At 43.4% G+C, this 265,734-nt stretch overlaps 2 protein-coding genes across 2 annotated transcripts; both read right to left on the bottom strand.

The window, feature by feature from the left end:
• Positions 1-4,786: 4,786 nt before the first annotated feature.
• cd34 (CD34 molecule) lies at positions 4,787-22,044 on the bottom strand. The gene is made up of 8 exons (XM_070840355.1): positions 21,836-22,044; positions 11,154-11,234; positions 10,774-11,021; positions 10,406-10,483; positions 8,399-8,510; positions 8,173-8,225; positions 7,428-7,580; positions 4,787-6,632 (listed from the first exon to the last, which is right to left on the bottom strand). Exons 1-8 carry the CDS (start codon positions 21,915-21,917, stop codon positions 6,441-6,443), a joined length of 999 nt encoding a protein of 332 aa, XP_070696456.1. The 5' UTR covers positions 21,918-22,044; the 3' UTR covers positions 4,787-6,440.
• Positions 22,045-37,154: 15,110 nt separating this feature from the next.
• On the bottom strand, positions 37,155-178,423 carry plxna2 (plexin A2). Its single transcript, XM_070838899.1, has 31 exons — positions 177,209-178,423; positions 172,631-172,813; positions 134,179-134,313; positions 106,498-106,598; positions 97,004-97,127; positions 94,076-94,229; positions 91,658-91,754; positions 89,534-89,648; positions 88,222-88,422; positions 87,395-87,491; positions 86,878-87,077; positions 79,954-80,105; positions 76,772-76,889; positions 74,838-74,974; positions 72,964-73,131; positions 71,514-71,607; positions 65,409-65,648; positions 64,797-64,940; positions 64,002-64,236; positions 61,966-62,108; positions 60,511-60,779; positions 52,470-52,536; positions 52,127-52,273; positions 51,260-51,419; positions 49,545-49,648; positions 43,905-44,004; positions 41,116-41,306; positions 40,765-40,934; positions 40,380-40,592; positions 39,919-40,069; positions 37,155-37,257 (listed from the first exon to the last, which is right to left on the bottom strand). Exons 1-31 carry the CDS (start codon positions 178,406-178,408, stop codon positions 37,162-37,164), a joined length of 5,706 nt encoding a protein of 1,901 aa, XP_070695000.1. The 5' UTR covers positions 178,409-178,423; the 3' UTR covers positions 37,155-37,161.
• Between the last annotated feature and the right edge of the window lie 87,311 nt (positions 178,424-265,734).

The raw sequence follows: 265,734 nt of genomic DNA, 5'->3' as shown, positions 1-265,734 counted from the left end.
TTTCAATGTGTGCTGCTGTATATCACGTGCAGACTGCTGTGTGTGTACCTGTTTCAAAGTGCGTTTTTTTAAATGAACATTTAAGTATTTACATCAGCCTCATACATGAGCAGACCCCAAGGTGCTTATTTGGCTCCTGATATGTCTTGTAGCGCATTAAAAACAACACATGGACATATTAACAAGGCTGAAAACGTGATTTTTCTCTGGATGGGGTCTTTAAAGTAGACTACGCAGTGTTGTGCAATTTGTCTGCATCACTTTTACGTCAGCTTTGGTAAATTATCATTAGCGTGCCATCAGCTGGAGAGTCTACAGTTTACTACAAGGTGTGATGTGCCTTCTGTAGACAGATGCATGGCTGGGAAAAAAAGAGACAATGCCTTCCAGATTGTTTCCCTCAGCAGATGTTGGGAATAGACGACAGCGCAGAGTAATGTGCAGGAAACAGGCGGGATGTCAATTTGAGTTTCCGTTGCTATTTGCTGTTTAGTTGTCTATGGAGACAAAATATACAATCGGAGTTCTCCAATTTCAATTATTCGTTCATTAGTTTATGCCTTACTTTTGTAATGCAGCACAGTCCTTTCATGTTAACAGTGATTTGATTTTAGAGATTACAGAAAGATGTTGCAGAGCAGATAACTCCTACAATAGCACGAGGAGACTTAAAAAGAGTTCATATAAAGTAAAACCTCATACCACACACACATAGCAAGAACCTGCAGCATATAAACACTAATTTTGTGGTGATTTTTTTTATAAGTGTGCACTGTCATTACACAAGAGTCGGTTAAAAACGAACTAGCCGTGGACATAGCTGTCTGATGGGATAGTTAAGTAGCATGTGTCTGGTCACTCCCTCATCTGTGCACATTAGTCAGTGGGGCCCCATATCTGTCTTACAGCGGGCTCCTCCCTTAATGTGGATCCCAGCTTTGAAACTGCATAGTACATTTCCCATGATGCATGTTTTTTTTTTTTTTTTTTTTTTTCAAAGTATGTGAAAGTATATTAAGTTTCTCTCTCCAGTCGTCATGCGTTTTGGATTTTGAGACAATGTCCATATGAGTGTGGGTAGATGCATACTGTTGTGTTCGCACAAGGGTGTTGCACGAGAGAGAAAAAACCCCATCACTGCTGCCAAGATGTCACAAGCATAAATCATTTTATCAAGTTCAAGTGGAGTACACGTCTTAGACTTCCTCCCTTAACTTATAATTAATAACTTTATTTGCTCAGTTATGAGTTGGTTGATTGTTTGGTGAGTTTATTTAACCTTAAGAACTAAAAAAGACAACACAAGAGTTGTATTAATTAATTACAGGGCTAATTGTATTTTGGTTATAATCAGCATGTTGACCACTTTGCGTACAGATCTTGGATGGGACATTTTGTCAGCTTGTCCGACAGTTTTTCTCTGTTTGACCCCCCTGCTTTGATACAAGCGTGTGATTCAGCCTGAGTCAAATCATATGGTGATTTCTCTTGTTGCTTCACTTGCTGGCACACCCAGTGTGATTAAATTGCCCGGGGCAGTTAATTCTGACAACGCTTCTGTTTACTTTCCCTCACAGTAACAGGAGCCTGTATTTACAGATTTGTGAAGTGAGCGTGCAGCCACTTCTGCAGTCACTCATCTCTCCATCTGAGGATGCTTTCAGAGCACTGAGCTGTTGTGTTGTATAATACGACTTACTCTGAGCATATGTGGCTGTAGTGTCTGCTGACTATGGCCTATGGGTTCGCTATTTCTGAATCTTTTAGCCTATTTTTTCCAAATATATTCAATATGTGATGAAATAAGATGTCACGTGAAAAGTTAGGTTAGGTTAGGGTTGTAGTGGTGATCCCATTGAGTATCACCACCCAGCTCTGCTCTTCCCTTTAACACTAATAAGCGTTTTAGCATCTTTTAGCTCCTTGTTTTGGTTTAGCCCACTGATGCTACCTGCAGCAGCTAATGGCATGCAGACACAGTTAGCAACACAATGGAGCAGCTAGCCTCAGTCTGTGGCTTTCATGTTACTGGCACAACCGACATTAGTGCAGCAGAGGTGACCACCTGTAATTAACCGGTTTATTAAAGCCACTTACTGCTGTTGTGTCAAGCTGTTGACTCTGTTTCTGGTTCAGGGAGTCGGCTGGCAGCCATCTTTGTTCTGGACAGGCGGAAACAGGCACAACTGAGGAAAAATCTTATTTTACCAGTCACCAGACACAATACTTTACATTCAGGTGTTTAGAAACGTTTTTTTGGGATTCTGGAAATACCCCCAGAATAACAGTATTTTCTTTAATGGTCTGAGTTTTTCAAACTATGAATTATCTTTCAGAGAAACTGGCCCTGCGACCTTAGTGAGAGCTAACAGTTAATAGGCCAACATGAGAGGACCAAACTCCCCACAGAAGTTATTGAGGACCAAAACCAGAGCTGAAAGAGTATTAATATTGGACTTACATTGGTCTGGTGGTCAGACCCGTGACTGTATGACTGCTAGTGCGGCATGTGTTAACTGTTTGCTAAGGAGATCCCATTAATTAGAGGCAGATAACATGTCAGTGTTGTGTTCACAGCCTGTTTCTGCTGCCCCCGAGTGGGCAAAAATAGTCACTGCAGGTTTAAACCCTAATAGTTGTAATGGATAAAAAGCTGTTTCTGTATTTCTGTCTCATTGACTGAAATAATCTGCAACTGAACCAGGACAAAGATTTCTTTTATTTTCTAGACTGGGATGTGAAAAGAAAGGCAAATGTAAAGCATGTTGATAAATATTAACTATATCTTTCTTGTACTCTGGGAATAACAGCATGGTTGTCATAATAATCATTGAATATAATGTGTTTTCATAGTCATAGCATGGTTATAGAATTGTTCACACTATCCACAGAAGAGGGAAGCTGATAAACATTCCTTGCTGTATTTGCAGGAAACTCGGGCACAGCAGAGACATGATGTCAGTTATGAGGAGCTCACAGTAAAACATGCAGGATCAGAGACTCGGCGGACCCGTTTGCTGATGCTGCCTCCTGGCATCACGGCAACCTTTTCTTGAACTTGAAAGTTTATCAGCTTTTAATTTTCATCAGACGCTCAACCCTGCTCTCCTGACCTCAGGGTCCGGCATGGTCTCTTGTGTGCTCTCCTTTACCTCCCTCCTTTCCATTCCACCCAATATTATCTTACCATCAATGAGTGTGGAAGGGGTGTGCTTTGGCATGGGGAAGGAAAACATGACGTATCTGGCAGCTGTAACCACGCTGAGCGGGGAGCCACCCCACAATAAAAACAACCAGCTGAGTTTTGTTCATAACCCCAGATTCCTCTGCACATACACTACTCTTGGCTGGATGGGGGAATAGAGAGGTGGAGGAGCTTTCAAGCTGGACGGGATGAAGGATGGGAGGGGGGCAGGCCAGAGATGGGGGACTTGTGTGACATTGAAGACAAGCTGTAGAGGAGAGGATTGGCAGTGATATGCTGTAGGGATACAGGGGCCGACGGGTGGAAGATTCACTCACTTCCAGAATCTGGCAACTTAGATAACATTGGACTACAATTGCCTTGAATAGAATTTGAACTGCAGTGCATACATTGCAACATTTGAAATGCATCTCTTCCCAGAAACATATCTGCTTTACCTTAGATAATTCACACTGCCCACTGTCAACAGTTTTCATAACAGTTCCTGTGAAAAACATTCATCACAAGGTCTCTCCATAATCCAGAGAGCTCTTTGTTAACAGAGAAAGAGATGTTTTTCTTTTCAATGCTGCAAACATCAAAAAATGAATTCCATTCGTTTCCACTGCATTAGGCCAAAGATGCATAGTGTGTCTGTGTAATTTGAGTGAAGTCAGCGTTCAGGTCTGACAGAGGGGAGAACCTGAGGAATTAATAAATGTAGGTATAGGTAGAAGCACACTAACTCCATGGCTGGAGTGTGTTGGATTCTTTAATCTGTGTGTAAAATAAGATCTTAGCTGATGCTCCATCTCAGAGATGTCCGAGTGTACATACGATACGTGCAGCATGGTTCACATCCACTAGGATTTACACATTTTAAATTTGCACGGTGCAGCAGTCGGCCAGTCTCAGATTGTAGATGGCCACATTTAACCGATATATTTACGTCTATGGTGTGTGCTTTTTGTCATGGCTTTACGGCTGCGGCATACTGTGACAACAGGACTGTTCTGCAGCACTGCTCAATGGCCTTGAGGAAATATTTTCCTAGCAGGGTGTGGAAGGGGACAGGATGGGATAGGAATTCACATGGGGCTTGATCTTGTGATGAAAGAAGGGCGTGAGCGGATGGGAAATAAACTCGTCACACTTTCACATATGGTGGATGGCAACAGCAAATGAATCAAGAATATATATATATGTGTGAACACGGTGATGGATAGAGAGTCGACCCTGGACTGACATGGCGGGCGCTCATGAACATGTCCAGTGTCGTTTAGTAAAGACAGCTGGTGGATGTTTTCACTGCCCCGCCCGAACTGCGAGAGACAAAACAGTGTGAAGTGATGTCATTACTACCGCTTATGCAAACCAGCTGTGTGACCTTATGGGCTGTGTGGGATTTAAATGCACTGTGTGTTGGAGCCCAGATGTATGCATGTGCGTGCGTGTGTGTAAGTAAGTAAGTGCACATATGTTTCTGTGGTTAAACAACCTCACTGCTCTTCCCACTCACTCCTGTGATTGCTGTGTCTTTTTAACAGAATGACAACATGACAATTCACACAAACATTATCATTTTTCTTTTTGCTTTTTTATTTTTCTTCATGTTAAAAACAAATTAAACTACAGGGTGCTTGTACAATGAAACAGTCACCTTGGAATGTTAGCGACGAAATAATATAAAAGGAGACATCAATGTGAGACATCCCAGTTATATACCAGATTTTTTTTTTTTCTTTCATTTCTCCACTAAAAAGGCATTGCAGTTTCCTTTCGTATTCATTCACATGTATGTCAGTAAGAAGGATTTACACGGCAACATTTTCAAGGTTTGGGGGCATTAGACGCTTCTTTTTAGAAGGATCATCCCTTATGTTATATGACCTGGATCAAAATTTGTAACGATTCCACAGAAGTACATGTTTTAGTACAACATAAGCTATGAAATTAAGGTCTTTGGCACAGAAGGAACATAAAAAGTGTGGGTACACAACATAAAAACAAGACAAGAAAAAGGCACCATATCTATACACACTGCTCAATAGAATACTGATAGTAAAAAGAGCATACACAGTATATTGAAAAGAGAGTAACACTGACAAATGGATGGACAGAGCTGACAGTAAGAGGCTCTGAGTCTTTATGGGTCTCCTGGTCAGACAGTCAGTCTCGTGATTCTCAGCAGTGACTCTGAAGCCACTGTAAAGAGGCCTGTTGGCTTTGTGATTGATTTCACTACAGTTTGCAGTGATGGATTGGAGAAGTCCTCGCGGCCACCGCTCTTCAAGAAAATGGTGTGATTAAAACCTCCTCCCGTCCTCACCGCTGGGAACCGACTGCAACTAGGTGAGCCATCACTTTGCCAACTCATTTTACAAAATTGTATTCACGTGCACATTCAGACTCGCTCACATACTTGATCAAAATCCCTTGCCGTCGACCACGCATACACACAGTTAGCAAGCTTCGGTGCATGTATGGATACACATACAGCCCATGCACAGTACAGATGCCAGTAAACATAACACACACATGCAGGATTTGAAAGCAGCACACACACATTCGCGCATCGACGTGATCAATAAGTAAATCAGACAAACGAGATCAGAGCCCAATGGATTTTCTCTCTGAGAAGTTTGTAAACAGATTTCAGTGTGATTTATTTCCTCTCTGTTTGTCATATCTTTACAATAACCTAAGGAACAATTTCATTATGTACTTGCGTGCTGTATTTACGAGGGTAAATGGTGGGAGCTTTAGAGCTGATGACATGCAGAGGCCCTGCTGTGTGTTGACAGCACGTGGCCGTGACTCCGGGGACTGCAGCCATCATGGGACCCAGTGCTGATTAATGCTTAAATACACTCTCTTCCCACCCAGAACTGCCCATCTCCTGACTCTCGTCTCCAGCCTGACTGCCGTCAACAACCCAGGGACTGAGCCTTCGTCATCATTAACATCATTCATCACCGCCATCTTCGTCATCTTCAGACTAGTTTTCCTGACGTTTATTGAGGCACGTAGCCAAAGGAAGAGGCAGGGGGGACTGTAACAAGAGGAGCGTTGTTGCAGGAGATCGTTCTAGTCCCTGATGTCCGCTTTGCTGTGGACCCTATGTGGTTGGGCAGGAGTGGATTCAGAAAGGGAGGTGAGTTTGCATCTGTGTGTGTGTGTGTGTGTGTTTGTGTGTGTGTGTGGATGGGTGTGTTTAGTGGGGTAGTTCCTGGGCTGCAGTTATTTGAAGACTATTTCACAGCTCGGTGTCTGCTGTCTTGGTGGTGGAGTGGCCGTTGGTGGGAGGAGGAGGCTGGGTCTTGGCTGCCTCAGGGGACTCTCCATTTACGCTGGGTTTCTCCTGGGTTTCTGGAGGGGGGTTGAGGGGGGCCACGGAAACGAGAGTATTCCCCTGGTTCTCCTGATCTACTGGATAGGCCTCCTCTGCCTGCAAGTGCATCACAAATTACACACTCCGTTTTATATCAGTGTAAATCATGCTAACATATCCAGGTAGGCTTAAAAATTAACCATTTGAGTTGAAGATCCTGCACAAAAAGACACATATATACACAGATGCATCCACTAACCTCCACACCCTTCCACTATTACTTATACACACACAAACACATCCTCTAATGTGGTCTCTATCATGTGATACAGCTGCGTCTGGCTAGGAGATGAAACAGTGTGCTTTGCAGATGAATAACGGAGCAGAGAGCAGGGTGTGGGTCTTTGAATAACGCACACTCTCTCTTTCTCTGCATATTCTCTGTGATAGCTGGCCAGCAGCGTCCCCTAATTAAAACATTGGCAGCGACCGATTCCAAAGGAAGAAAATAGTGCTGTTTTGATTTCAGATGCAGTAAACCATGAACCTTGCCAGAGAAATATCAATGCACGATGTTGCTGAATCTATAATCCGAGATGATTGCAGGAAGCCACAAACACATGGTGAAAAAATGTGGCACACACCCACAGGTCAGATGTAATGTCACTCAGATCAGTTTAAAAAATTAAGTAATGACAGAAATTCAGGTGAATTGATTAAAATCACCAAACCAAGCATTATGCTGCGTCTGTAGTGGAAAATGAAAAAAAAGCAATGCAAAGATTTTCAGTTCATGGATTCTGAATGAGGAACCACTGATCACTGTGGAGCCAGCATGAACATGTAAACCACAAAGTAAATAAGTGGCCGACATACAGGGCAGTATATTGTTAAAAAAAAAAAAGTACTCACCAGCCTCACTCCCTTGGTGTCAGTCTTGGCAATGCGTTGGCATTTGAAGTAACCTACAGTGATCGCAAGCGCAGCCAGCAGACCGGTGACCAGTATTCCCACAAACACAGAGGAATTAGATGACGATGGGGTCTCGGCTTTTGTTACACCCAGCTGCAAACAAGTCGAAGAGATGCAGCTGTGGTCAAACGAAGTGTGCGCATCATCAAAATAGAAGGAAAATAGAGGACTGAGAAGAGTCATCCATGGTGTAGGCAGCCAAGTTAAATCCAGTGGATTGTTTTGTTTACAGCACTGCAGTAGCCCAGATTAGGAAAAGATAACAACTTGTTCCAAATCCATACTTCATACAGGAAAAGTGACAAAATGAAGTATAGTCAAATCCAGTAATTGGCTGTTGATGGACCCACAATGCAATGCACAAAGGAAATGGAGCTTCTAACATCTACAAAACTTTTTAATACATTGTAGCTCCAGACGGATTTTAACGAACCAAAAGTATTAAATCTTAAGGAAGAAATGTCCCTTTTTCTTTCTGGAGTTCCGCTGCCAATGATTTTCCAAGGGTGCAGTTTGATCTCCAATGTATTTTATCATTCCCTTTTTGTATAAAATAGTAATTAGTAAAATAGTAAAAGTCATTTCAGCTGCAGACCTTGCATTGAACGACTTTCTTTGAGGGCTTCATGGTTATTTCACCTCCGCACAATCATATTCAAGCTGGGAGCATCTAGTGCTCTCTTACCTTGTCTTTCAAAGCATCACTCTGGAGTGCTTCAACCAAAGTACTCAGCTTAGCTGCAGGGGCAACAGATAATACAGATAAATCAGTACTCAGTACAATTAATCAGGTTTTTGTAGCATTTTGCTGCAAGACAAAAAGACAAGAATGACCTTAACCTGTGTCAGAAAATGAATGAAACAGTGCATGTGCAAGTTATTACAGATTGAAGGATTCCATCAATACCCACCGTCATTACTGGCCATCTGCACTGTGTTGCCATCTTGGTAGATTTCTAGATTACACTTTTCGTTACTGCACCAAGCTGCAGGGTTTTCCTGAATGATACGTTTAGTTTCCTCCTGTAAGGAGAAATATGTATGGCATATAAGTTAAATGTTTAATACAAACATGTGGTAATTCATTATCAATAAACCCGCCGGATTAAGACAGACTCTCCTCAAAGAGTAAAGACATTTAATCTCTTTTGGGTCATCATTGGGACCAACAGTTAAAAGTGTGTTGCTCCATTTTCCCCACTGACCATCAGTGCACGTAGGCCACTGAGTGCGTAATGGAGACAAAATGCTGTTGGCTGGAAAAAATTTCTGACCACACCCTCTTTTTTTCCCCATGTTAACCCTGAACTATGATATCACCTCATTGCACAATTTCAGGCTTTGTGACTTGGGAACACTCTTCATTTTCTGTAATGTGATCCAGACAGCTCTCAGCATTCCCAAAAGGCCTCTGTGAGCAAACCCTGAATCCTCAGTTAGTTGGGATTGGGCCCACAGCTGGACTCTGCTGTAACACCCGGATCACTGAGGAAGGGAGGAGGAAACTCTGAAGGGCTGAACTCTGAACGGCAAAATCACCCCAGTGGAACCTATTCTCCATCTGTTTGTACATCACCATATTATAAATGTTAGCATGCTAGTCTCAGGACTGCATTGTATCATGTGTTGCTTTGTTTGACTTTATGTGGACTACTGTAACCATAGCTGGAGTTCAGATGAGTTACAGAGGATTTAGATTGTAATAAACACATTTTAAAAACATAAATTTGATACTGAAAATGATGTGCGAAGAAGAAGAATAATGTGATGCGATTTTTATTTTGTCATATCAGACACTGCATGTTGTACTGATTGATGACTTGGGGATTTACAAAGGTATTTGACTACCTCTGAGAGTTATTGCTTTATTAAGTTTGTTCCTTTATCAAAGTCTTTCACGCAATTATCCCACTATTGCGACAAACGAGAGACAAACCTTGTCTTTTTTTTTTTTCTCCATGCATTTTGAACCAATCACCAGCTGGCTAAGGCTTCTGGCACTGTAGTCCATGTTTAGTTTCAGGTTAAGTTGCACAGATGACTTCTGCAGATGGTCCTGGCTCTGCAGATGATACAGTAATGACCCAAATAGGGACTAACTAAAATATGCGGACTGGGATCTAACCTGCAGCTTCGGCTCCTGGGCACCTGAACTGACGTACTGTACAATGTAACAATGAGTTCTAATTGAAGAGCTCACGTTTGCTGCTTGGAGGCGTTAACTTACAAACAAATGCACACACAATTAGGATTGGACAGTGAAAGGAAAACTATTCTTATCTACTTCAAATATGATATTGTGGAGTATTCTATAAGGTTGAGACATAGATGTGTTAAAAACCTGAAAAACACCTCTTTGTGTATAAAGGCCATCTGTGATATCAAAAACCCAGAAAATAAGGCCACACCCTTACTATTCCTCCTTTTGTCTTGAGTACCACAGAGCAAGTGAGGAAACATTAGCCTTCCTCTTCATTTGTCTCCTTCCAGGAACACGGTCTGAAGATTTACAACGCCTGAGGAATGCCTGAGAAAAGAGCCGCCTTTATCAGGGCCATATTTCCAACTGTAGCTCTTTAAAACACATTAATCTTCTTCCTCTAAGTGGAGTAAGCCACTTCCTCTGGACCCAAGGTGTAAGGGGCCCGATAAAGGTTGTGGTAAAAGGAACGTGTCACTGTAAGGTAACCAGGCTCAGCTCTCTTGTCTCATTTCACCGTGGTCTTAAATGCTGCATGCTAAAACCTCAGCCGGTGGTAGTGGTATGTTGCCTGCGGTTGGCAGGGAGGAGACGAGGGCTGTTGTTACAAGCTGAATGAAGGTGGTGGCGATGTAGCTTTGGTGGTGGTGGATTGCTTTCTTATGATAATCTTCTACTTTTACTGTCATATTTTGAAGGATAAGAGAGATGCACTCACACAGTCGGCTGTTGTCACCTCCGCCTTGACAGCAGTGCTTTCTGGGATGACGTCCTTTCCAACACACTTCACATCAGGCTGTGGAGACAGTAAGCCAGGTCAGATGGACAAATAAGATCAAGAGAAGAGAGCGCTCTTCGCACATGTGGTTGTAACCACAACCATCAGTCATCTATTGTAAGCACATTTTCCTTCAAAACAAAAGTGGTGTCTTTTACAGAGATGTGTGTTAAAATGTTAAACATGATATTATTGACATGTTCAATCTTTATTTGAGTTATGTGATGATTTTGATGGCAAAACTAACTCCAGTTGCTGAAAAGTCAGAAAGTAGAGAAGCACCATCTGAACATGATACAGGTACTCACCACTACTGCTTTAACAGTGGGGGAGACATCTGGGACCTCAGGGGCCAAAGCATTTGCCTCCTCTTTGATAATGGGAGCAACGGTAGTCCCTGAGGTGCCTGAGGTGTCTCCAGCCTGGTCAGCATCGAGTGCAGGGTCTATAATGGTCACGAATGAGTTATCTTCAGGAGCAGCAGAAGCAGCAGATGCGTCACCAGCAGCAACAGTGGACGCAGAAGCCACAGCTGCCTCAGGAGTGGCGTCTGGAGCTGCAGCAAAGAAAGCATTTGTCATTAAGCAGCACATACTGGATGCGTCATTTGTTATGTCACTGTGGTATGAAGTAAAATGTGCACGTTGAAACTTCTCAAGTCTCATTGCATGTTTGCAGAGGCTCCTACCAGCACTGGCGTCTGCAGCTGGATCAGTGACAGGGGCGTCCGTGGCATCTGTTGATGGATCGTCTTGACACATCACTTCATCTGCAAAGAAGGGACACGAGGTGAGACACGTTGAAAGACAGCAACTTAATGGTGGATATCCTTGGATATATCCTTTACTGCAGGGGTTTCAAAGTCTATCACTGCGCCCCCTTAACATCTAACTCCTATGAATATTCTTTGAACTACAGTTCAAATAACTTGGAGGCTTTGTGAATGTAAAAAGGAAGTATACGTTGCAATGGATGCTCTTAGTTAGCTGTAAGCTACAACTTGTTTGGTTGACAAATTTGTTCACATTTTGGCAAATTGGCAAAATAACAAATATGCTAATTAACTATTAGCATGTAGTCATGGATGTGCACAAACTACTATAGAAATATCACTGCTACTTTGATAGTGGAACAAATGGAAAAACCTGAAGATTCTCAACTTCGGAGATGCTTAATCAGACCCTAACCTTACCCTAACCCCAAATCTCTGCTACACCTAAGCAAAGCCAAACCTAAGCCCTAACCACAACTGTGCGTCAGGAAACAGAGTAGGAAGGAAGGAAACACCATTTGAGAGGGGAACAGAAAAGATGAAATTTCTAGCACACAGTGGAATGTTTGTGTGAATGAGGTCAGGGTAGAGGGTTGGTTTGAACAGCTTGGCCTGGTGAACTAAACCTCGTGCCCAACCCAAAGATGCCAAATCAATTTGGCATGTGTTCTCAAGGGCTCCCACTAATTAGTAGTCACATATGGGCTAATTCTCACTCTCTACAGCCTATGCAAATAAACAGCTCAGTCAAGAGGTTGTGGCCTCCTGACTACACATCCATTCTCTGAAGGAGATCCTGTTTCTGTAATAATCTTGGGGTTAAACTGGGTGGTGCTAATACCTTTCTGACGTGGGAAGGTTAAGAAAAGTAGGAAAGCATTTCCCAAGTTCATGTGAAGTTTTCTAGATAAATGAATGGATGGCTTCCCATGACTGGATTACAAAGGAAAACTGGCCGAGCATCAATATGTGCTTTGGTTCAATAAGGAATCATGCTGCCTATCAAAAACAGAGAGCTATTTTCCAATATAAATCAGGGGCTAACTGCAGCTACAGGAGTAATCCATTTCATTCTACAATATTATTTTTAAACACTCCCCTCTGCAGGGAAGGAAACCAATATAGTGTGCAAACAGTTAAACGTCTAACCAAAACTATGCTGCAATCTGAATGCTGAAAAATGGGTTTGGTTCACCACTACCGTTATTTAGTTAATCGCCAGATACATTAATATAAATGAGGTGAATTTAGATGTTTAGTGTGTGTTTGCAATCCTATAAACATGTGTGACCCAAACATACTCTGGCACAAGCTTTTTGTAGTGATGTTCGATCCCCAAGCAAAAGGTAGTGTCACTTTGTGTTGCTTTTCTCCCAGCTAGCGAGTCGCCATCATGTTAGCATGCGACCAGACGCTGTAATATATGGTTCGCTCCTGCAGCACAGTGGCGACGACTGGCTGAACACTGTCCAAAGCTGGTCATATGCTGCATTTTAACTAGTGCAAGCGGGCATAAATCCTAATGCTCAACTGTGCTATTATAGCCTTCAGCTAATTGCCTCTGGCTAGAGCTGCCATGTTTAATAGAGCAATAATGTGGGACGAAAATGTTTAGCCCCCACACAACTGAATTAACCTACTACCTCAGATTATGCCTCATAGTTATGAATATTTTATTAGTACAGATGGTATCTTTTTCAAAGCACTTCACTGTCCAACCAGTTAAGCACATGCACTGATGCATAAAGCACACATAGATACAGATGCACATGGAAAGTCACACACATACACACCATCTACTCACTTGTTACATGCTGAAACTCTGTGCGCTATGTCAGAAATGTATACACAGTAACGCTACACCAGTGTGGACACAGACACCTTAGACAGCTGTGTGAGAGGTCTCACTGTGCAGGCAGCTCCCCCCCAGCATCAACATGATGCCTTAGGACCTCCAGTCTCAACACAAACATAGAGAAACATACATAACACTCCTACTCCATAAACACAACCCTGGCCTCTCTCCAGAGAGTTTTTAATGGGCTGCGAGAGCACAAGGCCAATGCTGCGGACTGTGTAACCTCTGGGTTCAATCCTGCTCTTCACTACTGAACTACATCAAGTGGATTTCCTGCCCCGGCTGTCCTCCTTAAAAGTTTTCAGCCTGGGTGTTCCAGTCTTTGACGTGGTGTGTAGTGTGTAACCATGCCAGATGTAAAGACCCAAATCATAGGTTAAAGAGAGAGTACGATATGGGCCAAGGATGGTGTGTGACAGTTCAAATGCTGCACTTTATATGCGTGTGGTTTTTTTGCGTGTGGTTTTTCTGTGCTGTGGTTTTTTGCGTGGTCGGACAAACCAACATCAATTACAAGACAGGACAAAGGCAGATGACAAATGACAAATGTAATTGGGTGGATGTCTCAAGTTCTTTGCAGCACCATGCCTGCTTGCATAATTAGCACATTTAGTAGCCCCTGGCAAATGTTTTGGTAAATCTATGAAGATTTACAGAACCACAGCAGTTCTTGTTGACATGCTGCTGGAGTGTGTTGCTGGTCTCTAGGATGACTTTATGCACTTCACTTTGAATGCCAAGGGAATCTAAGAAACTCTTGACATCAGTTACACTGTTAACATTTTAGACATCAGGGGCATAAATAAAGCAATCCTAACTGCTTAGGAGATTGTCAAGAATTTCAAACCTGACTATGGTGGATTATAAGTGGTAAAATTGATTAAGGAAGGTTGTTACTGAATTGACTTGTACACACACTTACTACTTGAATCCACATTGGAAGTAAATCAGACTCCATAGCTGAGATAGACACAAACACTCTTCTGTGGCGCCTGGGCCCAGGCTGGACTGACATGGGACAGTGATGAGATGAGTGCAGAGGTGAGAGCTCCTGGGTTTAGCTCTGTGTTAGGTCACACTTGTCACACTTGTCTAAGGTCTTCAGACTACAGTGGACTCAGACGATAACAAGAAAGAGAGATGATAAGGTGGAGGGGGAGACTGTGTCTCCTTTCACACAGCCTCCTTTTAACGCCCTCCTCACTGAGGAAAAGCCATCCAACCCCCTTATATATATAACAGACACGCCTACATGAGAGTATTGAACTCTGAAATATCACACACTCGTACTTGTACTTCTATCTTTGTGAGGACGCTCATTGGCATAGTGCATTCCTGCCCCTTACCCTAACCTTAACCATCACAACTAAATGAATTACCCTAACCCTTACCTTACCTTAGCCTTAACCTAAATCTGATCTAACCTCAGCCTTAAAACCAAGTCTTAACTCTCAAACGGCCCTTTGAAGGTGTGAGGACTGGAGAAAATATCCTCACTTAGCAAAAATGTCCTCACTTTGCTGGTAAAAATGCATGTTCTGGTCCTCACTATGTAGCAAGTACAAGAACACACACACACACACACACACACACACACACACACACAGAGTACTCATCTTCATATAATTTACTTTAACTTTTGATGTTTGTTGATGTTGGTGTCAGGTCCAATCTTGCATCACACAGCATGATTTCGAGCACTCTACACTCAATAGCTGCTTTCTTTTGTCTGTATTGGTCCGCAGAGATCTAGAGTATGCTTTGGGGTGGCCAGGGATCATGAAAACAAAACTTATTACATCACTATGATTATCTGCTTGTGTTTTTTTTGTTGAGTTGGACTTGTTTTTAAAGATGTTGCCGTGTTCGGGGATCTCAGCAACTACTGTGGTGAGCAGAGTATTATTGTAACTGACAGAACCTACTGTCAGTGCTACAGAAAGATACAAAAGGTTGGAAAGCATGTTTTTTTTTCCTTTCATCCCCCCCTTCTACAAGGATATTTGGCATCAGGCTCGAGCACCTCTTTCTGTCTGTGTGCAATTGGGCCCTGTGGTGATATAGTTAAAGATCAGTGAGCCTACCTTCAGCCAGCGCAGAGGCATCAGCACACTGCACGAGTGGATTGTTAACTGCACACAATGCTCTGCCCGCCTTCAGCTATGTTTCAGTTACAAGCAGCTGCAGCCAAACAGATTGCGTGCGTGAACAGCGCTAACATAGTCAGTCACTCACCATGTCCCTGCCTCACTCATCCGAAATGTAGCTGCCATCTTTTACTCTTCCTGCTCCTCCAGCGCTCGGATTTAGGGTGGGGAAGAGAGAGGAAATTGCAGCAGAAACAAACGCTGTCGCACATTAGGCGTTTGCAGTCAGAGTATGAGCAGGGGACAGCAGCTGCACTGAGTGTCCTCGGGGACCTCTGTCCCTCCCTGCACATGTGTTGTGCTGTCAGAGAGCCGTGAAACTCTCTGACATCACGCAAAAGGGGGAAAAGCTTCAACTCTAAATCTTGGGACTTGCATTTGACCTCCACCCAGACCATAGAGACAACACCTTGGCGGTCACAAGGCGCCACACCCTCCTCTCATCACTTATACATATCTTCTGCTTCCAGATGTCCACAGAAGATCATCAAGTCTCTTCCCATTCCTTTCTTTTCACTCCATACTAGGAGAAGTGTCACTTGACCTTAAGTAAGGAATTCCCTCAATCTCACAGACCTTCAAAGGAATTCTGGGACTATAAAATGCTAATAGAGGCTGGATTTAAGACTACAACATTATTTTCATCATCGTTTATCAGTTTTTTTTTTTAATTAATTGTTTAGTATATGAAGTATCCAAAAACAGGTAATATCTTTACACTGCTTGTCGAAAAGCCAGATGTATTAAATGTATGATAAAAAAGGAAAAAGGAGGAAATCCTCACATTTGAGAGGGTGGAAGCACTTCATGCGTGGCATTTTTGCTTGATTAATAACTTAAACAATTAATTGTATATTGGGCTTACTGTCGATTTGCTTTCTGTTGATCAGTTAATACATTAACAGGGTGCTGTTGTTGCAGCATTAGATGGAACATGATCCTTTGTCAGTGTATAGGCTAGAATAACAGTTCCTGCTGTCATATACACTCTATCCTCTAGGTAATAATGACATCTGTATACCATGAATATTACATTGTCCAACTTTTCAGGCTGTTTGACAAAAATAAATAGAGTACATCACTAAATGTAGCCATGGAAACCAAATGCAGTCCTCTTTACTATTGCTTGCTACTCCAGTGACACTCAGAGAGCAAATAAGCCCCAGGAAGGCACCACTCGGGTTCCCAAACGTGAGAACTATTTTGGTTTCTGCACAGACGGGTGGCAAAAGTTGACTTTTCCATCCTGCCCACGCCCCTGGTGTTTTTAAACAAAACACAAGATAGTTTAAAAAAAAAATTAAAAAGAATTAACTACAGGTTTGTGGAATGTTATCAATGCACATCCTTGGACAGGATGTGGCTGTCACAGCACGCGGCGCGCTGTGACCTCTTCGAACTGCAGAGGTGAACCTGCTGGGGCCTACAGATAACACACACCAGCTCTGGAATACAGACACACACTCCTGGAGTGGGATTACATCCACACTAAATGTTATCATGGGGGTACAGCACAGGGACTGCACTATAGTGGCTTGATGTGATAATTTCATTCAAAATGTTACTTCAAAATTTCTCTGTGCTTCATGTGCACTGACACATGGTTGGTAAAAGCAAAGCTGAGAAAACCCTTGTGAGTGACGAAAGCAAAGAATGAGAAGGGAACATTATCACTGATAGCAGCTACTGGCGACTGCTTTTATTCAACCCCTAATTTACACATTGAAATAGTCTCAGCAGGGCAGTGAAACTTAAAACCTGTGTTTCCAAAACCGTTCATCCATTTTGTTAGTGGATTAGCAACTGGAAACAGCAGCTGCTTCACGAGGCCGGAGGAGCTAGCTGCTCTCCTCTCTGTGTTAGAACCAGCACTGGCCTGCAACAGCAGATGTCCCTGGAATGATTCCAGCTGCTGTTTTTACATGAGACTGTGTGGGGAGAGGTTGTAAAAAGATATCGAAACCTATAGCCCTGAACAATCTGGCTCCGATATGATCGAAGCTAAGGAGCCAACGTGTGAGAGGAAGATTGAGAAATAACAGCAATAATCTGAAGGCCATCCAAGCATGGCTGAACTGTGCAGTTTTGCCTTAAGACAGGAAAGATACTCTTTATACACACACAGACACACACATGCAGTAGAACTGAATAAGGTGTCCAAATACAGGACCTTCAGGAACAGCAAAAGGGCACAGTCTTGTGTTTTCAATTAGGAAGTATAAAGCATGGCTTCAACAACATGCCTTTTACTGAACATTAATTACCAGGAGCAATTATTCTGGCAGTCTAAAGGCTTCAGCCGAGGCTCATTAAGTGCTTTTATTCCCCGGGGTACACAGTATACCCTCCATAAAGACAGCCCTGCCTGGTTATCCCACATGCACTCAATGTGCCGTAAGCATGCATTGGTCTCTGCTGCTGTTCGCCATGACATCACCACAATCTTGGATCAATCAATGTGAGGAGGATCACTGAGCTGTTACAGAAGTGTTGGTTCTGAGCCAGCGTCAAAAGGAGGCAAGGATGACGCAAGAAGCAAAGAGCGCCTCCAAGTTCTTTGCTTTGGAATTCACAGTATAATGTTGGGGCTGCTCATTAGCTCAACGTTGGGGTGATTTCGATCTGAGCATCGATATCTGGAGTTTCTCTGCCTCAGTGGTGCCTGTCCCGCCAAATTTTCAGGGTTGTAAATGAAGGAGAAACCGGAGGAGAGGCCTTTTTTTTTTTTTTTTTCCTCCTTTATGCTGGTAAAACCCAACAGCTGTAAAATTGCAGCAGGGTGCCAGGGGAACAAGGAACAATAAGCTCACCAGAACAGCAGTAATTGGAAAAGGAAGATTTGAATGCTAACACAACGTCTGCTTTTCATTAAGATTGTTTCGCTAGGTAAATATTGTTGCTAGACGATCTATTTCTCCAAGTCAACTCCTTTTCCTGGATGACCATTTAGTTAGTGGCGACAGTGGCTTTGTTTTCGTATCATTAATATGTTGTTTTTGGAAAAGGGTCGCCTTCAAATGAGGATAGTTCAGAGGGAGAAAATACATTTTAAAACGTCCTCCCCTTGTTATGCTGATGTAGGCTAGCAGAGGTAACAGAACGGACACCAATGACAGGCGGTGTTTGTTAGAATATTTGAGTGATTTCAGCTGTAGCCTGACCTGGCTCTCTCACATGCACAAATCACTGAGGCAAATTGGCAGTTTGACAGAACGCAGGCTCCAGGTTTAATTACTATGCGAGCTCACGTGGCTCCTCAGCCATAACTTAGGGCCCAAGTGGACACACACCCTAGCTAGCCTGACATAAGACCACTATCTGCCAAGGCTTATATAAAAGACCCACGCCCTCCAGCAGATGACGTGACTCGAACTTCACCATCACGACTTGGGACTGAAAGAATGCTGGTCAATAGCCGAGGGCCATGAGAAAGAGAGTGGCAATATTCTGCCCATGTTTACGTTGGCAGGGCGAAGCTGCTGTCTGAGATCTTGCGCATTTGTGTGCAGGGAGATATGGATGCTGACTTTTACTCTCTGTGTAGCCTGTGCTGTCCCTTTCAAGGTTTTAATCTTGAGAATTTTTCATATTTTATTTCATACAATTCAGCAGTCTGTGAGTTCTTGCGTCTCACCTCATGTAAATGGCTTGTATCAGTGAAGGCCACTTACATAAAGGCTATCTACTAAGCACTGGTGGCTTTGTAACTGTGCACAAACAAACACATGCACACTGGATTTGGAAGCTCCCAACCACGAGTGAATATCTTTGTTTATTGTGGTAGATTCTAACAGCATATATTATGCGCTGGTATATTATCTCAGCTCATTCTGCTCTGCCTGAGGCCTCAACACAGCAAAAGAAACAGTCATTGTAGATGACAGGCTGAAATGAGCAAGAGAAGATGTTTTCCCCTTTTCCAGCACAGATTTGAAGCTTGGGTTTTCCCCCTAATTCTTGAGAGAGAGACAGCTTATAACATACTCCAAGAGGCGTTGAATGACATCATCCTACACTGCAGTCCGTGCCCATTTCAGTGCTGCATATTTGCATGCCTGCATAACTACTGAATGACAGCCATGGGAAGGGGGAGCATAAACTAAAACTGTTTGCTGAGGAGCTGGGGTGATAGACCTGCTTATATATGACAGGGATGTCTGCTCTGATAAACACAATTAATGACATTCACAAATCAAGTGCATCAAAGGCTCTCATCCTGTCTATCTTGCATCCCACCCTTCATCCACTCATCCTTTCACACATGTTTGCTTTAACCGGCGTTTCTATCCTACAAATTCAATCCAAGAGCTGCAAATGTTAGAACATTTTAGAGTTTTAGATTTGTGCAAAAGAAATTATTTGCAGTTTTCAAGTGACATTAGCTGTAGCCTTCGGTATGCCAGTACAACATATGTTCTGCACAGCAAAAATTGTGATGTCACCTTGTCAATTAGCCCAGTGCTTGAAAATGTTTTTTTCTCCATAAGCAGCAATACAAACTATCTGACTCCATAAATACATTGTCAGGTGAGTGTTTGAGAAGTGAGTTTACTGGTTTCTGTGGTTTCCAATCATCAGCCAGAGACAAACCATTTAATGGGTTCTTCTCTGTTTTGCACAATTACTACAAAGCATGTACTTACAACAGGCCTGGGATCAGCTGATACCAAATCTGGTGTGGTGCTGCTACAAACCTCCTGATACACAACGATTCCACAACAAGACACAAGAACACAGGAGCTGTCCAGTAGAGCATCTATGCATTTCAGAACAGAGTGAGCTGACAAAGTCTTCTTTATGTAGATCAAGACATAAAACATTAAATCTGTCTGCGTCCTTGAGTGAATATTGACGTCATGGGTGCCAGACCTCTGACCCATATATGTGGCCACATAGTCCTATATTGTGGAAGAGCCACCAAGGAGACAGATCATCCGTTGTGACTTGGCTGGTGGTGCAAAATGCCTCAAAATAAAACAGAAATAGCCACACAAGTATGCAGATGATCGACACAGAACTGTATAACTGGCAGGATGTAGGTGCAATTAACCATTGTTGTATATTTAAGTGAGAAGTTTGTTTTTATTTTGGAGCTATTTGTGACCATTCCTCTGCATATTCACACCGCAATGCCAGTTGGACACAGATGTCAACAATGTAGCAGGTCTGTGTGATCTGAGGGCCACTGTTGGATGTGGTGAAGAATGAGGACAGGTCAGCCGACTTGAGCCAACACCCTTGTGATATTCCTAAAATAGAAGTGAGGAACTGTATTCTAAAACCAATAGGTTTGTGCCAATGTATGATCCATATTTCAGCTAATCAAGATCACTGAACTGCGGTTTGCATCGGTAATATGCAAATATGACAAAAGGTGGGATGGGAATGGCTGTATCATAATTAGGAATGAGAACTACAAGCTAATGACAGAGATAACAACATTTTATAATAGCTATCTTTCAACCAACAACAGTAATAAGCAAAAAAAAATGCACGGATGATCATTAGTTGAGTCTTAAAATGTCCCTGTATCGTAGCTTTAATTTCTTGGCGGGGAGTGCCCAGAGTAATTAGGTTTCCATGTAAATCTAATTACCATCTGTCAAGCTGCTGATGCAGATGGTATGTGGTGTGCCATTTATTGTGGAAACTACGAGCATGTTATGCCATCTCATGATCTTTTCCCTTTTAAAGTAAACCCTTAGTTATTTTCATCCGTCTGGGTCACTCCTCCTAGTCTCCCCAAGGTCACTCCAAAACATTTACCGCCCCTGCGCCCATAGATGGGGCCTAATGGTTCTGCAGAAGTCGTTACATTGGACTGAATTAGAAGTAGTCCTGCTTTACAACCAGCCAGGCAGCAACACCATCCAAGCCATACATCACCCTGCAATTAGCATCAGGCTGCAGACTGATTTGGAGTGGACTGCCCAGCGAGTCCACACACATCCACATGGTCGCATGCACACACGTTTAGCGTTCGCAGATCTGCAGGGAACTATTCTCGCTCCCTGTTGAATTCCCTTTGTTATACGTAGCACACATGCAGCTCAAACACACTCATGGGCACATAAAATATCTTAATAACTCAGTGGAGTCACAGTCATGCAACAGATAGCACCAAACTAATCCTAGTGTTAACACAAAAATACAAGTATCTCCTTTGAGGCTGTGTTGTGTGCGCGCTGCTTTAATTCAAACACAAATTAGAAGTACTGCAGGATGTAAAGCATAATTATTCTCATCTGCAACTTTCCACTCCTTAGCAGACTCTTTGTGTCTGTAGACACCCCACTGCTAACCATGCCTCTTGCATCTGCGTGCAACCTCATGGCAGAACACATCAAAGCAAAACCTCCCCCCCCAACTAGTTTGCAAAATGCCACTGTTGATGTAAACACACTGAATGTCGAATTTTGCACAATATAGCGTTAGAAACTCTTGGAAAACAAAAACAGGAAAGGAACAGCGAAAAAGTTCAATTCAACACACAATACTGTGCAGATCGATAACTTTCCAAGGACAGAGAGGAACATGGGAGTGAATCAAAGATGCAAAAAAAGATGCTATGATTAATAAATATGAGAACTCACTGCTGAGCAGCAGAGCGCAGAGCACCAGAAGTCCAGCCATCCTTCTCAAGAGCCCATTCATTCTCCACATGGGCGCAGGCATCCTCTCTGGTCAGACTCAGCAAGCCGGTGGGACTGTGTGTGAGAGTAAAAAAGTGTGGTAAGTGATAATGAGCGAGCGTGTGAGGCCAGGGGGAGCTGGGAGTTTCCTGTGAGGTCTAAGTGAGCGGGACAAGAGAAGCAGGATAAAGCTTGGCTTGTGTTCTGTTGGTCTTTATATGGCCCCACTCCTTTGGCCTCTCTCTCTGCTCTTTCCACACCCCTTTTCTAACTGCCTGCTGTTAACCCGTTTCCCCCAACGCAGCCACCCCTGCCTCCTCCCTTGTCCCTGTGTGTGTGTGTGTGTGTGTGCGCGCATGTACAGCGAGCGCCAGAGTGAGATTTTAGTGGGTGAAATCTGACGTCCTGTTGAGCTTTATCTTTATTGCAGTTTTGTTTTCTGGTGAAAATGTTTCATAAATAAACTCTTTCATAAATGATAGGGGGTGTAACTGTTCCTGCATTGTGGGGGCTGTGGTTGCACTTCAGGAAAGTTTTAGGTGATGCTAAAAAAAAAAGCTTCTTCTAGTGGTCTGTCTGTGAAAATAAAGTATACAAACTATAACACAACAGACTTGACTTGGTTTGTAGAGAGTCTCATTTCTCTCTTTTGAAGATGCCCTCAGTAAACAGGAAGCACTCCTCCTGCCTCCTGCATGTTGTGTACATAGCTGAGGGCCTGTAAAAGCACATGGCGTCACACACAACGCTTGTCTACGATTTTTTTGTGTGTCCCTGGATAGATGACTAACAGCCTACAGTGATTCATCCACTGAACCGTACAAGTAACACATGCTGGCGTACATGCACTGCGCTGCACACGTTTTCAAAATGCTGTAACACCAACGCGGTGACATCATGGACAACACACATGTGCTATTTCGTAATCGCACCACATCAGCAGAAAGCGACAGACTGTTGCACTGACGTGTGATGTGTTTCAGGAGTGTGATGCTGGGTGTTCACTGTTCATGTTCCCACAGAGATGTGCTGTTCCAGAGACCCAAGCAGGCCACATCTGGAAGCACTGCAGTCCCCCCGCTGGGTTGTTGAGGGCTGCCTGGAGACTTGCTTGTCAAACAATGCAACCATATGAGGTTGAGTCAAGCCAAGATCAGGCTGGTGTCTGGGAAAAGGGCACTCCCACTGGTCTGATTCTTTTTAAGGGGCCCTTGAAATCAGATTCACAATCAAGAAACTGGAGCTGTGATTTCAAAAGTGTGAAGTAAGTTTTGAATGTTTAAACTGTCGTTTAAAAAGTCGAAAGACTTCAATTCAAACTTTGAATTCCTGTAATTACAATGATAGTGGTTGTAAACATAGAGTATGTCACTAAATACAATAAAATACAATGTTTCTGAACATACCTTGGTGGGAATCAGTTTACTCTTTTCAGTGATTCAAGTGTGCTTTTCCCAATGTATATGCTTGGATTTTTTTACACTATTTTAACAGAAAAAATCAGCTCAAAATCACTCTGGGTTGAGTTGTTTTGAATTGGCTCAAATTAATTGCCATCAGACCTTATTTAATTTAATTACATTTATTTCATAATACTACTACTGATATATCGCAAAAGAAGTTGAAAAAAAAACACAAAGAATGTTGATATGATAATATCTAATATGAAATAAAATGGTATTTGGAAAGCATAGCGCCATAGCGTATTTTTGATCTCTCAATGCACTTTAACATTCATACACTGATGGGAGGCTGCCACCATTCAAACACTGAAGCATAGCTTCAGGAGCAGTTTGGGGTTCAGTGTCGTGCCACATCGGGCCACATGCGGCCAGGACGAGCTGGGGATCAAACTGCTGATCCTCTGATTGGAGGATGACTCGCTCTACCTCTGAGCCACAGGAATCAAATCCAGCAGACAAGCTCTGGTAATTTTCGCTCATTATCACACTATTAGGAAGTGGTGTAACATAGTGAATTAACCCTTCAAATGCTCAGATAGAAGTACAGTAACGTAGCGCAAAACAGTGGAGTGAAAACCTCCTAAAAGTGATAGGTGGGGAAACAGGGCAGGGTTATATAAATATGTGGATATATTCAGCGTGTTTCCACATCCATCTTCCAACTTCTCCTCTGGCATATTTGTTTGTGGAAGATTATCTTTGCAGAGTACAGTTAGCACTTATTTGAATGTGAAGCATGTATCTGTTTACAGCAGACGAATGCTGATTAGCTAAGCCTGGCAGGGGAGTATTTCTGGCGGCTTTAGCTTATATCTCTTCCCATAACCCCCCACCCCACCCTTTAGTCACCCTCCCTATCATAACATTTTGACTTATTCTGGATTCAATGCACAAAGAATCTCTGTGCCGTGAGGGGGGCACTGCCAGTGCATCACGAGGATCGGCACATGGTAGCAGAGAATCTGACCCTCAGGGATCCATTTGGGCTTTTTCTCTTTTGGGAGGGTTTGGTGTTTTGTGAATCTTGGAGCCAGTTGGAGGGAGTTATCTAATGAGCATGACTGACATGTGACTGAACAGGCTCGCAGGCATGAATATGGGGGTAATATCGGTTACATTAAAAGCTCACATTTTGCTAAAATGCATGAATATGATGTTGTTGCTGTTCCCAATGACAGTCTTGTGGTGGCCTTATTTTCCCTCATCTATCTCTCTGCCCAAGGTGTTATAGTCTTTATTTGATATCCCCCTAACGCTTCATTCATTTATAGTCATTCTGCCTTTTACTTAGCAGCCAAAGTAATCTCCATGATGGCAGTCTCCATGATTTACAACAGGTATTTGTAAAGAAGCTGATGAGAAAGCAATGACATTATGCCATTAAAAGACCTCAGAGTGAGGTCATCTGGGACAGGACAAGATGGGATCTGTGCCATTAATTAGATCAGCTTGTTAAGATAAAACTATCAACAAACATTCCTGAAAGTTAAGTCCTTTTCATTAGTGGGGCTGTAGAGGAGTGTGGATTAGGAAGGTGAACCTTCCCTGGCGCGGCCATCAGTAATGATTTGACCAATGGAGCGGAGGAAACAATGAAGAATCCTCCCTCTCTGTGTGATGACACTGTCAATGCTTCTCCATTCAGTCTGATGGGCTCCTCTCCTCCCCCATCATCCTGTTGACCTACCAATCTATCGCCACCGCCACAACTATTTCCTTCTCTGTTTCCTGCCATTCTCCTTGTGCATGGTGTGCCCTAACAGTGAAGGCATCCAACCCTGCTCCGCTTGTCCAGAAGTGTGCAGACAGACCCAGTGATGACCCCCCCAGCCCGATGAAAGACAAACATGGAAATGCACTTATATTCACCTTTACCCTGTTGCTTGCGGTTTCTCGATGCCCTTCCTTCCACGTCAGTTACTTAAGACCGTGTGAAACTGGACAGGCCTGGCCGAGAGTTTCCACACCATAATGGTGGAGCAGCACCAGAGTCCAGTTTCTCACCAAGAGAGCTGCGTGGAAAGAGCAACACAGGAGGTCAACAATATAGCATAACAACACAGCCAGGCCTGTTGAGCTTATCACACACTCTCAGGTCTGGGCTGGCTCAAATGTGCGCATAATGGAGATGTACTTCATTAAGAGGAAATCTAACAGTTTTGGGATGTGGTGGAGCATTTCAGCCCAGGCAACTGAGTGAAGCACTTGATCCCACAAAGACAGCAAGGTAGTTCAGGATATGATGTCATAACACTATCTTGACATAATTGACAGGTCCTATTGAGGAAAACACTGCCAGAGGAGACGGAGGCCTCAGCCTCCTTTGTTAGGCCTATTACATCATGTTCTGGGAGACCCAAAGAATGTTTCTGTGTAAACACAATTTTCACACAAAATTCACTGTTGAATTTGTGCCGCACGAACAATAAACTGAATATTTGATGCACAGTCTTGATCATCTTGCAAGAAGATGGAGACGTTTTTTCCTCGCTTATTCGTTTAAGTCCTAATGTGCATGACCTGCTTGCTTTATTGATTGAGAGATCTGCATTGTTGTACTTTCCAAAACACAAGTCCGATGCCAAAAGTCCTCCCTTTCCTTCTCCTCCCACCTTTAACTCTCCTTCCCTCTCTCCGCTGCCTTGATGCCATACAGATGTTCTTCTTTAGGACTCCCCTCTGGAGGGAGCCTACTCCTATTGTTCATAAAATCAATCCCATGGTCCCAGAGGACCCAGCCCAAACGCACAAAGCACGCACGTACTGTGTGCTACAGCCTCATGAGCAGACAATCATACGTATTTAGTCTTGGACACATATGATCAACACAGCAAAGGAAATTTGGTCAACATAGCAACAATTGCAACCGTTTTCGGAAAATCCCAGCTCCAAAGAGAGGATGTTAATATCATGTCCTCTCTCTCTGTCTGTCTTTCCACAGTCTTCTCTTCGTCCCCAGCTTCCTTGTGTCCTTTCCCTTGTGTTTTTTTTGAAAAGGGCAAACTCTACAGGCCCGTAACTAGCCATAATTGGCTCTGATTGGGTGGCTCGGTAGACATCTTGAAGTGATTTATTCTCAAGGTTGAGAGGGTTGTGAAGGTTGGGAGTACTTTGGGTGCCAGAGATTCTCATTCATAACCGCAGGAGCTTTAAATCCCCGATCCAGATTTTTCTTTGAGTGTATCTATTATGTTTCTGTGCATGTTGATGCAGAAGGAAGCACTTGCAGAGAATGAGACAAAATCATTAAGTACTTCAAAAGGCATTTCACAGCTCATATTACTTTGATTTGTATCTCCAGATTTCTAACTTAAATTGAGCTATCACTGATGATCCTTAATGTCTCTGTTATATAACTAGTCAGATGTTTATTGCCACAACACCCAAAAAAAAAAGGGCAGAGGAGGGGTGAATAAGTCCTTGTTAATGGTTCTTGTTTTAATATCAGATTCATACCACAGGATCACATAAAAAAATGTAAAAATGAAATGCTGTGTGCATAATACCAGATGAGAGCACCCCACCATAGTGATGACATCCTGTAAGTACATAATAAACTGTGTGTGTTCTGGCAGCACATGGCCAGATAAGGTCGGTGGGATTAATTCATTTGAGTGCTGGCTGCCCAGATGGCTCTCATTACATGTATCTGTTCGATTCATCTCTGGAGCACATTCACATAAGTCAAACTGTCGTTAGTAGTAGAGATCTTTCACTGTAAAACTTGGTAATTCTAGCCTGTTGTAAAATTTTTTGCCAAGGTTCTGTATTGACTGATATTATGGTCTCTGGGGTCCTAATTAAACTCTACGTGAAGTCCAAATTCGACTTTGCTGAAACAGATGTTTGCAACAGTCATTTTTATTATCGATTTTCTTGACGGCAATATGAAGAATTAGACTTATTTTTTAAAATGCCTCTTATTGACTTATTGAATTCAGATGTTTACATGTTGTAAACCCCAAGCTTTAGTAGTTTTATTTCCATTTAGACTTTTCCTGTGTGATGTTTTTACATTTTACAATGGAATTTGACCACAAAGCTATTTCACTCAGTAAGCCATGAGATGGCACTACAGGACCGGGCTTTAAAACCATCTTACGCCTGTCTCTCAAGGAGGAGAGATTTCTGAATGACTCAACTCTGCACTCTTGTGGCAACAGAAAACACCTGAGGTACTAACTCTTTAGTCAACATTTCCCCAATTCTTGCCATAGAACACATTTGAAGTTGACTAATGCCATGCCATGAGCCTTAATGTATCATAAATTGAGGTAAAGATGAGAGTCAGAGGAAAATATGAGAGCATGAGCAATGGACACCAATTGTGAAGGATCTTGAAGTAAACTCAGCTAAGCCAATGGGTGAAGGAGGATGGCAAATAAAAGAACAGTCCGAGACAACATGCATCCCAGATCAGATTGGATAAGCTCCAGACTTTACGATGCAGACCTTTTCATTCAATAGCCCATCATACAACATCTGGAGTGGTTTTTGGGTATGCTGATGAGTGGGTGAGGCTGTGTGTGTCTGTGTGTGTGTGTGTGTGTGTCTGCGTGTGTTTTTTTTGAAGCAGGGAGCTATACACCTCACCCCAGCCGTTCTCTGAAGTGTTGCTCTGAGCTCGTCGGGAGACGCTCAGGTCCTCCACATCAAATATTCATTTCACAGAAACTCCTAAGCCTTAAATAATTCTCAAAGAAGTGTGCCGAAAGCGAGCCTTTGCTATCCCAGGCACGTTTCTATCTGGACAATGGATTCATGGGAGCACGAGGACGGAGACAGAAAGAAGGGATTTGGGGGGGTGGCCCAGAATGAGACATTGACTGGGAATTGGATCTATTGTATGGGACCATAACAGATGGCTTGCTTTAAGAGGTATCAAATGGATCTGCTGTACAGTGTGCTGCAGGCCATGTTTAATGACAACAGAGGATAGTTAAAGGAGATCAAGTGTAGTGTAAAAAAATTCAACATTTTGCTTTGTGATGACAAATAAAGATCAACGAAGTCTGTTAAACATCCTGATTAATCACCTTTTGGACATTTTAACTACCATGAAGGGCTTAGAATGAACCATCCACCAATATCTGGTTGATATTATCTATTGATTTAGTGGACTAAGTCTTAATTTCAAGGTTTTTGAAAACCTGCTTTCATTTTAACGGAATAGACCAGGCTCAACCTTGTCAGGCTGTGTGATAACAACCATCACCTGATCTCATCTGATCTGACCTTACTCGAATCAAGGCCTTCATTCCAACCACAATTACACCATACCGGATGGATAACCTCACACTCATTACCCCTCCATATCTGAGACCCTGACTGAACGAATCTGTCCCCTCTGGTGAGCGCGTGGCAGGTGGTGTGTCTACTTGGCCCCCGCCCCAGTCCTCGGCCCTGGCGCGCTGATAAGAGCTCAGCGTGGAAAATCAGACAGCGGCGCTCTGGCCTTTCAGAAGCGAGCAGGAGAAAATGAGCCATGAAGGAAATCGGAGGTGATTATCTTTATTATCAGCCAGGGGAGTAGCTGTGGAAACGGCGACCTGTGTGGGGGAGAGAGAGAGATGCACAAGCTGTTCCAGCAGCCTGCTGATTGGCCCATACAAGCTCCAGTGGTAATTAACATCTGCATATGCAAACGAGTGCTCCAGCTAGGGAAATTTGGCAGGCGCTTCTCACCTGCACCCTGTGCCTGAAAGCAGCAGGGTGGTTGAGTTTGTGTCACCGTGTGCATGTGTGTGTGTGTGTGTGTGTGTGTGTTTGTGTGAGTACACAGGGTGCACAGGCACACATGCACAAAATCACATTATGTGTGTTCTGTGACTTCATATGCACAACACAACCCTGTTCCTGGGTGCACTTGTGTATTCTAATGTCCCTGTGCATTTGCATGAGCTGAAAAATACTGACGCCCGCACTTTTTGGAAGCACAGTTGGTATGGGTGGACCGGGGCCACTGGGTCGAATGGGCGCAACCCACCCACCTCATTGTTTTTGCTGCACAGCACTAAAAGAGATGAGGCCGCACAACAGGAGGCTGTCAGCGGGCCTGTGGGGTGGGCCTCATTACTGTCTCTCGGAGCGGAGACAAGTCGCGTCCAGAGAAAGACACCTATCGTGAAAGTCACGATGCTCAGAAAAGTGGAAGAACTTGTTGTCAGCAAATGTCAGTGGGAAAGTTTCTGTACACATGAGAGAAGCAGTTAATTACTGTAATATCTGTACTATTTTCATTTGAAAATGTGTCTTTGCACAACTCCCAGGTCTCTCTCTGCTGATTATTCACCTGTTCCTTCATGTATGTGCTGTTTTCAAACATCATACTATTTTCTTTAAGTGTGATCATACCTGTGTGTCTGTGTGTGTGAGAGAGAGAGAGAGAGGCTAACACATGCTGCTGATTGAGTCTGTGACCTGTGAATTACGCAGCGCTCACAGACGTGGCCGGCGTGCGCTGTGCTGTGGAGTTCTAATGAGGGAGAGAGAGAGGATAGTGGGCTGCAGAGCACATTGAGAATGACAGCTCCAGCAGCAGGAAGCCAGACTATAAATAGAGTCTGTGCTGAGCGCTCAGACACCTGGATTCACCTTTCTTCATTCGCAACTTCCCTCCATCCAACTTCCACCACCACCACCCGCCTCTCTTCTTCTTCTGCTCAGCCACGCTGCTGCTCCTTATGTCTTCTCTCTGTCAAATGTGGTCTTCCTTCTTTTTTACTTTCACTTTCTCCTGGTGTGTGTTTTGGATCGGGTCATCCCTCTCTTCCTCTCGTCACCAGTCGCTCATTTCCCTCACAACCTCCCCCAAGAACGGAACACTCTCGCCTTCGATATCTTCGTGTTAGCAGAAACTGGCGTTAGGGAGGAAGAAACAATGGCGGACAGTGATTTTCAGTGGCCGGGGACAGTCGGCCTGCTTAAGGGCTGGAAAAGGTCACATGACCAACAGATCCCCTTGTGACATCATAAGGGGGGCCAAATCTAAACGGAAAGGTGGAGCAGGAGAGAAGGGGAGAGGATGGTCTTGTGGCCTTGATGGGACTGTGAATGTATTTATGTTGAAAAGACATTAAAAAGTGTATTTTGCACAATATGGGACCTTTAAGGTTCAGGACTGTAGAGTTATGAAATGTTACACAAAGTCAAATATTGTTACAGGAAAGGTCTTGTATTGTCAACAACCCCTGTGAAAAGAGCTCATTAAGTCCATAAACTATTTAGGGTGACATGTTTTTTATTGTGATGGCCCGATTTCAAGTTGATCCTATAGGTGTATATAAATGTACACCAAATGTGTGTTAATTTGTGGCTGAAAATAGGCCCCAACCACTGTTTAACCCTAGAGCATTAACCTAACAGTTAGTAACAACATCACTAACGTCGGGTATATTTTACCTGAAAATACTTCTCATCAAAATATATTAAAGTACAACAGTATATGGCAAATTGAAGTACTCTTCTTTTATTTCCCCCTATACAATGTCTCAAAAAGTATCATGGGGGGACCCTATAAAAAGGCTCTAAAATTAGTGAAAAATTAGGGAATCGTTAACAAAAAAATCCTTAAAAAAACACACACACACAATGAAAGTCGTTAGTGTTCTAGGGTTAAGTAATGCCTACTAAAAACTACAGTGCAAAGCTGTTATTGTGAATTATTTAGGCTTTTTAAAGTATGATGTATATTCATGACCTGTTTAAAAAATGTGAGTGGGGAGGTATTGAGAGACAGACTCATGCACTCTTAGTTTTAGTCTTCTTGTGGGATTTGTCAGCATTAGCAAAAACATATACTGTCGCCAGGCATGTCCTTGCAAATAGGGTCATAGCTGATTCTGAGTAGAATCTTTAAAGTACAACCTATAACTTGGATGTGAAGATCTACATGATAAATGGAGTGCAGATATGCGGTGTGGTGTGAAGCACCTTACCGTGCCCCACATTGTTCCATGCACTCATCAGAAGCAGCTCGGGGTATTTACTCAAGGACACTTGGAGTTGTCGCCCATAAATCTAACCAACAGCTTTTTGGCTACAGAAGTACAACTCTGCCAACACCACGACATCATAATATGTGTTAATCTGAAACTTTCCGTCGTGATCAAATACGTGGCTACGAAGTGACAGGTTTAACCTACAAACCCCCAGATGCAGGGGTTTGCCTCAGCGGGATCAGAAAGAGAAGCACTGAGGTCCAACAAGGTGTGAAGGATTGTTATATTGTGAAATTAACACCCGACCATTCTTCGAAATGGGGCCGAAATCACTGATGGCATCCTCTTTTGCCAACTCACATTAATTATTTCAGAATTTGCCTTGTAATCCAGGCTGAGAATCCTACCCAGAACGAATGGGATGTCAGCTTTATGCAACTACTTGTAAAGGCATTACAGGGCGTTAAGTCCCGCGTGGATTTGAATTGGTCTCAGCAGTACAGGATTAGAAGCAGCGGGGATTAGACCTTCCCTAGAGGAAATACAGGAGCAGGGGTGGCCTAGGGACTCAAGATATAGAATACATATTGCTCGATAAACTGACTAGACCAGGAAGTTGAGAAGTGTCATTGCCACCAGTAAGCTTGGTCAGACCTTTTCAGTAGTTACATGTACAAATGAACAAATCACCACTCCTCTGTCTATGTATATTCAGTTGAATCTGCCTTTGCCATTGTTAGATATTCATGTAATGCAAAATGTTGATATGGTTGCCAGGATTTCTTTTCTCACAATGTGGATGATGAAAACAGACAAACAATCACAATGGCAATGTGAAGGCTATTAAGAGAATACGCTGTAGAGAGGCAGTGTTTTGCTTCAGGACTAAACCCCCTTCCTGCTTCTCTCTCTGCCTACTCATTTATCTTTTTCCACCACGTTTATTCTCTATTAAAATACAAGGTGCATCCAAAAAGTGGACAGTTATAAAAAAGTATGAGCTCGTGCCTCACTGGTCATCTGCAGTCGTCCTCCGTGGAATCACTGACCTCAGGGCCATTTCATTCCAGCTAAACACACTGACCCAAACCTCCATTAGCAACCTAATGTGATTGCAGCGCCTGTGGTGGAAGCTGAGCCCAGTCTGAGCTAACAGACTTGCATGAAGACAAACGACCGCAATTCAGCATGTTACAGCCGCGGGTTATTCTTTTAGCTGCTAGTCAGGAAGTGAGTGGGAAATACAGGATCTCGGGATGAACCCGGAGCTACAGGGGGTGGGAGAGAGATGGCCAGTGTCTCCCTGGCGCCCACGGGAATGTGCCCGACAGTGGCCAAAACTGGCATCACCTTAAGACAGAGGTTTTCAAATTATATTCCTTGGTGGAGTCATAACATAACAGATATGATGCATATATTTTTATATTCAAGATGACTTATACTTCCCGAGGATATACTCATCTCCGATGGCCGTCGGGTATGAACGTCCATTAATCCACTTAGAAATGATTGAGAGAAAACGTTCCTTATAGGCCAAAGTCCAAGATCTTCCCTGAAAATCACCAAATTTTTATGTTTTCTTCAGTATCAAAGGAATCCGGTGAGAGTTGTCTGTCTGTACATGGGGACACTGCAAACAAGAACTGCTAATAGCTAATTCGGCATAGCTGTAATGGTGCCAACAAAATGTAGGCAAGAAAAAGGGGCTTAAGCTACGTTGGAGCCCACTGAATCTACGGCACTACTATGCTTCCTATTTACATCACCCAAAGCATTTCAGGAACTCTCGTTCTGGGGGGAATTTATGATTCCCTGTATTTGCCGAAATTGGCAGGTCGCTCAACAAAAAGACATGAATGCAGATTTTGGCTCTATGCAATTTTTAACCAGCAAAGTTTATTTATATATAACAACAGTACAAAGTGAATCCTTGGCTTGCAAAATAGGTGTGCTTCATATTTACAATAGGTACACAATAATATATTATCATAACAAAACCAAAGCAAATTAAAAAAACAAGAGAACAACCTTTTTTAAATACTTTAAGTTTCTTACAATTTTCACAACACTTTTATAAAACAAGAACAGACAGCCATTATTATTATCATCATCATCGTCATCATCATCATTGCCAGTAATTACTATTTTACAGAACTCCAGTGTCTACAAAGGGTTTGTTTACAATGTGTTTAAAATGGAAGGATACTCATTTTATAGTTGGTGATATTTTGACTTGAGAGTAATACATTGATCTGGATTTTAATTCCTCTGTCCGATGCCATAAAGCAAAAAGAATAATAATAAAAAAATATATAAATAAAAGCTGATTAAATGCTTTGTTTTGTATAAGGAATGACAAGTGCCAGTCAAAACCACAACACCATCTCTTCGGCAACACGTTACACTGAGAGCAAAAAAGTGCACAAAGCATCTTCAATTAGCAATCAGCTTGAGCTGAAATGAGGTTGTGTCTAAGAGCATCTATCCATATTTCACACAACTGGCAGTCAAATGGGATTCTGCGCTGCAGAAAGAGTAAACAGACTTTTCTCTTCTCAGTTCAAACTGAATTAAGATTTTCCCAGAAGTGAGTGTACAGCATGGAAACAAACTTTATCTAGTAACAAAAAAAAAAAAAAAAATCTCTTTCACAAAAAAAAGGTGCATTCAGCTGTGATTTAAGACGCGTACACATGGACTTTTCGGGAAGAATTGCAGTTAGGCTAATGACGGCGTGGATCAATATGGAATACAAGGCAGAACTAAAGCATGAATTAGAATGCATGCAAAACATCTCACACAAGACTAAAGGAAACATCCTGATATAAATGATCTCTGAGAGAAAAAATCTAATCCACTCTCAGCCAATTTGCGTGCCTCTGAATACGTGTGTCACAATTCTGAATACAGGGGAGCTCATCTAAAGAGCTGGAAAGACTCTAATAAACATACATTTCATCCATTGCAAAAAGGAAAAGGCATTTAGGTCCTGTTAAAATGATAAAAAGCATTACTCCATACAAGCAATGTGAGGTATGAGGAGGATACAATTCTATTCGCTGAAATTGGGAAGACACCTTAATCAAAAGGAAGAAGCTTTACGTCCTGTGTATGTACTGTATATGTGCACCACTGTGTACCTATAGATGTTTTAGGGGCTGGGCAGTGAGGAGGTGCTTTTTCAAATGAGGGAACAAACTATTCTCTCTCCCACTTCTGCCCCCGCTGGTCGGACAGAGTAATAGCACGTCAATCATCACCTCATCCTACATTTCTCCTTGCCTGTTAGTTTGATGTTCTTTTTTTTTTTTCTTTTTCTTTCCATCTCCTGATCACACTGTGCACACAACTGACTCAGATCAAAGAGCAGCTTCAAAGCCGGAGCAGGAAACTAGAGCTAAAGGGGTTCTCTCTCTTTCTACCTCTCCCTCTCTCCTCATTTCTCGACACTTCTCTTCAAATAGCTCAGGCGAGCCGAATGCTGAGCGAGGCAATGTCTGCCTGAGCCGGGCCGTACCCTCTTCACCTTTTCCTTTTACTTTATCTTGCTAAGACAGTTCTCAGCAGAGTGCCAGGGCCAGGGCCAGAACTGAAAAACCATTGGGCTCCGAAGCACGGAAAGGAGTGTGCCCGAGTCGAGGACAAACAAGATCAGGAACACAAAGCAGGTGGGTATCTAAGGCCACGGAGAAAAGAAGCACCTTTCACCCACTACTGGTGTTTGTCATGCTCTCAGCACACACTATTGCAGTACACTGTGCAAACCTTCAATACTACCAGTTTTCAAGTACTTGATGTAAACAACAAGCAAACATGTATCTTGGAAGAAAATGAAATCATCTATCCAGAAGACAGAATCTACAGTTTGTTGTCATCCAGCTAGAAGGTTAGAAGGTTACATCAGCCTTTTAGCTTGTGACGTTTTGGTTTAAGTCTGGAGACGCACCCGCATAACATGAAACGCGTGTGTGTGTGTGTGTGTGTACTTTCATGTTGCGTTCCTCATCCCCAGATCTATTTTCTCCCACTTATGTTTCGTACCTTTAATGAGTTTTTTTTATCAAAAACTCACCATTCCAGTTATGTAAGCTTCCACTTGAACCGGCTCTGCACTCCAACGTGAGAGCTCTGCTCCCTCTGTAAAGCATAAACCGATTTTTGACACATTAGTGAACGATTTGAAACAACAGGATCTTTTGGCACTTGGTCAAACTAGACCCACGCAGCTCGGCTTCTTATTGTCTGTGCGAGGACACGGGTGGCGGTCAGGTAAGGTCTCCCATCAGCTAACATCCCAACTGGCCAACTAGAGCTGGCACGACGCATTGGCACTTGATAAAAACAAAGATGGACCCTTAAGAACACATCTGATGTGTGATAGCATGCATGCAGAGTACACATAAAGTTGATCAAGTTCCCAAAGAGATACAAACTGTGGTTATATAATGGAGAGTTTTCGCCTACAGAAACCAATTTCTGCTCTTGTCTGGTCTCTACTAGCCGCTAGCTGTACACACTGTGCTGTACGAGCAGCGGAGTCGCAGCAGTGACAGCCACAGTGCAGACGATATGCACTCTCCTCTAGCAGAAAAGTGGTTTAGGGTAAATAATGTTCGGGACGCAGTTGGATGGGCCGGGGCCAGGACGGACAAATGGAGCTGTTCACTTGACGAGCTACTGCAAATATCTATGGAGCGCAGTTCAACTGAGCCCCTTTCTGTTTGCAAAACTCAAATAGACATACAAACAAACAAACAAATAAAAAAAACAAAAAAAAAACATTTGTACATTCACATACACTGATTGGCAAGTATCAACTGGTACATACACAGATGACCTAACTGCTGGAAAAAAGCCTTGGACACCAGAGTGATGCTGATTTGAGGTCATCTCCTAAATACACTACAGACTTCATCTCCGTCATCCTCAGTTTAGGTGCAAGCATGCTGGCTGAACTGTGACCACCGCAAGCGGAGTTCCGTCGGCTCGTGGACGACGAGCACAAGTTTCATGTTTTCCTGTACACTTCTGATTGGATACAGAGCAGAGGCTTTGTCCGTGTCACGTGAAGCATCAGCCCGAGGAGGGAAGGAGTGAGAGAGGACGTGGACCATGGGCTGTTTCGCTAGCAAACTTCCCCCGGTGGTAATGTTACACTCTTTATGTCTTTATACAACAACGCTTACAGGGATCCTGGGTGGATATTTCAACTGCAACGGATGATATTCAAATGTACAAGTACAAAAATAAAATCTTAGAAATCTGGATGCAAACTCAGCTGTCCAGCATGAGATCTGCTCATCTGCTTCTCGCCTCCCAACCCCCCGCCACCCCTCCCTCCCCCCACCGTCTCCGTTTTCGCACTCGCATGTGAGTTTCTGACGTTCTGAGTAGAGAATAAATCTGTTTCTCCATTTGCTCTCACAGTCCTGCAGGAGTCTTCTTCAGCATGACACAAACACACACGCGTGCACACCCACACACACACACACACACGTCCACACAACATATAATTTCCTGTAAAACTGGGAGAAAATATCCTTTGAGAATAAAGAAACAAACAAAAATAAATAAATACAAGCCATGTTGTTGCCTTTTCTGCCGATACTCCTTCCTTATGCCATTATCAGCTCCAGCTGCAGGGCCTCTATCTTAGTCCCTTAGCGTGGGCCCTTAGCTGGTGCCGTCATGGAAGGAGGTGAGAGAATTACAAACTAAAGCAGTTGTGTGTCTGTACGGCTGTGGATACAGAGAGGTCCCAGGTCTGGCTCATGGTGCTAGCTCCCATGATGAGAGGTAAGTGATGCGGGACCTTTTTGAGAGGCCCTGTAGAGATAGTGGTCCTGTCTCTCTCGTTCTCTCTCTCTTTCGCGAGGGGTCACTCTCAGCTCTCGAGGGACATGGCCGAGATGAGCTGCTCCACCTTGTAGGCCAACCTCTGTTTCCTCGCCTGTTCATCCTGCTCCAGCGCTGCGGTGATCTGTCCAGAAAAAAAATACTGTGTGTTCAAATACGTCCATAAAAAACACATGGCGTGACTCCATCCTAGATGGTTATGATCCATTTATAGAACTAGATCTGATGACATTTATGGGAAAATATGGTGTTTCTCAGCGGAGTAGAGGCCTTTCTTTCAGGTTTATATATGGACAGCACATGAAAGCAAAAGAAAAGGATTACATCACTGCCTTTGTCTTTGACGACATCGAGAAATATTTGTGTATTAGCCTCCCCCGTTTTATCTTCTGAGCCCATTTCTTGTAAATTTGGCATTTGTCAAGTCTGGTTCAAAGGGGATTCAGTCAGGCTCCCCTCTGCGCTCTCTCATCTCGTGTCTGCCTTGTCAGGATGTATCTATGTCAAAGTGACACCAACACACATGGCAAAGGCCTTTAATATGAATATAAAACAGCAGAAAATAATACAATATGGGTCACGTCTTCATCACCTTTGATAGGGATCTCTGTATCCAAACGCTGCAGCCTTTATTTTGAGCTCATGCTTTCTGCTTTGCTGCTGTGTGTCTGTTTGCTACCATTTCACATCAAACTACACTAAACTTGAATGCAGTGTTTGACTGAATAATTGATAATTAAGACAAAATAATGAATTGACGTTTCTCATGCATTATGTAATTTAAAATATTCTGTGGTAAGAGATAAATAATAAAGACATAAATAATAAAACTAACTCAACTTATGCACAACTCAGTACTATCTTTATTTTCATAATGCATTAACATGTCATTTTGCTGGTTTTTGGTTTGCTTTGCTTTCTGTAGGTTTGATAGCACGACCACCTTTTATGAGCAAAGGCTCACTGACTATTTGTTGTCGGGAAAACGTGTCAGCAACATTCTTGTTCTCTCTTTTTTTTTTTTTTTGCATAGCATGGCAAACCTTTGTTTGCTGCCTGTCCTGTTGCAGAACACAGTAGCTGTCTGCCCACCTACCATCTTCCACTCATCGGCTTAAGTGCTCTTAAAGGCTGGCAGCTACAGGCAGAGCGTTTCCTCCTCATCAGACCCGATAGCAATCTATTATTAATCTGTAGCACTGTATGCAGGTGCAGCTCCCACTACCAAATCCATTTAAGAAGCAGCTCTGCAGCTCTGGCCTGGTTAGCCCGACACACAGCCCATTGTGAGGCCGTTAACAGTGCCAGATGAGGTTTTTACGCACTGCTCTCTGGGAGACAGCAGATACTGCGGGAGTGATGGGGTACACGTGTAAAGTGTATGTGTGCAAAACGAGTGTGTTTGCATATGTCTCTATGCATGCGTGCATCAGACAGCTACAGCTGCAGAGGCAGCAAAAGTGAGTATATGAGATTCATGGAGAGCAAAGGGGAAACTGACTGGATAATGGGTAAAAAGAAATTGAATGTAAAGGAAGGAGGGAGAGAGAAAATACGAGAGAGAGAGAAAGAGAGAGATACTGTGATCCAACATAAAGGTCAGGCTAATGCTTCCCAGAGGAGGAGCTGACATTAGAGGCAGAATGTCTCCATTAATGCTCTCTCTCTTCCTTCCCCATGTTCCTCCCTCCTTTTCTTCACTTCCTGTGATCTGACAGTATGCATGTGAGTGTGTGTTGATGATTCTGCTCATGAGAGCACTATATAACAGATAGCCCACTCTAACTCAGCACAGGAAAAGGACAGAGCGGCATGCTGAGAGCTTGTAGACATTCACTTTCTACTCTACAGATCAGACACACTGCCTTGTTAAGCTCAGGTCTCACTAGACCTCTGGGCTTTGGGGGAGTCTACTGAAGACTGAGCTGACCTCACTAACCTTTGCCAGTTATGAACAGTCTGGGAACACCAAGGGCAAGATATATGTACATTAAAGTGTGGGGCAAATGTGCGGCACGCCTTTTGTTCAATTTGCACTTGCAATCTGCCTGTAATTAGCGGCTGATTTACTAAGGCGGCAGCTCATTACGCAATCAGCGCCTGGGACTGCCCTCCAGGTAAAATTTGCAAGGGAAGGAGCTCAGATTGTAGCTCAGAGGAGGGATTTATCTGAGATCACCAAGCTCAGAAAAGAAATTATGCTCCACAGAAATACTCAGTGGCGAAGTAACTATATTCTACAACATTTAATGAGGGCACAGATCAAGTCTAGCTGAGGAAATCTGTTACACTGTAGGCCAAATTATAATATAAGTCATTTGTAGGAATTTATAGTGTGAATGCAATAGGGGTCATTAAATGAAAAAAGGTGAGTGAGAGACGATATCTCGTCCTCTCTTTGTTTGGTGCCATATGTTGTGTTCATTTAGCTCTCATTTTCTCTCTGACTAGTAGTTATCTAGCTTTGACACATTTCTTTTGCATTCCTTTCTTTTAAACACCCTTGCGCTATTTGTGCCTGCTCAGGATTTTTTTTTTTTTGTACAAAACTGGCCCTCATAAATTCCACGAAGCCTAATGATTACTGCAGAATGCACATTTATCATTTTTCCTTCCACCGTTTATGCGATTTCTCCTGCAAATATCCATACATCGAGGAGAAGGGCTCACTGCTGGTGGCTCTGCAGATGTGAGGCAAGCCGGCTGGTCTTTATAAATGCCGACAAACTCACGTTAGGCCTTTATATCCGAGTGCCGTACATGCACCTATGCAAATATCACTTACCTCCTCACTGTACTTGCTGACGTAAGAGTAGATCTCATTGAGAGCGCTGAGCATGTTGAACTCTGTGGAGTGGAGTCTGGCCTGTTCTGCCAAATAGGCATTCATGTCCTGGTCGCTAATGGCCGGCAGCCGGTTGATGTCAGCGTAGTACCTGTCGGACGCAGAGGAGCGGCAGCACTTGGCATCACTCACACACACTCACTGAGTGAATCTAATAGCTCAGCTGAGACCTAAATACTTGATATAGTCCAATTTCTGACGACTTTCGCTAACAATGCATGTCTGGTAACAGTGATTTGCAAAAGGCTTTTACAGAAAGTGGTTGAGAAGTGTAGGCAAGAAGAAAGAGAATTATGAATCAATTTTCCACAAAGATCCCAGTTTTTATTGTAAGAGGATATAAAAAGGATGTGACAGAGGGGATTCAGAATGGTGTGTAAAGCAAGTGCATCGGCTCCTACCTCTCTACCCAGCTCTTGTAATTGGGGATATCTTTAGCGTAGAGAAGCTTATTGGACGGGGAGTCTTTGCCCAGGCGGTGCTCTGAAGTGGAGCAAGAATCCATAAAGGTCTGCGCTACTACAGACAGACAGGCGTCCGTGATGCTGCTCTTATGGATGTCAAATACAAACTGCGGGTTCTTGATCACGTTCACCCAAAAACGCAACGGAAGGCTGGAAGATGGAGACAAAGAGAATAAGCAAGACATGCCAGAATTTATCTCACTGAGTTGGTGAATTGAGATCAGGCAGGTTGAGCGTTACAAGACCGAAAATAGATATGTGACATCAGAGCAGTTATGCCTTGGTAAATGATACTCTTGTGCCTTTAAAAAAGGGCTCTTACCAGTTGCTTTTCCACGTGTGACGTACATCTGTGTCATGAATGCCGTGTTTGTCTGCCTGCTCATCCAGGAAGTCAAACATGTATTTGATGGCGAGGGGAAGAGAGCTCCCTCGATGAACCGTACTGAACAACGTCTCAAATAGATCATCGACAAACTTTTGTAGTGTGCCCTGGAAGAAGGAGATCACACAGAGATTATTCTTCTGGCAATTCACTGGCAATTAGAGACACCACTTGACCACAAAAAAACACAGCCTGAATGCAGCAATGTCATTAGAAATCTAAGATAACTGAGCATGCCCTAATATCTAATGTTATGGGTTTGTGCTATACTTAATGTAATGGACGTACCTTGGTAGCTAGCAGCCTGGTCAGATAAATCTCAGAGACCATCTTGCTACCACGGTCTCCTTCCTTCTGGTCTCCATGTTCGTGGTTCTTCACCAGGTGCCACACCTTCACACCACTTTCTAGATCGGGGGTGATCATAGGAGCACGTGAACGGAGGCTGTCGGGACTGCCCGTGTAGCGGAACGAAGAGTCTGTCCAGGAAAGAGGAAAAAAGGGACTGTAAACCTACAAATGCCTGGGATTACTAAAAGCGTCCCTGCGATGCAGCATTATGTAAATTAAGCATGCGCTGCCACCTACAACAGCACACCCACATACACACACACAGCCTCTCACTCATTTTCATGTCTCCTTTGTAACTCATTACAAAGCCAAATCTTCGGTGCTCCCGTCCCGCTCCAAGCCTTGCTGTAAAGGAAATTGTAGTGGCGGATAATTTCATAGAGCAGCAAAGTAATGAAAGGAAGGGGAAGTTGTGGTTCCCGGCGTCGCATTGATTAGTAGTGGCCCTCTTGAAACTGGAATCCTCGATGACACACAAGATGGGTGAAAACAAAACCTTACCACCCCGTATGTCTGACTACATACAGTGTGCAGAACAGAAGTACAAAATGTTACATATTTATTCCCTGATTCTTTCTCGCTCTGTCATGAATTGTTTGATATTTGTTTTCTCTTTTCCTTTTCCTACACTGACTCATTTTCTCTTCCTTTCCCCTCTTTATATAATCCCTGCCTCACTGACTGAGACATGCTTATGCCTGGCTCTTCTTAAAAGCACTCATAATTGGCTCTTCCCTGCCACATTGTACCAACGTCATGTTGAAAACGTCCCTGTCACACTCTAATCAATGCATCAAAAGATCCCTAATTTGTTAAGCACCGTAGCCACCCTCCTTCATCCATACATCCTCCTTGTCTCTGCTCTCGTGCCTCCTTGCTCTTCATTCAGACTGAATGATGCTGGTTTCAGTTTCCCTAATTAGCCGGCATCTACTCCTGGTAGCTGGATCTCTAGAGATTCAGGATGTGAGGATCTCAATGAGGATCTCTCTGACCTGGCTTCAAAGGCCGAGCTAAACAACAAAGCTTTTTGCTGCCAACACAGCCACTTACACCTTTCAAATAAGACCAATCTGCACAGCTGGACAGGCCACTAGGGACCAGGCTTCTGTTGGGTGGGGGGGTGGGGGTGGGGGGTTGAGTGGATCGAGGTTCCAAATCCCATCTAAAGCCAGTAACTGGTTTTTACTGCTTTGCCGTTTCCTCATCCCCTTCATCCTTTCTGCACCCTCTGCCTTTTCTCCAACACTAAGCAGTGACCCGCAGCCCTTCCCTCCGCCGCTGCAGCCCCCGGCTCGTGGACACAGCCCGGCAGTAGGGGAGTGAGTTCTGATTTTTATAGCTATGGGGGGTTGCCGACGGTGTAAATTGAGTCAAGATGCTAAGTGCTGAACGTTAAATTGGTATGAATCCATCAGCAGGTGTCGAGGTGCAGCTGTGCCAGCCCATGATTGATGAGGGACGGGCACATGCCAGCAGAGCCTCTGCTTCCTATGCCACGCACGTCCAACTCTAGTGCATGAGAACTCGCACAAAAAAGACACAGAGAAGAATGCGAGAGCCTCTCAGCAGCTCATTGCAATTTCATGACAGATCTATCCCTTGTGACTAAAATATTTGAGTAATTCCATGTAACAACTATCTGGGTGTAGAACATAAGCAAAAGACAAGCTACAATATTAAAATAACAACATACTGAAGACAATGGTTCCTCCGTGTTGTTTTATCGATAGTTACACTTGCCGGCATTACTTTGATCCTCCATCATCCGTTCATAAGAGAGTAATGATTAAGTGCGCTGAAATCCTCCAAAGGTAATCATAGATAATCTTCACTAGTTATGTTGCGAATGTCACTCCACATTATCTTACTGTACAAATACAGAAGATATTTCTGGTGCTTAGCATCCACAGGTATCCCATTCTAAGACTAAGACTTGTAATTGATTGGGGGGATAAGGATGCTGTTAGCTTAGTGTTAGGCAGTTTAAAGGCAGTGTTCACTCTCTATTCCCAATTCTGATAATTGGCCATGCTTACTTATCTTTTTCTGTTTGTGTGAAGTATCATTCACACAGAATAATTAGCAGTCGCAAGTAGCCTGGTGCTGATGTGTGTGTCTGGCATAGAACCAAATTTGTCACCCAGCAGCACAAGCTACAAGCACATCTGAAGTACGTGTGTGCATGCACGCATGCAGACATGTGTGTGTAGGTGCTGCACGTATGCATGCGTGGGTGCAAGTGTGCAGGCAATTAGCGAGCCATTATGTCCTGCACAGAATGCATCGTCATCATATTAATATTATGGCTATATCTGTCCCCTTTTCTCTCTCTAGTCTTTCCATTCTTGCACTATCCAACAGAGTTGGCACCTGAACTGTAAAGCAAACTGCAGCAGTTGGAGAGACAAAAATGTTGCAAAAAAAAAGCCCCAAAACTCTGCAGCAAAAAAGAAGAGCAGCTCCAACCAGAGCTGGCCATTGCTTTGGGGAGAGTGAACTGGCTTTGTTCACATCTGAAACAACTCACATTAAAAACATTTTGATGTGTCTGTGCAGCAACAAGAGCAATAGGATTACATTTGCATGTAATTAGCTGCTGAATAAGCCTGCAAATACATTCATAATTGCCTAATACATATGCTGCATGGCATTTTGCAATCAATGGAGTCTCTGACAAAGCCACAACAGGGGTATGAAAAGAGCAATCTGCTCTACTGACTCACCATATCTGCTGATGGAAGTGCGGGATATGCTGGCTGAGGAGGGGATGTTGTATGATGAGGTCTGTTTGGGCACCAAAGCGACAACACAGCGGTCGGATACCTGTGTGATACAAACACAAAATGAATCTGCTGGTATCATAATGTTTTGGTGATTTCCATATTTTAATTAGAGCAGAGTATGGGTGTTTATTCTGTTAACTAGCGAAAAACGTTTTGTTACAGCACAGGACATGAGGGAATGTAAGACTCTTAGTGAATAACCCCAAAAGTTAAACATATCCGAAACCCTTACACAACCCATCCCTTCCTGTCATATCTATGCTCCCTGCTGTTCTCTACCACAGCCCCGTGGCTTTTTTTTTCAGCAGAGCAGAGTGCTGTGGCTGCATGATCGCTGTACTCAACATGACTGTCACTGTCATCCCCTTCACAAACATTAGACACATGATGTAAGCTTTGGAACTGGGGTAAGATGCTAAGAGGGAGTGGAAGAGAAGGAGAGGAAAAGCGAAAGAGAGGCTCCCAGAAAGAGAGAGAGACAGAGACTAGAATGCTGAATGTCTCATCTCATGTACACTTCACGTCCTTTTTTGAAAATGGGATACGCAGGTATAATAATAGCATTAGACGAGCACGGAGTCAAAAAGAACGATGGAGAGAAGAGGCTGTGTAAAAGGTGGTGTGTCATGAATAAGAGACAGACAGTGAGGTTCATCCTTTCCCCCCCTCTGCGGTTTATATTTACAAAGGTCTCTTGGCCCTGTAAGATGTGCTCCAGTCACTTCAGACAAGCTGAGAAAAAGTGACGCGAATGGATGGTTTAAAAATCGAATTTTTTTCTTACCAGCGATGTTTCATGCATCTGACAGTGTAACGTGATTAATCTGAAACAGCAATTTAACTATAACTAACATGCCAGTGCACCAAAACTTCACATTTTAGAGGAAATACAAAACACAGCAAACAAAACCTGTGATTCTTCTCTAAAAAGCCAAAACAACAAACAGCTTGTTGGCTGGCATTTACAGCCCACCCTGAGGAGGGATTTCTGCTTTAGACCCAGTGAAGAAAAACTGATGAGCCTCCAGTGCAGAAATAAACAAAAGGCAAATGCCAGGCTCCGAAAGGAATACCTCAAAGAATCTATAGAAAAACAGAAAATTCCTCTTTTCACTTTCCGTAGTGGGAAAGGGCTCTTTTCCACCCCTTGTTTGAAAATAAGCTAGTGGATGTTGGGTATGGGAGTGTCTCTGTGCTCTGGAGAGCCTACCGCCTCTCATCCTCCCTCAGTGTCGTCCTCACCCTTTTATCCAACTCTTTCCAAACTAATCACGGCTGTGTTATTAGTTCGAGTTGCCATCTGGCCTCCGCTGGCCGCAGTGGAGAGACACTTGAAACTGGGAATGATATCTGTAGGAATCCTCTTAAAGACGCAGCTCTGGCACCCCGGCCTCTTGGAGGGAAATGAAAAATGGTCTTCCTGACCCCCACCCCCCACCCCCGACCGAAATCTTTGACCCATCTCTCTCTCTTTCTACTCACCTCCTTCTAATTTCTCTCTGCTTTTCTACAACAAATTTCCCTCCATCCTATAGCCTCCTCTTGGCTGACGATGCACGGACCAACTCTAATACACCAACAGCGTGGACTTGCGTGAAGTTTCCACTGCTTTTCCTGTAATACATTTTCTCTGGGGAGCATGAAATAGCTTCTCTGTCCCCCCTTTCCCTATACGCCTCCCTCCATCTCTCTCTCTCTCTTTCTCTCTGCTTTTTATGGCTGACAGAGAGGCTACAGCAGAGATGGGTCCTTGTGATAGAGTAAATGATTGAAGGTGTGCAGATTCGCCCTTCAGGGATAATCCAGTGTGGGGCTGATAGTGGGCAGGTGTGATAAGGGCTGTGGGCCCTGCATGTGATAAGACCTTCCATTAGACAGTACAGAGCTGGCCAGACAGCAAAGTGTGGTCAGCCTCTATCTTTCTTCTCTCAGCCCTCACCACATATCCCACAGCCCCGGTCCTACCCTCTTTCCCTTTGGTGTCCCATCTCTCTTGGACTCATGCCCTAAGATCATGATGCTTATCACACCTGTAGACTCTGCCCGGCAGCTTGGAAACACACAACCTGTGCATTTGTGCACTTCTCGTCAGGAATGATGAAAAATGAGATGGGCTATTATGCGTGAATATAACTCTCTCTGGGGGGGACACAAGGAATCGTCTGAAGAGTTATGTGCCAATCTTCTGCTATTTCAATTGCAATTTAAGCTGGGCATTAGTCAGTGAAATGTGTCATTGCCTGCTGCTATTGGTTATATTACTCAGGGTGCAGCAGCAACACAAGATTGATAAAATACGTCTCTTCTCTTCAGTGGAAAACACCATTTGTTAAAATAGTTCTCAGAAAATATTCTTCCTCCTAAAAACCTTCACATTCCCACCGGTTCGAGATTTGTATTCAGCATTACAACAGGGACCAGTGAGCCAAGACAGCCACAGCACTAGATTAATGAACAGATAGAAATGTAGTGGTATCTGTTGTGTCTGGGTCTGTTGAAAATAGCCCAAAATGCCCCAAGTGATGTCTGCAAGGTGGGTAACAGGATCTAGCTGGCAGGCGCTCCTGGTGTGGTCATCAGTGTCTGCTCTCCCCGTTCCTTCACCGCAGTGAAGAGGACAGGCAGAGGTCACCGGGCAGCAGGGGATGGAAGTTTCCAAACTGACTTCACTTTTTATTTTGACGCAGTCTCAGCCAAAGTGAAAGAGGGCGCAGCCTGCCCTTTACTGTCACTTATCTGCACATGAGGAGTAATATTCCAGACTAAACACATACACTGCCCATGTGTCCCCGCAAATGAATGTGGCAAACAAATATTAAAATGATGGAAAAAAAAATCCACCTGTCATAAATCAACACTTTGTCAAACATCATCAATGTAATGACTCGCACAGAGCCCCGGTTAATTCGGCATGGAGCTGTTTGCAATTTGAATCATCATAAATAACCTCAGCAGTCTGACAACTTGAGTTCGCACTGATGTCCTGTTTATGAGAATTGCTAATGCTGCCCTCTCTCCAGAGCGACTCAAGTCTGTAAGCTGTCTTGATTCATGTGGCTGTGCAGCTCGTTTGGATACCTGCTTACTGATACTATACAGCAGGCGCATGGTTAATGCTACCAGGTCTCAAGATGACAGAGACGGGGGAGGTGGAGAAGAAACACTTTCTTTTGTGAGGGTGGGAGATTAAACAACAAAAAGATCCAAATCAGCAATCAGCCAAAAAAAAACTCTACGATCTCATAAATCTTTATCTCAGCTCCTGTGTTTGTCTGTGCAATGTGGGTATGTGCACATGCATTGTGTGCATATTCAAAAGTGCTTCTATCTACTTCTATCTTTATCTTTGTGAGGGGGAAAAAAAATACAGAAACAGAGAGAGCGGGGTGGGAGGATGGGAGTTGAGTCCCCTGACTGCAAATGCAAAGGTGTTGAATAACGATTCTAAACTAATTTTATATGTGTGCATTTATGTTTTTAATTTTGGTGTAGCAGGGAGCTGGGAAGGTGTGCATTTCCATATCCAGGTTATGTAAACCATTATTTCCCATGTGGCAGAGTAAATAGCCAATGGGGTTTCTTGGGATGCTGTAAGTCCTATGAATTTTAATGCCTCTGTCTGGTCCCTGTGTCTCTGCTATGGAAGAATTAGCAAAGACTCAAGGTGACGCTCAGTCTCACTCTGCATATTTCAGACCCCCTTTTCCATATTTCCCATTTGCCTCTTCTCATTTTTTTTTCTTTAGCTTTTCTCTCACTCTGGGGCCTAATGAGCTGTGCTCTCTTGTTGTGATAGGCAGCCAGATGTGCTGTCGCAGCTGCCAATGCAATGGCACGGTGTGTCACACAAGCACACACAAGCTCACACACAGGGGCCATTGCCAGCTCATCACAATAGTAACGATGCACAAGTGCCTATGTTGTTACATCCTACTCTCATCTCTCCTCCTACCAATGCCCTATTCCTTCACGCTCATTCTCTTTCTCCTTCATTTCCTCTTCCCCGTGTAGCCTTGCAGCCCGCCGGCATGTCCTCTGAAGTTGCACAGTGTCGGGCCTTACGTTCTACACAGGGACCCTCAGATCTGTGATCAATAGAAGTCCTTAGATCTGCTATTGAGCGAGCGAATAAGTGAAGCGGCCACACGCGTGCTACTGTGTACCCTGTAGCGTCTCCCTTGGCTAACGATGGCAGGCCAGACTGTGGCGCGAGGAATTGCAAAAAACAACAGAGAAGCCCATTATGGTGTGGAAGCAAACATAATGCAGCGCTTCATCAAGGATTAAAGCACTGCAGAGACCAGAGAAGTAGAGGTACTCAGACCACAAGAAGAAGAAAGGGAGAAAGGAGAAAATGGAGGCAGTAAGAATGCTCATTGCCCGTCAGTGGGCGCGAACAAAAAAAGATATGTAATGGGTATTAAAAAAATGTAAACAAGGCAGAAATGTAGAGAGAAATATTTGAGAAAGTGGACACGATGAAGGTGAGAACAGAAAGGGGGTTGACAATGGAGGGAAGACAAAGGGGAAAGAAGCTGCATGGGGCCAAGTCCTGTATGAAGGACATTACGATGTGTCCCTTCCTCTAATGACTCCTACATCTGTTAAATTATTCTACTTGTTCTACCGGGGCAGGGGTTCAGAGTGACCTCCCAGCGTGAGGGCTTGAGCCTCGCCAGACCTTGTCCCTATTTTACGCTTATAGATAGCGATGTATATCCTGGCGCCACTGATGCAGCCGCAGCTGCATCTCAACCTCAGCCTCTGCTCTTGACCAGGTAGCCCAGAATGGAGCCTTGTGCAGTCTTTAAGCAGATGGTCCACCTTGGCTGACTAATGAGATCTGGCTGAGCATGTGCTGCGAGAAAAATCCATGACCTCTGAAGATGGCCGCTTTCTCTTTCTGCCTTGCATGTTACTTCTTTATTCCCTTTATTCCTCTTCATTATTTCTCTTAAGCTTTATTTCGCTGCCTTTTGGTCTTCGCCTTCCATTAACAAGTTCAACAGCCCATAAATTCTCATGAAAAATGCAGAACTTGTTCTCGGTTTTCTTCCTCTTGAGCTCGCTACTTTCCTATCTGTTAAACAGGGTGCAACAGGTAAGCATGTGTGGGCTCTAAAACTGTGGGGTGTGAATTGAGGTTTCTACATGTGAAGAGACAGAAGCAGGCAATCACAGCGGGACTAATTGTTGCAGGCACAGAAGTCAACGGGGCAGAGAGCAAGAGAAAGAGAGAGATGCTATCCTCCTGACTGGAGCAGCTTCAGCTCTCCAGGGAGGAGGGAGAAGTGTCGGCTGAGATGCTGAGGGTTCATCTCTTCTGCCACCTGTACAGTAATTGTCCTCTATTCTGTCACTTGGATTACACCAGGCAAGGGCATGCAAATGAGGAGCTGAAAATTGGCTGCCTAAGAGTCAAGAGCAGGAAACTTCAAAGTTTGGCAAGGTATGTGCTGCAATTTCCATAATAAAAGCCACAGCAGAAATTGAACTGGAATGAAACCTTTCTTGATAAAAAACAGGAAGTTTGAGACTTAGTTAATTAAACATTACACTAAAGCATCTGTGTATATTTACCTGGTAGTGCATGAGAGTATTGAGTCTCTTCCAGTCATTTTCTATCTTGGTGGTGATGTCTTCATCCTGCAATACCACACGAGCCATTCGCCCCTGGCGCCACTCTGAGGAGATTAACAACCAAACAAACACATTGAATTATACACAAGTGCATATGCAAGGTATACATCAATGTGAGCCACTCAGAATGACACTTATGATGCTTTCAGTGGAGCGGTTTAGTGTCTGACATATACATGTGTTCAAGGCGCACATCTGCTTTGAATCATCATGCGAGTAGCACGTAATACTTGCCTGCAGAAGCAGTTACCTTGCAGCGCCACAGTGAACTGCGCTAAAATAACAACAACCTCCTTATTTCACAAAAGAAACTCTAAAAACACCTCTTTTCAAACCTCATTTGCCTTTCAGTCAACCGACATGACTCCCAAAGAGAGTTCTCCTCAGACGTTACCCAAATGAGGAGATATCAGCAGCCGGCGTTCTTGTGCGGCTCTCTGCGTGCATACTCCTTTCACAGGCGTGGATTGACACGCATCTTAATTAAACATTACACACGAACAATTTCAAGATGTATATGCAGGCAGGCTGCACGCTTTAATTGGTATTCGTGTTGCAGAAATGGCGCGCTATTAGCATACACAGCAGTGGGCCGGTCAGGTTCAAGAAAGAAGAGGAGAGTACACACGACAAGAAAAGAGCGAACTATGAGAAAATCACCTCCTTTCAAAAGAAAAAAATAGGAGGGCAGTGGCTGACGGCTTGTTGGGGGGTAATGAAATGATAATAAGGCTGTTGACGGGGGAAGTGGACAGCCATTGTGGTTCTCATGCTGGGAGCGATCATTGATTTTCTCCTCTGTTGACTGGGTTTTATTACTTTGTGCCTCTGTCGTGTGACCACATGACATCCCTGCCTGGTGCCACTTCCTCCTGAAACCTACGCTCTAAAGTAAAAAAAAAAAAAAAAAAACATACACGTATACAGAGACTTTCATGCAGATGCATAGATTCAATTATTTTCAAGGCATATGTGAAAGGGTGAGAAATGGACAGATGAGAGCAAGAGAGAGGACAGGGCAATACTGTGCAGCGATGGACGACGTGCTGGTTTGCAGTGAGCCGAGGGTGGGGGGGCTTTTGTTCACTCCGCCCATGTGAAGTAAGAGAAAATGAGAGGGACGGGAACTAGGAGGCAAGGTATGGACAGGCAAGGATGGAAGTGGCAGACTGCGTGGGAGTGTAGCCCAGTGTGAGGCTGGCGAGCCCGTCTGTCAGCTCTTACCTGGGTCAGCCAGACAGCCACGTCACAGACACAAACACACACACACACACACACATACACACACACACAAAGACATACACACTCCTCTATGTCGATCTACTGTGTCTTATTGGCACCACCAGGCAGTGAAAGCAGCCAGACAGAGGGATGCACCACACACTGTCAGTCAGTTTGATAGAAGGCCTGGCAGCAGCACACTGAGGCTGGCTGGCTGGCTGGGCTGTTGGAACACAGCTTTTATCACACTAATGCACTGATAATCTGTACACATGGCTAGGTTTTCTCTCACTGATACGTTAATCTGTGGGTGTGAATGACTTTGCACCTACCAACTGCATCTGTGACTGTCTGGATTGTGTGTGTGCGTGTGTGTGTGTGTGTGTATGCGCGTGCATGCACGGGTGGAAGTGCGTCATTGCGCTGAACCATACCGAGGTCCATGTCGACAGCACGTGGCCGCTGAGAGTAAGGCATGTTCTTGTAAACGGCGTCTAGTATCTTCTCCTTCACTTGGGTGATGGTGTCGCAGTTCAGCACCTTCACTGGAATCTCTGGACTGTTTTCATTGTCCGGGTTCACACAGTTTAAGATCTGGATTGTACAGGTGGGGAGAACAGGAGAGAAAATAAGACAGAAAAATCAGGGACAGAAATGAAGGACCAGAGGAAGAAGCTAGAGGTGTCCTGTCTGCCTAGACGTGGGTCCAGCTTGTGGCTTCGCCCTCATTAGAGTCTCCTTGGAGCATGGCAGGAGCTTTGAGAAACCATTTCCGCTCTTGCTGGCAACCCAAAATCTAATTTCACACCTTCGGCGGGACACCAATTTCCAGCTCTGCCGGGGTATTAGCACGTAATGAGCCAAATTCCCAGTCGGAGCAATCAGACCATTGTCATGTCACATGCTGGCTGTGTGAGCGTTTTTTTTTCTCTGTGTGTGTGTGTAGATGGGGGCTGTCTGGTGTGTTCCTATCTCCATGGCCACCTACCCTGATGTTGGACCAACACTGGAGCCTGTGGCATCATTAGTTAATCTTCTTCCCATATAGAAAGGAGGAAACCCGACATAGCAGGCACAGCTATGCCATCTTAAAATGGCTTGTGATCAAAAAAATGAATAAATACAAAAAAGTCAAGTTAAGAAACTGCATGTGTCCCTGGTAGTCTATTACTAAAAAAATGAATGTGGGTCTTTGTGCCTGCCTGTACTGTACAGTATGTCTGTTATGGTTCCACCTGTGTGTTTATATGTCTGCGAGCCTCAGTGCGAACTCCTTGTGTGCCTTGCGGAGTGTGACGTACCAGGGTTTTGTACTCAATCTGCTGGCGGATGAGCTTGTCTTCACTCAGGGAGTAGCGGGCCTCTCCAGTGATGGCGTCGATGGGCCCCTTTTCCATCTGCTGCTTGATGGCGCAGTACAGCATGAACAGAGGCTCCCCGGCACACTCCTGTGAGCACACACACACACACACACACAGACAGACAAACCCACAGATTCACACATGAGAGAACGTCACTGCATAAACACAAAAATCTGCTGAACTGAAAACACCTACAAGTCCACATACTGTAAACATCTGATAATATGCAATCACACTTTTTATTTAGTAACATGATTCATTTTTCATTACTTGGTGTACTAACCTTGAGGAATTTGTGAAGGAGGAAGGCGAACCAGTTTGTAAGCATCTTCTCTGCAACAGACTCCGTTCTGAAATTACATAAAAAAGCAGAAAAAACTAAATTGAACTCTTTTAGATAATACAAGAGTTCCATAATTCATGAGGCAATGCTTCGGGGAGGTTATCTTAGGATCCTGGGTGGGTGCATCCTGCCCTTGGTTTTGCTTTTGTACTGCCTGCAACAGTGCGGCCACAGTGAGTGAGCACAACAGAACAGAGCAGAGAAAAGGGGCATCTGTGTGTGCATGGTTTGTGTGCATGCACATGTTAAAAAGAGTGTGTGATTGAGTATGCATGAATGTAAGTGTGAGTGAACGTGTGTGTGTGTGTGTCTGTGCGTCTGTGTGTGTGTGTGTGTGTGTTCACGTGTGGTTGAACACAGTGGGACATCAGCAGCTGTGACAAGCCTCAGCTGTTGAGAGAGACGAGTGCTGTCACAGCCAGGTAACGCCTGATCACAGCCAAAACGATCTCCTCTCCTCTCATTTCCCCGCTTCTTCCTCCCCTACCTCCTTTGCCTTCCCAGTCAATCACACATGGAGGTACAGCTTGCTGCTGGGCTTGATTGGGCATGAAAACACACAAGTGTGCAATGACCTCTCGACTATTTCTACCACAGAGCACACAAGAGGGCTGTGTACACCTCTTTTATGATTCCCGTTCATATCTCTCTCTGAACGCCAGACACACATCCCCCCTCTGCCTCATTAGCACTATCATGGAACACTAAAGAAACAGAAGTTAGACTTAAAAAAAAAAAGACAGAATACCAAACAGCCAGGTGGGAATGGTTAATGAGCATGAAGCACAGATGAAAGGGTTAGTTCTGTGCAGCTCGTGTGGACAACCACCTGAGGTGAATAGCAACAACAAGCTCCCACCTCATCTTGTGAATACGCTTCTGTTTTGCTCTTTCGCCTTGTTCATTTGACTGTTGCACAAGCTTGCATGCAGAAAGAATTAAAAATGCTGCATGAAGAAACACCAATGCCAAACTGCTTTGGACTGGAAATGGGTTTTTCCACCAGCCAGCTTTTGGTCCGCACCATTATCAGTGGCTAGCTCCAGCGTAGCTACAACACAAACTAATCACAAGTTAAGATGCCGCGGTAAAGTGCCCCCGGCAGCTTGCACATGTGTGGTGCCAATTTAAATGGCAATGCATTGAAAAAAAATGACCCTCTTAACGTAGCAGGAAATTACTGTGATTACTCTGGTGTGTACTGTATGATGGAGGGGCCTTACAGCGCACTGTGCTGAACCGGGGATTAGCAGGAATCGAAGCAGCCAGGTATTACAGACAAGCTAGAAGGCTTCTGTCTCCTCAGAGCTAAATAGTGCATGGGATGATTATACCTATTCAGGCTCTGAATGGACCTAAAGGGAGATTATGACTATTATGAAGATAATTGCGTTAAGTCGTGTTTGAGGGCCATAAGCAAGAGTCTGGGACCGGAGAAGTCCCAGGGGGATTGTCTGAGCCAGGGGAGGTTACAACAGCTGACAGTTTAGTCACTGTGAGAAGAACAAGTGTCAGTCATTCTCTCGGTCTCATTTAATTGAGAAAGAGGGAGACTTCTCTCTCTTTGTTTTTCACATGCAAATACAGAATTTTCCTGCAGTTTCTGGACAAGAGGAGCAGAGGTTACATTTTAGTTTTGAATGACGTGTGGCTGAGTTGTGATGCTGTCTCCAACGCCTGGAAGCTATTCCACTGCAAACGAGACCGCTGGCCAGCGTGGTGGCAGCTCGTCGAAAGGATGGAGAGCTGGGTGACAGCCTATTAGAAGTGTGATGTGCTGCTGCTGCTGCTGCTGCTGGTGGTGGTGGTGGTGGTGGTGGTGGGGGTGTAGATTAGTTCACCTAGTTTCAGCTACAGGATGAGAGAGTAAACACTGCCGCCGAAAAGCTGAAAGCTAAGAAGTGCGTGCTCTTGTGCATCTGTACGTGTGTTACTGCATCCTGCAGAACATAAACAAGTTCTCTGATTTCCCCGTCTCTGTCACTCTGACATATACAGTACAAACCCACAGGTAGTATACATACAGAAAGAAAGACAGACACACACACACATAGTATTCACAAACACAACCTCGCAGTGCTGCACAACAAAAAAAAGTCTCCCTCATTCCAAAACATAATAGGAAGCCACTATGAGTGCCTGAGGCTGTATTTTCACGCTGAATAAACCTAAATATATTGTGGATTTTTTGGACAATACCCCAAATCCCTCTGTAATTGCCCTCCTTCCTCTACGAAAATTCACCTCTCTTTGCCCACCACCCCTCCCCACACCTACCCCCACCCATGCTTACCATGCGCCCCTCCCAGCTTGTATGAGACTTGTGTGTGTTAGAAGTTAATGGAACCTATTAAGCATTTTAATAAGCTCAGCAAGTCCCAAAGAAAGAAGTCAAATAAAGCCTTTTTTGTGGGGGCTGTGCTGAATCCCCCTTAATGTCTCTCCTTATGAATGTCGGTGGGGAGACGCACTTTGTTCTCCTCCTTCTCCTCTCCTTCTTGTCCTCCTCCTCATCTGCCTCCACTTCCTTCTTTCTATTAATTGAGTTTCATTAATGAACATCAGGATTTCATTATCCCACGTAGTGTGTTTAAGAGGGGCTTTGCATCCCCCCCATCTTTGGTCTACTAATGGCAGCTGGGAGGGGTGGGGTGGGGTGGGGTGGGGGGGGGGGGGGGGGGCTATATTAGCAGGCAGTGTAATGTATTTCAATGAAACTAATGCCAAACACAATACTCGCTCTCTTAATAACTCTGTACTCCATTGCTCTGCATGGGCGGAAATCTCATTACAAAAATGCTGAGGAGAAAAATAATACAAGATTGAAAAGTCTCAAGGTGATAGAAGCAATGTTCTGTGATTCCATTAAAAGAACATTATAAAGAAGAGAAAATAACTAGGTAAAGAGAGCAGCTGTGGTACAACTTAAGAAGAAGATGGAGGGAACAGAAAATAGAGTTTAAAGTGAAGAAGAAGTAGCTGTCTATTCAAGAACGATCTGGTGGGGGTCGTCAAACACCACAGGACTTTCAGTAATAACGGACCGGTAGAAAGAGAGGTCGATGCCGGGAAATGACAGCAGACATGAGGGCTGTATTGGCAGGGTCGGGATGAGCACTGGAGAGGCAGAGCCCTGAGAGAAAGAGGGGGTGCAAGAACACATTTCACTGATGTAGCAAAATACAATGCAAACACCATGAGGAGCGGCATCAGTTCCACTTAGCGCACTGGAGAGTGAGGAAATCAAACACATCGTCCAAGCTCAGATATTGCTTTCAAAAAGCTTTTAGGAGAATGTAAGCGTCTGTGAGCTAAAATCTTTCCCCATCAAGACAAAGAAAGCGGAAGACGCAAATCTTTAAATACCAAAGAGACCACGGTTTCTTTGAAAAGCACGCCTCAGAAGAGCACGAGTGCGCCCTTTAATACGTGATTCCAGAAACTTAACTGACTGGGGATATTATATCTCAGCTGCATCAAGACAAGACACTGCACATGCTGTAATTTGTTTATCACTGGACTGCTGTGGCAGATGGTGACGTGGGATAGAGCACTTAGCTGAGCATAACAGGAGAAAGAGTAAGCACCACAGAGCAACGACAGCACAACATACACAAACTGCCCTCTGACGTTCAAACACGTCCAGACCACCATTATACTCAGCTAATGACATGTGCCAGTGCCTGTTGCATTCGTTAACTATTTCCCCCCAAAGACTGCAATGATTTGTTTTCCATCCTGCATAATCTGCATTCGTTTTTATTCTGTGGTATACCACTTCAGCTCCTCTTACAGGAAACGGACACATATTTAAATGAATGGAAATTTTCTGAAGCATTTCTGTGAAAAGTATCTTTACCACCTACCTTTGTGCTACAAAGTCAAATCCCCTGTCAGCAAATTTACCAGCCAGGTCCTGGTAAACAGATCATGTACGTGAAGAAGAGTGATGTTGTTTTAACAGCCATTTTATCCAATCTACCTTTAGCCCTGCAAACTAAGTAAGAGAGGCACACTGAGCCATTGCATTTTATCAGAAATCTGAAATTATTATAGCCATATCTGTTGCTAGGACTCTATATTAATTTGAGAGTATACTCACTGTGGACTGATATAAGTTAATCTAATATCATTCTTCCAAATAAATATAGATAGTACATCAGCAATTAAGCTCTCAAATATAAAAAAGAAATGCTTTGAGGAGATAATCCGCCCATGTTAGAGACAGAGTATGTGTGAGGGGAATACAGAAGGAAAAAAAAGGCATGTTGATGGCATACAGAGATGGTGAGAGGCAGGCTGAGACACTGTGTTAATGTTAATCAGAGAACCAGTTTACATGCAGCATCTTCACAGTGCTGCCCACATAACTAGGGAATTTCTTTATGGAAAGCATTCAGAACTTCCATTTAATTTGCTGAATTAATATCTTTGTTTGTCGTTCAACTGTAATTCCATCGTTGAATCTTACTCCTCCGCTGCTCGTCTGCATTCTCAACCTTTACCCTCATTTTTCCTCTCATCCTCCCTCTCGTCGCCCCTTTTCCCCGTGCTGTGGCTAGTAATGGCATGGTGCTCCATCATTGGAGCTCACCGCAGAGAGCGGGACTTAATAATTAAGGGCGCCTTGCTTTGCTGGAGCAACCACATCGTACCATTGTACTGCAGCGGTGTCCCTGTGCAGCATGTGCACACGCTGTACCGGAACTCTCTCGTACACACGGACACTATATAGCACACATACTCCTAATACTGCTTTCTGTACAGCTTTAAAGGCATGCTTTGTATCACAATACCTGCCAATCAATTTCAGAGTGACAGCAGGGTCTAATCCTCTGACATCTTGTGTATTTAAACAACATGTCTGTTAATATTCTCTACGTTTCTTTTCATAAAATTCTATAAAATGGCAAAAACCAACAATTCATTTACGTTACTAACATTGCCTGTGTAACTAGCAAGCCTGATATATTTTATTCCTCTGTGCATTGTAACTATTAAACCCACACAAATGTGCCACACCATTACACCGGGGGACATGTTCCTTCATTATGTCAACAGGGGCACAGTAGTCCGTGTAGAGTCGGCCCAAACATAGACCATCGTGCTGCTGTAAATACTCACCAAATCTGCGGCTAAAATTAGTCCCTAACAAATAGACTATTTACTCCTGTCTGAGGAGAAAACTACAGAGCCCAGGTGCTTTGGGAAGTTCTTTAGTGTTTTTTTCTTTTTTTTTAATAAAAGTATATGTTTGTGAGCTGTTTTAAAATTTATGTCTTCAGTAAGAACAAATGGATCTGTGCCACAGACAGGCTGGGGAAATTGGAAAATACTTAAGAAACAAATTAATGCTTTGTTGGTTTTGGACCTTTTGTGGCTTTTCTTGATAATAACAGACATTAAGAATAAACACTGCCTTATCCTTTAATAAACAGCCATTTGGATCCATTGTACACATTAAACTTTGATTTGTCTTGCAGGCCACTGAGAAAACATGAGGATAAGTTGCTGAAATGCCATGATGGATGGAACTATATTTGTATCTTCATCGGCAGCGCTTGTGTGAATATGGTTTTCTCTTAAAAGGTCGAGCACGCTTGCTTGTGGACATGTTCCCCTCTCGAGAAAAGCATTCAATGACAGCTGAGCGGCTGGGAGAAGCAAAGCTCTTTGCTATGACTCAAACGTGTCTTGGGATGCACTTTCAACCCACTGTAATATAAATGAGAAGAGGAAGAAGGCTGGGTGACCTAGAGGTTCCTTCTGCATATTGGCTCTCTCCTGTAGCCATGTAACCTTGACCCAGGAACTGCAAAGCTTACTAATAATTCATTTAGAACAACATCCAGAATGACCCTTACAACTAAACTACTGAAAGTAATCTGGATTCCAGTATGACCAGCACAGCTTTATTCATTGCACTAGTACATTAGGATAGTGATAGATACATTTGGATGCCATAAAAAAAAAAAAAAGCACTAGGATCTGTTTTGATGCTGCTAATTCATTAATGCCAGAAAAGCTAAGAGGGGGTCTTAGCCAACATAATAGCAAGCATTCCTCCATCCTATTATATATGATAATAGACTGAGGAGAGCCCACAGAAAAGACAACTGAAGGCGAAAATGGCAACAAAGCGCAGCCCAGCAGCCTCACTCTACACCCTGCACAAACACAATTACTGCTTAGAGATGTGCTCAATTTGACTATCATCACTGACGTGTGTGTGTGTGTGTGTGTGTGTGTGTATAAATGTGTGTGTATATATATGTGTGTGTGCATGTTTGTGCGCGTGAGTCAGCTGGCTGGCGTGACTGCCGGCTTTCCGCTGAATAGGCGATGCGAAAGACAACAACAGCAAAGAGCCATGTCAAATCGATAATCCCTTAAATTCTTCAGAAAAAAGGGGAGTGAAATGTAAAAACTATGGGACATTTAGCCCTCCAGGCTCCAGCGGCAGGACCCGAGGATTACGTACCACTGTGCTCCTAATAGGAGAGGATAATGAAAACTTAGATGTGACGTGGGGCCCTGCTGTCATGTGAAATAACAGCTTAATCCAGGTCCATTTGATGCTGTGTCACTTTGTCCACCTCTCTTTCTCTTTCTCTGTTTGCTTCTGTGTGCTGTCGTTTCTGTCTGACAGTTATTTACTCTGATTATTAATGTGGGTTTTTCAAATAGAGACACTGAGGGTGGTGCAGCGGTGCATACCGTCTCCTGTGGCAGTCTGTCACTGTACTAGTGTCCCCAGTGTCCAGTCTGTTATTGGACACCAAGGGAACATTAACATCAGAATGAAGGTGTTGTTTGAAAGTATAGCAGCTGCCTGCTCTCACAGTTTCCGCTTATTAGTCACGTAAACATGATCAGAATCGTGCAGTTGGGCTCTCAGAGAGCCTGTTCACAAGACTGTGCTTTGTACATTCTGTACCTTTTCAGATCAGTATTGTTTGTCAGTCCTTTAACCTGTTTCTATACCCACAGAGCCACCGAAGCAGCCGAGGACATTTGGGGAAGGACTTAGCAGGTGTTTAAAGTTTAAGCACATCACCCCAACTCCCCCGGAAAACAATATACCCTGGAGAGACAGAGAGGGAATAAAAAAGTTAAGTTGAACCGCTCCTGAATGTTTCATAAGGAGCCCGAGCCGGGAGGATAAGTGAGAGTGACATTGGCATGGAGAGAGCGCTGTGGAGAGACGGAGCGCGAGAGAGAATACGGAATTATGCAGAGAATTCGGAGGTTTCTCATGATGTGAAGAGTGCATGGCGTTTATCTCAGCATACTGTAGCTGTACTGTAGCTCTCATTACAAGCCTTATTCTGTAAAGTGTCTGTATGGGAACACGGGGAAATCAGAATGCATCCACCCACAAGGAAAAGCGGGAAGAGCATACAGCTCTAAATCAATCCCCATCCATCTGTCTACACCGTTTGTATCAACTTCCTCCTACAGACTCGAGCTTCTGTACATGTTTTTAAATGAGGACTGTGTATCCAGTATCTACATAACTATCCTCTGGGTACACCTGCACATATGTATAGATACATAGTAGCTTTTTGAGTACAGTACCTGAAATTAATCAAATCAAGTTACTGAGAATAAAGGAATTTCTCTGAAAATGATTATATATATATATATATATATATATATATATATATATATATATATACACACACACACACACACACACACACACACACACACACACACACACACACACACACATATATTTGGTTTAAATTACTTTATGTTGAATCATTCTTCGTTTTAATCATGTCGAAGTCCGAACAGGAAAAAATAACATAAATCGAAATAGTTCCTAATGAGAAGTTTTTTCTGAGTTGACCACTATAAAAAGCTTTGGTGATATTTGGTGATAAGTTTAATTAATACTTTAAATAAACTCCTTTTAAAGGCCTCATGTTACTAGCGGTCATTATCGCCATCTTTGTCTTAACGCGTGCTGTGTTACCTGCGCAGCAGCAGTTTGGGGTGGTTCTTGCTCTCCAGGTTGCGGTCGATGAGGTCCGACAGCAAGTGTTTGAGGACGTCGGTGGCGTACTCCAGTCGCCCTTGCAGGGCCGTCATGATAAGTGAGGCCACGTTGCCGCGGTCCCTCATGGAGAAAGAGCGCTGCATTTCCAGTGTTCGGATGAAGGTGAGCAGGAACACTTTGTTGTTGATGAGCTGGCCAAACAGCTTCAGGGCCTTCTCCACGTTCTGCTGGCCGTTCCCTGACACCTGGACAGAAGGGGGAGCGTTAATAAGTTTCCAGCACTAATTTGAATAATAAATGTCCTGTAATCATTTAAACAGTAATGAGCTGAGTGAGTTTTGAAAAAGATTTGTTGCTCTTTAACTGGTTTCTTGACCTTGTCTCACACAAAATAAAGATTTTTCCAAAGGCACCAAAAGCCTCACTCATGTTTCACTCCAGGCAGACAGAAGTTTCCACTCATGGTGAGTAACTGAGAAGATCTTAATCAATTATTGACCCGGGCCTGTTAAAAAGCATTGTTCCCCACGTTAGCTGCCATTTCACTTTCAAGTCAAATAACTTGTCAAGGTAAGACAATCCCAAATGGAGAAGACTCTTTTCTTCCTTTGCATTTGTTTGAGCACACCTCACTGCTTCACAAAAGTTTGGATAGCTAATTTTGGTCCTTTTGATAGGACAGTCTGTCACACAGAATACCTATCTTATGGAGCTCCCCGAAGGGAAAAGACATTGCCTTTGACCTTTACCATACACGGCTAGTCTGATCTGAACCACTGCCTGTCTACCTAACCAGGCCCGGTAAACCAATTCCATCCTGCACCTCGCACAATCTACATATAAAATGCTGGACCTCTATCATGGTGAATCTCTTTATCCCTGATAGTTTCATCCTCTGGACTCCATTCAGTGTGCGCCGCATAAAATAAACTCATTTCCCAGCACTACTCTGGCCCCATGAAGAGGAGCGAAAAGTGTTAACCAGCCAGTTTTTTCCCCAATGGAGGAACCCACAGTCCTGCCTGAGGATTGGGAATTACTCACTTCATTACCCCTCATACTGCAGCCACTGGTGGATGAAATAGCCATGTGCTGGGACCCTGTTTTCCATGAGGGAGGTTGCATGTGAGGCATATATACATGTGTGTGTATGCTGCTCAGCATGATTGGCTGCATGTGTGTGTGTGTGTGTGTGTCAGACCAGAGGGTAGAAAGGATAAGTGGCACACTGGTATCCTTTCCCCCTCAAGCACTTTGCTGCTTATGGAGGCTGCCCTGCAGGGAGAGTGGTAAGGGCAGGTACACTAAACCACTCTCTCCCTATCTTTTTTGCCTCAGTTTGACTTTCTCCTGCCCTTTCTTAATGCATTCGCCGCTCATATGTCTCAGTCCAATCTCTCTCTTTCTTGCTCTCCGTCTTTCTCTCGTTACCTCCAGTTCTCTCAGGACAGGATGATCCTCTATGCCGGGGAAGAGGACCCTCATGGCATATGTCCTGTAGTCCAGATGGGGGATACCAGCTCTGTCTAGGTCACTGGTCAGCTCATTGATGTCCGTTTGCAGCTCGGCAAAAGCTGTGAGAGAGAGAGGGGAAGAGGCGGTTGGAGGGAATACTTGAGACATGCAGCATAAGAATAAAGCTGTTCTTGAATCCCCGAGGACCAAACGCGTGAATCCTTCTCATCTTCATGGTGTTTACTAACGTTATGATAAAGCTGACAGTTAAAGCCCAAGGTAGTCTTCATGTCAGAGAAACTCGATATTTCACATCTCTCCTTTAAAAAACACAGACCTCGATCTCTCTCACACACCTCCCTTTCTCACTCATTTTTGTCTGCCAGTCGGTAAATTGGCTGGAGCCGAGGCCCCAAAGAGTGTGTGTCATCTCAGTGTGAGGCTGCAGGTGAGCACTAGTTAATTGGCTCCATCCTGGCTGACTCCTGTTCAGGCCCACGGCTCTGTTGCTCTGCCTCGCCGCCCTTGGGGAGGCTCCCTGTCTGCAGCCTATCACAGGAACAGCAGCAGTCCCCTAACGCCGTCCTAAAAACTCCGCCATCTCCAGCCTGTCTTAGCCCTCACCGCCTGGCCGCTGGCCCCCTGCGAGTCATGGGTTTAGACACCAACACATAGGCTCACAGGCACATGTGGAGTGTATATACTCATAAGGAGGAACCCAGGTACCCATCTAAATCCACCCCGCGGGGCAGCACACTCCCGGCCACTGCTAATGGTTAAAACATTAATCTTCTCCTTTTTCCCAAGGCTGTCTGTGTGTGACTGATCCCCCCCCCATTCGCCTGCTCTGTCTATCTGCCTGCCTGTCTGTCCTTCTGTCTGACATTTGACCAGTCAGTAAGATTTCTGCAATTGCATGTTTTTTCTTTTTTTTATTTACTGTTTAACAAGACTGGGAGACCCGATCCAGAGTGGCTGGAGGGGATAAATAATAAGGTCCTCTCTGGCTGATGAAATCCCCTGAACACTAACACAAACCGCACTTCTGCCATCGCAGTGATTAGCTATAATGACCCAGATGATGACATCAGTGGCCAACCAGCAGTGTTTATTTGAAAGCATTCATACAAAAACTCAATGCTGCTGCACAGAGTGCTCCTGGTGAGCTGTGGGTCAGCCTGAGGTTATCTGTGGTCTCCCACCGGGTAGAAGGTCAAGGGTCGGACGGACTGCTGCCCTCTCTCTTAACCCTAAGCCACAAGGGAGGAGTGTGTTACAAAGCAGCTGTGTGTGTTCGATACAGTGGAAGTCAAAAGCTATTAGCTATTTAGGGATGAAACGCTTAATGGCATTCATTGATCACTTTTACAGGACACACACACGCAAACACATACATAACTGCATTTATCTTTATCACACATGCTGTGTGTGTGACACAGCACGTGTGATAAAGATAAACGCAGAATTAACCCTTCCAGTTAAGACTGGAGTAAAATGCAATAAGCACTATGTGTCTCTCACTGGGAGGAGGTTGAGGTTACCCTAATGAGAAACTCATTATTCAAGTGTCAGTCTGTGTGCAAGTCTATATCCAGCATACAAACTAGAAAGCAATAGAAAGTGCGAGGCCTCACTACGGCACGAGAAGGGTCACGTGCAGGGTTAAGTGCCATGATCTATATGTCGTGATATATAACCAGGATGACTCACTGACCCAGATTTGGAGAAATTTCTACTGCATTATTTAACACACACACACACAGACCACCCGTAATTTACTTACTGTACTATATGCACAAATACAGATTCATGCCTGTTATGTGATTACAGTCAAGTGAATTTACCAGATCCATTCAACTGTAGGAGTGATGGAGCAGCCTCAAAAATTACTGGCTGTGAATGGATATTGTGAGAAACACAGACCCATAATCTCGCTTGGTCTGTATACTGCAGTGTAGTGTAATGTACTTTACTATACTATACTATACTTTGCTATACTATACTATACTAACCTTCTTTGCACTCCAGGGCAACTCGTGACTCCAGGTTGTCCATTTGCATCTGCAAGCGCTTCAGGGTGAGGTCATTCTCACGTGACTTGCGCTTGTAGGCGATGAGGACGAGGATGACGATGATGAGGAGGAGACCACCACCAGCCGCGATGCTGACGATGGCTGGGAGGGTCAGCAGGCTGTCAGACATGATGTGGACCGCCCCAGGAGAGACGTGGAGCCCACCCACCTGAACCTGTGGAGGGACACAGTCACACATGGTCACATTTCATCTCAAATCAGTGTAGTTTAGAGAGTACTTAAACTCTAAAACCCAGAGGGAGGATGCGTCATTTTCTAATGTTTCAACAAAATCCAATCACTGGTCTTGATATCTATATATAATAATAACTGATACACAGCAATGCATAAGCAAAGTCGCAGAAATCCTGCCAAAACGTAGGTAAATACTGTCTGCTGAAACTGATACTGAGTGCAAACACGCGGCCATCTACACACTGGCGTAGAGAGGGAAATAGTCTGGGGCTTGCACTCAATAAGCGAGCAGGCAACTAAAAATAATTGCAGTGGGTTCTGGCAGAACCTTTTGACAGCTAGAGCACACTCACGCTGCACTCCCTTTGACCTCTTCCCTTCAGCTGAATGAGCAATGATGAGAGCACAAATAATAGAGTTTAGAGGCCAACTATTATGAAGAAAGAAATCACAAATATGGGGATAGACAGAGTGTCAGAGAAACTTAGGAGGACAGTGATGTACACACACAAACACAGACAGACCATTACCCATACTGACCATGACTTTGTATTGTCCGGTGAGATTGGGCGGCTCACACAGCAGTTGACTGTCAGACACGGTGACAGAGCAGGGGGTCTCTCCTATCAGCACCGTGTAGTTAAGCTTCACCCCTCCGGATGCTGGGGGAACCAGGTTTCTGCCCTGTGGGCACGAGGAGAGGGACAGACGGGTGAGAAATTAGGAGGGAAACTCGGACTCACGAGCACATGGCTCAAAGGAGATCAGACAATTTTACAAACCTACAAAGCCAATATGTCCCCTAAATACACTGTAAATTAGATCCCTAGGTTTGGGCGCAGCTGCGGCCAAATGTGACTCCATACTGAGATCAAGGCGATATATCTCACAGTGGCATTAAGTGGGAACAGCTGGCAGGACAAAGAAAATAAAATATATTCCTCAATGAAGTCTTTGAGTTACAAGACTTCTTAAAACCAAATAATGGGAGAGAGAAAAATATATCACATGAATTATAAATATATAGCTGATGCTGATATCCAGAGAGAGTAACAATGATTGAACAAGAAGAGGTGTGTCGCTCAAGGACATAAGACAAAATCAGTAAGTGTTCTGTAGATTCAGATGCATGCTAATCTGTATTTCCTATACCTTGAGGATGATGGGTGAGCCTGGCTTTTGCTCCAGGACGCCAGTGGTGCTGAGGGGCTCAAAGTAAGGGTTTGGGTAGTAGAGGAGGTTGGTGTTATTGTAGACCAGCAGTGCCTGGACGTTGTTGAAGATGAACCCGAACTCGTCCGCGTGCTTTACTGTGTCCAAACCTGGGTGGTACTCTGCCATGAGGGAGGGAGCGAAGCAGCTCATAGTGGTGGTGTTCAATACTTTACAAACCTGGGGAGAATGAATGAAGACGGGAGGAAAAAATGTGAGGGAGAAATGCACTTTTTGAGACGCTATTGGCGAGTGTGTTGCACTCAAACGCATCTCTACACATCGTGCAATGATAGCCCGAGCACCCTGAAATGAAACAAGAAATGTGATGGAGTCATCCAGGATAAACACAGACAGTTCAGCACGGCTAAGATGTTTTTTTTTTTTTTCTGGCTCCAAAATAAAACACACACGACACAAAAGTTTCAAGCTGATCGGTTGTAAAGCCTTCTTTCTGTTCTAACCTAAAGTGTGATCTTAACAGAAACACATTGGTATCAACAAGAGCCCTGCAGGGAGCTCTGCATCCTAATAATTGCCGTATAAAATCCTCATTCTTTCCAGAGAAGGGGATTTATTGTGTGTCATTAAATCCATCTGTATTGGAGAGGAAGCCTCCATAAAATCGGAAATAAATTGCTGCTACCGCTTGGCTGAAAAACACTGGAGGACAACAACCACAAAGGATGGAGGCAATGCTCCTATGTCTCCTCAGGTAGAGGTTGAGCTATGGCTCTTTTATTACTTCTCTCCAGTTTTCCCACATGAGAGACCTGTCTTCCATCCATCCTCACTGGCTCGGCTCTAGAGGAAAGGGGAGAGAGGATTGATTGCTGCACAGCACTCTGCTCAGAGAGGTTTTTATCTGCTTTCACTCCCTCCCAGCTCTCTCTCTGGGGAAGAAACTTAATTAGAGGTAAATATCATCAAAGCTGGTGAACGCAAGCAACTACCACACCTGCTACCTGTTGTTGCTGCTCGGGAGCAAGCCAGGGAGATCGATGCAAACTCATTCTGTGTGGGCTACACCGATTGTATTGTGCCAGCATGGTGCAAGACGAGTTGTGGGAGTGTGACTCTAGGTGGAAGGAGGGACTGGACTTCTTACTTTCTTTACCCTTGGATACGAACTATAGAGCGTTCGTGTGTTGTCACCATGCAGAGCAATAAATCCGAATGTTAAAAACAAATTCTGATTCAAGATCTTGGGTATACTGTGAGTGTGAGTGTGTGTGTGTGTGCAATGTGTGCCTGAATTTAGCCTGAGAGTAATGACTATTTTAATCATTAATCTGTATTAATGCAACTATTATTTTCTTAATTAATCAATTGTCTGCCTAACAAATAGCAGAAAACACTGCAAATGTCTGTTCAAATTTCCTAAAGCCAAAGATGACATTTTGTCAAGTTACGTTTTTTTTTAGATATTCACTTTATAATGGTATTAAATGGAAAAACACAGCAAATCCTCACATTCTAAAGTGAAACAAGAGAATGTTTGAATGATTTTGCTTAAAAAAATGACCTAAACATTTGATTCGATGATAATAATTGAGGCTTGATTTTCTGTCCATCAACTAAATGATTAATTGACGAACTGCTTCAGCTGTATGTGAGTCATCAGCGTGCCATAAGAAACACGAATCCTACATTAGAACTGTCACAGCAATATATACAGCAATAAGGCTCTTCCAGTGTGTCGCTGCACTACAAGGCCTGAGGGCTCTGTCGTAGCTTTCCCTTACTCTTTCTTCTTTTTTTTTTTCTCGACATTTTTCTTTAGAATTCACACTTTACATGCTACAGTAGCAGCGAGAAGATAAGCCCTTTTAAAAATAGATAGTACAAGCAGATAGTACCCCCTGACATACTTTCACCAAGTTTAGGTTCTGTGAATGCATGAGCATTATTTCACTGTAAGCCAGTAGTAACTAATAGAATGTGAATTTTGAATAGAATAATAGAATTTGAACAGCGTTGTTGTAAAAATTAAATGCTCATATGTTCATGCAATACATACTCAATAAGAAATAACTAGTCAAACAGTGTGTGATCATACTGCTGTTCACAGTAGAACACTGACTGTGCTTTGTGAAAAAATAATGATGGATTAATTAATCAATGACTATTGTTCCCCAAAATGTGTATATAGCCATTAAGGAAGAGATCATATGAATTTCTTTTAACCGCTCATACAGTATGCACTCCTCATCACTCTTCAGGAATTAATAGGTTTAATGGATAAAAGGGTTCAAGCTAAGTTTGATATGGGCTGCTTCCTTTACTGTTGGCATGGTGATACGTTATATAGACAGGCCCAGAAGCTCCGGCAGCATCATCGTGACTGTCAAGTTGGAACAGCGAGGCATTTGCAAGTCAACTACAGTTCTGACTACCATCTGCTCTGCCGGAGATGGATACTGTGTTTTTTTTTTTTCTACCCTGTCCTCACTTTCTCTCCTCATACGCTCTCTTCTTTTCTTAAATAAATCCTTTCCTTCGCTGAATCCTGTCAGGATAGAAAACTGCTGCTATCATGTAGGATGTTTTTTTTAGGCTGCGTAACAGTGAGTTTGTAAATCCAAAGTGCTGAGCGAGTAAATAGTTATGGGTAAAGGGGGCATTGTAGGATTTGATAAAGAAAATGGGGTATTTGGGTTCCCCTGTGGGAGGGGCAATAAATGACTGTATTTTACAACACCATGGCACCTTTTCATGACTGCTGCCATTAAGTATTTTTTAGAAACATTATGTATAGAGCAAAAGGATTTCAAATGATCGCTAGATTTCCAAAAACTCTACAGCATTATTTTCTACCAGTCCATCTTCTTTTAAGCAGAATGCTACAATATACAGTCAAACCAAGACACTGCTTAGATTTAACAATCTATGTATTTTCACTCTCTATCTCTGGCACATCAAAATAACAACAAAATTCTATATACTGGCAAATGCAGTGTGCACATATAATACATCCATTCCTTTAGGCCATGTAGAGAAAGAAGCCAGACATTGTTCAGCATTGATAAAGTCAATTGAAGGCAACAGATAGAGAAAATAATTGGAATCTTGGCCTCATCTGTCTTCTTTCTCTGGTGCTGGACAGAGCCAGGGTGTTTTAAGGCAGTAACACTCCAACCCCTCTGGCTGAATACATTACCATGATCTACTGTGCTGCTACAGCCCACTCACCCATTCAAAGGTCTCTGGCCACGGTAGTAGTGAGAGAGACAGAGGGAGAGAGCCAGAGAGAGAATGAGAGAGGAATGAGGGATAAGATGTACTGGCTGCCGAGATGTGCGTAGGAGAAATGCGAAGGGTCACGGAGTCAAGGGTCATCTGGAGGCTAACATTCGATAGCTAGTCACTGGCTGTTCCGCTGTTCCTTTACTTTGTTACTCCTACACTGTCTATTTTCCTGCCTGCCTGCTGTTCTAACCAACTGCTAATATTGGCATTAATTCTAACTCCCCCTCTGATCCGTCCATAAAGACTCTGTGCGGTATTTTAGCTACTACAAAACCTGAGCCAGTAGTTAAACGTTCCTCTAAGATGTTTGCCACGCTGGAAGTGAAAGAAATCATCTGATGGATGTCTTTTGATGAGGGTGTGACTAATTTAAAACACCCTCTGTAAGAAATCCTTCATGCGTTAACAAGTGGCTTTTCTTCTTTTGTTCTCTCAGAGTCCATACCAAAAGGGAGACGGCGGTGGCCCTCAAAACTGTGTACACTCAAGATGCCACGATGATTCAATGAGCCACTCAAGATGCTGACATTGTTGAGATGTATGGTGTTGTAAGAAAAATGCACACAGCTTGAAATACAAAACCATCATGGACATGTAAATTGTAAGTTCTGAGAGTCCACCATCTATGCTTTCAATAATAATCAGCGCCTGTAGTACTTGGTGTATCAGACAATCAGCCTGATTGGACGAGGCATGATAGAAGCCTGACACATACATGCTGAACACTTTCTACGATCAGCAGCAGCTGCAAAAGCACCTGATGTGCCAAGTCTGACACTCAGTCCGGGTGCCTTAGAGTGTGGCAAATACGGTAGATGAAATCTTTCTGGGACAGGGAAATGTTCCGGAGCTGGAAAATAACCCTTTTAGCTTTAATCAAGATTATGATAAATGTTTCAGTTGTGAATCCAGTGACAGATACAGGGCATTTCACAAAGAAAATTGTCTTTTTTTTCCCCCTCTCCCAGTTTCTTTGTGAGTCTGTGCAGGTGACACAAGGGAGGGAGAGAAGAGAGGCAATTTAGTGGGAGACAGGTGATCATTTGAAGGCTGGCTGACAGACAGCAGCTCTTATTGCTATAGGCTGCTCTGCTGTTTGCCTTCCTCCACTGACAAAAGGGGAAAGGGGGGTGGGGGGTGGGGGGGGGGGGGGGGGGATGAAGGATGAGTAATTGTAACCTTAGCATTTAATAGAAATTCATTCTCTGTGGCTGTGGGCAGCGGCACGGGGTTCTTTTGCAAGGTGCTAGGCAGGGCGCTGGAAGAGATGAGGCGGGGTGGAGATGAACAACTCTCTTTCCAATCCTCTGAAACTGACAAATCAGACAGCACCCACACACCAGTCAAATCCCATTTCGCCAGGTCTCAAAGAGTCTCTCACTCATCAAGTGTTTTTCTTCTCTAAACATAAAACAGCCCACATCTGTCTTTTACTTGTAACAGACTAATAACTAGGGTTTCGTAACTTACAAAGATCCTTTAGGGAAACTGTGTCCTTATGTGAGGAAACATTGTAGCATGAAAAAGCCCAGGGCAGAGTTATGATTTTTAGTAAAGGAGCATTCACTAAGCAAGTCAGACACTTAAGGCCAATTTTAGACTACTAATGTCAGGGACGAGAGGTTGGAATTGCAGAGGGGGCGTGGGGCATGTGGGGACAAGTCTGTGTAGAATTCTACAAGCGAGACATGGGGGCATTTTTGTGTGTGCTAACCTGACCTGGGATTCTATAAATTAGGCACAAGATTTACGTGACTCAGAGTATAATCTCTGAGACCCTTTGAGGACTGCTACAAAAAATGTGAGTGAGTGAGCATGTGAGTGAATGTGTGTATGCAAAGGGAATTTGTCATGCTGATGTATCTCTTCAAAGCAGAGCCTTTACCATACATTAGAGCAGTGGTTCGCAGTTGAAGACCAGACACCCTCACATGGGGTCATTAGATAAATATAAAGGGTCACGAGAATTAAGAAAATCTAAATTCTGCTAAACATATAAAATATGTAAAATTATTTAATATCAGATAGTACAAAAATTTTGCCATTGCACATACTGGTGCCTCTACGTAGCACTATTTCTTTTTACCTCTCCTCCATCCTTTTGTCTGCCTGACCCACCTTTCCCCAGACCATAGAGAGGAAATCCCATCCTCTTAATTAAACAAGGAGCCCCAGGACAGGGGCTCAAATGTAATTTGTAACGATTTCCCACAGCCAAGACTTTGATTATACAAGGGCTCTTTATGCTGACCAAAGACTTCTGACCACAGTTAATCTTCCACTGAAACCCATTAGGAGCCTCCTTGCCCCCGATCATGCACACCTCCAACATTCCCCCCGCTGACCCACCTACACCTCCTCTACTGTCCTCCAGTGTCTGTATACGGTTTGAGCGCCCCGTTGTTTTTCTTCAAACAACTGCAAATGTTGTGCAGTAAAACATAACAGGGTTTCACATGTGGGGGCTGGGGTTTAGCCTCAAGAAAATTCAGAGTAAACTCTTAATTAAATACTGCATGCAGACCACTCTCACTGCCAGCTGCATTATTCAGATGCTCGTTGGAGAGCTTGAGACGACTGGGTTCAAGCGGAAGTTAGGGAAGCATAGAAAGCTGGAGGGGCTGTTAGGAGAGATAGTAGGCCTACTTTTTTTACTCAAGCTAAACATCATTTAGCCTGCTTGTATAGCGGTATTTGGTGAGTCAAGCACGACTGAGTTAGCATGCATTCACCAGCATGTGTATGCAGTAGGTGTATTCATCTCTTTGGCGTATATGACTGTATAGTGGTTCTTACATTGACAGACTCGCGGCCGGCGTATTTGACTCGGATCCTGGGCTCCTGGACCACGTCCAGATTGGTCCCCGTCACCATCAGGGGGGTGTGGCCACTGAGGAAAAACACAAGTTGACACAATTTATTCTACCGGTTTGAATAATTGTGTTTGTCAAACACTCTTTCATTTCTGTATCTTATCTTTTTTTTTTAATTCAAAGGGTGAAAGAAGAGAGAAAAAGATAATGGAAATAGGCAAAATAAATTGAAATAAAGAAAAAGGAATAAAGTAAATAAAAAAGCTAAATAGTTTAAAGGCAATTCTAGACTAAACTTCCTAACTCTGATGTACCTCTTCAGAATATTCGCCATCAGTCGAAAATAAGCGCGTCTAACTGGCTTTCATCCTCAGTTTCTTTGGGGAGATAATAGCCTTTGGAGTGGGGGATGATTAGAGATGCTTTTTAACTGACTTCACTGGCTACAATCAACTGGTGCAGATTTGGGTTTGAAATACCGAGGCAGCTCGCGCATATAAGGATGCAGTGGTGGTCCTGGGCTTCATAACACGGCAGCATAAATACAAAGAAGGCAAACAAAGCGGGAGGAAAACTGCTGGATGTGCGGCTCTCCCTGCAGCTGTTTGGGTTGTTGTTGATGTTCGTTGTTTGTGTTGTTGTTCCTGTTGATGTGGTGTGCCGAATAAAGACGGCAGTTAGGAGTTGGTGCAATAATAAATGTCAGAGAAGCGTGTGCTATTAAGATGTGGGTTCACTGTAATACTGTGGATAGTGAGTTACTCTAGATGGACCTTGTGCTGTCTATAAGGTGATAACATAATATACTGCTGCTCTCTCTCTGTCTAAATACTATCTATCTATCTATCTATCTATAAAGATGACCAATCTGATGCCCTTCCCTGTCCCCGTCTCCCTCCCTCCGTCCTTCCTTTTTTCCCTCTGTGCCATCACACTTCTGCTGCAGTGTTCCCTACACTCCGTCTCTAAGCCCAAGCCATCTGCTGTGGACTCGCACCTCTGATAGCACATTGTTCCACAAAGCCTCCATTTCATCTCCATCCCTCTCTTCCTTTTAATTAGTAGTTTACAGTGCGTGTGTATCTATCTGCCAAAGATGCTCAACAGATGGATCAACACTGAATTCAATGGGAGAATCTCAATCTTAACAGTGCCCGTCCTCTCCAATCTGTGAGCTGTGCCACTTCTATCAGATCCAGACTAATTGGAAGAGAACTGAACAGTAATTGAAAGTGCAATATTGACTCATGTCTGCTTATTGCTACTGGCCTGGACTGGCTGGATATAAAGCTCTGGATGGGAGGAAATCCTCAGTCTGAGTGACTGAAGCCCATGATTGACTGATGAGGATGTGAATAACAAATAACAACTTACAGTCTGTAGAGTGTATATGGTGCAACACACATCCTTCGAGACAGATGTCGTGACTTTACCTTGCAATGCTCCAGTCTGGTTCAATGCGCTGGACAGTGGGGTCTTCTATGTATTCAAAGGTGAGGCTCTCCCTGATTTGGGCGTGGTCCACGCTCACACTGATCTGGACTGGGCCGACCCCAGACAGGGAGGGGGCAGAGTAGCACTGTATCTCCGACATGGTCCGCCTACAAGTGAAGCATGGCAGTAATTATTCAAAACTGTATCAAACAGAGTAACAGGTGTCAGTGTGAAAAGCTAGACGTGAGTGCAGAAAGCACACTCACTTGCATTTAATGTATTTTTGTAACATAGAGCTTCTATCTGGATGAGGGAAAAACACCACCTACAACAGATTATATTATACATTTTGTACTACCTGTCCTGATCTGTAATTATCTTAATTAGAACACAGCAAAGAACAACTAAACCCGTCATTCCGTGGTGAAAATAAATCAGAGCTATAATTACTGCATGGAAGACATTTGTAATACAAAACACCATAAACAGTTGCTTTTGGGAGAATTTTTCAGACTTTTCTAAAACTTCTGATTCTCCTCTTTCTGATTCAGCCACACAAGTCTTAATGACCCAAAGCACATAGAAGTCTATACGCACAAACAGCACCTCCACCGCTGTCACATTCGTCTCTGTGTTTTCCCCTCCCTCTCCATGGCTCACTGTTCTACCTGCCCACCCCCTGAATTTGTCCAAACTCATTAGCAGAGTAGAGCTCGTAGTAGAACCATCCCACCATCCTCCTCTTTCTCTCATGCAAGGAATACAGCAGATAAACACAAACCAGTAATTAGCCCCATATCTCATTAAAGCTGGCTTGACTCCTCAACCTTACAACATTACAGTCAGACTTCTGTGGCAGAGCTTAGACGCCTACAGGGGTAGAAAGTAGAAGGAGGGAGTGTGGGAGCAGCAAGGAGTGAGAAGGAGGGATGGGTGGAGTGAGGGTGGAAGGAAACTGTGAAAGACAAGAGTCAAGAGAATAGAAAAAACAGGGCTGAGTGAGAACAGATGAAAAAATTGATAGAGAGAGAAGGGGGGGCAGGGGGGTTGACTGAAAAAGAAGAAAGATCCATAGGAGCACCAGGTTTTTCTGGAAGCTATTATTACAGGGTTTGATGCAGTAGGTCATCAAAACCTTATTAAGATTTACATAAGTTTGTGACAGAGAGAGAGAGAGGCTTTCCCCTGGGGAATTTCTCCATAATATCAAGTGAAAAAAAATACAAGAACGCAGTGAAATATAGCAGCTTATTTAATGGGAGTAATCCACATCATCTTGGGAACAAGAGCTCTTGTTTTTTTCCTTCTTTCATTTGCTCACAGCATGCCACATATCTAACATTTTATGACAGTGATGTATGTAGCAGCTCAAAAAAGTCAAAGAACCACTGAGTCAAAGAATTGTGATGTTATCTGTATATATCAGAGGCATAAATGTTGTTTCAAAATGCAAATGTAAAAGTTTAATGCATAAAAGATATTAAGAAAAGGTGCTAGCATGACAGAAAAAACGACAATTGGACGATGAAATGTTCCTGCTGATATTCACTTTTTTGTTTTAACACTTTTTTAATCACTTCATGCCGACGACAAATGTCAGCATTCACAGTGAGTGGATTAGTTTCATTTCCTAATATCCACACTGCGCTGCAATGTTGGACCTGTGTACTGTGAAATTCAAAGTTGTGTCTTTCATTTGCACTTGATGTTTTCACCTCATCTCAATGTGCAAGTACAATAAAGAGCCTTTCTCCATGAATAGTTAACGTTAAACAAAAGCCATCATGCAGGCTTTTTTTTTTTTTTTTAGCAAATTAAACTTTATGGGCCACTAATAGCAGCTTAATGCTATGAATAAGGAGGAGAGTCTCACCCAAAGAACTCGCATGTCTGGTTTCCAAACTGAACGTTGACACTGCTGCCGGCGCCAAGGTTTTCCCCCATTATGGTTACTTTGGTGCCCCCAGACTCTGGACCTCTGCTCGGGGACAGACCTGTGATTGTGGGTGTCTACAAAACAGAAATATGCAGAGAAACAGAGGTTAAGGGAGACTGTGAGAGCAAATTAAAGGGAGAGGGAAGGAGCTGGAGGAAAGGACAAAGAAAGAGAGCAAAAGGCAGAGTAAAAGTGGATATTTTCTGGGGTAAAAAGGCCAGCATCTCAGTGGTGCCTCTTGAAACCTTCATGTATTATGGCAGATCCCCAGCAAATTACAGTTATTCATATTGCCAGGCCGACGGCAGTGGAGTGCAGCGCTGGTGGGAGAAAAGAGGATAAAACCTGGAGCTTTTAGAGGCCCTGAGAGATCCTCCTCCATGTTGTACGTTCGCTGGGTTGTGTCTGAGTGAAGCTTTTTAAAGACAGTCTGAAAATAACTAGTGTTTACAGCTGCAGGCAGCTAGCCCGCCGTCACACAGACAGATGGAGAAATATCCAAGCAGACATCCTGTCATAAGGAGAAACACACATGCAGCGGCGCACAAATTCACAGGCACACACATGTACACAGACAAGCATACACGCACCTCTGTGTGCACAAACAGAAAACAACAATTTAAAATCAATTGAATACTCTGTCATTTACGCTGCCCCTTTGCCAAGTGCTCAAGTATTCTGGCTGAAAAAGACAGTCACATAGGGAGTGTGCTTTGTCGGGAAAATTGAAGAACGCTTCAGTGATCGTACATTTTATTTTATTTTTTCTTTCTTAGGTGGCCTACAGTACAAGGGAATTGCAAGTGGCGCCAATTCTCGGCTCTATGAAGTATTCTTTGAGGAATTCCACTGCTTCCCAGAGTAGCAGCTGTAACACTAGTGAGAAAAAAGTAGCTGAGGATACACTACAGAGCCAAGAGCATCACACTGACGAAACTCAAAACTGTCTGCGTAGTGTGACTTCCAGGATGCAGGCTAAGGCAGGTACTCTGAAAACAACATTAGTAATTACTGGCTGCTGTTAATTGTTAAGGGAGTGCTAATTGCGAAGGTGTGAGAGAGCGCAAATGGAAAAGCAGATTATCTGTTAGCTGCAGGCTGGGCAGACGGCAAATGCCAGAGTCGGGGAAATGTGTGTGTGAACGTGCGAGAGCGGGGAGCAGATAATGTTTACCTGTCGAGTTGAGCGCCGATTTCCATTTTAGCGAGTTGTTTGCTCATTTGTCTGTCTTTCTCCCCCTCTCTCTTATGACATGCCCAACAATCCAATCACATTTGATCTGCTTCTATTTCAGACTTTGTACAAGCTATTGCATTTTATTAAAATTTTAGCAATACATGAGACACAGCTAAATTACATGGATACCCCAAAAAAAAGACTCTTCTGAGAATATATTACTATTTCCATCCATTGAGTCATTCTTAGCATTAAACGGCTCAGATAGTGAGTTGTAAAGAATACATTGATTTGCAGAACTGCATAGTACACTAGGCTCTGATAATGTAACTTCATGATCCTATCTCAATAACGTCAAACAGCATCCATAACCAGAGGGCTGCAGAGATCATTAATGAGGACCCTTTGAAAACCTTGTGCTGTTAATGGAAGAATGTTATTTTCCACAATAACAAGTAAGCTTACGGTACACAGAGCTGCTTAATTACACTGTTGGTAGGCATGGCAACTCACAAAACATTATTTGCCTGTGGCGCATAAACAATTACTTTGCAAGAAAATACAAATCACATTTAATTGAAACAACTGTATATTTTGTATCACTCAGTGCTGCTCTTCAATTTGTCCTACGCTAAGCGCAACACCGTTACAAAATATACATTAGATGTGGATATAGAGGACTGTGCAGCCATACCACAAAGGAGTAGAGTTGCGCGGAGCGAGCCCTCAGTTCTGGTCTGCACTCTCCAACACACAGCTGGACTGGACCAGGTCTACTGTCAGCAGGCGCTGGATCCATCTCACATACAATCCTAAAAAAAAAAAAAAGTAACTCATTAAAATTACTGTACATAACAAATATTTACCTTTTATTAGAAGCAAAAGATACTCACAGCTATTTGTAAAATGTCATTAGTACTGGAGAGAATCCAATCATTCTTAAAAAATAACTTGAAACTTGAACTTGAAGTTGTCTATATGTTTAAAGTTGGGGGAAAGTAATCAAAACACCTCTCTGCTTGATATCGATTTATCTTCCGCTCTAAATGCAATCTTCTTTTGTTGTCTCACTCATTTCATTACGGGACACATCCAGACATCGACCAGGATGCCCCCCCCCCTCCGACGACAGTCTTTAAATCCTCCTGAGCAATGTAAATTTTGCACCAACAACCGGGCCCCTGACTGTGCTGGTGCTGTGCCAGTTGTCTAATGTAAATCACGCAAGCGGGATCAATACGGCTTTATCATACCATGTGATCAGGTGTCACACAGCGCTGCAGGTGACTAGATCAAATGACATAATAAAACGAGGACGTCTATTGATCGGTGGTGCCAGGGAGTAATAAAGTACAAGAAGCAATCACAGTGTGGAAAGAGAGACAGAATATGTGGCGAGGCAGATGGCAGGGGCAGGCAGGAGTGGAGCAGATGAAGCAGAGCAGACGTATCACTTCTCCAGCGCTGATCATCTGAATTACAACAAATGACTCTGGGAGCTTTGTTAGAAGAACTATGTGGAAGAGAGTGGCTAAAGGAGGATTTACTCACTGACAGAACTGACATTTTCTTCTCACCAGGCCTCAGAGAAACAGACTTACTTCCACACACAAAGGTCTACTGTGCTGGTCCATTGTGAAGCAGCATGTTTATGGAAATATGTTTGGCTTTTCAAAACTGAACACTCAATTGTATCTCCTGGGTCTCCATCAAGAGGCCTGCTCTTTTTTGTGGAACCTGAGGGTTACTTTTAAACTGAATTCTTACTAATGAGGACTCAATTTAGCCACTACAAAAACACTGCAGAGGAGCATCAGCCCCTCAGAAAACGGTACATTCGGAGTGCCGAAAAACACAAAAGTTGCGACTTTTTCTTCAAAGCAGAAGTGGCTTTCACACAGTCCTCTGAAGTCGTCACATAAAAGACACATAAATATGTATGCTTTTTTTCCTCTTTTTTTGTCCGATCCAGTCCAGCCCATCATAGGAAGCCTGGTGACTGAATTAAGACTCGGAGCAAACAGCAACAGTCAGATAAGAACATGTAAGGACATGGATATAATGAACTGAGAGCAAATGTGACCCCAAAAGGCTCTGAATAATAGTCCAGCTCAGAACATCATGAAGACTCCAACTCATTCAAAGTTCAACTAAGGGGGTCATAGGTTAGTTTTTTAATTTCGTTCAGCCTATTTTTTTTTTTTTTACATGCTGTATAAATGAATTCTCTAACTTGTCCCCAATTGGATTAAAGTGCTGTCAGATCAGTGCGCTACTGACAAATTGTCCCCTACAGCCAAGTGGCACATAGTGAATTTTAATTACAAGTGCCCAGTAAAGACCAAGGAACCACAGACATACTGTACCTCATATTTTTCAAATACCACCATAAGAAGGAAACAACTGGATTAAAACAGCAAAATAACCAGTAAGTTAGAATCAATTTTGCAAGCGCATGTATGTGTGAGTATGTGTGTGACATATGTATAGTAACAGTACTATAAGTGTGTGAGTTACAACAATGGTGCAGTGCTGAGCTGTTCTCTTTCTGAGGGCAGAAGTAGGCCAAGGAAAGAATTAGGGTTAAAGGCTCCTCTGAGAGCCATGACTGTGATAGCCTGTGTGCATGTGTGTGTGTGTGTGTGTGTGTGCATGGGTGTATGTGTGTCAGCTGTGCCTCAGTGCCTCAGCTATACATTGAAAACTTAACACTATTCTCTAACTGAGTCCAAGTCAGTGGAGAATTTCACACTTGCAGAAATGCAGGCTGACTGTCATCCCTAAAAAAAAACTCTCAAACCATTAATATAGCTGTAGGAATATGTGGTGTACATATATATGTATAGAATATGTTTTCTTTTTTTTCCTCATGGTGTATTGATTTCCATGGTGCAATTCTTTATCCTATTGTAGCTACATAATAATTGTTTTTGTGTTAACTGTGCAGCACCCTTCAAAAATTAATATAGGATTATATTTTTTCATATAGAATTACATTCCCTCCTCTAACAAAGCTCAATACCCAAAGGCAATCCAACTAAATACTAATCCAAATATGTTGATATAAATGTATATTTAGGGTAAAGCATCTTAGCAGCATGTGTGTATATCCTTGCCTTGAGGTCTGTGAGGTCTGCATCGCCTGGGCAGGTTAAACAACCGTAAGGCAACGAGTTTCTCACTCTACACACGTCCGTGTGTCTAGCCGAGGGGGAGATGATCAAGTTGCGAAGTATGGGCAACATTAGTTCAGGGTGAACAGGACAGGCTTTAGCGTGATGTATGCACAGCATGGGACAATTAGGGAGGTAAACACAAGTAAACACACACAGCTGTTGAGGGATTGTTGTTGACTAGATGAGCTACAGAGGGAGAACTGGGCTAGTGTGCTGCAGGGGGGGGAACAACAATGTCAGGGCCAGACTGTCTGGACCTGCTCCAGTCTTCATTAAGGCAGAGATGGTGGGGGAAGCAGCTTTCTGTCACAATCCACATATATTGATCAGAGTGTGTTAGCTGTTACACCCCATACATACAGAAATGTATCAAAATCACAGTCTACACAGTCTTATGAGTTTTACTAAACGATTTAATGCATATTTATTATCTTATAACTCTGTATTGAGTTTCCTATCAGGAGATTTGGCAAACCACTTGTATTGTTTACTAATTGTGGTAATTAATAATAATTAAAACATGTTCCATGCTGCGTTGTGACCAATATAAACCTTTTCCCATCTGCTTTCAGTTAACTTAATGGAAGAATCAGTCTTCAAATAATACAAGCTGTTTCCTGGAAAGCATTCATTGAAATGTGACTAATAACAATAGTGTTGAAATAACGATGCTAGTGCCCGTCCTGTTCGTGTGACTTACTGTTCAGCGATGATATAGCCCTCCTCCACGGGCGTACACCTCACCCCTGCCACCTCCACATTGCCCACCATGTCCGAGAAGGCCAGACCAAGGTTCGTGCCATGGATGGTCACCCTCGTGCCTCCCTCTGGAGGTCCTGCCACGGGGGTCACCTGCAGCCAAAGTCAGGGAGAAACTCGTAAATATTTTTGATGAAACAACAACAACAAAAATGTTCTTCTCTTCAGTCACTGACCTGTTTTGAATTCATAAATGGGAACAGGTTTCTATGGATGCTCAAGGGTAAATATGCTCTTACAGTCCAGGTGGCTGTAAAAGCAATTAAGAGCACTCCCACTCCAGCATCCACAGAATGTCAGAACATGCCATGAGTCATTGTGCCAGCAGCGTGCTCTAATCACAACGGCGGCTAATATTTTGCGCTCTTCCTGTCGAAATGTGGCATCACATCCGTACGCACGACCACACGTACAGACCACACTTTCAAACTTCATTTTCCTCTACAATCCTCTTCCTATAAACCACACAGTGGCAAATCCAATAAAATAAACTGCACAATAAAGAAAATGGGATGGATTATTAACATTCTGGATGGACGCCTGCTCAGAAACTACTGCTGTTGCCATGGATGATAAATCTAACAAGGAGCCATATTAATGCTTTGTGCAGACCACCTACTCATAAAATACAATATGGCTGCCCAGCATGACCTTGGCACAGGGTGGCACTCTGCCTTCTGTGCTGCAGAGCCCTGTTGGGGCTCCGACCTGGCCTTCATCCAGCCCTTTAAACAAGAGAGGAGAAGAGGAGGAGGAGGAGGAGGAGGAGGAGGAAAACAGAGTGAGAGCAAGGGAGAGAGAGAAAAAAGTGAAAGGAGATAAAGAAAGACCAAGAGAGTAGACAATGCTTTTTGGTGGACGGGGAAGTAAAAGGAGATCGAGGAGACTAAGAAAGAGGAGGGCAGTTGGGAGGAGGTGACTGTCACTTTGCTGTGTGGAGCTGCTAGCGCTATGTAAACAATCAATATGCTATTACTGGCCATCCAAGCAGACGTGGAAAAAAAAAAAAACAACAGTCGGTTGTGCCCGCTTACTGAGCCGCAAAGCTCCACGTGATGGAGACCCTTCAAGTACACCCTCCCCTCCCTACCCCCGACACCCACTAGGGCATTGCGGCTTCCCTGTGGGACATCGGCATTGTAATCTAGATTCAGTGGACATTAATTGCTCTGGATGTAAAGTAAGTGTGTCACTGCACCGCCTGAGGGGTCTGAATACATGAATCTTTTAGCACTGCTTGGGCATGCAGGGTATAGAGTGGGGGAAAACATAATGGCTAAATATATCCATGTCAGGCGATGGCAGCAGCTATTCGAGTAGACTTAGTGATGGTTACATAAGCAATGTAAGGGCCTGAGAGAGAAAAAGAGAGAGACGAAGATAGAGAGGGAACAGGAGACTATAAGACTGTAAGACTATGAGAGTGAAACAAATAGAGAGCAGAGGAAAGAGAAAGGAACTGAAAGGAAGAAGAGAGCAGAGAAAATGGGATGAGCAGCAGAGGGAATGTGGATGCCACTCTGTTCGGTCCTATCAGCCATGATGGATGACAAGGTAAGGCAGGGATGCTGACAGGACAGCAGCGCTGTATCACAGATGGGCATGCTAAAAGCTTGGGAGGCCTCCTCCGTCTACCCTTGAGGCTGAGATGGAGCCCTTCCCACGGTGGACCAAGCACAGGAAGATGGTCTAATCCGTGCATGAAACCCATTTGACTGAGCTCCCCATTGGCAGATAGAGCCTTGATTCATCAGAGGATCATAGAGAAACCACCACTTCAAAGGCTCAGGCCACTGATGTCTCCAGGCAGGGAGGCGTGAGAGAAGTGCTGCTCTTTGTCTATGTCTGTGTATCTTCCAAAAACAACTGAACTAAATCTATAAAGGACCCTACTTGTACTTGAGAGTAGAGTTGGACTGCCGGTAAACCACAATCTAATGACTTTTGCAGACCGGACGGAACACACTGCAGTCCTGCACTGTAGATAATCCCTAGAGGGACGGAGTTTGTCTTTATATTTCACTGCAACATCCTCTTCTGTGCATCTCTTTTCCTCCTTTTGCTTTCTGTCTTTCATCATCTCGTCTCCCTCAGGCTAGGTGACACATCCTCCTCCTCCACCAGCTCGCTTGTTTGTCTTAACATACAGACTTTGTGAGGGAAGAGAGGAAGCTTCATTGGACATGCATGCGCACCCTGCCGCCCTTACTCCCCCTGTTCCCACCCAGTGCTGCCATGCCATGCTCCCTGTGTAATCCTTTTAGGGAGCACTGCTGCTGCCCTGCCTGGCATTGTCACACTGTCAATAGAGGGTAATTCCCAACAAACAGCCAGCTTGCACACCACACTCCCGGCTCCCGCTCTTGTGCTTTCTGTAGCATAATCTATTTCTCCAGCTCAAGGCATTAGAGTATTGGCTACTTACCACCACCATTTCCTTAGACATTCTGCAGGATTTGGCAACAGCCATAGAAGGACTAAAGAGGGGAGAGATGGCCTAAATTCAGAAGAGATGTATTCGAATCCAAACAAAAGAAAGGGTCTCTTTTGGGAAGATGACCTGCTAGATTGAGCAAAAGAAAAACTACGAAGACAGAGCGAAATGGCCCTCAATGTGAACAGCCTGGGGATGTCTGTCAGTGTGGTGTTGACTTATTCATCTGAAGTAATGGAGGGGAAAGTTGTGCTGATGCAGCCATGGCTAAACTCAATACATACAGCACAGAGCAATACACCGCCCCGGCTGCCTTCAGGGTATGCAAGCCTAGCATGTCACTGTAACTACAGCAGCTGACCGAGCTGAATGACATTCTCCAAGACAATTCAGAGCTAATAATGTTTAATCACCCCATATACTGTTAAAATATACAACGGCAGCATTTTTACTTTATATTCTCTATCATCAACCTTACATACACACATTTGTTACAACAGGGTTTTATCTCCTTTAAGCTCTAAGGAGATTCTCCCAGAATTACACTACACGACAGCAGATGCATTTCCATTCTGGCCATAGCTGGATATTTTGCTTTTGAAATTAAATAGCCCTTGATACAATTTAGGCACTCGCAGCTAATCTCTTTGTCTTTGGACTCTGCTCAGACTAATTCGAGCATGTCACATTTAATTGTGAGTAGCATTTAATGGGCTTGATAAAACCCCACTGATCTCTTGTTCTCGAACAAACTACATCCTAAATACTTTATGGGGTCTTAAATGTCTTGTAGTCAGGCGAGAGATACGAGTCATGATGAAAAGGACTTTTTGGTGGATGAAGAGGAGAAAACAGGAGACGAAATGGTGGCATAAGCGATACATTTGTGGATGGCTGAGTTTTCTTCAGTGAGTACACCGACGCCGTGTGTTCAAACAAGCCACTTATTGCAAGGTAAGGAGTGTGTTGGCATCAAATTCATGGCTGTCTGGCTAAAGACTCACTTTACTGTGCAGTATTTTGTTTTTCCTTCCATTGGCTGGTTTAATGAAGGGAAACACACGTACAATAGAGCAGCTCTCTCATGGTTACAGCAGTGAGGGGAGTGCAGTTGTACAATGATACCGACTGACAGGCCCACCATCCCAGTGGGGTTCAAAATATCAACAATAAGCTTGCATACACTGTGTGAGGGAGAAAGGAAGAGAGGAGTCCTACAGTTTTTCTATCCTAAGGCACCAGCTAGATGTTTATATTCACTGTCACTGGGAGGCAGGGAAGCCTCTTTGCTATACTGTAAACTCATACAAAGCCATGGCCAAAGCCTATTGAGGAGACATCTTTCATATGCCCATCCAGCTCCCAGCTTCATTTGATGTCGCTCCCTCTGCTGTTAGCAGGGGCTTACATCTCTTCAATATTAATGGCCCATGGTGGGAGGCACCATGGCACTTAATAGAAACATTAATTATTCAAAAGGCCTATCTTGTGGTAGGCACATCTACTAATGTGCTAGTATGTATACAAATCAGCTCATGATGGGGGCTTTGGTGCATACAATCAAAACCAAATTTATTAATAAATTCAGCCCACCAGGGGGATGTCTGCTTCTTAAAGAAACTGTAATCACAGAAAGACGAAGGGGGTAGGGCGCGGCACAAACGAACGCCGACATCACCGGCAATGAAGAGGAGAAATGTTGGTGTGTCTGAGTGTGTCTGAAGTACGTGCTCATGTGAATCATCTAAATTAAAGCAGAGTTAGTTTTGCCACCTACAGCTGTAAACAGACCTGAGTTCAGAAAGGCCGCAGGGGCTCCATTTCCCTCTTCTCTACCCCCCCCCCCCCCCCATCCTTCATTCTTCCCACCTTTTCGTGGTTCAGCTCCTCTGCTCCATCTTTTGTTCTCTCCGTTGCCTCGTCTCACTCCAATCAAACCCTCCATAATCCTCTTGCTCTCATTCACAATTTCAACATTATCCATCTCCAGATCTTGAGGAAAAGATTCACCCATTAACTCTGACTCTTTGGAAGGAATTATTTATAATCATTTTACTATATTTGTGTGAGAACAACTTTTTAGGCAGAATGCCTTTTGACAGCTCCCCTGCAACATTTAACTCGCTGCATCGATCTTTGGCTTACTCACTGTATGAAGTTGGAAAGAGCTTCGGTAATACGTTTTTTTCCTACTCAAGCTGACATCTCTACCACTGAATATAAGCAGCTGTGGAATGTGGACAAATTGGTGTGTATTTGCCTTCCATATTTAATGGGTTTCGGCCTGTTGACCGTGAGCAGGTCTGTATGCCCTTACTGTGAGTCTGACACATAAACCTGATGTTCCCTTTAGATATTTGCCATGAAATATTGTTGTAGCTCTTCTGGAAATATCTTGAGGTGATATCTTGTTAGCTGAAACAGGATAGGAGTCATGATCAATACACCGTTGGACAATTGGACAACAGATGGATCCAATATTTCCAATATTTATTTTTAAGTATACAGTAAGTATACTTTTCTTCGTGCTGTTCATTTCATACTTTCAAGTGTGCCAAAGCACCTGCCTCACAGATAAACAATGAGCATTTTAAATTATTTCGCCAGTTTTTACAATTAACTAATGAAAAAACAACAGCACCTACACACCCTTCTTGCAATGTTAAGCCTTTTGCTGAGCATCTCCCATTTTTTTGTCCCTTAGTCCCTGTAGAGTGACAGATGAAGGTCTGAGCAAGTGGTGGTCTTGGTAATCGCATACTGTGATCATAACAGTAATGAAAACACAGAGGGGAATGACATACGCCCCGCTGGATGGCAATGAGCATGTGCCATATAGAATGACAAACTGAAAGCATAATGGAGTTACACAAGAGCATAATTTAATTCACCAAGATGAGTCAGAGATAGTGATACACAAAGACAGACAGACAGTAACAGATAGGGAGAGGGATGGAGATGAAGAATTAAAAAGAAGTAGGGATGGCCGCCTCCTTCATCCTGCCTCTCTTTTTCTGCCTTATCTGCATACAGTATAGCAAATCAATTAACCAAGTCGTTAACTTCACTTTTTAATTGGCTGGAGTTGGATGTGAGTATGCGGTGGAGGAAAGAGAAGCCAAATGAATCAATGTGGAGGTAGAGGGGTCTGGTAGGTTAACCACAATGCACTGGTGCGTTACCAAGCCTAATTAAATAGTATGTCCTCCCGGTCTGACTCCCCCGTGACAGCAAACGCACCAGGCGGGATGAGAGTGTGGCCTGAGCAAGCAAAAGGAAAACAAATAAGCACTTCCAGGTCACAACCATGGTGTTGCAGAGGTGGAGGACATCCGGCCATTGGGCTGGGATGTTGCAAAGTCTGAGAACGCTCAGAGAGTGGGAGATAAAACAAAGGAGAACCACACATACACCTCCTTGTTATTTCTATTAATATAGATATAACTGTAATACCTGTAACTGTTAGTTAGCTATAACTGGAATAACTACTTAATTATTCAAAGAGGTTATATTTCTTTTATTTGAGTGTTTTTCTTTTATATGGTTCCCTTTATAACATTTGTCAGTGTCAACGTTACTTTCAAAGAGCTGGAATAACCTTGTGAAAAGACAAAAAGATATCAAAACCTATGAGCAGGCATCGGTGCATACTGCACAAAGCGAAGGCACATGTCAAAGAGACCTTTGAGGCCTTTAAAACTGAATATCTCTGATTCACTGTGTGTGTGTGTGTGTGTGTGTTGTGTCTGTGTATGTATGGGTCCTTGCCCTTGGAAAATCCCTGAAGGTAAGAAAAACTCTCACATGAATGTATACCAGCGAGTACACATTCAGTTACATCTTCACATACAATACTGTGGTGCTCTTAAGAAAAAACAGCCAACAACTTCTCTCTCAATTAGAGAAAGACATGCCAACAGAAAAAGTCTGAACATTTACATGTCTGTAGACATAAGGTGGCCCCCAGCACTCCGTGGAGCTTCTTTGTGTCTCATTTTCATTCTTCTTGGGTCCAGAGGAAAACAGAGCTTCTCATGCAGTACCTCACAATGACACTTCATTGTCAGGAGCCCTACCAGTCTCTTAAGGACTCTGGTGTTAGTATTAGTGTTATAACTCTTTCAAGAAATTAAGCATGCCAAGACAGGACTTTATAATCTGGGTTTACTGCGCTTTAGTGCTTATGATGTCCTGTAGTGAACTCAAACTCTTAAACTTTGTAATAGCATCACCAATGATAATGCCTTATCAAGCTGCTACAAGCTGGTAACTTTAACTTTGAGTGTAGTTAGTATCTGCTGAGTTCCTCATCATCCTCTAAGTAGAACAAGGCCCAGATGCAGCATTGCAGTAGCTGATAACTGCACATTGATTGGAGCTGGATGTGTGTGGGCAGGCAAGATGGACAGGCAGAGGATTATGGGTACTGACCTCAGTGATGCGTGGGTTGGTGCACTTAACATTCTTAGTGGACAGGTTCAACCAGCGGGTGGTGTAAGGATTGATGGGAGGGCAGTGGTGCCGCAGGGTGCACTTTCCCTCTCCGCTGCACCAGCCACACTGGAACTTCCTCTCTGCCTTCAGACACATGCCGCAGCTGTCCCTCTGGGCTGCACACTTGTACAGGTGCACTGTGGGACACGGGAAGCAGTGGGGATATACTATGAACACACAACAACTGAGAAACCTGCAAAATATCTGGAGAGTATTTTGTATTTAAGGCAAACAGCCAGCAGGTTAGCTGTGAGTGAAACACCTCCACAGGCTTGCTTCTTTTTTTATCTCCAATAACCCATATTTTAAGATACACCTGTGATTAACATACCGTATGTATATGTCCATACCCACAGTAAACCCAGAGAGAGATAAGCAAAATGTTGGAGAGTGTTAGATTTGTCCATCTTTATCCTGTTTGCCACACGTTGACAGCAGCATCTCATGTTCTTACCTTGGATATTCTCCGGGTTATCAATTATGAAGTTTCCGTTCCACACCACCGAGAAATCCACAGGCAGCTCACTGATTTTCATTCCCTCATACAGATACTAGAGGCCAAGGATGGTGAGAAACAGAACAGGGTGAAGGAGATAGAGAGATGGGGAGTGAGGGTAGAACAGACAGAAAGAGAGAAGGGTTTCAATGGGAGGTTTGGGAATTTGAATTCCCATGATTCCTTGTAGATGCAGTACTATGTCCTTCCAATGTTACCCTGAAGTTACATCATCTCCTCATCAGAGAGCTGACAAAGTGAGAAGCCACAAGAAATGGGACAGCGGAGCAGAAGCTTCAGCTTCCCCTCTGGCCTTTAGAGATGCTGTCCTTAACTGCCTCCTCTGCCCTTAATTCCAGCCTGGCTTTCACCGTGCAAGTGTGTGCATTTGTCTGTGTGTGTGTGTGTGTGTGTGTGAGTGAGAGAAGAAAAGCTGGAGAGGAGGGTAAAATGTCTTCGGTTCCTCTGGGAATATACTGTGGAAGTCAGGGTCTGCTTGACTGGAGGACAGAGCCGTGCTGCAGTCTTCACCAGTGTAATAACCTAGGCTGCACCTACTGTGTCCTCACTGACTCCATGACACACATGCGTACACAAACACCCACACTGTGGCAATGTGCAATGGCTCAACCTATATAATTACCATTGTACAGTTTCTGATTTCTATATACTTAATGTGTAATTTGTCAAATACATGATAAATTACAAAAATCACACACGCACAAATAATGCATTACCTATTACACCTAATCTGGCACACTCTGGGCTAGCGCCACCCAACCTACCGAGCTGTTCTGGCACTGCACGCTGGAGCTGTTGAAGCGGAGGGCGGTGACTCGGTGGTTGACCCCCTGGATGTGCAGGACACACTCGTAGCCTCGCTGGCCAGACTGGGGCTGCGGCAGATTTCTGGCCTTCAGGGTGATAGGCTTCACCTCGCCCGCTGGGATTAGAATCTCCTCAGAGCGCACTAGCTGGGGACAGTCCTGAGGGAAACAGGCACAGGGTAGTGTGCGCACGTCAGCGCCAACAAAATAGAAAAACAAAAATGGTGTTTGGGCCGCTTGCGAGAGGCAGCACAGTTGAGAGTGATGAACAGGAAGGATGGGAAGAGGCAAGCATTGCAGTATGATTAGTGCAGCTACAGTTAGAATTTTGAAAGTGACTCCTATGACCTTGGAAAGCTCTGAGTGCTGAAGAACTGGTTATCAAGAGTGGAAATATGCGAAGAGAATGATTCAATGAGTGCTCAGAGGTTTACAGTTTGAGGCAGCAGCTGCTAGAACTATAATGTGAGAGCAATATTTGCATGATGAAAGCTATCACAGCAGCATCACACGCTGAGGCTTCGGTCTTGGTGGCCTTCAGCCTTTCATATCCATAAATAAACCTGATTTTATATTATATAGTGATCTGATCACAGCTTTATCTCGCAGGATAAACCTACTAAAGCAGCTGCTATCAGTGCTTATAGACAGAGGGAGGCTGTTATTTATTTATCAAACTGATCTAATTAATGTGCGAGTTCCAAATATGGATGAACTGAATGACTACGTCCGCTTTGGTGTTACCAGCATATCCATACTGTAGCTTTAGACCCAAAGGAGCATTTAACACACTTTGATGTTCAGTACTAGCAAATAAGTTTAGGGAAACAAATATTGCCTGTGTGCATAGGCAGAGCCACGTGGAAACCGACATACACAAATATTTCAAGCAGTTTGCATCTACTGCACATGATTCTCTGGGTCAGAGCGATCCTGTGTCATTGTTAAGACACGCTAAGCTCAATAACTCCAGAGATAATGGAGTGTTAATTGCTACTGCAGAGAACAAGAACTCTGAGAGAGAAATGCCAATTTGGAAATAGAGGAGCTTAGATGGCTGTCTTTCTGAAGACATGCCCCGAGGCTGACACAGTGCTGGAACACAAAGCTGGATGCAGGCAGAAGGAAACAGAGAGAGAGAGAGAGAGAGAGAGAGAGAGAGAGAGAGAGAGAGAGAGAGAGAGAGAGAGAGAGAGAGGACAGGAAAAGTTGTGCTACCAAGCTTGCTTATAGGCATGTATGCGTTTGTGCATGTGTGTGTTCCACCAACCTCGGAGGCGTTGACTCGTCCCTCCTGGAAGGAACAGCTGGAGGGGTCATGGGTACATAAGTTGCGGTACTTGCACCAGTGGCAGCGGAAGGCACTGTTTACACATGACAGACACCTGCGTGGACACACACACACACACACATATGCACACACACACACACACACACACACACGGAGGGGGAGAGTCAGGAAAAAGCAGCGCAGTCAAGGAGAGGCAGCGAGTTTGCCAAAGTGGGGGAAGTGCCACAGAGGAAATGAGTTCAGATCCCAAGTGGGCACCTGCTGTTGTTGTGCCCTTGTGGTTGGCACGGTCCCTAATAGCTGCTGGGCCAAGTTCTCCCTGCATATATTTTCTACTGCCATATATTAATACTGCATGTCATGTGTGAATGGTGGGCTGCATATTAGCCCTCATAACCAGAATCAGATGGAGAAAGAGAGACAGGGAGCGAGAGACTGGAGGAACGTTGAGTAATGAGGACAAATAAGACATTGGCACAGCTTGATCCTGCAATTACCATTAGCCCTGCATTGTTGGAGTGTCGCTGTAATAACCAGCTGTTAGGTGTGTGTTTGTGTGTGAGCATTTTTGCATGTAAAGTATGTAAGCGTGACTTTTCATATGTATGTGTCTTTCTGCGGTACCTACTGTGCTGCCAGTGGTAATCAGATCCTAAAGGAACACGGTAATATAATATTCTATTACAAGTAAAAGTCCTGCGATCACACTTAATTATTACTAGAGAGAAATTACTAGTCAGATTTCTACTTCAGTAGAGCAGTTCAGTAAATGTACTTTGAAGCATTGTGCACTGGTTACATGGGTGAATGAATGGAGAGATGAGCAAGCGCAAGAGCAGACAGGAAAACAAGAAGAAGTGACAGCCTGAGGCTACAGAGCATGACACCCTCTGTATGTTGCCATCGCAAAGACAGCACACAATGCGCTTTTAATTGATTGCGATGGCATTTACTACATGTATGTGTATGTGTATTCAGAGAGTGCGTTGTGGTTGCACTTAGCTCTCTCTCTTTCTTTCTTTTCTCCCCTCTCTTTTGAAATAAGGGTGAGTTATGCATACTTGCTTATTGTGAAATATTCATCAGTGCAAAAGCAGTGGAGGAATCTCTGACAAGCACACCAATTCAGTAGAATAGGGCTGATTCACCTTCTGGCAAATAGATTGTACAGTATGTGTGTGCGAGGGAGAGAAAGACAGAGCACGAGTTGGCATCAGAGTGTGCGAGGGAGAGCGTAAGCCCTTTTCAAGTGTATGCATCGTTTTTTGTGTGCTGGAGTGTGTGTGTGGCTGTGTGTGTAAGTATGTTTGTCGTTGCCGATTAACTGAGCTGATGTGAGAGCTGGTAATTGCTTTCTGTGCTACTCAGACAGGGTTCTCCTCAGACAGCAGACAGCCATATGAAGCTATAGGGCACTGTGTGTGTGAATGTGCGCATCTGTGTGAGAGAGCGATGCGGAGAGAGAAGGACGCAGAATAACGCTGCCTGCAATATTCCAGCAAAGGAGACAATGGCTACAGCAGTTTGTTTTAATATTGAGGGGATAGTAAAAGGGTAATATGACATGCTACAACTCCTGCATCCCTGCTAGCATCACTTCTGTGATATCCTCAGTCTCCCGCTCTCCATTTAGTGATATTCCCAAGTCAGCAAGGCCTTTGGATCTAGCACAAACAGAATCTGCCACACTGGAATGAAACTGGCAATTGCAGAGGCACCGCCGACACTCCGAGATCTCCAATCCAGGGATTCAATTCAACATCATTCAATCAGGGATACACACGGCATGAAAACAGGCATGAAATCCTTACTAAAGACCTGCTAGGCAGAAAGCTGCATGTTTTGTATTGCAGCGTGTCTGATAAGAAGGCTTCATTAGCGAAAGAGCACAGAAACTTCCTGTTGAGGTGTTCAGGGAGCAGCCAGCGATCAGATTACATTAGTCTTTAGAGGGGATATTTTTAGGGGACTGGGGACGGCTAAGGTTGAGGACAAATTGTAACTAATTCCCAGAACATTGATCCAGTGGTTTTGGGCAGCAAGTCTGAGGCATTGTTTTTGTAAATGAGAAGAGAATGAATGGGCTCTGAGAGAGATACTCACAGTTGGTGGACGCTGCAGTTGTAAAACTTGACCTCTGTGCTGATAAGCATCTGACCAGTCTCCTTAGAATTGAGCCTCAACTCAACGCCTGACCAATCTGAAAGGGAGGAGACAAGAGATGAACAGTTATTGCATTGTCATGCATTATTACAGTGCATTCCTTTCAGCTCTACATGATTTTGCATGGTTGTGAACAGCAGAAATCATTAAATCTTGTGCTGATTAGTTTGTTATGTGCTGGTGATGTTGGCATACAAATGTACAAAATGTACAAAAGATAGCTAGAAAGGTACCATTTCTTGCATAGTGTTGAATATAGGCATGATAATTTAAAAGAAACACTGGTGTGAATATATATGTAGATAAAACTGTAATCACACACAGAGCTATTTAATCTGATCATGTTTTATATTCCTACATTTTGCTGAACAGAGTTCTGGCTATGCTTCTGTTCTCTGTAAAAACAGCCTCTTATCTCTCCCCATGAGAATACAGACTCCATAAATGTGAGTGTGTGTATGTGTTTGTATGTGTGTAGAGCAGCCTGAATTTCAGATGACATTCAGTGTGTAGGAGGCTTGAATGACCCTGCGTGCCCCGTTCTCTCCACAGCACCTGTTGGGAATCAGGCTCTGTTTCACACAAGCCTGTTTAGCAGGCAGGCTAGGCTCATAGCTGACTTCTACCACTGCACGTTGTCTCACAGGATCTGGCAAACAAAATGGTACAAAGTTCCTGTCCACACAAAACCTCCTGTAGGATTTATTTTTCCTTGGTGGAGAAGAGTGCCAGCTATTTTCTCCATTTTATTTTCAGGCTCAGCATCAGTCCTCACAGTCGTGTCCTAAGATCTCCTTTTGCTACTTTACTTCTGTTTTAATTTCTCCTCTCTATTTTATCTTCTCCACTTTTAATATAATTTCCTCCTCTCCTCTCCTCTCCTCTCCTCTCCTCTCCTCTCCTCTCCTCTCCTCTCCTCTCCTCTCCTCTCCTCTCCGCAGGTCATCACCACTGCACAATCGATGTTGATGTGCAACAGATAGAGAGGCTTGCTAGGGGACAGGAGATGGAGGAGGATAGTGGAGAGGTCAGGATGAAGTGGCCCCAGGGGAATGGATGTGGAGTAAAAAAAAAAAAATTGAGGTATAAACAGCTGGGAGAGGCAACGAAAGAGGAGGGAGGAAGGAGGAAAGTGGTCAAAGGGGAGCAGGGAGGGGGTGGAGAGGAAGGATGGATGGATGGATGGATAGCTAGATGGATGGGAGGAAGGGCTTACGGGGGGGATTGAATGACATTTACCTAGGGGAGAACATTCATATTAGTTCCTGATGCACCACTCCCCATGGGAGCTCTGGGCAAACAGGGCTGTCATTTACTCACAGGGAGGAGGATTACCAGACCCCCAAAACACACAGTGGTTTCCTCACACGGCACATAATATATTATTCAGGGTGTTTGGTTTTGTCACCCTGCAGCCATCTTGGCTTGTAAACAACAGGTATTTGTCATCAAACAACAGGTGTTAGGATTCATAATGATATATATGTTTGCTAATAAATAAATGCCAGATCCACTGTGGTATATCCATGGAAATATGCTGGAAGGATGCTTGAAAGGTCATGAGATTTCTATGAATAGTATATTAGACGTGACTTGCATATCTTTACTCCAGAGCCTAAAAGTCATCTTAGGCAGTGTTTAAATATGTTCTACTCAATTATAAATATGGTCTACTCTACATTTTGTGCGATGAGGTAAAAAATGGCCGATTGGATGTTTTGCCCTTTGCTACTATATTTTTCATTACTACGATAAATAATAACATCATTTATAATATGTTTTTTCTTCTTCAGGTATCACTCAGAAACAAACAGCAGAGTGGCTCCCTGTGCCTCGACTATGCTGAGACACTAATCTACCACATCAACTTGTCATCGCTTTAACCGAACCATCGGTGAACCTGCCTGTTTGACCAGTGCCTATTAGCCCTGTCTGAGGGCGGTAATGTAGTGAGCTGCAGCTCAGCCACAGGCCAGGGGACCTCAGTCTGATCCTCCATCAGCTCTAATGGGGCCTGGCCTTGTGTGTAGCACACTTCATGGACAGACAACTGATCCTGGATCAGTGGGAGCTTGTTACGTAGACGGTACCTGCTTAAACCTGGAGTGTTGAATCAATAAAGATGTTTCAGAGTGTGTGTCTGTGCAGATGAACAGTCAGCTTAGTGCAGCATAAATAGCAGAAAGAGAGCGACCACAGGGAATCCTACAAAGGTTGTGTTTAGACTTGTAAAGGCCATGATCAGATCAGTGTACTGTGGACTACATAGCAAAATCACTTTTTTTTTTTGAAAGCAAACCATTTATCAGTTTGTGTTCAACGAATAATAGTGTTTGTGTGTTTGTTTGTGACATCTACCTTGGTCTGTGGGGATGAGGGGGACATCCTTGGCGGCAGGAGACACACAGAGTATCTGATTGCCATTGACCTGCCCCTCCACCTCCGTTAGGTTGCCAAAGGAGCAGGTGATGCCTACAGAAAGGTCTGGAACGTGGGTCACCTTCACCAGCAGCTGTACAAAGGGTGGGGGCACATGACAACAATGTTTATGCTGTATTATGTGACAAAGCTTGTCACATAATTTGTCATAATTTGAACATGGATCAAAATGGGCATATATGTTATATTAACAAAGAAATTAGCATCTTTGGAAATGATTAGATATAACGGGGTAGGGAAAAGTTGAAAAACATAGTAGCTTGAATGCAGCAGCGTAATAAGCTATGAACAGAATGGAAAAAGGACACACTCCTGCTGGCAAAGCTGTCCATCCACTTTGCCAAGAAATGTTGCTCTGACTTGTTATCAATGCCAACGATATGAAAATAAGGCTGTCTTCTGATCTAAATCTTCCATTTGAGTGCAGAGGATATCATTCCAGAAGCAGAGACAGACATCGTGATCCAGTCAAAGGTCAGCGCATAAAACTGCATAACAGAGGTTGGAATAAAACGGTCATTTCTTCTCCAATTTTATTTTTGCTTTCTCTCTCTCTCTCTCTCTCTCTCTCTCTCTCTCTCTCTCTCTCTCTCTCTCTCTCAGCCCCTCACAAGGACACATCGACACATGAAACACACGAAAAGATAATAAAATAAAAACAACACACACTTATGCACAATGTGTAGTACATATGGAATATAACACACACTTACAGATGCACATAGAGGCGTTTGAAGTCATTCTCCAGAGAGAGCGGTGACACCGGGGCTGGAGCGTTCAGCTGCTCTGCCTATAAATAAAAGTATTCTGCGCACAGGGTGTGCGATCTGGCTCTCCAGCCAAGAGAGGCAGCCTGGATAATTATGGCATTTCACAGCCTTGTTCCATTAGCTGTTATTTTTGGGCCATACCGTTTGAAGTTTCTCTTTGTTTTATCTGCCTCTCACTAAACACCGCGGGGCTACTGGGACAGGCAAGGCAGCTGAGCAGCTTAACTGTAGGCCTTTCAAGAGATGCTGACTGTCTCAGTAGCTGACTACACTGCCTCCCTCGTTAGCTGGCTTACTCTGCTACTCATTGAGAGGATGGATGATTTCTTTCTTTTTTTTTTTCTGCTGAGGACCTCTCGTCTTCTGCTGTTTTACTTTCCCCGTGTTTGTGTTGCTTCACCCTAAGGTGTGTCAGAGAGATCCTTGATTACAGCAATCACGGCAATCAATGTCTTTTGTTCAATGCCGAATTCCCTGAGTAACCTCTCACATTAATTAGCTCTCATCGCTCTGTCAAGGCACACATATGCCGATAAACACTGAACATTTGCTCACGCACACGCGAGCAAATACGCAGCCTGCACAGAGACAGCAAGGCTGCTACCAAAAGGAAGCTTGTCTCAGAGTGTTAAGCCTTTGCTCTTTTTGCGCTCCTGTCCTCCCCGATGACGGCGGTGGTGAGTGTTTTTGCAGCTTGGCAGCAACAACCAGCCTAATTGGTGGCACAGTTTTAATAAAGGTAATTTGATTGTTTTCTTTTCTGTGTTTCTGTTGCTCCCGGTGCCCACATGAAGAGGCTGTGTTGTCATGGAGATAGATGTCTGCCTCTGTAGGATTTTGAATTTGCGGGTGCTTTTGCGGATGGTCTGGTGGGATGACCCCGTTGCTGGTATGGTAATATGGAAACGAACATAACTGCTAACATGTTGTCTGATAAACTGCTGTTCGTAAACTGGACAACAGGGTGAGGTCTACTGAAAGCGAGTTTGAGATATCATGCGATGCAGGCTGAGTCACTGTCAGAGCTACGGGCACACTGAGCAGAGTTTTTGTGATCTTTCGCCACTCAGATTAAAGGTCATCTTACCCAAAATACAAGGAAAATGCCATGTGCCTGTGTATCAAACCGGGGTATTGATGTGCAATTTGAAGGGGTCTGGAGTAGTCTGCCGTAGTTATGTCTGTCATCATCCCATTACCGCAGAGCTTAGTAGCACTTGGATTGTAGGACCAAATTGCCGAAATATTACATCTGTGACCTTGTTGTGAGCACATTCACCTGGAATTATATTCTACGAAAGTACGCCAAATCTCTCTCTAAACAGAAGTGAAGTGTGCCAGTACTTACGGATTTGAAGTGCGTCCTTGTACTGCACAGTAGATGTAAATACAGAGCACACAAAGCACCACTAATAGCTCAGCTAAGAATAACACTGCATATTTAGATCTACATCTTCTCTTGTTTGAATTTGAATTCTATCATATCTAAATCTATGCAAATACAAAGTGTATCTAGAATACATGTTCTCTTTTGTGCCTTGGATAAACTGACCCTTTAACAGTATCTAAAGAAATAAAGTGTGTCAACACATGTACACGGGCAGCATCCACCAAAACTTGGACAAGCAGAGCTTTTTCACTGTTTTGGCTCAGTCCATGTGGAAATACTCCACTATACTCAGCTGCACTCTGACAACTCTAACACCTACACACCCACCCACACAAACATGTCTTGGCACATATATTGACTGCTCTGTACCGAGTGAGCATATGCACGCTGAAACGCCCACATAGAGCTCTTATGAACCTTCCCATCTAATGTTTATGCATCAAGCACAATCAAGACTAGGCGAACTGCTATGCAGGATCATTTAAAATCTTCTGCCTCTGTACGTGGGTAGGGAATATGTAAATGGGAGCTAATCTTTCATTGTAATGTGTGCAAGTAGTGGGAGAGTAGCAAGTAGTGAGATTGCAATTGTTTGTCATTTTGTGAGAGTGTGTGAACTATATGTAGGAGTGTGTGTGTGTGTGTGTGTGTGTGTGTGTGTGTGTGTGTGTGTGTGTGCAAACTTACAGGTACGCTGGGCTCTGACACCGCAATGCTGTCTGGGTACACGGTAGCCTTCACACACTGATTGAGAGAGGCGGCAAAACGGTACGGCTCATCTGCACGCTCACACCGGTTCCTCTGAGAGCAGCTAAAGAGAGAGGGACAGAGAAACAAGGTGGTTACTGGTGTTTATTTTCCAACAGGAATAAAAAGAAAAAGAGAGGCTACCCGGAGCTATTATAGCCCTGAGAAATTCTGGAAAAAGTTATTAGATTACACTGTTACAAGAGTAGGGAGGAAAAAATAAGTAGCCCAATGAATTAATGAATTCCAGAAAAGCCAATGCCAAAGTTAGACGGGTGATCCTGGTAAGAAAACATTATCAATAAAGCAGAAGAAAGGCATGAGAGCAATGAACCAGTAACTACAATAGTGATAGAAATATAGTATACTATTGTTACAATAAATCCTGCAATCAAAACGCTGCGTGACAATTTAAGTTGGGGGTGAAAAAAAGACAAATTGCCGGTGTTGCGACAGAAATTAAAACCCTGTCCAACAACAGAATGAAGGGGGATGGAAAGATGGGGATTAAAGTGTCAAAAATACTAACGATAAACATTGCCCAAGAAATGCAATATTAAACAATGTTGTAATAAGATTACAAAACATCCGGGAGTGGTGGTGGGAGGAGGAAATAACGCTGTATCCTCAACCTGATGTTAATAGCTCACTTTGTCTACAGAAGGTGTGACGGGAATGAAGAAACAGAAATAGAAATAGCATCATTAATCACCCCCTACTTCTACAGAACAATATACCGCTGTATACTTCATAGAAGTACATATCATCCACCTCTGGATCCACCTCCTTTGTCTTATTATTATTGGCGCTTCCTTTCTCTTTCTCATTGCATTGTTGTCGTCATTACTGCATGACTCTGAATTAGTTATGAAGATTTGTTTGTTCTGTGTTGATAAAGGCTGTATTGTTGTACCAGACTTTGTTTTTGTATCTTATCATGCAAACCATATGGCATATTAAAAACATAGTATGAAACAGTTTTGCTGTTTTGTTGGTTTGCATAAAAAAAAGCAATAAAAAAAAAAAAAAAAAAGTAACAATGTGCATTTCATGACACTCCTACCATCAATAACAGCATGTAGTGCTAAAGATTTTACAAACTAGTAGCTGATCGTGGCTTCCAGCGAGCAGTGCATCCCCAATAAACCACAGAAATGAGTGGTGGCGGCAGCAGTGAAACCGCTGCCTCCAGTGGGTAATTTGATACCGTCCTAACATAAACTACGACAGCAAAGCACTAAGCACTACACACCCAAATTATATTGTTCAACCACTGCATAACTCTGGAGATGTAACTCGTGCAAATTACACGGCGTTCACTCATAAGAGATCTTAATGGTCAGACAGTGTATCAAGTACCACGCGACAGCCCCACAATGCGCCACAAGCGTCATTAAAACTCAGCCGCCCCCTCCTTCTTATTAAAACTGTGTGTTCCCCCCCAGCCCATTACACCAAAGGCTCTCTATCCTCATCCTGCCCAGCAGTCTAAGTGTGTGGCTAACTGGCTGTCTGGTCACAGCGGCTCTAATTGGACTCCAATGGGTCAGCTGCTGTCCGTGGTGCTGATGTGCCACTACAATCCCTGTCCATTCTCCCCTGGCTGCTGATTGTGTGTGTGTGTGTGTGTGTGTGTGTGACGTGTATGTTAGGGCCCATATCATGCTTCTTAACCACATACTCACACATACTGACTCTAAGCTACATCTTCATCCAACAGCCTCTGTGTGTAATTATGTTGTCAGAAGTTCAAGCCATTGCTAGCAGACTCACATGAACAGGCACAAGCACACCAAGGTTCACACACACACACACACACACACACACACACACACACACACACATGGATGGACACACAAACACACTCGTATGCACAGTACTCCCTGGGGATTTTAGAGAGCAGGAAAGTGTAGAATTAGTGTAGTAGTGTGAATCTCCCGCTGGGAAAGGGGGGGCTAGTGCTGCAGTATTCAAAAATGTTTTTTTTTCTCTAAATGATTACCTGGTTTCTCCCTTCATGACTTTCTGTTTCTACATTTTAAATGTGACATTTGTATTATTACTGCTGATATGAATTACTCTTACCTCTTCATTTTACACATTCGACTCCATTACTGTCATATTTTTCTCTCCCTCTCCACTCTCTGTCCCTGTCTTTTTTTTTTTTTTTGTCTCACCCTTTCACAAGTTGAAATTAGTCCACCTTTCTTAGGCAAGGTGTTATTCCGTCTGCAATTTGGCGCTTCTTTTACATCCACAATGGCAGTGGCAAATGACACTTTCTGTGCTTTCAGGTGTGGGCTGCGGCACAATGTTTTATGCATGTCTCCAAGCTGTATGAGTACAGATGCAAAAACATGGGTGGTCATTAACTGACAAAAAGCCTCGCATTGATTTTCCTGCCTGTAATTTAAAAAAAAAAAAAAAATGAAATTCATTTCGGTGGGGTGAAGTAAGATGAGAGCGCAGCAAGGGGGTGGGGCAGCGGGGGTGGGAGGGGTGCAGGATGGCTGCTGTTGCCATGGTTTCAGGAGATAGCCATTATCTCTGTGTAGTTAGAAGCTGACCCCTATCCTTTCTCATTAGTTGAAGTGCATGCTGCTGAGTGTTGACTAGAATTCTGCCTTCCTCATATTCCCCCTGCTGACCCCCCTCCCCTGTACACCCCGCTTATCCTCCTGTCTGGCCCTGGCCTGTCACTCAGTAGTTTCGCCAGTGCTTTGTTGTTCCATCACTTAAATTCCTGAGGGGGGGGCCTCACACAGATAAATAAGGTGTTAAAGCCAGTGATATGCACATTGAATTCCTCTGTTACAAACACATACCACCATACATGAACAAATACATATATGCCTCCATGTATATACACATATTGAAAATGCAAATGTGTTTGATTTTCCAGCCTGTTTCCTCTAATAAGTAGCTCATAGTTATTATTCCTCCAGCTCAGAGGGCACCCAGGCTGGCTTGCTGGAGGCAGGCGGCCTGGGTGCCCTCTGAGCCCTGTCCATGGTGCTGAAGTAACTGCCTGCATTTCCATCATTACTCCTCTCTGACAACTCCACTGTAGGGTAAGAATACAGTTGTAAGTGGCAGCTGCATTTCATGCAGTCATATAAGGTGAGTGGGAAAACAAAGCAAAAAAAAAAAAAAAACTACACATACAAAGCAAAGGAGAGCATATTGTTTTCTCCAGTGGCAGTTTGTGTGGGTGGCATTGTTGGAGTTGGCGCTCTAAGGTGCAAATGAAGCCTTGACACAACATGTTATCTAATTCAGTAACCTATATCTAATGTACAGTGCAGTGTGTCATGTTGTGTGTCTGTAAAAGCACTTTTTTAATGGCGCGGTAGTGCGAGGGCAGCAGAGGCCAGACCTGGGGTTAAGTTCCAACCAATGCCTGCGTCTTATTCTGCTGCCCGAGACAGGCAATTACACTGTCATCGCAGCTGTGCCAAGCTTTGATGGACGACCAGACATATGAATACACACACCCATTCACACACACACACACACACACACAATAGCACCCACTCCCAGTAAGGGACCATACCCACAGAAAAATCATGTAAACACTCAAACGTGCATCCACGTGATGCACAGACACATACATATCCATAATAACATGCAGTCTAAAGCCTTCACACATTTATGCACATTTATACACACACACACACACACACACACACACACATGCCCTGGCCTTGACAGCAGAGGAGGAAAGGCAGGCAACAGGGAAAGATTTCTGTTCTTTTATCCCTCCTCCCCTTGCCTTACCACATCTAAGGACTTCAGTGAAAGTGTGAAGGCCTGTCTGATTGCAGCTCTAGCATTGAGTGCTGTGTTTAAAAACAGGAGGAGAGAACAGAGGGGGAGCCATTTTAAAATCACCTTCCCTCCCTCACAGGAGCCAGACCACTAGACGCCGCACAGATAGGAGAATGAGAGCACGGCAGAGAGGTGCTCTGGTGGCAGGATGGGATGAAAAGGAGCAGGGTGGGAAGATGTAGGTACAGAGAGGATGAACTAGATGTATATTGAATATTTGATGATGCCTAACAAAGCTTTGTAGTCTTACGTGGAAACCCATTATGTTGGAGAATGAGTGCCATGATTTGATTTGGTTGAATGGAAACCCTTGCTTGGGGATTTCTACAGAAACGCATGTTAATGTAAACATGTATGAAGACTGACTGCACTGAGACTTTGGCTCCCTCACATGAGAAGAGGAATCATTAGGTGAGCAGTGATGTGCGGGGCTGTGGAGCGCTGGGCTGCCTACACATACTACCTCGTCCCTTTAGTGTTTTATCCTTAGACTGAGTGATTCGGGGCATTTGATTTTTTTTTTCTTCATCCCTAAAGTGTAAGAATATCCATTTAAATTCAGACCACAGGAAGTGAACAAATAAAAAAGGCAGAGTTTTCAATTTCAAACCATCGCAGAGATGTAAACCTCGGCGGCTCAAGTTGCTGTGTGGGCTTGGGCTGACATGTGAGGGCGCAGTTTGAAACCCAAAGCTCATGTCAGGGGTCAGACCGACCACTGCAGCTCACAGCAAACAGTCCGTCTCCCGTGGCGACTGATAATGTCATTGCGGGACAACGCCAACGGGACACAGAGCACAGTGCGGCTACAACACGTTCACTTCATCTTCTCATAGATCGACGAGCTATTGTAGTGCAAACTGAGGCAACTCATATAAACACAAACAGTAAAGCACACTCAAGGGCACATGAGCACACACACACACACACACACACACACACACACATATATATACGGTTTATGGAAACCAAAGTGTGTCACTCTGTGATAGATATTGATATTGAGTGAGAGCAAGGAAAGGCAGAAAGAGAGGGGAAATAAAGAGAGATTTACAAAGAGACCATTGCTCTGTGTTCTGAATCAATCTATAGCTTTACTTGAGTGGGCTGAGCAGAGAGGGAAAGAGAAAAAGGGAACAGAAAGTAGAGAAAGCAGTGAGAGAGCAAGAGATACAGCCACTCTGGGTTTTTAGGATCATTAACTGTATTATATGTAGCCCACTCATACTGGTGCAGTATTTCATCCATCATGAAGCCAACCTGTACTTGCTCTATGTGCTGGGAATCTATGGAAATATTGATGGACCTGCATGTTAGTAATCGATATCTCATTAGACACAATTGGGAAAATGGATGCAGCTTCCCTCTGACTGCTAACTGTGGCTGTAGCTGATGAGTCGGCCATTAGACACACTGTCTGACATCCACAACGGGCTGAAGCAGCCATTTTCTGCGCTAGGCTAATTGTTGTTGCCATTGGGAAATTAGGGGAGAGTGTTTATGGTCAGTGTTTGAAGGCAATTGGAACACGCAGAACATGCCACATAAACAAACAGTCTAAAAATAGAAGCTGTAGTAAAAAAAAAGAAATGGTTTTAATTTCCAAACACAAGTAGCTGATTTAAACACACACGTGAGCGCCATTGCATCCCATCGCCACTAAACAAAATGACTTTTTCCTGTTTTAAATTCCTACCAACTTTCCTAAATCACGGGTCACATTCCAACATTAAAAAATTGGCCTTGTACCAAATCTGTGTCCTTCCTGTAGACAAAATCCAATCATCTAATGTCCTCCAACCAGGTGCCAAGCAAATCATTTGACAGCGTTTTAGCTCGTAACACAGATTCGTGCAAGTGGACAGCTGTGCCATTCAGGTTGCTGTGTGGGTTGCTGCTAAAACAGATCTGAGCAGTTCAGCCATATGCAGACTGACAGTACAATGCAATACAGTATCACAGCGTAGTAGTGATATGTTATTCTGCTCTGAGCGGCCCACAAATGCTGACTCACCCTCTGCTGGGGCCTACTACACCAATAGCCCTAAGCTGTCATCCACACAACAAACTACTGCTCACTTTTGACATACTGAACAGATTTTCTTATGCACATATTGCATAAGTACAACCTATTGTCATTCCCTACGTCACTTACAATGTAACTCTTATAATAAATAGTATTACTTAGAGAAACTCACTATGCTGGTTAACTGGTGACCTTGGCACTGGATCACTTGTCCAATCTCGGCCCTTGGACAGAAGTCAGACTTGCGGCTAATCCTGCCAAATCTCAACAAAACCACTCGTTTTCTCCTGGAATTTCAGAGCGCGCTGAGCGGATGGAGGGAGAACAGAGTGATGTGGGACATTTTGAGATGGAAAAGCCTCTTTTGGGCATGATTAGAGAACTAATCTAACAACCATGAGAAGCAGGGTAAGGGAGGGAGAGAGAGAGAGAGAGAGAGAGAGAGATGGGGAGAAAGCATTACCATAGCTTCATGTTTTTGGATTGTGGTCAGACGAAGGCTGAACTACCCATTCACAGGACTACGACTGAAGAGCGCTCGAGATGATGAGCTCCCTTTGAGCTGCAATCAAAATGCTGCTCGGTTTTGTGGGCCGATGAGTGTGTAACATCAAACACCCTCTCCCTCTCTCATTCTATTCCCTTCATTCTTCTCCCCTCTCTTTTTTTAACTCTCATTCTTCATGCATTCAGTGGATGCCTAGCAGCTGCTGCTAATTAAAGGACTTTAGAGTCTCACACCACACTGAATCAGAGGAAGAAGAAAGAGTGTGGAAAGACAGGGAAAGACGCCACTCCTGGCCAGCTCACCGCCTCCCTCTGGCTCCCTCACATTCTCTCCTTCTCCTCATCATCGCAAACCAAGCTAATGTCCTCCTATGTTCCTAATTAGCCACCTTAGACTGCTGCACTTCAATAAGCACACACGCACAAACATAAAGAAAAAGGGGAGGGTACACAGTGTTTGGGGGAGAAGAAAAGAGGATGCATATTACGGATGGCAGCTGTAAATGGAGGGAGGGGGAGTGATCAAAGCCAGGGGTGTTTATGTGTGGCAAGCAAACCATCTCTCGAGTGTGGAAGCTTATTCCAAAAGGAAAACTGTCTAAATGGGAGACAGCGCAGTAGTGAGCTGCGGTGAGCAGAGAGGGGATGAGCGGCATAGCTTAGATGCTAGCTTTGCTGGGAGGGGAGTGAGGGAGGGACATGCAAACATAGGATATGGGGGAAGATAATTTTATAAAATCAACAATGGCTTAGGGATGGGTGATGAGGAATTGGAGAAATTGAGGGAAAAGGGGGCAAGAAGGAAGCGGCAGTGATTACAGCTGTGGATGGCACCACTGTTGGCAAGAAATTTAATTTTGGGATGTGTGGGATGAGGGGAGCTCTTCACCAGAAGGGTGCAGCTGCTTTTCTGCAGCAGTATTTGACAGATACTTTCTTCTACTCTTGGTTATGTCATGCATTCGTGCAGCCTTCGTGCTAACTAAGCCCCTCTTCAGGTTTACAGTTGTTACCTCCTTTTACTTCACTCGCTTGTCATTAGTTGTGTTTCAAAATCACGTGCAAATTTTTTGAACTTCTGGGTAAAAACCTGTCTCCATCAAATATCTTGCAAGAAAAGCATTTGCAGTTTGTTTATTGAATACATTTGTATTTTTCTGGTATATTTGCACCTTGAGGTGTTTTTATCAGCCACCATTGTGATAGAGAAGGACATGTCATGCAACAAGAGACGCTTTTCTGGGTTTGACCAGGGACACTGCAGCTGTGTACACTCTCTTTATTCTGTATTTTTCTGGTGAAGAGGAATGTAATTGTGAGTGGCAGCGTGACATCAATGCTTTGTCGACAGTAGAAGAAGCTCAATCAGGCACAGCAATGTCAAAAAAAGTCTGTTTCTGTCAGTGTTTAATGCAACTTTTCTCTTTTTGATAAGCTAACTTTTCCACCACAGCCAAATGTGGAAACATATTTTTTTACAGTATTTTAGTTATTTGTTTCATTTCTTGCATTTTCTCTCTGTTTATCATACGCAAATTTAAAAAATGCATATAATAGTCCGCAGAGGTCCGCAGCAAGGAGGACTAACTGTTCTTCTTTTCGTCTCTGCAGTAACTAAGCCTGAGCTGACAGGGGTCCGTGCCACACTCATTGCAGGGTGAGGACAGAGAAAGGGGTGTTAGGACCAGAGACAGGTGGCACGAGGGTCCGCTGTGTTGAGCGAACAGATGGCTGATCTGACGTGAATCGGGGTGCTGACCTTTTCTCGGTACAGTACAGCGGTCCACACAAGTGTTTGTGCATGTACACATAAATCGAACCCCACGTGCGCGCACACATGCGTGCGCACATTCAGGCATAAGCCCTCACACACGTTGGCGAGAAAGTATTTACACACCACACAGCTGTTTCCTCCTCACAGCTGCTTTCACCATAACAACTCGAGAACCCACACTCCTTTTTAGCATCGCCACCTCTTACATGCTGTGGATATGAATCCCTGCTAACCTGAATTATTCCATTCCCTACCACACCAACACAAAAGCATATGATTAACAGCCAAGCACGGAGGCTAATGTTGTGGTAAATGATCCCTGTGTGAAGGCACGCAAACTGCAGAGAATACAGAGCTTTCGCCAGGCACATGCTGAATTACCTTGTCGCTAGGCAATTATTTGTCCTGTCCCAGCTTTGGAGTGATGTAAATTACTTTAAGTGCACTTTGCAGGGGCCGCCATCACGATAATGATGATTGCGGCGGGGCTTTGACACACACAAATACTCAGCTATACCTTTAGAAAAAGGGGCTGCATTCAGGAGGGACCGCGAGTGGGGAATTCAAGATATGGCAGCTAAGAAGAAGCTCAGACTGATGAGAGTACGTGTGTGCTTAAGAAACAAAGACGGAGGGATAGAGACAGAGCAGAATGTCTTTCGGCTTTACTAGTGGTGTGCTGCATTCATCTTTCCCCAATAGATCCTCTCCATCATTTCATCTAACCACAGTCAATACCACAATGAATGACTCATACCCTAAATACAATAAACATGCGTGTTTTTTCAGGCTCTTTCATTTTTTTCTACTTGTGTTTTTTTTCTCCTTCTGTCTGGCCTTCTAGTCATTTGTTCTGTTGCAGTAACATTTCACCTCCAGCAGGTGTCACTCACGGCTTCTATGCTTATTCTTACAGCTGCCAAGTGGTAAATATCCCCCAACTTTCTCTGAACGTGCACTCTGTGCAAGAGGACTGGTTAAAAAAGCCTCTTTGGGCTATTCTTGTCTGTTAAATTCCAGCAACAGACTGAATGGTCTCATTTCCTGTTTATATCAAGTCATGCCAAAACAGGGCAGCAGTCATATGGCCTGGCAAGTAGCCCTGAACCAGCTCTGCACGAAACATCGGTTCCAGACATGACTGACTCCTATCATGAAACTCAATTAGATCTGAGATAAACATTATTGCTCTTGAGCAGGAAAAATGAGCGCCGTTCAGAGAGAAGTTAAAAATTAAAAAAACACATCTGTATGGAAGGTATCCGTAAACTGACTGGATGATGATTGAGGGATACTCACATGTTATGCAGGACACACCAGCCGCAGTGAGGGTCCCCAGAGCTCAAACACTCTCCACAGGTCCCGTACTGCTCACATGACTCGATGGGAACTTGGGTAACCTGAAAGCACATGAAAGGGTCAGGGTCATGTGCAGCATTACAAACATCACAAGACACACAAAAAGACGCCGCTGGGTATGTGTGTGTGTGTGTTTGTGTGCATGGGCTAAAGCAATGGTCATTCATTCACACACCGTCAGATGATGATTGGTCAAAAACTTCCACACATATTAAACAAAAACAAAGCAAACCTCTTAAATCACTGGCAGTGTTTAAATGTTATCATTTTATGCTGTAATATGTTAAACATGATCCCTCCCCCTTCGGTATTACAACAATGTTAATGTTTTATGTTGACCGGGTGTAGGGGGTGATGTGCCTCAAATGTCTGGGTGCACTGTGTCCCTGTGTGTCAGTGTGTGAGATGTCAACTGAACAGGCAACTGTTGCCTTCATCTTTAGCCAAAGAAACAGTAGTGCAGCAGGTGGGATCAGTTGGCCAGAGAGAGCTGTTTCTCTGCCATCAATGGGCTCTTGTCTGCACCAGGGCATCTGTCCACCTAGGTAGAGCCTGTAAAAACACACCTAAACATGGAGGAGTACTGACAGATGCTTTTCTCAAGCGCATGTGCAAAGTCCAACTTGATTACAAAAATATAAAATGTGTCATTCGAAAGTAATTACTAAAAACGACAGCGCAAACTTCATTAAGAACTGAAACAGAATTATATTTTTAGAATGATTATTATATATTATAACACTAGAGGTATTTTTTATTTATTTCTTATGTACAGAAAAGCACAAGATTGTGTAAGTGAAGATCAACTTTATTAGACAAAAAGATGACCGGTGCATAATTTCAAAACTGACAGATAATTTACAATAAGAATGAATGGAGCATAAGGTGGCTCCATTCATTCATATGTTGAAAAGTGTTCAACAGCAAAGAATTTGAATAAGTCTGCTCAAAGCAAACACACTCCACACCCACGAATCCACACTAATCCACACAAGGCCGTTGGACTACAATCATTTGAATAAAGAACAAACATCCTTGTGCGTTTTGGCATTGAAAACAAATACAGGGTTGCGAATTTACATTTGCGAACAAAACACACTATAGGACCACACGAGTCGAACGCGTCTCCACAGCTCGGCAGTGAGCGTCAGCTGAGGTGTTCTGTGAGCCACAGGCTGGGCCTGGTTTCAGCTGCTATGTGCATGCACTCGTCCTTCTGTCAGTTATACACGAGCGTGTGTGTGTGTGTGTGTGAATCTAACTGTGTCTCTGTCTGTGTCTGTCTGTCTGCCAGACAAGGTTCTGCTCAGCCACATGGCCCCCAGTCTGTTTGCGCAGCACAGAGGTCTGTGCGATCCGGAGGTCAGTGTGTGTGTGTGTGTGTGTGTCTTTAAGTGTCTCATGGGGCTGTCCTGCTCACACCTGCATTTGACTGTGTCAGTTGGAGTAAATGTACACACGAACACTGCGCAGCAGATGAACAGAGGCACATGAAGAGTGAGGGCTGAAAAAGTGAATTTCAGAGTCTGACACAGATTAATTTTCGGTCCTGTCTGTCTTTCAATTTCCTGGAAATTGCCTCGTTGGATAATGACAGCAGACTCTGACAGTGTTCAGTTCCAAACCTCAGGCTCAAATCAATGCCTAATGAGTGGCTCCTCTACAAAATGTGGGGGAGTGAATGAAGGGTGCAAATAACACCATTTAAGTGTTTTTAGAACCTTGTGCAAATCGCTCACAACTGGGTGATATTAATTGCTGTTAGCACTATGGACCGGAATTAACTGTCATGTAGGAAGAGATAACAGCTGGGTGTCCATCAAAGGCTTGTCTTTTATTACAATGCACCAAATTAAAAAAAAAAAAAAAAAGAAACAGCTGACAGCAACATTTTTAACATGTGCCTGGGCTATGAAAAGTTATAGTTGGCAAAACTGTCAGCTGCTGTGAAAATCTGCTCTAAGCTGGTGTTCCAGTCTATATCTTTTTCTTTGTTTTGTCTTTTCAAAAGCTCAATAACACTCCACCTGTCTGCCTGGTCCTAAACCCTGCGGCCCAGAAAGACGGGCCCAGGGGACAAAGAAAGCCATTGACACAGCGGGACGTTGACAGTCCCTGCACTGTGTGGCAGCTCCGCCATGGACACTCCTGTTAGATTAACCCCCTGTCACCTCAACAAATTCTATTTGTGTGTGTGTGTGCGTGTGTGTCGCCTAGCTTCAGGACAAACAGGTGGTATGCTGTAATGAGCTGCAGACGGGGTCACATCAGCAGCAGAAGCTGCAACTGATGACAAACAAGCCCACCAGGAACGAGACTTGGCAGGGGAAACAGTCAACTCAGTCTGTGGATGTAGCTCAAAGTCTCTGAATCCCTCTTCACCCAAAAAAGCCTTCAGATCCTTCCCAAAACATGTGCGAGGCTGGTGAAACTTTATAGTGTAGCTCTCACAGAGGGCCAGCTCCATGAAAGGGTTACAGTGTGGAGACAGCTGTCAGCGGGGGGAAAGTCAAGGAGTAGTGGGGGGAGCTGGGGGGTGTCCCTTATGGAGTGGTGTCTAAAGACAGACAGACACAGCCCGCTGTCAGCTGATACAGACTGAAACACAAAAAAAAGGAAGGGGGGGGGTAATATGGAAGGAGGAGAGCGAGGTAAAAAAAAAAAAAACAGGAAAACAAAAACCTGAGAACTGAAAAAGCACAGAATAAGAGAGTGTGTTTATTCCTGTGCTGTATATACTGTACGTGTCTGTGTGTGTGTGAATCTATTGATGTTTAAACCAGCATGGGCCAGTAGTGGAGGTGAGAGGGACAGGGTGAGGGAGGGTCGCGGGGGATCACAGCAGCTGTTGCCCAGCACACGCTACAGTCACTCAACACAGCAGGGCTGCACAATGAAGCCCCTTCTCCCACTGTGTGTGCATGTGTGCATGTGTGTATGCGTGCGTGTGTTTGTATGCACACACACACGGCGCCGCGACGGATGTGCAGATTGTTGTTCCTGTGTTTTCAAGGGAGACAAAGAAGCGCCGCATGTGATCTGATATCGCCTCCAACTTTCCCTGCTCTCTGTCTCTGTTTCCCGAGAAGACACTCACACACACAGCTGACCTGAGTTAGGCAGAGCATTGTCAGGGAGAAGTATCGCGCTCTGCTAAATGAATGCTAATAAAATTCCTGCTTAAGATGACCTTAGCAGGGGGTTATTCAACCAGAGAGGCTACAGTGGAGTCGCATACTGGAGCAACCTGGGTGACTGACTGACAGCCCGCGGGTTAAAACAACAGCTTCCTCTCTTTCAAAGGCTCGTGCTGAATAGGCGTCAGCTTCCATTATTGTTGCCAAGCCTTCACTAATGTACGGATGTCGTCTCCGTTTCTGAAACCTATAGCTGAGGATTAGAACTAGTATAAATGCCCCACCTTCACGTATCACTGGGCAAGAGTTTTATTTTAAAAATAAAATGTTGTTTTCAAGCCAAATCACAAATTAAAGAACAGCAGTGGTCGGGATAAAAAAATCTAATTTTCTAATGTAATCTAACATGATTTTTGTGTAATGGAGTCTTTTAAATTCAACCTGGCACCTCTTGCTTCCATTTGGGGCCACCAACGTGAGAAGTGTCTTTGTGTAGCTGTCATTAATAATGGATTTAGTTTATTTTTGTTGCACTTGTATTTCAAGAACAACAACTTCAACAACAACAAAAACCGGGGAGGTGACAGTATTGTCGCAGGGAGCTGGAGGCGTGGGCATTGCATAATAAACATGCTGCTACCTTCCTAGCATTTAAAGAAAAAAGGCCAGAGGATGAAATTCCCACTGCACACATTTTCCACCGTTATTTTTGGCCACCTGTGAATGGTGGCTCCAATTCAGCTCCTCTGCCCTGCTGCCCTGAGACCCAGCCACGCTCACGGCACCTCGGTGACGGATGGTGACACAAGGACAGGATAGAGGAAAAAAAGGAGAAAAAAAGGGGATAAAGGAGGACAGAGCAGAGTGGAAACGGCCCATTGCTTTGTGTTCTGATGAGACCTAGTCTCTGTGGTGCCAGATGTGCCTCGCCATGATGAGCGAGAGAGAAGGCAACAGAAAGAGAAAAATCCCACCGTCACCAGTAATGCAGAGGAAGCGATTTTGCAAGCTGTTGCCAAGGCAACAGGCCTGGCTCTGACCTCAGGAACACCCCCACATCCACCAGCGCTCCCCCCAACCTTCGAAACCTTCAGCAGTGCACGGTAAACAGCTGGCACCTCTGGGACTTCCTGCCACATACACCTCCTTTTAAAGATGTATACACACACACACACACACACACACACACACACGGCTCCCCTACACCCTATCCATTTTTAATGAGAGTTGGCCAGGCTACCACGTCACTGGAATGAGGCACATCGATCATGAGCACAATACCCATTCCAGCAGAGAGGAGAGAGAGAGAGAGAGAGAGAGAGAGAGAGAGAGAGAGAGAGAGAGAGAGAGAGGGAGGGAAAGCATGGGAGAGGTGTATCTGTGTGTGTGTTTGAGCGAGTCTAATGACAAAGGCACAAAAGCAGAGCAAATACTTGCTGCTGAATGAATGAAAAACCAGTGGAATCTACATACCCCTGAGACTCTTAGTCCCACAGTAACCCTGCAGCCAGTGTCTCCTGTGCCCAGGCGATCTGCGCATAGACGGCTGAGACATTCCCCTGACCTGCCACTCTTTAATCTGCTCTAGTAATCCCACTAAGGCCCTTCCTGAGGACAGCAGCCACATCTCCCTGGTCTCTTTCTCGCTCTCTCCTCCTCTTTCTGGTCCCCTTTTCCTCAACTCACAAAATCCCTTCACTGTACTCTCTAAGACCCAAACAAATCCGCTCTGTAGTGTTGTGGCAGAGCCATCTCATCCAGCTTGTTGACATCCACCCACAAATAATGGCATTCTCTCACAGGAACATAAACCTTGGGAAATAGAAAATCAACTCTGCATTGAAAGCAAGGACTATCTTAGCCTTCTGATGTTATTAACTTTCTTTTGCAGGAATTTTCAAGATTGAGAATTAAAATGAATTATTTTTCTTGGTGTGTTTTGCAGCATTAGACTGAAGTCAGTCAGTCAGTTCCACCAAATCATCAATATCCATTCAAAGCCTGAGTGGTCCCGAGAAGAGAGGTGAGGGGTTCTGTTGAGGTGTTGTGGCTAGTCCAGGGATAATCAGGTCTCGAGACTCACACCAATTACACCCAGCTTGATTAAGGGCAGAACGGGGAGGGGGCATGTGTGTGGTTGCCAGGGGGCGCACGGGTGTTGATCCCTTGGAGGCCTTGAGTTGACTGTGCAAAGACGCCACAACAGCTGGGAGCTTTGATGATGGCCTAAAACCCACATTCCAAGAGCAAATGTGTAAAAGTAATTAATTACATCCACATGTGCGCACAATGGCTCCACATAAAAATCCTGCTCATCATGTACACAAAAAAGAAACTACACCCTTTATCCCCTGGAGAGGTACTGCTGCTATGTGCTGCTCTGCTCCACGCTAAAAGGAATTGCTTTTAAAATGCTTGTTTTTGTTGTTGTTCTTGTTACAGATGTCAGAGGTCTCCCTGACAAGCCATTTGAGAGAAACAAGTTTTGTGTAGAAATACACAGTATTGATTTTCTTCTACTGTATTACATTTATTAAAGGAGTGTCTACAGCACTAATGCAGGATGGGTTCTGGATAAATGTAAGTTGGGAAAATTCAGCGGGAGATAGAGTATAACTGTGTGGTAGTGCTTTTTCTGAAGGTCAGACCCTTTTACGTTGGGTGGTTTTCAGAATAACTGATTTTAAAGTAGAGGAGATAACATTCAGAGTAGATATTACTCATTGATTTTAAGAGTCTAAACCTGGGAGGGGGAAAAGGCTGAGACAAAATGAAATGATACAGCTTGCCTCATCTACAAACGGCCATCTCCCATACTCCAAAAAATTATTCGGTGTAAAAATGGGAGCTTTTAACCTTTATTGTCACAGCCTGTTCTCTCTCCCATCGTTTCCTTATTTCTCTCAGTCTATTCACCCACTCAAAACCAAAAAAACACACAAAGAGACACACACGCACACGGATTCATTTTGTTTATTGGATTTGGCCTGAGCTCCTAGATTTGGGTCAATTGAAAACATCAAGAAACCATAGCACCACAAGGCTGGGTTTAAAGGCTGAATGAAGTGGGCGGGGAACTGATACTAGACTATGGAGGATATCCCAGTTTGATCAGACAGAACTGTTGTTTCCAAATCCCCATGCCAAAGACCATCGGTGGCTCTCTGACACCCCCACCTCAACCCCCGTATCCCCTTCGTCCTGGACAGGCTTGGTCCCTGGCAGCTCATCAGAAGTAACAGACTGGTAGGAGACAAACTGCCAGGCAGGAAAGAAGGGGAGGAACAGGTCAGGCGTGTGCCTTCTGACCGCAGTTTCAACTCTGACGCTGAGTGGCCATTATGTGTTCCTGCTGACCTGTGAATGATACCTATGTATTTAAAGTGATAATGATATAGTTTAATGTTTTCCTCATGACCTTTTCTCGTGGTGAGCCGCCATTGTTGTGGGGAAATTCATGTGGTCAAGCCTTTGGAGTCTTTTCCCAAGGATTCTCTATGGATTTTAGTTGCTGTAGGTGGCATTCAAGGTGAAGAACACATGTGCCACTGGGCTTTTGCTATAATGCCAGTAACATTAAATATATATGATTAATGTAAAAGATGTAATGAGCAGGGTAACAGCTGAATTATAGGACGTATTACAATATATATTCCTGGATATATCTTGTTTATCAAAAACGTTTTGGACAAGTTCGTTTTCAGCTTTCACCAGCGATCCTCTGTTTATTTCAGCGCAGCAGTTAGTGAACATGAAAATTTTATGAAAGCTGCATTTGTTCGGAACATTTTTAAATATATATTTCAGGACCTCCAAAAGCATTTTAAAGAATTCATTGGTCCTCTCTCAGCTCTGGGTGGTGGGTAGACCTTTCACACCCGTGCAGTGCCCCTGTACAAAAACACAGATACAATTCCCCTCTCTCATGGACATGCATTTGGACACACACCATACAGAACACACACAGCCACACAGCATACTTGCACAAACATGGTATTGAATTACAGCATGGACTGACTCTATGGATTAAAGACAAAGCAGGCCAGTGGGCAACAAGGAAAGTAGAAGAGGGAGATGGGACTGTCTCATAATCTCTGTTTGTGTGTGTTTGTGTGTGTGTTAAGGTATTGCAGACTAGAGGACTAGAGGGAGGAGTCACAGGGGGGATGTGAGGCAGTGGAGGGAGTGCAAGCATAGAAATAATGGAGTGAGGGAATCGACCAGTGAGGAGGATGAAAAATCCAACCAGTCGATACAGCTAGGAGTGTATCAATTATGTATGTCTTCAATCCTCTTTTGGGGCAAAAAGAGGAGGGGAATAGGTAAGACCGAAAAGTGGGTGTGTTTGTGAGTGTTTTGATTGTGTGTGTGTGTGTGTGTGTGTGTGCTTTCGCTGTGGTTTTGTACATACTGCAGACCACTGGAGCCGACAGCCTTAAAATGCTCCCGAAACTGTTCAATAACTTACATCAAAAGTGATGTTCAAAAAACACATCTGATTTTCAGCTTCTTCTCGCCGTCTCTCTATTTGTCTGTCCATAACTGCATTTTTCACTCATAACAGCCAATCAATAGAATATTATGCCAATTAATGACCTCTGCGAAAAAACCGCATTCACTTACTTCCGCACGACTTCACAGCTTCACTTAGTAGCAGAGTGTCAAGCACAGCTAATGATACCTCCATGGCCTTTACTCCTTTTCAGATCTCATGTGCACTCTCTTATACGAGGTAGAGATGTTAAGACGGATACTGCTGATATGATCTGAGAGTCCAAGGCTCCTTCCCTGGCTCTTTTTCTCCTTCCTTTTCCACATATCTCCCCATCTCTTCCCTGGCTTATCCCCCCCCCTCTTCAACCCACTCCTCGGCACTCCCATGTTCGCTCTCCACGGTGGCTCCCAGTCGAGGTGGCCTCTTTGCACAGTAATTCAGTCAGGAGGCTAAAAGGAGGAAATTACATCCATGCTGCCTGACCACTTTGAACTCTCAGCCCCCTTCTACCCTGCTCGCTCACTGGCAACTGGTTTAAAGGCTAACACTGACATTTAAGAGATGGAAACAGGGAGCTGTGAAAGCGCCTCAAAGTGTTTGTAAATGTGCATGTGTAAGTGTGTGTGTGCGCTCGCGTGCGAAGACAGCGACAAAAAATGACACACTGACATACCCCGATGACACATCCTGCTTTAATATGCAGAAATTAGATTTAACCTTATTTTAGTAACGATTCAACTGACAATACTGGGATTAACACTGTAAATGCAATTTTTGGTACGATACTTTAATGCAAGGTAAGACCATGTATTTCTGTGTATCTTAGTACTATATGTGTGTGTTAAGCAGGCTCAAGCACTTCCACATCAAGCCTGTTAATTGGAGTCTTGTTTGTCTAATGAAGAACAAGTTTTTTTTTCCTGTCACACTGAATTCATACCTGGCGACCTGCCTCCACTTAGCCACCATCAGACAGCATAACAAACCGGGCTCTAATGCTAATGGTATGGTGTATCTGTCTGAAAGGCAGCCACTTACAAGCCTAATATGAATCATTAACATTAGTAGTGGGTTGGGAAATCTTTAGTCACTTCTGGTAAAAAGGTTGAAGTGGTGAAAAGAATGGAGTTCAAGTGTGCTTAAACATCGCTAGAGGGAAATGAATGCATATAAGCCTATAGCAGAGTTCACATAAGTGAGTTTGCTTCTATGAGTGATACTTAAAGTACGGGCTACATTAACAGTCTGTTACTGTAGGTTACTTCTACACTCCACACCTGCCTTCTCATCCGTCACCGTGTCTCTGTAGCTCTGGGGCAGTTCATGTCTACGGTGGCTGAGGTCACAATGCCTAGCTGCACACCGGTCTCACTCATTATTATGTTTTTCTTGCGTCTTCTCTTTTCTGTGTGCATTCAATTGCAGCCTTTTTCGACTTTGATTTTCTTGTCTGCCAATCTAGCTGTCTTAACCCATTTTTACCCACCTGCCCGGACAGCTTGTCTGTGCAGCCTTCTTGTTGTTTGCCACTTCACTGTACCTCTTTGTCTTTCTATCCATCTCTGGCCTGTCTGTCTTAGTCCAACGTGTCTGTGTGTCTCTCAGCGGGATCCCAGACTGTCAATGCAGCCAGTAATGAGGTGTATGCTTCAGTCAGCATGTGAGGAGTTAATAAGGAAGCAGCAGAGGCCATCACACATCAACAGGCTTGAGTGTGTGTGTGTGTGTGTGTGTGTGTGTGTGCGTGTTTGGGGAGCCTCCCTGGCACACTTACGGCTGTCTGTCGACCAACGGGGGTATTGATTTGAAGGAGAAGGCAGACAGAATTGAATTCTGATCCACAGAGGGACTCCACAGTGCATGTCTGAGTGTGTAAGGTTTTTTTGTGTGTGTGCACGTGTGGGTAACAGTGTGTGCGTGTGTGTGTGTGTGTGTGTGTATGCATGTGTATTCGCATGTGTGCGAGCATGTTTGTTCTCTTTGTCTCAGTGTCTTTCCCAGTGTACATGATGTACATACAAATGAAGGGTTTGGTTACACCCCACCGCTCTCAGGGCTGTTGCTTCTGTGTAAGTGTAAGTGTGTGTGCGTGTGTGTGTTTGTGCCTAGATGAATGTTTGTCTGTGTACACGAGAGAGAGAGAGAGAGAGAGAGAGAGACAGATAGGGGGGAGGGGCATTGATAACTAGGCTCAGGTGGTAAGGGACACTTCATTTAATCCCAAACTAGGGGTGTACATGCGTCTGTGTGTGTATGAGTGGCATATTTGCAAAAATTCATGCATGCATATATGCACATATGTGGTGTGCATGTTCGCATGTGTATCACTAAATACACCACACCTGGACTTCAGCTGTGATGCATTAATGAGAGTCTGCATGTATTACTGAGGCTGAAAGACCTCCTCAGACACTATAATAGTGCCTATGATTTAATCCAATTTGATTCCATAGGAAATATATAGAGACAGAGGCTATGGGCAAGCACGCTGCTGCAGTGGAGAGAGATTTATTAGATTTACCTCTAAAGAAACTCTGTGGGGTGAGAGGGAGAAAGAAAGCAGTGACTGATCTCCAGTGGTGTATCTAAAAGTGCCTGGGTGTTTTTGTTTGGCAGAAGAGGAAAAAAATCAACATAATGAGCCCAAACTGCCTTTGTGTCTCAGTCTCTTCGTCTCTCTTCTGTCTCCACCCTCTGTCTCTTTCTCCTTCTCATCCCACGACTCTCAGACAGCTGCTTCTGTGCAGCCAAATTAACTGCTCCCCAGTTGGTTTTGGAAAATGTGAAATAAATAAGCATTTCGCCTCTGAGGGATACTGTGTTTTTGGTTCCGCATATGAACTTTAAACAGCTCTGGATGCTTCCTCCATTCAGAATTTGGGTAATACCATTTGTCCACCACAAATCTGTCGTGGAGGTTTTCCGTCCCAAATCCCCCACATAGCCCCATCCGTCACTCTGTGGCCCTATCTATTACCACCATGTGATCCTTCTGGCTCCAAATATCCGATTTACAAGTCAGCTAGAAGGGTAATATTTCAACAGGCTGTCGGCAGGCACACTGTTTAAATCACTGGCCTTATCTAGCCTGTGCTCTTTCTAATATTTTTCCTCAAATATTGCCTTAGAGATATGTTATCCATCCCTGCACATTCATCTTCTTCCTTTAGCCGAATATGTGTCTGCATATGTACGAGCAGACATAGATAAATGTTTGTCTGTGAGAGTGTGTCTGTCTGCGTGTGTGTGGGGGGGGTATGTGTGTGTTCTAGCACATCTGAAGACAATTTTAGTCGCCATACTAAAGAGTGACGGCAAGCATTTTCTCTAATATTTGTCCTGTGCAGTACTCTCATGTGAATTTTATCAATTACTCCTGACCAAAAGCCCAGACAACAGAGGGTCCAGGGCACACACATCTCTGAATGATATACTGTATATGGAGTGATTTACAGATTTCCTTGCGTATGATTAGAATTCCTCTGCCCTGCATGAGCCCAATATAGGATGAGCAACTTATTTCACCATTGAAAAACACATTCATATATGCAGTAACACATAAAGGCACACATACACAGATGCAGACACATGCACACACACACAAACACACACCCACACAAACACTGTACAATACTACATCCATCACTTGGGCTCAGGCTGACAGGTTTGTCAAAGTGAGCCGCAGGGGAGAGGAGAATGGCATTGTGGAATTGAGTCCTCCCATCGGACGCTGCACTGACAGGAGAGAAGAAAGGGGAAGAAGCAAAGAGAAAGGCGGGGAAAGAAGTGGGGAAAATCGGGGAATGTGTTGCACAACCCCAGCAAATGGAGAGAGAGAGAGAGAGAGAGAGAGAGAGCAAGAAGAAGAGAGGGTTCAGCTGCCATGGGTAGCCCATCAAAACCAGAAGCTCTCCTGCTGTAGTCTGTTTACTAAGACTGGCCTTGTGAAGGACAAAGAGCATATTGCAGACCTGGCAGCATGACCACATCACACAGAAACACACACACACACACACAAAAGACCTCCTGAGGGTCTGCCAAACTGGAGCAAATGAACGGGAACTCTGGTTAGAACATACACAGCAACAAATGTACTCATAAGATGCATGTACACACACACACACACACACACACACTTATTCACTCGTTTAGAGGGCAGCTCGTGGTGTAGTGAAGTGAGCTGTCAGCCCCTCTCAGACAGGAAAGATCAGTCTACAGAGTCAGCCTGAGACCTCTAAATAAACACCTTTACCACAGTGCAGGGGACCGAGCCTGCTGCTATCCACCAATGTGTGGGCTCAGCTTCAAAACCAGCTACACTGCTCTTCTTTTGATGATTGCAGCCCCATCTCAGTGCTTAGGAGGAAGGCAATCGACAGACACAGAAAGAGAGAGCGAAAGCGAGAGACGCAGTGAGACTCGCAGACATGGCCTCCCCCAATTATAGACCAAACATTGCCACTCTATTCACTTTACTCTTCGCCTGGCTCCTGACAAATCCTGTCGTGATTCCTTCAACCAGCACCCGTGTTTCTCCCTGACACTCTCTAGGCTCTAATTAGGCTTGTAAATAATTATTGCAATTAAAGCCTACAATTAGGAGGAGTGAAGCACTGCCATTAGTTTCACAATAAATGTCATGAGCATTCTACATAGGCGCAGGGAGGAAGCAGACAAATGCTGTGCCATTATAGATGCAGACAGACAGTGAGAGTGAAAGAGACAGAAAGAGAGAAGGGGGGTATATGAAGGCAGTTGACATACTCTCAGCTCTTAATTACAGAGCTGATTATTCTGGCAGGATGGCTCCTGGACTGTTCCTTTGGCTCACATTCACAAAGTGACAAAGTGCACACACACACACACACACACACATATACAGTATACTACACACAAATGTGAACAGCATACAACCCTACCCATATGAAAGCTCATATATGCACCCTAATATAGAAGAAAGGAAAGAAAAGCAATGAATTCAGCATATAAACTCTGCAAAACAATATCAAGTAGAGACTGAAACTGGAGCTTAATGAGAGATAAATAGTGCCGTTTCTATATAATGAGGGGTTTCAAACAAGTTCAAGGACAGGTTTGCTACTCAAGGTGCCTAGAGTGATGATTTTCCGCCTGAAACTGACCACATCTATTCCAAGTTTATTTCTAAATATTTGTAATTAGTTGCCCTTATCTTAAAAAAAAAAAAGCCTTACTCCCCCACACCCTGCCACTTAAACATGCATTTATCTTGAGCTGAATTTTCCAAGAATCCCTCACGGTTCAACAATGTAACAAAAGTGCAGACTGCGTGTAAAAAATGGATTTTTTTTTTTTCAAGGTCTACGTTTGTGGGAGCAACAGTCAGCTGGCTAATGGCAAACTCTAGGAGACTGCAGACAGACAGAGGCAGAGGTGTCAGAGAGTCTAAGGATCAGGTATCCTTTTCCTCATTATCTCATATTATGTCAGAGGGCCAGTGAGAGGCTCCTGTAGTAGGGGGAGGGGAGGTGGGAGACAGCCATGGGTTTTTAGCTGGTAGTGAGGGGTGTGCAGACATACACATGATCGTAAAGCGAGACCCAAACAAACCCATCACAGGGCATCTTATGTGGGTCTCAAAATTCATTCATACTGGATTTGACACTACTGAGTCTCTTTCACCTGAAGCAGACGCCGCGACACACAGCGCTTGTTTACCGACAGTGCTGCACGGTCTGCTAACACTGTCTGATGGCCTAGTCACTGAATTCCCAGCTTGTACAGTGCATTGACCTCTGCTCATAGAGCAGGGGACTTGGGTGTAAAGGTGGAAGGAGAGGGGGGGTAGATGGATGGATGGGGCAAAGGGAGGTAAGAGGGGGTTCAGGCTGGGATCTGGGTGCACAGGCTTCTATTAATTAACAGCTTGATGGGGGCTGACAGGACGTGTGCTGCTATCAAATAATGAGGTTAGGATTGGCCAATGGTTCCAGGGCACAAAACCTGATTAACACTAATCCTGGCTTAAGTCAATTAACAATGCCTGCTCAGGGACTCATGCAAATGAGGTGCCTTTGTTAGGTGGGCTAGCACAGAGGGAGCAAACAGCTCAGCATTCGAACATGTAAAACACTGCTAAAACATAGCCGAAAGGGGGAAGGATTTTCATAGTGGTCATCATGAGAAAAGAAATGCCTGACTGCAGTGGTCAAGCAGATGGATGCTATAAAAACATGATTCAATGAAGGGGCGTCTGTTCCTGACCTGCTGACTGACCCCTACGGTTTGATGAACAGACTCAGTCACCCCTTGAACTTCCCACAGCCCCTGACCTCACAATGCTGAGAGACAGCCCATAAACGGATAAAGTGCACATGCATTAAACCAAACACACGGAGCATGTATGTCAACATACATGAACATAAACCTTCCAACACGTCTGATTCAGGCAGGAAACAGGGCACATACAACATGGACATGTATATTAATTACCATGAAGAGCAATTGGTTGGTGCAATTTCCTTGAAAAAACTGCTCAAACAACATTAGTTTCCATTCAACAATCAACAGCATGAGAAGTAAAAGTACACTGTAAGAAGTCTTTCACCCAATATGTTGTTGTAACTTTAGATTGTAATTTGTTTTCACATGATAATGAACGTTTTCAATTTTTAACTTATGTTCATAAGTTAAGATGTGGATAACTCTTTGAGTTGTGTTGTACAAACAAAGGATAAAATTTCAATAAGTGAACTTGACTTAGTGTGGTGAGTTGTAGAGTATAAACCGGATCTTGTAACCGCACAGGAATATTACTGCGCGACACATATAGTGCTAGGAATGCAGACTTTCACATATAAAATAATATCTGGCCTTTTGATGAGTTAATGCGTGCTTCTAATATAAATCTTAATGTAACAACTTGAAAAAGGAGCTTGAGAAAAGTTAATCTGGACAAAACTGTCGACTTCGCGGAAGAATACTATCTACATCAGTCCGCCATACGGTCCTGGTACACTTTGCTGGAAAAAGCTGACGTGAGGACTCGTTTTCTTCCTTTCGTCGTGGAGTCCAGAAGCGCGTTGAATGTAAGGAAATGATATTTTACTTGTTTTTTAGCCAAATAAAATATATGCATTATATCACCTTAAGCCATGCACTGCACGCACATATAAATGTGGTTATATACTTTTTTCATGTCGAGTAAGCCATGTGGTGCTATTGCTAGCTTGGAGGGGGGACAGTTAGCTACTTGTAGAAATGTGGGTTTAAGTTATGTTTTTAAATCTATTGTAGTTTTTTAATGTATCCGCAATATAAATTAGAAAAACTGTTAATTTGCTCGAAATGCTCCTTTGTGCACAATAATGAGAATATTTCCTACAAATCGACTTTCAACGGTTTAGTTTTCCTCTTGGCCCCGTTTCGGGCGCGGGCGCGCACACGATTGCTAGACAATGAAAACTGACATTTTCATCACTTTATAAAAGTCACCTTTTTCATGCCTTTGGTGTTTGCATGTCTGCTCGTGTGACACGGCAGGAGCGAGGCAGATTCCGGGCTGGTCGAAGCGAAGAGGCACTGCAGTTTTACCAGAGGCTTGTGCCTGTAAAGGTAAAATTCTAACGTTGGCTTTTTACTGTTAAGCAAGTACTTTTACTACTTAAGCAATTGTTTTGATGCATACACAATTTCTGCGTTGTGTTAAATGTTACCGCGCTGCAACGCGCGGTGCAGCGTGAGTCCGAGCACAGGCCATAGTCTGCGGTCACTGTGTAGGAGAGAGCCCCGTGCACCGCACGGAGGTTTGAACGTGACTCTGACCATGTGAAGCACTTACTCTATCTTATCTGTGTTTTGCCCAGTTTTATTTAAAATGTATGTTAATCGTTCATGCGGTCACTGTTATAGATGCATTGGTAATTCTGTTACTTGTCAATCTGAGGGTAGGTATGTGTTTATAGCATGCACATCGATGTACATGTCTTGGTGAACATCGCACGTTCACGCCTCGATTGACGATGCGCGTTCACGGAGATCTAGAAGTGCAGTATTAAAATTCTCCTGCACTGTAGGAGTGAGGAGAGTGGAGAGGATACAAAAATACGAAAATTATAAAGGCTTTAATATTTATTGTACTGATAAAATGTATACATCATTTCTATTTTTCTTGAACACATACAAGTTTACCTAAGCAGCACAAATCAGCTTTGTCTTCAATTTACCTTGCTATATTGTGCAAAACTGAACATGTTAAAGTATATGGCTATGAAAAGGTTTTGGCACCGTTAATATCAGATATTCAATATATAAATAATTCAAATAGGCATTGTTTCAGCCACACATGTCTGCTTTATCCTTGAACCTTTTACAGCCCACTATGTCAAGCATTTGAGGAGTTATCGCTTGAAGAAAAGCCTGTCTCCTTGTCTTCTAGTTCAAAAGGAAGAACTCAATGACTACATTCCTCTTGTTGCATACTTCATTCGAGGCTGCCTTCTGATGACGCCCAGAACCTTCTTGCTGAAGTAAATGTAAGTCATTTTTGATTTATTTTTGTATTATTTTTTGCTTACTATTAATGAAAAACTATTAAATCTGTTAAAGCAGAAAACACTGACTTGCTACAGAAAAGAAACAGAGTAAAGGCAGTCAAAAAAAGTAGACATCCGAGGCACTCTGGTGACCAGAGTGCTTTTGTGACATGGATAGCCAATGTGTTTCAACACAAGTAACTTTTTGGCAGTTTAAACTGTCCTGACATTGGTGTCAAAACACATTGTCTATCCATGTGACAATAAAAGGTTCTTAACTTTTTCACCTTACCTCACCTTACTGTTGTTAGTCTATTTGTTACTTTAGCAAGTCAGTGTTTTAACTCTGTTTTTATTTTTCCATAGCTGAGACAATCCACAATGCTACTACGAGTAATCCTATCCCCAAATGACATAAGGCGCCTGACCATTGAAGAGAGACCACCTACTGTTGACAAACTTTACGAGATACTCCGAAAGAATTTTGGATTAAGGGGTAGCTTTTGTTTACAGTTTGAGGACCCTGACTTCAATAATGAGCTCTGCAATTTGCAAGATATACAAGAACTTCCTGTGGACCGAGCAACATTGAAAGTGCTCCTTACTGCTGATCCAGGAGAAAGCTCTGACTCCACACTGAACACAGGAAGCTAGTCAAGCCCCTCTATTGGTAGCGTGGATTTGGCTGAGTGGCCTGACCCTTACCCGATACCTCAGTTCTCCTATGACCATGAGCTCAAGTTGAAAGAAGCCAATGCAAGATATGCAAAGGATGGACTCCTGATGGAGGTACCCAAAGCAATGAAGTCAGACATTCTAGATACTCTTGCAGATGGTATGTGTAAAATTAGTCCATATCCTGAAAATCATCATTATAAGTTGGTGGCAAGGGCACTTGTGGACAAACATCCGGGCTTGAGGGATCCTGGGTCCCCAGCAGGATGGTATTCATGGGTCTATAGCCTTAAGTATAAGCTTGGAAACTTTCGTCGTGACTTGGCTGATGCTGGACTTTCAGAAGTGGTTGTGAACAAGTGAAAAGGAGGGCAGGCTAAAAGAAAAGTCAAGAAGTCTAAAAAAGGCGAAGTTCACTTTTGTCCACAGCTACAAGAAGGTGACAGTGTAGAAGCAATGGAGGAACCACTAATTACTGAAGTTCGCAACCGATGGCCAGCATTGCTTCAAGAAAGACAGGTAGTGTAACTGCTTACAGTTCATAAAAATCGTGTTTTGTGTGCTTGCCAGTATAAATTATTTTTCATTTTGTTCTTAGATAAAAGCTGAATTTCAAAGAGTTGCTGCAAAAGAACTGCTGCCTTCATTTCTGGATGGCCTTGATGAAGTTGTTCCTCGGCTGCTTCAACTCTACAAATCTTCATGCAAGTCTGGAAGGTGTCGCTCCTTGTGTGACATTTTGACCTCCCTTGAGAAAGATGTAAGTCAGGGTTTCAGCGCGCATTACGAAGCATTAAAAGTCATTAAATGAGTTCTGCCAAAATTAAGGCCATAAATGTCTTTAAAAAGCATTAGATTGGATTCTAACAGGCATTAAATCTAAATTTCTTTGAAAAATAGTATCATTGCCCCACTTTTTTGGTCCAAATGTTCATACAAGATTATGGTTCGAAACATAACTGCAGGTTTTGATGAAATTCTGTAAATTTTCAGTCACTTTCAATTGTCTGTTTTACACAAAGTTTTGCTCAAAGCCTGTTGAATCAAATTTTCTTCAGAATATCTACATTTGTTTCGAGATACGTGAGGGCATTCCGTAGTGAATACAACGGAGCTTGATGGTATTTGCTGCTCCGCCCCTCAAAACTAATCAAATACGCAACCCCACGACTTCAAAACACTCGTGTGGACAAGTTGTCACCTACACATTCACGGCGCTACAAAAAAGTAATGTGAAATTATAAAATAGGGTTGTTTTCGAGTAAAATGCATTGCCGTAACTACATTCCAAACGCTAGGCGGAGTGATTTCAAAGAAAGTAGTTCAGAGTATCTCAGACATGAGTAAAATTTCACTCAATCTTAACGTCAAAGATTTTGTTATGTTTTCTAATCCGTAACAGCACCTCTTTCATTTTTATTTCTCCAGGCCCATTCTGACCATCTGGATGAAGCGTTGAAGAGAATGGAACTTGGACTGCTTATTGCCTATGAAGAGGAGAAGGATGCTGTGCCACATCAGGTCTTTGATGTTGCCGTTGTGGTCGAAGAAAGCATAGTGATTCACCGCGAGAAAAGTGTAGCATGTGGTGTGGCAATGCTGATCGGTGTCATCTATGTCGTAAACCTGGAATATCCCTCAGCAATGAAGTACACGTTCGAGTTTCTGCAAAAGGTCATCATGAAAATCAAACCAGAACAGGCCTCTGCCAGAATACATGGACTGCACAATAAAATACTGAGGTACAAAATGTAACTGTTTCATAGGTAAATCCTGTTGCATCTTTTCCTGCTCACTGTTCTGAGCCATTTTAGGATTTGAAATGTTTTATAGCAGGCCTGTTTAATTGTCCCCTTTTAGATACATGTTGACTAGTTTTAAAACCTGGCATTTTTTAATATACCAGTGGTTCCCAAAGTGGCCTCAGAGGCACTGCAGGTGTGCTCCAAGCTTGTCTAGAATACAAGAGCATATGAAAAAATGTTGTTTGAAAGATTAAATATTTTTGCAAAAATGTTCTACTTAAGGCGAGACACGTCAGGTGAAAACATCGATGTTCATGGGCTCACTTTCTCAAAATAAAGTTTTCCTTACACTCTTGCAACAAGATCTCCACTTTTGTAGCACTTACAGGCTCCAAATGTTCCAGTCTTGTACTTAAGAGTTATTTTCAGTGGCTTAATGTTTAATTCCTGCCTGAGTTATTGAATTCAGAGCCCCAAAAAAAGAGGCAAAATTTTAATTTTTACAGGTTTTCTCACAAATAACTAACTTGTTCAAAAAAGATCTAAAATCCCTGCTGAAAAAAATCTTTAACTAATATACCAACAAAATAAAAATTAAATTTAAAACTGTCTCAATCCATTTAGATTTTGTCGCTGAAAATAAATTAAATTTTGGCCATTTTCATCCCTAAAATGACTTTTTATATGAAAACATAAAATTACAGAAAACATACAGTAATTTACTCATTTATGTCAATTATCTACAACAAAAGTTTCAAATTGATATCTATACATTTATTTTTTCCTATTCATCTGCAGTATCTCGCCTAAAAATTTGTATTTGGCCTACAGCTTTTGCAATTTTGTCCTTTATAAGCACTTAGAGACTTGTTCTGTTCAACTTTAGAAAATAAAAAAAAATCTTTTGACTACTTGTCTATTGTGAATTATTTACAAAGCCTGTTTGTCAACAGGAATTACAACTATACATTCTTTTAACAAATGTAGGTTAGTTCAGTTTTTGCCATAAAAATATAAGTTCTCCTAACATTAGACTGTAAGTGGTGCCAATATTGAAAAAAGTAGTATTATGTGTCCAATTAGCAAATATATTTGGTTTCACTCAACTGCAGTGAATGAGTTCAGATTTATTCACAACTTAACCTACTATGTTGTTCAAAGCCAAAACATTGTTTTCTTTCAACAACAGTTTATAGGTTAACAATTCTTTCAACTTAAGCTGGTGAGTTTAACAAACGCACAAACTTGCATTAATATGAAGAAGTAATATAAGTTTATTGTTGGCACAACATAACTTGTTTGTTGGCAAGAACTTAAACTGTTAAGTTGTAACAATTTACAGCAATACATTTTGGACCACTTATAACTTGCTTGCTTTATTTGATTGAAAAGATATCGGTATGCTCAAAGAACTCAGCTCTTTGTGGCAAAAACTCAACAAAGACTTTTAAGTTAAATGACCTTATTTTTTCTTACAGTGTACAATAAATAAACATACTTCCACAATACTGAAGATATTGGAAACATGCATTTCAGGTAAACTGTCGCCAAGCAATAGCAACATGTCAAACTAGTTTATCTACTTTAAACTATACAGTAATACTGCAAGAACACACAAACTTGGACACACACAAATAAAAATACGTGTACACACACACACACACACAAAGCTCAAGATTAAGGGAGCTTGACAAGTGGGTCAGGGATGAAAGTGGTCTCTTCAGAATGAAAAGCTACACGGCATCATCAATAACATTGGATGTGCGTATTGACAGGGGAATTTATCCTAATTTGTCCAGGTGTCAATATCAAGTGAAGCTGTCAGGGAAGTAGCGAAGGATCTCGGCCCAAGGTTCCAAGCTCCAGCTTCAGCCCTCCTTTCCAACTGCAGAGCACCTGGGTAAGGAAGCGGCTGTGCGATTGATTTGCTGGCCCTCACCCCTTCGGCTGCCAAACTGACCCCACTGCCGCACTTACATCCCAGATAAAACATGACGGCCAATCTATCAAGGCCAGCGTCTGCTGTCTGACTGATAGCAGGCCGTCCTGGAGATGTTTGTCTGATGAGCTTTGTTGAAAAACACAAAGACGCTCGTGGCCATGATTCCCCTCTCATGATCAGCCCAGACAGGGGTGGAATGGGATGCAGATGTGTGGTCCATATGTTGGCACATGGCATCACAGTTTTCTCATGCATGACAGAGAACCTTTGTTCAGGTCACCTCTCTCATGTAAATACTGGTGTAAGCTTTACAGTTGCTTGCCATACATGGCATTTCCTGAACTGTCAGTTGTACCAAGCAAAACAACCTAATTTGACCTCAATTTAAGGTCTATGCTAGGCACAATAAATTATCCTTAACTGACATTCATATGTCTCAAAATCCAACCATGGATAAAGCAGGAGAATTAGGAAACATTCGGGAACTTATGAGAGAACAGTATCCCCTGCACCTGGTGGGATGCAGAATGGCTTCACATTCAGAGGTAAGAGAGGTAAAGAGAATGTCCACTATTCTGGTTTTTGAACCTCAGTTGTATGAAAAATGGGATTGCAGGAAAAAACTGTGAGAAGACTGCGGGATTTTACAGAGTTCCTAACTACATTCAGCCCATTCCACTGATTGCTTTCTCATCCTGAATGCTGCCTCTTGATAGCCCTCCGTGTGGGTAGTCCTGTTAGTAGGACTCTTTGTCCAAGTGTCACTGACGAACAGGTTGGTGAGAAAGAGAGAGATAAGGGTCAATGGTCAAACCCCTGGTCTTGTTCATTCTCTGGCAGCTGCAAGCTAACCAGACTGCCCCGGTCACCAACACAGGGTCAAGGGATGGCAAGGCAACACTTGTTGAGGTAGTGGAAGTCGCCGGAAACCCCTTCACTAGTCAGCCCTGACAGCAAACAGTGGAAAAGGAAGGAGGGGCTCAGAAGAAGTTGAAAAAGACACCAAATCTTTTGTCCCTGTCCCATTTTGACTTTGTTTGACCTACTGTTGTGTTCACTCTTTCAGAGTGAACCTTTGCCAGACTTCTTCCCTTCCCACCAGATTATTGTTCCTCTTCTGTGAGATATCTATGAGGTGCCCTCCACTAAGCTCTGAAATAGATGGTTGAAATAAGAGTTGGACTTTTAGGAAAGAAACATCAGGAAAAGCACATCAGAACATGCACACATACTTCTGTCTTCGAATGAGTGACCTGGAAATGAGCCAATCCAATCAGCTTATGGTGGAGAGTGCAAACAGTAAAACTGGGAAACAAAAGCCTTTCCACCAATACTGCTGGTACTCTGCACAAGCTGTAACACCTACAGTGCACAGTGGAAGACCTGGCTATGAGCCATCATGTGTTCCGTACCCATTAACACATGAAATCAGCGTGTCATACACACCAAAGTCCTGCATAATGATGAGCCAGAAGCATGTCAAATAATCTAAGCCTGGACGAGGTGTGAATGAATCCTATTTCCTCCTGTCTTGATAACCACTGAACCCATTTCCTCCCAATCTAACCACACCAGCCAAACAAAGGTTCTGGGGGATAAGGAGAAGGAGGGAGGAGAACCAGAAAACTCTAGGGGAAAGGAGGGTGGGGGTGCTTGCAGGGAGAACAGGTTGAGAAGAGGCCTCATACAAAAAAATGTTCAGAAAAAGAAGAAAGAATCCATGCATGGATTTCAAATTTCACAGCTGAGCACCTGGAAGAAATTGCCAGGCTTGAAAAAAGAGGTCTTCTTTTCTTTTCTGATAATCTGTGAGCTGTAATGTTGCTGTTCCATACATGAAGCTGGGTAAGGGAGGAAGGACGGCTTTCGAGGATTGCAGGGTGAGGGGGTTTAATGTTTGCTAAAGAGCCACGAGTGTATTGGAGAGTGACAGCAGCACGTGGCTGAACACCTCTATAGGGGGAGGACTGTGTGTGTATGTCCATGAAAGACGAGTCTGTTTTACAAGCCAGCTCAGTATCCCTCAGTTGGTCATGCTAGCAAGAATTTCACACTCATCCTTATAAAGAGCTGGCAATTAGAGGGCCACTATTTCACTTGGAACACTGTTAAGTCTGTTAAGGTCTATTATGTGCTCTTGTGAGCCACAGCCATAAAACATTACAAAAACCATTGAGCTCCATTACAAAGTCAACACCTGCCTCTTTTCTTTGGATTTAATTAAGACATGATAAAATGTAACCACTTTTATTTTTTTTGTGTGTTTTCTCTGTGTATTTTTTTTTTCTCTTTCTTGAGGTGTTTTCAAAAACCTTTTTAGGCAGAACTAATGCCCCGCCACAGGTATCACTTCAAAACCCTTTCAGATGTTAAATCTTGATTGTTCCCCATGAATAATACATTATAGCCTGGGCTCTGCGTACTGGCCGCTGACCAAAGCAACCGACATAATGCAGTCACTGATTCTCAACCGTGTGTGATGAGTGCTCGCCCTACTGCTGGGTGCCAGCGGCCATAACAGCACAATACACCACAAAGGGAATGAAAAGGCCTCATGAAAATGTTGATAATCCAAGCCCCAAAAGACCCCATTCGATACTGGAGTAGTTGTTGCCATTTATCCCAGTGCGCTGCATTGTGTTGATAAACCAACAACAAAGAGAATAAATGCTGCTTAAGGCCTCATGTGGGCCTCAGTGTCAGGCATGCTTGTGTATGCCTCCACTGGCTTCAACTCTCAAAATGTGGTGCAGCGCACACGAGCGTGCACTGACGTAGCACTGGTTAAAGAGTTAAAAGAAACAGGTGAGGCCCTTTTGCATTCGCAGGCACACACACACCACTAAAAAAGAGACGGGAGAGAGAGAGAGAGAACAAAAGGAGTGGTGGGTAATGAATGAGAGACACGAAGAGAGAGAAAGACACAGGCCCCAGTCGCAAGGGGATGGGGCCAGGCCAAACACTCATGCAGATCCAACACACTGAATTTGCATGAGCTGGCAAAAGCACCAGTGGTTCAGCTCTGCTCCAGCTGCCATTCACACATGAATACTCTTTCTACCTGTTTGATTGGAGTCTCTGCTGGAATTGTTATGGCGTTGGAGAATTACTGTAGGCACAATGTATTTGGCTGTACTGAATGTAAAATAGGGCTTATAGATACAGGTTAAAGCCCCCTGTGATTTACCATGTAAAACTTAGGCAGATTTTATGTAGTACATACCCATGCCTGCTTTGTTACAGCGGTGAGATATATGGTATTCAGTTTGAAATCTACAGCTTTTGATGCAATATTAAATGCAGTGAGGTGTTTCATAAATGTAAGACGTTTCAGGGAGCATTTCAGACGATGCAGACAGAGGAAGGGGAGATGGAAAAAGTCGAGGACGTGTCTAGGAGGCAGCTCAGCTGAATCTCTCAAAACAGCTATGACCTTTTCTCTCCATCACTGCGTTTGCCGCTGGCATTGCTACGCAGCTAAGTACCAAAATCGCTGGATTATTGGTCTAAATATAGAAGCAGTCAGACACACATACTCACACTACATGACTCAAACATGTGATCTGGCAAAAATCCATACAATGGATCAGCAAGAATCACAGGATGCACGAGGATATTTTGGAAGACGCAAAGCTCAAAGTGTGAGTCCTGTGAAAGTCTAGAGATGATGCGATGAGCATGTTTTTGCGGTTTTTCAACGGAGGCACAATAGTGGATATACACAGATGACGGTAAATCTGAAAACCTGCTGCTATGTATTTCAGGACTGTCGGTAATGATACAGCACCCTACAGGAAGGTGTGTGCACGCACACACACACTCACACACGCACACACAGACACTCATACTGCTCCCGGAAAAGAGAAAGTCAGTGAGCCAGGTCTTTTCATCAGTTCCACTGCGCTGCCTCGCACTGGGTCAATCTCACCACATCATTAATATGGTAGATGCTATTGTCATTACATCTACAAAACAAAAGCACAGTTTAACATGGCAGCACCACGGATCGAATGCGAAACAGGGAGCTATTAAATATGTTTGGGGCTGAGTAGATGATGGTGTCTGGTATGGGAAAGAAAAAAATGAGAATGAGAGAGAGCAGAAAGTTCTTCACTGAAAGATAACTTGGGCTATGTGTAAGAGTCTGAGACAGGAGAAAATCTATACGTGTGCAGTAGGTGCGATCTATATATACGCGGGTGAGAGAAAAAGGCTTGATGAAAAGCCTCCGAAAGCCCTGTGGAGATCCCATTTGAATACTGAATGGGAGACTGATGCTTGCATGTGTCTGTAATTATAGTTTTTTGTACATGTGACTGCAAGAGCCAGTGCTCTATGTCGGTACCTATGCAAATGAAAACCGAGGGAGTGTGTGCGTGCGTGTGTGTGTGTGTGTGTGTGTGTGTGTCTGTGGTTGCCTGTCTGCATGTTTGTGTTTACAAAGGCCTCGCACATCCCACGATTCTCAGCTTCGCCACAACACACACAGACAGGTGTGAGGACTGGAGAGAGCGGGAGCCCAGATTGCGGAGCATGGCCTCGCTGAGCAAATATTACTCTCCCTCTCAATTTCTGTCTCCCTCCCTCTCCCTCTCTCTCTCTCTCTCTCTCTCTTCCTCTCTCATTCGATGTCTGTCTGTCTCTCCCTTGGTCTCTATGTATTCTCTCTTTCCCACTGTGCCAAACACAGAGGGCCTCTTTGTTATTCAGAGTAGGAAATGCGACTGGAGCCAAATCTGCCCTGCTTTCCGTTTGATATCATCCCTCCTTTGTTCCTACCGTCTCCCATCACCAAGCTCTTGGCCTCAAACAGCATCAGCCAGAGACATGGGAACAAGTGGAGCTTAGACAAGATAGATCTCGTGATGTCCTGGATGTCTGACTTCAAGTGTAGCTCGAGGTGACATTTAGGCTAACGATGAGATAAAGGTCAAATAGATCTGTTCCACTGAATGCCAGTGTGAAAGTGCTTGTTTGAAGGTAGCTGCAGAGCATTTCCCCTGGATAATGCTAGTATGTCAATGAAAAATACAATGTGGTACTGAATATTACACATCCTAAATTCAACCCCAAGTAGAGAGAGATTATGTGAGAGAGAACACATTTAATATTATGCATTATGCGCAGATTTATCTAGGTCCAGGAGTTTGCGAACACCACAGATTAAATTCTAATTTTCTGGATTACAGCTGTGTGAAATAGTTTTTCATATAGAACAGATAAAGGTCCAGAATCACACATCCAAAAACATGAATAAGGCTCAATGGCTGACGAGTGTGTGGCCACACTAAATCCCAATCCAGTTACTCTGTCAGGTGTGACTATCGAGTGGCATCCTTGAACATGCAGGGCAACATCCCCAAAGTAGTTACAAACATTTCAGTATGTGTGTGTGTGTGTGTGTGTGTGCGTGTGCGTGTGTGTATGTGTCTGCTTCGATCCTACCCCAACCCCTGGAGAGCAAAACAGAAGAGTCTACAAGCTGAATGCTAATAATATTCACCAACATCACTTCTCATTCAGATGACTAGCAGTTATGAGCTCAACATCAAAAGCTTGTTTTATCTGCAGAATAAGTGGGAATAAAGGATTTGGTAAATATGGGAAACAGACTCCAGACTCGTACAAACTCGTCTTTACTTGTGGAATGTGTGTCATGCCTTGCTACAGAGTCATCATCGCACTGTCAGGTACATGTGCACATACTGTGTTTGTGGATGAATGTAGAAGATTTGCATTCTTAGCCTGTAGGTATCCACAAGTACAATGAAGCACTAGTTGCAAATTTAAATTGTAAATTTAAAAATGTTGGTGCATGTGCTGTGTAAATGTTAATATAGGAGAGATTTGAACTTAACAATTATTTGACCTATCTTTTGTTCAGATGTCATCACTACTACTATGCTTCAACTAAGAATCTCAGCAGTTATATTGGTTGAAGTATGGAGCCATTACTGATGATGTGACTGCATTTGACATTGTTATATTTTTATTCTCCCAGCAGGCAAGTCTCTGACTAAAATTGAGCAACTTTTCAATAGTTTTTTTCTTTTGGTTTTTCAGTGGAACAAAACAAATACACATACACAGCACAGCTGTGTGTTAGTCACAGATGCTGAGAAGGAAAAAAAAAATCTACATTACAGTAAATCTATTTGCTCCTCTCCTCCCTTTTCTCAGCAGTACAGCAATAGACACCATTGTGCATCTAACTCCTTCACACCATATCCGCCCACCGCAGTCCCTAACCTGTAAGCTATGGCCAGCCAGTTGTTGAGTGTGTTAAAAGCGGAGATAAGGAGAGAGGATGGCAATCTATCACCTCGCGCTGACAGCCTTGCACATCGTCTGTCTCTAGGGTTTCGCTGCCACGCTCCCCTGCAGCTGCTCCTCCTCTCGTCTCCTCCCGTCACTTCTCCTCTTCTTTTCATCTCTTATATCCTATCATGTTTTCCTCTGCTCTCATCTTCTCACCCCCTACGCTGTCCTTGCGTCCCCTTCCACCGTTGTCTGCCCTCACCTCCTCTGCCTACTTAGTATGTCAGTTGCATTGATGGCTATCGGCTGCTTCCCACCCGCCCCCGCAATGCTGTGTCACTTCATTAGACGTGTGAAAGGATGACCTTGCACTCTGCCTTTCTTTTTCTCCAAGTGTCTTTCTTTACTCTGTCTAAGTCATATGCTCCTTCAGCTGTCCCTCTTCCCTCATCACTCTCCTCACATCATCTCATACTCTGCCGCAGCCAGCCGGCCAACCAGCCGGCAAGTGCCCTTCATCTCTCTTCCTCTCTCTCTCTCATTCTACCTTGTCTTTTCCTTGTCTCTCTATTTCCTTCTTTTTCCCTGCCCTCATTGTTCTCCTTCATTATCAAACGCTGTCACAATGTCCCCTGCTGTGCCACCCGGGTTATTTATAGCTAACAGAGGGTGGCGGTGCTGGTGATGTTGAGAGGTGGGCCATCTTGGGCCCTGCTAGAGTGCACACACACATTCACACTCTCCTCCTGACATTTAAACATATGCACACGCACAAAGACACACTTTAAGCATCCATTCTGCTGTGAGAGGGTACTTGGACTATTAGCCAACATGCCCGAGTCTTTCCAACACCTACCTGTCTCTCGGACATGACGTAGAGGTAGTTGCGGTCGAGGGAGAAGGCCATATCTCGCAGGATAGGGCTGCCGTCCTTGATGACTGATATGGTCTCATACTGGACACCACCGTGAGGAGGCCCATCGACACGAATCTGAGAAACACAGAACACAAACAGGATTGCTATTTATATCCGTCTGACAGCAGGAATGGGAAAAAAGACGAAGAGTGATTGACAGGGATGACAGGCGTGGGTCAAATAATATTTGCAAAACAATCTATCATTATCATTCAGCTAAATGGAGATTCAGGTAGGTGGAGATACTACACGAGGACTGTTTGGATAGTGAAGATTGAAGAAGTCAAAACTGCAGAGAGGTGATTAATTGACTTTTAAATGCTGTCTTTTTAATTGCGGAAAATGCGCGGCACTCATCCTGTTATTTCATGGCATGAGATAAATGTCAGCCCCCCCGTGAATCCATGTATGATGGGGTTACAACAACTGTTAAGAATCATATGCTGATATTATTAAACCTTTGTGAAACCTTAGCTCTGTTTTCCTTTCCTCTCTCTCATGATGAATGATGCATTCCCCCAGTAAAGCTTTGAACTTGAGGCCAAGACCACCTAACTACAAAAACAGTGGAAAAGCAGTCAAATGACTTATATAAGGTACATGACCCTCTCTGACTGAAATGGGCCAACCCAGCTCGGGTTTGTCTTTGTTCATCAGATCCTGCTGGCCAAAGATATACCCAGCACAGTAAATCTGGAGGGGTGGCATGGGTTTCCTGACACTGGGCGTGAGAGATGTCTCGGTGATGTCACATGTCAATAGACCCTCCTCCAGCCATGAAAGCTGATGGCTCTATCATCTGTCTATCCCCGCCTGCCTTCCTCCACCCAAACATTCATCTATCTATTCAGATGGTGACAGCACCAAAGAGCAGCCAGACTCTCTATAAAACATCACAGAGGGGAAAGTCAAGGTCATATGTCTGTCAAAAGAAGATCAACTGGAAGCAAATGTGCGCGCACACACAAACACAAGCACAGCCTTTGTGTGTGTGTGTGTGTGTTTATGAATGCATGCATGTTTGAATGTGTGTCAAAATGCTGGATGGTCAAGTGAAAGAAACGTGATGTAAGTTCGCACAAAGCCCCGAGAGCTTTGCCTTCAAAGCCTGGGGGTTAGCTGAGTACACGACAGCAGGCGGCACAGTTAAGGGGCAGAGCTCAAAGTGGTTGAGCCTTCCACGGCTGACCTATGTCTGACCTTGGCAGGCTAATCCAAACATTGAAAAGAAGACATATGTGAAAACCATATGTAGGAGGAGAAAGGCAGGATGTGGGGGCCGTGCCAGTCTTCATCTGGTTACTGACACTGCAGTGTGGAGGGAGACCTCAGCAAATATGCTCATCCATAAAGCATGTCGGCGCATGGCCAGACCAGCGCGGTTGTGTTCACTACTGTGTCAGTGTGGGGGCGTTGCTTGTGTGTGTGTGTGTGTGTGTGTGTGTGTGTCTGTTTATGTGTGTGCACCCGTAAGAGCAGTCTGTCATGCTGTGATATGTGTCCTCGCAGGCCGCCACTAGGGATCACAAGATAACCCGACCTTCCCCCCGCGTGCCTGCAGTTCATCTGAATCAGATTGCTATCACACAGTCTCTCACCACTGTCCAGGGGCCTCTAAATTCGCTTTTGGCCTGAAACACACACTCAAGCACACAGCTGTCTTAGAGCGTGTCCAGAACAAAAACCTCTACTCTCCAGGCTGAGGTACAACACTTTGTTACACACTACAAAAAAGCCCTAACATACCAGGCCCAGCATTACTAAACAGTTAACTGTCCTTTTAAGCAAACACATTTAATCAGAGGTGTGTACAGAGGGATAAATAATGAATGACCTTCTCTTTTCACCATTACTGTCTGTTTCTCTCTGCTTCTTTTGTATATTATTTTTTTTTTCCCGACAGCTTAGGCTTATGGCTCCCACAGAGAAAATGGAATCAACATAACTGACACTCAAGCACTCCAGAAGCACTCTCACCACGTACACACAAACACCCACATCCAGTTGCTTTTCACATTAAGAAGCTGCTTTTCTATAGTAGCTGTAATTCTTGCAAAGTGTGTTACATTCACACATAAGCAGACACAAACACACACCCACAGCATTGTAAGGAAGTGAAGAATTATGTGTGTGTGTGTGTGTGTGTCTGTGAGTGAGTGAGTGAGTCGGGTTAGTAGCATGTGAAGTACTTTGCAGAGTGGGCTCACCTCTGGGTAGGCGAATGAGACAAAAAGGAGGAAAATGGAAACCCGGGGCAAGTAAATAGAGAAACCAGTGCTTACTAGACCAAAACTAATTCTCTCACAAAAAACTTCACCTGTTTACCTCACTCTCCCACTACCATTCTCCCAGCCTCCGGTATCTCCCACCTGAGTGAGCGACTCTCGCGGCCCAAAACATCCATTTCCTCAGCATCGCTTTACTTCCGCCTTTATCCTGCTCTCTCAGGTACTTAAACCTCTACCCTCTCTGCCCCATTTGACCCTGCATTATTTATCAAGGCTAGGTGAGAAGGCTGCTAACAGGTTAGATTCATACCCTCAAGTCTCACTGACAATACTACTGCCCATCTATTTTAGAGGAGCCATCCACTGAAACAACCCCTGGTGCCTCAGAGAGCTGCCCTCGGTTTGGCCTGGTCTTACATGGTTCCACATTTCAACACCATAGCCATTAGCTAGCCTCTCTCTATCACCAGTGTCAGGGAGCTGCAACTGACTCAAGTGAGGAAGGGGGAAAAAAGGTGAAGATGGATAAGAGTGTTGAAAAACATTCTCCATGTACCCCAGGGGCAACATGGCCTGTGCAGTTAAAATTTGTGAAAAGGAAGAACAGCGCTGCCTTGAATGTCAAAAACGGTTCAAACTTCTCGTAAGTTTGAATCGAGTCATTGTGAAAGACACTGATGTCACTGATGAGGAGGACTTCTTAATAAGCTGGCTATGAAATATTGGAGCACATGCTGGTTTGCTGTGTTTGGTTTTCAAAATCCACGCTACTTCCACCACTTTTACAAAACTCCATACTCTTTTACTGTAAAGTATAAGTCAACATTTTCTAAATGCTATCTGTGACAAAGTGGGTGAGAACATCATGTCACCACTGTCCCATGAAGCTAATACTGAATCTTCTCACTCTTTAGAATAGTGAAAGTAAAGAAGTGCAGCATTCTCACTTCACTCAGGTCTGTCAAAATGTTTCCCGAAAGCTTTATTTCATCATGAAAATATTAGAAATTTGAATGTTTCATATTGAAAAACAAATTCCAACACTTTTCTGTTGTTTTACAGAAAGAGCGTCCCGGCAGATGCTATATAAAATACTAAAGAGGGCAAAGTTTCCAAGCTGCTACATCTTGCAAAGAAGGATTAAAAAAGAAACTTTTGTTTATATGTACAAACTATGTTGCAGCACCTAGTCAGGCGTAAGCTGGTGGGAGGTGGGGGGTTTGGCCAGCAGGGGAGCCATGGCAGCAGCATCAGAGGCCTCCCCTTGTGGCTACAAGGGCCTGTGCCAGTGGGGCGCTTTTGATCAGACCATGTAAGCACCCTGGAAAAACGTTTGAAGATTGACCAAACTCCAATTCAAATTGCCCTTCTCCCTCTTTCTCTTTCTATCTTTCTCCCTTGGTCTCACTGGATTTGAACACAGTGCCAAACACTGGATCGCCAACCGTGTGAGCCTGTGTGAAGCAATTTTCTGAGCGAAAAGTGCTGAATAAATCCAGGGTAAAGTGCATCAAATGTGTGTTTTCGGTGCATTGTGGATGCTGCTGCTCAGAGATACAAGTAAGGAAAAGCTTAAACCGCAGGTCCCCTCTGTAGGAACTGTTATGCAAATGCATATATACAATGACAAAATGACTAGTTTCCAAATAGTAGAATCCCACACCCTATGAGAGGCAACTGAGACATAAAATGAGAGTGGTTACAGTGTTTGAAATTCGTTTTAAAAGGAAAACATTCTAATCTAAATGCATTTTTAAAAGCATAACACTGAGAGGGATGATTTGCTGATTTACTGATTTGGTCTCTGTTTCACAGCTTGTCTTTGTTCCACATCAGCCTCTCAATTTTTAAAGAATGTTTCTCCTTTAATGGCCACAGCTGCTAACGATTACCTGAGAGCTGCTTTCTTTTCAGACCTGGAAAAAAAAAAGAAGCTATTTTCTAACCTTAACCTTGAAGGGGGGGGCGTGTTACCATTTTTGAAACAGGATGCACATGTGTACAGGTGGCTGCCAACACCAACACAGATCCATCTGAGGCTGTACATTATTCTACCACCATATTTCAGCTGGCAGCACAGACTGTAACCCACACACGGGAACCATTACCAAACCACAGTGTATGATGGTACACATGAACACCTTGTACCAGGATGGGATAGGATTAAGTCAAATTGTAGGTCTTCCACCTACACCTTGTACCAAAATAGTATAATTGGAGTTGATTTTAGGGAGATTGTCCTTTTATGGCTGAAACTCAGAAACATATTGCTGACAGAGATAGTAACAGAAAGAAAGAGGGTGTGAGTGGAGAGTGAAAGTTGAACTCCCTAAGTAACCTATCTGGCAGCTATCTCCTGCATCTACACTAATCCAGTTCAACAGTCTTGGATGTTGAAGTGATAGGCATTGCCTTTATCTGGCTGATCCCACGCACTGGATTAGATTTTGTGAAAGCACACCACCGCCACGCGCTCTCTCGCTCTGTCTCAATGCAGTGACCCTTTACAGAGACACCGCAGAGCAGGCTCTGCTGCGTAAAGGGAGAAGATTTGTAGTCAAGTGGGTCACGGCGACTGAAAGAGACACAGGTCAGAGGGATCTGACAATGACCATGATAAAACCTTATTCGATCAAATACAATATGTCTGATGGGCCCAATCTTAGTCTCAGTAAATGGCCTTGAATTTGATGCTGAGATTGGTCGGCACCTTGGGCCAGATGACAGGTGACAGACTGCTGACAGCATTTTGAGAGCCAGTGAAGCTTGTCAGGAAGCATCCACAATCTGAAAGGCTTTTGTGACAGCCAAGTGCTCTCGCCACATCGCTTTTGCATTGCAAGCACAATTTTGAGGAAGAAAAAGACATTTTACCTACATACTTGTAATTTCTGTCTAGCTTTTAACGCATCCAAAGTGAGCATCCAGTGGTTTTTAGGACTGAGCTCCAGATCTTTGACAAATGCTGCGGTTAGGGCAAAGGCAAGAGAATGGGCCTGACATGTGTTTTAGTGTGGGAAGAAATAAGTGTAGAAAAGAAATTCTTACAAGCGCTTGGAGAGGCCCCAGTGGAATTCAAACCCAACACCTTGCTGCGGTGCAAAGGATCTGTGTTATAGTGTTTGCATACATGTATGTGAGTACTGCATGTCACATGACAGTGTGGAAAAAGGGTGGCACAAGGGTATGAAGTGCACTGACAGATCCTTTGTCCACCCCCCTGAAGATTGATGTATAATGCCTAGCCTTGGATGAAGTCAGTCCCTTTGGGTGCAAGTTCGGGCTGGCTCAGTGTGAGTAGACTGGTAGTATGAGTCAGCGTGGATGGGGGGGTGGGACTTATCACCAACACACCAGAAGTCTAATATCAGTGAGACACACAAATCCATCCTTATTCCCTCTGTTAAGCGAGACAACAGAGGCACACGCACATGAATGTATGCACATATAGACTATTACACAGCTCATTAAGGAACATACATGAACATTCTCACACACGTGCACAAACATAATCTACTGTCTGTATAACTAACTGGCAGAACACTGTGTACGAATCAGGCTCACTATCTCTATTCGCTTGGCTGTCCTGGAAACCCGGCTTGAAATGTAGCGGACTGCTATTGTATTTCTTTACTTCAGGTGGAATGGGTACAGGTTATTCAGCTGCCTGCGTGTGCGTGTATGCATGTGTGTGTGTGTGTGTACGTGTGTGCATCTCTCTTTCTCTCACTTTCTTTCTCCGTGTACGGGGAGAAAACACGGAGCCTCTCTCCGCCTCGATAACGCATCTAATCCATCACCAGTGTCAGGCTGAAGAATTCTGGTGTCAGTAGCGAGCGGCATGTAGAAAAGTGCTGTGTGTATGTGTGCGTGATGTCTCCCACCAGCCCAGCGCGCCGTCTCTTTTGTTCCTGTTCTTAGTGTACAATATAAGCTCCCATAAGGCTTATGTTAGCCCGCTTGCCTATATGCGCTATGTGTCACTTCCCATCGGACAGACAGAGGCCGGGGAGAGAGTGAGGAAGCATAGAGGGAAAGAAAACGGACAGATGCAGAGATTGGAGATACAGATACAGGAAAAAAAGAAGAAAAAGGCTATATAGTGATGAAGGGCCAATCAAAGAAACAGACACATGGATCAAGGGAAGGACTGCATTCTTGATGTGATTGTGCAGTCTCTCCCTAACCTACTCATATGTTGGCACTATATCTGCTAAAATGACCTGAGCCCTTAGTCAATACAACGGGCAATTACTTCATATTTTTGGCCAGGCACCATAAAGCCTATTGATTTGCGTCTCCGCTCAATGTACAAAGCAGTTAACCCTCTCCTGTACAGCATCTGTCCTCTTTTGATTAGACAGAAATGGAAGGCACTATACCTGACAAATGACACGTTAACTATTTCAACTACCAATTTTTTTATCATCACTGATTGTAAATATTGAAAGAAAACATCCCATCAAATTGATTCCCAGCGAGTCTTAACAACCAATCTCGCAGCAGCCGTCTCTATAATAGCTCTATCCAAGACTTATTCAATTCTATTTTGGCTCTGTAATATTGCCATCTCTCTCGGTCACATAACTCACAACCCTAAACATGATTGTATCAGCACTTTCCCCTGTTTGCCCCGAGTCCAAACAGAAACCAGAGACCGCGGCATGCATTAGGGGTCTGTGGTAGGATGAGATCAGGGCTCAACTCTAATCAGCCCAAACACACATATTAAGCACAGCAGTACAATGCGAGACCTATATTTAGCTCTGCATTAAAACAGCGAACAGAGGCCAGCAGTGCTGGTGGTGGAGGCAGGCCAAGATGGTTCAGAGAGAGCAAAAACGGAGGGATGTGGTGGGAGGGATTTTCTGCTTAGCCCTCAAAAATGGGGTTTCGCCAGTACGGAGAAGCCACTGTTGCTCAACTGGCACGAGAACATTGAGAGAAAAGTGGTTTGTATACACAAACTGAATAGCTGACACCACAATAAGTTTTCTTTTATTAGCTGACCCAACCGAACAAAGAAAGAGACAGATCAGGGAGTAGAGCATGCGAACAGAGAGAGAGAGAGAGAGAGAGAGAGAGAGAGAGAGGATTAAGCATACACAAAAATGGATAAAAAAAGTGATGTCTTGAAGAGTGTGACTGAAAATTGGCAAAGTGTAAATGGGAGGTGAGAAAGGATTCGACACCATGGGTACTCCCAGCAGAGACCAGCAGCGTTCACACTTCAACCCTGGTGATGACAACTACTTGGAGGTTTAACGTACAGACAGCGCCTGCACAATATACGCTACAAGGACAAAACATGTGCTTGAACAAACCCATACGCTTGCTCGCTTACTCTCAAAGTTATATTTAACAATTTCATGTTATCAGAACAAAATAATACAAATATCTTCAGAAAAGGCTGACTTCTAATAATGGAGCCTTCTCTCCAGGGAAAATTATGCTCCAAAGGTGGAGTGCTTACTTCTATGATGTACGTGTTGGAAGGAAGAAAGAAACACTATACTCATTTATCTGAGTAAATAAGCAAAGGTACAAAGCAATCACACAACCATTACAAGCGGTACACAGAGCCAAAGCACTGACTGTTAGACAAAAGTTATTACAGGAATGTCAAACAGTCTGAACCAGAAGAAAATATCACACCTCCTGTTTTCTCCCTCGGCGTACTTCAAAGTAGATCACAAAGATATGCGAATCAAAAAGTAGCTCAGAAAGGGTTCAGGTGAGGGGCAAATTAGCTGAAATTGTTTCAATTTCTCCCACTGGATTTGTGAGATTTAAATGTGGAACAAGATTGGCAGGTAAAAGTGAGATACTAGGAAATTATAGCCAGCGGGATCCGCGCAGCAAATGAGAGTATAAAAGCACTTCAGTCAAGCCCACCTTTTACACCTGTAATGTGTGTGAGCTTTAATAACCTCCCTATATGTTTCATGCTGCCAGCGGTGAGTGAGCATGCTATTGATGAATGTATTATATTGCTATGAGGCTTTGACACTCAATGAAGTCTTCATTAAGGCCACATTAAGTGGGGCCTCTTTGACACGTTCTGGACCTATTACGGATATGTGGCATGTGACATGTAATGAGACGTGAGGAGAGGTAGGAGGAGAAGTAAAGGACATAAAGAAAGGAGAGAAATGTTGAGGTTGAATACGGGGGAGATGCACAATTGCAAGCATACGGTATCTAACATAGAAAGATAGAAACACAGAGAGAGAAAACAGGAGAAAGATTATACCTTGGAGCAAGATAATGTTGAAGTAGTAATCTGCAAGATCCATATTTTTGTTTATTTCTGGCGCCATCCTCCATCGGTCAATAAGTCATTGCTGTGTTGTTGTTTTTTTTTGTATCGTGCTTGTGTGCAGCCTGCTGTGAGCTATTTTCCCTTGGATTTTCAGTGACTGTAATTCAGTTACCATTAAAGCTTGTCTTTTTTTTCTTATATAAGTTATTTAGTCCATATAATGCCAATTCCTCCTGCCGCTCATCACATACACTTACTACATATGACAATTTTCTTCTCGCAAAAACACCATATGCCCAGTTGTTATCACATGAATGCATCACAGACTCAATTAATCATAACGGAGAGCGCAGAAACTGACATTTATTAATGCGTTAGATTAGTTTAGAAAGGCGAGGCGGGATACTGAGGAGCAAGCACAGAGGCCTCGGGGGTCAGGTGATCAGGCTTATATGTCTTTTACAAGACTTCACAACAATATCATAAAACCAACCCATACCACATACAGCGCCATAGAGACGGATGTCACGACCTCTCACCTCCCGGTACCTCTAACCTACCAAGTTCCCAGCAGCCACTGGATAATTAGAGCTCCTCCTGTAGCCTTCCACAAAGAGACAAGGGTAGGATGGACACCACACTGTGAACCTTTAACCTCTGTTGGCCGACTGAAACAAAGTATGAGGGGGGGAGGGATAAGAAAGTGGGATGAACTGTGAGGGACAGGGGTTATCCAATCAGTCCTTTGCAGGGAGACAGTGATGCTACTGATGAGATGGGGGGGTGGGGGGGTTGGACTGTCTGACCCCATTCAACATGCTCACAAGAAAAGCAGGCCAAAACCCGTGTGCTGGACAAGGGTTGCCATGGTAACCTCTCTCCCCTTGGGCACGAGATCAGCGGGGAATCAACTGAAAATGCGTGTCTGTGTGTGTGTGTGTGTGTGTGTGTGTGTGAGGCTTGGAGATGTCTGTTATGTCATCACTATTGTTTAGACCATCTTTGGCTCAGGATGAACTAGTTAAGAGAGTGTGCTGATCTTTTTTGTGTTTTTATCTCTGTCCTTCAAGGGACTTTTGGTTGTTTCAGTGTTGTTTTCCCCGGTGAGAACATGCGGTAGCATTAGCTTGCCAGGAAACACTGGCATTCCAGCACAAACACTCTCTCTCAGGATACAAACAGGATATGTCGGGTCATGACACTAGTTAAGTCTGATTTATCTCTGCAGGTTAATAGCTTTTTGGTGCCACTACAACACCAACGTTGGGACTTTGGTATAAGCCCGCACCTTTTTTTTTCCTACACTAAAACTTCCTTCAGATTTACTATTTTAATATAACACAGTCATTCTTGAACTTGATTTTAAGATTTTTTTTTTTTTTGACTCTATATTAATAATAGCTGTCACTGGGCACCAGTACAGATATTACATGTAAAATGATTTAGTGACATCATGTTTGCATATTCCACATTACTAATTATACTCCATTATTTTACGTAAATGAAGTGCCTTCTCAGACTTTTCCTCTCTGTAAAGGAAGTGTTACATCAGAAAAAAACAGCCAACTTGATGGTGATGAAATAGCCTCCTAAATAATGCAACTTGTGTAACACAATATTTTACACTGTACAATCACAAGAGTGAGCTTTTATTTGATTTATTCTATTGATTCTATACTATATACATTAATGACAATGTATGTGTGTGTGTGTGTGTGTGTGTGTGTGGCCTGATTAGCCAACCCATGAGATCAATGCACTTAGCATTAAATTTCTTTGAGAGGCAATGTCCACGAAAAGGAAATCACTAATTGAATTAAAAAAAATAGCTTTACTGTACATAAATAAATCAGCCAAGATATTCTAAATGACATTTACACTTCCTCAGTAAACTATGTCCAAGCAAGCATGTGTAATGCTGTCTGCACATAAAACAAGCTAATGACTTTCAGGCATACTTGTGAGAGCAGCAAACCAGGCCTTGATTCATTAGTCTGCTAATTAGAAAACACTGTGAAGAATGACTTGTGGTCTTGTGGTCTCAACATCTCTATGCACATTTATGTCATTTAGAGCAAGCGACACAAGCACATAATCAGACATGCACATGCTTGTATACACAGGGACTGTTCTGACTCCACACACGGCATGCGGCTGTGTTTCCCTGTTTGCACATTAAACATGCAAAACAGCAACAGGCCTGCATCTTCCTGTAGACCAGGGGATCAGAGACACTCATCAGTAGAGACATGTGTTGATGACAGAGTATCTTCCTTTATCCCCCGAACACACCCACATACACACTCCCTCGTCCTCTCTCATCCCCTCATAACTCATACACATGCTCTGAGGCGGCAGGAGAGGAAAATGCTGTGTATGCAGAATAGACGAGCAGCACACACCCGGGTCAGGGTAAGTTTGAAAAAGAAGGAGAGAGACAGAGACAGAGAAGGTAGAGAGGACTGTGTGCGTGTATGTGTGTGTGTTTGTGTGTGATGCCAGCACATTTGGTAGTCTATGAATCTTCACTAAAGCTCTTTAAAATTGCCCACCAATCTTGCGTCAGGATTTAATGCCGGCTCCTCTCCAGAAGGAATAGACCAGCCAGTTAAAGTATGCTAATTCAGTGGCACTAAATACACTGCTTTAAATGTCAACCTTCCATTATTACACACACTCTGCCCGCCCCAGGACCAGCACAGAATCATAAACACACACACACACACACACACACACGCACGCACGCACACACACACACACTAACACAGGCAGCACATTTGCACACAAAGAAACACAAATCAGGCCCCTGCAAGGACATAGGCAATAAAAAGACTTATAGATCACAACCACTTTATAAAATCAATAACTAAATGAACAAAGGACATTTGCTACAAAGGTGCATTATTAAAGCAGCTTTTATCTATTTGAGGGAGGAATGAGTGAGGAATAGAAAGATTAAGTATTGAGAAAGGGAGAGAGAAAAAAGAGACCAAGACAGACAAAGACATAGAGAGACGGAATATAACGTCAAGAATCAGAGACAGAGAGATACAGGTCAAATCAGAGCCAGAGTATAGCTACAGCAAGCAGAAAGCAATCAGCTTGCACACAGCCAGCGAGAAGCCTGGCACTCCTCCCCAACCAAGGGTGACAGCACCATTAATTCTATTAACCCTATTAGTATTCCATCCTCATCGCCCCGCTGGGTCAATACACACCTCCATCACACTGCAAAGCCTTTGCTCTCCTCTTCCATATGCAAAGGGAGCGGGGAGCAGTGGAGGGTTCAGGGATGGCTGGGTAAATAGGAGCCCAGACAGTGGCACTTCCCCTGCTCACCGTGTGGACTGTAATGACCAGCTCTGTCAGGCCATCTCTGTGTGTGACACTAACACTGACAGACACACAGTGCCATGTGGCAATCAGGTGGGGACTGAGGAAGAGCAGCGATGGATACAAGCCCTCCAATTTGTCTGCATGTCACATTTGGGAAATAAGCAGTATCTTTGGGCTTAGCCACTTTTTGAAAGAGTTAGTTTTAAAGCCTATGCAGCTAATGTTTGACTGAAAATTAACAGGCCTTTTTTATGGCCGACATTTTGACTTTCTCATAGGAGAAAAAGCACAGGTGTCACTAATAACATTATGAAATGCAAAGTCCTCTTCGAGTGTCCCAGTAAACTATGACAGCAGCTACTGTTAGCTAACTTTATCTAGACATTGTTTTGTAATATTCTGCTACTGTCTGCTAACTTTAGCTATCGCTGTATTATTGAGTCAGTTAGACTTCAGGACTCCACTTTTGCTGCTATGCTGTTTTAACAGATGTCACAGATACTACAGACACAGAACAACTAAATATTGTTAATGCAAGAGTAAACCAGGAAGTAAATGCACTATAAGGTTACACTGACTGTGATCCACTGACGGTGAGCCAAGTTATTTACATAATTAAAGGATAAGTTCAGATTTTTTCAAGTCTATCTAAAAACAACAGTATTCAGGGTTACCAAAGCCTGTTTAAGAGAAGTTGACTGAAAAGTGAAGCTGATGCGAAAATGCCTTAAACCTACATTCTTTCTAATGACCCTACTTCTCACTAGATTTACTTCCTACTTTCCCAATGAGCAAATGAGAAAATGGAGACAGCAATGTCTGTGAAACCAAGATGACAACACCCATAGAGTGTAACTTCAAAACAGAGCTCCACAAACCAATGGGTGACATGACTATGAGGCTTACACTCAACAAGGACTGTGAATCTTGTTCCCCATCATGGCTGAGATAGAATATTGTGACTGTATGTGACAGTTGTATTAATAAAGACTTGAAAAAGTTCAAGCCAATCCGTTTAAAGGGACAGACTCAAAACATCCGTGGGAGACGTAAGGAAATTCAACATGCATTCATCCTATAATGGCAGAAACAATGTCCACTGTTCACTGAGAACACAGCTTGTGCCAATTCTCATGAATGAAATAAATAAGTAACATGGAGGGAAAACAAGCAATTAAATGAAGTGCAGCTGTACTTGTTGTTTCTAATTTTAACAATGGCCACGCAAGCACAACAGAACTCACTTGCTTGATTGCTTGTGTGAACAACTGTAACTACTCTTTCATTTTACTCAAACAACTGCGCTTAAGAAATGTTGATGCTTAAAAATTAAGATAATTTATTTGAAGACTTTCGGGATCAAAGAAAAATGAATAATTATAAACCTCTTCTTTCTCCAAACAGGATGGTCTAGCCTTAAAGCTGTTCCAGGGGCGAACTACAGTAGGAGAATGGGAAATGAGCTGAGGTGTATGTGACAGCCTAAAGACAGCCCTCTCCTCCCATCTTTCTCCCCTCTCCTCCCCATCCGCCTCCAGCTCAGGGTGGGTGAGTGAGGTTGCCAACAGACACTAGCGTACCAAGTATGTAGGACAGCGCCATTAGGGCATTAGTGCCGGTCAGCAGCCAGCCAGTTTGTGTGTGTGAGTGTGTATAGTGTGTGCATTGAAGAAATTGGGGATGTGCAACAACACCCTGGGGGAGGAGACACAATCTGATTCTGTGCTTGATTGGTGCATATTCTGAGGATCTCGAAATTAGACGGGAAGCAGCAAGGTGCCCCCAACTTATCAGCTACTGCACCTTGGGGTGTATTAGCATGTATCTGTGCAATACTTTAATGTGGGAGTTTGCCTGCACATACTAGCCATGTGTGCGTAAATTGGTGTCTATTCTTTATCCGGCAAGGCATATAACCACAGGGAATTAAACCAACAACCCCCCCCTTATTCTACCACACTCACTCACACACACACACACACACACACCACTCTATGTTCTAGCCTTGAGCTACAGTGAGAGTGAAAGTATAAAGGGTTGTGACAGCTCTTCCTCTCCCTCTCCTCCACATATACAGTACAGCTACAGCACTGGGGGGGCTATCTCTGCTGTGTCCTGAGCTCAGAGAGGGAGCAAGCATGATCTTTCCTGCTGTCTGGCCTGACTGATTCATGCCCATATTACCTGAGGGATTAGCTATTTCCTCTGTATAAATCCACTTTTGTGAGGTAATGTCTAGCATTAGCAGCGGGGGCCGTACAGGGTTTTGTTACACTAAAAATCTTCTGCCAGAAAGCATACAAAAGTACCGTGAAATCCAAAAAGGAAGCATGTTACAGTATACTGTCATTTTCTCTTACTCCTGCTCTATCACGACTTGGCCAGATTTAGAATGAGATCATTCTCCTAAGAGGAAATGTTCATCTACTTTCACACATTTATGCTTTGAAATTGAATTTTCAAGGCTGAATGTAATTGATGCCTTGATTTGAATGTAGCATTCAAATATGAGCTAAGCTGGCAGATCAGGTACAGTGTCCCTTTTTGTCTTTAATTAGCTAAGCTTTAAGTCCCACATCAAACAATGCCCGCTTTCCCCATTTTCTTTTTTTCATGAGTTGACCACAGACTCCGGCCAGACGGCTCCATGTTTGGCTACCTTGGTCCAGATCCCCCCATAACTCTCTGGCTTCCTGTTATCCCACAAGTGGGCTCTCTGTCTCCTTCTGGAAAAACACATTTCTTTTCTTTTCCCCTTTCTCTCCATGTCTCCCCTCCTTGTTCTTCTTACTGTAAAAACCACATTAATGTTTGTCTCAACACAAACGTAGCGGCTTGTTTTTCAATCTTTAAAGGCAAGGGAGGGGGGGTGTGGGAAGAGTGGAGGCCTTGTGGGAAGGATTCATAGCACATTGATATAATGCGTCTACATTTCTCCCCCCCTGACCGCTGCTTACACTCTCTTTGTTCCCCTGCAACAAGAGGCTAAATAACTGTGTCCATATGTGGGAAGTAACCATGAGTAGAGAATGAAGAGGAGGATGGAGGAGGGAGGAGGAAAAATGGGGCGTTTGGTTGGTTAACGGTTTTTGGCAGATCCAGGGAGGTGTGCTCTCTGTCTTGGGGGGGGGACAGACAGTGGATACCCCCTTGAGACACACACGGGCACACACAGACACGCACCCTCCCTCAAGGGATTGTTTAAAAAGAAAAGAAAAGGTATTGCATTCAAAATGACAACAGTTCTGCACATGATTCACTGTCCCACCTAGTGTGCAGTGAGGGAAGAAAGAGAGAGACAGAAAAATATGGATGGCAAGAGGAATAGCGTACTCATCGCACACTGTTGTGGTACAATATACGGTCCAGAAAAAACAGTGCTAGGATCAGTTTCGGCTGGGTGCAGAAAATCCCAATGTACCTTAGAGGGGTAGGGAAAACAATCTGGATGCTGTGCTGTCAGGACAGTGGCAAGTTTTAGCACAATGAACATAAACTCAATTTAAGTTTAGAGTTCAGTATGTAAACAGTGAAGCAGCAGTGATTTCAGTTGGTTATTTTACACAGCAAACAGAAAAAAAGGCTAAAGCTTTTGTTATTAGGATTTTGTGAGTTATATGGTGTCCCAGGAGGATCATTTGTATGGATGAAGAGTCCTGGGTGTTAATGCAGAGCCGCAGATGTCATATGTTCTTTCATGTAGGTGTAAAGCCACCAATAGTGGTGGTGGTGGTGGTGGGGGGGGTTGGTAAGGATGGGGCGGATCTTTTCAAAGGTCAAAGGTCACTAAATCCCTTCATAAGCTATCTCATGTGAGAAAAGAATGGAGTGTGTTGCAGGGTTAAGAGGAAACGCTAATGAGAAAGCCATGGTATCATGAACTATTTCCTGGTAGATATCTAGTTAATCCCACAGATTTAACCAACAGTGTATCGTTAACCAGATTACCTCATGATAATCGGCTAAACACCACTGCAAAGAATTCAGTTCATAATAGTTTCACGACATCAACCAATCCAGTGATTCTGTACAAATTACAATGTTTAATCTATATATGTAGGTCCCAGACATGAGCAAAGCCAGGATCACCCACTGTTATCCTCTGGGTGCAGCGCAATAGGGAATCATAATCTCAATTCCTTACAAAGGCACAGAGCTGGTGCAGAGCAGATGATGAGTGTGTGTGTGTGTGTGTGTGTGTGTGTGTGTGTGTGTGTGTGTGTGTGTGTGTGTGTGTGTGTAAATGTTCACACATGCATAAATGGTTTTCAGTCTCTTGGGTGTCTCCTGGTCTGTGCCCCTAGACTGAACACATGTGTGAGTGTTTGGGCTGAGGGTGCTGAGGCCAAACAGCAGTAGGGGGGTTTAGAGATGGGTGGGAGGAATGCAGGGTCCTGGGGGCAATGACGGGGACGGACTGAGGTGAACGCACAGGCAGCGATATGGAAAGACAGGAAACCCCCCATCCAGAGATCTCCCCATATGACCCCCTTCATACACCTCATCTGTCCACCTCACACTTTCCATTTATTTATTCTCCGTCTCTCTTAATGCTTGGGTAATGCCAGCCGAAAGGCAAATGACTATAAATGGTGCATTCCTTTGCCATCTGAATGTGTGTGCCTGAGTGTGTGCACCTGCACGTGTCTGCACTTGTGTTTGTGTGTGTGCAAATGTAAGGGATCCAAACGGCATGTATGCTAACTGGGGCTGGCTGAGGCTATGAGGCTGGAGCAGACTTGGAGGAGGATGGGGGCTAGGGGTGCTGAGGAGGGCACGAAAGAGGGTCACACATCAGCAGTTGTGTGAAGGCCTGCCGTCTCTACTTCCTGCCAGAGATCGGTCTGAAGGGAGGCCCTCCATAATTCAATAACAATAATCCCCAATGAAGGCCCAATAAAGCAGGCCGCTGCGGGGCGGAACTAACTGGCCGCACGCCTCCTCCTTCTCCAAACCATCCGTCCATCACTGATTGGAGAGAGGCTGGGACGGGGAAATGGGGTAGAGGGGTGGGGGTCTGGGGAAAAGGCCCAGCTGACATGCCGCCTGCAGCCAGCAGCCAGGCAGACAGACAGAGACAGCGATACTGTCTATCCCTCCCTTCCTCCTCTCGAACCTACCGTCCCTCCCTCGTGTCGATCCCCTCGGCCCACCTCACCCCGGTCTGCCCCCCTGCTGAGCAGGAGACAGATCCGAGGAGTGCAGCTGCCTCCCATAGTTCACCGGATGACTGAGCGGCTATGACCGCTAGCTTGGCCTGCAACCCACCGCTCAGACACACAAAATCACACATACACACACGCTCACACACAGACGATTGACACCTAAACAGACTGGGGTATGGAGAAGCGTGTCTCAGTAGGGGTCACCTATCGATCATGTTTTGGTCCAATCAATCACCTGTCCTTTAATGTGCCGTGACACCTAATCGACCTCTGGAATCCATAACATTATTATTTATGACGGTCATGTTCCACACACCCATGGACCTCCTCCTTATAGGCCTATAATGCTTCACCTAAGGTGATGAACCCACTGTGGAAAGAAGAAGGAGCTCATCTAGAATTATGTTAGAAGATCACAAAATGTGTTGTTACGGTGTACGTTTGTGAGTTTAGTCTCTCTTTACGTGACTGTCTGCACGATGAGAACTCCATTAAGAGCTTATCTTGGTTTACACTTGCATTAAGGCAATCACAGTTATTGCTGCACGAGATGCGCTGTATTGTTTGGTCATCCATTTGGTTGCTTGGTCAACCGGCGTCCGGGCGAACCATTTGGAGCTGCTCAACTATGACGACACAAACAATACAGTAAGTGGCTTAGATGAGACCAAATTGTCTCTAATGCCTTCATAAGGCCTACAGATACAACACAGCAGACAACAAACAGTAACTAAGGTATAAGAATGTAGTAATTAAAGCTAATTAAAGCATGGGACTTATCTCACTCATCTGTGTTACAGCTTTGATCTTCCAAAGGCAGATAATTTCTTCTTTCATGCACTGTGTGTGTGGCAAGACATACAGTGTAACTGAAAGATGTTTTTCTTTTGAGTGTAAAAATTTCCCTCCATTGGAAATTATATTTATCCATAAATACCCATTGGATCTACTAAAAGTAATGATGTTAACCGTACGTATCCATTAAATCTACTAAAGGTCTGATAGCAACCATTCAGTATATTGCACGTCTATGGACAAAGCTGTGATCTACCATGACAAAAGAGGATCTATGTGTGGGTTTTGGATTTAGTTCTGTTTAGTTTGTTGGATGACACTGATTTAATTATGTGTACAACTTTGTCACAAATTATTTGTTAGCTTCTTTCTACCACCCTGGACAGCTGTCTTTCATAAATTAAACAAGAACTTTGGTATTTGACTCAGACGGGCTGTGGTTTACTCTTAGCTAGTCCTCTAAGAAGATGAAGGCATCATTTTTAATGCCCAACATGTTTCAAAATTCATGTACAGTCCCAGACGCCACAACAACTGGTGTAGAGTGCTTATGTGACTTTATGTATTTCATGTGTGCGGTTGCATCTAAAACCATACAAGTTAATGTATGTGTGTATGCGCATGCACGCTTTTGTTCCCGAGTGTGTCAGTGGGGTACTGCCTGTTGACAGACGAGAGCTGTGCTGTGAGGGGTCTCCGAGAGGCCTGACAGATCTGTGACAGAGTGTGCCTGAGGAGAGAGGCCTCCATGTTAATCCACTCTCATACATGTTAACTACACTTAGATAGTCCCATGTTGAGCTGCCTTAACACAGCCTGGTGCGGTTCGACACGGCCCCCAAACCCCCATGAGAGCCCCAAAACAACCCTGCCAGAGCCAAAACCGACCTTTTCGTCAGATAATGCCACAAGAATTTGCAAACACAGGCATGCACGCTAGCTGGAAAACACACACACCCGCAATCACTTACACACAGTGAAAGTCAAAGCAAGGCTGTCATTAAGCAAGCAGACTGGTAGGCTGAAAATACAAGGAGACGCAGAGCTAACAAAGCAGTTAGGGTAAAAAAGACAGCTTACTCAAGCTGTCTGAAATAAGCAGTTGTTTTAATGATGGGGAGGCCATGAGCTGAGACTGCGTGGAGAGAAAAAAGGACAGCGTGCAGTCACTTTGTTTTTGTTTTGACTTGGAAGTTCATAAAAGGACTCTACCGTTAGTCTGACCAGCAATGATCCAGACATCCAGACCAGTTAAAGCAGAATATATTTGTTGTGAGCAGAGAGAACTATTGGGGGAGCTCTGTGATTGGCCACAGCTGGCATATTTGCTTGGTGAGGACACTTCCTCTCTAGTGGGGTTTGCAGAGAATGGAGCAGAGTGTGAGGTGCTGGCCAAATGGGCACCTCATTTGGCACCGAGACCGACTCTGTTTAAATATAGTCTTGTGCCAGAAGTAAAAGGGAAGCTGAAACATCTTCATTCAACTGGTCCCTGAGCTGGATGTTAGTGTTGCTTCATTACTTTCTCAAAGCAAATGTTGTGAACATTAGAGCCAACAATGATTCATTTCTCTTTACCACACAGCAGGGTCAAAGAACAGAACAGACTGGAATACTTCTTGAACAAAACTGACAGCACATGAGATTTTAAAGCACAGTGTTTTCTATTCCCAGCGATCCTCAACAAACTCTGAACCAGAGCGCGCTGGACTGATGTTGACATGGATAGAAGGGGAAGACGTGTTTACTTTGAGGAGCTGAGTATGTGCTGTCTAATCCACTTCTTGTGGGAACCTGTAATGCTGTCTGATACCTGTTAAGAGTGCAGACATGCAGAGGCCTCTGCACTTTGCCCGCGGTCATGCCTCCGTACGGCTCTTCTAGGAGCAGCACAATAACTCATTATGAGTCACAGACAGTCTACCGTCTCAACCGCTACATTAACGCTGTAAACACAGGATACGGTGGTTGTGGTTAAGTAATGCACACACAAGCACGCACATACACACACACACACACACACACACACACACACACACACACACACACAGTCAATTAGTGAAAGGAAGACAAAGGAGGTTCAGACTGTAAGAACAGGCCTTGGGCAGTTTTCAGTCAGAGAGCAGGGAGTGTTGATCAACACTAGCCAACAGGGCTGTGTATCATCTGGATTTTAATAACTGTGATTGTGGGGCAGGGGCAGGGGCAGGGTTAAAACAGGTTTCGTGTTTATTTCACAGAAAAAAGCTTTTATTTTGATAAACTTTTGCACAGTTCACTTCATACAGTTCAAGGATCCTGTAAATTAATAGCACATAGTTTCATTTGGTTGCTGTTGTGGGTTAATGTTAATAACAGCAGTTGTTCAGTATTCTGTTTCCACTCAACACTTACACTAACTAACTACTAATTAGTAACAACTTCCAATATTTTTAACATCACATCATCATCATCACAATTAATCTGGAAGGTAAACAACAGTTTTTGAATCATTCGGCGATTAAGACATGTACTTACATGAATGTAAATAAGGAGCCAGAGTGCATGAGAGCATCAAAATAGAGCAAGTTTATCAAAAACAAATTCCAGGCGACAAAAGATACCCTCCAGCGGTCTGGGCTAAGCATGTAGCACTGATCCCAACTACAGTTGGGAGCCCCTGATCTGGATACATTCACTTTAATAGGATACATCATTTTATCTCTCTTGATATTATACACATAGACTAATTACTTACTCTTTTTTACTTCCCTTGTGTGCTTGTATTTTCCTTGGAAAATACCTGACTAAGCTATTTTCTTAAATTAGTGCCATTTACTTTTGAGAGGACTGAATGATGTAATGCATGTCTGGGGGACTGGGACAGGAATTGGGCGTTCTGGGTGATTCACTTTTTTTTTCTTTGTAATCAGCGGAAACACTCTGTTGTAACTGTACCACTGAAGCCTACTAAAATGATAACACAGATACAGTCTAAAAAGCAATTAATTTACAGTTTAGGGAGCTGCAGCCCAGGTTATTGATGACAAGAGAGAAGTAGGAACGTCTGTGCGCTTGCGTAACTGAAACCGAACCAAATTTCAAATATACAAAACTCAAACCCTCATTCAAAACACTTGCACGAAATAAGTTTGGCACAGCTGTTGCCAACATTTTTGTTTTGGAGCACTTGCTGTAGCCCATGGCATATTCATCAAGACAAATTCATTAGGAGACGGGAAGACATGCTTGCATGATTATAGAAGGATGACTACAGAGGCAGATGGATAGCCAGGTCCCGTTAGAACTGATGAACAGAACTGAAATTAATTAATTAATTTAATTTATCATTTATTACTTTGGAGGCCGAATTTCAAAACCAATTCTAATGTGGAACCGCTTCTCCATGCCATGCATTTTAGTGAGCCTTTTGTGTACTTCGGAAATGTACTGCAACTGCAGTGTGCTGTATTTTGAATCAATTTCATCTCTCAACACTTTTTTTGTCTGCACCCACAGGCCTTATCAAGAAGAAAACATCTCCAGAACAAAGGCCTCGGGATGTGTGTGGGCCTGGGGCACTACACCAGCCTGACTGGTCAAACTGTACTCTGCACGCTGGTCGCTGTTTTGTATGTGTGTGTATAAGAGGATATAAGTGTATGTGTATGCCACTTCGCTCACACGCCTACTAAACAAACACATCTCATCGTGCTGACGGCTCACGTCAGTCAACGGCAGCAGAGAGCGGAATGCAGCTACCACACTAAAGGAGGCCTGGTTTGTAAGACGGATGTTGATGTTTTAATTACATCTTTGCTATTTGCATGTCATTTCACTGCCGTTACTTCTGTGCCTCTCTCCTTCAGTCCCTTCGTCCCTAATGAAGAACAGAGAAATGCCAGGCAGCTAGAGAGGAGAGGAGAAGTATTATGTTGAGCCTGTCCCACGTCAACAACACACAACAACCCTCCAATCAACCGAAGAAGTGTCATAATGAGAATGCGAGTTTGTGTAGCAGTGCGTACAGGTGTAAGTACGCAGGTGTGTGTTCGCGTGTGTGTGAATATGTATGCATGTTTGTCTATTTAGAAGGAATGAAAGGCAGATTTCAATAGCCTGTATACTGAACAATAGGGCCAATCAGTCTCCTGGATCAGGACTGATTAAAAGATGAGTTCACTGTAGGTGAGCATGTAGCGCTGATATCGCACCAGGAGTACAATGAGTCACAGTCATATAAAGATTCAACACTTTCATCAATTGTTTCTTCAAAGACTGAGTGAGCACTCATGCTAAAATAGCATAGAGAGCAAGAGAACAAGATGCCATTTCCCAAAACAATCTTAGTGTTCCATCTTGATAGCCTTGAAAGGCATGAGCAGAATAACAACTGGCAGTGTAAAACAGTGCTATTCTCATTACCCTCTGTGGAGTGAATAGAGAGAAAGACTGTGAAGCAAGCTAATGAGCTAGTTAAGGTGGCAGTAAATGTCATTCCTCCCCTGGCAGGCCCCAGGCTGCAGTACTGCTACAGGCCATTACCTGGACAGGGACACATAACGCTTGCGTCAGCACTTACTGTACTGCCTGGCATTCACACACACACACACACAGAGAAAGAGAGAGAGAGCGAGAGAAAAAGAAAGAAAGAAAGAGAGAACTGTATACATAGTGTAACACCGCAACCCCTCTATATAACATGCATTACATTAAAAGCCTAAGTGGATCATGTTGAGGAAAAAGTGGCTGAGCCGAGGAGACACAGTCTTTAGTCGTTTTTAATCTTCTTTCCATTGACAGGAAGTGTAATGAGTAAAGAGCTTTTCTGGCTGCTTTCCACTCAGGTGTTGACCGTGGTCTACTGGCTTGTTAGCTGCCTGGCAAGTTAGTTTGACCTTTCGTAATTTATTCTAAAGTCCATCTGGAGGGATTGGATTTTCAAATTGGATCACTATGAGTTCGTAGAAGAGTGAACAAGGACAAAGTTTGAAGGTGTTGAAAGTTTTGTCATGACTGAACAGAGGACAGCAAAGCAAACAATGTTTTGTATTTGCTGAATCAAGTAAATTTACTTGCGGTTTAAAAATGTAATGCATCCGTTAGAGACAGGCACACACGCACGCGCACACACACACACACACACACACACACACACACACACGAACTTTGTATGATCTGTCTTTTGAATTTAAACAAGTGACTAATTCTTTGCCTGTGGGCAAAGACAACCATGACAGGGATAAAAAAGAAAGTGCGAGGAGAGTGTAAGAAAATCAACTCTAACTCTACGTCTGTAACTTACGTAGAGGCACATTTACCCAAACAGACAGCAACTCATGAACTTACAACACAAACACCTTCCTTTCCAAGGCAAACTGAGTGCTTGAAATAAAACAGGGATGCAATATGTAAGAGAAAATCCTGGTGGGTTTAAATATGCCAACACTGTTAGTGTGTCAAGTGTCATGTTTATTTTACTCTGCCATACCACCCCAGCACATGAAGGAGATAGTCGGGCTCATAAGTGGTCTCTTGAATGTGTTTTAAAGCTCTGACCACTTGGTGTTTGTTCCTTGGCTGGAACTCTAAGTCACAGAAAAGCCACCATTTTAACAAAGACAAAGATGATGTAAAATCAACCGTGTCTATGCAGAAAGGCACATACACATGCACACCCACACACACATTTTGCACACTTTCACACCTTGAACCCAAGTGGACCATTAATCCAGCTTTTGTAAAAGCATGAGAGCCCTCCTGCTCCGATCTCTGAGGGCCTCAAACAAATAAACTTTCTTTGGTTTTAAATAAAGCCCTGAGCTCCTCTGGATTTAAATACACTCTGGCTCTGCTACCCCACTGGTTTCAATACACCTCTGGGTCCGGGGTATGGAGTCGGGCTGCTGCCCATATGGTCCCCACTGGATTAGGCTAAGAAGCCCGGCCACATAATGGTGAGGCCCGGGGAACCATTAAAAACCCATTAATTGTGAAGTTTGAAGATCCTTACGGCAATGATATGTTAATATTTCTCAGCACTGGAGACAGATTGAAGAAAGAGAGGCAGCCAGACGTAATAGAAAAGAAATACACAGTGAAGAGGAGGGTGAGGGGAAAATGTGAAAATGGTGAAAAGAGAATCTACAGATCGTTCCAGGTCGCTGTAACTCCCTAACATCCACTTGTCTACCAGACACATACACGAACACACACACACACACACATTGGTTGAGAGGGAGTGCTGGAGAATAAAGAAAAGGGGAGAGGAGAGGATAGAGAAACTGCAGGCAGCAGAAGACAAAGAGGTCAGTGTAGTGGAAAACATGGAGTCTGACATTAAAGTGATGCAGTTCAACTTACTCGCTTTTGCGCTAGAAATGCATGGTTGAGACACGATCTACACGCACAGGGTGAAAAATGAAAAAACTGAGAGAGTAGGACAGACGGGGAGAGAAAAAAGTAAGAAAAACAAAAGGGGGAACAGGAAGTCACTGAAAATTGAACAAAGATAGATAGCAAAAAACGGCCATCTGCATATCTTTTCATCTCCCAATGTAATAAAAGCATTTGATAGCATTTATTTGTTTTGTGGCCAGGTGGCATGGTGCAGGGAGATTCTGCTTATCTCTGCATTCCTCTGTATTACAGAGTGGACGGGAGGGACATTAGACAGGCTAAGTCCCCACCAAGCAGATTAACCAGAGCCAGCCAGGGGACCAGAACACAGATTTGGGATGCATCGCCCAAATAAGATTTAGGCTTTTCACTGGCAATTACTCACAGTATACATTTCAATGCGTAACCCCGAACGCGGCTGATGCTGCCCTGGCTCTGAAAAGGACTTTGACTAATCTGAGACTTGCCACTGTACCAGAAGCTTACAGTGTGTTTCCAGCCGAACAGAGCTGCAGAGCGTAAGGGCCTGGGCCGTCGCTTTCTGTTGTTTACATTCAGTACTCCCCCTCCTCTGATTTCCTTCAAAGCGAGAAGCAGGGCTACTTGTTATTCATGGAAAGCCACTTGTATATAATGTGGATGTCATTATTTCAATGTGTAGCATACATGTCACATTACAACAGGGGGAAATCAACACATCGGCATCAATAACCGCTGCAGCCACAAGAAAGGAAGTACCGCAAGTGTAGCAGCAAAGGCTCACAGGCAGTCTCACATGTGCAGTTCTTATGTGTAATGAGTCCTTTCCCTATGTGCATCTAGGATGCTGATGAAGGGAAAAGAGACCGGACTTGTCATTTCCCTGTTGGGCCCTCGGGAGCCAGGTGTCCCTCTTTAATGGAAGCATGTGAAGTCTAACGTAGGTTAATGAGCTACACAGGCCCCAGAGGAGATAAGCATTATAGGCTATATGAGATCCCCTCTCATCCCTTCATCCCTTCATTTGTGTCAGACCCTGGGAGAGAAAGGAGGAACAAAGGAGAGTGTGGTGGAATGGAAGAGAGATTGGGGGAACACAGAGAGAGTGAGGGATAGGAAGACACAACAAATAGAGCCAAAAAGAAAGCCAGGTCTGCCAGCCTTTTAAAACAATTAAGGCCTGGAAGAGATTCGCTCTAAGGGTTCCACTGCCAAGCAAGGCCCAAATGTGGCAGTGAAGGGAAAGCTCACTGAGAGCGGGCCTAATCAGAAACAGATTCTCTACGACAACAAACCAAACCACATACACACACACATCCACACACACAGGAAAGTCGACACTTTACATATTAAAGCTCAGCAGGCAGGAAAAAAAGCCTGTGGAAACATCAAATTGTAATGAGGAACAGGCTCAGTGAGTGCATAAGGGACAGAAAGGAAGAGACAGAAAGACAGATGTAATGATGACGAAGGAAAGAGAGCTTTTAAATATAATGTAAGCCCAAACTGCAGATGTCCTTTGAGCCTGTTTTAAGAGTGCTTGTTGTGGAGTTGTACTGTATGGCTTTACTGTGTTCCTCTTTTTGTCTTGCTCTCAGATGTGGCTTAGTCTTTTGTTTGGCTGTCTGCGGCTGCATCGCTGTATGAGCTATGAACTGAGCGCGAGCAACCATCTGAGCATGCTGTGTTTCTGTCCCCAAATGTGAATGTGTGCTCTGCTAAGATGCTGCCAAAAAGACGAGAGAAGCGTGAGCGTGTTTGTGTGCGTTTGGTGTTGAGGTGGTTAGAAATCAGAGGATACCAACAGATGAGAGACGTGCAGCCAAGAAAAAGGAGTAAGGAAGGAAAAAAAAATGTAAGGGGAAGAGGAAGGATGAAAGAGGGAGATGAGATGATGAGTTGAGGAGACATGGGGAGAAGTGTGGGGAAATGGAGGTGAGAGGAGATAAAGCTGCAGGATGAGCAGAGGAGAGAAGGGTGGAGGTGTGACTAGGTTTATGCCCAGGAGCAAAGAGCACAGTAAGGTTTGTGGCACAACCGACGGGAGAAGCAGCCTCACATTCCATGCTTGATCCTGTATAAACCCTGTCTGTTACTGCAGATCTGATATGGAAATAAGAGGCCAGATGGGGGATTCCACTGGCCTTATAAGGGATTGTGGCTTGGCCTGGATGGATCATGGGTGAGACCCCATGGCGAATAAGAAGGAGAGAGAGAGAGAGAGAGCAAGACACAGAGAGAGAGAGAAAAGGGCAGACACTGGAACAGGGAACGGGCATTTGAGAAAAACAACATGAGGCAAACAGAGACAAGGATGCTGAAAAGTTGATATGCCACAGCAAAGAAGAGATGTAGAGAATAGCCGCAGACAGCAGCAGAGTATGGAATGAAGACCTAAAGAGAGAGGAAATGGAGAAGCGAACCAAGACGCTGTTTTTCTGATGATATTCTTGTTTTTCTCCTCTGATGTTGTTTCTATGATCTCTGGTCTTTGAATGGTGGATTCATCAGGGCCCAAGAACAGAAACAAATTTCCTCCTCGTCACACAATAGCAAACTTAACAATAGAACCCAGCTCAACTCGATTGGTATAATTCATCCTGCTACCATTGTATCAGACTGAGTCCCATAGGTCCACTTTCTTGTAGGATTTTTCCCTACTGCCAGAAAGAATAACATCGCCCTTGAGAAAGACTGCAGATGCAGAAAAGCAAAGCTCGATGAACAAAAGGATGAATGTTTACTCTGTTAAAAGCCCAGGCTGTGCTGATCACAAATGAGCTGCTGCTGCTACTAAAGTGTAAAATTCATCTTCCATCATGATTTATTTTCAAACTAAAGCTGAACAACTGTGTTGGTACACCTCCTCTTTCACGTTACCCAGCAGTGTGTTTAGTATTAACAGCATTTCCCAGTCAAGATGTTCAGACAGTGGGAGCCAACAACCTGCTGAGAAACCTGATCAGCCACACTAATCTGATCAGCTGCACTTTGTTCAAGTGTGTCTTATTTAAAGAGGACAGCACTCCCAGCATGGCGTAACCCAAACACCGTCCTATCCCCTTTCAGCCCAAGATCCTGGGGAGCCGACATAGTCATCTGATATAACACACCTTCCGATCCCCCAACCCCCACCCTCTTAACTAGCTCGGAGCCTAAACACAACATATCTGCACCCAAATGTTCAGCCAACCACAACAGTCTGGGCTTATTAGGGTGAAAACTCATGACACAAGTGTTTCTCGTTTCCTAATCAGTTGGAAGGCAAAAGCCCCCTCCTCCCCAACTGTGTGTAGGGGCGTGTGTGTGCATGCATTTGTGTGTGATGAAACACTCTTGAAATAGAGTGAAACACATAGTGTCTTTTGAATGTATGATCAAGGGACTTTTCGCACACCTCCCTCATACAAATAAATGAATAAGATTTAAATGTGCACCATTCCAGAGAATGTCATGCTCACGCGTACAGAAACTTTCAGCCACATAGTGTGTGCACACATGTCAAAGAGATTCATTATACACACATTAAGACACAATGCCTTAGGGAGGCAACATGCAAATGATGTAGACAAGATCTTTGCCCCCTAATCTGCAAATCTAACAGATACAGGACTAACCTAAAACGGGTTTGTCTGTTTTTCTGCTAATTCATAATCACAGCCAGCTAATATAGGCACACAAACACATGACACACCTCCTCTATACATGCACCCCACTGAGCCAACAGCTGCTTCCAGCAGCACCAAACTGTAGCTGCCAAATACACCAAAACACTTAACTATGACTGACGGCAGCATGTTATTCCCCACAGAAATGTTTAACTGCCTGTTTAAATGGAGTAAATAAGAGGAATGTTGATGGTTTGCCGCTGTGCTGTGATTCCATCAAATCATCACCGCTCTGCTTTTACTGCTCCAATCCAATCTGACACAGCGTGCCCATGTCACCAAGCATGAGGATGCCTCAGCCCTGCCCCTGGCCCTGACCCTTGCCTTTAGTCAAGTTACCAAAGGCCCAGATAATGTTTTCCCAACCGCTAACCATTAGAGTTTAATGAATAACAGCGGTGGCTGAGCTGACCTGTGTGCTGAAAGAGGCTTTGTTCTTTGATATCGTGACCTCGTTAATGCCCCCTCGGTGGCCTGGCATGGGCTTTCAGGTGATGCAGGTGCTTTTCACAATCACACACATGCCCTTGTTATTTTTGCTGTCCCTCAATTCTTCGCTTGCAACTCTGCACTTCTCCTCTTTTCCTATTACACAGAATCTGTCAGGCAATCTATCCACCCACACATTCTGACATATCGCATACAGTATTTTACATGGAGTTTTTTTTTTTTTTTTTTTCCCGTTTCTATTTCTCCATTCAAACAATATCTGGTGGCTGTGGCCTCTTACACCCTATCTTCCTGTCTGTCACTGGTTCAATCTCACCAGTCAGTGTGCAGCGTGTAATGGCATGATATGCCTGTGACATTGTGCTTCATGTCACTGCTTTAGGGGTCAGATAGTGGCCCGTTCTCTCAAAGAAACACTTTGAAAGTGAGCCACAACCTTATGCTCAATGATATTTAGATAGTATGAGGTGAATTGTGAATGAATTCATTTTTTCCTTTGACTGAACATGAGTGGAACTCTATGAATATAAAAACCATTAAAAGTCAGCAGAAAGGTCTTTGAAACAAAGGCGACCATTAGGCTGGAGTGGATGCTCTTGCCAGCGAACACATCGCACTGTACACTGTGTTACTAGCTATGCAGAGGGAACTGTCCATTCCCATTAAGCCTGTAGCCGTTTTTCCTGGACGGCTGGACTATTAAGAGGGAGTCTCGGCTGACAGCTCCGTTTCATGGCAGCATGAGGCCAAGACCTGACATACAGCTGTCAAGAGAAAGAGATGCCCCATGTGTGTGTATGTGTGAGTTAAAGGCGCAGAAGTGAGGAGCAGGTAAAGGCTGAGTGAGCGGAGATTACCAGTGGCTTGAAATATTATCACATGCTATTAGCACTGTATCACTGTTCATTAGGCTGATGGCTAGCTGGAGTTACTTGACAGCTCTGCGGTATGAGTGTGAGAGATGGAGGGAGGGAGCAAAAGCGAGACATAAAGAGATAGAGAGGGCACAGAACAAAAGGAGAAAAGGAAATTGGAGCAAGAGGAAAATCGGGGGAAATGATAAAGGTCTGCTTGCCTCGATCCTTCACTGTCAGAGATTCAACATGCAGGTTTCAGAGGTAAACAGGAGTATCTCAAACAGAAACAGGGCAGGTGCTGTGTTTAATGTCGCTAAAAAGGGGGTACATTGCATATTACCACAATTCCTAATTCTTATTGTCATAACATCAATAATAAACAATAACCAGTCAACTGTACCATGTCAAAAAGCCTTTATCAAAGAAATGATTTGTGTAGAGCCCATAAAAGCTTCCTGTAAAAACTGTGTGATCATAGAAATGCATTAAACAATGCTGTCACCCAGACAAGCTTAACATTAAGGGCCCTGATAACTGCTGCTGTCTTGTATGAAGTAGGAGACAGAGGAGCAGTAAAGCTGTCTCGCTATCAGACAGAAACATTAGTCACTGTCACACTCAGTTTGCCTTCGCACAGACAACAGTTTAGTATATCATCAAAGCCAAAAACTATTCTCATTTCTGAGATCTATTGGTGCTGTACTACTTGAAAAGGCACTTGAAATAGAAGCACACATTTGCAAAGTAGATGAGAGAAATGCTGTTTTGGTTGCTTGAGTAATCTAGCATCATTATGCATGCCATCAAACACACAAACAATGCATGTTTTCCTTTTTTTTCCTTTTGTAACTGCTCCTAATGAGGATGATCATAACGATGCATGTAAAATAGGGGAAATTCATCAAGAGCTTCAAAAAGATTCCCTCTGTTCAGAGTTTCTGTGCAAGTTTACAAAGTAAGAGTTTGCTCTCACTCCCCCTCTGTCCTTCCTATTACCCCCTTTATCTAATTTTGGGCCATTCTGAGAGCCAGCAGTAATGAATTGGCTAATCACAGTTATCTGGCCCATTCAAGTGCTTTGTAAAGCAAATCAATAATGCTTGGCACTGAGCCAGACATCCACTTTGACAGACGTTGCTCGCTAATCTATTTCTGGGGTTTTTCTGTCCTAAAGATGTTTACTCTTTCTCTGCCTGTCCCTTTTCTCTCTGTGTACTTCATCAAGGTCATCGGGGAAATTGAAGAAGACAAAAAAAAGAACAACTCATTTTCCATGCCAGCTGGCAACTCAGTGGACAAAAGTCAAGCACTGAGTACTTAAAGTTCATTTGACAGAGAGATTTTTTCTCTTTGATTGGCAGAACTGTTGGAAGTCATTGGAGCTCTGAGACTTATACCTCAGGCAAGAAAAAAATAACAAGGGCTACACCCGCTCTATGCTGTTTGCACAGTAACAGATCAATAACAGCAACGCAACAACTGATAAGAATTTCTATAAATTTCAAATGTTCTCCCTGTGGTGACTACATTGGCTGCGGACTTAACAGGAATATTGATAGGCTGCAAGGCCCTGCATCCCAACACAGCTCCCTTGCATAATGTTTGGGACACATAAAACATTGGATTGCCAGGATGCATCGTGTAGAGACGCCATATTAGTAAGAACAAGAAAAGCCAATTCTTGCTAAAAGAGAAACATTCAGGAAATCTAGTATTATTTTCACTTGTTTAATCTCTCTGCATAACGAGGAAGACATGGATCTGGGTAGTGAGTGGCGTTTGATGTGGCCTCCTGCTCCTAATGACACTACAGCTCCCAACATTGGCAGAAAACCGCACAATCCGCAGGCATGGTATGACTCCCAGGCTCTGCATGTGAGGTACAGAGTAAACACAGAGCCAAGGTCTACGTCTTCTTTTCCCTTTAAGGCCCCAAGTACATCCAAACATGAGTAAAGTAAATAATTTCATCAGCAATATGCTGAAAAAAGTGGATTACAGCCATGCTCTTTCTACACAGCGTCTCTGGTGAAAAGTGCTTCTAATCAACAATGGGTTAATTAATCTCACTCAAGAAGTGAAGTCCAATTACGAGTTGCACTCAGCAGGGTAATTTGTTTCCTAAAAAAGAGAAGGCATTGTCAATAACAAATCTAATAAATACAATCAAGTTCTCTGCTAAGAAAATCCATGAATGAGTAAGTAGTGCACAACATATTTATGGACATCTGTGATTCTGCCTTTGTGTCTTCTGGGATTTGGCTGCATTGGCATGGATGCATACCGCCGCATATCTTCTGGCTAAATTAAGCCTACATGTATAAAATCCATCTGTAGTAGAAATGTATGCACTGTATTAGTATTTGTCTCTTGTTGTTAGATAATGAAAAACGCTTCCTTCGAGACGCTGGCAGAGAAAAGAGCAAGCAATTAGAGGAAGAGAATGGAGAGGGAGACAGATAGAGGGAGAGAAAGCAACAGAGAGCTGTTTGAATGTGATTAATGAGATCACTGCAGGGTAGGCTGTGTCACTGTAATAGTCTGAGCAGGGAAGAGAAGGAGTGAGAGTGAGAGACCGAGACAGAGAAAGGGACAGGGAGAAAGAGGAGGAATGAGGGGAAGAAGAAAAGAGATGGAAAATGAGAGGGGACAGCCGGTTGACCGACCAGGCTGCATTTAACTCACTGCTATGAAAAGGAAGAGGGAGTAAGACGCAGAGACAGACAGAGAGAGAGAGAGAGAGAGGGAGAGAGAGTGAATCAGAGATGGGCTACGAAGGAAAGAGCAGATATAGGGCCTGGATGAATAGAACAGCAGGGGCTCTCAGTCTTCCCCTGGCCTTTTAACAGTGAAGTGTTTAGAGAAGCCTGGACCAGGTCTGGCAGATAGAGAGGCTTGTACTCTAAAGACAGCCATGAAAGACACAGGCGGCTGCTGAGGCCCGGGGCTGCTGCCGGCAGCCTCTTTATCTAGCTCGGTGTTAAGAACCGAGCAGGAGGGGGTCAAGTGGGGGCCAGGTTCCGAACGGTCACACAGACATCCTACCAGTCCACGACTTAATGAACAAGCTAGTCATTAGCTAGACTATAGACGGTCGTGGTAATTAAACGGCAATGTCAGCCGCCTTCAAACACCCAGAGCCCACACTCATAAATACTCATTCAAATGAACTCGAGGCACGAAAACACGGCTTTCTTCTAGACTCAGACTGCAACAGAAATATGAAAATCATTGCAAAGCAATAAGGCAATTTGATTTTGAAAAATAAATCAAAACATTTATTGCAAAAATCCTATCTACAGATGAGACGGAGGATTCAAGGCTTCTGGCTCTACTGAAGCTTCTCATGGATGTTCACCAGAGTTCAGGCCACCTGCTGAACAGAGGATATTACCTCAAAGCACAGAAGCCTTCATGAAGCGCTTCACAGAACTGTGAGATAATATTTATTGGTCATCCCGTCTTGCTGTAAAGGTTAGAAGGACAGTTGACAGAGTCTCTGTGCCCCTCGCCCCCCCCAAATGTACCTCTATTTACACTTCTCCCAATAGTGCTGGTTTTACTGTAGGACATTTAAGTCAACCTCTTTGAGAAAGTGCTGCAGGTTGTGTTGGGAGGGAAAACTGTTCTTTTACCAGCAAAAGTACTTTCTGCAGGCTATGCTTTGTCTTCCAGCTGTTGCCAGTGGGCGAGCTGAGGCTGTGTTTGCGTAGTTTAACGTGATTAAGAAGACTGCATGCAATCTAGCAAGAAATCCGGAGCTCAGGGGTCCTGAAGATGGCCGCAGTAGACACATACTGGCAGCTGTACATCACAGCTAAAATGCTAAATTGTCATTTCAAAATGTAAGTTGCCTGATTCATAAACCGGTGTATAGAGTATGGTGGTTTTCATTCAATTTAAAACAAACAAGACGGACAAAACAAAGACAATGGTTGAACAAAAGGATGCAATTATTGGTTGTGTGCGGGATTAATTGGAACACACTATTCAATCTGAAAGGAAGTGATGCTATAGTTATTATAGAAGGCATTCAGTGAGAAAGAACTGTTTGTGAGTATGATGATTGGAAACAAATTCCACCTGGTGGCAATTGTGACAACGCTTTTCACTTATAATTGTATTTCTTTTCATCTCAGCTCAAGGTTAATGTAAGTCATGCAGTGACAATTGAGATGTTTAATAAAAAAAAATGCCAAGAGGACAACCAAGGGGGGGGGTTCATGTTCATATCAAACCTCATATATCATGATGGTAGGTAGGTAGGTGTGGTGGGGACGCAGCTGACTGGACTCCTCACTTCTGTTCTCTGACTAATTTGTACCTCTGGGGAAACAGGATGGCCTGCGTTCAGTTGTTGCTAGGGACGTCATCCTCAGTGCTGGAAAGAGCCTGTCTATGTCTCTCTGTCTCCCCATGTCTGTCCTTTCCCACCTCTCCTTCACTTTCATCCTCTTCCTCCTTCCTCTCTATCCCAATGTCATCCCCCAGCAACAACCTCCTGTATCGTCGCCTCCGCACAGAAATCCAGGCCAGGCTAAGCCGGGCCGGGCCTGAACATGTCAAGCAGGTGAGCAGCCTCTGGGGTTGACAGGCAACAGACTGGCAAGGCTCTCAGATCACGTTCCCTCCGAGGGCATGGAATCCAAGGACTAACTCTGTGAAGCTCATTGGGGGGTGAACACAGCATAAAGGGGTGAGAGAGGGGTTGGAGGGTGGGGGGTGGGGGGGTGGCCACTTGTCCACCAGGGCCCTGTAGGAGCAGCTGCATGCATTTACAAGCCTTTCAAGTCCCCGGCACTTTATGCCCAGTGATCAGCTGCTACCCTCAACGCTGTCTGCACAACACACACATCCTTACTGCTATTCAGGCCAGTGTGGGAGCCAGGTGAGTCAGCCCTGCACCCTCTGCTACGTTAACCAGTTCAATAGGACTTGTCCAGTTAAACACCTGAACCACCCTTTCAAGTTGACCCCTTCAGCTGCCAGGGACATCATCCAAACCAATTCCTGATTATTCATCAGGGCATGATAAGAGGAATTAATTAGGCCGAAAGCAACATATCATGGTTGAAGGCTTTAGGGATAAAGAGCCGTAAGGCACTTGTTTTCTTCCACTGTGTAGTGATGACACAGCCCACCATGAATGAACCCCTGACTTCCATTCAACACTCACATCCACCACCATAATTTGTGGTGTTTGGATAAAGAAAACAAAGCAAGCAATGCAGGTCAAATTATTGAGAAAATATTAGCCTAAAATTGCTGAAGGACTAATTAATAAAATACATTAATCTCAGGGCTTCATGCTATGATATCATATGTAATATCTTATAATATAATATCACATAATTTAATAAATAAACCTATATAGACCCAAGGAACGTGTAACTCTACTCGCATGTAGAATGCGAAAAAGGATGCCATCTGGGAATGCATCCCTCCGGTTTCAGGTTCAACAGCTCTTAACCCCTGCTGCTCTGTATGAGAGAACTGGGATGGAGGATGTTCATTCTCACTGTCTGCGAATTGACTCTGATTAACAGGGGAATCCTGAATGTGCCTCTGCTGATCTTGCTTTAACCTCCCCATTCATCTATTGCTGGGATGTCTTTCAACATCCAATTTTACATGTGCAGCCGTGCCCTCCGTCTCCATCTATATCAAAGGCAGTGCTCCCTGCAGCTCCTCTTCTCCTTAATGCCGTCGTTGCTTCCCACCAATCCCAGTCCCCGTGTGGGATATGTCTGTGCTTAAGCACAAAGTTGAACCACACACAGCCAATTCCAATTTAGATGATGCAATTCTTTGGTAATGTGTATCAAGAGTAAACTGCATAGCAGAATGCCTATCTCTTTGATTTGACCCTGTAGCAGTCTTTTAGTCTCTGGGTATATATATATATATATATATGAGTGATAACATGATATACCGTCTGGAGAGTATCAATGTAAATCTAGGTCTACAATCTAGAATTTAAATTGGACATTAACTTATAGGCAAGACTGCATGCTCACTGGAACATCTTCTGATGTTAGCTTAGAGTGGACTATAGGTCTACTTTCGGTCCCGTTTGGTCCTGACTGGACTGGTTTCACTGTAGCTAGAAAAAGGCCTGAAATATTGATTGCTCCCTTGCTGCTTTCTGCTGAGGTGAACATCTGCTGCCCTCCACAATCAATCATTGCCTCCAGAGGTGCCACCCAGAAGTCTACGACCAGTTTCTGAAAGCCTCATGACACTCAGACTACACATTTATCAGACTACTGTGTGATAGTACTAGGCTTCACTCTAGTTTGGGAATGAGGATTCTTTTGTTTGATCCTACATCACACAGTGAAATCTGAGCACTTCACATTCTGTACACATGATCACAGCATGTGAGTGCTAGTATACTGCATGAGGCTCACAACTGTAGCGCTATTGTTTCCACTGTATATGTATTCTCCTCACCTTAGCTTCTGCTTACTCCCCCACCCTCTTAACCCCTCTTCCTCAATCAATCCCCTGCAAAAGCCGGCCACAGGCAGCGGTATCCGCCAACACTATCCCTCCTGGTTTGCCATGCTCCAGCAAAGCCCAGGAAACAGCAGCATATACAGGAGCCGGTCTGCAGGGAGAGTGAGAGGGTGAGGAGGGGGGGGATTGAATGGGGAAGCGGGAGATGGAAGGCAGGGGAGGGGGGATTCTTTGGGAAGGGAGCCAATCCAATTACAGGCAGCGGTGGAGCCCTGGTTTCTTTGGCGGCACTAAATTCACATTTCAACGGTCTCTTCCTCCCTCCCCCAGTACCTTCCTCCTCCTTCTTCTATCTCTGCCTGTTCCTGCAACTCTTTTTCTTATTTTTTCTCATCATGGCTCACATTCACACCCCATAACCATGCATCCTCACAAACCACACCCCTCCCTTTCCCCATCAGTCTGTCTCTCTTGGTTAAATGAAAGAGGTAAAAGTACAGAAATGTATCACCAGCAAAGCATCCTGTCATCCTATAGCTGTGTCATGCTCAGATCTGAAGGAAACCTGCAGCATCCCCTTCTGTGAGTCTCACACAACTCCGTAGGAGCTTATCAGCCTTCTGCAGAGGAGCTGCAGCCAGGGCTCACCCGGTCACCTTATCCCTCTGCCCTCCCTGTGACACCTGAGGGAGTGAATGGATAAAACCCTCATTGTAAACAAATGCATCTTTCAGACACGCTGAAACCCATGCACACACCTAAACAATGACGGTGGGCAAAGCAGTCCTCTTCGTACTGCCATGCAGTGTTATTGATTATTCGTTACCTACGAAAAAAGCAATTCTTTCTTTTTCTGCACTGGTGTAGGCTGCTACGGAGAATAGGCTAATTGTGGTCATTCTCTCTTTCATGCACATTAGGTGGACAGTTGGGCCTTGGTGAATCATGTGACTGCATAGAAATTATGCCTGGTCCATGTCCAATAATGTACCTGCATGCAAATGTTTGCACAATGGTTACAGTGCCTTGTCTAACCACATGATTAAAAAAGAAAAAAAGTTAAACGGCCCTGACACACTAAAATACACACACTTAAAAAAATAGAGATGAAAACGCTCTCATAACTTCAAAATACATACACTTAAGGGCAACTGCTCGTGCCATCTTTTGCTGGTATAATCAAGGTATTCAGACCGCATATGCTGCATTTTCTCATCTATTCTACCCTGTTCTGAGAGGATAACTAATTAGGGTGACAATAAATTAGACGACATTCATTACTGGAAAGTTTGCTAATGTGTTCTGCTATTACTCCCTTATTCTGTTGTCATGTGGATCAGTCTCTGCAGCTGAGTGCTCTACAAGGTTTTTCTGCTCTGGCCACTGGGCCGTGTTACCCATTCTCTAGGTGTGCTGCTCACATCCTGGTTAATTCCTCCCCCACGTTCGCGTTACTGCGGTTACAGTCATGCCCCTCTGAGGACCGAGCCTAAGTACACGGCAGCATGCAAGGCTATTTTGCATGGATTGAAGTCAGGCGGCAGCTACAGACAAGCGTGTGGAAGGAAGCAGGGAGATAAAAACAATATGCAAGCAACTGCAACACAGTGGGGAAAACACTCTTTTCTGTTCTGTTCTGTCTCCTCTAATTTAACCAAGTAGAAAAAGGTGCTAAATTATTAAACAGCTCAAACAGGGGAATACATCGAGTGACTATTCTTTCCAACACAGCCTGATTGTTGTATTGATTTAATTATGAATAGATAGAGACCAAAATAACTCAAGCCTGGCAATGTTTTGCATTGCCAGGCTTGAAATAATAAAGAACTGGCCAAAAGAGGTAACAAATTGGTTTCAGCGACTCTCTTTCATGTTCAGTATCTTTCAGTGAGCTTCAGCTGTTGTTAAGAGCTGCAGCTGTTGTTAAGAGAAGGAGAGACGACTGTATGAGCCAGTTATGGCCATGTGACACACTCCTACTGTCACTCAAACAGGCAGCCCCATGCGAGGAGGAGCCAAGTGACAAATCCTTCAACCAGCTGTCTAAATGCAGTCTAGAAGCGCCATCGACATGTAAAACAGACAGCTATTGTGACAAAATGCACCCACACAAGCACATATTATTTACACGCCATCAACATTTTAACATTCAACGTATAGTCCAAACACCAGCTGTCAGAGCCCAAACAGTGCAACAGTTGTTGAGAGGAAATTAGCAAAACATTGACACTTCTGATTGACAATCTCACTCCTCATTTCATCTGAACCCAGATCACAGCACTCACTTTTTTCAGTATTAAATCCTGTCAGTGAGCAATCCAATCTAATACCTTGTTTCCTGTGGCTGGGGTGTGAAATCTATCATTATTAACTGGCCAGAAGCCCTTAACCCTCTGTGGCGTCTGTATTCTCTAACCAAGACCAGGAGGTTTAGTGCATGGGCCTGCTCTCTCTTTTGCCTCTCAGTGGGCCACAGGCAGAAAGGTGCCTATTAAAATTAATGGGCCAGTGCAGGTTATTCAACACTGCGACACTGGAGCTCGCTTAACAAGGAACTGGTAATGACCACTACAGTGAGCTAGCCATCGCCATTACCCTTCTCCGACGCTTTGACAGCAGGCATTAAATATTAAGGAGATAAGTTTCCCTGTGACCATGATCCATCTGCACAGAAATAGGACCACTTCACAGTGTCTGTAACCCATGGACCACTGGTCAGCCTGAGTCCTTATGTTCACAGTGATGATGAGAGCAGAAATCGCCTACAACAAGTGTTTAACTGCTGGGCGGGAAGAGGAAAGGAGTTGGTACGCACCTTCTTAAGACGTCCGCTCTTGGTGCCCACAAAGGCTACACAGTAGCCATTGTAGACGTAGGAAGTGACGGAAGTCATGCGATCACGAGTCTCGGTGTAGAGTGTGTGACCGGTCACCAGCTGAGAACCGCCAAGTGGCTGGTTGATGTCCAGACCACAGAAAGAGTCATCGATGGGCACCGGCTACAGACAGAGAAGAAAACCGAAGTTATAGAATGCAATATGAATGCAGGACAAAAACGAAGACTGAAAAAGCACTAAAAGAAAGAAAAGGTGATCATGACTGTGAGACAAACGTGTCACATTAAACATAGAAACCCTTGACATGAAAAGCGTTGTATTAGGTGGAGCGACGAAAATACCTCAGAGGACAAACCGACTCAGAGAATAAGACATTAGGAGAGCGGAGAGGCTGAGACGCACAGCATTACAAAAGAAGACAGCTCAGTAAGGAGAAAAGATGAGGGGTGCAGAGTGAGACAGAAGAGAAAGAGAGAGAGCGAGAGAGCGATGGTCAAAGTTGTGGAAATAGTGGCGGTGTCAGAGAGTGTCTGAGACGGAAATGAGGGGATGAGAGAGGTGAGTCTGAGAGAGTGCGGGAGGTCAGAGCGAGGTGGAGGTGCACGGGTGAGTCTCCCAGCCAGACAAACGTTTGCCTTTCTGTTCCACTTGGCAGACATGTTTCAGCTCCGCCTGACTGAGCTCCACCTTGCTCTCACCGTGGCTCATTACCCTGGCCTATCATCACACCTCTGCAGGAAGACACATACTGCATGATAACTATGTGCACCGGCACAGACACTGTGTGATAACTGTGGAACTCTGAAATATGCATGTAAGCGAAGAGGCTAAAATAAACTTAAAAACTCAAGTTCTAAAGAAATTTTGGGTGCAATTATACTGTAAAGAGATATATCTTACAAGAACTGCTTAGAGTGAGGACTTAACTCCTTAAATCCTATTACTAATAACATAGGAGAAGCTAGTGAATGAAGAGCATGACAGTGGGCCTTCTGGCCGTGAATCAGGTCAGCTGAGACAGTCTGAGTGGCAGTGGCCTCAAAGTGCCATGTAGAGTAGGTGAGATGGCCAGGCAGGCTGAGGCCCAGCAGTCTTCCAATGTATATATCCTGTGGTCTGTTATTCTCCCTCTGAACATATATCCCCCTCTCTCTTTAGCCCCCCAACTCATTAATTCTCTTTCTGTCACTATATCTAGCTCTCGTCTGTCTCCTCTCTGCCAGTGTCTTCATCCCCGTCAGAATGGTATAAGCAAACTATGTTGAGTGACATTTCCTACTCTGGGAGGCAGCTCAGCCTCTCACTACACACCATGGCTGTAAAACCTTTCAGTACTACGCAGATTTTCATGAGCAGAGCAAAAGCAATAATGCTGACAGGGAATAATCGCCTCCGCTCTTACAGTCACGCCCCCCACTTTATAGCATTTCCTCTTTATTTCCTTTCCCCAAAAATAGCACATATTGCTATGGGGTACTCCACTGCAGTATTTAAACTAAAAAAAAAAAAATCAAATAAGCTTAAATTATTCTTTTCTCTTATGGTGATAAACTCAAATGTGCCGTACACAACTGCTTAATGTTTGTTTTAAACATGTGCTGATTACACATGGGTACGCAGAATGAATCAGATGGGGAAGCTAGCAGCTATCTTGAGAAACGGCCATGTGTCCCGTCCCAGACTCTGGCTTATCAATAGCTACTCCCTCAAACACATGCAGCTATTTCACATATGTCCTGCTGGGCCAAGGACCATTTGGTTCTCATTATATCTTGCTTGTTTAGATGATGCACACTTGACAGCAAAGTCAAACCCCCCCAGGAATCCATGTGATTGAGTTTTCTTTTTTTTTTTTTTTTTTTTGTTTTCTCCCTCCCTTATCACACATCTCACAAGTAGTGACGAAATATAGATTTGCCATGTCTCAGCGTGTTTCATGTGTTACAAATTGCATTGGTTATCTTTTGCAGCACTGTGACAAAAATAGACTGCAACCCTGTGTGATTAATCCTTATCGAATCACTCACAGTACAGTATAATATTTAATCTATGCTCAAAAAACTGTAGTCACCCTGGTCTGCTGCAATGCTAGGCTACATATTCTTGTTAAACAATGATGTAAATTGTTTTAATGTGGAATTTGAATGAAGGATGAATTAAATGTGACATAGAATATCTCCTCTCAGAGTTTCCCTCCCCGGGTCTTTGGGTGTTATCAATACTAGCTCCCCTTTGCTCTCACGAGTGGTTAATTAGTCGGTGAGGCATGAGCAAAAAGTAAGACAGGATGATACTGTTAGTCAGAGAGAGACACACACACACACAGACAGCCTGAATCCCATCATGTCTCTCCTCCTTGGGAGTGACTAGAGAGATGGTGTGAATCTCCAGATGGCAGAAGGCTGGACGGCTGGGTGATAAATCTTTGATTGGCTGCTGTGTCTGAATCCCCTGGCTCAGCCTCAGTTCCATTCCCAGCCTTAGCCTTGGCCTGAATGTAAGCGTACAAACAGTGAAATGTCTGCAAGAAGGAAATGAGAGCTGGGGGTATAATTAAGGTTCTCTGCTTTGAGCTCACGAGCTACCTGCTGTTAGCAATGGAAGCAATGGAATGGTACTGGGGCTGCATGTGTAATTTACTCAGAAACCAAGCGAGGTACAGTTAGCAGTTAACAAAAAATACTGTCTAACCTTAAGTCACCTCATATTTTGATGGATTTCAGACATGTGTGCTCTAAAAATACCTCACACAGAGATTCTGGAACATGTTTATCTAAGAAAAACAAGATGTGAAACATATGTGGACTTTGAAGCAACCTCACTATTTGAGTTGGGGATTTAACAGCAAGCAGACTTTGTTAGCATGGTTGAAATATCTGGCTGTTAAATGTAATTTGTATAGGCTTTAAGAGTTCCTCATCCATTGACATCTATCTGCATAATCCATATTATACTCTGGATTTATTGGCTGCTCAATGAGCACGAGGACGTGGTCTTAAGGACTGTATTTTACATCTTCTTATCTCCGTGGCTGCACACATAAAGCTCGTGTATCCTTGGTGTATAATGTGAAAGGAGAGCAGAACGTTATTGGCAGTGCATGCCTACAGAATGGAGTGGGAGGTGCAGCTTTGCAGGTAATGGCTGGCACCCGTCAGAGCACACTGAGATGATTGGGGATTCTTCTGAGAAAACTGGAAAAAAGGTTCTAATTTGAGCCACCAAAGACAGAAAGCCTCCCAACCTTAGGTTTGTCACCGCTATATACCACCATTTCTACTTCTTCCGCCTACTCTCCTTCATCCAAGCTCTTCCCCTGCCTTCTCAGCGGAGCTAATAAACCCAAAAGCGCTAGTTTGTGATAATGTCTCTCTCGTCCTGACAATCACCTCTGACACTGTGCTAATGGGGAATTTACTGATTTTAATAAGAACGGTCAATTGAGTGACCTGTGGGGATTAACAACAAAGGAAGCTGATCAGTGGCTCTTATCATTGCGAGGATAGGGATATCATTAAACCCTAAAAACACATTTAGACCTACATCACACTCCATCACACGCATGTGGACACTCATAACCATTTCCAATGTACTTGCACATAAACAGCAAATACACACACACACACACACGCACACACACTCTAACTGACTAGTCATACACTTAGCTAGTCATTAATCCTTAATATTCTTGAATTCCTATTGGCAATTACAGAATGAAAGCACAGAGGGCTGTAGCCTCCTGGGAACGAGGGAAAATCAAGAAACTTAATTCTACTTGACAACATGTAGCAGATAGATGGCCTTGTATTATAGGATAATTGGGGATATCAGAAGAAATAGACTGGTGTGTGATCTATGCTAGCATCAGAAGCAGAGTAACTTGAGCGACACCCCCTGAATATTTTGTTTTGCTCTAGAAGGGGAGAGTGTGTTTATTTGTATTGTGCTTGAGGAGAATATTATCACTTTGATGGTTGCCAAGAAAAATAAATCCCTAATTTATGAACATCTCTCACTGAAATATACTTGAAAGTGGCTCTTCTCCGATATCAGAGCTGCGAAACAATTTGACATAATTACATGTAGTGTGAGAATCATTTGATAACAGCGAGTATGCTACGCAAGGCAGTCAAAAGCATTTCCTCATGATAGCTGTGTTTATTTTCTTTATAGCACGAACCCACAACAATTTGAATGCTGTGGTTTCTAGGCTTATTAAGAGGCCAGACGTTGTTGAACCATTGCAGAACTCTAACCAATAAAATGTACTGTAGTGCTGTACTGTGTGCTGTTCTCTGAGAACATATAAAAACTCTGGTGCATATCATCTTAAACTATCTAGTTTATTATTCGCAACTAAGTGCACAAATAATAAACAGCTTTGGACTATCGATTGTTGAAATGTCACTGTATTTTTACCACATGGAACATGCATATGTCAGTCATAATCATTTCTGTACTGTAAATGAGTGAGTAAGTACATAGTGTATGCACAGTGCATTTGAGTATGTGTGCATGTATAAACATGGTTAATTAGTGTCTATCATGGTAACTCACTGCTTTGGTGCACTGTACATCCTTCCCGAGCAGCCAGTTGAGCTCCAGATTTCCTTCTCCCTGGTAGCAGGACTGCAGGCGCTCCTTGATTCGTGCATTGATGTCTCGGATGGTGAAGACGCAGAGCGCTGAGTCATCTGGGGGGCGATGGAACTGCTTCTGGCCCTTGGAGAAGATGGTGAAGAGCACATCATCTTGGGCGCTGATGTTGAGTGAGGCGGCGAGAACGCGGCCTGGCTTGCCGAGGTAGGCAGCCTGCAGTAGCCGGTACTCAATGCCGTTCTTCACACAGCCAACGGGGAGGGAGACGTAGGAGTGAAACTTGCGATCATCTTTGCAGAGGCGGACAATGCGAGAAGTGTAGAAGAGGTCACTGGTGGATCCACTTGATGACATGCTGTTCTCTGGTGTCTCAGGCTGAACAGTCAGGAAGTAAACAAAGCTGCCACTGGCAAAGCCATAAACATAGTAGATGTCAAAGTGGGAGACGAGTGCCAGTGTGTCTGATGGTATCTTGATGAGGGAGGACACAAAGTCAGTGTGCAATTCATAGTCGAGCATAGCAGAAGATTCTGGGTCACGGGGCAACTTTCGACTAGAGATGGTAGGGAAGTAGTCCTGTTTTCCATCTACTGCTGTGCCAATAAATAGTGTGCCATCCTGGCCCTGTGAAGGCACAATGACACCATACATGGTCCCAGTCTGGTTGACACTGGAGAGGTAGTGCTCTTTCTTATGAGAGGGCTCCACTAAGATAAAGAGGTCATCCAATCTGAGGAGTTTACAGACACCCTGGTAGAGGCTGCCACAGGCCAGCAACCGATTTTGGGAATAATCAATGAGGAGAAGTTTGTTGACATTGTTGGTAGAGACTAAGGGCTCAGAACAGGGCTGGACAATCAGTGGGGGGTAGCAGGCCTTGTTGTCATCCTCTGGGCCTGTATCATGTGAAACAAGGAGGGTCAGGTTGCCTGAGAGCTTGTATACACGGTTGACTGCTCCAATATACAATGCCCCTGTGGTTTGGTGCACCGTCAGGTGGTTGAAGACCCAGTCCCGACGTTCAGGGTGGAAACTAGTGAATGTCTGCCCACTGCACAAGGTAGGGATCACTAAGAGCCAGAAGCCAAACAGAGTAGCTACAGCTCCTACTTTAGGGTAAGGTGATAAAGTCCTGCGTGTAGCCTGCCGGCCCTCCATGTTTAACGGGCCTGCAAGGAAACTGCAGCAGAAGCAGAGAGAATGGATGAGGGGAATAAGGGAGGAGACCTTCGCCTTTTTGTTGTTGAAGGCTAACTTGTAGGTGGAATCTTCGCAAGGGTCTTCACATGTTTCTGGAAAAGAAAGCAAGAAAGACAGAGAAAGGGTGTTAGACATCACAGTATGACTCACATATCATACAAAGGACACACACGTGATCAAATGGAAAAGGCTCTTCGTCAGATATTTCGCTGCTTGAAAAGGTCAAAGATCATCCTCAGTACGGCAATGAGCTGTGGAGAAGGGGAGTGGAGGTTTAAAGAGACAAAGGACGGAAACCGTTATGGTGCACATTCCAAAGCACTTTCTGGACACGGCAGGACAATGCAGGAAAGAGAGGCAGGTTATGGCAACGGAAATTAGCCTGACCTGACTCATACTGACGCTGCTGCCCACCGAGCAGGCAGTTTTTAAGAACAGAACAACATCTAATGCAGACATTGCCCACAGACTCACATTTTGCATAAAGCCTTAGACAGTGGAAATGACTCACCAGACTTGAAGGTAATTGATAATTTATCTAAGCTTATTCGGGCCAAGGTCTTGAAACCTGACTCACTACTGTGTTAAGAGCATATCTAATATATATTAGCATATTATCATTAAAATTAAATTAAGTTTGCCATAACAAATGTTAAAGCGTACCAGATATATAAGCATGCAGCAAAAATTCCTTGCTGTTTTCCCTTAAAACATCAGCCTCTTCGTGTGATTTCTACAATCACCCTCTCCCTCGCATTTTTTACTTCGACTAAAACCCATGGACCAACACCTCTATCATTTGTACCCTTTCCATATCTATCTGTAAAAACATACATCAAGCAAACTGCAATTTATGCAACCATGCTCAGCCTGGGCCGTGGAGATCTTTCTCGATGTGCCATAAACCAAGAGACGGAGCTCTGTGCAGTCTGTCCCCAGGAGTTAATTATCTCATCCATTGGAGGGAAGGCCTGGATCTTATTACTGGAACAAAGTGAGAACAAATTGGGAGCCACTTCCACACACTCCTCCCCTTGCTCTCTGCTCTTTAAGGGGCCTGTTATACAGAATCTGAATCTATTAATTATTCTTTTCTAAACATTGCTTTAATGTTTTTTATCCTTTTATTCTATTTATCTGCTGCTTACATGATCAGACCATCGAGGGATTAATCACTGGCGGCACAACAATCATCTTTAAATGAATCAGCTACCGTATTAGATCCGTACGCAGCTCCCTCATAAAAACACCAGCCAACAAAATCTACAGTATGTGTATGTATGTGGAAGTGCGTGTGCATGTTTGTGTGTGTGTGTGTGTCTCATTCCCTCAGTATTATCAGTGTGCTCTATCAGAACCAAGCAATATGAGGGGCTAACAAGTGGAGACAATGGCGGTGCATCCCAAAATCAAGTATGATTAGGCGTAGCGATCCAACAAGGGTAATTACTGTGGAGCTGAAGGAGGTAAGTTGGGGAGCAACATGGGGACGCCAGGGGCTTGAACGTGTCAGAGACGATCCTACATCGTTTGTCACGCTCCAGATTTGCATTTCCAGCAGTCAGGGCACAGAGAATCAAGGGTGAAAGATGTGGCTGGAATAATCAGCGGCTGCGCCTCGAATTAACAAGCATGAGCGACTGAAGATAGCAAAGGAGCGTTATGTGGAGAGATACAGCATCCAGGCTACTGCAGCGACTGTGTTCAAGGCAGGTTTGATTTGCAGGGCCGATTTGAGATTCCCTCTGAACCGTGTCTGCCCTTTCATAGACCTCATTCCAAATCTGGTAATGGCCATCTTGGGGTCCCTCCCCTCCCCCTGTGATCAACGGGCACGCTACTCAGCTCAGACTTAAATATAGACCCTTGGGCAGTGTATTGATCCTTGTGTCCATAAACACAGGTCCTAAGGCCCAGTCAAGCTGTTCTTGGCGTGTGTGCAGGCAGAGGTGTGGGAGGTGCTCTGTCCCAGAAGCACTTTATTAGCATGGTCATAAAAGTGCCATTGCCTCTAAAAAAGCAGCGAGGGCTAGACCCCCACCCTCACTTTCTGCTGCCTTCATGCTGCCATGCTCCTTTGTTTGAGTTTGTACATGCTAGATGTGCAAAGTGGATCCCTTTGGTGGTATAATCAGCCTCCTGCTGAGCCAGCTTTTTGCTCAAGCCCCGCAGCCTTTTGCCCTTTAGAGCTTTTGCTACACCCCCACCTCTTAATCGTATATGTGTATACAACATTTATTCCCATCCATCTTTTTTCTTCCTTTTTTATTCCTCTCTTCTTCCCCAGTCGTTGGGAGAAATATATGCATTACTCCCTCATGTTGTGGCAACAGCTGCAGAGGCATAGAAAGGGAATGACTGAATGGTGTAAATAAAAGGCTCCACAAAGGTTATCCATTCATATTGCTTTCGGTAACAGAGGGAATGAAGTCTTTGTTTAAGTTGATTGCATGACCACCTCTTTGTTGCACTTGACAGAGACTTCTCTGCACTATGCAGCTGAGGAGTGGACTTGAAAAGAATAAGAACAACATCGGATCACCCCTTGTGCTCTTTAGTTCAAAGGCAAGTCTTCTTTTGTTGATTAGGAGTCAGAATTACTGAGAAGGAAATTAACATATAAATGCAACCAGGAATGATTCATACTTAAACATAGTTACCTACTGACCTAGAAAAGGAAGAGGGCATGACTGTGATGGCAGTGAATAGAATTATGGGTAAGGGAGAAGGGAGGCAGCCTTTTCAGCCTTTAATTGCAAATGTTAGTCAGCAGCTTTGAAAATGTAGCTCCTTTGCCATTAGTGCTGTGGCTGGAACAACAACTGACTATTTGCGATATCAGCAATATTTTCACACACTGCGAACAGCTGTCTGTCTCAGACAACACCAAATACAACAAGTCCTGGTTTGGAAATAAGTTCAGTTTGTTGACACTCCCGCAGTCGTTGCACTGAGGGAGAAAGATGGACTGCCGTGATGACAAACTGTCAGCTGCTTCAGTGTGTTACATCACATAAGAATATAAAATGCCAGAAAATATCATGGTCATTGTCAGTAGCTTTCTATTTTAGCACTCATCTGACAATCTCTTTGGCAGACATGGAAGGCAAAGACAGAAGAGGATCAAGTCATGAGAGACAGAAAAGTACTCGCATTCCACCACACACGCAAGCTGTGATCATGGCTCAGAGAAAAGACAGTTTTTTTTTAAACTTTCCATTCATAATGAATAGTCGGGCACACAAAACACGGCGTTGGCACACTCAGCCAGGCTGCTTCTGAGCGCTTGTTAAACAAACTGGTCCCACTGGCTGCCTCTGCTCTGCCACTGTGTCTGGTTGTGGGTCCCTGTGCTGAAATGCCGGTGATTTCCCCCGCCACTGGGTAAGATGCCGTGGCTATGCCAACTGTGGTCAAGGAGAAACTGCACTGCGGCTGATTATCTCATGAAAAGATGCTAAAGAGCAGCAGAAGGAATAGGAAGAGAAACATGAGAAAATGGGAAATGATAAGCCACGCAAACCATCACAGAGAGTTGTGGACAAAACTGCCTGAGGGCAGTGCAGCAGCCAGCAAACAGGAATCAGGAGAGAACAGGACTGAGGAAGTAGCCTCTGGAGAAGGAGCAGCTTTAAACCTCTGTCACCCTGGAAGAGGCAGCAGGTCCTCTGCTTTTGTATCTTTTCTTTTTTTTTCCCTTTTTGTCCCCACATGTTAAGCTTCTTAACAATGCAGCCAAATTTGCTTGATCTCCTAAATTCATATTTACAGCAATTGTATAGCAAAAGATAAAGAACATACACCAAAATCCGTTTACGGTGCTAAATCTATTGTTGTGGGATAGGAAAAGGAAATGGGAGATTGTAATTTCATGCCTTGGATTAATGCGTTATTCCATGAATGATTAATGTAAAGCGTGAAATCTTAATGCTTAGGTAAAAGTGACACGCTGCAAATCAAAGAGACAACTTGGAACAAAAATCAACAAAACCAGCTAGTCAAGCAAAGCAAAATGTTTACAAATGTTAAACATTTCGCTCATTGCATGGTAAGCTTGTCAGTTAATGTGGCCATTTGCACAGTAAAAACAAAAAGTTTAATCTTCCCTTAAAGAAGATCTTCTTCTTCCTCTATAGGAGCCTATAAAAAAGCGATTAGCAGCAGAGATTAGTCCATTAGTCTTCTCTCTTTGCAGCTATCAAGAGCAGAGATAATGAGATGACTCGCTGGCATCTTGAGTTGTTGAGCTGGAGTTATATTTATGCATTCTTTTGTCTCAACAGGAAATTGATTTCTCTGCTCCAGTGCCAGCTATCTGTCAGCATTCAGGAAGACTCAACACACCTCTTTTCTGCTTCCATCCATACTTCCAGCCACCACAAGAAAATGACACAGTAGCAAAGTAAAGGGATAACACCCTAAGTAACCACAAGCCCTCCAGTAACTGTTATCATTTCACTCTGACTGGTTTCCTGTGCTGTGGTGTTGTGGTGAGTCAATTATGCCTGATATTTCCCTCTGTGACAGAATTCAGAATCCTTCCACACTGATGGACCCAAGTGCTAAAGAGGAAATAGTTGTGACATTAGTGTTGCAAAGACTTAAAGAGACATAATGTGTTCCATTAATGAGGTTCGTACTTGTGCTTGGGGGTCCTAAAAGTAGCTGTCAACATGCTGTCAAGTAAAAATACACTGTGCATACTGCTCTTTTCACCCTCTTTCCCGATGCTACGTTTTAGCACCTGTCTCTTTAAGGCCCCCCTCCCGGGAGAGCCTAATCTGCATTGATTAGTCAGCATCCATAAACCTGAGCTAGCATCATCCGCATCAGCTCTGCCATCTCCAGAGCACAGTCTCTCTGCTCCAAAGGGGGGGCCACATTAGCCGAACAACATGCTAACACCAAGTTCAATGGGCTAACCTGCCAAAAAAACCCAACATAAAACATCGCAAAACTTGTAGGTTCCAAGTCTGAAGTCGGGTCACAGACAACTGGTACTGATCCATCCTTGAGCATTTACCATAATAGGTCTTATTGTGATAGACACAAATTCCGGTTTTCCAGCAGTTGCTGAGGGGATAAACCGTCACCTGCCTGTGATGTCACAAGCGGGGCCAAATCTAAACGGAACGTTTTCACACACATTTACTGAAAGATGGAGCAGGAGAAAAGGATGGTCTTTCTCATAGGTTGAGGGTCTTAAAACACAGTTGTGACACAAATTAATGATGTAAAGACAATAAAAGGTGGATTTTGCACAATATGTCACCTTTAATAAAAAACACCAGAGCAGTGTTAAGGCTAATTTAAACAGTACTTTAAAGCCATTATTGCACACATTTTTAACAAGGCCTTTTTATAAACTCTTTTGTTTCTGTTTATATTTAGCCATGATGTGTGCTAGACTCTGACCTACGGCTAAAAATGCTGTAATTTAGTGGTGCATTGTAACTTAATGTGCACTTGTCCACGATTAAGCATGTGCTCTAAGGGCACTCAAACACAGCACTTTGCATCCAGTGTTTAACAGTGCTATCTTTGTTAGTGACCCATATCAGTGTACTTGCTCATGACCATCTGAGCATAGAGTCCTGCAGCGAGGCCTTCAATTGCTTTTCACTGAATTGAACCCATTGAAAGCAGTCACAGTACTTCATTCCGTCTCAGCCTCCCGGAGTTATTATTCCAATGAATGCATATAAAAGATTATTAAAACACCCCTACACACATTTGGAGACATCCCACAAAAAAAGCATGTCATCATGACACAAGAATAATCAAGCTCCAGCATAGCTGCTTATCCCTGAATGCAAACAAGGGCGCGTGTATCTAATCTTTCCTTTTAACCCTGTCTCTGCTGAGCACCCCCCTCCCGCTTCACACACTTCAAACTCTGTTTGAGCAAACACACGCTGGTATTACGCCTAAAACCTATAACATCCGCTGAGAGAGATTACAATGTCATTGTTATTCTAATGATTTTTGTTTCTCCTCCCACAGCAGCCACCTCCTTCAAACACACAGGCGCGCACACACTCACTTTCATGCTCATGTACAACTCAGACATGCCCATATCCACACCCACAATCAAAAGCATGCGCACACATGGGCAGAGGCACACAGACACACATCCTGCATAGACCTACATAAATTATCCCACTTTTTTTCCCCCAATCCTCGTTTCCGCTGACACAACTAACAGCCCCATGTACTTTCCCTATTAAATTGGAGGTTGAATCCCGATCTTCTCAGGCAGTCTTACTACCAGTAGCTATGTGGTGTACGCCTCATCATCGCTGTCTGTCATCCTGTGAAAGCAGCTTTCTATTAGGAGGCATTTCCATAAATCTAAATTGTAAAGGGCGTCAGCGAGAGAAGAGGGAATCCTCGGCGGGCGAAGAAAACAAACAGAGCCGGATGTCACTGGAGGCCACAGGATCAGATAGCTCACTTCAGCTCACATAAACATTGGAACTGAATCAGGCTCTTTGATTGACACCATACACATTTTATCAAATCGGAGGGCCTAAACTATTCCTGAAGCATGTTGCCGATGCTGCGCGATCCTGTCACGTTGAGAATCAATAGAGTGCTATAATGACAGCTGCATGTGGAGGAATGCAGTTGTACAACATGAAAGGTAAAGTACCTGTGGTGTGTTTCAGTGGCTGGTGAATCTGAAAATGAATTGTGTCCATATGAATTATTAAAGACAGACACACAGCAACCAAGATCATGAACACTTCTCCTGCAATTCTAAATTATACTTTAAATCGTTGTTGAGATAATGTCAATTGAGCGTTGATTGTGTATTTCATAAGCTATAGTGAGTCATTCTGAGGTTGAGACCTACATTATGTTTTGTCTCTCTAAATTTACAGAACATAGAGGGAGTTAGGAATGAAATGTGAGAAGTGAATCAATTCGCCTGATCTGCTTTCTTAAATGATCCATCTCAGGCAGTTTAATAAACCCACTCGTGTTTATCATGAACTAAACTCCAAAACTGCCCTTGCATGATGCATTAAATTCCTGAGAAAAGAGGCTGCTTTTTTTCTGGCCAAATTGTATAGCATATTTAAGAGTTGTTGAAGCAGACAAATAGACTTGGCGAACTGAAGAACTTGGCTGGTGCACCAGGTAGCAGGTGCAAAGGACAGCCAGAGGGGCACTGGTCTGAATGAGCAGGCGACTGTGTGCCCTGTGTGGAGTAGACTGGAATGAAATGAATGAATGGCTCAGTTCGTCTGGCCTTGCTGCAATCAGATTACATAAACCCTAGGTCATTCATGTGCTGCAGAGTTGAATGTAAAGAGAGGGGACTAGCCATGCCAGGGACATCCAAGCCACGAAGATAGACATTGACCCCAAACAAGGGCGGGCCACAGCATGACCTGCATGTGCATGTGCATGTGTGTGTGCATACAAGCACCACAAGTGTTCATTTATGTGCAGCGGTTTGTGTTGATGTCTTTGTTTTCTTTATCAATGGACTCTTCCCGTAAAGGTGGTGTCTGTGTGCAGCCGCACTCTGCTTAACAAAACAAGGACTCTGACCTTTGGTGTGCTGTTGCACAATCGGAAAGAAGCACAGATTAACTGAACCTTCTGTCAAATAATCATGCCAAATCTGCAGTTAAGTACCGCCAAACTGCTTTGGAAGTGAGCTGAAATGTGTGAGATTAAGCACTCGCTCCATGGAATATGTGCGAGATGTTGCAAGAGGCAGACTAATGAAGATGATCTCATGAAAAAAATGGTTTCCATTTAAGTAGCCACATATATCCCCACGTATTCACTTAGTGCCCCACCCCCTGCTTCATCATTAGTCTCATCGGGATCAGAGCCGCGCTGGAGCATGGCCCAGTGGCCAAGGCGACTGGTGCTGGAGGGATTGAGAGAGGGGAGAAGGATAGGGAGGGATGAAGAAAAGGGGAGGGCCAGCAATAAAACACAGCAGAGAGGAATTAAGATAAGGGGACAGAAACAATGAATGATGGCTTGTGAAAGTGAGCAAGAAGGACAAAAACAAAACCATGCCTCCACTTTGAGTGTGCGAGAGGGAGATAGAGTGATGAAAGGAAGACGGGGAGAGCAGGGCAGACAGAGGAACAGAAGAAGGAAGGAAGGAGAGGGAGCCATGCAGCCATTACTCCAGCTGGGTAACAAGCCGTTACAGCCTCAGCAACAGCCACAACTCCAGAAGCTGGCACGGTACGTCCACTATTATCTGGAGCAAATTTACACAGCCTGGCAGGCACACTCGAGAGGGAGGGGGGTCTGGTCAAACAGCGAGGGGAATGAGTAGAAACTGAGACACGTTGAGAAAAGGAGGTGAACAAAAATCTAGATAGTACTATTATTTTGGTCTAAATGTATACTATATCCACTCATTAGACAACGAGACCTGTTATTTCACTCGGCAGACTCCAGCCAAAATCCGGAATGGTTATGTAAGAGCTTGTGGGGGGAGGAAAAAATTATGGGAATCCTGTCAGTCAAAGTAATCCCTTCAATTTCTCCTGCTACTGTTTCATCTTAGGCCTGTATGATATAGCCTAGTCTAGCTCTGTAATCACACGCTGGCTGAGAGGATGAGGCTAGGTTGGCTAAAACCCAGGCACTGGAAACTCAGCAGGAAAACCACTCCACTACTGTGCTCCTCCATCAAAAATATGGTTTAAGATCAGATTGTGAATGGCTGCACGGCTTAAAGGGGATAGACTCGACAGGTGAGGCAGTATACGGTGTGTTGTTTTCATGATGGACTGTGACAATGGGAATTATACACAACCACAATACAGGCACGTAACAATGAGCGCTTGCTGGGCCAGCTGTAGCTCTATCGGTACTAAAATCAATTATCTGTCAAGGCAATTAACATGTCAGTAGACTATGTGTGATCTCTATTCCCTCATTGCTGTGAATCCTGGAACGGTTAGCTGGCAGCGTTCATGGCACTGGCATGGAAAGAAAAAACTATTCACTAGGCAAAGACACATAAAACACCATTTACTTCCTCGTGAACCTTAAAGCCCAGTTTTCAGTCTATTGATAAGTCAGGAGACAATCATTTGTTCATCTCAGCTGTCATGTGACTGTCTGATGACGTCTACATGATGACGTGTGCACAAGTTGCTGTCTCTCTGTCTGTGTCAGCGTGCACACGGCCAATTTAATTCCTCACGCTCATCCAGGGCGGCTGTCTCCGCGACTCGGGTTAATGATGTTTACAGCTAGCCACGCTCCTTCACTGGCATTTTGAAAAACACAGCAAGACTGTATAAACAAGCACTCAGCCTCCAGCCGTGAAAGATTTCACATCGTCATATAGGAGGCTTGGAAATACCAGGACTGTGACTCGTCCAGTCTCCAGCTCCAGTGCAGCAGAATCCTGGTCCGCTCGGGGGCCAGCAGTAGCCTCAGACTTGGCGAGCTTATCTCACACTCGTGACAGTGACTTATTGCAATGGAAGCACTTGTGAAGAGTTAAACCGCCCAACCCCAGTGACCTGCTCTTCTTCCCTGCAGACTGAGTGCAAGAGTGTAAACACCTTAAACATGACTTGTCTTCACATTGTGTGTTGCTCTGTCTTCTCACCAAACTTGATTAAGGGTCAACGTAGGCCAAAGCCAGACGGCCTCTGTGAAATAACAGCATAGATAAGGCTCCATGTAAAAAAGCAAAGCAAAGAAAGACCTGGCTGTTTATGATGTCTGTGTCTGTTCACAGTAGCAATGGTAATGGCCTGAGGCCTGAAAACTACTATATGATGTTATAAACGCGAAAACCACTTCACTCATATCATCTGGAAAATAATCTTGACATTTAATAAACAAGGTGAAGTAAATACATTTCAGTTTAGGCATTGGTTGTATTGTTTGTTATGAATTTCAGGAGGAAACCTTTAATCATTGTATTCCAGTCATGCTGTGACCCCAGGCATAGTGGTGCCTGCCTCTCAAATACACCATTAAGGTCTATTTTCAGGCCCGTTAGACTCAGGCACACATCACAGATGCATTATCACACAGTCGCAAAGTGTTCAGCCTCTCTCCTGCTCTCTCAGACTGTTTTTCTCTTTACCTCGGCCTGGTTGAGGCCCCTCTAATTTCATCAGTGGTGATAAAACACCACAAAATCAAGTCTGCAGCTAGTTACTTAGCCCAATCTCCCTTTGGATGAGAGGCAATAACAGCATGTGGTGAGGAAATTGGGTGCTTACTCACACAGACAGATACATGCCTAGCAAGCAGAAAGCACTGTGAACACTCGGTGCACAACCCGCCACGAAGCACAACAATGGTACCCATCTCTCTCTGTGCACACATCTGACTTTATAGCTATTTTCACAGTGCAGCAAGGGGGTTCAAAGGAGCCCATGTGTGCCACAGCTGTAGCACAAGTCGGAGCAGTCTACGACCTTGACCTTGACTTTTAGATAAATATAATCAATAATTGAGTGGATTGATTGACCAGAAGATAATGTATTGGTTACATGTACTAAGACTAATTCATGGACAATAGGGCAAGGTACGGTGACACTGTGCTTCCTGGAGTAGCATAGACTGGTTTGGAATGCTTTCTGAAGTTAGCGCATAGTGACACATAGTTACAAAACTTCTGCCACAGACCACAGCTGGAGAGAAAAGTTTACACTACATTTGTATGCAAGTCCAACTAGGACTTGCAATGAATATGAATAATAAAACAGCAGCGAGCGCTGCAGTAAGCATTAGCTCTGCCTTGCGCATGCTGGGTGTATAAAAGTCCACCTGATGGGCCTCTGGAGAGCTGCAGTCGAGCCAGGCCATGCCAGGACAGGACAGAATGGGATGGGACAGAGCTCAGAGAGCCAGCTAACTGACTGACGGAGTGAGTGACTTGCTGGATCGATGCTGAAGCACACATGCTTGCCTTCCGGCCTGTTCCGTGTGAACCCCGTACAGGATGCAGTGCTGGCTGGGATATGTTGGAAAACCAGCACTAGCTGGTTTCCTGTGCGCCAAGGTCCTGAGAGTTAAGCAGGCATATCTACAGCAAGCATTTTTTTTTATCAACACACTAATGTGAAGTTTTAGGAAGACTGTTATACATTTTGCCAGACATATCACATGTTTATTTAATTACCCAATATACCGTACTACTGAATTATGGTATGTCACATCTATAAAAACATTTGACAAGGATGCTCCAAAATGACAAATTTTTCTCTCCGTAAAACAAACAGAGGTAACGTTTTTGAAACTCAGCAAAAAAACATAGAGGGCTGGTGTTCATAGCTGTGACATATAGCTCGTTCCCTGTAGAACAGGTATGCACAAAGTACTGTAACATTTATTACAGTGGCACATTTATTACACATGTGGCACAACTGCTCCGCACCTGCTTATAGTAGGATGTGTGAGCAGTGGGGAGGTGGAAGGAAGGAAGGAATGTCATGGTGACCTAGAAGGTCTAGGATAAAAAATGTGTGTTGGCAGAGTAAGAGCAATGCGTGGTATTTTTCACTGTAGCTGTGAAGGTTGAGTATTGTACTGTATAATACGCAAGGGGATGGATACAGCATTTGTATGAGCATTATCATCCAGCACTGAGATGAGGCACAGAGAACAGCAAAGGATCAGAAGGGGAAGAGGTCCAAAACTCATTATGTTCAAAGTCACAGGGACAGGAGGGAAAAGAGAAATGGCCCTATGGACTTCTTGGGATTATATTTTGGGGACTTAAACAGCCAGGCAATTCAGAAAAAACCTTGGACACCACAGAATAATACTTGCTGAATGGACTTTTTTTCTCGCTCCCACCTCCCTTAACCCCCTTTTCTTTTCCTCCAGTCCTTACACCTGCAAAAACTCCGGGGTGGGGCTCTGCCCTTCTTGGTGAACCACGAAAAGTCAAGCAGCCTGTAATGAGATAGAGGTGACTAAGGCAACCGCGGTGAAGCTCACATATACAACGCTTATACTGTTCAAGGTTCCTGGCTGTCAGAGCTGCTACAAGTCTGTCAGAGCTGTATGAAGAGCTACTACAGGCCGTCCGCTACATCAGTGAACCTGCGAATAAGTGCGTCACACTCATTTTCACAGGGCAGAGGCTCCTGAATCTGTCCCCTGCTCTGCTGTAGATATAACATGAAGATAGTCAGGCCATCCATATTCTTCAGACAGACACTGGAGAGCATCTTTTATATGTGGCCACTGAGCCACATACAACTGTCCGTCAGTATTCTTCTTGTACTACATCTTGATATAGACACCCAGTGGAGAGGCTTAGATCTCTGGAAAGCATGTCACTGATGTAATCAAACACACTTGCATGCGCATAAGTAGGTCTTGAGGGGGAAGAAAACCATTGACATTCATAGCAGGAATTGTCTAAATCCAGCTCTACTGTGAAACAGACTGTAATTCGTACAATGCTTTGACTGCACATCATGTAAAATGTTGGGCAAGAGAAATACATGTATAAAGGGCTTAAGTGTAACAGCTCTCAAGTGGAGTGTCCTGCGTTGCCTTAGTCACCAGATCACATTTACAAGCACAGCCTCTCTCTGAATGCAGCAGTGGCTTTCTGAGCATTAAGTTTGATCAAAGACTAATCTCTGCTGGTAAGATGATTAAAATTAGCATCTGTTTCATTGTTAAGGAAGTGAGGCAGGCTGGGACCAGATCCCACAGAGCAACAGAGAGGGAGACAAAAAGACAGCCAAAAAGAGAGAGGCGAGAGAAAGAGCAATAAAGAGTGGGGAGAAGGAAAGAGCAATATCGAGAGAAAAAAGAGGGTAATAAAGAGCATGGACAGACAGGGCAATAATAACTGAAAATAAATCAAAGACAAGAGTGTTCCCATGATTGGTCAGTATGACCAAAGCCAAACCCAGGCGATCTGAATTCCTCAGTGGTGGCTTTTACTTTGCATTAACTTTTTCCTCAGACCGCACACATAGATGATGAAGCGGGGGGAGAGAGGCTGTGGCTTGACTGCTTTAAAAGCGATCATACTGGGCTACGGGTTTAGTGAAGCAGTAAAATGAGGCTTCGGCAAACAAGCCAGCCCCTCTTCATCCAATTGAGAGATGTAACTGAAACCTCTCGATGATAAGTACGCTGTGGCAGAGGATGTGATGAAATTGATGCCCATGTTAAGAGTCAGCATAAACACAGCAGTGGGCAGCCTGAGCGTTTCCCTCTATCACCACATTCTTTCATTTCTTAGTTGGGGCAGAAGGGGGCAAACCATGGGGTTGGGTACTTGGCAGTCGCACTTTTAGCCAAACAAAAAAACCCTGCTGCTGCTGCTGTTCCCCATAAACTGCGACAGCAATAGGCAAAACATATAATCATACTCCAGCAAAAAACTGCAATAGCAGGAAAGAGAAAAACGATAAAATCGACTATTTGCTACCCTCGAGAAAATGTAACGAAGGGGAAAAAAAGCCTCATTCAGCATTTCATCAGTAACATAAATAGGAGCAGCTGGGGCAGACTAACATGCTGAAGTGGGCTAATTAGGACACTTGGTGGTTGGTTCACTGCTGTTTCAGTCTGGCTGGGACCGACTAGGAGTCAATGAGAGAGTTTTCCCATAAGTCTGGAAGATTACACTTCTGCACACACCTAGATCATCTACAAGCCCATACTGCACATCCGGTGAGATCGCTGAAGCAAGGCTAGTTAATCAGCTATTCCCACGCCCTCTGTTTTCTTTAACCAACGCTTTGCTAACAGCGTCACTCAGTTATACCTCTGCCTGGCACACAGCGCCCTTGACTTCTATGAAAACAGCTTTGCCTTCCTGTTCCGTCCCTCCCTTCACAGCTTCCTCTCCTCTTCCTGTCTGACTCAATGTCACAAGTAAAAAGCCCAGACCTCCCCGTTTCTTACTCTGATTTAAACCAGAGGCTGGCTTTCAGTACGTTCTTACTCCTAACAGTGAGCCCTCACCTGGATCAGCCATAAAATTATTGTACAGTATGGGCTTGTATTGTGCCTTTCCTTTTTAAAGATTAACATATGCACCCAATATGTACGGTCTCATTATCATCTGAATCAAAAAATCAGTCTCTCTTCTACACATTCTATCTCACTGAAATGAATTATCAATGGTAGTATCTTCACAGTAGTCTTGTGAATGACACCTCTCACTTTGTGTTTCAGTTACATCTAGGCCACTAATGCACTTTAGATAGTGCTCTGCAGTGAATTCCTCTCCATTTCCTTTCATTCAAAGATTTCCCTAGTATAGGCCTTTTATAGCCAAACGTTACAAGCAGCTCAGACATCACATTATGTTAAAAACAGGTTCCTTTTGTAGCTCGAGGTGCACTAATGTAGCAATGACTCCTGCAGTAAAATCAGCCTGGCTCTCCATCTGTCTGCAATTGTATCCTGTTTTCTTTGCTTTCCTTTTTCTGATTGGTTGCATCAGGTGTAGCGTACAGAAAGGGGTGGGGTTGTTTACCTTGACACAGAACTACTGTACATGCTCAGGACCTGAGGGAAACAGGCAGGCAGACACATGGCATTTCAGCTTTTCAGACTTTAAGCCATTGAAGCAACTAATACTTTGTAGGACACAACCCACAAACACTGTAGCTTTAGCAAAATAAACAAAGGCAAGGTGTCCTTTATCAGGCTTGTCAATGTCTGCACACAAGGAATCCATGAAGGATTTGCAGTGTGGTAAGAAGCATTGTGTGTGTGTGTGCGCGCACCCAAATGAGAAGGAATGCATTTATGTGTACTTTGGACCTATTCAACAGTTACACAAGGCCCAGCAGCCCCTCCCTGTTTTAAAGCTTGATTTCTAATTTTCCCTTTTGTCTGAGGATGCACAGCAGAATGCAGGCTAAGGTCCCAAAACGCAGGTAAATGTGAAAATGTGCTGACATTTCCCAGCATCTAAGCCACATGCCAGTCCCCTCTGGCATCCCTCCAGCCAGCTCACTCTCGCTGTTTCTCACTCTTCCACCTCTTGAAATAAAGAGGAGGGAGAACGAAGAGAGGAAGCAGAAAGAAAGGAAGGAGAGGGGGCGCGGAGGAGCTCTGAAAAAATGAAGAATAAACCATCTAGTGTACCCCTTAGGTGACTAACTAAGATTCATGCTTAATTGTGCTGATGAAATGCGATATGTGAAACATGTTTGTGAATAAAAGCATTCATTAATGAAGCTGAAATCCTGCAAAAGCAAATTGTTTATATTCAACATTATGCTGACAAAAAATACGGGCCGAAACATTGTGCATGCTTTGTAATAAAATGCTAATTCTCTTCACCTATTCACCCCTGTCAGGTTGAACATGTTCTCTGCAAAACGTGGGGGGCGGCTTGCAGCAGCAGAGGCAATGAAGCTTGTGCAAAGTACTTAATAGTAAACATTGTACCTACAAGCTGAGAGATGCGTTCTGCGATGAGAACAAAAAAAACTTCTTAATTCCCAGCTTTACTCTTGTTTTCTCTGCAGGATAGATGAGAAAATAAAGGTGTGTCTGGTAAAATCGAAGCTGTAACGGCAACAACATGTCAAATATCTTTTGAATGCACCTTCTGTGGGGATCAGCTGGTTAACAGCAGTAGCTCCTATAGTGTAAATCCCTAACTGTTGCAGATTAAGAGAAGAAAGGATGCTCAATCATTGCTTTCAAGTACAAACCTGCCCAGTCCCCTGCCTTCCTCACTCTCTCCACTCAACTACCTCCCTCCTTCTACCTCTGCCTCCCTCAGGCAGGCAAATGTTTCAGAGCAGTCATATTTAATCAACAGCTTCATGGACAACACAAGGATTTCAAGTCCTCTGCAGCAAAAGGCTTGGCTGTCACACTCTGAATAATTGTCTTAGATACCCCGATTCATTCTCCTTAAACAGTACAGAAAAGACAATGCTTCTGACCTACATTGCAGCTGATGTGTGAAGATGTAGTGATTTTTGATAATGTGCTTTGCATGGCGTGATATCACATCCTGTCTCTTGCTCTATGTTAATGATTTCCCGCTCTATCGTATGCAGGTTACATGAAGGCGCTGCTGTCATGTTTCCCATTTCATTGGTTGTGACAGAGTCAGAGTAATGTGTCCGTCTCTGCGAGCTCCCGCTGTTCCACTCAGTACATGCAGTGTTTCCCTTTGATAGCAAGGGTCACTAGGAAGCAAGAGTAGTGGAACAACAACATCTAACTTCCCCTCTGATAGATTCATCGTGATAATGTTTGGCTGACAGGAACAAATACCAGTCATTGGGCAAGCACACTGTTGCTGTAACTCAATTTAGTTTGTACAGCATGATTCACAATGGCCATTTTGTTGATATCATTAGATAAGAAGGCTACCAGAAATGCATCAAGGGGAAAACAGGATCTATTGTTCCCACACATTCCACAAAGCCCTATGCTTATGGTGTACAAAGCTATAATCTTAAAGGTCGGGCTGAGGTCAAAATCAACAAGAAAAGCAATTACATTCATAAAGTGCTATTAACGGATTTGCCCTGAGCATGCCAGGAGAGCAACTACACATCCTCACAGACTTTGTGTGGGCTCTATGACAAGCTGCCTCCCTTTTTAAGTACCTTTCATCCCTTTTCTCCCACTGGCTTCAGCATGTGGATCAGAGTCATGTATTCATGCATAAACATAACTCATATCCCGGGGGAGAATTCATTTCCCCTAGCCTGGACACTATAAATCACCTTGGGCCAAAGTAAAGAGTCTGGTGTTGCAGGACTGGTGATACATCCAAGATCCTTCCTTCCTTGTGCCTTCACAACCAGGCCAAGCATTCAGGTTAAACAAATATGGACCTATCATGTATTCTAGTCACATATGCTGTTTTCCAAGAAGCGGCCGAAAGATTCAGTGTTACTGTTTCTATGTGTCTACGCATTCTATGTTTTGAAGTTGCGGAAGTTTCGAGGTCTTTCGTCATCAATTTAGCACAATTTCCTTTGGTCTACAGCTGTGGAAAAAGTTTATCAAGACGATATGTGTGAGTGTGTTTGTGTGTGACAGAGGGAACAAGATGGAAGAGGAAGGGGGAGGACTCTTCCTGACAGGGTTTTCTGTTTGCTATCTCACTCAGGAATGACTTTGGAAGGCAATGTTGCACCCTTTTTTTTTTCTTGACTTGACTCCTCACTGCTAAAAGCTGAAGATGAGTTAAGGCTACTGCCTCACACTGACAAGAGCTATCCACCCAGATAAGGCCATGCCTCACTGCAAAACAGTAACAATGAAGAGAGCATAGGTGCAGGTATCTACATGTCACAGAGCCTCGGAGCACAACAAGGGAATTTAAGTGTTGTGTTGCCTACTCCATGGGAAGAAAATTCAATCCAATAAATACATAGAGAATTAGGTTAATACAGTTACCTGCTGGTTTTGACAATTCTTGACAAATACTAGCATAACATGAGTCACTCTTATAAGAAAATAACACACTGTATTGAAATGGCTGCGAGAGCTAATGGCCATAATAGGCTCCTTTGAGTTGAAAGTGGTCCTAGTTGTAATTGGACCACAGTATATATATAGTAGAGGGATGAAGCTGCTGTTGGCCAGGCTCGCCTATGGCACATGAGCAGACTAGACAAGCAATGTCTGCACCCCTTTTTGCAGCGGTAACCATGGCGACAGTGGCAAGCAGGGGCATCCTCATCACCAGGGGGCAGTGTGGGCATCACAGCATGGTGCTGCCCTTGCTGCCTACCCTGGTGCCTCATGTTCCACACAAGCACGGGCACCACACACTTACACAAAAGCCGCATGTGCCATACAGTCAACAAAAATAAATTAAAATGGACACAAACACACGCAGCCAAGCACAAATTACACACACACACACACACACACACACAGTCATCTGCTCCTGACAGCTGCCCCTTGGCGGCTAACACAAGCCCCATCCCACTCTGCTTCTCTCTCCCGCTCCTTTTTGTTGCTCACTTATTGTCAAGTTTCCACCAAACAAAAACGCATGTCCTCCCATGACACCAGCTAATTGATTATTGATGGTGCTAGGCCAAACTGACTTTTATTCAAATGGATGTGAAAAGAGAAAATAGTTGGGACAATGCATTCAGTGCCTTTCATGAAAATGAAGTAAGTCAAGGCATTTGTATGTAAAGCTCAAGGTCTTTCTTCCCCTCTCTTTTTGTTGTTGTTGCTTTCATAAGCAGCTCGGGCTGCACTGGGCAGCCTCAGGAGCAGTTTTGAGGGCTAAGGCGACTGAGGAGCAGCAACATAGGTAGTGTCCTGGAAACAAGCTACCAGCTGATATTGTTTGGAGAAAAGAGATCATAACAGCCCTCATCACTTGCTCAGGTGACAGTGTGACGTCCAACCAGTGTGAAGATCAGTGACAAACAAACAGCCAGACTTGTTATTCTACAGGTCCCCGTGCCAGCATTGCTGCCCTTATCGCTGGCATCGCGTAATTTTGTTACACGTGGTAAAATATAGGATGGCTTGTGACAGAAGAGATCAGATAAAGAGTGAGAGCGCCTGGGCAGGGGAATGCAGAGATGGTGCTGAATACCTAAGCAGGCTGTTGTGTGAGAGGGAGAGACTGATGACGGCGGCAGGCAGATTGAGGCACTAAAGAATGGCAGAGGCGAGGGATCCTGTCCCGTGGAAATGTGTCATGAAGGCAGTTCCATTAACATCTTAATAAAGGCTTCCCAGGCCCCGGAGAGCCCTCGTGAGCAGACTGCCTTCTCCACTCACATGGGGGCCCAAAGCCGCTCTTGCAGCATGTCAACGAGAGAACATTTAAGTTCTGCCAGTAATGCATTGTGAGGGTGTTAGGCTTCCCAAAGGAGTAGCGTAAATGCCTACCCACAAACATGCTCCACTAAATTCCTTTATTCCCCTTTCCCTCTACTTTCATTTACTGTCCATTTCTCCATCTGTTGAATTCAGCGGCCCTACAAAAGGCTTTGTTTCAGAAAGCTGGCAAGCCTTTGGGACAGCAGAGTGCACACTAGGGTTCATTGCTAACTTGCTGCCATCAATAGAGAGAGCAGGATCTGGACTGGCCACGGTTACGCCTGGCAGAGGGACGACTGCTAACCGTTTCCCAATGGTCCTCTGATGAGACTGGCTGAAGCCTGTCTGGGAGCTGCGGACACACACGCAGCCTTCGTCTGGCAAAAATAGCCAGCGATCTAGACAAAGATGGAAACAAACTTTCTCAACAAGCTTTTTAGACGAAAAATAAACCCAAGCACGGTAAACACTACAGCAGAAACAGTGGCTTTCCTTCCTTCACATACTCACAACATTTAAAAAAAAAAAAAAAAAAAGTATCCCTGTGTATCGTAAAAAATGAAATGCAAAGGAGTGGCATTGATTTTTACCCTCTGTGCTATGTGTTGCTCATACTGGGCAAGCTGCTACTTAACAATGTAGTGGCCTGTAGTCATCAATTTAAAATGGTTTCAATGATTTAATAAGTCACTGAAGGCTACACACATAACTACTCAAGATGATGAAAATGGCTACAGCAGCATGACGAGACCATTAAATGTAGTCCTGTGGTGTTTTCTAACATCTGCTATTGTGTGGAAATTGGCAAAGAGCAATGCTGAATCTTAAGATCTTTGGCATCCATATGTTTATAACATCAAGCGAGTATCTTTACAGGAAGATATGCAAGAGTAGATCTGGCACAAAGACAAGGGATGCATTCAAACAACATTTCAAACAAATGTATTCTAATACAGGCCTTTTTGGATGAAGTAAATGCAAAATCATCTATTTTTCCATCAGAGAGATCAAACATTTTTAGATGTAATGGAGAAAGTACGAAAATCAATTTACTTTGCTGTGCTTTCCAACATAAGTTCTGTTGATATCATGTTGTAACAATGTGGAAACTCTACGACATCACTTCCTAATTTTAGAATAAAGTATCAGAATCACTGCAACAAAGTTTAGCGTCATCTCACAACAAATGCAGAGAGACTGGTTTCTCAGTCTCTACACTCCAAAGGCAACATATCAGCAGAGCACCCCCTCTCCAACCAACAAAAGCTTAAACGAACATTTGTTTGGATAACCATCACCTAGAGAGATCTTCATGGCCGAATCTTGGCCTTTAACAGTCAGAGACGAGTAGAAAAACTCACACTGTTTACAGTTACGTGGAGGAGAGACGGCAAACACAGAAGATGTAAATGAAGCCGCCTGCTGCGTTGATGGAGAGAAAAAGGCAGTTGTGATCTTTCTACAGAAGCCAGACCCCTCTCAGACTAAATGTTCTCCGTGGCTACACTCCACTTGATCAACGTCACCACGGATCCCGATCTCCCTTACGTCCATCCTCACACGCACACATTTGCCAAGAACGGGGGGATTCAGACACAAACATGCACATAACAAGGCTGAGTGAGCGGAGCGTGCGTGGGTCAAGGAGATTGAGATCTCTGTTGTGACAGCTGGACAGTTGAGAGGTTCAGATAAACAGCCCACAGTGAGGGAAGATGGGAGGCCAATTTCATTAAAACAAACACTCACTGACTATTTGTACACTCCAGCAGATAGGAAAGGGAGGACCTATATCTGTGGGCGAATGAGTCAGTGAACTCACAAAAGCACCATTATCTGCATGTGTTCGCGCCTGTGTGTGTCTGTGTGTGTGTGTGTGTGTGTGCAAGCAACAGACAGTTGGGATGGTGGGGGTTGCTGTAAAAAGGGGGGTGGGGGTGAGGGAAGCTTCGTTCAGAATACACAGCCGCTGAGCGCATTTGCAGTATTCACTCATTAAGAAATAGGTCAAGGATTCTGCCTGCATGCGTAGCGACTTGTCAAAATCTCTCAAGCTAAACTGTGGTGAGTCTGGCTGCCTTGAGGGGGGAATCCAAAGAGGAGCAAGCAGTGTGCTGTGTGAATGCTGGTGGTGACACAGCACACAAAAAGGCATTAACAAGCCATTCAGTAGCAAATCATGCAGTTAAAAAATTTGTTAGTAATGCCATCATAGTTGTTGAGTGGTATAAGTGGAAGGCACTGAGCAGACAGAGGCTGTGTGCTGGCATTGTGCGCCCGATAATTAACTCAGCTCATTGTTTGGGGTCTTTGCTCTTCATCAACAGAGGACGCTCTTGAGCCATGTGCGCCAATCAGCAGAGTTTGTCGACGACGCTGATAGATGCTGATGGTAGCTGTGGCAGTCTTATGCAGAAGGTTATGACGCTTCGGACCACATTAGAGGTTCAGTTCCTCTTGAGAACAAGATATTCCACTGTATTCCATAGCAAGAGGCCACTTTTCTATAGCTAAAAGAATAGCTAGTCCAAAAGTCAAGATGAAATGCTTCGAGTGAAGATAAAATCCTGCAGTCCGTACTAAAATAACTCTATCTTATGTTCGAGCACAGGTATAAACACCATTAAAGGACACAAACCCTGAATATTTTCTCTGGGGAAATGTGGTAGTCCTGAGCAGACCTATGCAAATCAGTCCAACATCAGAAATACTAAGTGAAGAGTACCTTGCTGACCAAAGTTCCACCGTAAACCCCATCAAAATATTGCAGCCCCCTACAGAGAGGTGAAGTGGAGAAGCGGTGGCAGAAAACATCAACCGTTGCTCCACAAAGCTCCATCTAAGTTTGTCCAGGCGAAGCAATTTCTCTCCAGCTCAGCGAGGTTAACCTTATTGATTGGATGAACGTGTGATGTTGTGGTTCTCGAAAGGCTTTCTTGGATGGCGTGCCTTCAAAGGCATCACTTGAAAGTGATTCATTGAGCAGAATTCTTAACATCTTTGCTCATATCCTCCATTATTTAGACAGAGAACAAACTGAGTGCGATTCAGAATAAACTGAGGCTATCAACAACAGCTTTGGAAGTATTATTAACAGCAATTCTCTTTCGTGATCTTGTCATCAAAGCAATAAGTTTGCAGCAAAAACCTTGCTGCGCATAAAGTTATTGTGGATTCATGAAAGATGCAAATACATTTGAGCCAAAGCAGAGCTAATACATCTGTATAAAACAGTCACATAACAGCTGCTGGTCAGAAGGGCTGATAGCTCAGTGGTAGCATCAGCGAGTGTTCTTTTTTTTTCCATTAGATTGAAGTTAATTAGGTGAATATAATCAGCATGTGATAATCAACCCAACGCTGAGTACTGGTTTGTTCTTCCAAAGGCAGCAATTTCCACCCTGGTGGCTGCTTTGGGGTCAAACTGCTGTTTCACTTTGAGATGGATATTAAAATAATGATGTGAGTGGGTCACGCTTTAGATGCACAAAAAACGTGATTTCACCAAGAAGGAACGGGTTTTGATTGCACAGGCAGAGGGATTAATATGCTGCCCATCAGCTGTGGCAGATGTAAGTCATTTTCATGCAAATGTAAGGCAATTTTCTACTTAAGACAACATTTATTTTCTTTAGAGTCATTGTTATGGGTGCTTGCCGGGAGAGCTGGCTGTCAGAGAATGAAGATTTGTGGGTGCATCTGCTCAGTAGGACAGATGAGGTCTAGAGTCGATCTGGAATCCTAAATTGATGCCAGTTGGCAACAATATATCAGAGTGTCTTCTTTTTTTTGTTGCAATTTGGGTGTTTGGTTTTACCGCTTGAGAGGAGACCTCAAATCTGTCGGGAAACGTTTAGAATTTAGACTACGTGAACTAGATCAGTGACCTGGAGAGACTAAAATATTCTGATGGACATAAAAAGTAAGACATTTAACAGTCTGGTAATCAGCTCTGACTGCAGACTTAAGGTTCACTTGTTGCAGGGACAGAGAGGTCCAGGTCTGTAGCCTGCTGCCAGTCGGCACATAACATCTAAAAAAAAAAAAAAAAAAGGTTTGTGTGTAGTGTGAAGTATTCTATAGATAGAAATCCTGCGGACACTGCGTAGAAGCCTGTGAAATTTTGCGCCGACAGTCGAGGCCAACAAGTCAGAATCAATCTAATGTCATAATTGCAAGCGTTGGGGCATAAAGGCTCTAAAAATAACTCTGCTGGTCAAGTAACTTCATTAAATTCTCTACTAACACAAACCAGAAGCAGCTCATCAGCAAGAATGACGCTGACCGGAGGCACCATCTCTGTAGAACAGGTTTTAAGTCAATAATGCTGGTGTGTTAGGAGGCAGTTAAATTCTAATGAATGAGAATGGAGCACAAATGGTGGTGATGCAAAGGATCAACACCTGAGTGTGAAGCCTGCTGTAGGTGCAGCCCCGGAGAAATTATTTTCAGTAAGCCACACATTGTATGGTCACACATCTTCATTCATTTCAGATTGTGAGCTGTGGCAAAGCTACAATGAAATATGGAAACAGGCTGCTGCCTTATCAGAGCCCGCAGCCTCAAATGAAAAATGTCTCTTCTTCAGTTGCCGATCCGCAGTGTCGGAAATTAGCCTCTTACAAAGCAGTGGGGCTGTTTCTGTGGCTTTCGCCTGGGATTTAAAACAAACATTTACACGCTGTGAAGCAGATATATCCCAAATGAGCTTGTTGGTCGGCACTCACCTCTTCATTTATTCTGGACCTCCCGGTTATCCTGCTCCCTCCAGCGCGGCTGCTGTCTTCGGGGTTTTAACTGATGCGCTAAGGACTCACATCCAAAGTGAGACAAAAATGTTTCCAAATGCTCTATCTGGACAAAGCCTGCGTTTTCGGAGATGCTTCAGTAAATTTTTTTTTACATTCACTAGTTCTTACAGTTCCTTAAATACAGCTGCCCGCGAGACCTGTTAAGCGGCGGCGTCATTCATTCAAGTAAAAACCTTCATCACTGCCGGTAATTGCAAATTCAGTGCGTAAACTTCGCAGCAGCGCCTTCACGGTGTGAGCTGACCTCCGTATGTTACTTTACTGGACCGTGTCAGTGAGATGGCACATTCCTTCAGTTCGGCGTTCAGCGTCCTCCGGGCTACAGTAGGTGCAGGTTATGTACAAGATGTGGCCAGGCTTGCCATCGTCCGACGGTGTGATTTCGCAGCGTCAGTTCAGACCCGCAGCGTGGCTCCCTCACAGGGCTCTGCCGGACTGACATAGATTAGCGCCTCCATCAATGTACAGTAGTGTGTGCACGCCGCCACTGGCGCGTTTAAAGCCAGCCCCCTCACACCCCTTCTCATTATGGAGTTAACCGTTTCCGCCCATAGAAAAATAAATAATTAGGAATAAATTAAAGAAACGTTTGCGTAAAAAATCCAGGAATTTGCTGTTCGGGTAACATTTAGGACTATATACTGAGACATTTTTTAAACAGTTGGCACTTTGTTGTGAACCAGATGGCAATTTACAATGCACCCCCCCCCCCCCCCCCCCTCCCCCCACACATACCTGCCAAAAAAAAAACCATAGCTAACCGAAAACATGCTTCATTTATCAAACATATTATATAAGTGTTATTTCCAGTTTGGATAACTCTCTGTAGAAGGATTTGTACAGATTTCATCTTCCTGTCATTCCCTTTGGAAAATCTTTATATCCGACTGCATTGATTAAAAATTGATGTCTGACAATTGAACAGTGCATCACATCTATGAAAAGAACATTTTCTTACCCATCATAGAGTTTTGTCTGCGCGGCACACTGAACACAGTCAGTGACACCCGGCCATCCACCTCTGTTTCTGTTAGAATACTGCCATCTATGGACCAAACTACGACCAAACTCTGATATGACACCCCCCCTCTCTTTCTCTCTCTCTCTCTCTGTGTCTCTTTCTCTCCTATCATTTCTTCATTTTTGCATTTCCGCTGTTAAATTCTCCTTTCTTTCTTCTTACCCTTCCTTTCATTCATCCTGGCTCAGAGAAATATTTTTTTGCACCACTCACAAGTTGAAGTGCTCAGGCCAGTAACAGTAGACAACCAAAAACATTGAGTTTTCAAATTCTTAATTGTCTCCCCTCACTTTGCCATGGCCTCAGTGACATAGTGCCCCACAGTTCTGGGTAAGGAGTTCAGTCAGGGACAAAATATATCTGAGTCTATCCTAACTGTGCGTGTAAGGCATGCATAATGTGCTGCATACAGGAATGTATCATTGTGCATCTTCTCCTCTTTGTGCTGCTACATCTGGTTTTTGTCTCTTATTTTGAAATTTATGAAGACTCATGCTGCTTGGGCTGCAGGCACCTCTGAATTATATTCATTTCAATGGGAAGGCCCCCAACAAGTACTCGCCTACATTTTCTTTCATTTTTATTCATAAATGATGAATCTTTGATCAGTGATCTCAATACTGGCTGCCAAGTTTTGACTTTTAGTTTTCTTTGCATGATTGAGACCACCAGCAGGGCCCAGCTGTTCAACGCGACATATATAGAATATGTAAATGTACTTATATTTGTCTAAGACATTCACGGGACGAGATTGACGAAATAGTGACACAACAAAAACCGACACCAACCCCTCATCTTCTTGCATCTGTGCCCTTAGTGGGTTATGACAAAAAGTAGGCTATCCACATTCTCTGATGCATCAATAATGCAGAGTGGGGAAAAGGGAGCCAGTGTCTGCCATCAAAAGTATTGCAAAACTGCCAGGAGGAAGAAGATGTGGAACAACCAGTGTAAGTACACTAAAAGCACAGCGCCCACTTAAAGACAGGGTCAATAGCTGGAGGGTGTCCATATTGGAATTCCGCCGCACTACCTCTCAAATGGATCTTAGTCAACCCTGGGCGGCAGGGGTAATCAAATACAGACTTATTCAATTCATTACTCACGGTCCTGTTTGGAGCGGCCATGTTGGAACAAGCTGTGATTTGTTTGATTGGAACATAACTCAATTCATATTGAAAAAGGAGGTTGCACTGAACTGTCTGGAAGAGGTTTTGGCTGTTCTGTGCAGAGAGAAATTATAGATTAACCCTTTTAGCGAGGTGAAGCTCGTTACATACCGTACAGTTCTATCAGTCATGTTTCACTTTAGGTCACATGTGGACAGACTGAGGCTGGCTGCAGATTCTGTAAGAGAAGAAACTATGTGGCTCTACTTGTTTTTTACATTTTGACATGAGAGTTGTGAGGACTGTAGCTAAATTTAGCCTGTGAAATATCGTATTCTATTTTTGATTTAAAATGTAACATATGATTTAAAGTGATAAAACAAATGAAAACGACAAATATAAATATTGGTAGCCTTCAGTAAATATTTTGTAGAACAGCCTTTGGAGGCGATAACTGCAGTCAAGTGCTTTCTGTACCTCTAAATATGGTTTCTAGACTTCTTCATGGGTAGTTTGGCCCACTTTTCCCGGATGGGAGTGCTTCAGTTCTCTCAGGTTTGATGGGTGCCGTCTCCAAACTACAAGTGTCAGACCTTTTCCACAGACGTTCAGTGAGATTCAGTTTCTTGAGCGCTTTTTATGTAATATTTGGGGTCATTATCGTGCCAGAGGACCCATTACCTGCAACTAAGACACAGCTTTCAAGCACTGTGTTTCGCTCCAAAATTCCTTTAGTCTTCTGGTTTTATTGTGCCCTTCATAGATTCAAGGCACCCATTGCCTGAGGCAGCAAAAGCAACCCCAAAACACCCCAGAGCCTCCTCTGTGTTTCTCAGTAGGCAAAGTGTTCTTTTCTTTCAGGGCCTCTGTTTTTATCCTCTGTTAACACAGGGTTGGTGTGATTTACTGAAAAGCTCTAATTTTGTTGCATCTGTCCTAAGCACACTCTCCCAGAAGGCCTGTGGCTTGTCAACACGCATTTTGGCATAGGCCACACTGGCTTTTTCATGTGTCCCTCTTAGTAGCCGGGTCATCCTGGGTCGTCCACCATGGAGCCCATTTTCATTCAGACAGCAGCAGACAGTGGGACTTTTGCACCTTGAAGAACAACTTGAATATTTTTTTTTTCTTGTTTTCCTTGACCTATTTTTCTCATGTGATGATTTCCAGAGATGTTGGCCACAGTCTCATGGACTTTTAACTTAATGATATTGGAAACAGTAGTCACAGGATCAGTTGGCTGGATCAGGTCTGACCATGCTTGGCTATTACCTTCTGTTATTTTGTATCTCTCTCTGCTTTTCCCTCTGTTTTCTTTGTTCATTGTGATGCACACAAAACAGCAGAATGAGCAATTACAAGTCCTGATAATAATTAATCATTAGTTATAATTTCAACACTGCTCCAGGGCGAATAGTGTAGTATTTTAATAAAAATCCAGGGTACTTATCATCTAGGCCGCCTCTGTATCACATGAGAGGTGATCCAACAGGAAACTATGCGTGTTGTTTTTATCATTCTCAGCTCTGCGTCTTTGCTTCTTCAAGCAGCTTAATTTAATGCAAAGACACAGCATTTCCTTACTGATGTGCTCATAACTTACAGATGCACCTCTTGTCACGGACCGTCATTAACAGCCTGTGTCTTATATAGCTGAGGGCTGTGTCAAGATGGTTCCGGTTCTCAGTGGTATAACCCATCCACTTTAAGTCCTGGCCCCTTTCCAGCCAGGATCTGAAATCAAAGCTCACATCATTGGTCATTAGGGTGTTGTCAGATAAGCAAGCTGTGGGTTATTCTATATTGATGTTTACTTTTGGAATCTGGTCTTGCAGGCAGAGGCAGTTTCTGAGCGAAGAGGTGAGGCAAGAAACTCACAGGATTCAAGCCCACAGTGGGTGAGGAGGTTAATTGCTGGAATTATGATTGTGAGATGTGCAGAAGCTACTGTTTATCTCTGGATGTGCCGGGCGGCTGGGTGCATGCAAAGAGGGGGAGTGACGATGCAAAGCATGTGCGACGAGAGATAGACAGGGGTAATTCGTGGCAAAGCGCGAAGCTTATTTGTTGGAGGATCAGTTCAGTGAGCAAATCAAACAGTGGTCAGGTGGAGGGGTGGGCACAGTGCTGGGAATGACGCTCCCAACAGTAATGCGGGGAGATGGCCGGCTGCAGGCCTGCCGCTTCACCGTTTGCTGATCAAAGTGCTCGCACGCAGCGATTTCATACTAAGTTGGAAGGTTTCAAAGGGGCCTCTTGTGATGCCTTTAATTCTTTCTCCCTCCAGCCATATTTGAAGATATCACGAGGGAATGTGGCACACTGTCGACTCCACTGAAACTCCATTCCCTCTCTTCTCTGACCCGTGTAAACAATCAGCTTGACTGAAGAGAAAAACAAATACCAGGAAACAATTAGATAGAAACTAAACTGTCAATCTTATGCATATGATGCCAATTATTTCTATTCCAAGATTGATATCAGTCATTATAGGGAAAGTTTATACTAACCTTATTATATTTTAACTTTTATCATTTCTATTATCAGCATTTATTGTTATACTAATGTAAATGTTCAACATCACAACAAGCAGGTGTAACCGATCGGCTTAAATTTAACATTAAAACACATGCACATACATATCCTATTATATTTCAGTTTTATTTAGCAGGTAATGAGTGGAGTAGAGCAGGAGAGTCCAGAATATGCAGTGTGTGTCTTGGGATTCGGATGTGTGTGGCATTTGAACCATGTCCATTATGGAAGTCCACCCCCCACTGCTCACTTCCCACCATCCACCTGTTAGAGTGGCACCAGATACATACTGAAGAGGCTCTCGGGACTACTGCCATGCAATCAGCAACTGCACACATACGCACTCTTCCACACAGAAAGCACATTCATACAGGTGGCCCATTACATCAGTAATGGCCCACTGACTGAGCCTCAGCAGCCCACCATGTGGTGATGATCACCATTTTTCCGGCCCTACACTGAGGAGAAATACTTCACACAGGAAGTTGTTAGAAGACAGAGAAAAGTAAAATTACACATCATGTCCAGTCCATGTTTTAGTCAACAATTTATAACCAGTGGCAGTCATATCAGAGCGATGATCTAAATGAGTGTATTTTGAAGAGGTTTCATAGCTGTGATTTTGTTTTCTGTCCCCTCTACAGAGAAAACAACTCACCCTGAAGTACAATTGAACATAATGTGCCTGATCTGTGGCCCAAATGTTCATCTCCCATTGGAGCTATCTCTTAAGCCTGTCAAGATTTGTCAATGGAAAAACTAAATTAAAATAGCAAATCATTTCCACAGAGATGCAATCACAGGAGACGTGGTAATTGCAAGCTGCTCTGATGTGTTTGCTGAGTGAGGCATTGTATTAAATTGTGTGGTTTTTTTTTTAAATCATTATTATTATTATTTTGTCCTTGCTTGGAGGCATTCCATGAGCTGTGGCCTTGTGCTGTAATCTCGAACATCAGAAGTGTGGCAGCAAATCACGGGCGGCATCAGTATGGAAACATGGTACCTCAAAAATAGGACCGGAGACAGAGAGAGAGAGAGAGAGCGAGTGGTGAAAGTACAGATGGTCCATCGTTCAACACATCAGTGCCACAATTGAGCTGTCAGTGAAGATGAATAATGATGATATAAAAAAAAAAACAATTAAGTACTTTGCGCCTACAGCACTAAGCAATTTACATTCCTGCGTAACTGCAAGGTGAGCAAAATCCAAAATGCCTAACAAAATAGGTAGACTCCCAGTTTGTTGTACTGTTTATCTGTCATGCACGCACGCAGCCACCAACATGCACACATGCACGCGCGTGCACAGGATGGTGGCTGGGAAGAAGGTGAGAGAGGGGGGAAAAAAGAAGAGAGAAAATGAGCAAAAGTGCTCTTACAATGCAAAACACTTCCATTAGATAGTTTGCTATTTTAATAAGATGCTTATCAGAATGGGAATCTCAGGAAATTGCTGGCTATTTATTTTACGGGGGCTGCTCACTTTGCCTCAGCTCTTGATAAAGCATTTTATTTTAATTAGACACATTTCCACACTCCTCCAGGGATGACCTCTTGTTATGGTGAAGTGGGCCTGCTTAGCAGAGCAGGCAGCCAGGAACAAGCTCCTCCGTGCATCTCAATCATTCCTCATCCATGCTCATCTCAGGAGTGCTGGACCAAATCAAAGGAGTCACTATTAAGCAGAACCAAATTGTTTAACGCGGTAATCTCCTGCATATTTTGCACTCCTTCCCCATTTGCAATTGGAAATGAGACATGGTGAAAAATATGATGCATTGTTTTGCATACTAACAAGGGACCTTGGATATGCTTATCCTTCACGGTTATGGAGGACAGTTCCGCAACAATGAGAAACACATTCTCTGACTCATGAGTGTTGCAGAGAAAATAAGACAATCACTTTATCCATAGTATCTGTAAGGGAGAGGAGGAAAATCCTGACAACTGGCTGCGTTGGGTGGGATTACTGTTCTACCTTAGCTCACTTTTTGATACTGGCTATTTACAGTCCCGGGGAGCAAGCTTGCAGAACTGAAACATGATTTTAGGGATTATGAGGCCTGTTAAACAGAGAATGAACAGCATATTCAGGCAGCATGCAGCATCTGCTACTTCCTGCATGGCATCAATATGAAAACAGTTGACTTGTACTGAGCAACCAGATGTATGTGGGTGAGGGAAAAAAACACTGCCAGATATACCAACAAAATATTGTCGGATTGCTGCCAATCTGACATTTACTTCTGGAAGTAAGACAGAAATCAATGGGCTCTTTGACAGGAAGAGCTCATGCACCCCTCATGTGTCACTTCATTTAATTTGGTTACTCGCAACTCAAAGAGAGGAGAAGAGGAAAAAGATAGATAGAGGACAAAGCAATTACGTCCACCATTAAATGGCATCACGCCTGATCTCCTAGGTATGAGAGGGGGAGAGCCGTGAGGCAGAGGGTGGGACTGATGAGAGCTTACCAGCAGCTTGAGACCTGCTCTGCTCCAGACAGGGATTTAGGTCTTCTGCCTGCCTGCCTGCTCGTCCATACGGTGGCATACAATCGCAATGATACCTTAATCCTGCCTGGCCTTTCACATGGGGCCCCAGCTAGTGGAATGTCCAGATATGAAATGTAAATGGGGGATTGAAGATGTCAACAGGGAAATGCCAGCATCACAATCTGACATAGTCATTAACTCCTTCTTTTTTGTTCTCAGCGCCACGGGGAGGAAAGACACGGACGCAAGGAATACGTGACGGAGGTAAATCCATAAAGACCTTCTTTCCTAACTGCAATTACAGGCAAACAACCAGACACACACATGAACGTATGTGCTCATATAGCACATACAGTCGCATACTGATGCACGGACAAAACAAATCTGCATTATGCTAATCATTTTCTTCCCAAGGCCCATATGGTCCATATTCATCACCAGTAATTACAAGAGACATTCTCATTAATAACAATTCTTGCTTTTACTGCTGGAGTTCTTCAGGTTTTCCTGTGTAATGTGAAGGTTGTGACTGAGCTGCTCGCAGCTTCAACTTCATGTAGACAGACAGCAGCAACTACCATAACATCTGGACACTTACACCAGCTCCTTCAATCATTCTTCCCTTTGCCAAAAGATTAAAATTCAAATTAGATTAATTCAAAGTTTCATTTCTTAATCATGAATTATTCACCGATGAAATAGCTCTGAAGCAGCACCAAATGTATCCTGTAGGAGTTCTGGGCTATCATTATCTATAAAAATGATATTAAAAATGTACGTCTTGCCTGAGGACTGCCTTTAAAATTCCTCATCTGTTCTCCCAAAGACATTTCTGAGACATATCGCATTTGCAACAACTTCCACCGAATGCATGCCAAGCAGGTGTAGCTGTAACTCTGAATGCAATGCAATGTGCATCAGTTTCAGGCATGTGATGAATAAACACTCTCCGATAGCTTGGGGACGAATTGATTCTATGAATACAAAAAAATGCTGTTTCAGACCGTTTCAAGTGATACTTTCAAAGTACAATAAAACAAGGATTAAAATGACTTTCTGGGATGGAGGTCATTAAAATATATGAATTTGATCGCTGGTCCCTTCACTCCTCGTCTCTTTTTTGTGGTGCCTCACAGCAGCTACTGAATTCATGCACTTTCACACCCCATTGTGATTATTATCCTAACTTTCATAGGTTTGTTTGTTACTGCTAAGTTTCCCATGCATCTCCCTGATTTGTTGTGGCCCTCCTTAGCCTCCCTTAGTCACTGAGGGGAAAAATACCATAGATGACAAAAAGGAAGAGGAGGATAATATTCATATGTAATATAAAAAGGAATGGTTCTCAGTGTTCTCTGGTTGTTGAGGGAGGATCTCCATCATCAATTTTTATATCCAGTATATTATAAAGGCGCTGCAACAGCAGCTCCATTTCAACACCACAGGCACACATGACAAACTTGACACTGTTGCCTCACACTCTATATTGCAGACCTATCTTAAATAATTGGTGGCATTTACTTTTTTATGAGTATGTCTATTCAAAACCTGTTTACTATCTCATAACCTATCCTCTATTACTGCTGATGCGATTACTCTCAGGGTCGATATTAATGCACAACTGTGCTACTTTGTTTTCTTCATAATTACTTTTCTCACTTTCTTATACTATTCTATGTCGTCAAAGAGCCACAAATGAACTTCCACATCCTCTACATACATACAGTACATACATGGGCCATCGTCCACTGTGTGATTTCCATTTCCATCCTGTGAAACGTCCTAATTTTGCTCCACTTGTTTACTAAGGAGACATTCATGAGCATGCTGTTTTTGTAAGCATGACCACTGCTTGCAAAGAGAATCAGAATCAGCTTTGTTGGCCAAGTATCTGTACAAACATACAAGGAATTTGACTCTGATTTGAGTCTGGGTCAGCAAAGTTGATGACCTAATGGTTCAGCCATGCCTGGCTGACGTCTCTGAAGCCTCACTTTACATATCTGTCATCAGTTGTGACAAAAACCACAACAAAGATGATGGCAGCAACACAGATGCTGCAAGTGTGGACCCTGTCTGCTTCTGAACATGACTTGCAAGCTCCCTCTCTCTCAGACAATCCTCTGGTCGGCCATTGCTGCCTCTAGACGCAAGGGCACAGAATCTAATCTTACGCCATCTTACACTCTGTCTTTCTCTTTCCTTTTTCCCTCCTCCTCTATGGCATGGCCTTTGGTTTCCCTCCATCCTTTCGTGTGTGTGTGTGCATGTTGGTGTTTGAGAGACAGTGAGAGAGCACATCACGATTTCCTCCTGCGGGAGCCGTGACCAGCCAAACCCCACTAAGATCCTATGCTGCTATTTTTGTGCAGCCTGCCCTATCATGTGCCCTGCGTTACACACCAAACATCGCTGGTGGCAGGGAGTCTCCAGCATGACTTCCAAAGACAACCCCGGGAGCACAGATCCTCGCTTTTCTTTACAGGCGTTTTCAGTTATTTTTTTCCTATGAGGCAAACATCTTGTTGCAATATTCTTGTGGTCACAGGCTCTGTCAAATAAAAAAATAAAAAAACATTTAGCTGTCGCAGCCTCTTTCTGGAGGATGTGGGAGAAATGCAGAATGAAGCGTCCTTCTGTGTGACTAACTGTTTTTGTTGTTAATGCTACATAGTGAGTGTAGAAATGTCTGGATTGCCATGACTCTGAGTTTGTCTTATTTCAGGATATTTTTTTTTTAATCCTCCACTTTTTTTGTCTCCTCTTGATCCTTTTTTCTTTACACATGGTTGGAGAAAAATGACAGCTTTCCTCTGACATTAAGATGCAATGATGACTGGATTGTCTCTCTCATCTTCAATGACAGAAATGCAAGGAAAAAAATCTAAAATATATATTTTTTTAAATCAAATTTGCCAGCTACCATGCAGACTTTTAGAGTAACTACACATATTGCCACATTTGTGCAAAGCTTCACTGTAACAGTGTTTCCAGTCTGTGCAGCGATGCTCATTTCCTACAGCACCTTCATATGACACGCTTTCGAGCCGTGTATGCTGTAATGATGAATCTCCCACATTTAGGGGGCCAAGAGAGCCAGTGCACCATCACTCGTCAAACCCCCTCCCCTGACCGTGTTTCTGTGGGAATGATGGCTGAATCCAGCAAAGTTACATCACAGCTGGATGCACCTCTGTGCCCAGGCTGCTAATGAAATTTGAATGAGTTCTGCTGCAAATACGAACTATAATTCATACATGTTTGATTGATGTGAACAAAAGTAACCCCGCATTGCCCCGGAAGGTGGGCATTAAACCCCCAAAACAATAGTCTGTCTGTGTGGATGCATCGTTGCTTTTGTGTGTTGTCTTTTTTGTTGATACTTGTGGCTAATTACCAACTGCATTCTCAGTGGTAAATTACAATGTCAGTAATTTTAAAAAAGGGGGTTGTTAAGGACACCCAGAGGGTCTCTGTGTGACTTGAAACAGCTCTCTAAAATGGCAGTTAAATGCTTATGAAGCGCATCCATCGGGGTTGGATGGCACACAGTCATATACATCCTCGGCAGCACCACAACACATACTACATTGCTCCAGTACCAGAAAACAGAAAAAAAGGGCAGTTAATTAGCCTTTTAATTGTAGTGTAAATACACATGGTGAACCCAACCATTAAAGCCCTATTTTACCCTGAACTGTGGTCCATCTGAGGAAGATCTCACACTTCAATATCTTTCTTTCCAAAAATTTTCTTTCAATCTAGCCACATTCCTCCCATGTCTTTTCAACCATTAAAACAGCTATTAAAATTGTTTCTAGTACACTGAAACATATACATATACGTGTATTTGCTCCTGTAGCAGATGGAGCCAGAGGTGGAGATCAAGCTTTGCTGATATGGAAAGTGGTGAGTTTGTGTGGGCATGTGTGTATTTTTGGTGAAGGGGAGTCATCCTGGAAAAGTCATAGAACGTCTCCTCTGCCCAGTTTGCAGCATGGCAGTGTTCGATTTCTCCTCAATTCTCCGCTGACAGACAGAATAAGCTGCCAGTCAGCGGTCCATCCTGTCCACCTGCAGAAGTGTTGATTTGCCTGTAAGCCGCCCAAGGCTGATTGATTCCTGAGTGAAAGCTTCAGGCACATGATTGACACCACATGATTACTGTTCACACATGACTGCTGTTTGCCAGACTGCAGGCCTCATCACATTATGACCATAGATAGGAGAGCAGCAAACATTAAGATACTGTACATCCCCCCTCCGACTGTGACACAGTTGCATTTTCCCCAGACTGTTTTGCTGCTCATGTGCATTTTGAAGTGTCTGAATGTGGTTTGTGCGGCTCTGATATTTATTAACATCGAGATTTGCTCAAGAAAAGTCATTTAATGTGAAATCCATAAGGCCATGTTTCTAATGTAGCATGAAGATGGCTTCCCTCTGAGAGTTTTAGAGCTAATGGAGCTACGACCCAATGAGACATCACAGAAAAAAAAGGGGAACTACACATTTCCTTTTGTTTGAAAAAGACTGCAGTCTGAGACCTACAGCTGTACATATTTGTTTGGGATTTCTGCAGTGTGTTAATGGGCGCATAGCATCGTGTGTGTTTTGTCATGGATAAAAGAGGGAACACTGTACATCTTTCGACGGTGAAGTAAATTATCCATTTCTAATGTCCCAGTGCACCTCCTGCCCCCTGTGGAGTAGATAGAATTGGATCATAATTGAATCACTCGCAGCAATTATGATGGCATGCCCTTGGCTATACAGTAGGACAGTGTCATGATGACACAGTGCATCACACACTACCACAAAACACACACACACTCACAACACAAAATGTGTGCTAGCACTTGAGTGCCTTGACCCCAACACAAGAGGAAAATCTCTTTCAAAGTCTAACCCTTAAACAAACAGTGTAACTTAAAGGAGAGTGCTTTTTCTATGAACCTTTAATCAAGAACATGTTTGAGCTTCCACTCAGACGTTATTCTTGGCGTGTGAAATTCCATCCATAAATTGGTGTTAAATGTCAAGTCAAATTTATTTATACAGCCCAATATCACAAATCACAAATTTGCCTGAAGGAGCTGTACAGCACGCAACACACTCTGTCCTTAGTCCCTCGATTCAGATAAGAAAAAAATGCATAAAATTCACTACGTGATAGCACAGAATGTTGAGGCAGTAACATGAAAAGGAGAAGCTGGTTAGCCTCAGATGAATGCAGCCCTTTTAGCTCAAACTCACCACCTCTTCGTTTAACCCTACCCATTTGCCAAGCAGCGAGACATCCCCAATCACTTAGAGTTTTAAGGTTGCCAAGCAACAACTGCTCATGAGTGCTGTACACAGGCCGCATGGCTGTCCCTGTTCTGCTTGTTCACACAGATGTGACCAACTGGGAGAAGCAGAGGCCAGAGGCGAAAAAAAAAAGAGAAGAGAAACACTGTGTGTGGCCCAGTCTTGCTATACTCTGATGTTTCAAAGACTTTCAAGGATCCACAGAGAGAAATCACATGATATTTGTAGTCATTTAGTTTTTAGAAATATTTTTTATAGCTCAAATGCCATGGAGGACAAAATCTGCTTTTACTGTGACTGCATTTCTTATCTCACAATACTTTCAGGAGACAAATTCTTACAGGCAGTTGTAAAGAGGGGCCTGCGATTTATCTCCGCCTTTTATCTCAAATGAAGGAACCTTTCCCTTCAAATTAGCATGGGATTGTGGTTAAGAACAAGCAGGCGCTGCATTAAGTACAGAACCTCTAAATTAACATAATTGTGCGGGCAATTACGCTAAAAGTGTGGAGGGAGTCTTTTTTCGAAGTAAGCATGATCTTGTTTTAGGAGATTGAATTTGCTAATTCGGTTACAGCCCACTATCTTCAGCTGTGGCATTGACCCCGTGTTATGTCGAGCCACTCACTGGTGGAAAAGGAGGAGTGGGGAGGGGGAGGGTCGACATGAAATTAGAACTGGACGGTAAACACTCGTCTGTTTTATACATTTCCTGGCATCCAGGACTCTGACATATGCCACAGACTAAACAGCAGTTGTGTACTATGATTCAAAATTATAGGAATGTAACTCATTTTGAGAGCATGCTTTTGAAACATCCACGGCATTGCTCAAAATGCATAAAAGTTTGGATGTATAAGATTGCTCACACATATGCCTCAATTAAGGAGTGAAATATCAGGTTCAATTGAAGTCTAAGTGACAAATAGGCTACTATAAACTCTAACGCAGATAAATTATGCTTTTTGGCTTGAATGTGGTCCCTGCCCTGAGTGTACATGATGGCGGGTGAATAAAAAAGCGTTCCTGGCTGAAAACACAGTGAGGTGTGAGATGACCTGTGGTGTGTTTTTGTTTCCTTGAGTGTATGTGAGTGCAAATGTGCTTGAGTCCATGGGTGAGAGAGCGGGCTGACAGGTATATTTGTTTGTCTTGGCCCCTGGCTGTGACCTTGGCTCCCTCTTTGGTTTGTTCAGCGTGAAACCAAATCCCTTAATCAATCCTTTAAACTGCCCTCACTTTTTCCACCATTAAAGCAATTACACTCTAGGCCATCAGATTTTCAATCCAGACCCGTTGTTTCAGGGCGTACACAGAATACATACAATACAAAACTCCTCCAGCAACAAAACAATATCTGATTCGATTTACAGCAAAGGATTTGCTTGAGTTTGATGAGGGGATTATAAATGGTCGATTGATTGTAGTAGAATGCTTCTCTCTTCCTGTGGTCGACTACCTTTTATTTTCCCCCTGCTGTAAAATCCACAAGAAGAGCCGCTATTGGTCACAACTGAAGCTGGTGTTGATATAGGAGACTGTTGATGCATTGCAGAAAGTCCCCAGGTTGGTGGCAAAACACACCAGACTCACAGGGGAAATAGCAATAGAGTTGCTTTGGAAATGTAGATTTCCTTTTGAAATAAAAAAAAAAAAAAATACAAAGAAGTTTGCATCTGAACTTTAAAATACAAAGACAAGAATTTCAGAAAAGGTTCAACTGCATGAATAAAAACAAGATAAATGCACAAAATTCACCTTCACTATCATTATGTTCTTGTGACAGTTGAAGCACAACTGCAGCAGCATACTCCCCCAGCTGTCTCTTATACCTTAGATCATAAAGATGAAAACTTGTACTTGACCGCCTCTAGTAGAATGATGATACCATGAAAACACATGTGGTCTGTGCTTCAAATGTGTTGATCACATATGTGCAGATACTGTTTTCCATTCAACATGTTTCAATCTTGTTTCTAAAGTGTGAGTGAGAATCTGACCTCCGCTGACCTCTGCCCTTCACGGTTCACGTGACTTATATCGACTCCGAGGATGACTGCCCCGGCTAACTGCACATCAGCGTGTCCGCTCACACAAAGGCCGGCTCGCCTGTTATCAAAAGTCAGATCTGGCTCTGACTACAATCCATTTCCCTCCTCACTCTGGGTCTCCTTTGCCCCCTCATGACAGCAGCTTTTCCAGCTCATTTCACTTGAGATGGCAACGCCACGCAGAAGACGGGGACATCTCTGCGGTGACCCTGCCTCAATCAGCAATGCTTTTATTTGATTGAGTTCTGCAGCACCGCAAACAAGGAGGAGCAGATGACATTGTATCCTTGTAAACAGGAGTTAAGGAGACCCTTCTCTAAGGCACTAGGGTCTAAAGGGCATGCCAAGGATAAGTGTTTTGCTTGATGAGCTTTTAAAAGTCAGTCTCGGTCCAAATCTCTTGAAAGGCTCATTTAACCCAGGTCCTCCTCCTGAAATGGCAATTTGATTTGTCCGGTGGTTAATGTACTAGAGGACCCTTAAAGTAATTTGACAGCAGGTGGGGGTATTGGTGGGGAGACACAGGCAGAAATAATTTTAAGTAACACTGCACAAAAGACGCAGTGCTTTACAGTTCACCCCTAGCTGGCCAAAGGAGGATTGAGGGCATCTCGGGCTGATCGGCGCAGCCTCTGATGGGACCAACAAAAGGCAGCAGTCTTTGGCTTTATCTCGCCTAGCAGGAGGACTTTGTTAGGCCCTCTATAATGAACTGAATGCAGGGAGGCACTGGACTCTAATTGAATTTCTTGGCTTGGTAACTCAGCTGCTCACCTGCTACTATACCATTGTTACTCCACAGAGTGCACCTTCACTGGCCTAGATACTGCTGCCTCCGTCTCCCCTTCCAACCTACTGGAGCCAGCTGTTGGGCAGCGTTGGGCTTTACTTAGGAACCCGTTGTGATTATATTTTTCAGTAAATGTTTCGTTTTTTTGTGTAAGGGATTCAGTAAGTACGTTACAGCGGCACTCTGTTAGTTCATTGTCTTAACCAGATTTTGATGGAAGGTTGATATCAGTTTGGTGTCTGTGCATTCGGCAGGCACTGAGAGACACTTTGGGAGTCTAAAGCTGTCATTAGAACTGCGTGTTGGGGAGTCAGATCGCTTCGGAAATCTTCTTCCCCCCCACACCTTTCTAACGTTCACGCCAGCCGTGTGGAAGGTGAGGAAGGAGCCAGGGTTTGAATTTCTCTCTCACACCCGTTTTTTCATTCCTTTACACAACTATTTCATCACTTTTCATGTAAACAGCCTTGCGTAACACTGTGAATGTCCTCCAGGAGAGACTGTGAGTCGTTATCCCCATTCTTAAATGTTATTGCGTCTCCCCTCCCTTGGCTATGATGGCCGGCTATTAACTCTGCCCAGCGTGTGTGACCATTCTGAGCAGCTGTAAACACTTTTGATTCCTGATGAGGTTGGACAAAAACGTTCACATTACAAATGTGCCCTCATATTGGTGCCTCACAGCTAGCCTCCACAAAAAGAAGAGAAATGTGACTTCAGGTAACCTAAAAGCTGTCATAGTGTTCAAAGCTGTGTTCTTAGCCACTATATTAAGAAATCGCCTAAGCTTGTTCGGTGTTGTAGGGAGTGTGTGAGCCAAGCAATTGACGATGGTTGGGAAGACCCTCCAGAACATAGACTGTCTGTTTGTTAAACCAGTGTCTTGTCTTATTGTCTTTTAATAACTTTCTATTGTTTTGGAATAGTTAGTAAAGGAGACAGACAGTCTGTTCCCCCTCACCGAAAAGTAAAAACTCCAGTGAAGAGTGCTTGACCTTCAGGGAGCCCAGGTTACAACCCTGAGCACAGCTGGTGAGAGAGGCTGATAGTTTACTCACTGAATTAATGATACAAGTCAAGGTCAAGTGCTAACTGATTATGCACCCCATATGCAGCCAGGGGAAAAAAACATGCAGCAAATTCCTTTACACCTGGAGACGTGATTATGCACCAATTCCTAAGTCCCATTTAGTTTTCTCTCCCCTTGCAGGCTGAAAGAGCTGTGGCGGAACCCAGTGGAAAAGGTACTTAAGGCACATATGCCTACATTGCATGTCTGCATGCAACCTTTGCTTTCAGCAGTTTGGAGCCCAGCAGAGTGTGAGGAGATCGGTCACAGAGGCAGAGCAACATCTTGAAAACATGTAATCAGTATCTGGTTGCTGTTAATTGAAGATGTTAGTGCAGTGGAGTGGGTAATGACACAGGAACCTTCTTGTTCTGCCACAAATGGACTCCAGACCCGCACACACACACACCACAGCTATCCCACATCAATTCTTGTCAGTTTTTCACCAAAGATAACATGGAGGTGTGTGGGTGGGGGGGTTGGGGGGGGGGGGGGGGGGGGTGCACCAAGGCTACCTCAGTCTGAAAAAGGTTTAACAGCTGTGCCATTACACTGAAAGGGAGAAACAAAAAGGAGAGACAGCAATGACAAGATGAATTACACATTACGGGTTTAAGATACATTATGTCTCTTTAAAAACATTCCCATCAAAGCCAAAGTTGTTCAACTCTTGGAAATGTGTGTGTCATTTCAGCATGTACTGTTGAACACTGTCTGGATAGAAGAGGATGGTTCACACAGGTACAAAATTTGTACTCCCTTTTGTCTGACACCTCTGAACAATTAGACTGCCACACTGCCCCCTTGAGGTCAGTATAAGTATTAAAGGCATGAGGGGGGGAGACAGGAGCTCCACTGCAAAGAAGACAAGTTAGAGAATTTTCTGGGGCTTTTAAAGACCCTCATAAAAAAGATGTTATTTAAAAACTAACACTGGATTGAACTTCTGAATATCATCCCATACTTCTTCCGAAACCTGAAATGAGAAATTGGGTGATATTCATGTGGCTGCATCGCACCTTTTTTTCCACATGAATGTCATATCCTTGTAACTCATCCCTCTTGACAGATTTTCAAGAAAAATATCTCTGTGCATTCATACTGTGAGAGCAAGGCGCCGTCACTGATATGTCAGTGCTCAATTTTCCTACAGAGCGCCTCAGTAGCCTTCACTCAGACCCAATGACTTGTCATAGACTCCTCTGCTCGGTGAAGTTCATCCTGATTACCAAAGGAAGAATGTGAAGCTACTGTGACTCATGCAGACACTCAAAGGAAAATCACTTGATGAAAGCTGTAATTTAATCAGCAACTATGCCTCATCTGTGTTACCCCTAGCAGCAGCAACAGCCTCCCGCCACGCGTGGCACGTCTGGTGTTTATATGGCACGGATAGGGTGCTGAGGACTCCGCCGAACAAACCTGCCTGATCTTTATCTGAATAGAACCTGATTATCGCGACATGCAGTCCCAGCAGGTTGTCAGTACGCGGCCAGCGGAAGTCTACCAGAAGCAAAACAGACATCACCACCACTCCACCGCTGCCACCAAAATCACCACGAGCTTCAATTAGAAACGACCCTCCCTCTCTTTCTTTCCTCTTTTTTTCTTTCCTCTCGGAGGAAGAGAGAGTGAAGGATGCCTGATTTGCTTGGCTCTCTTACAGGCAAGTCTCAAGACTTTTGTTTCTGCTGATAACAGCTCTGGGGGGGTCCAGTCAGAACACCGAAATTGTTCCATCTAGCAAATAAGAGACACAAATACATGCACGTGCCACATGATACCGCCACCCCTGCTGCGCTGCACTGGGTATCCTGTCACACTGGTAGGGGGAGAGAGGGGGGAAACACTAATGCACAGGCATCGGTGGTGATGACAGCCCATCTTTAGGCTGTAATGAAGCGAGGAAGAGAGTAATGAACTCTGCACATAGGCCAAACGTACAACAGAAGCAGAACAGGATGCACAGGCACACAAAGGAAGCGAAATGGAGATAGAAAGAGGGGGAGGTAATAGATAACAAGGCTGAGGTGTGACAAAAAGAGTGTGTTAACCATGAGGCTGATGGCAGAGACCTTATCCACAGAGCGACAGAGGAACACACCCCCCGTTAATGCTCTCTCAACAATAGCCTCTCCATTTCAGGCCGTTCTACTCGCTTTCCTCTGAGACACAGATTCATATTCTCTGAGAAGAAACCTGAATGAGGCTGACTGATGCCAGCTCTAATGGCAATGTCCAAAGGAGACATTGCTGCCACCAAGCCATCTCATTTTAAATGACAATGCACACAGATGCATAAGTGTCAAATAGAAGTGCTTGTTTTCGGCTTCCTGGCCGGGCAGACCGGGCTCGAGGAAGATGAGAACACTTAACTACAGCAGCCATTTAATGCACTCTATGTACGCAGGCAGGCATAGTAATGTGGCACGAGAGAAATTAGTCTATCACAAGATTTTTTTTTTTTTACCCTCCAGCGGATTTTCATTCTTAATCAAAAAGCTCATTGCAAGCACATGCAGGTTGACTTGCCTCTTAATCCTGCAGAAATGTGATAAAGCTACCTCCTGAAGTCCATGCAATTATTGACAAGCAAGGCGGGAAAAAACACTATGGCTTCAAAACACTTCCAACAGTCGTGTAACCTTAAACATTTATTCCTGCTCTTGGTAGTTTTCTCTGCAATTCCATTTGAATTCTCATTACTCCCAGAGTAACGGAATGAGAGCCATGGACTATAATGAAGCCTCTTTGTTCTGGCCCACAGCTCTGATGGCCATTTTCTGCAGTTCCTAAAGAAAGCCATTCCATTTTGGGCTCCATTCAGCAAAATGGGCCCATCATCATGATGCAATACGTAACCCTTGGCCCAAATTTCTCTCTTGCACTCCCCTAGAAACCTGGATGCTATGTTTTGTGATCAAACAGCCCCTGGAGGTTGTGATAATGCGCCTAATGTATAGTATTGTTGCAGCTGAACCACTGTGGAAAGCAAGAAAAATAGAACAGAAAGCTGAACAATGACGTTTGTAGAAAATTACTTTCTAATTGAAGCATATGCCATGGACATGACAGATAAATTAGCCATTGTCAAGGCATTCAGCTGTGCTGCGTCACTTACGGCTTGTGTGTTATTTGTCTGAGCATTCCAGCTGAATGTTTTGTTTGGGGTTGTTTCTGTCTTTATGTTGATGTTTATCCAGCTTTCCCTTTCAAACTCAGAAACTATGACTAATACTAGAGCATTTTCCTGCTGCCACTTTTTTTTTTTCCCCAGCAAAACAAATATTACGCTTCACATTTGTAAGCAATTTGCCCAGGTTAAAGGTTAAATTCATGCCAAAATTGCAGTCAGATTTTATGAACAATTCAAAATCGTCAGCAGATGCTGTCAAAAGCTTTACTAAATGTGCTGTAGTTAATGTTTATAACATTTTGAATAACTGGTAAAACAATTGCATTCATTGATTTAGAAAAGTTTAAACAATTTAAATCCAAGCAGTGAAAAATCACTAAGAAATCTAGCCCAGGAGGCAGTTTTCTTTGGTAAAGTATTTTTCAGTTTAAAAACTGAAGCCAAGGTTTAGAAATGTATGCAAACAACTGCAATGAAGTGCAACATTCTGCGAACCATCTGTACTCTGAAACAACTGGAAAGCAAGAAGACTTACCTACTATGATGCCGATGAGTAAAATGTATTTATTTATTTTTTTAAGAGAAAGCATGGGCTGTGAACTCGCAAAGGACAGAGAACAAACTTGTGTATAGGAATGTTTCTTTGACTAACAGATGGCAACGCAGCCCATTGCGCCACGAGTCTACTAGCTAACTTCTAAACAACTGGGCTAGGTTTGCACACTCACTGCAGTCTGCTTTGGTGGAACTTGCAGAACAAACAAAACAGAAGCTTTGTGAAACTGAGCCAAACTTGTGAAGTGATGCAGCTGTGCGGGTGGAACCACTGTGGGTTCTTGTCAGGAAGAGGTGAGCATCACCACATGTGCCAGAACTGCTTTATTGTTGCTTCTGCTGGGCAGAGTGGGATTTTTTTTTTTTTTCAGCAATTACAAAATTCTGGCCTTTCTCTTCTTTGCTTAGTGCTTTTTGAAACCTCATAGAAGCACTGATACATGAAAGGCTCAGAGGGAGCAATGGCTTGTTTAACACAGCGTAATGAGACAGCTGTGTTGAAAAGAGAAGATGAAAAGGTGAAAGCCAGTCACGTGTAGTTTAATTGTGAAATAAATACTGTGGAACACCCCTCATCCAGTTTATCTGGTCCCTGCTAGCTGAGCCCTTGTTGATGCTCAGCCCATAGACCTGCAGTGGGAGCTGTCGAGTCCCAGTCAGAGCTGTAGGCATGTGTCTCTAAATGGAAGTAAGTGTAATTACAGCATGACGAAGGCAGGTAGCAGCCAGCCAGGCAATCATTTCCCCTGATTGAGACAGAAAGTTAAGGTCTGAAAGGCCATCGGAGTGTGAGCCCACAGCAATCTGACGGCTCAATAAACCTGGCTGAAATGAGAAACTTCTTGTTCTGTTCTTCACGGCTCACGGACGTAGGACTGACTGTTTCATTGATGGGCAGAGTCTGAGCTGGTATGATGATATCTTCTTTAATGTGAAGGAGGCTCTCTCTCTCGTTTTAGTTACCGCTCCCCACTGCAGCATTAATCACTTTGAAATAGGCAAAGCTGGGCTCGTGTGAGAGCCGAGGTATTCAATGCATAGAGCGTAATTGAATTTATTTATTTATCCACAGCAATAACAGAATGTATTTCCCAGGCGAGATGTGAGTGTTACATTTCACTGAACAGGAGATTTACTGTGTATGAGCACAATTACAAGCATACAGTACCAACAAAATGCAAACATCACGCAGAAGAAATGTTCTGAATTAGATTTATTTATTTTTTGCACGCTGTGAATCACTGCAATAATGCAGTGTTTTGTAACTAATTAATCATGACTTGTCTTTGTCTCAGAAGAATAATTGCACCTTAGGCAATCTAAATCATTCCTGACGGAGATTGACACTGATCGTACTAATCCCTTTATTTGTGTATATTCCATATCTAATCCAAGCACAGGCAGTTGCATACACCACAGACTTGGTGCAGTATCCTCACAGCAATGTTAAAAAGACACATTATAAATGACAAAAAGATGGTTAAATATGATGCTCTACATTGTGTGAGAAATGCGTGAAACACAAAAGAGCCATGCGACATAGAGGGGGTGAGTGCTTTGGCCTGTATGGGCAGCTTCAGTAGGAAACGCACAAACACACGCGACCTGCACTGCAATACAATGGTGAATTTGTGGTCCTAAATTTTACTATAGATTGTAGCGAGAAGTAGTTCCACTGAAAACTGTGCACAGTAAAGTCTGGATTAGGATTACCTTGAGTCACCGCAACAAAGTTTTTTAGAGAATGTTGTCGCTGTAGATTGGTGTAGTTTCTTTTATACATGTACAGTAAAACTCACAAGTGATATTCCATTTACTTCCACTCTATTGAGGTGCCATTCGTTTGTATATTAACAAAATGGTTTTCAAAATTACGTTTGGCTGACAAATGAAATCACTACCTGGATTCTGTGATTAAGTTCAGGCAACAAAAGCGCTTTGGCTAACGGATGGCAGAAAACAAGAGAAACACGTATGAAATGAATTGCAGAAATCAATGAATTATGTCGTCAGTGAACATTTTACTGATTTGTTCAGTATCAATATTTTCCCAACTTGCCAGCTAGGTTAGCTAACAACATTTCCTCACTACGTTAATAGAAAACGTACTTCAATCAGTCAATCGAAAGGACATTTCCCTCCAAATGTATTTCCTGTTGCACATTAGTTGTACATGAATGTAATTCTAGCAGACAAAGCTCCACAGCCAGATCTCCTAAGAGAATAAAATCAAAAATATCTGTATGGCTAGATACGCTCACAGTGGAAAAAATGGATTTTGTAATTTGGATGAACTGATCCTTTATAGACAACCATAAGCAAAAGGGTTGTCCCTCTTCCAAAAGTCAATAAAAGGATACCATCATATAAGCTCTTTCAACACTGAAAAAAATGTGTTTGAATCTAAATGGAAAAATTAGTCTGAGTGTCAGTGAGAATCAAGAAGCAAAACACGAAGGGCCTAACAGTGTAAGCCATTCCACTTCAGTGGGAAAATTAATTTGACAGAAATATACACAACGCTTACCAAAGTTCTGTAAGCAGATTTGGAGGTGCACTTGGCTGCACATGGTAGCAAGAGTGTGGATGTGGGTGGCACAGAGGGATGTGAGGGGTGTGGAGAACTCACTGGCATCAGGCACCAGCCTCCCCAGGCGACATATCCTCTTCTACATTAACCCCGTGCTGTGAGACGCATTGCTGACGCTGAGCCTATAATTAATGAAGGGCGAGAGAGAGAAGGAGACAGAGAGAACAAGAGAGAGAGAGCTGGAGGGGCAACGGGAATGACCGAGAGTGAGTCAGTCCGTTACATTTGTCATCAACAAATGCGATTCCGTCTACTACCTGGTTAAATACTTTGAATTTAAACTGATTTATCACAGACTTCCAAACGCATTTAAAAGCGTCGGGGAAATCCATTGATCAAAAATGGTCTGTGAGCATTTTTAGTATTCCCATTTGAAATGAACAGTATTCGAGATGCACAGGCTGTAAGCTGGCTTTTTAATGTAGCTCAAACATAATAACATGACGACAACACCACTAGAGACCAAGTCATGCCATTTATTGAATATGTTATGTTAACATAGTTATTCTTCATAAACATAGTATCATATTTTGGAAGAAGGTTCGTTGTCACAAGTCTTTAGTTTGTTTCTTTCATAATCATTTCACATTAGTTTTTTATTGTTCAAATGACAAATTGTTTGCTATATCTGCTTTGCCACTGCTTGTAGAAATAGACAAACTAGCAAGGCTACAAAAACTAACCGGCGGATGCCCTCCATTATCTTCATCAGTCACGTGACCCCTGTCTTGCAGGTTGTGGTCTCCCTTATGTGGAAATAAATTGGCTGTTTTAATTTGGTCTGTAGGGGCCAGATGTGAAAAATCATCCAAGTTAGTTGGACACACAGTTTTTACAGTAGCTGATATAATATGGTAGACATGAAATATAAGGTGCAGCAATAACATTAATAGTTATTAAAAAACAGTTAGTTATTTATGAGAATTAATTTTTATTATTCTCCACATTCCTGCCATCGTTTCCCTGTTAACCATCGTTTCGTTTCATTCTCAATTGTGAAGCACTTTGTAAGGTCCATTCCAATATGAGCTCTATAAATCGATCATTAATCATCGTTCTGACGTTTAATAATGATGATCGAGATGTCACCGTGATGATGGTTTACAAGCACATGTGATAAATTAATGGTGTGGTCATTATAAATAGCCACAGCCGTGCTCAACAGATGTGCCTAATGACAGCTGCTGCGGTGCTGCCGAAGAACCTCACCAGTGAGACACAGTTGGTTAATTTGTAATACTCCTTTTCTAATTTTTTCACTTGCCTAGTCAGTGATGGAGTGGGCACAAGTATCAATATGCAAACAGATGTTTAAAAGCATTTCCACATCCTTTTATTTCTAACCATGGGAGTAGAAATTAGTCTGGTGCCCAAATCCACAATGTTGGAAGTTTTCTAGAACAAAACCAGACATATTTTCAGCTTCATGAATCGATGAAAAGAATGTGTATGCATATCTTTGTCTTTGTGCGTACACAGTGTTCTAGTAATGAATCCACACTGAGTCTTACAATATCAGGTCAGAGATGTTTAAGAGGAAATCCGGACCCTGAGGTTAGACTGGTTGGGTCTGTGGGATGACTTTTACCATATGTGCAGTGTGAGGTTATCATGTGGCGACAACATTGGCCCAAGGTGTTTAATCAGACAAACATCAAACCCATTTGACGTCCACATGAAAACAGAGATTAAGGGTGTGAAAGGAATTGGAAAACAATGATTTAAAAAAAAAAGCGTAGATAAAAACATATATAAAATGGCACTGAGGGAAATGTTCTGGCAACATTTTCGGCAATAGCTTTCATTCCCAAGGGCAGAAAAGCCTCATGAGACAAGCTAATAGAGGATGATGACGTTTTAAAGTACCAACTGGGTTTAGAAGAGCCCTTCTTTCATAAAATCAATGCAGGGTGAGAGAGGAAATGGGTGCCAAGCATTGCAATGTTGTGATTGCTGTCTGGAGAGGAGCACACTCTGCTGATCAATGATGATTTATAAAAAAAAAAAAAAAGGAGTAGTCAAATGCATTTAAGGCTTTTCCTGGATGAAAATCATTAAAGACACATGTACTGTAAAGACTTCATCAATTAGCCACAAGAGACGAGTGCACATTTTGTTTTTTAGCTGCATTTCTATGACTGCATTTTCTATGACATTTAACAGAAATTACTTCACCTCCATCTTTACTGATCTGCTGTCAATCTTGTGCAGTCAAGTAGATCCCAACCTGCCTTATAGTATCAACTGCTCCAGATGGATGAGTGCTTTTTTTCCAGATGATCACCTGTCATTGCATAGCTCAGTGTGACACTGACAGGCTTTACCTTCCTTGGCCCTTCTAACTCCACAGGAATATTGTGCCGATGGTGTCTCAAGAGACGAAGGAAATGCAACATGTTAAATGTTGGTCGGGTTGTGAATATGAGGCAAGGTCAAAAGGACTAAAAAACATCATTATTCACAGCTTAAGTTGCAGGGACATGCTATCAAAGAGCAATGACTTGAGTGCAGCCATGTGAAAAGTAAAGACTTGATGGTTTTTCGTCTGTACCTCCCCATATTCCAGCACCAATGAGGAATTCATGCCCCGTGAGCAATTGAACATATCTGTACAAATGTGAAGAGACAGATTTGCTATGCACTACCAGCAAGGTTATGTAAAAAAACAGAGGGTGGGCAATGCAGACACAATTTGTCACCGATGTGCCAAATTTCCAAGCAAACCACTTTTCAAGTCAAGATAATGAAGAAGCCCACCCCCACCCCCAAATACATATACACGCGCACACACATGCACACACACACACACACACACACACACACACACACACACACACACACACACACACACACACACTCCGTCTAATACAGTACATCAACTCTCCTCGAGCTGTCATGAATGTAGACAACCAGGCAGTGGCATCTATTCACAATCAATTCAAAATGGTCCCTGCCACTTTTATTGAATTTCACATCAACAGAAGGGACAATTAAGATGATGAGTTTTTGTGGGCGGACAGTTGAAGAAAACCATGCCCACCAGGCAAACTGCCCCTCCAGAGTGTGTGTGGGAACTGTGTGGGATTACTCATGTAGGTGGAATATACAGTACAGTAGACAGCATGGTGCTGCCTCACACTGGAACAACATGAGGCGAAAGTGTGTCCAAGTGTGAGTTGTGATCATTTTGAAGGAGACCAGTGTGACCAGTGTGATAACAAGATCCTTGTCCATTTCCTTTTAAGTGATGTTCCAGTGAGTTTTATATATAATATATATATATATATATATAAAGCTGTTGGCAGCATTGTGAATGCAAACAGAAAACAGTATTTGAGACCTGAAAGTTATCCCACAGACTTGAGTAGTGTGCACACAATTTACACAAATGATGGCAAATTCACCACTGATTTCATCCTTGTCTGGCTCTACGTGCTTTCCTCTTCATGCTGAAATGTTTTGTGTGATGGAAATCTATCACAGGGAATAACATTGTGCAAGCATTTGCATAATATCCTACATGCATTCTGTGGTCCAACTAAAAACATGTATCTAAAGCAAAGTCTGAGAGAAAGGAACACATGAAATGACAGCTGGGGAAAACTGGCAGTGTGGAAAAGAGAGCGCTGTCATTATACAGAGAAAGAGAAACAAAGTCAACTTTGATTGTAGCTGTACATAAAAACAACATGAAGACACTTTTCTTCAAGTGAAGCCCACAGTGTGTTACATCGACCTTTCAATAAAACAAAACTAAAACATTCATGTTTTGCAGACACCTGAGATCGGCTAATAAATGAGATCTATCAATAAAAGATATTGTATTTATGACCTATAGATTCTGGGACTCCAATCGCAGTATTACTGTGATATCATGTTTCAACTGGTTATGTCAGCAATAGAGATGGAGGACACAGAGAGGCAGCCAGCAAATGCAGTGACACAAACATAAAATGCTAGCCTTGCTTTAATGGTATGCCAATGAATAGCCAGCGAAAATGGCAGCGTAAGAGGCAGCTAAGTGACTTCTCTCTCTCCACAAGCCCGGGGCAGACACCGGGGCAGAACAGTGAAAAACAAAGAAAGTCATTGTCCTGAAACATGGATGTTTGTGTCCAGAGGACAACCCCTGGCCTCGGGGCCTTAATTTTACTCCATTAGGTGAAGTGACCTGGACAAGATCGGGGCAAACATGCTGAAAGGACACACTGAGAAAGACAGTGGAGGAAAGAACTTTTTTTTTTTCATTTTGTGCAGAGGAACATCAGTCCCTACACAATGGCTGGTGTCTGATGGACTGGCCCAAAGCGAAAACTTTTGTATGTGTGTCTGTGACTGTGCGTGTGTGTGTGTTGTTGATATGTCAGTCTCTTGAGACTTGCTGTCAGAGTTGTGTGACAGAGCTTGAAATGGCCTCCAAAAAGCAAAGGCCATGTTGGACATGATAAACAAAGATGAAACTCACAGAGGAGCATCTCTGTACAACAAAGAGCTCGTCTCTATGGCGTGTGGCAGTGATCTTGATCTTTTTTTTTTTTTACATGTTATGTTGCTGTGTTTGTGCCTTGAGTGTGGAGGACATGTATGAGTGTAGGTGTCAATAGATTCTAATTATTGTTGCATCCTCATTCTGCACTCTGTGGTTGAGTGGCCGAGTGTGACAGACACAGCTGCGAGGGTGTCAGTGGGTGTCTTGGATTCGAGCGAGACAGAGAGACAGGGCAGCTATGGGGCCCTGCTTGACACACAGCACTGGCCTGATATCTCTCCCCCTACCCTCTCTCTCCACTTATCTGTCTCTCCTTCTTGCTATCCAAGCCTCTAGCCTTTTCACCCGGCTCTGATTAATGAGTCTCGTCAGGTACCGTCCGTTGCCACTCACAGCAATTAAGACATTAGGCCTTTCCACATGGCTTCCTGCTCTTAAACAAACAGCAGGACCGCCGGGTCCATCCTCTCTCTCGCTCTCGGCAGGCGCAGAGTCTCTCGCCCAATCAGTGTCCTGCTGACCCAGCGGGAGCTATGCTTGTCCTCATTGGGGAGGACAGAGAGAGAGAGAGAGAGACGGTCTTGAACTGGGCCTGTTAGCCTCCTACAGTGGAACACAGCACAGAAAAATGGAGCAATCAAAGCTGAGTGTCAAACAATCCCCGTGTAACAGACAGCCTTCCACAGAGATCTCTTCCTGCTCTCTGTGCATCTGTCTGCAGGACGCCACTGCAGGACGGCACCAGGTCTGTACCTAAGTCATAATTGAATCGGCTTTAGCGGTGCAACAAGGGGGAAAGAAAATTACTAGCTTGACTTGATTGGATACTTTTATCCCTGATTCTCACCAGACCCTTGAAAGTTAATTGTCTCTGACCCTCTGCTGTCCATGTCAAGAAACTCTCCAAACTTTGATTGAAAACCTTATCCTCCCTTTGAAGTGGACAATAAAACATCTTCCGTCATGATGGAGTGCCTTGTGTTTGTGTAATCAAGGATAATACCTAGTCAGTGCAGCTTCAGTCACAACCTGTCCCTGCTCCTTGACATACCCTAATGAGATTAGCCACGGATATCAGCTAGTCACATTATTTAGTACAGGAAAGAGGGAGAAAGATTAGCTCTTAATGTGCGGTGATTCATTCTGTGTGTCCAAGCGTGTTTCTGCGTGTCGAGGACGGTGCTGCGCCCCTGCGGTCTTTATGTTTCTGTGCCTGTGGTCTTCGTAACCATCGCCTCGCGTTAGTATGCCAGTCAATCAAGTAGCGTGGGCCTGTCTCTCATCAAGGTGCTATGCATGATTGCCAATGCTTGGATGCGCAGAAATTTGCACCTCCCCGGAGAGAGTCCCCGCTGAGAGGGAAGGACTCATCTGTCACACAGACCACCGTACCAATCCACAATGACAGATGTGCAGTCTGACTCAAACGGATGACGGCACAGTACAAGAGGCTAAACAGTAAATACATGTGGGGACGCTGACATACAGCTGGCATAAAGTGTTGGTCTGCAAGTATGGTAATGATATATAACCAGAGGACATAAAGTGGAACACTGAGGTATGTATATTGATTATTTTCTATATGCCCTTTTGTGTCAAAAAATAGATTAACACTTGATTTCAAATCATAGAACTGCATTGAGTGTTGAGATTAGCATTTTCTTCACACTGATCAAGCACTGGCTGGAAACAGTGAAGTTATTCTGCAAAGCAGTGGAGAAGACAACAACATTAATTCTTGAAAAGCAAGCCTTAAAATATGCTGAGCATCTCAGGTTTTTCATTGATCCCCTTTGTTTCTAACTTTACCTCCTGAGCTCGGGGGTTCGTGACACATGCACAACAGCTTTCCACATGAAATTTTCAGAAAATATACTTTGTGCAGTGTATTTTTGCTGTCTGTAATCATTTTTTCTTTGTTGAACCCAGTCACATTTTCATCCTTTTCGTTCCCTGCTGTATTGCCACCAGGCTTTTGGAACTTTGTCAAATCTTCTGACCTGTAACAGAATGAAAAGGCAGAAGGCAGCTACTGCAGCACTCTGGACCAGGGAAATTAGCAGAGAGGAAGGGAGTGCGGGAAGGAAGGATAGAGAGATGGAGGAAAGGAGAGGGGCCACAGAACTGCAATGTGTTGGGGGTGGGGGGGGTTTTCTGTGTCACCGCAGTCCCATATTGTCCCCAGAAAATGTCACTCTGCCCTTGGGAGGCAGTGCTCCGAGGCGAGACTCATCTGTCTGACCGCATTTACCGAGATATTCTGTGGCCAGATCCAGAGAAGCCTGGGAGGCGTCCACTGCACTTCGTCTGCCCACCAACACCCCTTACACTGATTGTTTCCCATAAAACCTACCGAGGACTTGATCTTTCAGCCCCATAATAGTATTTCCTTTGGATAGTTATCATGCATTTTAAATTCATATTTCTATGCGTAGCAGCAGAGAACCTTGCATGTACACTCATTGGAAAAGTTGTGCGTTTTCAAAGAGTTTTCAAAGTGTAAAGGAAAGTTCAAAATATACATGCACTATAATATTCGGTCACTCATTGTCTCAATCATTATTGCCACTGGTCCCATTAATCTGCTGTGATGACATGCAAGTGTGCAACATTAGGGTCTTAGTTCTTGGCTTCTAATCAGAGAATGTGCTCATGTTTACAGCTTTTCTCCACATAAGTGATGAATGTGTATCCTTTTCACTGTTTTATTTTATTGAGTTGGGGAGAAGAGAAAATGTCAGATGTTAAGCAATTTTCTCAGTTTCTTTTTTTATCACTGCACTGTAAATTGCTTAATTGCAGGAAGACGAGTAGACCTGAATAGTTTTAACAGTAAATAGAATCATGTTATTCATCAAATACAATTAATATGAAAACATACAGCTGCTAATAATCCCAAAGGGCTGAATGCCTGTAATGTCAGTTTGTGCAACACAAGCTTTTTATATGAACATTAAAACAGACATCAACTTGCATTCTCTTACATGGGATTCCTAGAATGGCTTGTGTTCATAAATTAGTACAAGAATACATAAATGTGAGTAATCCTCTAATCTAGTACATTTTTGTCGTGCTGAAAGGCAAGCTGCGTTCGCTGCTAGGGATTAAAGCAGCTCATTAAAGAGAGGCATCCATGATTGAAATAGGCCAAGAGCTCTTTTCTCTGAACTGAATGGAAGACAAAGGAGCTCAAGGAAATGAATGGTTTATCAGGTCTGGGCAGAACCCTCGTCTTGTCTACCATAAGCCCCGGACACGGCATCGGCTGCATCGACTCGGCTGAGCACCAAGATTAAATGGCTTATTGACTGCGACAGGACATAGGCATCAAAACTGTAGACTTGTAGAGGGAGTCACCTTCAGATGTCATCGAACCAACAGAATCTTTGAGACACACACACACACACACAAGCATGCATGGCTTGGTTTATACGCCAACGTTTGATTTTGTTCTCAGTAAGAAAGCGAGTTCAAACAGTGCTGCCACAAGTCTCGTCACGCACTTTGATTTGTCATCTTCTTCAGTATTTACCTCTAGGTGAATCTGGATTTCTAAAAGCAAAAGAGACTATATTTTAAGTGTCAGTCTACAACATAGCATATAGAACCGGCATTACACTGGAGGAATGACACTTTATTAAATGTTGAAATGCCATCGCTTCTCTCCTTTCCTCCTCTGAAAGATTCATAAAGGCCAGTTAGTGACTGTGTCACCTCCGAGAGCTGGTGGACTATGCTGGAAATGTGATGTGGGAATAGTGGCTTGTCTTTGAAATAACTGGTCACCCCCCTCATTTCCCCAAATCGCTGACATTAGCTCCTCAACTACAACTTACTCCCCATAGTTTATTGGGGAGGGGGGCGGGGGGGGGGGACTTTAATAATTTATAAGGACTCAGGGGCATCCATGGAAGCAAGATTGAATTTTTCAAATGCAGTTTATCTGGCACTTGCAGCTGGGGGGCTCTTGAAGGTGTATTCTGTAGTTTGTCAATATGTTTTGCCCATATAGGCTGTGACATTAAATTAAATAGGTTATTGACTGGCAGGTGAGTTGGCAATGAGGCTGCTAGAATGCACACTCACTAGCTCACTGACCCAAGCTGCTATGGATCAGTGGTCCATAAATCGGAGCATAATAGATCCAGATCTTTGCCTTCTGTCTCCCTCTGCACCTTTATTTGTTTTTAATTTGTACTGATGGTAATCCCACGGCTCCGCTCAGATATACAGAGGCAATAACAGTGGAAATGCCACTGCATCTCCCAGGGTGCGTGTCATCTGTTCACAGTGTGAGTGTCTTTTCACAGTAAGAGTGGGCATGTTAGTGGACACAACGCCTTAGCTAGTGATGCATTAGTTGATTGCTTGTTGATATCGCTGGGCTACAAGATAGCTTGTGGAATCACTCACTCTCCCGCACATGAGCGAGCACACACACACACACACACACACACACACACACACACACACACACACACACACACACACACACACACACACACACAAATGACTTTAGAGAAAAGCTAGAAATGACTGAAATATAATGCATGTATTTTGACACAGTCTATCTGTCACAAAATTCTATACTGACATATTTGACACAAAGTCTGCTAAAAGATAACAGATTGTCCAATGGTACCAAATAGGTCAAAGGGGTGGTCATGTTCAGGGGTGGAAATGGTAGTGGTGGGGGGGTGTCGTTCCAGGTGTAAAAGTGGGTGTTTCTGCTCAGATTTAAAAAATCTACTCAGTGTTCTTCTATGGGGAGATTGCACAAGCTGTGTTGTACTGTTTCTAGTGCATGTTCATCAAGCATATATAGTTTATTGCTCGCCACGAGTCCAGCTTTTTGGAGATATATTTCTTACACCTGCATCACACAGTATTACTTGCCCCAGCTGGCGCAGTGGCGGGTCAGTGTGACCCGAGGACAACGCGAGGGTTAAAGAGCAGTCTTGACAATTTGGGGCACCACAACGCTCGTGTTTTAGCCCACCAACCCATGTATGGTTCTGCAGTAAAATGTCTGGTCATATCTAATTTATAAGTGCAAGTGCAAGTATCATTACGCTTTTTCTAATTATCAAACAGTTAATTTTTTTTTTTTTTTTTTTTTAAATTATAGTAAAGAAATGGTTATGCATTGTGTGTGTGTGTGTGTGTGTGTGTGTCGTCCCACCAAACCATCTCCTCCATCATCATTTTTCATCAAATTTCCAACTTCCATGCAACTTTCAACCAGGTTTGGCAATGAAACGCCGCTTTTCAGCCTGGTGCTTTAATTGTTTATTTTTTCATGCATTACAGTTTGACAATTAAATGTATATTGTATTCAAAATTGCCCACCTTGGACCTTTTCTATATGGAAGCAGGGACGTACGTTTCTAAAGGTCAGCTTTTGTTTAGCGAGATGCTGCAGGTAGCAGCCCCATATACAGTAAGTGTTTCCTGCATAAACAGATTATACCGTCACTCCAGGGTTTGTGCAGATTAAACATTTTTTTTTTTATATCTTCTCTCAGTCTTTAACTGCTAAGCCTCTACATTTACACCTGGAGAAGCCATAGCCAAAGTATAGGTGTTAAAATAAACAGCACATCCTCCCTGTGGATATGTGCAACATCATCACACCATTCCTATGGAAATGCAGGACTGTTAGAGAAACAGAGGAACGGGAAGGGAAACACAATTACCATGAGCATTCTGCCGACCAATCTTGGCAGTGCTGCATTTGATCGATGCAAGGCCACCTGCCACGCCGTGAGGTGTGCTTAGACGCTGGAACATGTTGCCAGCCAGATGTAATTTGCTTAATGTTGTGTAGAGATTGCTACTATAATGATGGGGTAGCACGTTGCAGGTTTCCTCTAATGCAGCAGAGGAGTGGGGATAAGAAGCCACGAGAGGAAAGTGAAACGGTGAATGGTGGGATGTCCAGTTGGAAAAGGAGGAAGGACGTTGGAATAAATCAAGACTAGGCGCTTAAAACTGTAGCAGCGTGGCTCATTGCACAAAGGGAAAAATGATAGCAATGTGTGTAAAAGCACACACTGTTGCTCCACCACATTGGCCACACAGCTGGGACTCCAGCTAAACCATTCCAGATGAGGAATGGCATCACAGTTTACTGGTGACACCAGCTGGTGCATGGTGGCAGATGGAGCTGGAAGTTTGAGTGGGATACAGACAAAACAACCCACAAACAAAAGCGTCAATAGATTAAGTTCACTGGAAATGTAATCACTCTGAAGAGATATCAGTGGAAGTTCTCAGCTTCTAAACTTTCCAATTCTGTCCTCATCCTTTATGAGCAAACAAAGCACTGTGGCTGAGAGAAGCCAGAGCAAATGGATTTCCAAACATGGTAATGTATCTCCTCTTCTTTACTGGCGTTCTTTTTGTATTTACTTTTAATTTGTATTGATCTTTCCCCTGCACCTCAATTTTGCTGATGTCAGAAAGGTGAGGGAGCATTACAATATACAATACTTTCTCTCCTCTCTTATCGTGGAGGAAATGAAAAGCAAATGGCACCTTTGTCCAGGACGTGAGATCGTCCAGGCGGAAGGGCTTTGAAGCGCAGGGTGAAATTGAAAAGGTTGCAGGTTCACATCCCTGGACAATGACAGCCCCTCTACCTCCACTCCTGCAGCTCACAGGAGATTAGAAGAGCAAGAGAGATAAGGAGCAGCATTGGCTAAATGTTTTTTTTTTTTTTTTTTTCCTGGGCCGGATGGATCGAAAAAGCTGAAGTGCTCCAGTTAGCCAGAAGACAGACAAATAGACAGAGACAGACTAGCGGAGCAGGGACACAAAGTGAATCATTCAGAACTGACCTTGGCTTGATTGTTGTGAGTAAACCCAGTCTGCTGGTTCAAAGATAAAAAAAAAGCAGGGTACAGGAGATCAATAATAAATCACAGTATCAAAGAGTAGATTTAAAAATCATATATTATATGGACAGAAATACCAAGAGCGAAGATGTCTGAGTAAGTGATCATATCTTCATTCTGAGACCAAATGTTCAGGCTTTAACTGTACTTGTAGTGCATTACTTATGTATAGTGTACACACAGCTGGAACACACACACACACACATGTGCACAAATTCTCTTGAGCAGTGCAACTTCTTTGCGCTTTTCATGACCCACATAAAATATGATAATGCATGCAGTCAGCCTGCAAAATAGGTGAGGCTTTGGGGAAATGATGAAGGACCACAGTGCAGCGAAGGCCACCACGCACACTGCTGCTTAGCAGACATCCTGCAGCTCCCCTGAGATACAAACTGTCCTCCTCACTCACTCTGCGGCCCACTCAGCCTCCAAATTAAAAACTAAATGAGCCACTATCATTGTTGCATCTATAATGCAGAGTGTATTCACAGTATGTCCTCAAGATTTATCTTCAATTCCTTGTCTTTCCTCATCTGAATGGCCCGGCATTGTAAACAAAAACGTGTTCAATTTATGTATATGGACAAGACTTTCAGAAAACAATTTTTCCAGGATAAACAGCAGTTTATACTTAAATATTTTTTGAGTTATTCAAACTGAAGCTGCTTGCTGCGCACATCCTGTAAATTCCATCTCTCCAAGGCTACAGCCTTATGCCACACCATTACCACTTTTCTTATCAGAAACAGCTTCAACACAGATCTCATCATTCTTACCATCCAGACCTCAGACACTTCATACTACAGCGGGATGAATAATGTCCACACATATTCATGTCACAAACAGCCAATCAATTTCACTAAGGGCTGAGAGAGAGAGAGGGTGAGCGAGAGAGAGAGGGGAACTGTATAAAGCCAGCAGCAGGAAGCGAAAGGGAGAGAATCTGTACCATGTCTGCACTTTTATTTGCCTTAAAAGAGAATTATTAAAGTTCAGCTTTTGGCGATGGTGTGATCTGTCCATTGGTCTGTCAGGACTGTGTTCTCTTTTCTCCTGCATCTCCTGTGGGTTCGGACCCACCTGATGTTTGAATTAGCTGGTTTAAATGACAGGGCCGCCTCAGAGAGACGCCCACAGGCCCTGCTCTCCCAGGGTTTCAAAGGCCTGGCGACCCGGTTGCTGTCGGCTGTCAGGGAGGAGATGGGAACGTGTGGCGGCGAGATAACCTGTACAGGACAGAGCCCAGAATTGTGCCTCTTTGACAGGCTTATTAACGGGAAACCGCCAAGGAAAAAGCCCCTATCGGCAAAGGGATCAGGGGAGAAGAAACCTTCCCTTATCACCAGGACACCAGGGATTAAAGCCTGGCCTGCTCTGATAAATTAATTATTCTCTCTTATCTGTCATGTTTAAAGACTGTCAGACAAACCCACCTAGAGCTACAGTGCTGGACAGCCTATGAAGAGAGAGAAAGGAGGCAATCAGACAATCCTATGTGTGCAAATCTAGTTCTCTCTGGATGCTCCTTTGTCGAGTCTACCAGCTAAATGAAAATAAAGGCAGAGAAGGGAAAAGTTTAGAAGAACATACTGTTTTATGAGCAATGGGAAAGGTACAGGAAATTAAAATCAGTAGATGGCACATGACAATGCTTGTCTAATTCATCATCATCATTTTCTGTGCAACCACGAGAGCACCGGGAGAATTCCCGGCAGCCTGGCCAGTGTTAAAAATGCGAAACAAAAGGAGTAAATCAAAGCAACAAAAAACAAAAACAGAGGGCTGCTACAGTCAGTCAGAACTGTAGACAGTCATGTTCAGTCATTACTCTGTATTGTAGATGTTTTTCTTGTTTTAGTCTTAAGGATTACATGTGTCTTTCATGAGCTGCAAATTCTTAAAAGGCTTGAGGTAAGGCCAGAAAAGCTGAGCTTCAGGTTCAAATTAATTGTCTACTTGTTGAAAGTGTCACTGTTGGTAAAGGAAAAAAACTATGGGCATTAGTAATATTGTTGTTTCAGTAAAAATACAAGCTGTATATGGTGTGTTAAGACATGCTGTGCTGTGACATCTGAAACAAATCGAGGCAGCAAAAATCATCAAAGACATGAAATAATTCAGTCTTCTGAACACAGTTTACATTAAAATAAGGAGGTCCTAAATGCAAAGACATGCACTGCCTATGTCATAACCTGCCCTTTAATGCCCTTGAGGAGCTGCTTGAAGTCTGTCAGCAGTGCTCACCTCCAGCCTGACTGGGGCACAGAGGCAGCAGCATACCTGGAGGGTGATTGACAGGCTGGGCGAGTCAGGGGCTTCACCAGCACCTCTGCAATAATAGCAAAATGTGAATGCTGGGAATATTAATGCCCTTCATATTTTATTAATTCTAAATCTGTGGGATATCAGCTCGGTGCTTTATGAAAAGAAAACATCAATCCTGCAGAGGTAATGAGCACAGGAGCAATTTGGGGGTAAGAGAAGCAGACAGGGAGGGGGAGGGGGGTGAACCCCTCTAGTTATGTACTGAGGGAGATGGAGAAAACTAATATTTGGCCGTCCGCTGTTGGGTATCGTCCGTTAAATGACTGTGCCGCAGGGAAGGAACACCGCTCGCTGGCTATTGCTGCGGTGTCTCATCTAGCTAAATGTGATAATTTCTGCGTTACACCCCGCCCCTCTCTGTTTATGTGTCTTGTGTGCCTGATTGCGAGACTGTGCCCATGGACTTATATGAGGGTTTCTGCTTGTGTGTGTGTGTGCGCGTGTGTGTGTGTGTGTGTGTGTGTGTGTCTGTCTGCCTGTCTGTATGTGTGCGTGTTTTATTTCCTTGATTGAAGTGTGGGGGCTTTGTTGTTCTCAAAGCTTGTCACATATTTTAAAGCATCAAATTGACACGACAGAGCGCCAACAGCATTAAGAGTGACACGTGGTTTCATAAAAGCATGCATATGGAACAGTGGGAAACTGCTGTCAAGGTCAAGTCAAATAAAACAGGGATGCAGCCTGTCGGAGTATTACAAAGTCACAGACATGTGCCGAGGCATTTCAGACCATCTGGCTGAAAGATCCCGTAAGTCAAAGCGCGGGTTTGATGAATTACAAAGGACTTGTCATTATTTGTTTGAATCTCAATGGAACATCACTTTAAAGCGGATCACTGGTGTGATGGTTTTGCCCTGTGGAATTAAGCTGTTGGTTGATTCAAGCAAAACAATGGAATGTCTGTCTTCATGGCCGCATTGTAAAACTTCTACTCTGGCGTCTCCGCCAGCAGATGCATATAGCGTTAGTGTGAGCAGGTGGTTGTGTGTGCGTTATTGTTAGAGGACCGGGCAATTGATGTGATTATGTGATGTGTGTCTATGTGATTATGTGAACAGATGGATGTAAGAATAATGATGACTGCCACTTACCTCTACCACTCACTGTCTTTTTCTTACATTCAGGATTTCAGAAAGACTTGATTCTGCATATGGTGTGCAGGCCCCCTAATTACATGATGGATGTTTAGTATTCTCCGGGGCAGTACATTGTTCTCAAATGGGAGAAAATAGACAGTTTAATAGTTCCTGGCTACACCCTCAGATGCCATTTGAAGAAGGTCATTATGTCTAATCATAAAACATCTGGAACATGTCGGAATCTGCCTCTCTGCCGCCGCCATTAAGGATCCAATCTCCCCGACTTCCTCCTCTGTGTTTATTTGGATGGCTCTAGGCTGAATAGCAACCCAAAAACTTGAGACTAATAAAAGTGATGAATGATTTCTTGGTGACTCGATGAAAGTTTCTGCCTTTTCACCCCCTGCAATAATAAATCTTATTCTGAGATGATGCCACAAGCCCATTCCTGCCCCTCACCAATGACATTTCATCCTAATAAAAACACAACACTCGTTACGGGGCTGTATTCTCCTTGCTTCTAAAATATCTACCACCACCCTTTCTTGCCACCACTTCCACATGTATGAGTAAACATATTCAGCAGAACTACTAACTGACATCGACACCTCAGGCTAACAGCAGCACAGATTCAGCACTGAAGCCTGGAAGTAACTCTGCAATGATTATGGCGCTCCACAAAAGGTCACTGTGATATTGGGATTCAAGCTCTTCTTGTCCAACTAAAGATTTTGACAATGGTATGGGCAAAGGTGCTATCTGCCCTGCAGCGCTGTCATCATGTGAAAACTTTACACAAAAGGCCCATTAGCAAGCTCATGACTGAGCCAGGCTACCTGTAAAACAACTATAACAGGTCATTTCTTCTATACTGGGGTTTAAGTAATAAATAGCAACTTAAATGATAAACAAAAATAAATAAGAATAAAATAAAGTTGGTGGTGATTATTATTATGATCAATATAACAAGAAAGTTAAGAAAACCTCCTGGCAATTGAATCTGTGCTTAACTAAAATCTTACATCCCCGCCACTGAACACACCTTGGAGTTAGGCCAGACCCTCATTTCTCCGTCATATATTTATATGGAGGAGTCATTTGGAGCCAGGGAATAGTTCAAATGGGCTAAACTGCGTGGTGAATAATTTACGATTCTATTAACATTCAAATGTGACATTGATTTGGCAGAGTCAGGCCTCTGCTAACTGACATGAAATAGCAAGGTTCTGCAGGAGAAAAAAAAAAAAAGCTGTGCCATGGTAATTGTCCAGATGGCTTTTTATGTAATTATTTATTTTAGGATAGTTTTCAACAGATCTGTTTTGTGGATGCGAAAAGGCATTTCCCCCTAAACAGATATCAATGCGCTCGGTACCTAAAGCTTGATTTTCACATTTCTTCTTAGTCGGCAACTATCGTAAGCTGGCAAGAAATAACCTTTTAGAAGGCCAACGGAAGAGTGAAACGCAGCCAAACAGAGCAGGTGTGTGTGTGTGTGTTTGTTTCATATGAGGGATCACAAATCAATAACTTGGGGTCATCTTCTCCAGACAATCGTAACTTTGCAGATAAAGCAGCACAGGCCAGGCAACCTCATCGCCTTTTAAAGATCTGTTTACACAGAGACAAAGACAGGGAGGAGAGACCTTTTAATAGGACAGACCTGCCACTTGCATTGAGGTCATTGAATTTAGAGCTTGCATTTACTGGACAGATGCCTGCTTAGTGCTTGGCTGCTCAGTTTTTGTACTTAGATGGGAACCAGCGCCGTTACGTTTGGATATTGCAATGTAAAAATGTAATGTTTTAATAACACTCGAGACATAATTAGAACAGCTTTCTAAAGTTGTTGTCATTACCATTCAAACAGTCACACTGGCATTTACCTTGTAGAATACAAAACAGATTTGTGGCTGTACCCAGACTGAGGTTTGGTGAATACACAAACTGTTCATACACACACAACATATCCCAACCAAATCAAGATGAAACTCTTTTGGGAATGCATAAAAGCAGCAATAACAGTGACCAACTGAGTGTAGGAAAGGATACAATGCACTTATTATTCCACAAGTGGACAACCGCGTCGGTCTGTGGCGCAATCACTAGCAAGAGGAGGTTTCATCAAAACAAGATGAAATTACTTTTTTCTGGGTACATGAACAATGAACACACCTGTCAAACCTGACCAACAATATGGCTCTGTCTGTCAGATATACTGGGGACTTAACTTGGAGACTTTTCTAGAAAAGTGAGGAAGAATAAAACAGCGCCGGGCTTAGTGTGAGATTCGAGCTGGAAATATAAATCAGTGAAGCCTTTGCAGGAAAAGTTGGAGGAAAACGAGATGTTCTGATGGAGATTTGTTAATAAAGTCAGATTACTGTGTCTCTGAGCTAAAACAGTTGTAGTTTGAGAAGATATATCTTGCTAATCATACTGTACATCCCAGTTTTTAAACTCTGCTATATTAGCAACGTGTATTTGACTATGGCACTGAGGGAATTAAGATCCCAAAAGAGTTAAGATGTGGATACGGATGCTAACAAAACCCCTTTTTGAACAAGATTATGATATATTTAAAAGATGTACTGAATAATTCTGGAAACTCACCCAAGCGGAAAATACCTTTCTGCTGTGAAAGTGTTACATTTCTCCTCCATCACAATTTCACACTCTTTGCCAAAATTCGAGCTGATCTTTGAGCATATCTGTTTGAGAGTAGTTTTTTCGCCGAGCACCTTGGGTGTTATACTGAGGAGAGAAAATGATGGGCTGAAGACTAATCGCTTCTTATTATCAGTGAGCAGCTTTCGGTTTACATCGTCTGTGGAGATGCACCAAAGATGCAAGCCAGAACCTGAACATTGTCAATTTATGGTTGAATCTGACTAAAGCCTGGCCACACATAAAACCTAATTTATGTAAAGGCCAAGTAAAGGATTTCTTTACGCATCCCTTTGTTAATTTCTCTCATTTAAGTGCTCTAACATGTTGTAACACCCCCACTTTAAAGTCATTTGAAAAGGACTATTACCAGCGTATGGAGAAGAGGTGAGGGCAATGCAAAACCATCCAGTCTTATGTTACACAGTCCACTTTTCGTACATCCTCAACTTGTAATGGCTACCAGAGCAATCGCCAATGAAAATAATCATTAGCTGCAGCCTTAGTTACGACCACGGCGCTCTACTGCAGATGGTGCTGACATGTTCCTGTAATTATATTTGATTCTGCAGTAATATCTTGTCATGGTGGTGTGGAGAGCTAACAGGAGACCTCCTATCCCTCCAAGGACCCGAGTGGCCAAGCAAAGCTCATTACAGAGAGTCACACGCACTGAGGAGCGAGAGTGCAGAAATACCTTTATCCTACTAAGGTGGGTCCCTGATGGGACTCAGCAGCTGTCATTTACCATCAACTCCAGCTGTGTTAATTCCATAGAAACCTCTGATGGCAGCAGGCCGCGGTGTCTCCTGAGGATCCGGGGTGTGACAATCATCAGTCAGGCCTTAAAATGGGGAATATTACAGATAGGGTTAATCCACCGTAGCCTGAGGAAGTGCCAAGATCCCTGTTGTCATAGATACTGTAGGCCCCTGCAGCACATGGTCTCCACATGGTACTGGACTACATAGTAAAACAGGCTTTAGGCATCCCGATAATCTGAACTGGTGTGGTAACCCAATCGGTACATTGTATAGTAGAAAGATCTTGTGTATTAAATCTAAATTCAGATTGCGGAACAGTTCGGGATTATGATTGTATTATTGCAAAATTTGTATTCTCATCCCTCGTCCATAAGCCAGCGTTATGTTAAAAGATGAATTTGGGATAGTTCACAGAATAGCCCCCTGACGTCTCTCAGAACAAGTTAGAACAGAACGAATTACAATGACAGAGAGGTGTGCGAGCAAACGCTCTCAGGCAATGACCTCTGTTGCACCGGAGTGATAAAATGTCGCGGCTTCTGTGCATTTAATCCATCAAAAAAAAAACCTTGCTCAAAAAAAAAAAAAAAGCCATGACGGGACCAAAATGTGCCCTATAATGAAGATGACAATTTACAAAGAAATGGAGAGCAAACTGCATATATCCATCAGAAAGTAGACGAGAGTGTAGTTCAGTTTTTTGGCATGACTCCATAATACAGACAACATATGCTAGAAAATATGGGCAGCACTATGAAACTCAACTATGAATACATTATGAGGAGACGACCAAATAAAATCACACTTTGCCCCCTGTCACTTTTATGAGGTTACCATCTATGCCTGCAGTCATCCAACAGATGAAAGGCGTTTTATGCATTCATGTCCAGAAATGATGCTGTCTGCAGGTTTCTGCTCAGGGCTAAAAATAGTTAGATATACAACATCGTGAGAGTCATGAATGCTGTTATGGGCACAGGGAGCATAGGCAGCAAATAAAAGAGTGCATTTCAGAGCAGCGTGGTCTGACAAAAATACCGTCTCTCCTAAATTAGATTTGCCAATTCACATATTACAATCACTTAGTCAGAGCAAGCAAGCTGGAGCAACATAAAAAAAGATGGATGGCCTGACGCATTGTATAAGTAGCCAATGGCGTAAGGTAGCTATGACGAGCCCCAGTGCATGCTAGTTACTCATTATGAAACACACACACACATACACACACACACACTAGACCTATATATACAGTATTTTACTAACAATGCGTTGGATTTTACAGTCAAATGAGTTACTTAGGCTATTCTACTGGGAAAGCAGAGAGGTCAAAGAGAAAGCTATCAAAACCATGAACAGCACCCGGACTCAGTAATGTAAACAGTAAATCAAATCAAGTCAATTAATCAACAAACTACAACTTTTATTACTACTGTGTTTAATGTTTGACAGGCTTGGCTTGAGGATCCTTAACTTCAGTCTTGATATTCAGATTTTGCGCCTAAACCAGCAAGATCATTTCGTCATGTGTTTAAATGGAGACAGGACACTGGATGACAAGAAAAATACTAATCACCCAGCAATCATTATTGCATATCTGTATATGACAAAAACACCACAGAAAATAGGAAATTGTTCATTTAATTGAATTTAGTTTATGTATTATTTATGTACAATGAGCATCTAATTTTGTTGTTCATTACATTCAGACTATTAAAAAAAGTCGCTCTCTCCATCAGTCCCTGGTAGCTCTATATAGTTAAAAATACCACACATCATTTAGCATTTGTGTCTAAATGAAAGTTCTTTCACAGTGACAAATACAGTAATGTAACGAATTTTTACAATTAAGAGAAAAGAACAAATGTATTACCACTTGGCAATTTTAAAAAAAAATGTTATCACTATACAGTATTTCTACACACACTGCATGAGTGCATGTGCATGTGCATGTATTTCAGAATCCAAGGCTACAGATGGGCTCTGGCCTCACCTACCAGTCTTGTCTATTAGACAGGTGATAGGGTGTCTGTGATCACCACCTCAGCAACGGTCAGACAGACTATTACACACACACACATACACACAAACTTGTATAATCAGTGTGGCTGGCCAGACTTCCCTCGCCATTACCCCGGGAGACAGGAGATTAAAAAAATATCCCCCCAATACCATATCTCCCTGCTCTAGTGGATGGCTAATGGTAGAAGTACGGTAAGATTTTTCATTTTTTTCTTCATTTTGCACAAGGTTGGGGACCCACATTGCTCTCCATCACTGTTAGTTACCCCCACCACCCCAACAATCTGCCCCGAGGATGAATAATTTTGCATATGAGATAGTGGAAATGATCACTGAATGAATCATTGTAACACGAATGTCATTTGTCACTGTGCAGATACTGGACAACCGTATGTGATGGATGAAACACAGGGTCAAATCTGTGACAGAAAAAAAAAAAGTGAGAGCAGGATGGAAGGGTAAAGAGGGATGGAGAGGTAGAGAAGGGTTGGGAGTCTGTGTTAATGATATGGTCATATGTACACAGTGGAGCTCAGATGTGATTAAGGAAATGATATGATGGGTGGTGTCAGTGCAGAGCTTAATGACTAATGCAATGAGATGGAATTGGAAGAGACACTGGTGTCAGGCTGAAGTGGAATAATGCCTGGAGCTTCTGCAGCAGCAGACACATGGAACTGCCACAATGAGCAGTCTCATAAGCACAAATCGTTACGGTAGCTGGAGACTTAGACATGCATAATTAGCCTTACTGCAGAACAATACAAAATTGAAATTCAGTGCTTTTGACATTCTGTCAGGCAAATGATAAATAACCAGACAAAATAATGATGATGATTATTTCACTTATTTGTCATGAATCAGTATCCAGAGCTCTAAATGGATGCACACTGGGAAAAAAAGAAGAAGAAATATTCCAACAATTGGACAATGACTCAGTGAAATAATGAGGACCTCAGCCATGTACAAAAATATTCATAACACTCTGAACTTGAATATACTGTGAAAATAAGGAGTCTTCGTTTAAAAGAAAAAAAGCTCATCCTGCAGATCCTGATACCACAAGGATAGGATGGATTTCCTCTAGAATAAAATGTTAAAGCATAAGACAATAAACAAGATTCACGTCACAGTCAAAAAGAGACAATAGACTAAAGAGGGGCAAAAACCAGCTCCATCAGGATGACCAGGGACATGGCCTCATTCCACTTTATTACTGTTTGGCCTTTCAGGAAACAGAACTGCTTGCCATCTCACATCTCCAATAACATCTCTCTGCATACATAAAATGGAGGACGGGGAGGCTTCACAGGAAAGCCCGCATTGTTTATGGTTGCAATATAGATTTTATTCAGCTCCTAGGAAAAGGGAATTACGTCTTAAATTACAAAGATGTCTCTGTGAGTTGTCAGTGGCAGGAGTTATAGGGGCCTGGCGGCAAGTGTTACTGTTTGGCTGTGGGGGACACCAGGGAGCTGAAGGCTCCAGAATGGGGCTCAGCAGAGATGGCTGACCTACAGTACGCAGAGTCAGCTCAAAATAACAAAGTTACTCAAACCCCCAGATGAAACAATGGCCCAGATGAGACCAAGGTGTGAAGTACAACAAAGCAGAGAAAGGCAGAAAAACACAACAGATGCACACAGTGCATGCAGAAACACACACACACACACAAACACACACACTGCGTTGTTCAGTTGTAGGATGTATACTAAGCCAAGCACAAATCCGCATCTGTCTCTGCTGCTTACAATCCTGCAACTGCAACAATTCACGGAAGTATCATTAGAAAGTTAGCAGTTATGTGAACTGCAAATCATTTGGGTTGTGTATCAAACCGTAATAAAGGCAATAATGATAAAGAAATTAGAAAACTATACATGTAATACGATTATTTTTTTTTTTTATTAAAGAGAGATGAAGCATATCAATGAACATTGCTGAAATTAGCCAAAAGTTAAATGAAATGTAATGAAAGTTGCTTACAGACTAAGACCTCTATTAAGCATGTAGGAGGCGTGGGGCCAACACAACAATGTACCATATGTGTGTAAAAGCTGAAAAAACAACAAAGGAAATATTAATGAAAAAAGAAATATGTTGTAATATACCACTGAACACTCATGTAGAGAAATCATGAGCTATAAATCCACTCTTACACAGCAAATATGCAAAATACAAGCCAGCATTTGTGGACAATAATGGGTAATTTGTGCCCTTAAATGAATAATTCATACCCTAAAATTACTTAATTTGTTCTCTCCAATAAATCATTTGTGCTCATGAATTACTGTATTGTGCCCTACAAGTGTTACCTAATCCCATGTAATTAAACTATCACTGTTAGGTTAGTATAGCAGAGGTACAGATTAAAGGCTGTGGTACTTCAGTCAGTTGAGAAGGAGCAGCAAGGACCACCTGTCCCTGTGCCCTCTCTTTCTCACTTCGTCTAATGCATCTTGTCCACCTTCATAAGCAGAAATCATTAGGGTGCAGAATTGCCCAATATGAATAATATTCCAAGGGTAATGGGCTGCCCACTGCCACATCGGCCTGCACCCCAAACTTGTATTCAGATTCACAGAATTTGAGCCGCCCTAAATGACAATTATCCCATGCTAGATTACAATAGTGCTCAGAGGTAAATATCTACTAAACATAATGTTATGGTGAGAAAGTTTCTTCGTTGCTACTGTAGATGACTGATTCTCTCAGTGAAAAGCCTTATCCCATAGCATTACAGTGTCAGGGTCCTGATCCCAAAACAGGAGAACATTTATCACAAAGGCGGCCCATTTATGAAATGACATTCCTAACTGGCCCGCTTCCAGCTAGGAGAACCAAACCCTGGCTTTACCGAGCATTGTGGGTAACAGGATATAAGCTGAAAAGGCAAAAGGAGTGTGAAGAGGTCAAACACACCCTTCCATGTCCTCTGGATCCTTGCTTAAAGGTCATAGAGAAGAATTTACCCAGTGTACTGTTCCCTGGGACAAGAGAAGTTCACCAAGAATAATGGTCAATAACAATCCAATTACCTACATTCCTCGGTACACAGTATTGTCTCTTTGCTGATGTCTTTATACACAGGACGCTGCATCAAAGTTGGCTCAAAGAAGTCGTTCAAATGCACACAGGGTGTGACATTTACATTGTCATTTACTGAGACAGAAGAATATTCATTAATAATTTATAGCATGTTAAATAATTTAATATAGAAAATGTTATCAGAGAGTATAGCATTGAAAAGTGTGGACATCTAAGGTTGAGTCAACAAATAAATTACATTTTCTTTCCCTGCTGGAGGGCACCATTTACCAAGGCAATTGAAGAGAAAAAGGGGGAAGAATATATACATAAATGCATGGTCCCTTTTCCTCACACTGTAGTTTTGGACACAAGCCACGAGGAAAACAGATTTGCACAAAGAACAGTAGCCAAGCCTCTAAATGTAAGCGCTAATTATATCTACACACTCATTACATGAATTTGCACTGGACTTAGTTCAAGTGTGTGCCATCCAAGCAGCCAGAGAGAGTGTAATTTGTGTGATGAGACAAAAAAAGCCTCCCTGCAGATGAGAAAATATGTACATGTCGGCTCACAGTGCTGAAGGACTTGCCTAAGACCTCCAGACGCATCTGACAGGACGACCCGGCGTCGTCTCTCTCCTGAGGTTAATAATTCACAGGGCAATTAGGGTGTGTGTGAAATATGAAATGTTCTGGTTTAAGGGATGGGAATGCAGGATCAATGTGATGCTGAGAGACCCCATCTCCCCGAGGTGCCCTACCCCTTCATGCCCTTGATCTGAAGGCACAGAAATCGACAATGTGACAGTGACATTAACAGGCCTCCGCCAAAGGGGGCCAACTTAGTGGCCCTTAACAGCCTCTCGTTAGCCCGATTATGGGACATATGGTTTAAATCACTGCTGAAGAAGATGAATATCTGCCTTCTTTTTTGGCAACAGATCTCTGGTGCCCCAAAACAAACAAGGTTCAAATGTTCCCAGCATGATTCATGATCCAATGAACATTAATGGGATTAGATATAAAATATGGAATAACAATTTTAATGTGTCAACATAAGACAGTTGGCTGAATACAAGGGTTCATCTATTATGTGGCGGGAGGAGAGATGCTGCAAATTTTGTTAGGGAATCACAAAAGTTATTACAGTTCATCTGAGAGCCTGGGAAGCACGTCAGCACCAAAATTTAATAGCAATCCATCCAAAGGTTGTGAAGACCTGTCCCACAAAGCCTCAAAGTGGTCACAGCAGTTTTGTAGTCAAGATCAAAGTGGTGGACTGATTGACAGGCCGACATTGCCATCCCTAGAGTCATGCACCTAGAATTTCATAAAAATCACTTTTTCTATTTGAGGAATTTGTGTCTCATTGAAATAAAAGAATTACCGAATGATTCGCTTTAATATTCAAACTGCAATTTAGAATTAAAATTTAAAGAGAAAACTGCAGCTAAGCGGTTGTGTTGAAGCCCTTTGAAGCCTGATTATTGGGCTCGCGTGGTGCACACGTATAAAAAGTTGAAGTAGTTTAATCTTTTTGAGCAAATTAAAGTGTATTAAAGTGTAAACTACTGTGTTCTTTCTCTGCTGTATATCTGGCCGAAGAAAGTGAAGAAAAACTTCATTCTGCTGAGTGTAATGACATGTGATGACAGGGGCAGGGCAAACCATCACCAGTGAAAGTGTCTGTGTGTGCATCATAGACAGCATGTGTGCATGAGCTCTTTTGTTGTAGGCCAGTTCCTACGTTATCCTACGTTAGCAACTGTAACTAGGCGCAGGAGGCCTGCCAAGATTTCAGTTGTCACGCTGTGGTCACACTTTGTTTTAGCGCTGAAGGGAAAAATGCAGAAGCAGTGTGCTTAGGGAACCTGCAAGGAGATATCCATGAAATTTAGAGGTGGTGTCGTATTTTTCGCTTTTACCGAAGCAAAAAATGACTGATAATTACTACTAATATAAATGATTGTCTAATGTTGATTATTAAGCTAATTTAATGTTGTTAAAGTCACCATTTACTTCAGCTCTGCCTTTATCAGGGTCAGAAGAAGGATGGTATTGCTGATAATTTAGCCATGCACCAACAGTATCCTGAGTCCGACACCAGTACCTTCTCACTGTAAACACTGAGCGCTGCAGGCTTTACTGGCATAGTAATCACTAACATTATGTTAGCCGGCTTATTACAGGGTTGTTAGCAATACTAACCATTATTTTTGCTAACAACAGAGGGTTTAGCTAACTAAAGTTAGTAAACAAAGTCCGTTGAATATTAATTTAAAAAATTTTAACGTTAAGTTAGGTAGTTGTGCACAATTTGAGGCTGTATTTGTTTGTTCCCCACATGACTTGTCAAGACAAGGCGTACCTGACACTTGCAATGGGACCAGTTAGCTTTTCCCTCAATATTAATTTCCTCTTCAGTCACAATCTCCATCAACAAATTAATGCTATGTTGTGAATATGGCTCTCAGTAGCATACTGTAGACCCCTATGCCTCCTTCTCTGTGATAATTCAGAACTAGTTTTCCATAAATATTTCTGTTATACATACAAAATAATAAAGAAATAAAAATAGAAAGAAAAAATCCACTGTATTGACAAGCAGACTGCAGAAAAGCTTGATAGGTGTAGCAACAGTGGGGGCGGAAATTGGCAAGGTCATTTGGCATTAACAGAACCACACACCCTCCCATGCACACACTCGACCTCCATGGCAAATTGCAGCCTCCTAATAAAGCATTAATGTGTAAAAAGCACCGTGCAAAACCTTTAACAAAACACGTCAGCATGACAAAATGGGTCAGTATTGCTACTCTGAATGTGAATATCACCGAATTTCTGGTTTATCACACAACAAACAGCTTGAGAGTAAGCCATAAAATTACAAAGCTGTCTACCTTGCTTGTCTGGTCAAGTCGGGACACTAGAAGTAGCAAAAATCTATTTTCAGCGCTGCTGTAGATGTACTACATAAATAGATAGAAGGCCTGAGGTGAAAAAATAGTACTCTGGTACTTTTTCAGACAGACAGAACGGGTCAGCAGATGTAACAGAGTTCACGCCTTGTCCACTTCATGCAACACTGCATAGCAGAGAGAGCTGTGGCCTAATTAGTCCTCTAATTTGTGCATTCCAGACAAAGATATTTACAGACATGGGGCGACTCATGGAGGACATAGAATAGGTTGTACAGCGGGGGAGGCTAGAAAAACTGAGGTCATCACTTTAGTCTTCAATTGTTCCAAACAAAATTAGCCATGTTTGGCTAGATAATGATCTAGGCCTTGCTGAGATTTGAGTATGTGCACCGTGAGGGTGTAGTTAATGGTGGACAGCTCACCTGAGTCTGCACCTCATATATGGCACAGCTCCATACTTGGAAAGATGTGTGAAACACTTTACTCTCACAGCTTTTAATCTATTTTCACATTAACCCTTTGCTCCAATACTTGACCTGCAAGGTTTCCGACATAACACCATGGTGTCAACAGACAGATTCATGTGTCAGCTGGCATCAGTGAAGCGAAGCAGGGCAATATTGTGCTGTTTGTCGATGTGATGTGACTCATGTGGCCTGGGGAGATGGGCACGGCCAGGCCATGAGGCCCCTGGCTGGGTAATAAATCACTCGGATGACAGGAATAGTACCCTTACATTATTACACACTCACACAACACATATAGTGTGTGTGTACAGACAACTCACCAACCAGTCACACTCTGCATTACGCAAACACACAACTGACATGCCACTGGATACGTAGAGGTTACTTCATTGATATCATCTTCATCATAATGACTAGTGCCTCATCACCATCATTCATCATCTTCATTTTCATAGTATATGATGTGGTTTCATCTGTTTTGTCAATTAAAAAGACAATAGCCTGGCAGTTCATAAGAATTTCAAGAGCCCGACATCCCTAATGTTGCAATATGTGGTTGGTGTCATGATTGATATCACACACCAAACAAATCAATAAGCTTTAGCATTGCATTCCCTAAGATACCCCATCTAATCAAAACTATCAATCCTGCACGTCAAGCCTGGTCTCTAGTCATTACCAGCCTGCAGAGCCCAAGGCTATTAGCACTGGAGCTACCTAGTGAGCTGAGCAGAGTACCTTGAACATTAGTGTGGTCAAACACCCTCAGCACTGCAGGATGAATGAATGGCAGGGTTGCGGAGCCAGCAAAGCATGATCATACTAATGGGCCATGGTAAATGGACCAGCCACGGGTAGAGTGGGCTGACTGGCCTGCTCCGTGATCCAGAGCCGTGCCCATTTCACGGTGTCTGCCTGGGACCTGGCCGCACTTACTCACCGAGATGGACAGCTCCATGTAGAAACCTGGATCTCAAGTCTGAGGTGCTGGGACAATCAGTGGAGACAAAAAGAGGAGCTGTCTATACTTGTTAAATTATGGGACGACTGATACAGCTGTAAGAGGAAATCTGTCCTCACTGAGCCTTGAGCACTTTGGCCCATCTCCCTGTTTTCTGCTCACTATAGCTAGCTTGGTGGCCACTATCCATTTCATTTGACAAATTTGATTACTACAAATGTACAGAACATTTTTTTAGGATTTATCAAATATGAACTTAATTGTTAATACACATTATTCATATATCCACATATATAAATGGGTTTTTAATTGTTTTTGTGACAAAAGAGTTCTATAGCACAGGGACTATGTTGGGCTGTGGCTGTTCAGACAATATTGTGCGTGTTAGCGGGATAAATTAATTGTTGATTTGGGCCTTTTTTATTCAATGAGATGATAACATAACAGATAAAAAATATTGCCCCTTATCCTCAATTTATATTTCAATTTATGTCTCGTTCTGTATTAGCATATTAATCATTTAGCCCTAGATACGCCAAAACTAATGATAAATGCCAAACAACTCCAACAAAACTCTCAATATTTTTTATTTTGTCTGACAGCTAAATAATTGATTGAAACCACAAGAGATAAATTGAGAAAAGAGAAATGCAGACACAGAGGCTGTAATCAGCAAGTGTTTTATGACGCAAATTATCATCTGATTAATAAAATTGACAGATTATTTCAGTAGCATCATGCTATTTCAAATAAAATAAGCTCATTGTTCCTGTTTTCACTGACAGTGTGTAAAATAAAATTGTTCAGATTCTGTAAAATGTGTGCCTCTCCTATCAGAATAGATTTGCTTCAAAGTTAGATATTCCGCGTGTTTGTTCTTCCATCATATCCCACTGGAAAATGCAAGAAAATAATGGGTGTAAATCAAGCAATGTCTCATTGTCGCCTGAAGCAGTGTCCCTGATCCTAACAAACTCATGACAGTAACCTCAGCTGACGGGCGCAGAAAGCTGAGCAAGCCCTCTTCTACTGTTAATGGCTGATAGAGAGATTCAGCTGAGGGAGGGAGCGGTCAGACGGCAGTGGCGGTCACGCTGGTCATTTTGTGTAGGGTGCGAACGCAATATTGCACATTTAATGTCAAACTCAGATTTCCACTTTGGAAAAGTTTCTGCTTCAAACATTATGGAGTCAAGAGAAAAGGGGCTCACCAGTAGAGCACTCAACTGTGGCATCATCATTGATGTAATGGCACTAAGCAGGACAGAATCCTTCATTCACTATTTCCTTGCATTAATGCCACTCCAGCATAAGTTCTTAATGTTAATATAAACTGTAACTTCTGTATCATAGAGGGGGGAAATGATAGAACTCTTTGTTATTCAGTAAGTGACTCAGACTACAATGATCTCTTCTGATGAAGTATTGGACATTTTTGAATAACAAAATCACATATTGTGCGATCACTCTTCTTAATGTGTTACGCCCCATCATTGATGATAAGAACAGCTTTCTGGCAGTATGGCAAGCAGACCAGACAATTAATCTTAACTGCTCTTACTGGAAAGAAAAGTTTGAAGTCTTGCCATCTGATCGTCTCTTAGTGCTACAGTGAAACAGAGCAAGAATGTCAAGTGCAAGTTTGCTATTCTAATAATTTTAATTCTAGTGGAGTACATTTAAATCAGGGAGGCCATTTGGATATTTTGCTTGTGTGGGTGATTATAGAGCAGCATTCTAAAAACATGTAAAAATTTCTCCTGAAATTATATTCAAATTAGTCTGTGGTTGTATCTGATTCTAAACATGCGCACAAGCACATTTAAAGTCAAACTGAAATTGAAATATTAGGTGCAAGGAAATATAAACAGCTACTGCTCATGATGTTGTAGTTTTCAAAAAAAGAAAGCTTAAAGTCTCTGGGTGGGTGTTTCCATCCTTAGCAGTTCACCGACAACTGAGAGCCAGTGTTGGAGGGAGATGTGCTGTCAATCAAGGAAAAAAATATAAAATTATAATCAACCTGAGACATTACACAAAACAGTTCTATGTGGTTCACTTATCAATCTGACCCTTTCTCAAAATGTTCAATGCACTTTGAATTTCTCTTTATATTAAGGTGAAAAACTGATGTTTTAATACCTTATCTATGCATTTTGTAATACTCCATAGCAACGGCCCCACGAATTTACACACACAAACAAGTGATATCCATTAAATCAAAGTAAAACAATGCAGACAGTTTTGGAAGCGTTGTGGCCTAAAACAAATGACCACTTCACTTGCTAGTGCTCATCCAAAATAAAACGCAGGTGCAATATTGGCTGGCACTCACAATATTAGCTGCTCTTTATGGGCAAGAGAAAGAAAGAGAATCAGGTGTTGAGGGTTGAAGATGGCGTAGTGAGTGGCCAGCACTCAATATACATTTTTTGATCATTTAAAAGGGACTGAAGTCAGTGATAGGGATGTGTTTTTTTTAGTTTCTACCTCCAACAAAAGTGTGTTTGTGGTACACAACAAAATATCAATACCTTTATATTGTACCCCGTAATGTAATGTAATGAATGTAATGTGTGAAAACTACTGTCAAAGTCACAAAGTATTTCCACTAAAATAGTTTATGACCTAGAATACGGCCATATATAAACCCAGCTACAGTGAGGATCGGTCTCATTAACAAGCAGTGAATTGTGCTGTACCTGCAGAGATGACACCAGACGACTTATACCTCCCTCTGACTAGTGGAGAGACTGGTGAGCCAATCATCTCAGGAAGCAAACAACTCATGTAGGAGGGAAAAGGCCAAACCCAGAACCCTGTAAATGACAAATACCAATGTAGGGAAAATGAATGCGAGAGGAAACACTAAGTTATTGTACCGTGAAAGTCCATAAATCTATCAGAAAGGTCAGAGGGGCTTTTAGCCGGCATTAATCAAACTGCGAGGCAGATAGAAATACAAGGTAGAGGATAGCAGTGAGAAACGCTTCCCTTCTCCGTCTGTCTGTCTCGTCTTACTGACTGACTGAGTCTCTGAAATGGCACACATCTTTTACTTCCCAAAAATACTTTTGGAAGGATGTCTTTCACAGGGGTGTAGCACAGTAAGTCAAGGTGTTATTTTCCCATTTTCTGTGTGGGAGCTTTGATTACTTTTCCCCAGTGGCTGTGCCTCTTGTTTGTGGCCATTTTTGTTGCTTCCATGACATGTAACCCATTAAAGTGAAATTCACCTTGGTTTTGTTTGTCCTCCCCTCTTTCAAACTTTCCATCTAATATAGTTTACACTGACGTCAACAGAGCTCTTGTCGAAGCACAGTTTTTCAAAGAGTAACCCTTTTTAATGGCATATGATGCACACCTCTGGTCAAACAGCAGCCAGTCATAACCTCCTTTTCCCACATTATAACTGTTATTATTATAGCTACGCTTTCTCAAAAGCTCTCAGACAAGCTTGGTGGAGGGATGTCTTTATCTTTGGTGAAGCCCTACGTGCCGCTGCAAGTGCTGCCTGCTAAGATGGGCCCTTAAGTTGGCGTAAAAACCAAGGCAATTACAGCAGTGCCAGTGTTGCGAGAACAGAATGGAGGGGGAAAGCGGTAGTAGCCAAGATTGAACTGAGGATTGGGAGGGACAAAAAAGTTACAAGCAGAACAAAATTGAAAACTTGGCTGCAGTCAAACAAGACAGACACTCACTTCTAAAATATAAGCCGAGCAAAGTTTTCCTTTGTTCATTACTGCATGCTTAAAGCACATCTGTACCTTATACAGCAAGGTCATGAAATAATTTGTTTTTGGCTTCCTCCCTTAAACCTTGGACCCCCCTCAACAGTTGGTCCTCATATTTATTTATTAGTGTTGTGGTTATGCTAGAGGAGGAATATGGCAGTATAAGGGCATAGGGGGCGTCACGCTCAGGTAAAGGCCATGGTCTCCTATCAGAAATGCTATCCATAATTTATCAACTAAACAAATGATGCGCCTTGGCTCTCCCATTGTTCTTGTGCCCTTATCTTTTCCTGGCTGTAAGGAAATGGAACAAGAGAGCTTGAAAACAAAGCCAGCAGGGACAGAGGCCTCGGCAGACCACATGATAATGATCCAGCCAGTCCATAGAACTGTGGGTTTCTGCATGCCCAGGCACATACCTGCGTCCTAATTAGTTTATCCATCACAGAAGAACCCTAAAGGCATTCTAAAACTATGCACATTATAATCAGAAGATTTCAAATATTTTACTGAAGCACCGAAAGCTAAACTAATAAGTAATGTGTGCATGCATGTTGCGTGTGAAGCTACAACCACAGGCTGGTTACAGCTACAGGGATCTGCCACATGATGCACCTCGTGCTTCCTCGTGCTTTTGGTACAGAAAATGGATTCATCAGAAGGGCATGATCCATCTTGTGTTCCATTTAGCTTGGAGCAAAATCTATATCCCAGCATGCATTTCTTATAATTACACACGGGGCAGTATTCATCACAAAGTCTTGCTCGTCTCATTTGTAAACATAAAGCCTATGTGATGTGTGTGCTCTTTATCCCTGCTTTTTAATATTCTTATCAAGCTGCTGATTTGAGTAGAACACCTGTTCCGCTGTCACATCGCTTTAGATTTTTTAACACATGAATACATTTTGGAATTATTTGATTTAAAAAAAAAATTGCCAAAACATAACAGCTAAATCACGGTTAGCCTTGTGTTTACGGACGTTCACAGAGCCACTATGATGCAGACCAAACAAAATCTGATGTATACAGATGTGACCTTTGAAAAATGTTTTTTTTAATCTTTGTTATTCATGCACCTCCCATTCAATCCAGGGCAACAGAACGGTGGCCAAGACAGACTATAAGTACAACCCCACGACTCTGTATCCAACAGTTATTTGCTATACCATAGCTAAATAAGATAAATAATTTAGCATCCTTGTGTTAGGCAGTGTAATAAAGCTGATGTCTTTATACAGCGGGGATCTGGCTAGCTGTGCAGTTTCTAAGTGAGATGGATGAGGCAAAGCCTAAACTGCTGAGGGGTGAAGTGAATTAGGCTCACATTAGGGCTTACGTTTTACCATTACAATCAAAATGGAGGCAAGTGGGCAAACCTTATCCTTTTGTTGAAAGAGCCCACGCCATGTAGCACAGACTCCGCCTCAGGAAAAGGATTTAAAAAAAAACTTTGAATGAATGTAAGAGCAATTAAAAATGCAGATAAGAATGTCAAAGGTTATCTAAAATATATGTTACCTGAAATATAAGGCATGTGTGTGCCATTGTGTCATTTTCTGCACAAAACGTGTGGTGCATTTTAGTGCAGTCTGGTATGAAACATAGAAATGACTAATTATGCTATGTAATATGCTTACTGCACATATTTGACAATGCTGTTATCAACCTTAAAGTAAATTAAACATCTTGTGAACATGGGAATTAATCTTCCAGCTTGCTGAAATTTTTATTGTCTCTCAGGGTCTGTATAATTATCTCTAAAATAGAGCACAGTCAGTTGAGTCCATATCTTTTAAATCTGTCACCAATTATGGAAATTAAAATAAAATAAAAAAAAAAATACATGTGGAGATTTGTAATACAAACAGAAGCTGAATCAACGTTAAAACTTATTTTCTTGTCTGTGTATTCTAGTCGTCACATCATAAAGTTGTCAAACACAGTTCACTTGCGAAGTGATTCACTAAGGATTACACAGTTAGAGACAAAGGACGGAGACGGACGGAGTCTTCTGACAGGCTTTCACTTCGGTTGTAAAATGTCAAAATGTTAAGGCGTTCTATTGGCGCTAGTTGCGGAGTCCTCATTTGATACCAAATAAACGTACGACAGCATTTCAGTGGAGCAGCAAGGCCTGTGTCACATTTCAAAAACATCTCCTGACCTTTCCACGGTGACAGTAATTGCTAATGCCAGACATGGAGAGAATGTAAGTCTCTTTGGAGCCGCGGCATTGAGAATGGATACAGAGGCGTCGGTGATGGGGGAGAGCTTAAGAAGGGAAAAGACAGCAAGTCCCAATTTCATGGGAAGAATCTACCAGCAGACTTCAAGTGGAACCTAATCACCCCCACACTGCACAGATACCTCAGTTGATAATGAAAATAAACTCTGCATCATATCCTTTTGAAAAGACACAATAGTTTAGGTCTCAGAGGGATCTGGGTTTCATTTTCTTTACCTTACTCTCAGTGTCAGGGGGCTAAAAGTTGATGGCGGTGTGACAACAAATCCATTCCTCCTGTTTCATTCCTCCATTGGTTCTGCCCGATGCGGCAATTCTGTGGCAGAGACAGATCAGAGATGAAATTAGAGAGACATAAAGATGACTCAAGGAGTCGAAAAAAATCCACTCAAACAGAAGAAACGGCTTCACTCCGGAGCACAGTCGGGAAACTTCCTCTGCCAGTGAGCACGTCAAGAGGAATTCATCACCGCGAATAAAAATAAAGCTCCTTTCATATTGAGTTATTAAGTCTCAGTCTTCCCGCAGCAGTTATTCCTGCTGGTAAAATACAGTTTCTAGTTCATCTTATATCTAAATAAGTAAAAGCAAAATCTGTTTTTGATGGGATGGAAGTAGTATGTTAAAGGTTGATAACATAGAATGATGATTGTCAAATATCTCATTAAATGCTATAAATTTCACCAGCTGTACTAAATCAGAGATAAATAGTGACAGGTGTACATTTAACTAGCAGCACCATGTGCTTGCAAAAGTATAATGGCTCTTCCCATTGTTGCGTGTGATCCCACCCATGGCTGCCACCAGACGTGGGTTCTCAATTTCCCTCTGGCCAACAAAGCGCAGGCGTTAATCTCATCACCTGGGTCCATTGTTGATCACACTAATCACAACCGGAGGAGACATTGGATAGATGGAAATATATGTGTTTATGGGGCCTGGAACAGGACTTAGGCAGGTGTTTGGACTCCGTGCCATCTCCGGCGCCAGTGCTCACTTACTGCCCATTCGTATTATAGCCCTCAGCCAAAGAGACAGCTTGCGAGGCGCTGGCCCCTGATCTCAGCACATTAGTTTAATGCCTAGATCTGTGGAACTGTTCCTGACTCCCTCTCCAGCTCGGCACAGCAGTCTGCCAGACAGACAGACAGACAGACAGACAGACAGACATGTACACACACACACACACACACACACACAAACAGAGACGCAAACTGGCCTCATCATACTGCAGCTCAGACATGCAAAGTAGCATCTTTAGAAAGTTGGTGCTTCTACTTTCTGTAGCTTCTGACTGGCATCGGCTACAAACAGCTGTGTCATGTGGCAAAGATGTAAGCATTCCGGCGTGTTGCAAAAATACAGCGCCAAATGTCCAAATAATGTCTTCATTTGTTTGCACTTCCATTTCTCTCTCTCTCTTTTTTTTTTTCTGTGCGTGTGTAGCTAGCAGGATTTATTTATTTGGCTCTGGCCATAAGCACAGCATGTGCTCATGATAGTAAGTTATTTACCAAGAGTAAGCAAGACCTTTGCAAGTATATCACTGAGTAAATACACAGCAGCTTGCGAGATGACCAATTGTATCTTAAAAATAAGCCCATCCATCCTTTTAGACGCCATCAGAAGGAGACCGAGGGGGCAACTAGCAGCCCATCTGTCTATGTGTCAGCACCTACGTGTCAGTGCTAAGGAGACACAATCTGTTCAAGATAACCTGCCAGAGGAAAAGAGCAAATAAACATCTGCAAGTATATTTATACTGTATATCCATGCCTCCACCCTAATGAGTGTTAGGCGTACTGGTTGAGGATCTGGATTTGATTCTGAGCCAGCAGTAAAGCACATCATCTGCTACGATGTTCTCGTCTGTCTTTTTCTCGGTTTCACCTGGACTCCGAGACGTGCTGACAGCTTCAGAAGCCCCTGGAGTGAAAGTCTAGGAGCAAACATATGGGCTGTCAGTAGAATGGGAGAGACAAACTCTTGTCAGAGATTTTTCATTTTGCCCGACAGTTGGTGAGGGTGGATATTTTTTTTCCGAGGGGTAGCTGAAGGGGCTGTCTTTGACGACAGGATGCATGTGGTGAAAAGAAGCTAACTCATCATGGTGTAAGTGGGACGCAAGGAGAAGTAAATCTCTGCATTTCTGAGTGAACTTTCAATACAAGTGAACAATGCACATCGCATAACACATTTGACTTTTGACAAAGAAACTATTTGTGTAAGGAAACAAATTGTGTCAGAATCCTGGCAGAAAAGTCCCGCCAGGATTCATTTCTGGCAGGATACCTTTAGCACACTTGGTAAGACTGTGCTAACCTTCATTCAACTGCTGTAGATATGGATCTGTGACTATTAATTAAACACAACACACTGATAAGGTATCATCATAGTCAATAATCATCTTCTACCGAAACCATACAAACAGAGATGCCAATATGCTGTACACCTCAAAAAAAAAAAAAAAAAAAACTGTGATGAAAATCCTGGTGGGCATTTTACACCATCAATATGCCAGACTAATAACAGCTTCTGATATAAACTCACTCTTCGCTCTGCCTGACGCTGCCTGAGGAACATATCTTTTCTGTAACTATCCATATAATTTCTTTTCAACGATGGAAATGAATTATTACACTCGTTTCCAGTATGTCTTCAGCCGTTTCAGAATTGTCAAGTAACAATTTGAAAAAAAAAAAAAAATGCAGACTCTGGGTTGAATAAGATGGATTTTTGCAGTGCATGCACAAACACACAACACACACACACACACACACACACACACACCTGTCACCAAAGCCTTATCAACACAGGCCTCCATCACAGACCCTTCTTGTGATGTCTGATGTGGCAAGAACATCAGTATGTGTTTGAACGGCCCATAAATTAGAAGCCGCAAATGTTTGCACAGATTAACCTTGTGTAGGTGAGGGCTGATTGAGGAATAGAGAAGCAGAGCCTTGTGTGTGTGTGTGTGTGTATGTACAAGAGGGTGAAACAGACAGACAGACAGACAGACAGACGGACAGACCTATGGTAACCTTTAGCCCGTCTAAAGGCTCTAGTTTTCTTCAACACTATTTTCTTCAGTAGTTTCAGCTCCATTGCCCCCTCAGGAATTTAGTTCTCCTCATCCCTCACCTTTTAGATCCCCTTTATCCCTCCATCATATCTTTCTACACAAAACTACACCATCTTTAAAGGAGTGCGAGCAGCTCTTGCTCAAAATATTTTAACAACGAGGGGAAGCTGAAGAGAATAAAAGGAGTGAGGACTCAACATGAACTGGATGATTTCATTTATACCCCTGTTGGTATAAACGGTTAACTGAGGTTTTGGAGCAGCAGCTACTAATTGAAATCACAGCATTCTTACCACAACAATCGTTTTTGAAGAATGATTTCTAAACCTTGTTTTTTTTCATTTTCACTGCAATACAGTATGTTGCATTGATATGTTAAGGATGTAGTGCTACGTCTGCATAGCAAAAAAGAGAAAAGACAAACCGAAGACATTTCAAATACATAGCACAGATATTTATAAAAAATAAAAAAAAATAAAAAAGTGGGTTAGAGTTGCTTCAGAGCATGTAGTTCAGCTTCCTCTAGAAAAATAGTGTTTCATATTTTAGTGTTCTTTTCGTCAGCTGATCTGGAAATATCCCCTGATCCATTGTGGCACTCCTGCTTACGGTTGAAAAGAAACTGACAGGGTCTCTAGTCTTCCAGTTTAGTTTGAGAAGTTGCCTTTAGGGTCCTGACAAGGACAGGCGGCTTCACGCACCACCTGCCAATAATGTTAACAAGGACCCACAGCCCCACGCTGATGTGGCCTGTTCCAGCACTGGAGGGATTGCTGGCAGTAATGGCCATATCTTTCCCACATGGTGTCCAGCTCTCAGGAATCCTCCCTGCAGCTTGCAGTGCAGCACGGTCTCCATACAGCCGCAGGACACAACACACATGTCAGCGTGGCACAGCAACTCATAAAAATTACCAAAGAGCCTAAACATTCTCTGGATCGAATCACATCTCTCATATAAACTGGTGCCACATTATGATTTCATATTGTGTTTTATACTTACATTATTGAGACGATGAACCCTGTCCTGCATTACCTGAGAACAGTGTGAGATTGGCCAAATCATACCTCAATAAAAGCTGTTTTCATAGAATTTAAATCAGTTTTACATTACGTTAATATTTACATTTACAAGTCAAGATTAACTAATCAGTGTAATCGATATATAGAATATAGAATATAGAAATGAGCCATCAGCATTATGGCTCTAAAACATTTCTGCCTGATTATACACATTTAGAGATCGGTGAGAGGGAGAAACAAACCGTGTAACATGTTTGTACAGAACATTTCTGAACCAGAACAATTGGCTTGTTGTGTATCTGTGTCATTTCACGGTGCTCAGGCAATTTAAGCACAGTCACTTCTCTTCCTTCTCTCATGGCAGGCATAATAAAAAGGTGGTGAAATCATTTGTCAGGCTTTGATGGAAGTTGTTTGGTTCCCGTGGGATGGGTTTTTCACTTTCATAGACTACGATGCGGCAAAGGCACTATTTGTTCACTAGGCTTTAAAAGGAGCATTTAATTCTTAGAACAAAATTATTATCAAAGCATTCTGTGGACATGGGTTTCCCCTCACATGAGAGCAGATCATTTTTAATGGGAATGTGCGCCGTAATCATGGTGCCAACGTGGTCCCAAGGCTCAGGGCCTATTACACTCTGTAAAATATTAATGACGCACCAGTAAAGAATATTTAAAACAACTCCCAGAAGACATGGAAGCCCAAACACCCCCGCCCAACACCACCAAGCACAGAAAGACAGCTGAGCTGATCTGTCTAAACACGTCTCTCTTCCTAAGCTTTAAACATTGACCTTGGTAAATGTGTGTCATTGCTGTTCTTAAAAGTATGTTCTTACGTTTTAATGTTCTTAAAAGTATTGACAAAATAAAAGCTTATCCTCTGTGAGTAGTCTTTTGAGGACAAGTTAGGGAACTGTCACTTTAGGAAGTGTCTTTATGCCAAACTGCTGTGTGTTTTCAATTGAGACAACATGAAGCACTAAATTACATCATTTGGGGATGAATGAGCGTCCATGTTGTCTTCGCTGGTCTATTCAGGTTGCGAATGCTCCAGCCAGCTGTAACGGGCTTAGAGATTCTGGACAGCTATTCTGGGGCTCATGCTCAGTGGTTAGCTTGGGCTACAGCCCAGACACCGTGTTAAGATCCTCCCTGCCCTTAAACACACAAAAGGAAATGAGTGAGCTGTCTTTCCACTGGTGCTCATTATACATCATCATGGCACAGTAGCGAGTCCTTTAGGACATTCACTGGCCTCATGAAACTGCTCCATCTTAGGAAAAACAGCAACCGGACAAATAGCAGACATGAGAATGATAATAACTCAAGTGCTGAAGGATGGAATGATGAGGAAGAACATCTTGACTTAATAATCAAGAGTATGTATGTATATGTATGTTTGTGTATATTTATTTATATACATACATATATACAGGTGAAAATTTGTTGAAAATGTAAATGCCAAATCAATATTAATTAAACTGAACATGAAAACAGACAAGCAGATGATGCTAGTGAAAGCAGATGGTGAGAGACACCTCAGATACAGCACCTGGACTCCACTTAGATCATAAAACAGTTTCAATCTCCTTTTATCATTTAGAACACTAGAGGGTAGACAGTTATTGTTCAGACAGGTGTATCTGCACTGTAATGTGCCATAAACATATCATCGGGGCACAGCCTTCAATATGGCAGTGGTAATAGCCCGTAACATATAGGCAGACGTAGAGAAAGAGCTGCTAATGGGACCATTATATAAATATGCTCTTACAGTGTCCTGCATGGTGCAGGAAGAGTTCGAGGAATATCTTCACGCACACGTGTGGATGACTGCAGAGAACTGGGGCAGATCCTCTGTACCATCATTCAAGTTGGGACCTGTGAGGGCCTTTAAACCATGTTGTAATTACAAATTATTTTTTCTAATTAATTTTGTCTTCGTGTTCCATTAGCTTGTGGTTATGTGGGTTACAGCTAATTGAAAATGTTATTAAGCTAATAATGTTTACTTTGTCATGTGCGGGTTGAACCCAGTGCTGTTAAAGTGCATCTCCTCCCTCTCTCCCATTCCCAGCAGCTGTTTGCTTATTGTAATTGAAGATGGGAGAGGTTTTTCCCTCCAGGGCTACTTCGGCCCCCTAATCCATATTGACATGGTGTCTCCAGGAGATGGGCAGAATGTTAACCTGCAGTGCTGCTGTGTCCCCTTATTACAGAGTGGCAGGGACCATGGACAGAGGCTGGCCAAATGACTGCCTCCTCTTGCCTAAAACAATGATGTGACTGCTCGTCTCTAGTTTATATCACTGTCTAAGCGCTCCAGAGGAGCAAGTTTATCCATGTGTTAAAAACACAATGTGTGCATACATGCATGCAGTTCGCTGCAGAGCCTGAAGTAACATTATGACACATCTGTAGGTGACAAGTGTTTGTACTGGGTTTCACTTGCTTGGACGTAATGCTGTTGTTTGTGTGTTGCAATGTTATTATGTTTTTCTAATATTCATTATATATCTGCAGTGTTCATGATAGTAGAATGCATTCAAAGACCAATCTTATAACACTAAGTGTGAGATGCATTTCTGCTTTCTTTGCTAATCTTTGCTATCTATTGTAATATTGCCGTGTAACCGTGAAAAACATGTCCTCAGTCTGATTTTCTGCAATCATTCCTCCGTCTAACTTCATCAGGTTTCAGCCTATGACATGGCAACATTTACTGAAGGTGGGTGTAGCCATTAAAACATTTTTAAATGAGTCGCAAACAAGATATTACACAGTGTTGTTCAGTGTTGAATCAGGTAAAACCTCATGCAGTGAGACCTTTCAAAGAGTGGGTTATAGAAACAAAAGTACGGTAACATCTCTAAAGCTGAATCCTTTCATTTAATTTCTGTTATTACTGCTCTTACTTTGCTTTACCTGTGACAGCATTCATAAAACAAAATATTAGTATAGTATTTGCCTCATGTTTTTGTGAATAGCCAGAGTAAGCAGGCAGCACATACGTATTTGTGTGCACCAAATTCTCCTCATTATAAATTACTCATACTGATAGCAAAACTCTTGGGCCATGTCAATTTAATTGGTACGTGTGAGCTTTATCTGAATAGCATGGCAGGGCAACATCCAAGACCCTTGAAGTGACAAGAACCAAGAAAAACAACAACCACCACAGTCACTAACGTTTGCTAATTTTAGTACCACAGAAACACTGGATGTTCTTGCCTTTGTTAAAATGATTATTCTATCCGTTCTTCTTCCACCCAAGACAACAGCTCACATCTTGTGAGCAGTGACACGTTAATTGTTTGGTTCACTCTC

The sequence above is a fragment of the Pempheris klunzingeri genome, chromosome 11 (assembly GCF_042242105.1).
Source record: "Pempheris klunzingeri isolate RE-2024b chromosome 11, fPemKlu1.hap1, whole genome shotgun sequence".
Lineage (NCBI taxonomy): Eukaryota > Metazoa > Chordata > Actinopteri > Acropomatiformes > Pempheridae > Pempheris > Pempheris klunzingeri.
The sequence above is the reverse complement of the archived record's forward strand: the minus strand, read 5'-3'. Positions and strand labels throughout refer to the sequence as shown.

Coding starts and splice junctions, on each gene's coding strand:
- cd34 (XM_070840355.1), bottom strand. CDS start 21,917: ATGCCTGCGCCCATGTGGAGAATGAATGGGCTCTTGAGAAGGATGGCT. Junction 10,484..10,773: donor CCACTGTTAAAGCAGTAGTG/GTGAGTACCTGT, acceptor CTGTCTCCACAG/CCTGATGTGAAGTGTGTTGG. Junction 8,226..8,398: donor GCAGATGGCCAGTAATGACG/GTGGGTATTGAT, acceptor TTGCCCCTGCAG/CTAAGCTGAGTACTTTGGTT.
- plxna2 (XM_070838899.1), bottom strand. CDS start 178,408: ATGGAGGGCCGGCAGGCTACACGCAGGACTTTATCACCTTACCCTAAA. Junction 87,492..88,221: donor TGCAGTGCCAGAACAGCTCG/GTAGGTTGGGTG, acceptor CTTGGCCTCTAG/TATCTGTATGAGGGAATGAA. Junction 44,005..49,544: donor ATACTCTCATGCACTACCAG/GTAAATATACAC, acceptor TGTATCACACAG/GTATCCGACCGCTGTGTTGT.